We start from the raw sequence: 244,233 nt of genomic DNA, 5'->3' as shown, positions 1-244,233 counted from the left end.
CAGTTTCTCAATTTTCAACGAATACATGGTGTGAGGTAATTTGTGATGGCCATGGAAGAATCTGTCATGTCATGACCATGTTTATCTGTAAATTTGAACTGAAACTGGTCTAACCAAAGATTAAGGTGTTGCCATAGAGTTCTATTTGTATTAGATGCCTTGAGCTCTTTTGAATTACCTCAAGTATAATGTCAGTAATTCTCTCTTCATGGATAATGGTTATTTTGACTTAAATGTATGTTTTTCCTTTTGATCACAGGTGAAATTTATGTGTCTCAATTTGCACCACCGGTACTCTAGCCAGTGTGCAGTTGATAACCCTTTGTTTCTGTCTCTTTTTTACCACCCTATATTGCCTTGAAAAGTTGAAAACCTTGGAATTCTTGAGTAACACATTGTGTATGTGTGTGTAAGTAAAAGGTACTGCTAAAGCAGGATTTTATTGGCATTTTCTTTTCGTCAATTGTCATCTAATTTTGAGGACTGGTTTCAGTTTTGAAGGTTTTCCAAATATATCAGGTTGTAACTTGTTTCCCCATATATGCATAGAGGATAGAATGCTTATTGGGATTCAGTTTTAAAACCAGCTCCCTGAACCACAGGCCAGGGATGGTGTTGCCTAAATGCTGCTCCTCCTGTGCAATGGTGGACGGTGGTGATGAACTGATCAATATTTGTGTGGTGCAATGGTGCTTCGTGTGACTCATTTTTACCATTTCTCTGATTATATTGTGTCCTATGAATGGACTTCATGTTAATTTGAAGTCTTAATGATAGTGCACCTACATATTTTGTTTGGAATTTCAATTGAATGAATTTGTATTTTTTCCTGAGTAATGATGATTTTCAGAAAAATTACATGTTTAGATAATAGAGTGCTGCTTTAATGAAGAACTATTACTTCAAATCCAAAGGTGTGATTGACATAAGATCAATGCTCCCCTGAAAGTGAGTTTATATTGGGGAAGTTTTTTAATCAATACGTTTAATTTTCTTTATTTCATTTATTTTCTTATCTTAAATTATATGGAATGGCAAAGTGATGTTTTCCATAAATTACCATATTTCCTGTTCTATAAGACACGTTGTGATTTTTCAGATTATAATTTACAAAAACTTCTTGAATCAGAGAGAAAAGAATCAAAGGAGTTCTTCCATTAGAAAGTTGTAGCTATATCAATGTTTATTCATTTTAAAAACCCAGAAATTCATCAGCACTACTTCTAAATCGTGTCCGAAGTTATTTTCACTTTCTTCATTCACAATGTCATCTTCACTTCCACGTAGTGCATTGCTAATTCCACAGTTTAAAAAAGACATTATGACAGTCTTCACTTTTGACTTTTCGTCTGGACTTTTTTAACTAATCACAGGCAATAGAAATTGATGGCCGTATCATTCTTTTTGTTTGTGTGATCTCATGAGTTGGTGCCTTAAAATATATCTTTCATATTCAAGTAGCAAATAATATATTAATTGGCTAAAGCATTCGGCCGGACATAGAGGGATATGGGTTCAAAACCCAGTCAAGTCTAATGACTTTCACATTCTGAAATTGTTGCATTGTAATATGAATTTATATGAATTTTTTAGGAAGTAATTTCAATGAAATATTAGAACTCAGTTGCTTATTATTGACTCAAAACAGTGATATTATAAAATTTTTAAGAAAGACATTTTCTGTACCTAATGCAGGAAAATGTTTTCAATAGTAAGCATTTTTCTGGCGAATACAGCTTGCGCTTATAGGTCGAAGGTCGATAGGTATTTTTACCCATACGCCATTGGAGACATTAAGTGAGATAGTGGTAAAGATGTTTGGACGAAGGAATTTAATAAGTTGGTCTTAACAAGACTTCTGGTTACTCTTTCGTCTTTATTGTTTTTGAGTGAATTAACTCTTGACTTATTTCCCTGAACACCTCTGATGTATGGCCAAAGTGACGAAAGACAAGAGAAATTCGTATGTTACGATACAAGAGGCAGATATACAGTCGAGGTGTAAAGGCTTTACGGGATGGAGAAAGTGAACCATCAACTGAAGAATACCTTATTTACTTGGGCTTACGGGAAGGGTCCAAACTTTTCAAGTAAAACCCACGCTTTGTCAAACTATCATAAGGGAACACCTCATGGATAACCTTCCCAGTGAGTGGATGCCCGAATAATAGTGTATGAATTTGGAAAGCATCCATTCCATGGTCTGGTGTCAATCCCCTTGGTGTCGTTAATGTCCACGGCACAATGACTTGAGTATACACGATCATCGCCACAGGTGACTGAGGTGCCGTTTAAAACTCAATGCTATTATTCCGGTCTCAGTGGGGTATTTGTCTTTCTCATTACCAAATCCGTCCAGAGGAAGCTTTCTTGCTTCAGTGAAATAGCAATGAGAGAGTATTTTCTTTGTGATAACAAATCAACCGTCGGAGAGTCATCTACCGATTTGATGCATTAAATTTATTTACCCCTGAGTGCAATACCGCACTACGTCCATCTCGACCCAATATTCGCTAACTCCATGTCTCCAAGAAAAACACGTTATAAGTGGAATAAGAATTGCTACATTTTTAGTGAGTCTTTAGATTTCTTATTAACGCATTTACTTCATCATTTGTTACGAATAATAACCTTTGATAGTTTCCCATACCAATTCACCTTGATTGAAGTAGCTCACGCCTTTTTGCGCCGTGAAAGCTTTTATATTGAAAGGGTGTATCGCGTTCAACGACAGGAAATAATCCTTACTGGTTATGGAGTTATTATGATAGATATATTTCGCACAGAGAATAGCTTACCGTAGTAAACAATTGATCTGGTAGTCGCTTGAATTACGCTGGCGACCACTTGTTCTGCAGGTCTACTTGCGTCTGCAACCTGTTTCATAGATTGTGCACGTCCGAGAAAACGCCCCAACAGTTTGGCTTCTAGACTGCAAAACTGTACTTTCTATTCAAGAAGTCCCTCATCTATATCATTTATATCCTAACCTGTATCGACGCGACTCGACTCATTCCTTGTACCTGTCTATACAGATTTACTTCATGTGAAACTCGATAGTCGACGCCACGTCGACATCTTACAGAACGATGGCGGGAATGGCGAAATTACTAGCGTTAAGCGGTCGCGCTGTGGTCGAGGACTCCATTTCAATCAGTCGTAAAGGGTGCCCCATTCCTATGGATTTTAAGTACTCTATGTATCCCGGGAGATGAAATGAGTTTCTGCTGGTCGTTCGTTTAGTTTATATTCAAGCGACTGCGGTCCAGGATGGAAACTGAACTACCTTCTGTAAGCAGCCTGCAATAATACTCTCTTTTTGTTCTTCTTTGGAAGATCTTCTGCAAAACCAACAGTGATGAGAGACCTCACGGGACGAGTGTGTTGAGGGTACCACTTTTCCTGTTGTCATGAAGGGCCCTATAAACGCGAACGTGCGCTGAATAATCCCTTGATGTGATATCATGGAAGATATACTATACATACAGCAAGAGGTCGAAGTACTTCCGGGAGACAGCCAACTGGCCGATTGCGGGTGTCATTGGATCGTCTAACTGTACAACTATCGTGACTATATACAAACTATACTTGTATATTAGCCGAACATATTACCGTAACCGTCGCTTTATGTGAATATTGCATGAAATATTCTCCATAGTTTTTGAAGACACCTGAAGGGATTCGAATAGAGGCAGCCGAAATCATAATCGGTTTCGATGTGTCTCATCCCGGTTGACGACAGCTTGAGTCTCTTTGAAATGAAATTCGACAGTAATATGGTGGAGTTATTTCACCACGTTTCAATGTATTTCCTTAATTACGCGTACTTCTAAGAGTAGGCGGATGGTGTTGCCTAGGGATTCCCGCGAACTCATTTTTGGAGAATTTTTAAGAGGAATCGCCGAAATCGGCTCCTCAGCAACATCCGTTCACCAGGAAGAATAAAACTAGTGGCAGTCTTTCCTTCCTAGGCATCCGTATTCACACAAAAAGACGAAAATCTGTGGTATAGAGTCTACTGCTAGCCTACCCTCAAATATCTGTGGTTAGTCGCAGCCAAAACCACCTTGATAAGCAATGTACCGACAAGGAGAGCGCTTTCTCTTGGCGAGGTCGGGGATTTGGTTTTTCCGAGGATTTTCTCAGGATCCATAACATTTATCTGGTTCTGTCTTATGGCTTCATAGGTTGGTGGTGAGGCCATCAACACCTTTGCTTCTCTGGAAAACTTGCGTCTGACTGCCGATTCCATGACTGTTCCAGGAGAATTTACTCCATTTTTCGTCTACCTATTTATTTATTCCTAAGAAACCTCTTTTTATCATAATATTAAATAACCTTTCTGTTGCGGTTGATAAATACCTTATATGGTTGTTGCTTTTCCGCCTCGCATTTGTTATTTTTCTAAGCGGTGGTCCAAATCATACATTAGGATACCCATAGAAATCACTTCCGTCTTCCTGGGATCGACCAAAACACACTTATACATCGCAAGAAACTGCCTAGCGCGCCACTCAACAGGTTACTCAGTCTCCCCAAGGGCTTTGATGGAACCTCCTCATATGCAAAGTAATTTCTTTTCGCGCATTTGTTTGGGAACGGCTTTGACTTTGGCCATCCAATCACTGATTATGAATCTCTATTAGAGTGTTTAGCAGCACTCGATAAATTTTATCTCTCACTTATTTGGTAATCGCTGTCCGTAATGCATGTACTATTGCACCCCGAATGGTTCTCATTACTTCTAGAATATAGATCTCATTGAGCTTCGATTTCAGACCTTGATTCATGCCCAGGAGCGTATATTTGCGCTGTGTCACCCGAAAATGTGTGATTAATGAATCGGAGCATTCGATCCTTTTCGCAGGAGATACCTACCCTGCTAGAGGTGGGCGTTTCCTCTGTCTCTTAGACCAGAAGTTCCCCTGATGCCTGACATTGGCGTACAAGTCGTTGTATCGTTTAGTCGGTAAGGAAGGGTTCACCTGCCTCGGTATATATTGAAACTTCTATTCATCCATTGGATTTTTCAATATTACATTTTACTTCGCGTTGGGTGAAATATTCCGCGACCAAGGTGAAAGACTCTCCAGGTGGATTACCGAAATGTTGCAATATATGAAGGTGAACAGTTGCTCTTGCCTTATAGACGTAGGATAAAAGTGTGGCAGTCTATTTATCCATACCAAGGCATCGACTCCTGAAATCAACTTCTCAAATTTTGGACCACTCTCTAAAGGTTCAGCAATGTTCGGGCACTCGACCCCAAACGTCCTGAGGTTCATTTTTTCCCGCTCTGACGTGTGAATCCTTTCATTTATAAACTTATAAAACGTTCAGTTATCAAAAAAAGTCCAGCTGACAATTAGTGAACTTGAATTTGGATATCAAAAGTGTTGGTAACGACAAATTCTCGTGCTATCAAACCTTATCTTCTTCGCCAATTTTAACCCCAAGTCCATCACCTGTGCACGAGTATCATCGCAAAAGATCAGGTACGACCTTTAGATATATACAGGCCGATATATATCCAATATACATACATATATCGACGCCTACTCCAATCTCCACAGCCGGGCAACATTAATAGTTTGAACTCGTATCTACGAAGGTAGCAATGTCCTCGGAAGCCCTTTCGAGTATGGCTGTCACGGCTCTAAAATCTATGATCAAGAATTGAAGTTATTTAATATTAAAACGGGTATTCATTTTTTTTAATTTACCAAGTTCCATAACCACTTATCGAAGAAAATATAACATGCCTTCTGGAAAAGGCTATTCGGGTCTCCCACCGGGTCAGTTCCTCCATTAGTGACGCCAACGTTTCGGAAAACGCGTCGTTTTCCGAAACATTGGCGTCATCGATGGAGGAACTGACCCGGTAGAAGCCCCGATAAAGCCTTTTCCACAGCAATTCGCCGGGAAAGCACAAGATCATACTTTATAAAATGTCTTATTGACATTGAGGAAATTTTTCACGTTTTTTTTTCACAAATATTTACCATGATAACGCTGGGCCACTGGAGGTCCCTTCGTCCTCTTCCAAATTGCCCTCACTGCAACCATCGCCTGAACATGCAAAGTCATCATTTTCATCCCAACTTCATTTCGATGCGTCGGCGATAAGTACATACCTCGAATCACCCTAGTACCATCCTAGTTGAGGTACAAGTATAGTGGAGAATTTGAGGTACCCATAGCGTACGTTATGGTATTCGAATCATTAGTATGAGAGACATACAGCATTGCCAGCCTTATTTAGTCTACGTTTAGCTGGTTATGGTAGTCCTCTCTTATTCTTTCCCAAATACTCTCCTGGAAGTCAAGGTATATTTCAAGATGATCTCGTGCCTAGTGTGGTGGCTATTTCACATGGGACGGACGTTCCCCAAGACCGTCTAAATGGACGGGGTTTGATATACCTGGGGAGAAAATCTGTATCGGAGATGCATGTATCCGGTTCTTGATAAACATGTACGAGTGTGAGATTCGCTCCACTAACCCAAACTTCTAAGACTACATTGGCAGTGTTTACAACGCCAGATCGGTCATATATGTAATAAAATTTTTAGATTATTCTTTTTCCGTTTTTCGGGAGACGCTGAATAATTACCCACATTCCACATCAGGGCTCGTCAATTAATTACAAAATAACATCCTTGCTTAACATATAATATTCCAGAGATACCATCTGATGGCTCTCAATTTCGGTCTCTTACTTACATTTTTTGTTCAACAGCGTGCAGAAAGCCTGACTTGTACAGTGATTTCTTGATGTCGTTCCAGCTGCCGGTCCTTTATGCCTTTCATAAAACGCCTAAGTGAGCTGTAACGGTGTGATTAATGTACTCATGCTGAAAGAAGGCATGCCGTTTAAATTTCTCTGCTAGACTGACCAGTCGGAAATGAATAACCACTCTTTAAAGCGTTTCACCCTTCTACATGCATATTCACCCAGTCGTCGCGGTTTGATAGCACTCTCTTCTCCCCCACCACTTCGCTTTCTCTAAATTTTATAGTCCCAAATATATACGTAGTTATTCTGTCCACCACGACATTACTCTTGTCATCAGGAGCACTCAATCATTGATTTGTTTGTTCTTTTGGGAACAATTTTGTTTCTGAGATCTTATTTAAAACATCTATCATAAGGCGAGTACTTATTCATTAAAAATGGTGACTTTATCGTCTAAGGTTACAGATTTGTCGGTGGTCGCCACCTTGACACTTTTTCCTGTCTCCCGTCGCTGACATCTTGAACGCGATAGGAAGAAAGATTATGCCTGAGATAAAAAAATATATTATTTTTCTCACGTACAATATTCTCATACTTTCTTTTGCTAACCACCTATTTGTTTGTCAATGAATAGCTCGGATGGTCGCGGGGTTAATTGAATGTATCGAATGAGAGGTCATGACAAATGTCTGTAAAAATGGGGTAGAGCTTCGAAGATGCCTGTATACAAGAATGACATGCTCTCTCTGTCGCTTTAAGTTACCCATGGAAATTATGTAGAGAAATTTTTAATTATCCAAGTGTCAGAACAATTTTTTTCATTACAATGGCACGTTTCTGCAGTGGACAGCCACGACTTTTTATTCATATATTATGCGATCTAAAAAGAACGTTAAAATTAGATTTTAAGTCTTATCTTTTGGAAATTATTTCTTTTTCGCACGACCACACTGTTTTTTGAAAACACAATAGGGTTCATTATTTTAAAGGAGTGTAATCCAAACTCAGAGGTAAACAACTTCCACTTATCAGAGTTATGGTCGATATGTGGCTTCCTCCAAGGGTATTGGTCACATTTCACCACTCTTTGCACGACTGTCAACCTCAATATTATGCGGCTCACTGTTTCAGGTTTATATTATGCTTAACGTATTTTTATTGTGTAGTTTAAAGTTTTGCGTACTTACCTCCGGTGGGAGTTTTCATTTCATATCGTAAGCATTTATAAGATTGCACATTTTGTAGGCATCTCCGATTCGACTCACAAAACGCACCCCTTTGGCGATTCGATTGGATGGTCATTAAATATCTATAACTTTGTTCTTCCCGAATCGCAATGGGGAGGGGGATGATTGTGATCCGACCGTTAACATTAGTCTTATCATCAAAAGTTAGATTACGATAAGAAATATCGTGCACATGCCCATTAACGCACTTATTGTTGTGTTGGCTTGGTTGTTTCCCGTGACGCCTTAACTCCTCCCTCTTTTAACTCTCCTGAGTCCATACTCTGTCCCAAGATCCAACGTGATTCATACTTGCATGGCATCGTAAGCGAATCCCGGCGCGAAGTGCCATGCGGGGTCGAGCTAGTCTCACTACCAATTCGCAACTCAAATTTTCAAATTGGTATTCCAGAAGGAGAAAGTCAGCCTTAAAATATAAATAGAAATAATCCCTGAAGAATATGGGACCGAATTCTGCCCAATTTTTATGAACAAAATATGGCCAGTGTCGTTTTAAATATCTTGCATTGAAGGACGATTATTTGGGAGTCAAGCAGTTTATCTCAAGTACGTATTCATGCGGGTAAACATCCTTGCGTGTAATCAAACCTATTTTTTGTTGATGATGCCCGCAGATTTACTGATATTACAGTGTAACATGTCTACTATCAACTTAGCCGTGGATGCGTACAGAATCCTGAAAATGTAGAGTGGGCGGTCGGAAACGGCTATCAACCCTAAGGTCAGTTTGATTCAAGGCAGACGATGCTGGGGGAGTTCAGCCCACGGGAACGTCAATAGAATACTCACACTTCTAACACGGGAATTAAGGGTTATATTTAAACTAAATGCAAGAAAATCCTGCAGGGAGTATTTCAAATGTCACAAAATCATGACCATTCCCTGTATATATGTGTATAATTTGATTTTGTATGCCTGCACCATAACCCCTTCACTGGTAGGAAATAGGGATGTTCTTTTATGGTTTATATATATTATTATTATAAAGTAATCTACCGGTTAAGGTAGGTTTTTGGATGGCACAGCTCCTAAATAAATATTTTGTGACTCCTAGCAAAACACAACATCCAGCATCCTACTCTAAATCAGGTCCCTCTTCATCTCTGAGTACCTTCTTCCTCCCTTCATCCCGTCCAACATCCATATCCTGTTCCTTCCCTTTCCTCGTTTGCCCAACATTCTCCCCTCTATCACAGTCTTCAACATCCCGCTGCCGACAAATACCCCCTTCATCCACCTTTCCTGCCTCCATAGGATTTCTCTCAACAAACCCCTGTCCTCGCCCACCATACCAAGCACTTCCTCATTTGTTTTCTTCTCTGTCCTTTTCACCTTCGGTTTACATATGTATATACACACACACACACACACACACATATATATATATATATATATATATATATATATATATATATATATACACACACACACACACACACACACACTACTGTTTCTTCCGAGGGAGAAAGAGCTAAATTCCGTCGAAAGGATTAAGAAATAACTTGTGAGTGTTCTTTTTATGCGTTCTTATATTGTTTGTTCCTGTCCAAGTTTTCTATATATACATACATATATATACATATATATTTATATATATATTATATATATATATTTATATATATTATTTATATATATATATTATACATACCCCTCCCCGGACTAGAACCTTGACGTGGTGGAAGGGCTTGTGCGTTCCGATGACCCCTAGAGCTCAGCTGGCGGGAGTAATATAATTGCTCCTGGTAGGGTCACCAATGCCAGATAGGTCGAAGGTTAGCAGCCAGACGAAAGGTAGTCCACGCAGCGTCTGTTCCTCAGTGAGGCGGCTGCAATGGCGTCTGACCCCAGTGGGGCGGCCAGTAAGTGATGGTGTCAGTCGAAGACGGTGATGAGTTGGGGGACTATGGTTTAGGCAAGAGGAATGACTGCGGGGAGAAATCAGTTGAGTTCTGCAGAAGACAGGGGTTAGTCATCAGCAACACTTGGTTTAGACACCACAAAAGATGCGGGTGTACATGGAAAATTCCAGGTGACTTAGAGAGGTATCAGCTGGTTTGTATTCTGGTTAGACACAGGTTTAGGAAGAGTGTGATGAATTCGCACAGCTTCCCGGGAGCGGAAGCGGACTCTGACCACAATTTAGTTGTTATGAAATCTAGCGTCCGTTTAAAAAGATAAGGCAGGGGCGGCGAGTAAGAAAATGGAATGTAGAAGCATTAAATGGTTTGAAAAGGAAGGAATACAAAATGGCGGTAGAGGAAATCATAGAGGATGGTAAATAGCTAAGTACTATCGAAGAAAAATGGGAAAGTATCAAGAAAGGGTTATCGAAAGCCAAAAAAGACACTATTGGAACCGTTAACGCTAAAAGAACTAGGAAACCATGTATCACGGATGAGATGATCACAAAGATGGATGAGCGGAGAAAAAGGAAGAATGTAAATACAGAATTAGGCAAAACGAAGTGCAAATAATTAAACAATTAATTCAGGCGGGCAACAAATAAAGCAAAAGAAGGATGGTGGAAGACCCAGTGTGAGGATATCGAAAGTTTGCAGAGGAAGGGTGAAATTGGTGCGCTGTTAAGGAATGTTAAATCTTTATCGGGAAGTAAGAAAGGTAGGTCGATGATAGCAGTTAGAGATAAGCCGGGTAAGAAAATAGTCGACGTAGGAAAGATCCAAAAGAGATGGAAGGAATATATAGAATAACTGTATAGTAGAGAACTTAGACCAATAAAGATAGACATAGAAAAGGAACAAGACGTAGAGGAAGATAGCTTAGGTCCAGGCATACTAGACGATGAGATAGGAAGGGCATTAAGGGAGATGAAACTAAACAAGCCGGTGGGGGTGGATAACATTCCCGCAGAACTATTAAAATGTTTAGGAAAATGTGGGAGGAAGAGGCTATATGGGCTGATCCGTAGTATTTATGAGGAAGGGATCTGGCCGGAAGACTTTGTGAGATCAGTTTTAGTTCCTATTCCGAAAAAGGTAAAGCCTACATCATGTGAGGACTACAGGACGATAAGTTTGATATCCCACGCAGCTAAAGTTGTTCTCAGGATAATACACAAAAGGATAGATAGTAGGGCTAATGATTACTTAGGGGATGATCAGTTTGAGTTTAGGAAGGGGAGAGGTACGCGTGATGCCATTGCAGTAATGAGATTATTAATCGAGAGGAATATAGAACACAACCAGGAGGTATTTGCCTGCTTCGTAGATTTCGAAAAAGCGTTTGATAGAGTGAATTGGGAAAAACTAACGAGTATATTGCAGAAAATAGGAATAAATTGGAGGAAAAGGAGGCTAATCCGCAACCTGTACATGTCTCAGACTGCTCAGGTGCGGATGGGGAACGGGGAGTCCGGTTGGGCAGTGTTAGGAAAAGGTGTAAGGCAGGGACTCCCATTATCACCGTTGCTGTTCAACCTGTATGCAGAGGAAATGATTAAAGAGGCATGGGAAGAACTGGAGGTAGGAATGAAAGTGGGCGGGGAATTCGTAAAATCAGTTAGGTTTGCTGATGACCAAGCTTTAGTTTGTCAGTCAGCCAAGGGGTTGCAAGCATTGCTGAGTGAATTGGAAATTCACTGCGACAGGTATGGGATGAAAATCAATACTAATAAAACAAAGGTAATGCGATTTTCTAGGAAGAAAAAGGCCAAGCTTAACATTAAAACAGGAGGGCAAAAACTAGAGCAGGTAGAACAGTTTACGTATCTCGGTAGTGTTTTGGACCAACACGGTCAAAGTAGTAGGGACGTAAGGAGAAGAATTGCGCTAGGCAAAGAGGCTTTTACAAGGAGGAGGGAGTTGATGACGGGGACATTGAGTAAGGATATTGAGAAAAGACTCGTGAAAACTTTGATATGGAGCGTAGCTATGTACGGCGCGGAAACGTGGTCATTGAAGCGGGAGGATAGACATAGACTGGAGGCTTTTGAAATGTGGGTGTGGAGAAGAATGGAGAAGGTGAAATGGACAGAGAAGAAAACAAATGAGGAAGTACTTGGTATGGTGGGCGAAGGTAGAGGTTTGTTGAGAGAAATCCAATGGGGGCAGGAAAGGTGGATGAAGGGGGTATTTATTGGCAGCGGGATGTTGAAGACTGTGATAGAGGAGAGAATGTTGGGCAAAAGAGGAAAGGGAAGGAACAGGATAGGGATGTTGGACTGGATGAAGGGAGGAAGAAGGTACTCAGAGATGAAGAGGGGTCTGATGTAGAATAGGATGTTGGGTTTTCATAGGAATCACAAAGTATTTCTTTAGGAGCTGTATCCATCCAAAAACCTACCTTAACCAGTAGATTACCTAATAATAATAAATAATTATGCATACATATATATGGGTCGCGGTAGTCCAGTAGGTAGAGCGTTGGACTGCTGACCGGAGGGTCCCGGGTTCGATTCCAGGGCAAGCCACTGTGTGCACCTGCAGCTCCACCCAAGCTATGTGATTTTTCGGGTACCAGATCTTCCTGGGAAACCATAACCGGCACAGGGAAGGGAACTGGCCCCCCTACCCTGATGTGTGAATTTCACACGGCGTCGGGCTTAGTACTGGGTGAACTCTACCATCACCAACTATGCCGACCTTCGGGTTGATTACTGTGTTTATGGTCTATGTGAAAGTTCCCTTGCGCGGTAGTTATATTTTCATTAACGAAGGAATTATTGAACTCAGTTTTCGATTTATACATTTTAATCTACATTTTGTTGAGTCACAAGTAGTTTATATTTTTAACTGGATTATTCTCTAACGAGTTATTGAACCAAATGTGGCTCCGAATGGAGTTTGCACCTCAGAATGACGAAGATCAGAATTTCATATGCCCTCATTCGTGCGCCGTACAATCGGAAGGAGTTCCGTCATACCCGTCAGATGTCTCATTCCTCGATGCCAGGCGACTCGTTTCCATGCGCTGCCAGCAGATGGTACCACCATACCCTCCCCGTCCCCCGCCCCTCGGCGTAGGCAATCGCCCCGCCGCCGGCTCAGACGAAAATAATCCCGCGGAGGCCTTATATGGCACACGGCTCAGCGGCACCTGCCACCACTCTCCACCGCTCCCGTGCTTCAGTCTCCGCCTGGCCGTGCCCGTGCGTGCTCGCGAGTGTGTGTGCGTGTGTGTGTCTGTGACGCGCTCTCTCTCTCGCCTTTTCTTCCCCGAGTCGCTTCTGCATCTGAGGACACGCACCGGAGGACGAGCACCGCGACGACGCACAGCGAGCGAGCATCCTGAACGCAAGGTAAAGAGCGTGCGTCCGTCGCCCCCGACGGACGCAGGTTGGATTTCTGTTTTCATTTCGGACGGACGGACGCTGACCACGGTCGCCCCGCGACACACTGCGCCCGCCGCTCTCCACTGGCAAGATCCTCCCCCCCTCTCCCCCCTCGCCCAGCCGTGTGTGTCGGCGACCGTGGTGCACATCTGCGCGCACGGGGCAATACCCCTCCCTCTGGGAATGGATCGCGACCGTTGACTCGCGGGGTGAGGTGATCGCCCCCCCCCCCCAGCAACCCCTCCCTCGCGTGTGTGTTCGGCCACCCCCTTCTCTCTCGCCGCTGATGGCGTGATTTTGCCCCTGAAGGGACGCGGGGCACAATAGCGGCCGTTGCGATCCCCGGCGCGAGTGGACGCAATGTCTCTTGGTCGCCGACGGCTGCGGGCCGTTGCGAGGCGCGTCCTTGACCTCACGTCCTCTGAGCCAGCTTCGTTCCCGGAACATGGCGGTGACGCGCTCGTAAAAGAGGCCTCTCGGGAGCAGAGCGGAGAGCGGGGAGAACGGCGGAGGAGGTCGGTTGGGGGTGGATGGGGGTGGATGGGGCGGAGGACGGGGTCGGGGAGAGACGTTGACTTGGCGGGTTGGTGCGGTGGCTAGTGTCCACCTCGAGGGGCTGGGTTCGATTTTCGACTGCGGTGGGGTTATTCATTTATTGGTATCTTGGTCCCCGCCTGCTTTCTACCCGGAGAGCGCTGTCTGTCGCGGCATCCGTTGGATGGGTCGTTGAACGGCGGATCATTCCGCTCCTTCTGTCGGGAGCTGGCTAATGCCGACGCCGGGTTTCGCCCTATCCTTCTCCCCTCGAGCATCCTCTTTTACAGAATCTCCCAATCCTAATGACGCAGACTACCTCGGCCGTCGGTCTCCTCCCCACTCACGACCGCTACTACCACGATGTTTCGAGGCGCGAATGTGGCTCGGAGGGCGGAAGGGCTGGCTATTTCGGGCGCATGGTCAGAGGGCGTGGAGTCGAGGCAGTGGTCGGTGACCGTGAGGCATACGTGGTTTGAGCGTCCAAGTCCCCAGCCCGCCCCGAGAATCGCCCGACGATTGTGTGCCCTCGTGCATGTCGAGGGGTCGGCGCTTGTTTTTCGCCGGCGCCCCCTGCAGCCTCGCTGCCCGTCCCGACCGGCGGTCGATATCCGCGCGGGGGCCTGGTGCGGGGGGAAGGGGAGTGGCCGTAGTCCCCTTGCCGCGCCCACGGCAGTTGCGGAGGCAGGAGTAGCGCACTCTTCCCGCGATCGATCTATTTCCTCGGAGACTGCGATCGGCGGCGGAGTCCCCCTCCGGCGTGTCAAGCCAGGACCAGTTGCCCTCGCCTTCGGGGTCGAGGAGAGGAAACTCCTTGATTCGTCGGCCCGAGTATATTTTTATTTCGGAAGTGGATATCGGGTACCAAGGAGCGGCGACGCCTGAGAGGATACAGCTCGGATGTCGCCTCCTTCGGCTTATCGCGAGGTGCGCTTGTGATGGCGAGTCTGTCCTAAAGAATCCCTCGGCTTCGTCGTATGAGGGAAGGCGAGTGCGTGGGAGAGGGGTGGTTCGCCATCCGTCGGCCACACGTAAACGTGTGGCGAGTGGGCCGTCCGAGAGAGAGAGTGCGATGTCTTGCACTGATGGGCTGCATTCTTGGGAGATGAGTGATCGGGGGTGGGCGGCGGGGTCCTGATTAGAGAGACGACTTTCAGTACATGACGACACTCCATCGTTAAGCCAGGAAAGATGCGTTCATTCCAGCGTACGTACTCACTATGTGTTGTTGCCAAATACATGTAATCCGACCACCCGAGCGATATTTATTTATTTATATATACCCTGCGAGCCACCGCCAAGGTGTGTGGCAGGGGGTGAATTCTCACCAGAATAATTTTACCCGAATATGACCCTACCGCGGTAGAACAATGTTGCTATGATCCCCTATCGTTCGTGGAAATAATGGAATCTTAAATCTATCTGTTGTACACTTAATATCTCTGATTTTATTAGCATGATCTATCCTACCGTAGTGCGATGGGGGTAATAATACATTTTTAACATCACTGCTAAAGAGACCTTCCAATTTTCGCAAGAGCTTTAGGCTGTAATTGAACCTTCGCTCCGTGAGTGATTCCCAGTCTAGCTGCTCTAATATTTAAAATATTAATATTTATATATTAGGAGCGCTGGAGAGGTAACTTCAGCGTGTGTGCAAATTAGACGCTAGTTAGTATTTCTCCGCTCCTATGCGAACCGTAATCAAAGCATAATCCCCATCGGGCACATCCGCAACTGTGACTCTTGAACCTTGGTTTAATCTAACGACAGCCGTCTTGCCAACATTGTGGGTAGTTAATGAAATGCTGGATGATTTTCCACTTTTGTACACTTCAAGGTATCGTTTCGTTAGAGTCCCCTATCCTAGTTTTTTATTGTGATATTGTCTCTTAGAGTCGTTAAACGAATTACGTGACGAATGTCTTCCACGATTAATGGGCACCGCATTTCGTATTTTATGTATTCCGTGGTCTTTGTTTCCTCGTCGGAACTTAATGGCGGGAGACTGTTTAGATTAGTATGATCAATTTTTCCGACTCCTTGAAGAGAAGGATAACGCTGTATTAGGGAATAAATCCGCCTATAATTTTATGCTCCCCATTTGCATCGCAGTTTAGCAGTACAAGGGAAAGGGGAATAGGAAAGGAATATATGTTATGGAAAGAAAGTGCCTTCGAGAATAAATGAAGTGAGAGAGAGCGGGAGATGGACGTCTTCGCCAGGGGACCGGGTCAGTCGGCCACGGCCGGCGACCTCCATCCCCGAGGGAGGCGGACGTAGTCGCTATTCGCTCTTCGACCGCAGTGGGTAGGAGGACGTGTTTGTTGTTTCGACCGTCTGCCGACCTGCCTTCATGCGGTCGGCAAGCGTCTTCGGACCTCGCGCGGATCGACATCCCCTTTCTCGAGCGTGGAGGAGCTACCAGCCAGTCCATGCGATAGGGGACTTCGCGGACCCTGCGCTGCATTGCGACTTCGTCCTCGGGGCCACTGTCCAATATATTATTACGTACTTCTTGGTGAGGCCATTTTCGACTCCCCTCCTCTTTCGTCAGAGTCAGTCGGATGTTGGCCCGCCCGCCTCATCTCCCGCACTTCTCTTACGCAATTACCGATCTCATTGACCGCGTGGGAATTACATTCTTTCATCACCAAAAATGGATATCATTCTTCGTCAAAGTTGGACCGTAGGTATTATTTAAACTATTGGGAATGGATCGCATTAATAGAGTTGTTCGTAGCGATGGGAGGATAGCTAGGGTGCCCCCGTCGCCCAGCCACACGCGGCCCTGCCTGCTGGGAGGCTCAGGGGTGGGTGTCGGACGGTGGCGTGGGAGGGTGTTTCATCGCGAGACGTCGTCTGGGCAGGGTTGGTCGAGCCGGAGCGGTGAGGGCGTGCCAAACATCGCTAGGTGGCCATCGAAGCGCATTAATTACTGATGCAGATAGATGATGTTAATGACGATGAGTGATTTTGGACCACCAGAGGTTATATTTATGTAACCTAAATGTTAGCTCATGGCTCTTTTTGCAAATGTCATGCAGAATGCCATATTCAATATGTCTCCGGTACCGATTTAAAGCGGAAGTCGCTGGAACGCATTAGTTATTGGTCATTTGGCGAATATTATGTTAATTTAGTTGGGTTAGTGTTTCTGTGGAAAGCATTACTTTGGAGACTTATTGTTAGTTACGCGATGAATTCGGGAAGTACCTCATTTAAACTTTAACGCCCTCGTCATAATGCTGATGACCTCTACTGAGAAAAATGTCCTGGCATATGAAGTATGCGTCATTAATTTTTAAAGAGCATCACTCAGAAAAAATATTCGATAAAAATATAAGTGTTTAGGAATGTGATGGGTAACGCCATGTGACCGGAACCTAAATCCCTACATTTTCAAACTGGTATATCTAAGTGAAATGCTTGGTGGCCCAGTTATATTTCTACCCAGTTCACCCGTGACGCCCGAGCGCCGTCTGATGGACTAAGAGAAGACAGTGAACAATTGTAAAATGTCCGGCCAGTGAACCTGGATTTGGATGGCATCCGGACCAAGTTGAACTCGATTCGTAGTGTGTTTGTGTAACTGCGGTGATTGCTCTAGAGGAGCGGGTGTAAAACGGTGCCCGTCGGGTTAGGCGACTGAATCTGAGACAGAATGCTAAAATTATGACGCACATTTCAATGAACGGTATTTATTCACCCCCTGCCACACTCCCTAGCGGTAGCTTGCAGGCTACCAAAAAATACAAACTTCAAATACAATACAATATAACGGCGGTGAGATTGAATTCATGGATATACTCTCGGAGAGGTGTGGTGGGTGGGAGATGGCGGTGCCGCTGTTGCTGTGTTCCCCTTCCGTTCGGAATCGATCACTTTCAACAAATTCTTCCACACTCCCATTATTCATTTGCCTCAATCACACAATGATCATAATTCAGCGCTATATAAGGGCAAAATTAAAATTCAGCGTGGAATTCCGGGAAAGTTTAATTTTTAAGAACTCGCAGTGCGTGGATCTTGCAAAATTGAAGCTTTACGCTGCACACGGGGCTACGGGGGTGTGTGGCAGAGGGTGCTATTTTTTGAAGGCGTGACCATATGTGCGGCGCTACTCATTCTACCCGCGCCGGGCCCTTCCCGTCACGCTCTCATGATGCTTGCTTGACCGAGAGGGAGCATGCGGCGACCATCAGTCGGGAAGCGTGCACGAGTTTCCCGCCCTCCCACTCAGCGGGTCGGGGGTGATCCCGGCATTCCAGCCCCGTCTCACGTTGTATAAGCGGCTGGCACCTCTCCAGCTCTCCGCGTGGCATCGGCGCACATTGTTCCGTTTCGCGCGCTTCATTTGTCACCGGTAATCGAGACGACCAATCACGCTGATTGGCCGTCGTGTTAGACGCGCGGCGGGCTGCGGCGGTGGAAAACTTCTAATGTCCCTTCAGCCACCAAACGCTCTAATTACCAAAATACTTAACTATCTGTCGTACGTTAAGGAACTAAGTGCAGGCGTACGGAGGACATTAAGGGCAGTGAAGTTTTCCCTTTAAGTTACAGCATTTATAGACGAGGCAGGAATGGAGGAGGAGTAAATATTGCCGCGAAAAAAACGCATTTAAAGTTATACGCACAAATTTGACCACACGATTGACAGCGTTTCAGATGGAATACACGCCTTAGGCGCCAAGTATTGCATTTTTTACATTTCTTAATTTAGTACCCTGCAAGCCACCGCTAGGGTGTGTGGCCGGGGTGAATGCACACCAGACTAATGTTGACCCAAATATGTCCCTACCGCTGTCGGGCAATGTTATTCTGATCCCTTATCGTTTGTGGAAAAAATGTCATCTCAAATCCATCTGTTCTACACTTAATATTTATATGCACTTTCTCATTTGGAATGTGCTGCAAGTATATGGGATCCTCACGAAGTTGGATTAATTGCCGAATCGGATCGCGTGCAGCGTAGATGAGCTAGATTTTTTTAAACTTTATGATAAACTTAGTAGCGTATCCAAACTATTAGAGCAACTTGACTGGGAATCGCTCACGGAGCGAAGGTTAAATTACAGATAAAATCTCTTGTAATTAGAAAATTAGGAGGAGATCTCTTTAGCAATGATGTTGAAAATGCATTATTACCCCCATCGTACAACGGTAGGAGAGATCCTGTCAATAATATTAGGGATGTCAAGGGTAGAACGGATAGATTTCAGATGTGATTTCTTCCACAAACGATAGGGGATCAGAGTAACATTGTCCGACCGCGGTCAACTGGGTCAAAATTAAACTGGTGGGTATTCACCCCCCGCCACACACCCTAGCGGTGGCTTGCAGGGTATTGAAATTTAAAAAAATATTTCAACCGCGAGAATAAGAAAAGCATTAATTTTATTAGTATTACATAATAACCCTTAAGCCCCCGCCACAATGTGGCAGGGGGTGATAACACACCAGACTACTCGCCAAATACTTCCCCCCCCCCTAGGGCGGTGGGATTTCGTTTCGGTTCCTCATCGTTCATGGGAAAATTACATTTTATATCTATCTGTTCCGCACATAATCTCTTAAATTTTATTTAGATGATTTCCCAATAAATTGCAAGTATATTGCAATTAATTATTAAAACGGGTCATGGATCTGAATTTAACGCTATTGCTGCCCCAATCAATACATCTAAATAAATACCCCGTGATTCACCGAAAAGGTGTGTGGCGGGGGATGCAAGCATCACGTGGGATGGGTAAGGGATAAGGGAGGATACGAGGGAGGAAGGGAAAGGGACACACATTCACTAAAACCCCCAAAAATATAAATATATTCTGGCAGAAAACGTAGTTCAAAACAACTGCGAATTTTGCCATTGGGAAATCCAAAACATATTCATGTTATACGAAAAAGGAGGGGACAAAAATGAAACACAAACATTTATAGAACAAACCTCCGCCATACCTAGACGGGCCATGCAGAACTGAATGGTAAGAAGGGAAAGTTCTTTTGATTCATGTCAGCCGACTATTTTGAAAGGGATTCCTAATTTGTTTGCAGTCTGTGTAGGGGTTACTAACAGTATGGCAGCCTTAATGTGTTTAACGGATGTTGCATGAATGACGTCCGGTCGCCCGCCTTCCACTTGCCTTTTCGCTAGGAGTGTTCCATGTGGAAGTGGAAGTATTAGATTAAATGTAGTAGGGCTGATGACCTAACACCCCCTGCCACATTTCCTGGCGATGACTTGCGGGATAGTATGTAGATGTGGCAACAGGGCTTTCCGGATCTCCACGATTGGCCGCTGTTCTGAACTTCCCGGAGGGAGCCATCCGGGCGACACGTTTGGACTACGATACACCATTTGCCGAATTAAATTTATACAGAACTCGTTTTGCAAAATGTAAAATGGTGAAAGAATAACTGATCAATATCTAGGTCTTAATACTCTTCTTTATTGTATTGTACTGAATAATTGAATGTTGAATTTTGTTTTTTCTGCGCGGAAGATCCACAAATCCGTCTACAAATATAATCAAAGGCAAGCAAACGGCATTCACAAGCTAACACAATTCTTGTGCATTCGGAAATTTTGAACGAGTTTTTGGACTCGTAAGTTAAAAATCGCTTTAATAATGTTTACGTGAGTTATTAATTTAACTAATGACTGATGAAATCACTAATGTGCCGGGCAACGGCGACTAGAAAACTTAGAAGAACTGTTTAGTGGGCGGAGTCTACCACTACCTGGGGGATGGGTAGGCGAACATTGAGTGATGATGTTGTTGTATGAGTTATATTTGCGTCAAAAGAGAGGCTTGGAACTGGGATTACAGTTGGATTTTTATCATTCAAATGACTCTGCAGAAACATGAAAAGAATTGGGATGGTTCATGCTAGCTATACGCTAGATTCCAAATTGATTTTTTTAGTGGAAAAACTTGTAATGTTAGAAAGCCTACATATTAGATTATATGTGGATTAGTTATTTATTTTGTCTTATTTTTCCTTACCTGATTAATCATTTCTATATTCATTGTCTTCTCTCTTTTGTTATATGTCCAATCATTTTTTTATTTTAAGTTTGCAAAACAATAAAGGAGAAGAACTTGCGATAAAGTAGATGGAGGGTAGATTCATATGCGAGTGATTTGTTAAGTCAGTTTCATGATTTGTTTTGAGATGTCGTAAATCCAGAAGCGTGTAAGGAGTGGGCCTTCTGGTAAGGGGGGAGTCTTTTCTGAAAATTTTGAGTCTGAGCACGGAGAAACACCTCGAGGGAAGGGAGTTCGTGAGCCGAGGGCAAATGCCGCGTATTCGTTTTCGTTGACAGTTGAAGAATAATGGCACGTAGGCGTTTGTGCTGCAACGCTTCCAATGACCGCCTTATCGCAATCGTCGCCGTGGAGATTTCGCCACCGGGGAGAAGTTTCGACTGTATGTTGCTCCTCTCATAGAGGGGGGAATCCTTGAAGCATGAGGGGGCGGGGGGGTCGGGGAGTTTTTGGGAAAGATACTCAGGAGCTCGAATCTTGCAATCAGTGCCGCTCTGGTTCGGTCCTTCAGATGTTCATTGTAGATTAGTTTCTTAGTAATAGAGTTCGGCGGCGGGGGTCTGCCCGCAGTGTGGGTCCAAGAAGGGTGGGGGGGTGGGCGAGAAAGAGGCGAGGTGTGCATTCCGAAGCAGTGGGCCAAAAGAGCTCTGTGGATGGGTGTCGCTGTCGATGCCTGATGCGTGCCGCCGTGGCCAGTTAATTCACTCCGCCTCGGAACGGTGGAAATGCGCGCGCTGCTCGTCTCATTTCGGTCCTTTTTTCGTCGTCGGCTCGGGTTCAAAGTCGTTTCGCGCAATCCACGGACTCCGCAATCCCCCCCCCCCCGGCGGAGTCTCCCTGCCCTCGTAATTCGCGCATGAGTCACAAATTTCAATGTTTCCATACTAGATAATTCTCTAGGTATGGGCGACACTAGCGATGCAGACGTTGCTGTTGGTGTGAAGACTTGGTACTGGCTAATTAAATTTTGCAACTAGACTATTAGATTCAAGTTCGGGATGTGTGAATTCCTGCACGACATTTATGTATGAGATTGGCACGGCAACCAACCTTAGTCGCTCTAGAGAGACCTGTCCAAACCATGCCAGGTGGTTTCAACTCCGCCTTCGTCACTCGACATCGACGTTGCCTTCGATCGGGTCTGAGCCCAGGTCATCCTTACCCACTCCCAATTTCCTCCTAATTAAAGAGCAAGGACCCTGACCCAGAGATCCATCCCCAAAAAAGCAGCAGACCATCTCCAGCACCAACTTGATTTCTTCGAGGGCTGGGCTGACGGCTGCAAAAACGGCGTAAATGCCAGGAAATGCATTCATGTAGTCTTCTCGAATCTTCGAGGATCCGGAGAAGGTCCTCTGTTGTCGACTGCGGATTGATTCTCTATATTGTCCATCATTATGTTCTTGGCAATGATAATTGAGGTGGTTTCCCGTTGCCTTCCTCATTAGTGTTTTTAACGTGACATCATCACTCAATGTGATGACCCACCCCTCTGGGATCAGACGCCTTTGCGGCCGCCTCACTGAGGAACAGACGCTGCGTGGATTACCTTTCGTCTGGCTCCTAACCTTCGACCTATCTGGCATGGGTGACCCTACCAGGAGCAATTATCATTATTCCCACCAGCACAGCTCTAGGGGTCAGTGGAACGCACAAGCCCTTCCACCACGTCAAGGTTGTGGTCCATGGGAGGGTGCGGAGCGATATTTCTCCCGAAATCCCAGAACGTCCAGTTCATTGGGTTCACAATGGACAAGAAACCGACGTGGGCATCCCGAATACGCAGCGCTATCACTGAAGCAACCGGAGCCGCCTCCGACCCTTCGCCCCCCACCGCTCCTCTCTCCATAAAAACATTGAATGCTACTTCATACATCAATGATTCTCCTCCTGCTTCATGCTTCAGCGGCCCAGATTCACTTAATTCGTTCGGGTCTCATTTACAAAAAATCCATACGGCAGAAAACATGATAAAGTGATAACTTACTGCACCGTGGTTTATGAGAAGCGAACACGTTTAAAGAATCGAGACTCACCCAAGTTTTACTCGGGATCAAAAGCGCCGCTCCTCACTTCCACAGGCAAACTAATCTAGAACGAGCTAATAACTTCGTCACGGGGGCATGATCATTCGGCACCCTACGAAAAACCTGCGACCCAAGACTGCACGTATTCTCGCCCCCCTCTTATTTTTGTCATCTTATTTTGATTCCCAGAAAACTTCACCACCGGAACTCATCACTAACAAAAAATCCGTCGGAGATGACCCAAATACCATACGAGATAATTTTGACGTAAAATTTTGTCTGCGGCGATAATGGAGATGTTATCTCTGTAGGCGGTATTCGATGATTCCGTCGCTATGCGATTTGAAAGATGTAATCGATATTCGATATTGAATTTGTTCTCCACACCATCGCATTTTATTCTTATGATTGATTTAGTGGACCGCTATATTCATTCTATTCAGTGTTAGTTTCAGCACCTTAGCTTCTCTGATTGGTCGGTAATCCCGATGTGATCACTGTATCTCGATATTGTCCAATGTATTCGATATAAGTAGATGGCACCATGAGGGGCTGCTGCCTCTCTGTCGGCGGCACTCGAGTATCTCATGTAAAAGAACGTTCAAAATGTCGAACGATCCCACAAAAACCGCGAATTTCTATAGAATTTACTGTTTTGGGAAGGGAAATTAATATAATTGCCTCCCCAAGTTTCTGTTAGGTCAGAGAATTGAATAACGCGGGCCGTGATACGGTGATTTTATTTATTCATTGAGAACAGAACCGAGGTCGGCAATCACTATTCTTCAGCGGTGTTCGAAATTAAAGTATCCCTCGATGGTTGGGGATTTTTCTTTGGTATTACGTGGATATTCAGCGATTCCTTTTCCAAAATGTTCAAGATGATCAACCATAAGTTTTCAAAGTTGGTAATTTTTAACCAACCTCAGCTTGCCATATTAAATGAGTTTGTAGTTTTTCACAGACTTCATTTCACGGTACAACGCAGTACAAAACTACGAACTCTTTTATTATGGACATCAAACAATTCCACGAAGTGAAACCTGAAAGTGTAAGGTATACACATAAACCTCAGCTTTCACTTAAAAGGAGGAAATTGATTACGGGGATGTTGGGTAAGGACGTTAAGAAAAGGCTCGTGAAAACTTTGATATGGAGCGTAGTTATGTGCACCTCGGAAACTCTGTCATTGAAGCAGGATTATAAGCGTAGCTTTGGAGGCTTTTGAAATACGGATTTGGAGAAATATGGAAAAGGTGAAGTGGACGGAAAAGCAAACAAATAAGGAAAGTCGGGGCGTGGTGGGGAAGGAGAGAGGATTTTTGGGAGAAATTGTAATAAATTCTCGATGATTCTTATTGTATAGACAATTTTTACACTTTCAACATTCTCTCGCGTAAATTTGAAGTAACCTATCAACTATTCAAGCATTTTAACGGAAAAAACTTACTCTACATGAGAGCGGTGTGATGCATAGAGATAATTTAGAAAAGTGAGAGAGAGAGGGGAGAGTGTGTAGGAGGGCGTTTGTCGAGGTAGTGGCCGGCTCGGACTGAGGGCGCGAAGGGAGGAGGGCGGGGGGGGGTTACGGGGGTGAAGGCGGTGGTGTGGAGGCTTTGACGTGGAAAGGAGAGAAGTTGTTAGGTTTCGAGAATTGGGTCTCTGGGCTTAACGAGGGACTGAAGGGCTTCGGGAAGAGGGTCGTTGTGGGCCCGCAGAAGGCGGGTGGTGGGGGGGGGGGTTCCCTCGCGTTACAGCGGCGACCTTACCAGGGGTCGAATCGGTAGTCTCTGCTAGCCTGCCCACTCTTGCACCAATTTCCGTCTGGTTTGTACTATCCTGTTCATCGTTTGTGTTTTCATCACCGCGATTGCTGCGGTAGGGACCCCTAAGAAGGTCGAGGCGACGCGAAATAAACGTCGTCGTGCCACGGAATGCGGCACGAAGGCGTGCCCTTGCGTGTGTGCGTGAGGGAAGGGGGGGGTCTTGTGGTTCTACCGTCGATTTCCCACGATTACCACGACGCGTGGCGTGTAATTGTTGGGTGCATTTATGGGCAAGTTGCCGACCTTCGCGTGACCCAGAGGTCATTGTCCTTGAGCATATAGAACGCACGTATCTCGTCCATTTCTCGGTTCCCAACCTCCGTGGACGAATCAAGGAATACGTCACTGCGCTGCAATGTAGGAATTCTGATGAAATGAAAGATGTTCACGATGCGACTGTATCGGATGGATGGACGGTGAATCAGTTGGATAACCAAAGATAACGACCGTGTCAGCTGAGTCATTTGACGATATGTGACGGCCCACACTTAGTAATTAAGACTGATAGCAGCAAAGCGGCAGTCAGATAACTAGAGAGAGCCTACGCTACCTCTTTTGACGCACCGCCCCTCCCTTGTTTATTGCCTCCGGGCAGGTCACCCCATGACGATCCCTCCCCCCGCCTATTCCATTAAGCGGCCTCGCCCTTTCCTTGCGAGGCCATCCAGGCCGTTGTCTTCATTAAACCTCTAATCTTAAATAGAATGTATGGTCTTTTTTCCCCATAGTTTAATTTGTCCCATCGTTTCGCTTAATGAAGTTGCGTTTAATTTATCTCCCCATCTTTTTCAGGAGCTATGTACGAGAATACCTCATTTCATGCGAGCTCCTCGTGTTCGTCGTATCATTCAAAACAGATTTTCCATGATTCATCTTCGCTCTCTAAATCCAGAAAGTTCTTCTGCCTCCCTGTCCTTATGCTATTTGTTATGAAATCATCGACGTCTGGTACCTCTCAGTGGAATTGTCTCATTTTGAAATAATTACAGCACTCACTTAGCTTTCCACCACATTTTCTTTTGATTTTGTACGACCAGGCTTCTGTTGACATTATTAGGAAGGAACGTTAAATATAATCGGTATCTTTTTGTTTTTTTGTGGATTTGTGGAAATCATTCGATCGTGTAGATCAGGTAAAGTTTATTTAAAAATTCTTGAAAGTGAGAGCGGGCCGGAGGGTCGAGTGACTTATTTGAAACTTTTGCATGAGTGAGATGGCACGGGTAAGGACATGCGTAGAAGGGGGAATCGGGATGGGCTGTGATTGGTCGAAGGACGAAGCAGGGTTGCCCATTACAGCCGGAGCTTTATGCCAACATACATGCTAAGGAAACGTTAATGGTTGCATGGGAAGGAAATGGAAGTTGGCGGCAAAATGATTAAGGCGGTTGGGTTTACAGATGAACAAGCAATAGAATCATTCAGCCAGTGGGATTGCAGTTAATATTACTGAGTGACCTACAGGAACAATGCGATTGGTGTGGGATGAGGATTAGCCGAAAAAACAAGATTCTCGAGAGATAGGAAAACTATATATAAACATTAAGTAAGAGGGCATAAACTAGTGCGGTTGTAGTACTTCACGTATTTGGGTAGTCGTTTATATGGAAATGGTGACTTAAATGTAGGATTGCGTTAGGAGAGAGCGTTTTACTATAAGAACGGAATTAATTACAGATACGCCGTCAAAGAGCACCTCTTGATTTTGACCAAAAGGGAATATTATTTTTGGAGGGATGGCTAATTATATCATTGGCTGTTGAAACACCTCCAAAAATAATATGAAAGCCCAGAATAAAGTCGTGTAGATAAGCATCTGTAAGCCTGCCGGCGCGACGTTGGTTAGGTTTTTCATGAACCCTGGCTATAACCTCTGTGATTTGCTTCTAAGCTCTTGACTAACTTGGCACAAAATGTCCTTCGATCCCATACTACACTTTTCAAGAATTCATTCTTTCACTTTGCATTACGCCTCCACATTTAATTTTTTCCAAAATGCTAATTCTCTCTTCCTCCTTCTCCCTCGCTTTCTCAGCCCCTCCCTCCCGTCACCGACAGGTTCCACTAAATTCTCAATTTTTCCTCGCGTGATTCGCAATTATAAAAAATCGTACCCAAACGCCCGAATATATTTGGGGAGAAAAGCCGCAGATGTTAGATTGAAGGAAATCGAGGGAGGAGAAGCACAATTCTCAACAACTGAAGACAATGTTCCCCGATGCCTCTCTGATATGAGATTTGTTGAAGTATTCCGATGCGTGACACGTTATTCTAGAACTATTATTATTATTATTAATGGAAGCCATCCAGCCGGATTAGGACAAGTTTTTGATGGACCATAGTAGTACTCCAACAGCCGTCTCTCACCCATTAGCATACCTTAAGTGCCATCATTTGTTTTTCTTTCCGCCCATTTTATCTTTCCTTTCTTCTCCACGTCCACATATCAGAGGCCACCCATCAACATTAATCCTCCTGCCTCAACTACCATACTTCTGAACAAAACTACATTTAATATTAAACCTTCTTTAGGTCATTTTCTTTACATTTTTACTTGAGATGCTGGTGTATATTGCCCGCTTCTGTACATGCTTCTTAAACGTCAAGTAATTCATATTTTTATAATGTTCCCACCACTCTGCTATCCATCATCTAAAACAATTCTCAAATGCGTGAACTGCTTCACCCTTTCCTGGTTAAACCTTCTAATTTTAATGATCATCGTGGCATTCCTCTCTCTTGAGAATTTCATTTTTTTGCAATTAATTCTCATTACTTACTGATAAGGAAAATATTGGTAAATATTTAATATGGAGCATAGCACTTTATGAATAAGGGGAAGTCAAATGAAAACTGAACACTCGCTACAGCAACCATTGAACCAACAAGGACATGACCCAACAACTAACTGCGTGCGTCTGTGAGTTGTCACCATGCAGTTCCCCTACCGCAGCGATGTCAGCATCGATACGTGAAAAGCTAGCTTATGGCAGATTGTGTGTTATGGCGGATGTTCAGCTTTCATTTGAGTGCCCCTATTATGTGAAACCTGGCCTTTGAGGTCAGAGGATGAACATAGATAGGAGGCATTTGAAATGTGCGGGTGATGAAGAATGGCGAAAATAAGGTGAACAGAGAAGAAGATAACAGCTGAAGTTTGAAACGGTTTGGGCGAAGAGAGGAAGTTCGGAATCCGAAAAGGGCAGAGAAAGCGAATGGAAAAATATTTAAAGGGAGTGGTATATTGCAGGCCGTGATAGAGGGGAGGACGTGTTTGGTAAGCGGGGTAGATTGTGAAGGAAGAGAGTGGGGTTTTGATGTTGGGGCAAAGGCAGGTCGATGTCACAGAGGAATGAGAAAGAAATAATGTAGGAAAAATAAGGGAGATTTCTCATGATACGTAAAAGTGAGGAGTCATTAGGGACCACCTATGCCCACCTTTAATTGGCGAAATACCTTGAATGAAAGTGAATAGACGATGGAAAGAGTTTATAAATAATTAGATATAAATTCTGATAAAAATTGGTGACAAAATGGTATTATGATGCAAAAGTATCATTGATACAAACGTTACAACGATACTTGCCTCTCTAAACAAAGCTCAACCTTACCTCCGTATATACGTAACAATAAGCCATTATTCTTCCTCCCTTCATTCCGTCCGACATCCCTATTCTACTCCTACCCAATTCTCACCTGCCCAAAGTTCTCCTTTCCATTACATTTTTCAACAACCCATTCCCAATGAAAATGCTCTGCATACATCTCTCCTGCCTCCTTGGAATTTTTTTCCCCACATCATGTCTCCGTATCGTGCAAAACCGCGCTCCATGTCAAAGATTTGAGTACCCTTTTCTCAATATAATTACTAAACGTCCCTGTCATAAATTCCCTCTTCCTTGTGAAAGCCTCCTTGTCTAATACAATTCTTCTCCTTATGCATATACTACTTTGACCATTTTGGTCCAAAACACTTCCGAGATAAGTAAACTGTTCCGCATGCTCTAGTTTCTGTTAATATTTAATTAATCCTTTCTTTTTATCGACAACCTCGTAACTTTGGTTTTGTTTACATTTATTCTAATCTTATACCTATCACCCTGACTTTTTCAAGTGCTCAGGGCTGCTTGCAACTCGGCTGGCAAACGCGACAAATCTCCCGGTTCCGATGTAATAGCTGTCAGCGTTAACATGGCGCTGGCGAAGAAATAGCCGCATACTTAGAAATAGTTTTTAAGAAGTCATTTGCAAAACACAAGGTACTCAGGGTTGAACTGTGGTTAAAATTACGCCTGTATTTTTAGTGTCGATATGGAAGAGCCCAGTAATTACAAATCAATGGTTAATCTGACTTTAACTTCATGTAAGGTTCTAGTTGGTTCAAGCTTTTACAATACCCAATTTTCACTTCTCTTATGGGATATACGGGTTCTAGGATTTGTTTATAAGAAATGAGCATGGATTCCGAAAGTGTATATATTGCGAGATACTCCTAGCTCTCTGTGCCCGGAGCGGTTTAGCGTCGGGTGGAATGTAACACTCAGATTGATGAGATATTTTTCGATTTTAAAAAGCCTATAGACAAATTGCCCAATGAGGTACTTATCACAAAGTTAAAAGGCTTAGGGATGAATCGCAATGTGATATACTGGATCAGAGATTTCTTAAGTGTTCTCGCACAACGGGTCACTACTGATGGTTCAATTGGTAATTGCGTTGTAATTAATTACTTCGGGTGTTTCCCTGGGAATAATTATTAATAGCGAGCCTATGACAACGCTTCCCAGTTGTCATAGGCTCGCTTCTATTCATATTATGAATTAATAATTTAGGTTGCAAAGTCAGGAATAAGGTTCACCTGTCTTCTGATGACGCATTAGTTTATAGAGACAGTAAAGTTTTTGCAGTCAGTCCAATACAGATGCATTGGCTAATAACTTTGAGGCTATTCAGGAATGGTACAAGGTATGGCAATTAGATTTAAAGATACTTTTTATTATTAACTACTGAAAACAAAATTGCTGTCCCCAAACTGTGTACATCATTATTAATGGCGAACTAACAAATGGAAAATCTATATAATATCTAGGCATCACGTGATCGATCACTCATGGAGTAAACATATACGACAGGTGTGCGGAGAAGCGAACCGAAATTGAGGTTTAGACTAGAGTGTATATTCGGAAAATGCGATGAGAAAGTGAAAGAACATGTTACTTTTTACTTCTTACACCTCATCTGGAGCATGCAGCTAGTAACTGGGATCCTCAAGAAGCAGGTCTAATAAAAGAGTTGGATCGGATGCTCAATGGCGTGATACAATTATGGAAGGATTTGAAGTGGGTCCCGTTAAAAACGAAGATTAATTTTTAGACTGAATGTCTTTAAGTGTATTTGAGACCGATCAGTATTTTGAAGACGCTCGACACATTTTAGAAATTCCAAATTAAAACGCATAGAAGATATGATCATTCTTTCAAGATCAGAGTAGAACGGATAGGTTTAAGATATCGTATTTCCCGAGAACTATTGGAGATAATACGTGTATGGAGATATATATGTGTGTATGCGTGTATTTTTTGTTTTTATATACTTGTAGGTGTGTATGTGCGTCTATGTATATACATACAAGTTCATGAATATATCTGGATTAGTGCATGAGTGGCTGGTGACCTAACACCGCCTACCCCGCGCCATTGTGACGGCTTTCGGGGTATTGTGTAGTTATACGTGCGGCAAGTGTTTGGGAGAAAACGAGTGAAAATATTGGTCAGTGAATTAAATACGACATGGTAAAAATTTTCTAGGTTTGTTACAAGTTTTCCGACACGCGAGCCAGCGTCACGTGTACACTCCTGGGCTTAAGCTGGGAGGAATTTAATTCTTGAAGAGAACAGGCAAGTATTTGACTTTTGGAAGGGTACATACGGGGCACTGAATTTTCTTTCGACACGAAGGGAATATTGATGGCACCAAATAATATTGTTAGATTCGACCGACGGGATGAAATAATAGAGGCGGGCTCGGTCAGCGACATATTCAAGCACACGTTCTTCCCTCGCATCATTTATATCATAGATTACCGGTTAAAATGGGTTTGGATGGACACAACTACCAAATAAATATCTTATCTTTCCTAAAAGATACATTCCAACATCCTACTCTACAACAAACCTCTCTTCATCTTCGAATACTTCCTTCCTCCCTTCATTCCGTCCAACATCTCTATTGTATTCCTGCCCTTCCTCGTTTGCCTAACATTTTCTCCTCTATCACAGTCTTCAACATCCCACTGCCGATAATCCAATTTTTCTGTCTCCTTATGAGTTCTCCCAACAATGTCCTCTACTCCCCCACCATACACAGCACTTCCTCATTTGTTTTCCTTTCGGTCCACTTCATCATCTCCATCCTTCTCCACAAACACATTTCGAAAGCCTCCAATTTACGCCTATTATCCTGTTTAAATGACCATGTTTCCGCGCAGTACATAACGGCGCTCCATATCGAAGTTTAAACTAGCCTTTCTAGTTTAAACTTTGTCATCAATTCCTTTCTTCTTGTGGAAGATTCTTTGCCTAACGCAATTCTTCTCCTCGTGTCCCTACTACTTTGACCGCATTACTCCGAAACACTTCCGAGATACATAAACTGTTCTACCTACTCTAGTTTTTGCCCTCTTATTTTAATGTTTAACTTTGCCTTTCTCTTTCTGGAAAACCGCATAGCCTTTGTTTTATTTATATTGATATTCATCCCATATCTATCGCACTGAATTTCCAATGCACTCAGCAATGCTTGCAACCCCTTGGATGACTGACAAACTAGAGCTTAGTCATTGGCAAATGTAGTAGGAAACATTGTAGTGGCTAAAATTCTTTTTCATATAAAACTAAGTTTGGCGCTAACGTGTATGTTTGTGTGCACATTGGTTTTGGTTCTCCCTCTGCCAGCCGCCTTGCGAGTACGTTTCAAGGATTTGAAGTAGACGTTTTTTCCCTTTCTTCCCGCCTGAAACATCCGTCTTCTCCGTCGTCATTTACCCTTTCCGTCGGGCACCTACGCCTTCAGCCGCTCACCTTTAAGATGGATCGCAAGGTATTTTTGTGGATGTAGAAAACAGCCCTTTTTTAAACTATCATAAGTCGATCGAATACCGCCATCAAATTTCTGGATAATTGCATTGATTGAAACGTGATTGTGGTACTTCATGTTTTAGAGGGAGGACCATCTCTAAGGTAGAACGCACCAAATTGAAAATTACTTTTGTTCTGAATAGTCGTCATCCGTGCGGCACGCACGGATGACGACTATTCAGAACAAAATTATTAAATTATTAGAAAATTATTAGAAAATTATTAAATTATTAGAAAATTATTAAATTATTGGAAAATTATTAAATTATTAAATTATTAGAAAATTATTAAATTATTATCAGAAAAAAATTATTTCGTCTACAGGCATGGGCTTTGTACCGTGCATGTTCTCAATTATATTTTACCGTTTTCGACGGTAAAGTTCTCGTGGAACAGAGTCAAAACAAACTTTGTAAGTCCCCCATTTTTTATACAAACGACCGGTCTCGTCGAAAATTCACTTTAATAATTCCGCCGTACATTTCTCGTTCGCGTTTTATTCGATCCTATTCTTCTTACTTTATTCCATCATAACGAATATTTGGGACTTCCTATAAAAAGATGATGATCGAAATTAAAATGCCCTGACGCGTACGCTCTATGGATGAGCTAAGGATCTAAAGTAGCGCTGGTGCCCCTCTCTGTTGCTCCCCCCCCCTCCCATCCTTCCAGACGGAAGGAGGTCGACAAGGGCACGGTCCAGAAGCCCATCATCCTCGGCGAGTGCCCCTGGTGTGCCCCGGGGACCCGGCCGGGGCGAGGGCGGGGCGAGGGCGGGGCGAGGGCGGGGCGAGGAGGGCACGCCCCGCACATACTGCGCCGCCACGCCACTCGCTCCGAAAATCAATACCTTCGGCGGGGCGTCATCGCAGCACGTGGCGGATGGCGTGGCGGACACACACTCTCTCTCTCACGCCGGGCGAAAATTGGAGCGATTAGCCGGAGTCGGTTTGGAGAGGGTGGCGATGAGTGACTCGGTAGGCGGGGTCCGCTCGCGTGCTGTGGGCCACCGATTCCCTGCGACTCAACTTCCATTTAGGCCGACTCGCCTGCCCGGAGTTAAGGTTATTACGTCCTCCCACACTCGACTTCACCGTTATTTGTATTGTATACGTTAGATTTTGTCGAAATTGCTCACACAACGGTTCATTAACAGGGTATTTAAAATTGTATGTCTGGACGAATTAAATGCCGCCGTTGAACGTCAATAAACCGTCTTGTTTAATTCAATGGAAACTTGCTTAGGAAGTTAAAGTGTAGTCATTTCGATTTATTCATTGCTTCGCATAATAAATTACTGAGGATGCTTTATCTTTTTACCCATAGAACATTTTTATTTTTCGTTCGCTGGAATGCTTCTTCTTACGGGTACAATTGCTATTGTGTCGGTATATTAGTTACATTTTGAAATGTCATTTGCCCGCAATCATATATTATTCCATGCCCACAACTCCTGCTACGTTTTGGTCCAAAACACTTCCGAGACACGTCAACTGGTCTACCTGCTACAGTTTTTTTTACAGTGTTAATATTCTCTGATGGCTCTATTTGTCAAGAACAGGAAGGAGACTGTTCAGCATGAGTTTCTGGTGCCGATTTAAGCTTAGGGATTTTCTCAATTCAGTATGTTGTTTACCGATTATTCATGAGTACATATCCACCTGAAGTGTAGCATATGAGAATAAATGATATGATTATTTGAAATTGAAAAGCGTCTAAAAGAGTCATTGTCACCGTTTATATCATGCCTATTTAAGATTGGTATTCATTTGAGAAGCGATACCTTGGTGGTCTCACGTCACCGACTCGATTAAACATATGTTGTTTCGATTTGAATATCCCAAGTCGTAATATCGGTGACCCACAACTATTTCTTGCCTGTTGGCCAGGAAAAAAGTCACGCGTGGTCAAGAGCACGCGTGTGAATCCGAGCGAGGAGTGATGGGATGGGGCGTGAGAGCGCGGAGTAATTGGCCCCTCAGAGGGCGCGCCCTCCCCTTCCCTCCCTCCTCAACCCCTCCTCCCCCACTTCTCCCTCCCCCAAACGCTTCCCCCCTCCCTCTTCGTTTGCCGTCGCGAGAAACAGACTGAAGCGGATGCCAATCGACCCTCTTAAAGGGCTCGAGTTTCGTGACCTGGGGCCCGTTACTCTTTAGGCAAGGTTAGTCAGTGTGCAGGCCCATACAATTTACAAACACGGGGTGCGCGGAAGTGATAAAAAACTTGAGGAAGGTGCGGCACTTGCTACCTAATTGCCCTCTTAACACAGTGCGATCATGGGACGTTTGTCATTGCTTGTATGACTGCATACGAGAACTCGTAAGTCGGCTTTTAGCTTTGAGAAACGAATCCTATAATGATATCTATACTACCTTGATCAAAAAGTTCCCGGAATAACCACCGTGTGGCGCTCCCATCGTTCCGATTTGAGTTCTGTTTTTTTTGTTAAATTGGTACATCTGTTGTTGATATTCCCTTTAAATCTTAGTGTCATAACTTGACATTTGCAAAAGTTACGTAGCCTAGAGTACATCTATCTCTGTGTGTGTTGGCGATTTTTTACAATTGCAGAAATGGATTTAAATTTGCAACAACGAACTTGTATTAAATTTTGCGTAAAAAACGGATTTAGTGGCGCACGGACGTTGGAAATGTTGGAAAAGTGTTTCGGCAACGATTCTCTAAAAAAAACGGTCGTTTACCAGTGGCACGAGCGGTTCAGAAGTGGTCGTGAGTCAATCGAAGATGATGAACGCAGTGGCAGACCATCGACATCGAAAGTCGGTGAAAAAATTGATAAAGTAAAAGAAATGTTGGTCAATAACCGCAAATTAACCATCAGAGAAATAGCGGAGGACTTGAACATTGCCTATGGATCCGCCCAAGACATTGTGGTTAATGATTTGGGTTTCCGTCGTGTAGCAGCAAAGTTGGTGCCAAGAGACCTCAATTTCATGCAAAAAAGAGACCGTGTTGACGTCGCAAAAGACATGATTTGCGAGGCTGAATCCGATCCCACATTCATCAAAAGGATCATTACTGGAGACGAGACGTGGGTTTATGAGTACGACACGCAATCCAGACATCAGGCAAGTGAATGGCGTTCACCAAATGAGCCGAGACCAAAAAAACCACGTCGTTTTCAGTCAAAAAAGAAGGCAATGCTGACGGTTTTCATGGATTACAACGGTGTAGTGCATCATGAATTTTTGCCAGAAGGCCAGACAGTAAACAAAGAGTATTATTTGGGCGTTATGAGACGTTTGCGTGAAGCAATTCGCCGAAAGAGACCAGAAATGTGGGCAGAAAACTCGTGGATTTTGCACCATGATAACGCACCGTCGCACAGTGCTATCATTATTCGTAATTTTTTGACGAAAAATGCAACAAATACCATCCAACAGCCACCGAATTCACCTGATTTGGCTCCCTGTGACTTCTTTCTGTTCAATCGAGTTAAAAAACCATTACGGGGAACGCGTTTTAGCAGCCGAGAGGAAGTAATGGAAAAATCGCAGGAAGCACTGATGGACATACCGAAAACCGAATATAAAAAAATGTTTCGAGGATTGGATCAAGCGCTGGCATAAGTGTGTTGCAGTCGATGGGGATTACTTTGAAGGGGACAATATAGATTTAGATGAATAAACTTGTATTTTTAATTTTCTGAATAAATTCCGGGAAATTTTTGATCAAGGTAGTATACATCCATAACTGCACGCGCACTTTTATATATGAGTAGGTACACACATACACAAATATGTGCATCTGTTGTATACATATTTGATTTAATTAATCATGACAGGTCTGCAAACTAGGAACAAGCGTGATTCGGTCAGTAAAGCATGTCGCGTCGTGGACAGCCGTATGCACTGTGGCTCGATCCACGGTACGTATACACTCCTACGTTTCATTATGCTCTCCCCCATGCCAAGGCCGAAATGACCATCCCTCGACTACTAATACTTAGCGCACCCCCGCGGTCTGCTACGCCCCCCCCCAAATAGCATTACATCCTCCCACGTACTCGATTTCCGTTATTTCCTTGGTCAACTTTTCAATTCATAATATATTTACTATTAATAAAAAATTAAGCCAAATATTATCAACCAAGGTATTATGTATTATGGCTTGGAACAAAACGTGACACAATATATGTATGTAGCTTACAATTGCATACACTTTAATGTCTCATTTTTGTTTACGTGGCACCTGCTGTCAAGCCAGAACTGACTGGCTTAGCAGGACCAGGATGAGTATTCCATGTATACATTTTTAATTTTTTTAATTACTATTGTATATTGTGGGTCGCGGTAGTCCAGGGGTAGAGTGTTGGACTACTGACCGGAGGGCCCGGGTTCGTTTCCCGGGCAAGCCTCTGTGGGCACCTGCAGCTCCACCCAAGCTATGATTTTTCGGGTATCAGATCTTCCTGGGAAACCATAACCGGCATAGGGAAAGCAACTGGCCCCGCTACCCTGATGTGTGAATTTCACACGCCCTCAGGCCTAGTACTGGGTGAACTCTACCATCACCTACCAAACCGACCTGTGGGTTGATTACTGTGTTTATGGTTTATTGCATATTATGAAGATCATGTCATTATGGCATATGATAAAGATTGTCTGTAATCGTACCTTGTATTGATTGCCATAATTATTTGTATATCATATATGATGAAGATTATACTACTAGAGTTATAAATAAAATGATTCATTTGGAACGTGGTGTTGGAACGCTCGAATGTAGCCTCCATGGTGGTAGCTCAGGAAACAAAAGACAAATAAATGTCATGATTGTGCAGTACGAGCTAACATAGATAAAAGATACATAGTCATGTGCTGGAAGCAGTTTCCGGAGGAGCTACGATGAGCCATGCCAAGGAAGAGCGCGCCGTTGAACTGACTTCCCCTCGTAAGGCGATTATTTGTCGTGCGTTCGCTTTTGGAAGAGTGTCGCGCAGGATGATTGCTCCGGTGCATGGATGCCGAGTGTGTGCGCGGCCTCGCCATCTCTCCTTCACCACCCGTGCGTCGCGCAGTTGGTCGGCACCCAAACCCAAGGGGGGAGGGGAAAGCATCTTACCTCCACCGTTCGAGGAAAGGCGTAGCAGAGATCCGCGGCTTGATTCTATTTCCGTCGCTGCTCTCGATTCTTCGGGAATGAGGAGGCCAAGTGAAACATTTGGAGCGGAAGGAAGTGGAGCAGGTGGGAGAAGAGTTCGCATATTTGGGGCCGCCGTCGCTAATTAGGGGCGAGGGGAAGATTTGCAAAAGTGGAGGGAGATGGGAAGGCATCGAGGAAAGATTGAGGGAAACTTGAATGCGTGAGGGCGCGTGGTGTGGCCGAGAGACGTTGTCTTCGAGGCAGGCGGGGGTTGATGAGCTCTGGGGCGGAGGGATGCCTTTCTGGGCGTGGCTGCAGGGAGCGGAGGACGGGACGCGTACGGACGAGGGAAAGGTTGGTTTGTTGTGTGGGGGGGGGGGCGGCCAAGGGGTGGGCGTTCGCTTAAGAGACAAGTTGCGGGAGGGCTGCAGAGGGATAGATAGTGCTGGGTTGCCGGCGGGCAGGTCGGAGGGGGCTGGGGCGACAGATTCCTGGCCCGTTGGTGAAGTAAAATTGCCGCAATTGATTATTTCTGGTTATCGCGTTGTCAACCAAACGCCTCCGTTTCAGCTTCTTTGACTGGTGTGCACTTTTGGGTTATTTTGACTGTTAAAGACGGAGCCTCGAGGAAATTGAATCGGAATGGGAGTTACCATTTTGGTTCCTCACTGTTATCGTTAAAACTTCATAGAATTAGCGTATGTCTGCCGGTTTTCGAGAAATAGTGCTAAACCCGCAATTAATTATCTTATTCTCTCCCCAAAAGTCTTTGGAGCTATTTCTTCACTAACAGAAAAAAGTCTTATTTTTCTGCAATAATTATGCACCTTTCCTTCTTAGGGACCTGCAGGATTTTTCCATTTATTACAGTCACATAGCATTGACAATTCTTCTGCTTTTCCTCCGATGTAGAAAGGATGGAAATTCCATGCCAAATGTCCGTCATAATTTTCTGTCAAAAATGTGTCATGGAGAATCATCGGTGTTGATCATACAGCAACTCCATCGTGAATTGTGTGTACTTATCAAAGTTGTCCACGTATTTATTTTTCGCGGGAGATCCCCGAGGCGCATTCTCTAAATTTGCATTACGACATTTTTGTAGTATGCAACGCAATGTCGACACATTAGCAAATGTCTGAAGTATGGAAAACCCTCCGACATTATTAACAGTTTTCTTTAATTGCAAAATAGATGTTAAACATTAAATGTCCAAAGGTGTCTTCCGTATCTGCCTTAGGTAGATATTACGAAATTATGAAAATAAAAAATAAATAAGATCACCACTTTACGCCATAATGGACGGTCGTGTTTTATTAAATAATAGAAATACACTTAGAATATGTATAAACGTAGACACCCCTCTTGGTTTGGCAAATGCGTATTTTTTGCTTACATGTGTATATTCCTTTTTGTTCATGTAAGTACCCTCCACTTTTATCATAGTTGCCAAATGGTTTGATGATATAAATCCATTTGGTCCAGCAAAACATATATTCTTTCCGCTCGTATATGATTGATTGAATACATGGCCTGTCAAAAACGTATCAAACGATGAATTTTCCCGTGCACAATAGGGATGCTGGATTGACGCCACTGTGCACAGTGGAAGGAGACAGCTTAATGCGCATGGTTGAATTTTTTCTCCGCCTTCGAGTGAGCCAGTCTCTGACTGCTGGCCGCCGCGTGAGGCGATTTCATATGTTCATCGCTTTTCGATTTCTCTCCGTATGTGTGAGTTGTCGAGTTGGGCTCAGGACCTGCTGGACTCTACCGACACTGATACGTCGTCGTCGATGCAACTGAAGTGTCCCTAGAGTGCTTAGTCATTATTGCTTAGTCCCTTAGTTTTCGTTATTAAGTTTTTCATCCTCCCCTTACGCCGAACCTTCTTTTACTCTTGTTTGCTGCTCCGGCGACATTATTTCTGCAGATATTGGATATTTATGTCCTAGAGAACTGTGGAATCAAGAAAATGGCGCTCGTCCCATGCTTCGACAAAGGTTTATACTATGTATTCCATCGCTTCCCATCTCAATTTAGATTCAACTTGACATTCGAATATTTTCTTAATTAAGGGAAGGATTTCGGGAAAATATTTCCGATATTCATCTGCAATATTTGATTTGTACTTTCGAGTGTCTGCTTTCAACGAATCCTTAGAACATATGTTCTACAGTAATTTAATGCAGAGAAAGGTTGACTGGCTGCGAAATCTTCAAATGATCGAACTTAAAGCGACACATCATTATTTCGGGGGGCTCATAGATGGGAACCGCTAGAAACAATATACTTTATTGAAATTCGAGGCAGTCAACCACCTACCGGGATGATATCGTGTTTGATATGCTCTCGATTTACTGGGCTTGCGGACAGCCATCAAGGGTCCCAGGGAAAAATATGGTATTGTATATGTACTCGTATTTAATTTGTGTAGGCGAGGCCACAACACGAGAGCAGTGAAGAGGAAAATTGAATGCCGAAGAGACCCTGGTGTGTGAATAGAAGAAACCAAGTCGGTTAAGTCGGTAGCACAGGAAATAAAGGCGTGAAGCCACTCTGAATAGAAATACCATGTAAAATTCCTGGTGCGGTCCAATGGTGATACCCAATGCTTCCGCGGGGTGGAGCTGCCAATCGTCTCGCAATGACTGGCTCGTGACCAAAACTCATTTGCAGGGATTACTAGGTTAATGGCAGATACTCCATGATGTTGAAAAAGCTGAGGATATATCGGAGCTTTGTGGACATTAATATGGAATGGGCCTTTTTTAAATTCAAAGTGAAATAGATGCGGCTTTGTTGAGTCGACGGGAGTCGTGTCGTGCTCGCGCGCAGTTAAGCTGAGCTGGTCGAGGGGCCTCTGAGGGCAGTTGTATTTGGCATTTGCCTTGAAGGTCAAAGGATTGACTTCGTTCACGCGATATATGAACGAGGGGTGGCCGTGAATTACGTTGCAGGCCAGGGCGCGACGCGAGTGGGCGCAATGGGCGTCCTGTCGGGTAGTTCTCTGTCTGTGATCGCTCGCATACTGGTGCAAGGAAAGATACGAACTCGAAGCGCAGAGAGAGTTTCTCTTTTTTAAAAGCGTTGCAGTAGTGTCTTTCGCTCATATCCATATCGCCATTAAATCCATTTCGCACGCCTCCCCTCTCTCCCTTCTACCTACCCACTTCGGCGTTTTCGCCGTGAAATTCCAACCCCTTTATCTGGCAGTCTCTCGTGACGCCAGCAGCTCATCCCCTCCACCTCTCCCCTCCTCCTGCGCCCCCTACGCCCTGCCACGTTTTCATGTCCTCAGATCTTTTTATTTTTATAAAATATATACATTTATAAAAGATAAGACGGAACCGAAATAGTACGACGCGGAAGTTAAAAATCCTTCATAACGTAAAGGCTATGTCACGGAAGAAGGGAAAATATAAGGAACGATATCTCTCGTGACAAAAGGAATGGGATCACTTATGATTATAAGACATCTAGGGCGAACACTAAAAAGGAATTTCGGAAAGCTTTGAGTGAATTCAAAAGGAAAAGATTAGCTGAAAATTTAAACAAGAATTCAAAAGAATTTTGGTCGTATGTCAGAGAGTGTCAGGGAAGTAGTCCAAAACTTATTCACTCATAAGTGATAAAGGCGAAAGATATTTACCAGAAGTTTGGAAAAGGCCGACTTATTAAGTTCCTTCTTTCAAAGCGTCTTCACCAATGTCTCACCGAATGGCTGCCATAGCTTACCACTTTGTTTCCGCCAACCGATCCCCACAAGGGGAGGGAGTATTTTGTGTCAAATTTAGTCTTGTGTGCAGTCATTCTCCAACCATTCACCGTAGCGGAGGTTTGTATGTTACCATGAATATTATAGTTTATGGTATAGTTTGTATTATAATAAAAATATGAGTGTTTTCATAAAATGGTAGTAGTATTTCTGGAAACGGCTTCGCTCTTTGCGATGTCTGATAACATTCCCTATTGTTTCCGTCCGTCAAGAGTCCGTTCTCAGAACGGACCAAAGGTGACTGGGTAGTTTCAAGGTGATCGTAATGATTCACCAGTTTTCTCATTTACTTCCTGTACCAAAGGCTGGGAGACTCCGTTTATCTTCCCACGTAAAGAATTGAGCCCCTCTCCCTCGCTGTCTTCTTCTCTGCGTATTCTGTGCGGCAAGTGCGCATATTTTGTAAAAGAAACTCCCACATTCTACACAATCCTCTGATTCCAATTTCAGTGCCAAATTCGTTGCAATAATACTATCGCTCATTCGGACTACACCTTCTTAATGTTTCCTAATTTCGAGATTTCTTTTTTTGGAGCATCATATCGATGATAACTAAAAAGAAGTCGGCGCGATGTCATCGTTTCTCGCATTTGCGCGACACAGACTTGCGGGCCAGAGCACAACTCGCGAATGACGGGCGACGGCTCGTAGCAAATTGTTCGAAATGCAGCGAAAGGGCGGTAGTGAAGGTAAGAAGTTAATGGCCTAAGTATTGTAATTTAAAATGTGAAGATTGAAGTCTCCATGGCTGAAGGGGAAGGAAAACGCGCGTCGAATGCGGCAACCAATCGGCAGTCACGACTCGGGTCGCCTTCCGGCCGGCGGCGGGACGGATACTCGATTCGTGAAATTCTCTCTCGTCCTTGCGATCGGATCCCCCTCCGTGTCTTAAGAGTGCCCCGGGCGAGGCGTGTACGCCCTCCCTCTCGCTCACTCTACTCCCGGCGGCGATGTGGGTGGCAGGGCGAGGGTTTTCGTGTGCGTGCGAGTGTCGGGATCCCCAAAGGGTTCGCCTCCCGGGCTCAAATGGGAGCGGGGAGCCGTCTGGGATCGATCTCGTAAGGTGAGGGGAGAGGAGGGGGGGAAGAGGTTGTGGAGCATGTGACCCCGTTGGGGAAATTGAGTTACCCACTTAACCGTCACGCGGAATCGGGCACTGAGGGCATGGGAGGGAGGGAGTTCGTTCCTCCCCCCCTCCCTTGAGAGGTGGTGCGGGTCCTTCGTCCCTTCGCGTCGAGGAAACCAACACCTCCGCTCCCCTCCCCCCTCCGTGTCTGGTGCACAAAGGGGAGAGCATGTCGTCTGAGGATGGAGGTGTGGGGGGGGGGGGCGGCGCTCGTGGGCACGCGCCCGCCACCGCCCCTACCCGCACTCTTGTGGCGCGCCAGTCGGGAGAGATGCGAGGATCGCTCAAGGAGGACTCGCTCATTCAATTACTACTCTCTTGCTCACTCACTCGTCCCTGAGTCTCGTCACGTGGTCGCCTCCCTTCGTCCTCTTTGGCGGGCATAACAAGCCTTTCGTCGAGTCTTCATTCCCAATCTGGTTCGGAGCATCCGTGATGTCGCTACAAGCCAGAACTACTGCAATTACTATCATTATTTTGATAGTCATTTGTTTGGCAGTATTCTTGAAATTTTTAATCATTCACTTGAATTAAAGGAATAAGGGTATCGCGTACGAGGTTAGTGTCGGGCGGAATTAATGAACCGAATGTTATGTCAAAATATAATCTAAAACTCAATCAATGGCTCGCTAATTCATTATTTATGAAACGTTGTTATGATAAACTTAGTAGTGTATCCAAAACATTAGAGTTAATTAGGCTGGGAATCCCTCACGGAGGGAAAGGTAAATTACAGATTAAATCTCTTGCATAAATAGGAAGGACGTCTCTTTAGCAGGGATGTTGAAAATGCTTTGTTACCCCCATCGTACTACAGTAGGAGAAATCATTCCAATAAAATTAGAGAGATTAAGTGTATAGCAGATAGATTTAAGATTCCATTTTTACCACGATCGATGAGGGAACAGAATAACATTGTCCGACAACGGTAGGGTCATATTCGGGTCAAAATTAGTCAGGGGTGTATTCATTCCCTGCCACTTACCCTAACGATGGCTTGCATAGTACTAGAAAAAAATATGCGAAGGGGCAGAATTTATAATTTTTTTAGCAAGAAATAAAGTGGGGGCGAGTATACAAAATAAAGAGTAATTTTCAGTTTCTCAGCCGTGTTGGCTATAAGGATGCTGTTGCATGCTTATCTCTGATATACCTATCTGTCCTGTAGTCTAAATCTTGTAGTTTTGCGGAAAATCTCTTCTGTCATTAAAAGTACTTCCTCATATTGATAGTTTTGTGACCAACATCAAGCCCGCCATATTAAGTATGATATCATCGGTTTCATATGGCTGGACGTGGTAAAACCGTTAATTTGAAATGTTCAATCACTCGGAAGTGACAGGGAGGTAAAGTGATCTGTAAGCCGAAAATATTTTATCACTTGAATAAATTGTTGGTTTCCGCGTACCTTTATGGAATCGATTCATATTGGAAATAAAAAAATAGTAACTTTGTGATTCCACTGAAAATTTATTACGATACGACCCGGGTTTCAACTTTCTACGTCATATTCAGATCTGACCTGACCTGAGGATGACGTTGAACGTCGAAACCCGGGTCGTATCGTTATAAATTTTCTGCAGAATCACGAAGTTACTATTTTTTTCATTTCCATTATCGCTTGAATACTTGGGAACAAGTGTTAACGGAGTCCACCAGACGCGAAAGCTATTTTCATTCGATTTTTCCGTCACTTTTATCAAAATGTGATGTGTTTTGTGTATCCTCTGTGTTATCATTTATTTACATATTCATAGCAAAGTGAGTGCCCCCCTCCAGTTTCTCCTTCAGTCTTCCACTTTAAATTTTACATTGCTCACTATTTATAGAATATTTATAACGGAATGAAGATATGCATTTTTTGTAAGTATTTATACTATTGATATTTCTATCCTGCCAGGATAACATCCTTTTCATATTATTACAGTTGAATTTCATGTTGGAATCATAGGTGCCTATGCTACAAATTTCAAATCATTTGAGTAAGGACGATAAATCATTTTATTTTAATGATTCACCGATTTCACGCGCGAAAAAATGCTTAAGGCGATTCGCGAATTTGATGATAGATATGTTACAATAAATAATGAATTTATTGCGCTTGAATACATGAAAATTCATCCAGTTTCGCCCTCTGATGAATCCATGAAAATTCAATTGAATCTTTTGGAATCGAATTAGGATTTTCATTCTGATGAGTCTCGAAGTGTATCATGGCGACGTCCTTTCCTCTTTCAAAAAATAAATAACATCTAAGACTAGATAAAATTTTAACAATACAAAATGCGTGAATACATGAGAGACTCTTTGTGATATGAAATATGGCTGGACGTGATGGGCGGCCATTCCCTGACTTTTCACGAGACTCATCATCACGGACGCCTTCAAACGGGTCAACTGAACACTCACACACGTGAATAAAAGTGACGAAGGAATTGTTCCGGCCTCTCTGCACCTCGGAGGCTGCGCTCGGGTGCAAATCCCTGCTGATGCACCGTCGCCTCGCTTCCATGTGGCGCCGGGTCGCTCTTCTTTTGTTATCAACAATCGCGCTCGCTGTCGATTGGTATAGCGTACGCCTGACGGGGGAAATGGAGTCAACCCCGAAATCTTCTCACCTTCGCACTCCTTCGACTCGACTGCTTCGTCGTCACGATTCCACGGACGCACAGTTCCATTGGTTGAAGTTGTGTCGCGAGTTGGCGCCCCACGCTTTCCACTCGCGCCGCCTCCTCGATTCGGCCCCCCCTCCTCCCGCCACTCTAGTCGGCCGACCTCTCGCTTCCCTTGCGTGGGCGGTGGGGGAGTCGCCGATCCAGGAACGAGGGGGATTCGTCGCGGTCCTACCCTCGACGCGGCGGGGCGTGTTGGGAGCGCCTCGGCGTGGCGGTTCCTTCGGCCGCTGGAAGCCCTTGAAGGAGAGGGAGAGTAGGGGAGGGGATTGCCGTGAGGGCATTTACGGAAAAGGCGTCGTGCGGAGGAATTGAAAGGAACTTGGTTCTTCTTCTCATCGCTAAAACCTCCGATCTACACTTACAGGTTTACCTCAATGACCAAGTGTTGGAGTCATATGACACTAATGCCTCTATCAATGTGTACGGCGATCTTTCCTTTACCCTAGGGTCCTTTTCATCAATTCCTTCCTCTTTGTTCAAATTAATTTTCCCAACGAATATCTTCTCTTATTCGGCCTGTATTCCTTGAACTTTTCTACTTTGCTTGCAATTGTCTCATGAACTTTCGAGTAGGATCCTACTGCTCAAGTTCATTTCCTTCAAATTTAACGATAGCGTAAACCTTCCTGGAGAACTTCATCACCTATTTTACCGGAGAACATCATCACCTTCTTGGTCTCACATGGATTGCCATCACAACACTATCACATTACTTCTGCAATACGCTCAGCAGTGATATTAATCCCTTCCGGCTCAAGCACAATCATCCAATGATCTGACTGGCCTAGTCAGTATATATTTGCCCGTATTGATTGCATTGCTATTTACATAGTACCTAATGCAAGCTACAGCCAAGGCGTGTGACTGGGGGTCAATACACAACAATCTACGCCTGACCCGAAACGCCTTTCCCTCCTTGCGCGGTCCTGCAAACGTTATTACGAGTACATTATGATCCCTTATCGTTCGTTGGAAAAATGACATCTTAAATCTATCTGTTCTGCACTTGAATCTCTCTAATTTCATTTGCATGATTTCTCCTACCGTAGTACGATGGGAGCAATAACCCATTTTCAACATCATTAACATGAAGACATCCTTCAAATTTATGTAATAGATTTAATCTGTAATTTTACCTTCGCTCCGCGAGTGATTCCATACTAGATCCTCTAATAATTTTGATACGCTACTAAGTTTAACATTACGACGTTTTACAAATCTGGCTCATCTACGTTGCACGCGATCCAATTCGGCAATCAATCAAATTTAATGAGGATCCCATATACTAGCAGCATATTCTAAATGAGACGTAGCCAGCGAAAGGTAGCATTTCTCTTTGAACTTTTCATCCCAATCTTCAATACTCTTCTTATGCCATTAGCTTCTCTGAAGTGGTTTTAGTATTTAGGAAAACCACGTCCATTGGAATATTGCTCTCTATCGAACCAAGGAGATCATGAACAATTATTATTATTATTATTATTTAAGGAACTGAAATCAAGTGAACTTGCGGCTAAATACAAGTAGAACTCAATTGTTACTAGGTATGTCAATGCATTTTAATTATTTTTTGTGCGTTGTATCGTAATCCGCGACGCTTGTGAGGAAAGGGATTTCCTGTCCGGGAGAGTTTTTTTATTGGAATCGCCCCGGCTGCTCCCTGAGGAATACCTCGGTGGATGAGAGTTCCTTGAGGGAGCGCAATTTTAGTCTCACCTTAATGCTCCTTGGGAGATGTAATATACTCGTGTCCCCCAGACACTTATCCAGAATAACCTGGAGGAACCGCGTGACGGTACATCGTCTCTGTCAAGATGTCACCGCTGTAAAGGAGCGTGATGACACCTTTATTGAGGATACGTATTCTCGTCGAGGCGGGGAAGATGGGAAAGTCTCGGAGAAAAGACTCACGAGTTCGACTCGCGCGATGAGGGCGCTTCACTCTCGTCCTCAGAAACATCCTGGGCCCTGCTTATCGTTGTTTATGGACAGTGATGTGGCCTCTGGTCGCTTCTAAATGTGATTAGTCTGGGCACCGCCGGAACGACGACACCGCGCCTCCCCACACCACGAGGCGTCGTCAGCCGAAGAAGTCCGACCGCGCTCCCTCAAGACTCTTCCTCCTTCGCCCGTCAACTGTGAACACAATGCCTTTTAATCTGTCTCCTTTCCTAATCTCATTTCCCTCCCCCATTCCTCTCCTCTTCACCCGTGATGTGTCTTGCTGATTTAATTATTCAAAATAAATTAATCTAATTTGTAAGTATTAATTACACCTGAAGCTTTTTTCGGAGCTCATGTGTCCATCGATTAGCAGCTGTGAGAAACGGGGCCGATGAATCCGAACCATAGCAGCTCCCTAATTAAGTTTAAATTAACCGACCGTTCCCTCACGCGCACTCCTTCGTTTTGGCGTCCCTCCCTACTTCCATCGATTCTTTACTCTTTGTAAAATACCCCTTTCCCTTACGTCATTGTATGGTCGCATTCAGTGGAGAACGTTCCTCGTGGATCGTCCTACCATGTGCCATTTTTCTCCATTCATTTTCCTTCTCACACGTATAATACCTCCCCACCCATTTACTTCCTTGAACTCGGAGATGATAGGTTTTTATAACTTTTGTATCTTGTTTCCAACTTCGTTTCATCAACCCAATCAACGCTTGACGCGTTCGCCTTGGCTCCTTGTCGCCTGTCCCTTCCCGTGGACTGGAGCGCGCCTTCGCGGCTGTCGAAGGGACGCGGCCGCCCTCGCCAGTCCTCAATTGACTACGCCCATGGAGCCGCATGAAAGTACCGGGCCGCTGAGACGGGTGTCCACGCTTTCAGGGATAACGAATGGAAATATCCGATGGGAAATGGCGAAAAGTGTAAAATACCTGCTCCTCTTGCCAGTTTAAGTGAAGGAGAAATAGACGGGGAAGGGTGACAGTGACTTAAGAGTGATGTATCTGAAAGGAGGAGGACTAGCATCTATTATATGTATGTGTATATTATTATTATCGGTAATATACCGGTAGGTTTTTTATGGGCATTAGCTACCAAACGGCAAAGCGACTATTTCCTTGCCTCTCCTTACAAAACAACCCATCATCATACTACAATAAGCCCTTCTTTAACTGAACATATTTCCAAGAAACTGCAGGAGATGACGCTACATTAAATTTGAACTGAGTCATCCGCTAAGTGTCCATTACAGTGCAACAATTCAGAGTGTAAACATACTCCCTTCCTCCCTTCATTCCGTTCAACATTCCTATTCTATTCCTGTCCTTTAAACAATCCTCCCTCCTGCTCCATCATGCCTAGCACCTCCTCGTTTGTTTTCCTTTCATTTCATTTCCGTTTCACCTTTTCCACTCTTCTCCACACCCGCATTTCAAAAGCCGTGTATCTACGCCTACCATCCTGCTTCATTGACCATGTTTCCGCGTCATACAGAACCAAACCCCATGTTAAAATTTTGAGCAGCCATTTCTTAACCCTCTAACTCAAGGTTACTGTCATCTATTCACTCCTCCTTGTGAAAGCCCCTTTGCCTAAAGTAATATCCCTACCACCATGACCATTTTGGTCCAGAACATATCCGAGACTCCGTTTACTGTAACATATGGCCTGGTTGATGAACTTCTATTTTGATAAATGAAAAAGAAAAACTTTGTTCCAATCCACCACTTTATTTTAGGTACGACCAGTTTCGACGCTACGGCGTCATCCTCCGGTACCTTCTATTTTGATATTTAACTTTGTATTTCCCCTTCTGGAAAACGGCATACATTTAATTTTTTTACACGTATTCTCATTCAAAACCTACCTTTTTTCCAATGCGATCAGGGATGTTTGCGAAACCTTTTCTGATGGGCTAACTAAAGCGTGATTATAAGCAAACCTAATTGATTTTACGCAAACCCACCGATTTTCACTCCTACCACCAGTTCTTGTTATGCTTCTTTTTTCATTTCCTCCACATGTATAAAAAGCATAGGTGATAAGAGACACCCCTGCCTTACCACTCTTCCTAGCACTGCCCATTCCGACTGTCCATCCTCCAGTCGGCCCAGAACTGAGAGACTTATTCAGGTTGCAGATAAGTCTCTTATCCCTCCAATCTACTCCTATTATCTGCTTTACATTAATTAATTTCACCCAATTCAGGCTATTGAAAGCCTTATTGAAATCTAAGAAACAAACAGAAAAATGTATTCAACGTTCTTTTTTATTAGTGATCTCAATACCGCTATTGCATCTAGCTTAACCTCTTACCTCCGTGAATCCAAACTGTTCATCGCCTATGTAATCATTTACCCTCCTCTCCATCCTCTTATTGATAACCTTGAGTACCACGTCAGATGCGTGTGAAATCAAACTCATTCTATAAATCTTCTCGTATGACTGACTCTTCTTTTTTTGGGATTAGTACCAACACTAATATGAAGAAATTTCTGTTTAAATTGCTCCCTAATAAATGCCCATAAATCAGCATATGCTCAAATTGGCCCATAAAAACTCTTCCCCCACCTTTTCCCAAACACCTCAAAAGTTCCGCGAGAATAATATCCATCCGTTCGGCATTACTTGAGTTCATTACCCTTTGTTTACCCTCAATACTCTCTTTCATCTCCATCAAATATTCCTGGATCTAAGCTACCCACATTTACATAGTTTTCTTTTTATATGTCTTATATTGCCAAATGTTGTTACCCTGTAGGCATATTCCTTTGCATATGCCTTTGCATATTCTTTCTGCCTCTCTTTAATATTCTCCGCTTCAATTAATAATTTGCCTAACGTATCTGTTATATTGTACAGGTATTGTTATTTCCTAGCAGTTGTTTCACTTCTATTCACATTAAACATTTTCAACTTCCCTGTATAAACTTTATATATCCTGGGACTACGTTTTCCAATTTTTACCGGAATGCCGAACAGTATTACTTAAAGTAGCATCGTTTGAAATTGATTTCCCTAAAATTGAGCGACTACAAACATTTCATAAACTTTCGAATAATTATGCATGGTTATACCGATATATAATTTAAACCAATCCCATCTATTCCCTATGCTTTCCCAATCTATTACCTGGATTAGGCTTGCAATCAGTTGTTGTTCTAATTCTTAGGTCTCTTGGAGAACATTTCTGGTTAATGAACAATTTTTTCCGTGTTCAAATTGCAGTATCTAATAGCTGGTGGACTCCACGCCAGATCCAAATCGTGGAACAATTACGCGGTATTTCTTTCTTACATCTTGTATCCTCGATGCTCGAGCTAATTTATCACCAGATGCTGCTCAAACAGGTTCTGCAGACTACTCAATCGACCCTATCAAAATCTTTCACATGAATTCCTTTTCACTAAGTTTTACTTGAGTCGCCGGACTCGGGAAATCGCTGGAGGAATCCTGTAAGGTCATGAGGGCCTATCGCCTCAAATTAATTAAATGCTTCGGTGTGATGGTTGTCCACCTCGTCAGCGGTAATTATTGGTAAGAAAGTTAAAGAGAAATGGGCGAAAAGTGTGAATGGCTAGTGCAATTAAAGATGAAACAAAAGGATGTGTTAAATGTAGGGAATCAATTCTCCATGGAAAAGCTTCGGCGTGCTATCCAATCGACTGACGAAGTAGCGAGCAAGCACACCTCGGGTGGGCGGTGCGCGGCAGGAATGTCGAATGAATGTTAAGAGGGGACTCTGTGGCTACGCTGGAGGGGGTTGGCGAAGTTGTGTGATTATGGATTGGTGTTCGACGAGCGTTCAGGCGGATCATGCTCCGCTAATTTGGTCACTGCAAGTATCAAATGGAAAAGGGGAAGAGACGGAGATATGAAGGTTTCGTGGGATTAGATGATGGAGGGTTTATTTATCGTTTTATGGACCCTCAAATCTTAAGGAGGAGGGGCATTAATGTTTTACCGTTGCCCCTGGCAACTTAGCTACGCCGCTGATCCTGAATGTCTAACTAATTAATATCGACAATGGCGACACTGCTACCCATTACGACGTAATGGATCTCAAATTATCGTCATTTGGACTATAATTGTTAACCCTAATATTGCCGATAGCCTCGGAAGTAGGCGGAAGGGTGAAGGAATGGTTTCCACCCGTTGAGATTTGCTTTTTCGAAAGGGCGTTCTCCCGGGAGACTCGACCGATCCGCCCACCAAGTGTGTCCGCAGTGCCGGGGATGGAGGGAGGCCCCATGCCGGTGGGTAACGGACCGCCGCCGTCGAGACTGGAGCCGTGAATATCGAACCGTGTGCACTCTCGCTTCTTGAGCTGCCCTTTCTAGATCGCCCCCGGCATGTCCCGAGGCGCACCGGTTTCCCAGTGAGCGCTGCGGCTCGCTCCACTCACTCCATCCACCCCATCATCCCCTTTGGACGATGACCCCCTTTGCCCGCGAGGCCGGTCGTTGCAAAAGGCGAGCCTCCAACCTCGCTCGTTGCACTCCATCGATCGGCAGGTCGCTTTTCCTTTTCGAGCGATGCTAGGCCGTGCGTCGTGCCGCCAATTCCACGACCTCCCTACCCTCATCTATCGTCTTATTAATGATTTCTCGGAACAGCAAAGAATGTTTACGATGCTGAGGGCAGGTGCTTGGTGAAGGTATCCATTACCGATGGATTCCCTCCGAGAAGGAATCGATCTCGGGTCTCGGACAAAACGGACTTCATTTTCTTCATCATCCATAGCTTTTGGATTTTCATATGGTTTATAATATATGGGCATTTAATAGGAGAGATATCTTACCAGTGAAAATATTGAGGGCATTATAAGTTCCACCGCAAGAAGCTTCAGCGAAGGGGAAGGAGTTGATGATGGACAAAGATTTGAAGTAAAGACCGAAAGAAGGCATACAGATGCGGTTTTCAAATATGGAGATCCACTCCTGTAGTGGGTGGTATGGAGGGAAATCGTTGGCGGACTGCTGATTCCGTGTCGCCCCAACGGTCCCCTGGGGGCCGACGCGCCGTGTGCCCCGAGGGATGCCCTTGTCACGCGACCCCACATGGATTGATATATTTTATTGGCGCGATTATTTTAAAGTTATGTATAGCAATCGGTAATTTGGAATACTTATGAATGAGCAATACCCATAGACTGATTATTGCCGTTTAATTTCGGCGCCTGGGGGCCTCTCGTAGGGTTGCTGCCCCGGAGGGTGTGAGGTCGAGCGACAGAGGCCGAGGACATGGACAGAAGCGGAAACAAAAGAGGATGGACGTGCTAGGTATGGTGTGGGAGGAGATAGGGATGTTGGGAGAAATCCAAAGGAGGCAGGGAAGATGGCTGCAGAGCTTTTTGATTGGCGATGGGATTTTAAAGGATGTGTTAGAGGGGAGGACGTTGGGCAAGTGAGGTAGGGGGAGGAAAAAGATGTTGGACGGAATGGAGGAAGGAAGTGTGCGGCATTGAAGCAGAGTTTATTGCAATGTCGAATATAAAGTCGCCCTCTGTTAAGAGGGGCAAAGGAAATATCGTTGTTCGGTCTGTCTCCACACAAAACTTACGTTAACGGGAGAATGCAAAAAATAATAGTGATAAATACGAGATATATTATATTTATTATTGGTAAGCTATCTGTTTAGTTAGGTTTTGGATGCATACAGTCAATACCACAATAAATTTACTTGTATTTCCCAACAAAAACACAATCTGACATCACACACGACATTAAGCCCCGCTTCAATGCCGCGTACTTCTTTCCTCGCGTAATTCCGTCTAACTTGCCTATCCTATTATTCACCCTTCCTCGTTTAACGATCGTTCTCCTCTCTATCAATTTCTTCAATATCCCATCGCCCATTAAATGCTCTGCATCCATATTTTCTGCTTCCTCTGGATTTCTCTCTGCTCCCCCTCCATGACTAGAACTTCCACATTTGTTTTCCTTTGTCTTTCCACTTCACCTTTTTCATCCTTTTCCATACCCGCATTTCAAAAGCCTCCAATCTGCGTCTATCATCCTGATTCAGTGACCAAGTTTCCGCGCCGTACGTAACTACGCTCCATATAAAAGTTTAGTTCAGTGTAATAAATAAAGAGACAAATAGCTATAATTCAAAAACTGTTTTTTGGATTCTTACAAAATTTTTCAACAAAATTGGCTCCAACATTTGTGCACTTGTCCCATTTTTCTTGCAGCTTCCTAATTATTTTGTCAAAGAATTCTTTCGGTTGACCCTGAAGCCACATTTTCACCACTTCCTTGACTTCCTCGTTGCTGGCAAAACGTTTTACTCGTAAGGCGTCTTTGAGTGGTCCAGAACAGGTAAAAATCAGACGGGGCAAGGTCTGTACTGTACACGGGATGAGGTAGGACCTCCCAACCCAATTCTTGACGCTTATATCGGGTCGGCTGGGCCGTATGAGAGCGGGCGTTGTCGTGTTGAAAAAGGATCGCCTATCCTCTTATTTGTAGCCGGCGGTGCCCTCCTTCCTCCCCGAAGCATCTCCTGACCTTCACTTGCCCCCCCCTTCCCTTCTTTCTCTGTGCTTCTTTTGCTAGTACGTCACTCCTCTCATGTCCTGGCCTTCAAGCGGGCCCTTGTTTCTTCGGGAATGATATATTTATACTCTGATCTTTTAGTGCCAAGTGGGTTGACTGAATCTACTACTAGAATATAGGGTGAAAGGGCAAATTGAATCAAACTAATTGCAATGCGCTAATGGAATCGGTACAGATGAGGAAGCTTCTGTTAATTCAAGGGAATTTGCAAAGGACGACCTTCCGCGTCACGACCTCCATCGCAAAGAGCTCTCAGCTGTGAAAGTGCCTCTCTCTCTGCTCATGCAAATTTGCTCTAGAAGTGTCATGATAAGAGGAAGTAATGGCGCACGCAGTTCTACCTGCCGATTTCTCTGGGGTACCGGCTCAGGAAGTCTTTGAACACGTGTATTTATAGATACTCCGTTTTAATGGTGAATTATTTGCTGCAACGAGTCAATTGAAATTGGCAGGTCCGGAAGAGGAACACACACATGGATTAGCCTTCGGGTATAATCAGATTTCAACATAAAATCCTTAATAAGTAATAAGATTGGCTTCGTAGTTTTAGAATTCTCTAAAACAATTCTGAAAGCGGAGACTTAAAAACAGCGTTGAAACAAGGGTGAGAAAATTTAAATTAAAATTGGCTGTGAGCTACGCACTTAAATTTCTTAGGATGTCCAGCAACTTTTCACTGGGTTCAGAGCATGAACTCTGGACCGGGATAGTATTTAATACCCCTGAGGCCACACGTAAGCCCGAGTTTTTTTTAATGAAGTAAGCCCCGATGAAGAAACGAAACTGCCATATCAAGTTTATCTGCATTTCCATAATACCCCTCAAGCCGCCGCAAGGGGGTGTGGCGGGGGGTGTTAGGTCACCACTCGTAAAAAGGAATACAACCACATGCCAAATCAACACATACATGCAAAACTATACCCAAAAGTGGCGTATGCATTCATACAAAAATTCTTTCATTCGACACGCATGCAAATACATGTACTATCATCTAACAAATATTGGCACCTCAGGATGTCGTAAGAAATTTATCCAATAATGGGCAGATAGAAAAGTGGGAAGGCGAAATTCCACTACCACATGGAGATGCAACATAAAACGGTCTCTTCCCGAAGGACACAGGTGGGGAATGTCACCCAACGCTGTGGGTAGCAGGAGGCCCCCCCCCCACGGAGAGTGACTAGGGATGGAAGGGGAACCTTAAAAAGATTCGGCCGAACCGACGATATGTGCGATGGTATGGTCAGCGCCGCAAGAGACGTGGCTGAGATAGCATAATGGCGTCGAAGTTTTAAGACATAAATGTTCTCAAAGTTCTTGCGTGTGGTTGCCAGATAAGTCATCGGTCGAACGCTAACCCCTAACAGACTCAACGAACGGCCGGGGATTTTCACCGAAATTAATGGAGGGCTCTGGATTCATTCTTCGCTTTCTTGTGAAATACTTTTCTTTTTTTCCTCAAGGACCCGAATTTGCCCTATTTGTCTTTACCATGACTACAATCTTTGAGAAGTCATCAAGAGCTTAACTCATCGCTATGCTAAATCGAGAGGTGGCAGTCATCTATTAAAATGGATCCTAACGCTGGAGGTCGAATGCAACGAATGCAACCCACTACGTCATCATTGGCAGTGGCAAGCAGCGTGACACGCAATACGGATACTTGAGGCCTCAGTTCTCTTGGACATATTTTTTCACAGATTATTAATCTGAATACCCGGTCGGTCAAATATTGTCGATGGAAATTGGCAATTTATTTTGCCATGCACCCTAGAGTCATCTTGCAGGGTACTAAATAATAAAATAAAACTCAACCCTTCTAATTTTCTAAAATCCTCGCCAAACGCGATTGTATGCTTTCTCTATATCAAAGAATACGGTCTCGACATGCAGGCGCAACAAAAGTATCCTGAATTAAGATGTCTACTCGAATAAGCTGGTCAAATGTAAAGGACGTACTGTGAAGAAACCCGTACTTAGAGTACGTACCGTTGTTCCAGAAACCAAACTAGTTGACGGTTCACCATTCCCTCAATCACATTACATAGTTTACTCTTCATGGAGATTTGGCGATAGTTAAGGGGACACATTCCTCCTAGTCTTGTGAAATTCCCGTTTCTATGGCTAGGCTACTCTTATCTATCTTACTCTAAATGACTCTATCCTTATCCGACTTGGGGAAAGGAATGACTGCTGACTCTATCTAAAAGCCAGGAAAAGAGCAATCTGTGGCCATATTTGGTTGATCGCTCTTAGCACATCTCCTAAGACGGGTGGTGGTATATTCTTAAGGAAAGCGATATCTGTCTGGTCCGCTATTGGACTGGTGTCCTTGGCATCACCTGTAGGTGCCTGTAATTCCCACTAATAGTAGTTTTCATTTTAGGCAGCAGTGACGTCTCGTTCAGTGAATTCGATGGCTATAAGACTGTCGCACTTTCTGCGAGTTGTTTCCTGGCCAGAAGGCTTCGGTCGTCGTTCGCTGTACTACCGACTTGGGCATTATGTTCGTCAGATATCTCGGATATGTAATATGGAGATGTTACTGTATGGACCTCTATTTTTAGGGCCGATATCCGCAGGAATGCGATATTCGTTTTATTTTCTCCCAGACATTGGATAGGTCTGTGGTTAACGCTGTTCCCACATGTCATCCAAGATACTTTTTTTAGCTTCCTATATTAACCGGCGGGTTTTGTCCTCAATCTTAGAAAGGTGGGCATATTATTTGCTGTGCGGTGCTTCTATAATCTGTAATCTTTTCTTTCAAACCCTAACCGCTTCAACACATTCGACAAGATGACTTGCGGGTCCCCTAGTCAAATGACTGCGGGAATTCGGGACGCTAGCAGTTTCTGCTGCGTTGATAGCAGCGGTAATATTTATATTTTACGGACACGCCTGGAATTGCCTAACGAAATGCCGTTACCCTGTTCACTACTGCTCTCCCATAGGTAATGAAGTGTATCTCGTAAAAATCATGTAATAGAGTGCATAGGGTCTTGGTAGTAAGATGGACGTAATTCTCGAAGCAACCCCGTTCAGCAGTGCCCACTCAAGAGACTATGCGTTCTACACAGAGTGTTATGGGTGACGGTGGTCGCCTAGAAGGATGCCTGCGGGCCTGCCCAGAAAGGAAAGTAAAAGGCACACCGGACTGCAATTTCGATTCCTCCTTAGGCTCTCTTACCCGTTTCGTCATCAAAACGAAAAACGTTAAAAACTTTCTAAAAAGATCTTTTCCGTTGACTTAAAATGGGTTTCCTGTAAACGTGTGCAGGCGGGCTTAAAATCTATTATTAAAACACCAGACTCCTCATTTTGCCCATGAAATTCATTACAGTTCAGTTCTTAAGGTCGGAAATGTAAAGGAGAAAGTACAAATACAAATGGGATACCCTAATCCACACCTTATACGGATGAATTTCCTGTTTTAAGACATTTGTTTGCGTATTTTTGGCAATTTATATTTTCTATTGAATGGTGATCAGTCCCCGAAAGACAATCTTCCACCCACGTTTCCAAAGTAATTGGTTCAGGGGTTACTGCCACAGACTGAAAATGCGTGTCCAGCTGGAGTCCGGAGATGTATAGGGCTTCCAGAGCGACCACTTCGCCCTGGGCCACTAGTTGACTACTCGTGTCGCCGTATCTAACGATTGTAAACCCCGTCTAAACACCATTTTCCTTGGCTTTGAATGTGTCTCTTGCTCACAGCTACAGGATGGGTTAAAATTACTAATGAGAACGTTCACTTCCTCCTGATGTCGGTAGAAGCCAATGCAGTTCCACTTCAAAATACAAACTATACCTGTAGAAATTAAGTTTAAGTTGGGTGAAAATTCGCGATCTATTTGGAGACTGCCATTCACTTGCATGGTCTTCACCGAGAAAGTTGATCTGCGTGTTGGAGGGACTGTCGACCTTTTCCATACATTCCCCGTTGGGAGTGTTTAAGCTATCGCGTGCCCTGAGGGACTGGGAAAAAGGAGTTTTGGGCGTACGAGCCAGTGTTGGTTTTCGACGGATTCTTCGGTGGTCAGCTCCTGATTCCTAGTGTGTCCTTTGCCTGTCCTGGTCTTATTTGATTTCTCGAGGGGAGGTGACCGACAGCTGAGGTCATATGCGCCATAGGGGATGGACAGGAAAGGATGAAGGGTGGAGAGACACCCGGCGTCGGCATTAGCCTACTCTTTACGAAAGGCGCCAAGGGGTCCGCAGCTTAACGTCCCATCAGACGGACGGTGTACTCACTCAAAATGCCCTCCACAAAGTACCTTAAGTAGGGATCGAGATACCTCTGAAAAAATATTCAACACCGCCGGGATTCGAACCCGGGCCCTCTGGGTGGGAAGCCAGTACGTTAGCCCCCGCACCACCTCGATCCCCATAAATTCAGTATTCCGGTCCTGTCCAAAATTACTTAACTGGCGTGGTTTTTGTGCAATGACAACATAATGTTAATGACTTGCACACTCTGAATGTTTTCGGTCTATTTTAAGCCACCACACTTGATTGCGAAATTGCTTGAACAAATAGAGCGCATCCTCCTACTTGATCAGGTTGGTTTTTCATTTTTAGAAGCCACCCTTTACATCTTGTATTTGCCCCATCACTTAGCTTGCTGGCATAACCTTCTTCTTTTGCTGAATTTCCGATTATTTTCTCTAAAATGTTAGAATAACATTTAGAATCAATTGTGAAAAGGTAAAAATTCGTATACTGTGCATATTCTGATTTTTTCATCATTCAACAGAAGTATCAATACGCTTAACATGATATTGGCCCTAAGGTACGTTATTTCAGTAGCTTATTGTAAACATAAGAAGAACTACCCAATTTCTAATGTTTTCCTGAACTAATAAGATTGGAGCAGAACGATTGGTCATGTGCTATTAATCGATTCAGATAAAAATCGAAATGCAAAACAATGCATTATATCTTTTCTACGGGCTTCATTTGCGTAACAATTATAAATAAATACAGCTTCTGATTCGCACAACGAAAAAGAATGGAAAAAATGTTTCCTTGAAACCATTCGAAAACATTTGTGTGTCGAGTACCGACAAATAATAATCGAATACACAACTTTTCCGCCGGATACCGAATCAGTGACTATTCCACTGGTCCTCAGGCTTTTGTGTGGCTTGCGTGACTTTCGTTGTAGAAGGTCACCGGTCGCACAGTTCACCCTGTTGTGTTTCTATGGGAACCGAACGAATTTTCTTGCCATGTTTTGGGTCGGCCCGAGGCACTAGGGGGGCCAGCTATGGGGTGAAAAGGTCACGCGCTCCCATCTACACACGCCCATGGATCGCCTGTGGGCTACCCGGGGTTGTTTGCTGACTGATCCGAAAACTTAAAGAGCCACTCGTGGTCTCTTCACGTCGCCGCAAAGTCGGTCGCCCTCCTCAACGACCTACCACCCCCCCCCCCCCTCGGTGCCACAGGCTAGCCTCCTAAGTCAATGAAATACAAATATTGATATTGCGACGATATACGATATGCTATTACGTCAAGCGATTTGCATGATCGGCAACATTTTACTTGCATCAACTACGTCATCTACATCAAATAACAGCCACGTCGACCATATAATTGCGTGCGTAAATATTCTCGTCTGCACCCTCTCTAGGCTGTGAAATGGTGAAATATGGCTTCTTTCGCGAAGTATTCGCTGCCTTTTGTTGTTTCTTAGTTAAGTCCATTCTATATCGGGTTCTCATACTGCACCCGTTTCATTTTCCATAATTTGATGTTTTAACCGTTTCCTTTTTCTCTTTGCAGGTAAGGACGGGAACTTCCCTCTTCGACCCTTGGTGAATGACTGCATTCGCGAGCCCTCGTTGACTTCGAGGCTTACGTGAGTTGCATCTTTCCCATAATCGCTAATCGATCCATCGTCTGCGACTCGATGGTGTGGAGTATCGATCCTCTTCGGGCGAAGGTGAGACGTGGATCGCTGCGAAATGCATGTGCAGGAATTGCGACTTGCGTTCCGCTTTTCTGTGCATTGCTAATTCCTCTGCACGTTTTGTTTCTGCCTCATCTGCCTCCCTTAGCGTCTGCATCTCGGCTTCGTCCTTCGTCCGTTCACTGAAGCACCTTTCCATAATCAAGACGGTGGTAATAACGAAAGAAATAGACAAAGAGTGTCTGCCAATCTCGAAAATCCAATGAAACTCGACATAACGTGAATATCGGGGTTGTGGATTGATCGAAGTAATCCTTAGAAGTGAGAATACGTTAGAATGAATGGAAGCGTGAAATTAACACGTATTTGTTGCTGCACCGAATATAAAATTACTTACAGTAGTGAGAATTGTATGAGTAGTCGGACAAGAAAAGCAATTAATTGCCTCATCCCCGAGGTGTTCTGAAAATACTTTTTCCTTAAATTGTTTGGAGTAATTTGGGTAACATCAATCGTATGATTTTCGAACAAAATGCCGAACAAGGATGAATAAGACTCTCAGATACGAGGAGATTATTTAAGGCGAGAAAGCAGTTTATAAATGGAAATTTCCCGTTAAATGTTAAGGGAAGTTCAGGAGGAGGGATTCTTTTGCTCTGGAGAACCAGGAGAAGTCGGGGAATGCGTACATGGAAATTGGAATTATGTAGTGCCACCCTTGTTTTCTGAATTGTTTTCTCGGAAAGCGTCTCAAACACCGCCACTCATTTCACGCGTGTACGTGTCCGGACAGCCAACAAATGGAATGCCCGCACTTGGCTCGTTTCCACCCCCCGGTACTCCTCTCTTCCCCTCCGCCCCTCCCCCGCAAATCTCTTCGGGGGGCGGATAGGGGAAAGACGCAGCTCTGTCCCACGGGAGGGAGGGTGCCCGCCCCTTCCTGGGCCCGCCCCTGGTGCTTGCGTGTTAGCGCCGCCCCTGGTTCGAGTGGGCATTTATTAATTTATTTTCCCTTGATCGGTTCAGCTCCCCCTTCGGCCGTTCACACTTCCTCGTGACGACTGGCCGCCTCCAACCGTGCAATGTTTTGATATTTCCCAGTTCCAAGACTCCATTTCAGGTTTGAGTGGTGTGAAGAAAGACTTAAAATTGAATCGCCCGTTGTTTCTGAGAATGCCGGTCTTCGACGAAGAGTTGCCGAGTGCCGATTTCCATGTGTGTACTGCGGTACATTGGAATGTATGGAAAAAACGCGCCAAGTTGAATGTTTTTTTAAAGTCTTCAGGAAACTCCAGTTTCAGTAAAACTTGTGGCGATCATATCTCGAATACTTCCTTGTGATTTGCTTTTGATGTAAATACTCTGCCCTCCCTAGTTCTGTTTTTATTCAGTTCAGAAATCATGATTATTGCCTTTCCGTCCGAGAAATTGCCTATCTCTAGTGCCATTTGCAGTCTCCATCTAGCAGCACAGATCGACTTCTTTTTCAATTGCTGTACCAGCGAATTTTTGTAACAATTTAAAAAAGTATATATTCAGACGAACACCTTTACTTTCGTTTTAAACTTCGATGTTGGGTGATTTCTCAAAAGTATTTTACAAAAAATTTAAAATTTTCGAACCAGCATACAACACTGTTCCAAGAATTCCATGACATGCATACCAATTACATTTTAAATGCATTGAAAAAATAATGTATGAACATGACTTTTACTTCCAAAATCCATTTCTTTATAAAATTTGGTACCACTATCTTTGTGCCGTTAAACCGTGTAACAAAGTCGGTTATTTGATTTATGGTATTTTAAATAAATGTGGTAACAACCGTAGACATGTCCGGAAACATATTAGTTGAAACATAGAGGATTAAAAAAAGATGGAATCAATATATAGAGGATTAGCCATAGAAAGAGGATGACATAAATGAGGCTAGCTTCGGTCCAGGCACACTCGATAGCGAGATAGAAAGGGCGATAAGGGCATTTAAATCAAAAAAGGCGGTGGTGGTTAGCATTATTCCCGTGTAACTTCGTAAATGTCTAGGAGAATATGGTAGAAAGAGTTTTTGTAGACTAATTCGCCGCATTCACAGGGTGGAATTTGAGTGTAAGACTACAGGGTGCAGCCCTTATCTCCGGACAAATTTCAATTTGAATTTCCCGCCATATCGTAGTGCCTCTGGAGGTCGCGATTGGCGTTCTTGAAAGCCATAGGCATCTAGTAAACAGCCATAACCTCAAAATGGCCGAGATGTTACGTACAAGTGCGAAGTACAATTGAAGAGCCGCTATTATCGAAAGTGTTCGCGGTGGGCGTTATATTTCAAAATGGTTCAATTCTTCTAATACCCCAGATCAAATGTTTACGATATTGTGGCTAAGTATAATACTTCGGAGAAGTCTGAGGAAGGTTTCGCTAACCCTGCGAGGAAGCCTTATTCGAGGAAACGCTCAGGCGCTGATTTCAGAGGAAATTTGCAAATGTTTGCGAATTTGCAAAAATTGAAGAATGTTGTGAAACCGTGGATCTTAACTGAGGCCTCGGGGAGTTAAGGTGTCTTTCAACAGGACGGTGTAGCGGCTCATACGAGTCATTTAGTCCAAAACTCGGTCTCAGATAACATTGACATGTTCTGGTCAAAGGAATTCTGGCCCCTGAATAGCCCGGATTTGAACCCCTTCGACTATTATGTTTGCGCCGTAGTCGAAAGAGTTACCAATAAGACGAGGCATCCTAATGTCGCATCTCTATGCACCGCTATCTTAGCAGCATTCGCGAATATGGACAGCGCTGTTTTAAAGAGTGCGTGCGATCGATTCAGGACAAGATTGGAGGCGGTCATTGCAGCTGAAGGGGGTTACATTGAGTAATGTTACTCTTGACAGATACCACTACCAGTATGTGAAAGGGTTTTCATTTTCATATGTATTTTTAAAAATAAATTTGCTTTTAAACCATAGTTTCATTTGTCTGGATTTAACTGCCGTGCCCTGTGCATCAGATCAGATTTAGTTCCCATCCCATAAAAGGGAAAGGTAGGTGGCAATATGTGAGGACTACAGAACAATAAATTTAATTTCGCTCGCAGGTAAAGTGGTTCTCAGGATAATCTAGAGGAGGATGGAGAACAGGAAAAATTACGAATTACAGAACGATCACCTAGGGGATGAACAGTTTGGATTCTTGAAAGGTAGAGGCACGCGTGATGCCATTGCTGTAAGTAGGTCACTGATGGAGGGGAACATACGTGAGTCGTCCAACAAACCCCAGGAAAAAATATGAAAATAAATTTTTTCGAGTATATGTTTGTTTTTATTTTTCAGCTTATCTTCTTTTAGCTCGTTACTTTTCCCAGCGTTTCTTTAACTTTTTTAACCCGTTCCAAAAGAACGGCAAGGTCCTCAAAATAGGCATCAGTGTTGGTGATGACCTCGTTCGGTGTGAATCGTTTTCCACTGAGTCATTTATTTAATTTTTGAAATAAATAAGTCCCCGGGGGGCGATATATGGTAAATACGATGAACGTTGTAATAATTTGAACATAAATTTCCTCATTTTCGCCATCAAAACCTTGTAGGTATTCACCCGTGCATGGCTTTGATGGGAGAGAATTTCTTTACTTACCAAATTACGGTTTTTCTTGATTTCATCACACCACCGATGTAACAACGACGCGCAGTCCTCAGCATTTATCGTTTGTCCTTTTTGCAGGTAATCAATGTAGATGACTCTGCGGTCATCCCAAAAAAACCGTAGCTAGCCTCTTGTCACCCGTTTTCACCGTCTTCACCTTCTTCGGAGCCGGATCGCCATAAGAAACTCGCTGTTTCGACTGTTCCTTAGTCTGTGGAGTGTAGTAGTGTACCCATGCTTCATCCACAGTTCTTTATCGTATACCAATGGTAAACAGTCTTAAACTCAAGATCAGATGTGTCATGAACTTCATCCAACTCGGGCGTGATCTCTTTCGGTAGTAAGTCTTTTAACTACATGCAGAAGTGTTTAATCACCGCTCGCAACTCTTTTGTTTTTATTTTTCTAAATAATCAAAAATTAATTGCTTCAATTGATTACAAAAACGAACCAACTTGATGGATATAGCTGAAACTTCTGCAACAGTCTATTGAGAGATGAGTCTTACTAAAAGCAAACCTTTTAAATTCCTTAGGTTTACAGGATATACCAGTATAGGTATTAATCGGGGCAAAGCTCCCTTGAAGCAAATGAAAAAAGCAATGAAAAATGTACGAGAAATTATCTCATAACTTCTCTTCCAAGAACCGATTTTTGTCTCCTGACCTACAGCGAGGACGTATTGCTTTTGTAGTGAAAATAAATTTGCTTTGGTTTATACGAAAAACCTAATTGGCGCAGCAGCCGTGCAAACTAACACACCAGGTAGCACACACACACCTTCAAGGATCTAGGTACACGTAAGGACCAATATGGCCGACGGGCTTCGGTCGGTTCCATACGGGATGGAAAGCTATCACCATTCTTAGCATATAGTTTATTTGCCTATCGCCCCAGCGATTATTGAGTACATTCTACTGTTTCAGGCTTCACATCGTGGAAGTATTTATTATCCATACTGAAAAGACTTCGTACTTTTCCACAGATTATGAAAGAAGGTACATACCTGATGATGCCGCAAGACAGTGAAACGCGTTGTACCTAATAATAAAAATCTGCGGAAAAGTACCGTATTTTTAGTATTGATGATTATTGAGTACTGACCTGAGAGCTTTCGGTAATATTTTGGTTTTATGTAGAGAACGGTAAAATTATTATTGAAACCGCATGAGCAATCATTGTGTATCTTTAACAAATTAAAGAAATATGGACGAAACATGGCCTTCAATGTGGACCAAAATGCTCTTTATTCGTGGGACCTATCTCTTAAAACACAGCGTGTGCGTCCCGTGCCCTGGAAGAGCAATGCGAGGACGGGTCGTGTCGTCTGTGTGCCCACTCGCACTCAAAAGAATTCGTCCCTTGCTCTAGCGTTTCGCATCCAAGGATCTCCTTGGCGTTTTAGTGACCAGAACGTGAACTAAGAATAGTAAACAGTCATCATGGAGAGCTAATAATACCCGGTAGAGGAGCGTATTCCTGCTTCCTGGAGCACTGTCAACTCCTACGCCCGAGAATGTTCATTCCTACCGAGGAGGGAAAGGCGCATTTGTCGCACGGACTGACTGCCGGGTGGGTGGGGGTCGGGAGGGCGTCGGCATCCGGATGGAGGAGGGGACAGGGGTCGGTCCTCCTCCTCGGAGAGGTTGGGGGTGGGGAGGTGCTCACCCGATCCCATCCCTCTATCCTTATTCATTGAAATGAATTGAAACGTGGAAATATTACACTCGCTCCTGAAATCGCCACCGTGCGCAGGTCACGCGATCCGCGTGACAGATAGCGATCCTATAAATTGCTTGTTGTACCTACACGCGTCGCACATGTTATTAAACATTAAAGCCATGATAATCATGCTCCTCATCGAAAAACCTTCACCCTTAACCACCATTACTTCAACAATCCCGCAACCTTGCTTCAAAAGGAACTATGTTCCGGGGGAAGATATACAGGATTACTCTCAAGGACTTGGACGCACTAGCGAATTATTTTAGTTTTCCTCCGCAGCTAGCTAGCTAGTAACTACCAGCGCCGTCATTGACAAGCGTGTCGCCATTTTAGTAACGATCACTAATTCAACTGAAAATTCAGTTGCGTCGTGCTGGAAGATTGTTTCGGGCGGTCGCCACTAAGGCAAAGACAGCCATCAACTATAGCCTCGAGGTCTACCCTTTGGGTTGGATCGATTGTGACATTCGATTCAATTGTTTATCTACAATTCGCACGACCATGAGCCTCGATTTACCAGTAATTTGTTGAATGGGAGGACCCGAACTGCATTGTTGTCACTTTTACCAGCTAGCTGTGTGGCATTCAGGTATTGCCGCCATCGGCAGTCATTAAAAGATGGATCAAACTGTGGACGAAGTGAAGATGCGGATGAGGTTAAAGACTATCCTCGTAATCGGACGAATCGGACAGAATCACAACATACGTTATTTTAAATATCGCTTATCTCTGGCAATTGACAACGACACCGTCTACTACGTCGTTTAGAGGGAGAGTTTGCCTTCAATCGAACACCCCCGTAAATGAAAAACGAAAATATTCTCATAATCTGAGGATATGTTATTAAATAAAGGTGTGTAGTACTAAAAGTAGAGCAAGGTTGACAATTCACTCCTTTCTCACTGTTGTTTGTCTATGGAGGGGTAGTTGAATGCAATATCGCCCAATTCGTTCACATTAACCAAATCAATTATCTATTCACGTCCTTTTATCGACTGATTGTTAACAATTCGATATATCGGCATAAGCGTACATGACGTCGTATCGAGTAACGTTTCCGAATAGAACGGACGTGTCGCTTGATGGTATCTAAAGAATCGTGCATGTCGGTGATAATCATCCCGCGTCTATTCAGCAGTTCCTCTTGAGGTGGTAAACCCTTGTGGACCCGTCGTCGCATCTCAGAGCGACGAGCACCGCCCCAGCGGCTGCGTCGATGAGCGTGACGCGCACTTCTCCGCTCTCCCGCGCGGGAGCCGTGGCGCGCGGATATTGGGGAGTTGGGGAGCGCTCTACCTCTCTTCCCGGTCCCCCCAACGGGCACCAGGGGCGCGTGCGTCCGCGTGTCGGTGCTCCTCCTTCGGCGAGGCTCTTGCTTAGTCGAGCAGCCTTCTCCCCCGCCCCCCCCCCCCAGGAGCCGAGAAATCGATGCCGCCGGGGGAGTGTGAGGGGTAGGGAAGAAACTCTCTGCGTGGGCCCCCCGAGCGGAAGGGTGCTTCGTGGCGCCCCACGAGTATAATTGGGGGGATGGACCCGAATAAAAAAACCTTGGTTGACATCGAGGATCTGGTGACGATAGGAGTGTGTGGGGTTGGTGACCGACCAGGCGGGGATTTTATTGGACTAGAGATTTAAAAGCCGAGCAGGAATTTCGGGCGTGTGTGTGAATCACTGAATGTCACTGAATTGAGTGGGAGCCGACTTCTCACTAACTTCTCATCAGCATATTATTTAGCATTCACCCAAATTTTACTAATGATTTAGGTAGGTTTATTTTGGACTCAGAATGAATCAAGGTCAATTTCTAGACACTTCCAACGAAAGGCATTCCGACACCTGAAATCATTAAACCCTTTATCAATTCTGAATGCTTCCTTCCTCCCTTCACGCCGTCAGATATGCCTATTCTTCTTCCATACCATCCTTAGTATTCTCAACGTTCTCCCCTCTATCACGTGCAATATCTTAGTCTACAACATCTCATCACCAATCAAAACGCCTTGAATCCATCTTTCCTGCCTCCTTCGGATTTCTCCCGGCAAGCCTCTCTCCTCCCCCGCCGCTCCTCGGTTGTTTCCCTTTCAGTCATCTTCACCTTTTTCAGCCTTCTCCGCACCCACCTTTCAAAAGCCTCCAATCTATGCATGTATTGCTGCTTCGATGGCCATGTTTCCTTACAAAATCACGCTTCATATTAAATATTTGGGCAAGCCGTTTCTTTACACCCTTGTTCAATGTCTTTGGCACCAATTCCATTCTCCTTGAGATAGCTTCTTTGCCTAATGCAATTCTTCGCGTTATGCCCACAGTACTTTGACCGTTTTGGTCCAAAGCACTTCCCAGATGGGTAAACTGTTCCACCTGCTATAGTTAATGAACTTCTATTTTAATATTTGACTTAGCACTTCACTTACTCGAAAATGGCATAGCCTTTGTTTTTTGTATTGATTATCATACCATGCCTATCACACTTGAATTTTCAATGCACTCAACAATGTTTGCAACCCCTTGGCCGACTGACAGACTAAAGCTTGATCATCCGCAAACCCAACTAATTTTATGAATTGTCCCCCGAAATTCATGCCTATCTCTAGTCCTCCCATGCCTCCTTTACCATTTCTTCCACATATATGTTGAACAGCACACATAATAATGGACACCCCTGTTTTAATCCTCTTTCTAACACTTTAAATTCGGACTCGTGCATCTGCCACTTGCACCTGATTAGAATGAGACGTGTACAAGTTGCGGAGAAGTCTCCTGTATATCCCTCCCATCTACTCCTATTTTCCGTAACACATTCATGAATTCTACCTTATTCAGTTCATCAAGCGACTTAAACGAAATCTACGAAGAAGACAAATATATCCTAATTGTATTGTGTGCTCCTCTATATCATTGACCTCATTACTGCAAATGCATCGCGCCTGCCTCTCCCCTTTCTGAACCCAAACTTATCACCCCTTAAGTAATCATTTACCCTACTCTCCATCCTCTTTTCGATGACCCTGAGAACCACTATATTTGCCTGCGAAATCAAGCATATTATTCGGTAGTCCTGACATGATGTAGCCTGTACCTTTTTTGGAATAGGAACGAACACTGATCCGAACTAGTGTTCTGGAAAATTCCTCTCTCGTTAATGCTGCGAATCAACCACTTCCCCTCGTGTTTTCATAAGCACTTAAGTTATTCCCTGAGAATACTGTATACTCCCACGGCATTATTCTATTTCAGTTCCTTTGATGCCTATTACATCTTACAAGCAAGAATGAGCTATGTCCATTTGAGGCAAATTCTTTTTCTAAAGTCGCTGACCTCACATTCTTAGAAGATATGTCGATCTCTTTGTAAATTTTCCATCTCTGTATTCTAGGTGAGTTAATAATTTCCCTTTCCTTATTTTTAGAAGTGTGCACGTTGTTCCCCTTATTACTGATATCTGATAAATCTCGCACCTTTCTGCGCAGAACACTAATTTAAACCTTCGTTCGGAAGTTCGCCATCAACTCGTAATGCGTGCTCAAGCATTCTTCTTTCCATCTGTTCGTTTCCCGCGTCAATTTTTTTATCACTTCATTTTACATTTCATTCGCCAGCTCTCTACATTCATCCCACTTTTTCCTATTTTCTCGTCTCTCTTTGATTTCTTTTCCCGTATAATCCACGGTTTCCTTGTTCTTTTTCTATTTACTGTTCCAAAAGTTTCGTTTTCTGGTTTTTATATCCCTGCTTTAACTTGTTTCAATCCTTATTCAAATGAATACATCTCCGTGTTCTCACTCTTAAAATTATTCAAGGTAGGACTTTCCTTACATCCCGGTTTAGTGCTTCTAAATATCATTTCTTCATTCTCATTGACTTGCTATTTATTTAAGTCTTATGTTACACTTCATTATTAAAAATTATGGTCCGAGTCTGCATCAGCTCACGGGAAACTGTGCGAATGAATCGTGGTGTTTCTAAACATCCCTTTGCCTAGTGTCACTCTCTGACGTCCAAAAACTAAATATTTCCTCCCAGGAAAGCCAGCCATTATTTCCTCCATGTAAAAGTGAATCAGCATGTACACCTGAATAACGACCAAGTTCGGTCGGTTCTGTTCTTACCTATACTAGTAATATTCTATTAGCTGCTTGCTCTATGTTAATGTCTTAATCATATTCATACCCATTTATCCATTATTATTGGCACCACTCTCCATCCGCTGTACATTACTCTATAACTGTTATTCCAATTACCACCGCTATCCTTCCATCTTACCTCGCATAGCCCTAAAATATCTATATTTTCCCGTTTCTCCATTATCCTCCAAAATCCCCGCTTCCGAGCCAGCGGAAGTACCTCTTTAAAATTATGTCCCCGTATTTTGTTTTTCATGGACCCTCGCCGTGAAATTTAGTGAGAATTTACGAGAGGTGTTTTTCTATGCCCCGCCAGAGGTCAGGGCGGAGGGGTTTGACCCCTGACCTCCTCGGGTGTCACGCCTTTCGCCCCCACATCCCTCCAACGAGGAACCTCACAGTTGGGGACTTCACTTGAGGGTGACGTCCCTTTCTCTGTCACGTTCAAATAATAAATGAACTAGGAGAGAGACCTGCAGTCTTTGACCGTGATCCAGGCTTCGTTCGGAAATGTCTCGGGTACATAATGTTGACGTTTAATCTAATGGACCAATCTGCACTCAGGTCCATACGGAACCGTTTGCCATTTCTGAACTGCCGCTCTGAACCAGAGCGAAACGAAATGGCCACACACGTTTATAAATGTCCAACGTGCTCGTGGTGTTCATCAGTGTGACTCGCCTCCGTCTCATGTGTCGTGTCGCAGGTCGTAACCATGGAAAAAGCGTTGATAGGTCTTCACTTAAGAGCGATCCCTCTCCAGTGGTGGCACCACGCATATCGATCACAGACCCCTTCCTCGGCAGTCTCGGAGCCTCGATTGAAAATGCGATTCGATTAATCGGGAGTCAGGTGGCGCCGGCGCCTTAAGCACTAGACGCTCGGCTCTCGTCCGTCGCGGGGCGACCAATCGCTCGGGAATTCCCGACGACCTCCCAACCTTGGGAAAACACCCGACCTGCACCTTACAGGTGCGATTGGACGATGCGAGACAGCACGTGGTGCCCGCACCCCTTCGACAAATCTCGCCCGTTTGACTTTCCAGCCCCCCCCCTTACCCCCCTCCCCCGAGGGAGTGGTAACCAGCAATTTTGATTTAGCAGGAGGGATATAAATACTGTACATGTGTATTTGCCTAGAAGCGCGTGAAGGGAAATGTCAGTATGTTCTAAATTTTTAATTGTGCTGGGGAATTGCGTTTAAGTTAAGTTTTAATAGGTGTTGCAATTCAACCACTGGTGCTGTGTGCGTTGGTGTTCGCGTGTTTGCCTAGTCCCGAAAGGTGTTTCACCAGGGAGGGAGAGGCTGTGTGGGGACGAAAGGCACGGTTCCGAGAATGTAATAATGTCAAGGGTGTGTGTCTTGGGGTGAGTAGGTGTAATTCCATTAATTTATCGCGGATTCATTGCAGTTTCTGGACAGAAGGGATAAATGGTAAATTTTAGAAGTAAAACTTGCCATATTTGAGAAGGGAGGGCCCTGGAGAGGAAAAATAGGGAGGGTCGGTCAGGAATCGGGGAATTACAAAGTTTTATTAACAGCAATAATGATTGCTGAAGAAGTTGGGACCAGTCGAAATTGGGCTAGAGAGGATGGCAAGTGGTGTGGGGATAATTGGAAGAAGAAACAAGAGTAGTAGTAGTATTTAGGGGAGGCGACCGGCAGCTGAGGTCATTTGCGCCATAGGGGATGGACAGGAAAGGATGAAGGGTGGAGAGAAACCCAGCGTCGGCATTAGCCTACTCTTTAAGAAAGGCGCCAAGGGGTCCGCAGTTTAACGTCCCATCCGACGGACGGCGTACTCACTCAAAATGCCCTCCACAAAGCACCTCAAGTAGGGATCGGGATACCTCTGAAAAATATTCAACACCGCCGGGAGTCGAACCCGGGCCCTCTGGGTGGGAAGCCAGTACGTTAGCCCCCGCACGATCTAGATCTCCAGGAACGAGAGAGAGGGAGGGAGGGGGGAAGGAGGAAGTAAATTTGCTAGAGACTGCGGAAGCGTTGACAATGGTTGCTAAATTGGGAGGAGAGTGTGAAATGGGAGCTATTGGAAGCGATGTAGTCTTGTCAGTGTACTTAGAAGGAAGAAAGATGAATAGGAGTCTCAGATGGCCGGTCCAGGAAGGAATTTTAGGACTCTCGGAAAATCTGGATTTGAGTTTGTTTAAAGGAGGAGGGGGAAGATGAATGTGAACGGAATGGGAGGAGGGTATGTATCCGGGATGAAACTGGAATCGGGAGGGCTGGGAATTACAGGGTTGATGCAGGATGAAGATTGTGATTGCGGAAGCCGGGCAAAATGAGTGGATGGATATGGCGTGGGTAAAGCCGCTTGTCGTTTATCCCAGGAATTTTCTGGAGGCGATGGGGGCGGCTCGCGGCCCTTTGACCCCGGACGGGCGGGAGTGAGTTGGGGGCGCCCGCGGTCGTGGTGCGGCGGTCGCTCGGTCGAACATCTGCGCGCCATGGAGCTCGTGGGTCCGTGAATCATAGATGCGATGTGGCGCGGTGAAATGTTAATGAAAGCCTTGGAAGCAGCCGACGGTAGCGTTTTAATTGAACTCAGCCATGTAACATTAAACTTAGCCATGAGTCGGTGGACGTCAAAGTACGATGTATTTCCAAAGAGTAAGCCAGCAAGCGTCATTGGTATTCTGATGTTCGCGCTACGACCTCTTGACGGCCGAAAGTGATTGGTACGCGATGTGTGTCGGTGTGGACGGTATTGCTGGCATGCGAAATGTCCTATGGACGGTAATTGTCGATGTTTGTTATTACCTGCTCGATGCTCCCGATGCTTCGCAGTAATGGCGATTATTTTCGCCACGCCGGTTTTGTTGTATCAACATCTGACGTTGAATATCTGATGAACTCCTCGACCCCCCGTCTTCGGCCGACGGGCCCTCAGCCTTCCCCTTCTGAAGGGCCCTACCTGAGGCTTGAGCCCCCACCTTGGGGTTGAAGGCTAAAAAACCATCCAGTTGAGAGTGACAGATTTTATCCATTGAACTTACCCTGTAGGTCAACCTATAAAAGGTTGATCTAATATATATGTGCTCAATCCAATGTTCCAACCGTCGCAACATCGCACGTTTAATCCCACGTACTTCGACTACGCAGATATTCCAGTATTGATATCTGAGTCGCTGAGTATGTCGTAGTGAGCAGGTATCCCGATAGTCCTATGTTTTTCTTTAACTCTAATTTGAGTAGTTTTATTGACCTGTATAATCAGGGACATTTCACCCACATAGCAGAAATTACCCTCGTAGTTTCCGATTTCCCAAATGTCAGTCGACTTGTTTTTCGCGAATTCCGATATATCGATTATGCGGCACTCAGTTGTTTAGTTCGGGATCCGCGACTGTCCATTGGGAGATTCAAAGAACTGCGAGTGATTCCGCGAAAGTTAAATGTACATCCGAGAAATGCAGGCATTTCGCATGTCCATAGGAGGGCAATTCGTTGAGGGAACTCTCCGCCGACGAGAGCGATGAGTGAATGCGCCTGACGCAATTACTTTTGAAGAATCACTCGCTCCTTATAAGGTATGCAACCTCATGGATGATAGTACGCTCGGAACTCCCTACGCGGCGACACCATTTCGAATGTCTTCAGAAGAGGCATTAGGGTCCATGCTTTTGGGTGCCTATATGTAAGGCACCTAATGAAAAGGCAGCTTGAGTTCGGGCACCCTACGCAGTAATACTGCCATATGTTTATGCTGCTAAGAATATGAGTAAACAGATGATGTAGGAATATAAATATTTTGACAATCGAGTTTGAGGTGGCTTGTCTGTAACGTGGTATTTGCCTAATTTCCAGTTCATGGTAAACATCATTCTTTGGCTTTTTCCTTAAATTTTACCATTTATATTTTTATTTTGTTACTTAGGCGATATTTGGAACTGGTTTCGTATTTATTTTCTTTTGTCGGCCTATATTTACTCTTAATAGGTTATTTACTCTTAATAGGTCATTAGGTCTTTTAGATTTTGCTTTTATTTATGAGTTCAGGAAGTATTTCATATGAAACATTTTCGAAATTTTATCTTATTATAAGGTGCTTCACTCCCGGGTAGTTTTTCGATCATTAATCCTTACCAGTGTTTGTTCAAGATGTGCTTGGTATTGTGTTTTATTCATATTTAGGCGTAATTTTATGTCTAAAGGTTTTATATTTATTTAAGTTTAGTTTTGTGTCAATTAAAATTTTATATTGCATTTAGTTTTTGTCGGCGCTTTTTATTTTTTTGTTTTATTACTTAATGGGTTTTTTCAATGTAGTGAAATGGTGACTCCCTTTGCCAAGATTTGGCAAACGACCCATGGTTACCAAATTTGCATTATAAAGACAGTTATATTTTTACTAAGGGCATTACTAATCAATATACTCTCAAAGCACAATATTATGCTTGAAGGCTATTTTTCGTAATGTTTAGATACCTAGATAAGGCTTAACAAACACACGAAGGTGGAATAGATACAATCACAGTGGTATCATGGGAATATGAGTAAATAGAGTAATTGAAATTGACTGTGTTCTATGTCATGAAATGAAGCACAAAACCAAGAAATATGTGAATACCTCTACATTTCAAATATCTGTATTGAATAACTTGACAAAATAAAATTATTGCAAGAGTTAAAACTATTTCCGTGCGGAAGACGCTGATTTTCTCTTGCCTGGAAAAAGCTCCCCCTTTTCCCATCCAACCCTAATAAAGCCCTCCGTTTTTCCAGCACTGCCTGAGTAATAGTAAGTGTACTCTCTTAAGGAAAAAATCAATGTAATTGTGACCTATTTATATAGTACATTCCCGCCATTGCAACAATGCTGGTTGCGACGCTTCCAGTACTTGGAATGGGGTCGCAATACGTTATGGCGTCCTCCCTAAATGTGAGCGATTTGGGCACTTAACCGATAAGTTTGGTCGCAGCCTTGTGTTCATTCGTTAGATCGTACTTCAGTGCCGCCTGCATGATAGTTTCTAGCTGGCGCTAGTGTCGCGGCTGGAAAAACCTGGATCGGTTGGTTGACATTTGAAAGCCTCTGACTTTTTAATGGTTTATGCCATTCATCTTAATTTAAAATTATTGTTCATGATATACTGTGTGGTTGTCATTATTCATGTTATATTTTTTTGGATTTGATGATATTGGCTTTATTGAATAAACGAGTTAAAATCTCTAACCCCTGCGCTATGTGTGCCTAAGAGATAAGTCATCATAATATCATATCACCAAGGTGCCCACTCCTCCTCCTTCCAGGCTCCACGGGATATTTCGGGAAATGTAGAAATGAATATCGTGGAGAGGGTAATGGACTGAGATTTATTTTTTTATTTATCGACTTAATTGGGCGAGGTTGAGGCCTATTGTCCCTTCTTCCACCTAACCCTTACATTACAGACATTGCATTGAAGACAATCACATACAACCAAGCCATAGATGGAGGAAAATCCACCTAGGCGGGAATCGAACCCGCGACCTCTGGGTTGGTAGGAGGGAAGGTTATCCCGCCGCCATCGTGGCCGGCAATTTAGGCTGATAGGGAGATAATATGCCATTAAATATATGGCCCTGGTGAAGGAGAAATAGCGTGACGTACGATTGACCCTTATTTCGTTGAATAATTAATGGTAAAGTCATAAATGAACCAGCTGAGTCACTCCTGAGGGTGTTTCATGGGGATGAGGAGGATGGTTTCTTCTCACCTGGAAAAGAAGACATTTTCATTGTCGATTGAGGCAGCAAATCTTTGGATAAAAATGGATAAAATGAGTTTCATGCGGTGATAAAACGATTCTTTTTAAAACTCTGAAAGAGATAAACGCCGAGCTGGATAAAGATCATGACACACATGCTCCTGTGTTTGCGACTGTTTAAAATTGGGTAAATGAGTTAAAACCTCTGGGCGAACATCTGCAAATAATAAACCTTGTTCAGGACGTCCAGTGGATGCGACTTCCTCCGAAATTATTGACTAAATCCACGTTGTGGTTTTGAGTGATCGGCGAATTAAAGTTCGCGAAATAGCTGAGACCGCAGACATATCACAAGATAGTCCTGTCAATTTTGCTGGAAAAATTAGGTGTAAAAAATCCCTGCTAGATGGGTGCCACGTTTGCTCTGAGTGGGGAATAAACACAATCCTGTGGTCGGTTCGAGGGCTGGTTTGGCGCTTTTCCAATCCCAATCCGTGGGTCTGTTAAGGCGATCCGTCTCCGAATTAGGTGAAGACGGTGAAATAGGTCGGGAAGGCGATGGCTACGGGATCATCTCCGTACATCGAATACTTTCAGAAAGGATAAACGATAAATGGAGAGTATTATTCATTGTTACTGAGAGAAAAAATCAAGAAAAAACGTTCTCATTTGGAAAAGAAAAAATTCTCTTCCATGAAGACAGTGCATGGGTGCACTTTCGTGGAGTTAATTCCACGAAAGTGCACAAGAGCAGCTCGTGAGTAGCGTGCTGCGTTCGGGTGTGTAAGCATTCCCGTCTGGAATCAGATCTAAGTGTGTTGCGGCATTGAAATGGCATACGCTGAACTATCCAGGAAGGTCGAGCTGTTTGGCATTCATTAGAACGTGAAAAACCCCACGGACGTGTTCACAGAATATAGAGATGGCTACGGCAGAGTGGAGGTGATTACTTGTGAGAAACGAAAGTGGTGATCCGAAGAAGCGTCGTTCGAGGTTGGTTGCTCAGCAACGGTCTCTCCGCTTCGGGGGTTCTGTGAGCATGCGTTTATGTGCGTACACGGAGCGTATTACTCCGGAACCTTGTCGTCTATTGTGAATATACGCACTGCCACGGACCACGGCCATGGATACGTGAGTGTTAAATCGAGGCTTCGAAAGGTATAAGTGATTTTAGCAGCATACCTGACGTTCCCACGTTCTAATTCGCAAAATGAGTTTGTGGAATGATCCTGGGCAACGAATCACTAAAGCGACATTAGTGTCAGATTTTTGACTTGGTATCCAAGGAAATATAAGTCGCGTAAATTGATTTCACTTTTGTTTTCTGATAATGTGTGTTTTTGCGCTGAAGTTTAGCACCTTTAATGTTCATTCAATATCGTCACCTTATTTTTGACCTCTTGGCGAATCGTTTCGATGAATTTCGTAGAACACGTTAAGTCCGAGGCAGAGTAGTAGCTACTACAAGGAATGCATGGACCAGGCAGACCGATCACCATAGTAATGGGACATGTTCCCATCAGGGCCCACATGGGCCTCGGAAGGCCTATCTTTGAGTATTGCTCCTCGTGGTGTGCTCATCCCTTGGCTGGCGCACCACTCCTCCCTTCTCCATTTTGTTACACGGTTCCCCCCCCCCTTTCCTTGGCCCCCGCCGAAACTACAACCTTTTCCCTCAGCGCGCGTGTGGCGCTCTCGTATCCTCTCAGGAAGCTCACCCACCGGCATCATTGTCATAGAGCTGTCCCCTCTGCTATGCCCCTCATCTACTCCCGACGGGCTGAGTGTCGAAGGATTCGTATTTAGCGACTTCCAAAATCCGACTCCGGTTGTCAAGGCTACGCTAGGATGCGAGTGGTCGAGGTTGGGCGATATGACGAGAATACCCTTCCGAGTCGGATGTAATATGTCACTCAAAATGCTGTTCGAGGAATACGACCTCACGCGTGATGGAAGTGCCGGCCGCCGTCCACTGTCTACCGGCTCGGGAGGCGAATTGCAGTCAAGGTCGAAAGAACGAAAGTCCATCGTCTTTCATGCCGGACAAGAAGCATCTGGCTCCTAGGCCTGTCGGTGAATGGAGTTGTCCTTTAACGAAAGTCCGAAGTTCTTTGAATCGACATCCTGATGGACCGAAAACTCCTCTGGTGCAACCTGAGGTAGTGTATCCGTGTGACGGCACTTGCAGCGCTAAATCGGCTTCGGTCGTTCCTTAGTCCGTCGGGGTTATGCATGGACAAGAAACGTCGAATACACCGGGCATGCGTGCTGCCTGTCAACACGTGAGCCCCCTCGGTATGACCAGGAGTATCGCAGTCTTCCCTTGTCCGAATCCAAGTGGTGCAGAATGCTGAGCTACGGTGCGTATTGGGGCGTGGCCGATACTACCACGTCTTAGACATGCACCGCGACAGGAACTTGGACGTCCGTCTCCCGAATATGGCGAATGCCTTCTTCAGGAGAAGGCGTCTTCTTCGGAGATTGAAGACATCTGACAAATGGCGGGTATCCAGGTCTGGCCGTGGGACCGCTACAAGCGCCCAATTGCCAGCGTAGGCACCGAAGAAGCTCTACTTGAGAAGGAGAGGTCTCGGCTTCTTCCTCCGGACGATGGTTGAAAAGAAGACCAGGGAAAACATACAGAAAGCGGACTTGCCGCTTTAGTGGGAAAAGACTCCGAAAGACGGACACCTGTCAAGGTCGAACATAGAGTCATGAAAGATGATGATATCGACCAAATCGTTGACCCGTTACATCGAGGTGAATAGTTATCGTTCAGGTTGACGGCTTGGGCGATATATTTGACTGTGACTCTGCTAAGGGCATTTTGCGTGTGAGGATGGGAAATTGGAGGGTAGTTGAATATGAGTGATGAAACATTAATTCATTGTGCGAAACTTTAATTTCTTATCGTATTGTTCTCCTAATTTCCAATCTGCATAAATTGTACGAGTTTCATTGGTTTGACTCGACCATTTCGGGCCTCTTTCACCCTCGACCATTTCGGGCCCCTCTCACCCCGGCACGGCACTGCGAGGATGTACCACGAAGGGAAGACGTGGGCCTTGCCCATCTCTTCGTTCTTCGACCGGGAAGCGACGCTCTCCAGCTCGCATTGAAAGAACAGATCGGATGTAGTCAAATAAAGTCCCGTTTGCTGAAGTTAAGAATCGCCTCCCATTTCGGTACGCGTGGGGTGGATTGATCGCATGCGGGTTTTTCTTCACAGTCCTCCTCTACGCGCACCCTGCATGTGGCGGTGCATCGTAAGGCTACGGATGTGCCCTCGAAAGTAAGAACCATTGAACAATTTTTAAAAACTCCAAAATATTGACGTTCAAATCGTCTAAAGTTTTCGTACAATAACCAAGTCAAAAGTATAATGTCGTAAGTCGCGTTGCATACCCCAACGAGGTAATATTAATTCGAAAGTCCCAACAATGCCCAACAATATGCGACATAAATCAACACAAACATAAGATTTAAAGAATATTTAACAAAATATTATCCCACTAGTTCACTGTGCCGAGACTACTTAAGTTCCCTGCAAGGAGTAAGGAAACGACCGAAAACCAATGCCGTCCAAACCTGGCTGAATGAGATGACAAAACTGAAAGCTAGACTCCCTTAGTGCATCCCAAACGAAATCATTAGTTAAAAATCGAGCATTGCTCCCCCGTCGAATTAATAAAAGAAAAAAACCTCGACTACCGGGAATCTACTCCGTCTCCAAAAGCTTCGAGAGAGGGGTCGAAACCAACTGCGCCTCTCGCCTAACCTCGCCCTTCTTCCAACGCCACCCTCCTCAAAACTAAAAGCAGGAAAAATAAAATTTGAGGAATAGCAGCCGCCCGGCGCCATACGCAAGGCCTCTTCAACTTCCCGATCGATTGACCCTTCCCATCTCCCGACGCCGAGGAATCCGCCCACACGGCAATTCGCCCCGAAACAGCATCTCCCGAATACACCTGAACGCGAACGAAATGTATCCGCCCTCTCTGGCCAACGGGCCTGCCACAAACCTCCCGGTCCAGACACACATCCCATGGATCGAATGATTCCATAACTCTCTGTTCACTCACTACTTAACCTTTCTACAACCATCACTTCAAAGAGAAGGCAATGTATGTATATTTGTGCGTTAAAAAAAGGAATAATACCGAAGATTGACGGTGCCCACTGCAACTATTGAATCCCGCTGCACTGTTGGGGCAACCTCCCCCGTAAGGTGCAGGAGGGGTGTTGTTATTAATGTCTCGCCACCGCACGCTGTAGGTCCCTCCACGGATTTATTTAACACTTTGGGATGTGAATCATTGAACCCACTTGCGTCATGCCTCAAGGTATTCTTATAGATCCTAGTCGCACTGCACTGGCGGCGGCATTGTGAAAATTCCTAACCCCTCTCTGCCATTCGGTAATGATAACAGCGATTAATTCAGCCCTGGCTGAATTAATCGCTGTTATACGTAAAAACGTGTTAAACGTAAAAATTCAGACAGAGCATGGGAAAAGGCGCGCGATATGGTGCGCAGGCTGATGGCCCATGGACAGACGACGGAGGAAGAGGAGGGAACTGCACCCTCGCGAAGAGTGTGGTGCGCGCGCATCGCCTCAGGAGTGTTTTAGCCGCGCTGTTATGAGTCGCCACCGCTGATTCCTCCCTCTGCTGACTCACGCTGACGCGGGCAGGCAGCCAGCGGTGGTGTTGGAGGTTGCCGCAGATGGTTCAAGTGACGTGTCCGCTCCAGAACACGCGGAAACTCCTGATCCAAGAAGCTGCCGCGTAGTCTTAAGCTTGGCCTTGCGCGGGTGCTCCCAACCACAAACCCATCATGATTCCATGCCTAGCCATGACAATACGGGCGATATGTACCAGTATACAATATTATTTATTGGTAGAATCGGTGATTATTCCAAGGACCGTGGGAGATGCAGCGACAGTAACTTTTAGCGGAATCATCCGCTAATATAAGAGGGTCATCCGGAAAGTAGTACCCGTTCGTGAAATAAAGACACAAAAGTAAATATTAACAAACATAAAAAATTTTATTTGAAAGAGGATACTTTAAACTACTTCTCAACATAATCTCCAAGCAAATTAAGGCATTTGTCATAACGTGTGACAAGTTTCTGTATTCCTGCTGCATAGTCCTTCGCCGCCAGCTCATTGAGATACGCGAGGGACCCATCTTGCACAAATTTTTGCATAATGCAGATGGTGTTTAACAATTTCATGAACAATTGTTCGAGAAACATTGGGAAAATGCTCACAGATGTCATCAATTGTGACGCGCCGATCGTTCCTCACGAATTCGTCAACTGAGCTCACCAGTTGGTCTGTAATGACAGACGGTCTCTCCGAACGCTCATCGTCGTGTGTGTTCCCCCTCCCCATGTTGAAGTTGCGACACCACCGCCGAACAGACGACTCGTCCATTACATTGTCTCCATACACCTCCTTTAATTGGCGATGAATATCACATGGGCGAACGTTTCTTGCATTGAGGAATTTAATCACTGCCCTCACTTCACAACTGGCGGCGTTCTCAATTTTTTTAAACATTGTAAACAATCACAGAAACAACACAGGCAATGCTAGCGTCACGCAACTTGGCTCAGAGAAGGCAGACAAGCCACTGAAGCTATCTGACCTCGTCCAGCGGCTACTCGCGTCGTCAGCACTTCATGACGCACGAACGGGTACTACTTTCCGGATGACCCTCGTACATTAAAATGCAGAATTTTCAAATTGTAAAAATCATTCGCCTTGACCGGGATTTGAACCGGGGTCCCTCGATTTCCTCTTCTTCGGTGTGTAAGAGGATGCCTTGGTAGCTTAACTAGTTAAAGAACTCGATCGAAGGATTCGGGTTCGAATCTCGGTCAAGGCGAACGATTTTTAATCTTTGAAATTTCTACATTTCGATGATTATTGATGATATGCCGATAAGAACGGTTATTTCAGCATGAAATGTGTAGTAGGAACTCTGTACGCATATTGTTGTTCATCGATATCCTATAGCCGGTGTCGAAAACGCTCTCCCAGTACGTACGTGTGTTATATGACGGAGCATTTGTTTACATAAGTCCGTGCGTGTTTTTGCGTCTGTGCATTGTGTTGTTTTATAATGTCCGACACGGAAGCACCAATGACAGTGCATCGCATGGGTGGCAGCGGCACCATACGATAATGGCAATGAATTGGGAATGCAATCTGGACGTTGATAAATTGCGCTATATTGTTCGAAGTAGCCACTGTGACGGATAGTATTCGTTAAACAAGATAGTGTTTGTCAAAATGATACTTCGCCGCCAACGCCATATTTATTTCAGGAGGGAAGCATATGTTAATTCTCCAATATCAAACGTAAATATTAAATTCATGTCGAGGTGGTGAGAGCATATGCATAAACATTATGACAGAATATGCTAATGTTAATATAATTTGCATATAAATGCGAACATGTAAGTTAGCTCATTAATTACTTTTCATATTACTCCCAGTGACTAGCGAAACAATATTAATACTATCAGGATATATGTTATATACCCTTCTATTTTCATTTAACTAATCCTCTTTGGTATAAACAAAAAAAACATTTTCCAGTGGGGCCATTTTCAAGTTAAATAAATAGCGCAATAACTGAAGAGAATAATAAACGACCTTAACATAAGTAGTGTGTGAAATTAATTGTTAATTAGTTTTTTTAAATTCGACCATAGACCTACCTTTTTGAAGTCAATGCCTTACCTACGTATTTGTGTAAACGTTTGGGCACCCAAGGAAAAATTTAGTGAAAACAAGCTTTTACAAGACCATTATAACCGAATTAAAGTTATCGGAGCCTTTTAAGTTTATAATTTTTTGCTGAAGGAGTTAACCTAAGTAAGTTGAAAAAGGTGGCGTGTTAAATTTGCTCAAACTTGTTCACGCTCACACATGTTCATTATTAGTTATAATACCAAAAAATACTCGATAATCAATTAAATACAGCAATATATTGTTTGTGAAAGACCCTGAATTAAACCTCAGCTCACATCGAAGAACGAGAAAATCACTTCAACACCGTAGCATATATTCAAATATTCATAGTACAAAACCATGAAAGTAAGTTTGAAAAATAGCGGACAATGTTTAGGTATTTAAATCAACGAACATCTTGTTATGGTAAGAATTCGCTGGACGAAATATATTCAATATGCTTACCTTCTGGCACTAATCAAAACCGAAATTAAGCATCATGCAATTGGCACAAATTGAAGATCACGAAATGATATGCATAACTTACAAAATAGCCAAGAATATACGTATAATGTTTTCCGTACATTGTCTTTCATTATTTAAGTTTACATGGCATATCTCACAATATTGGGGATAATATTTATTTCGCAAAGACATTTAATGAATGCTATTATAATGAATACCTTTCAATGTATAACTTTTCTGATAATCATTTAGTTTAACTTTTTTTCTCACTGTTATGACTTAATGCGGATGAATGTTTTCGAAAATTTCATTGGAGCCATTTCCACAAGGCAGTGGTCGCCTAATTTAATGCTTTTGTCCAAAAAATAATATTGCACGCTCCTGAAATTCTCTCACGAGTTCGAAAAATAGCTAAAACTTAGTAAAGAAGATTTTTTTGGAAAAAAATTTAGTTGATGTTTTTACGCCATGTTGTTGTGTTACATACCTATGCAGGTAATCGTGTCACTCTCTATTTCCCCTTGACGCATGCGCATCCGAATATTTTTCGCCTTAATTCGTAGACGGATTTCATATCGACACTTTCACATACATTACCAGTATCTACATCTACAGTAGCTAGTACAGCAGCTACATCGAGAGTAGATGGTATCGTATAGACGATGCTGTCGACGGGGCCTCCAAAAACTATCAGTAAAGTCTCGATCTATGAGAGAGAAACATCGATACGAGGTCATTGTCTCTGCATGCATATCACACAGCCACGTTTCCACACTTTTGAGGACGCGTGGAGCACGCAATGACAGTTGAACTTCTTCATTCGTTTCGGATTTCGCTCGAGTGTCTGTTGCGTGAGGACCTCGTCCACTCGACGAATCACGCCGTCTGTATTCATGGAATTCGTTTCGCGCATTGGTCGTCAGTTTTTTTTGTGTCATATTGTGGCGTGGCGGTGACCGCCGCGGAGGGAGGGAGGCCGTTCGCGAATGCGTCGATATGTCGGCCCTCGCTGGATTGTTTATATCAATCGCCATGCCGTCCCCCCCCCCCCTACTTCCCGGCCCCACGCCCCACACTTCAGCGGGGTTAGTCAGTGGAGCTCTCCCCACACGAGGGCGGGTGAAGCAACGAGCTTTATTTAGACTCGAGTTGAGCCAACTCTTCCCACCCCAACCTCCTCCTCCATTCCTCACTTCCCTACACCCACCTCCTACCCTTCGGAAGATGAGAAACAACGCGAAAGAATGTATAGGCACGAGCGCGGGCACATGTCGCTCGCTAACGCTACCCTTTCGGCGGGCAGAAGAAGGAAAGAAAGGGCTCTTTGGCCGCCGCAACTCGAATAACGGAGTGGAAAGCATTCTCCACACTCCGTGCCTCAAATGCTCACGCTATGGCATTAGATGCTCCTTCCTGTGGTCGGCGTTCAACTCGGGCGATTACCAATTGGACGGCGGTTCTTGTAAATGTTGACCATTCGTCAGATCGTCAATGGATATGGATAAATTAAATGGCTCCAATACGTCTAGGGTCCAAAATAAAAGTTTATGGAAAACTTAGGAAGATGTTATCAAAGCTTAGTAAACTATTTGAGGTTGAAATGGATGAGCATATGCAGAAGCGAAAGATTTGACACAGTGGCGCAAGCATCAGTAAATCTTGCATTTTGTCGTTATGCCGTTACAAACGAAATAGTTCGATGATTAATAGATTTTTGCAAGATGGCCGCTGCAGCCATGTTGCCTTTGTTCTACATTTTTAATTTCCCAAAACATTATCGTAAATTTATTTAAAATTCATTTATATATGTATTCATAAGCCTATGTCAATGAGGGACGTGGACTGTTTTCACTCATTACTTGCATAGAATAGTGTATATAAATGTGCATTCGTTTCATCACGACCTATCCTTACGCATACTCCATCCATGTGCCCTACTTGTTATCGTCGATTAAACGTTGCCCTCCGCCCCACCCGCCTGCCCTCCCTCGTTAAACCAATTCGCCTTCGACAACACATCCGTTTTCTCCTTCTCTTTCAACGCATTTCCCTCCCTATGGACTGCAACCCTTATCTGAATAATTTGTGGGTGCATATGTATGCATGTGTGTATATGTATATAATGGTTATATATATGTGTATATATATATATATATATATATATATATATATATATATATATATATATATATATATATATATATATGTATGTATGTGTGGGTCGCGGTAGTCCAGTGGGTAGAGCGTTGGACTGCTGACCGGAGGGTCCGGGGTTCGATTCCCGGGCAAGGCACTCTGGGCACCTGCAGCTCCACCCAAGCTAAAGTGATTTCTCGGGTACCAGGTCTTCCTGGGAAACCATAACCGGCACAGGGAAAGGAACTGGCCCCCCTACCCTGATGTGTGATAATTCACACGCCGAATAGGGCTTAGTACTGGGTGATCTCTACCATCACCTACTAAACCGACCTTCCGGTTGATTACTGTGCTTATGGTATATATATATATATATATATATATATATATATATATATATATATATATATATATATATATATATATATATATATATATATATAGTTTTATATTCAACACTTCCGTGTTTTCTTCAATTTTTCTTCAAATTCCGTCGAAGTGTTACTTCGACGGAATTTTATATATATATATATATATATATATATATATATATATATATATATATATATACGAGTATATATATAAAATTCCGTCGAAGTAACACGGAAGTGTTGAATATAAAACTTGGACAGCAACAAACAATATAAAAACACATAAAAAGAACACTCGCACGTTATTTCTTGATAATTTCGACGGAATTTAGTTCCGTCTTCATCGGAAGAAACAGGAGTGCTGACTGACTGACAGTGATTGTGACTGAGTATGATTTTAGCTCGTATTCGTTTTTGGTAAACTATGCCAATTTATTGCGGTCTTCTTAAATCTGTGCCTAACCATAATACGAGTATTGTCTAAATGATACTTTTTCGGGTCACTTGGCATTTTTCTTGTATACCTACACATTTTGTGGTGGCTAAACCAAGTGCGGATGATAATTGACATATGTCACCTGCAGACACTATTGCTTTCTCCTCAGGGTCATTTCGTGTTCCTTCACATCACTATCATCTCTCCCTAAATCTTCCTGCAGAATTCTTTCATCGCCTACCTACCCGCTCCACCCTATAGCTATAAAATATTTTCCTCTAGGAATATCCCAGATTATGTTCTCTGATTGATCGTTATAACGCACAGGCCAAACCTCTAAGTGGAGGGGAGGTTAGGAGATCCCTGCAGAAATGACTCAACCTCCTGTTTTATGCCCTCCACTCGGCACCAGACCAGAGGTCCACGACCAATCCTTTGAGATAAGGCTAAAAATCTCGAATTTCATATCAATTCAATCGATGCCAACTATCCGCTTCTCTGTAGAGTTCAATTCTGTGATGGAATGTAGAATCTTGTCAGATCCGCGGTCCTCGGCATCATTAGCGCCAACATGAGCCACGACCGGCAGCCTGGAGCACGTCATGCCCGCGGCTACCGCTCAGCCGTCTTCGTCACCCGGGAAACGCCGCCATTCGGAAATCATCAGGTCGTCAGGCATTGACTCACTGGCAGGCGCTGTCTACTCTTTCCCGCAATTGGGCCATGACACGCCTGGCGTTGCTTCTGCCTACTACTAGAATCCCCTTCTTACCACGCTAACTGTTCCTTCTCGGTGGTGATCTCAAATGAGCAGAGGCAGGGGCTGCAGATACCACAGGACTATCTTCTACTAGGTCCTCATATCTGTTGGAGACGGGGATGAGGAATGCCTTCGCATCTCCCATCCCTCGCCGTTGAGTTCTATTCCCACAGCACACTGCGCTCGCTAACTTTCGGGTAGGGGATCGAAATGGTGCGGTGGCTAACGTACTAGCTTTCCACTTAGATGGCCCGGGTACGAATCCCGGCGGCGGCAGATATTTGCAGTGATATCCCGATCCCTATTTGAGGTGCTTTGTGGAGAGCACTTTGAGTGAGTACGCCGTCCGTCGGATGGGGTTTGAAGCTGCGGACCCCTGGGCGCCTTTTTTAAGGGTTGGCTAATGCTGACGCCGGGTTTCGCTCCACCCTTCCTCCTTTCACATCCATCCCTAATGGCGCGAATGACCTCAGCTCGGTCGCCTTCTCAGAAACTACTTCTACTAACTTTCCATCCTTCTGGTTTACGGATTGGCGCCTCTACTTCATTGAGAGGTTAGCTTATCGTGCATTCGTCGAATGCCCCTTGTTGCGTTCGGGTGAACCTATGCAGTCCGTCTCATTGGCGGGGTAAATTTTCGTTATTCCACCCAGAGTAATTGTAGAATGGATATTCAAGCAGGCAGACTGACATGCATGCATGCGGTATTTTAAGTTCATGGAATGGGATGTCATTTTCCCCATGAACGATAAGGGGTCAGAATAACGTTGCCCAACCGTACCAGGGGGAAAAAGCATTCGGATCAAAATTATTCTGGTGTGTATTCACTCCTGGCACACACTCCAGCGGTGGCTTCATCATCTTCTAAAGGCGGAGCCTGGTTGTTGCAGCCATTGATCTCTCCCCATTGTAGTTCTTATCTGTTGATTGTAGGTTTTTACTCTCTAAGTACTTTTTATATCGTCTATAAATTTCTTTCTTGGCCTTCCTCTTCCTTTTAATGTAGAATTTTCCCCTCCATTATATTTTCCAGGAAGTTGTTATGCCTGAGAACATGTTCAACAAATTTAATTTTCCAATTCTCCATCTCTTTTATTAAATTCCTTTCCTCTTTAATTTCTCTAAATACTTGCAGGGTACTAAAAAACTAACATTTACAAAGCCAGCTCCTCTACATCGCACGCGATCCAATTCGGCAATCAATCCAACTTCATTAGGATCCCATATGCTGGCAGCATATTCTAAGTCAGCCCTTACCAGCGTTAGATGGCATTGCTTTTTAATCTTCTCGGTACATTTCTCCAATGCTCTCCTAGTAAATCCAAATATTTTTGTTAGCTTGTCCCCATATTCCCCCTTATATACATTCCCCTGTATGTCTCCACTAGGAGAGGTCTCGAGTAGGAGTTCTTCATTACTACGCTTTTTTTTAAGTAAAATACTAGTTGCCAAGTGTCGCGCCAACGTTGAATAGCATTAGGGTCATCTGCTAAAGCTACTTTATCTTCAGCATTACGGATATCTCCGTAAACCACTGCATCGTCGGAAATAAACGTATCTTACTGTTAACTTCGGAATAAATGTTGCGGTGAGACATTGATTGAGACGCTTTAAAGAGAGAATGTAATAAGTTGGCCTTTTCTAAACTGCCGGTTCGTCTTTCGTCTTCATCGTTTATGAGTGAATTATCTATCAACGTATTTCTCTTAACATCTCAGGCATTGAACCAAACACTCTCTCTCTCTCCTACTATTGCTTGGTCAGTTGTTGTTCGAGTAACTTGTTTGCCTTGTGTTGAGAACCGACCGATACAACGAAGGAAGTTTGATTAGTCAGTACAATGGCAAATGCTCTTCATAATTTTGGAGTTGGTTTCATTAAATTATTAGAAGAGCTATTTTGGGGATCACTCACAGGACGAAGGTTAAATTACAGATTAAAACTCTTGAATAAATTGGAAACAGATATATTTATCGATGATGTTTAAGTTGTATTTCTAGCCCCATCATACTACCGCATGAGAGAACATGTACATAACGTAAAGAGATCAAGTGCAGAACAGATATATTTAAGATATCGTTTTTCCCACGAATGATTAAGGATCAGAATACGTTGTCCAACCGCGGAAGGGGGGAAACGCTTGGCTTACAAGGTACTATGTAAGTAAAAAAATGAAAGGAATTTAATCAATGCCATTAAAGAGTTGATGAGGTGCCGTTCGCGAACTCCTACGGCAGAATCCCTTGCATTCATTACTCTGTGCGCGCGTGAATCTCTGACCCCTTTACGTTTTCGCCTGTGTGATGTAGATTATTGAACGAGGTCTCCCGATGGACACCACCCAACTCATTTTGCTGACGAGGCGGGGATCGCCGCGTAACTATTCATCTACGCTTAGACATGCACTTCGCATCCTGCACCGTTAGCGGGAAATATTGCATTTCAATTCTGTCGGATCTTCGGCTTATATCGCTTTTATGTTCCCGACTATTGTACTAAAACTGGGCTAGTAAAAAAATGCCTTACTTCTATTATCGCGATTTCATCATCGATAATTTAACCTTCCGTCCGAGTGTTCTTCCCAACCTAGTTTTCTCAATAAGTCTGTTAGGCTAATTAGTTTATCATAACATCGTTTCACAAATCCAGTTCCTCCGCGCTGCACAGGATAAAAATGGGTTTTAACGTCTACAGTTCACTTCTTCCTCTCGTTGCAAATCCTCCCTCCGCCCCTTCCCCTATCCCACCCGCCCCTCGTCTGGGTGCCCCCCCCCGCCCCCCGCTTGCCCCCTTTCTCTTTCCGTGAGCTGCCGTCTCATTTCACATGCGATGCAATCCACGCTCTCAATGCACATCCATTATTACCCGTTGCCCTCGTCAAACAAATCCCAAATTGATTTCATTTCTGACGCTTCGTGTTTTTTGGCTGGGATTTCTTTCCTCGGTTCTCGTCATTCTGGTGTCATTTGGGACATAGTGTTCGCCATGCCGTAACAACATGCTTCATTTTTTTTTCTGTCGTCCCGTATTTTTCAGGAGCCCAACAATCAACGAGCATATTCTCCGATAAGTGTTCATTTTTCCGATGATATCTTCCTTCTAGGAAATTATTCCTTTTATCGTTTCCTTTTCCTCGTGCTTTCTTTGAATAACATAATTGCAAAATATGGTTTATTTTGCCCATTACTTTATTGAAAACTATGTTTTGCAATAATATTGTTCAAGAATTTCGAAATATACTCTTTTTTCCACTATGCAATCTACTTAAGGATTATTTTACGAAATGGAAATGACAACTTAATTTGTTTTAAGGATATATTTTAATTTTATGTATAAAACTCTCTCGGTGTGGTTAGTCCACTGCCATTTGTAATTTTAGGTATTTTCTGTAAGACCATGGTCGTCAGTGAATAGCATGGTGTAAGTACATCGTTACATTCAAGACTTATTTCCATTTCTCTATGGTACCCTGCGAGCCACATTAAAGGGTGTGTGGCAGAGATTGCAACTTACGACAAGCTTTATTAATGATAAGGACATAAGCTAAATCTAGATGGCATAAAGACGGCACACTAGGCTACGTAGTTTGGAAAAAGAAAAATGCTTTTCCTCCCTAGCACGGTCGGATACAGCTATTCTGAAACCCTTATCGTTCGTGAGAAAAATGACATCTTAAATCATGACATCTGTGTGTTCTACTGTTAATCTCTCTGAACCTATTTTCATGGTTTCTCCTGCCATAGTAAGATAAGAATAGGAGTTTACAATATCATCGCTTAAGAGACTTCGTTCCAATTTTTCCAAGAGGATTAATGCGTAATTTAATCTTCGCTTCGTGAGTGATTTTATGTATTTATTTATTTGTTACTAATCCGGAAAATGCCCGCATGAATATTAACATGAAAGAAAAACAGCAACCACAAACATCTAAGCCCTGGGTGGGAGAAAACTTCACTTGGCGGTAATCGAACCCGCAACCACTGAATTTTCCGGCAATGCCACTAAAGCCGGGAAAACCTACAGGTAGTTCCCCTAGTAATTTTGATACTCTACTGGACTCATCATAGCTGCGTTTTACAAAACCAGTCCTCTACGCTACACGTGCACTAATTCGGTAGTGAATCTTACGTCATGGGGATACCATATTCTAACGTGCAGCAGAGGTCATAACGTACTTGGATAAATTCATCGGTGAAAATATTTTGAAAGAATGAATTTAATAAGTTTGTCTTCTCTGAACTACTGGTTACCCTTTCGCCTCTATCGCTTTTGTATTGCTAATTAACTGCAGATGTATTTCCCCGAAACTCTGTGACATAGGACCAACATGCTTTTTGCATTCTCGTCTAACTTTTCAGTTCCTCTTTTAATTTTGAATTCTCTTGGACGCCTTCCGTAATTCCTTCTTGGTAGTCGCCCCAGTTATCTTATAATCGGATATGATCTCATTCCATTCGTGGCCACGTATGTCATTCCTTGTATTTTGTGTCTGGGCGTGGCATAGCCTTAGACCTTAGATAATTTTCTAACATCGCGTTGTGTACCATCGGGATTCCGTGTTATTATTTATATTTTTACTTGGAATGAACCCATAGACTGCTTGGCGCGTGATGTCAAGGAAATGATGACGTGTCCACACCAATTGGGTGTTTGAATCTCTCTTAAAAATGCACAAATAAACTTTACAGCACGCACTTAAGGCCATTATAGTTTCGGTTTTCAAGCAATTAAGTATTAAAACGGGATGGGCTGAAGATTGTGATAATATAGAGGGTAGAATGCTGGGAAGGTGAGGCCGAGGGAGGACGAAAGAATAGACTTTTAAGATGAAGGTAAGGGAGTTGGAAAATTTTCTAAGCTGATATTATTATTATTAAAAATATGGTGTTACGATAATATGGTGTTCAGATGACTCCTGCTAGTCAATTGGTACATGCATTACTTGATACCTAACGCAGGCACAAAGAAGTGCATTGAGTTTCACCTTGCAAGACTAGTCACTAGTCTTACAACTTATTACAAAGTATTTTCTTTCACAGGACCTACTTGAATATGAGGAAAAAGCCGTGTGCAATTATATTAAATTCAATTTGGATGGCACTATTAGGAAGCAGAGGTAGTTGTGTCTCTGATAGGGTGTGGGGGCGGAGTAGAGTCCATAGAAATTGAGCGAGATGGTTGGCGTAGTGAACACAAATGCCATGCTCTATCTGGAGGGAGCAAAGTGATGACTTACTGTGGTATATTAGGCGGAAATTGCAGGCCCAGCGTGGAATCCACACGGAGCCTGCGAGACCCTCTTGAGATGTCTTGCAGGGCATGGCGGAGATGAGAAAAAATTAAATTAAAATGAGGAAATAGTCTTTCCAAATACCCGTACATTTTGAGGAAGAAAATTTGTTTTTTGGAGGAAAGGTTTTTCCGTATATGTGATACCACAGATTGAAATAGATCCCGAGAAGTCTTCATTTCTGCAAACCCACAGAAAAGCGCGGCACTATAATTCTCTGGTTTGTCGACCTTTAATATCGGAAAGCGTTGGGAAGTTCTCTTTGATGCCGAAAAAAACAAAATTAAGTTTTTCCCAATATCAACGGAAAGTTGTGCACCTTCGGAATTCGACTCCGAATTATTATTTATGATACAGCTCTCTAGCATTTTGTCTTGAGCAGAGCTCAGAAGTTTGAAACAAGCTTCTTCTAAAATCTCAACTCGCTTTTAAAAATACTCATCTTGGAATACCTTGTAAATTCTTCCCCAGATCTATACAGCTCGTTGGCCATGGAGCATCCCACCAATACGCGTGATACTTCAAAACTAGAGTTTCGCCTTAACTTCAGGAGTTTGACTTCTGCTGCGTTTAATTGACCTCGCGTGGCGACACCTTTTGATCAATCGGTCGTGATTGTCAGTTGAATGGATAAATTGACTCCGCGCCATAAAAAAAACTCCTCCGTGGTTCATTTCCCGGGTTCCGGCGCCAAATAGTGCGAGATGCCACGGCCGTGAAACCCCGTCGGAAGACCTTCTCTTCCGGGACAAAGCCTTGTGGGAAACGCGGGGAAGGGAAGGGAGTAATGAAAAAAATGAATAATGTGAGGATGGGCAACTTAAAGACCACCCGGCATGCACTCGATGGTTGTCTTCGCGCTTCTGGCGAAAGCGAGCAGTTATTCACGCTTTGAGTAGTGGTTCTCAACTTTTTTTTGCTCGATTCCCCAACTCCCACACCGCAGTTAAAATTATCATTCCTCCCTCCCGGAGATGGTCTAACTCCAAAGATGAACTTCAAATAATCCGTCCATAGTAATACGCATTTCCATGAAATATTTCTTTTTGCTTACACCTCTCCCACCTCCCTCCCTCCCTCCACCTATCTGAAACAAACAAGATTCCACATGAATGCATTCCCAGTCGCATCCAAAGTAAACAGACGTCATTTTGAATTCGGTAAACGTCTTACAGCTCTAGGAAGTTGCTGAAGTATTGAGTTTCTGGCACGTCTCCTTCCATAGGTTTCTCTCAACCTTATCCGCGAGAAACCCCGGCAGCCGCGCCGCGGGGCGAACCCCCTTCACCCCCCACCCGCTTCGCCGTGCGTCTCGGCACCCAGCCTCCACCGCCGCGACCCGCCATCGCCTCTCCCGCACTCTCCTCCTGCTGCTGCCGCGGGTGACGCCCGAGGGTATTTTTGGAGCGGTGACCAACGCTTCTCTTCGCGCGCCCCTCCACCGGGATCCAGAGGGCGACGACGGCCGGGAGGGGCGGGGAGTGAACTTGAAGGGGGGTGGGCTCCTTCTCCACGCGGCGCGATGAACCCCCCATCTCTTTTTCTCTTCATCGATAGTCTTCACGAGGATCATCGGAGCCGAATTTCCCGCCCCCATCCTCCCTTGCCTACACTCAAAGACCCAGGGCAATCCGCAATGAAAACTTCAACGTAACCACCGTCTAATTTCCCTGCGCGCCCAAAATCTGTCTCATTAAAAAGAATTCTCTTCCATCTCATTATCGTCTTCGCCGCTCTTCGCAAGGCGCCCTATCTTTACCTCAAGGGATGCCCAACTTTGGGTGGTATGTTTCGAAGTCAACACAGCCCTTCGCACCGCCCACCCACTCCTCCCCCAACCTCCCGCCCCCGTTGCAAGTGCTGCCCTCTTCTCTTCTGCCCTCCCCAACCCACACACACACACATTCATTTTCTATAGCCAACAGTCCTCCCCAAGCCATTGGCATGTCCAAAAACATTCATCACCAATTGAAATGCAACTTCTGCTCTTCCTTTTACGTTCGCGAATGCATTCTCTCCGTCCGGATGAAGAACCACCATCGCTCCACCAAAGCCTCCGCATTTTACATCTATCCGAGCTTCTCTTTCACACTGTCACGTACAATCCGAATGGGGAGAAGATTCGTTCCAGCTTCAGATGCTGGCGAGAGAGATCTGAATTGCACGACTACGCATTCAGTCTGCGTAAGTGAAGGCGAGCTTTAAATTCGCTTGAGACGAATATTGTTAAACATTATTCATGCTACACGAGATTCTATATATCTTGCTGTGGCCTTAAAAGAGATATTAATTGTGAATTATTTCATTAAATGCGAATGACATTAACCTTTAAGCGTGTTGCATTTGACTGTAATATGTTTGCAATGCATTGCACTCGGAACTCTAAAAAAATTAAATATATTTAAATAATACATTTGGCTACATTGCAAAAATATGTTGGCGATGAAACACAAGACATTTATGTGCCAAGTCGGTTCTCTTCCTTGTCTTCTGTGCTGCTACTTTCGCATACACTTTGCAAGGATTTCGTGTAATGATGGCCGTGGAAACCTTTCCCCCCACTGCCGGCCGCGACACAAAGCCAATTGGACCGAGTCCCGTGGGGAACAGATGGTGCTGTAGCTAAAGTGCTGGCTTCCCAGCTGGCTGGGCTGGCCGGCCCAGAGTGCCTGGGTTCGAATCCCAGGGGCGGAAGATTTTTTCAGTGGTATCCCAATCCTTTTTTGAGGTGGTTTGTGGAGAGCACTTTGAGTGAGCATGCCGTCCGTCGGATGGGACGTTAAGTTGCGGACCCCTTGGCGCGCCTTTTGTTAAGAGTAGCCTAATGCCGACGCCGGGTTTCTCTCCACCCCTCATCCTTCCCTGTCCACCCCTAATGGCACAAATGACTTGAGTTTTCGGTCGCCTCCACTCAAACTACTACTGCTACCGAGTCCCGTAGTGGCAAGGACTCATTTTCTCCATATTGTCCATCAACATTTGCAACCCAACCGCTGTTTTTGGAATAAGAAATTATGGTTGTTTCCCGTTTCCTTCCTCAATATTATTTTTCACGTTACACCATCACTCAATGGCCGTCCTTAAATAATTGAATATTAAATTTATATTTGTTTCCTGCTGCTACGGAAGTTTCGTCGCTAGAAGTGCTATCTCCATTTCGACGATAGCTATTTTTCTTGGGTTTTTGGAAGTATATACGATATAATATTATCAATGAAATTGGAATTTTTGTTTTGTTCATAGAATCAAATTTTTTGGTATTGGGGAGAAGGATCTGATTGGGTGAAAGTACGGTGTTCCCCTCGAACCCTGATGTGTAAATAATGCCCGATCCTCCCGCAGTGAACCGAATGCACTTTTTGGCTTGAGGGGGTCAACGCTGGCGCTAGTGGGGTTTGATGGTGCTTACTCCGTGCAAACAAAGAATTTTCCCATTGATGGCCGAGCAGGAGAAATCGTAAAGTGCGGGATTATTAAGTCTGATATTGGCCGGCTTTCGTTTATATATTTTCCTTGAACGTCTCCTCTTTCTCTCTCAGGGGTTTATTCCTGAAGTACAGATTTTTAATTAAAAATAAGATTTCTTATCGTAGCAACTTGATATTTACTAACTTTGCAAAAAATTAAGACAAAAGTTAATACCGGTTTTTACTTCAATGCTTGGATAAACTGCGAGAGCAATCTGAATGTTTCTCCATTGACTTATTCAATAGGCTAGAGTTTTGTGCAAGTTCTACCAAGGTAATATATCTGAGTGGGCTCCTTTTTACATCGGAAATTAAAGTTATATCGAATAACTAGGGTGTAAAGTGATTGCTTCTGCCTTTTGAATTGCTTGTTTGTTTCTAGAAAAGTAGTTTCTCTTTCTCACAACTCAACATAGATATTTTCATGAGCCATAGAAGGAAAGGGGTGAGTCTCAACAAAATGTTGGAATAAAAGTCGCCAGTTGAGCAAGCGGGGGGATCGAGATGGTGCGGGGGCTAACGTACTGGCTTCCCACCCTGAGGGCGCGGGTTCAAATCCCGGCGGTGTTGAATATTTTTCAGAGGTATCTCGATCCCTACTTGAGGTGCTTTGTGGAGGGCACTTTGAGTGAGTACGCCGTCCGTCGGATGGGACGTTAAGCCGCGGACCCCTTGGCGCCTTTCGTAAAGAGTAGGCTAATGCCGACGCCGGGTTTCTCTCCACCCTTCATCCTTTCCTGTCCTTCCCCTATGGCGCAAATGACCTTAGCTGTCGGTCGCCTCCCCTCAAAACTACTACTACTACTTGAGCAAGCGGAGGATGTCTCCTGAGCCCCCAGGAGCATGTGCTTGTCGGGATGGAAGCGATCGTGTCGGTTACCGCATAGCATCATATGATTCTCCACTGTTAATACTAACAACAGCATCAGTTATATGCAACCTTCCTGCTTTGATAAAATTATTCATCTAAAATTTAAAAGGGACGGGACTCAAAAGTACCTTTTTTTTGGTTTGAAATGCACGAATGAAATGCTGTAAATCTCTCAAGTTGAAACAATGGCAAAATTTCGGAAAATGCACTTCGTGGTAATTTACACATCATGCTATTTAGATTGAACCGTAAGAGGAGATGATTTAGAGGTATTTTTTTTCATTTTGTCTTTCTTTGACACGAAAAACTGCAATAATTTACCGTCAATTGATGAATGCTGCCCTCAATCTTTGACTTTAAACTGGACAACCATGTAGGAAGAGGGATTGGGAGTTGAGTTTTGCGAAATCGGTGCGTCATGTTGCATTCCATGAAGGGAGTATGAGGAGAGTGGGGAGTGTGCCTCCGGCGGCGCCATGGAGATGTGCAGATGTTGAGTGGGGGGAGAGGGTGGGGTAGGGTAGGAAATATGAATGAATCTCTTTATGAAAGAATAAAATGCGCTTGCGGAAAGCATTTGTTTCGGCGCATCGGCCTCGCGTTAGGTTGAGTGGCGGATCCACTCGCCTCCCATCCCCGGAGCGCGCATCGTTCTGTGTTAGGAGGTGAAAGACGCCGTCGGCGGTCAAGTCACGCGTAGGCCACGTGTCTGTCCTTCAATTCCAGTGTCAAAAATGTCGTCGAATCATTGCAGGGAGGCGGTGTCGTCATCGGATGTAACGGGTGCCCCATCAATCGCCGAGTGTGCATCCGTTCATTCCTTATCTGTGTGGGGTTCTCATTCTTAACATTTCTGTTTCGTTTTCAACGATTTGATGTTGCAAATGTTTTCTTATTTTCTCTTTGCAGGTAAGGACGGGCACTTCCATTCCACCCTTGGTGAATACCAGCATTCGCAAGCTCTCGTTGGCTTCGAGGCTTACGTGAGTTGCATCTTTTACATAATCGCTAATCGATCCATTGTCTGCGACTCGATGGTATGGACTATCGATCCTACTCGGGTGCAGGTGAGCCGTCGTGCAATTGGAGTGCGGGCAATGCCATCTCTGCATTCCGTGGTGTTGCACAATCGTCCAATGCGCCCCTGCGTCATTCTCCTGTTTCAGTCGTCGGTGTTGGAGAAATATGGAAGTGGCGATAATTTTAAGCCAGTATTGAGGGGGCAATTATCGAGCTATATCGACAGTAAAGCACGTTATATCACGTAAACAACGTGGTCACACGTCTTTGCACCACCGGGTAAAAAATCCGTATAAATGGCGATCAATAACTCTGCTTATCCAAATAACGCTACAATTTCCTACGGATTTCTTGCATCATACAAGTAACATAATAATACATATCTTCCTTATCCATAATATTCCTTTTCGATAGTTCTCGAAATTTATATATCGGTCGTTTTAGATTCGATAGCATAGTGGTAATATCGTCTATATGTGCGATATTAGTCCATAGTCCTTCCGTTAGTCCATATTGTTTTATTGACGATATTTTTAGGATTTGGAAGTATAGGAGGCTTAATTATCAGCGTAGTCACGGCTTAATTGGAAGTGGAAAAGTGTCGATAGGATGCCCCGAAATCCATGGGCATGTGTCCGCGGATATCAGGCGCGCTTGCTGCTATACCGCTATGGAGGGCCTCGTAATTAGAGAGTATACTTTGGGGGGAGCAGAGGCGGTCGAATCGAATTGAATAAGACTCGCCCTATCATTCGAAATTTTCGATTGGCAGCCATTTGGAGCGCGAAGATTATCAACTTGTACCCCTCTTAACTTGCTGGGATGGTTAATGCTAATGGTGCGTATGACTGCTATCCTACAGTCGAGGTCACTCAGTGAGGTGGTGAGAATAACCTCGGGGGATAAGCGACGCATAGCGACCTATTTAGATGGCTGCAGTGGTCAAAACGAAATCGGGACAAAAGTACTCGTAGTGGCTTCTTTCCAGTGACAAATGTTCCGACTTCATTATTCCGTGCCAATTTCATCCGTTAACTCCGTTGCCATGGAGATGACGACTGATAAATGGCAGCATCTTAACTTAAGGCTCGTTGGCAGTTCACGAATACCTTACCAATTCTCCTAGTATTCCCGAACCATCTTTCGGAACAGCTAGTATTAGCTAACGGTTACACGTAGATATACATACATGGCACCCTGAAAGCCACCGCTAGGGTGTGTGGCAGGGGGTGATTACATATCAGACTCCTTTTGATCCGAAATACTTTCCCGCCCCCTAGGGCGATCGGGCCAGATTATTCTGATCCCTTATCATTTGTGGGAAAAATTACATCTTAAATCTATCTGTTTCTTGCTTAATCTCTCTCATTTTATCGACATGATTTCTGCTACTCTAGTACGATAGGGCCAGCATGCTCACTCGAGAGACATCCTTCCAATTTCAGAGATTTATTCAGTAAGTTAGCCTTCTCTCTGTGCGTGATGCTCAAACGGCTAGCATGCATCCTAAGGCTTGTGGTCGGTTGTCACAGATGTTAAATGTTCGCCAACCAATGCTTGTATTGACAGACAAGTACGCAATTCTTCCTCATACCTACGAAATTGCTAAATACTATTTTTCAGGCGGCTTTATAAAATGCCATCTCTGCAAACTGATTATTTTTGGATGCTGTAACTTCCTCAAATCTCCATGAGTGCGTTTCAAAATAATTAAGCCCCCCCCCCAATTCCATTTCATTTTTATGTACCAAATATATTTTTATATACCATTCATTATATATGCCAAAGTTTTCGTACTCGCGGGCAAGTCGTTACCCAACAGCCAATACGTTTGGAGAAAAGTCCCGGGCAAAAGCATTTGCTGCTTGATCGGAAGTGTGCCATAAAATGTATATATCATTTATTTAACCTGATGATTATTGAGAAAATTTCACAACACGACTTCTTTTGAAAAAACTCCCAACCACTCTTAACCACCATCGCCAAATATCTTCTCGGAAGGTTCTCCTTGGTTTCTCAACAAACTAAGAAACCAAAGGCATTGAGATCGCTTAATGGAATCCTTTGACAAAAATTATCGCCGGCGAACAAGCGTAAATGCGATACTTGGAATTAGAAAGTCGACCCGTGGCACGTCATCGACCCGGCAGCTGGAATTCCGTGAAGAAAATAAAATATTTTAAACTCTAATGAGTGTAGCGATGGAAGCTTTCTTCTCCATTATTTGCGTCCGGTGCATGCATTACGTAGGGCAACACATTTCAATATTTCGAAGTACTGTTTTACAGCTAGGGAAGGACTTTATTGTGAGGGCATGTTGACACTGTCTATGACAGCAATCACCCCGGTTGACTATTTACGGACGCTCATTCATTCAGGCTTTTATTTGGCTTTGGTCACGACCCGACATGGCCGATTTGAGCATCAGATGACTTAAAGAGAAACAACAGTAGCTTAAGCTTGTCCTTGTTCTAAAAACGTTGATGGAAAAGGAGCTGGGTAGATCTTCTCATTTGTAAGAATTTGCTTGAAGAGCAGTTCCCATTGACAGAAATGATGATCATCGATGCAATCGTCTCTGTAGTAGAAATCGGCCCAAGACGTCCATCAGAAAATAGATCTGAAATAGAAAGGCACGCCCGTTTAGCGGGGTGAGTTGCTCCGTTGTATGCGCAGTTATTGACTTGAATCAAATTGCACGTGCCAAAATGCTAAAAACGTCCAAAATTACGAATTTTTTTATATACATCTTACCATTGTGTGAGATTATTTCCCTGGTATTGAATACCTCCATCGGTGCTCAAGATTCTCCCTCACTGTGGCGCTGTATTCAGTTATGCCCGTTTACCAACGGAGGGGGCGCGGGAATCACTGCGTCAAGACTAAATACAGTAAGTAGTTGTTTTCGCCGCTATGAAAACGACACGAACAGCGTGTAGGACAGATCTGATTCACGTATACCTCATCAGTCCAGATTTGTTGATAACTTCTTTTCGTAAACTGACCAGCAAACGAAGGGCTAGTTTTCACAAAATGTGCTTAAGCAACCTATAGTACCAAATCTACCCTTGACTCCAATTGAGGACTTTGAGGTAGGAGAGATCCTGTAAATGAAATAGGTGAGATAACACGTAGAAAATCTAGTTTTCAGATGCCATTTTTCCCAGGAACAATAAGGGATCATAATAAATTTGTCCAAACGCGCTTGAGAGGATGAGTATTTTGAGTCAAAAGTCGTCTGTTGTGTAAGTCATCCCATGCCACACGCCTCAGCTGCGGCTTGCAGGATATTCCGTAATAATAATGAAAAATCAAGCTCTTATTCTGAGTAGGCTAATCCCAGTAACCATACATACTGTAAATATGTATGTGTCAGGGGTGATTTGAAAACTATATGCGATTATATCGTAGCCAAATTAACCGTCCGAACTTCCAGCCTGGTATTTTTTTTATTTCTTGCTTGTGTATATGAATATGTGCACTTGTATGTAGTTTTATCGTGCAATTAGTTGTTCTTACGGTGCCTGCAGTTGGCCGGCGATTAATAAAAGCGAACAAAGATGTTAGAAAGGATTTTCATGTCTAAATATTATCACAGTGACCCCTAGAAATCATATGCTTAAAGACGATACCCTCTTTAGCGCTCGAAATCCTCTAAATAATCCTTTTAATTCATCCATTTCCCCGTAAGGTTACTTTGCATGTAGATTTGCGTTATACCGGTTGACATTAATATTTGGTGATAGAATAAGAAAGGATAGACTTATTAATGTGGGGCCGGATCATATGAAAACTGACGTAAATTTTAATAGTTACTCACCATTAAAAAGATTAAATAAATACAGGGAAAGTCGAATTTATGCACAGAGTGGGAAGGGAGTATGTTGAGACGATGAATGTCTTTTATTGTATCAGTTCGATGGAAAATAGTAATTGAGGCTTTCCTTCAAGGGAGAGATAATGTCCTGTGTCAGAGTTTAGACTACAAGGCCAAAAACTTAATTAATGTGTCCTATCCCGTATGACGATTAAACATTTTTGGATTCATTGCCTACTCCTTCGTGTAATGCGAATACATGCGTTACTTACAAATATTTTTGGTTCGCAGAAATAAGTGAGAAATATTCTTATGTACAGCAAACATTTCAAGGTGTGCGATAGACTTATTGAGTTCAGACTAGTCGTATTTATTAAATATTTCATGTATCAAAGCTATTGTGAGTTAATCGCAAGAGATAGAATTTTATGTAGAGCGAAACAGTCTCATACTAATCATTCAAAGTCATTTTAAGTCCGCCTTCTCGTAATGAATACAATGAGCAAAATGCTGATAAATACATCAAAATTCACCGTTCGAAAAGGGCGTCATGAACTTTACTAGCAAGCTACAGTAAAGAATTCTGCATGTCCGGGTTTTCACCGCGTTGTTGTTTGAAGCCGACAACAGTTTCGCCGAAGTTTCATCCGGCGTCTTCAGGTCGAAGATGAGGGACTCAGATTTTGGCCGTCCTTATATAGGTGGTCCCGTCCAAGTGCTGCTCTCTGATTGGTCCTTTTTCGGAGGACTCTCTTCCACGCGTTGTGGAGATGGTAGCCTTCATCTCTATTGAAATTCGCCGGGTTTTTGGCTATCTCAATAGCTTCTCTGATTAGGCGTGGGTAATATCTACTTTCTTTACTTATGATTGTAGCGTCATGGAATAGAATATCATGGCCGGGTTCACTCCATTTATGCTCGGAGATGGCCGAGAGGTGAAACTGTTTGTTCGTAGTAGCCCGGAGGTGTTCTTTCATCCGAACTTTCATAGCTCGGCATGTTTCCCCGATGTAGGCTTTCCCACATGAACACGGTACTTGATAGACCCCTTCATATAGGTCTTTCGAGATTTTGTCCTTCGGTCCGGGGAGCGCGTCCGCTATTTTCTTGGTGCAGTTGAATCTTGTCACCACGTCGTGCTTTTTAAGGATTCTGGCTATCTTCTCGGATGTTCCGGATACGAAGGGGATAGTCGCGTATGCCTTTGGGTCCGGTTCCGTCTGCTTGATTGACTTGTCAGAATCTCGTCTTCGCCTTTCTTCCCTGGCGGTCCTTTTTAGGACCATATCGTTCCGATAGCCGTTTTGTTTTAGTGCTCTCAGGAGATGTTTCTTTTCAGTCAGCAAAGAATCGGCGTCAGAGATTTCATACGCTCTGTGAACTAGTGTGTCCACCAAAGATGTCTTTTGGAGCGGATGGTGGTGAGAGGTTGCGTTTAGATAACGGTCGGTGTGCGTCTTCTTTCTGTAAACAGCATGTCCCAGCTTCCCACAACTCTTCTTTTTGACTAAGACGTCCAGGAAAGGTAGTTGGTTGTCCTTTTCTACTTCCATCGTAAATTTGATGGAATGATGTTGTGAGTTGAGAAATTGAAGAAATTTCTGAAGTTCTGTTGCGCCGTGCTGCCAGATGACGAAAGTATCATCCACATATCTTAACCACATCCTAGGTTTTTTCTCGTACTGATTAAGGATCTTTTCTTCAAAATGCTCCATGAACAGGTTAGCCACTACCGGAGACAGCGGCGAACCCATGGCTGCACCCTCTGTCTGCTCGTAGAATTCTTCGTTCCACAAAAAATAAGCATTCGTGAGGCAATGCTCCACCAGTGTGGGGAAGTCTTCCGGAATGCCGTTGGTGGTTAGGCCTCTGATGATCTCCACCGATTCCTTAATCGGGATGTTAGTGAACAGTGAAACAACATCGAAGCTCACCAATAATTCGTTGCTGTCCATTGTGATCTTTTTCAGGATGTCGATGAAATGCCCGGAGTTTTTCACGAATGACGATGTTTTTCCGACGTAGAACTGTAGAGATTGGGCCAGGTATTTCGCCAGTCCGTATGTTGGAGCATCGATCTGGCGATCTGGGAACATACGGACTGGCGAAATACCTGGCCCAATCTCTACAGTTCTACGTCGGAAAAACATCGTCATTCGTGAAAAACTCCGGGCATTTCATCGACATCCTGAAAAAGATCACAATGGACAGCAACGAATTATTGGTGAGCTTCGATGTTGTTTCACTGTTCACTAACATCCCGATTAAGGAATCGGTGGAGATCATCAGAGGCCTAACCACCAACGGCATTCCGGAAGACTTCCCCACACTGGTGGAGCATTGCCTCACGAATGCTTATTTTTTGTGGAACGAAGAATTCTACGAGCAGACAGAGGGTGCAGCCATGGGTTCGCCGCTGTCTCCGGTAGTGGCTAACCTGTTCATGGAGCATTTTGAAGAAAAGATCCTTAATCAGTACGAGAAAAAACCTAGGATGTGGTTAAGATATGTGGATGATACTTTCGTCATCTGGCAGCACGGCGCAACAGAACTTCAGAAATTTCTTCAATTTCTCAACTCACAACATCATTCCATCAAATTTACGATGGAAGTAGAAAAGGACAACCAACTACCTTTCCTGGACGTCTTAGTCAAAAAGAAGAGTTGTGGGAAGCTGGGACATGCTGTTTACAGAAAGAAGACGCACACCGACCGTTATCTAAACGCAACCTCTCACCACCATCCGCTCCAAAAGACATCTTTGGTGGACACACTAGTTCACAGAGCGTATGAAATCTCTGACGCCGATTCTTTGCTGACTGAAAAGAAACATCTCCTGAGAGCACTAAAACAAAACGGCTATCGGAACGATATGGTCCTAAAAAGGACCGCCAGGGAAGAAAGGCGAAGACGAGATTCTGACAAGTCAATCAAGCAGACGGAACCGGACCCAAAGGCATACGCGACTATCCCCTTCGTATCCGGAACATCCGAGAAGATAGCCAGAATCCTTAAAAAGCACGACGTGGTGACAAGATTCAACTGCACCAAGAAAATAGCGGACGCGCTCCCCGGACCGAAGGACAAAATCTCGAAAGACCTATATGAAGGGGTCTATCAAGTACCGTGTTCATGTGGGAAAGCCTACATCGGGGAAACATGCCGAGCTATGAAAGTTCGGATGAAAGAACACCTCCGGGCTACTACGAACAAACAGTTTCACCTCTCGGCCATCTCCGAGCATAAATGGAGTGAACCCGGCCATGATATTCTATTCCATGACGCTACAATCATAAGTAAAGAAAGTAGATATTACCCACGCCTAATCAGAGAAGCTATTGAGATAGCCAAAAACCCGGCGAATTTCAATAGAGATGAAGGCTACCATCTCCACAACGCGTGGAAGAGAGTCCTCCGAAAAAGGACCAATCAGAGAGCAGCACTTGGACGGGACCACCTATATAAGGACGGCCAAAATCTGAGTCCCTCATCTTCGACCTGAAGACGCCGGATGAAACTTCGGCGAAACTGTTGTCGGCTTCAAACAACAACGCGGTGAAAACCCGGACATGCAGAATTCTTCAAGCCACCGCCGCGAAAATCTACGCAGCCAAGCTACAGTAAAGCATGAACAAAATAAGGAAATAAAGTTCTTACGCCGAATTTAATTTAATTCCAATGGCCATAGATTAATTATTACATATTTTAACAAGTGAAAGAATGTGATCAAACTGAGGACAATATTCGCTTTCGTCATTTATTTACATTGAAAGGTATAATCACTGTTTGGCTCCAACTAGGGTTTTTTCCTTGAGATTTTCCGCAGTCAGCCGATGGCGTGAACGTTCGCCGAAAATTTCATGTCTCTAGCTCGAGTGCAAGTGCCTAGAAATAGGTGTCATTTAGTCCGTGAGTTAGTCAGTATTTAGCTCGTACGTATGTGTATATACTAACAGTTTTATGATCGCTTAATTTAGTTTATCATTAATTTGTAAGATCTTCTAATAATTCATTTTTTCTCGTTTGGGAATGGCTGCGTGGAATAATTTGGAGTACTTTTTCCTTACTTAATATTGCATGGTGCATCGAGTCGATGGCACTCAATGTAAATTGAAAATGGAATTATCAAGTTGACCTTTTACATTTTGCCTGCCTTACTGGGTTCGCCATCCACTTCGCGGGCGTCCACCCAGTGGCGCCGTTCGGGGGAGGGGGATCGGGGAGACGGCAGTGGGGGGTGGGATGCGGATCCGCCGCGGCAGGGACCCGCTGCCCCACGCACAGTCGAGTCCTTTGTCCGTTCGGGTGACGTCACGGCGCGCTGGCGATCGGAGGAGGCGGGGGTAAAAATTTGCGAAGTGTCTGGGGGAGGGGGGTTGAGAGGCGCCTACAGCCTGCACGCTTCAACTCACCCCCGCTGCCCCAATGACCCGTCCCCCTTTGGATGGAGTTAGGTACCGGAGGAAGTGTGGAACTGCCAGAGTTGCATCCTTGAGTTGTACTGTATGAAACATAATAATTGATTAACATGACAATTTAATACTATAATACTTGAAGGATCTCAGTTTGTCCCGGCGTATTGTATTCAGGAAGTTCTCTCGGGTTTCCCACCGGGTCAGCGTGGTGTGCACCTACGTTTCGACGGCTAACTCTGCCATCGTCTTCAGGGTGAAGTGCAGAGCAATGAATTCGCCATGTATTTATACCCTGTCGTAGGGTCAGGTGTCCTCCGATTGGTCCGATGTGTTCCCAAGTGCCGAGCCGCCCCGGTGACGTCTCGTACTTTCAATTTTTCTCAGAGAAAAGTTGAAAGCTGAGAAAAATTGAAAGTACGAGACGTCACCGGGGCGGCTCGGCACTTGGGAACACATCGGACCAATCGGAGGACACCTGACCCTACGACAGGGTATAAATACATGGTGAATTCATTGCTCTGCACTTCACCCTGAAGACGATGGCAGAGTTAGCCGTCGAAACGTCGGTGCACACCACGCTGACCCGGTGGGAAACCCGAGAGAACTTCCTGAACTATAATACTTATCTCAGGGACACAGTTTGGCATATAGTATGTGGTGCTTATACGGTTAGTGGGTAGGGTCGTGAGTAGGTGGATTCCATCCGGAAAAATGCCCTCAGAACATAGGTATACAGTCGTCACGCATTCTCCGGGAGCGGAATCGGTGCGCCATTTCATCGGCAGGCTGGAATGACACCAAGATATATTATATATATATATATATATATATATACATATAGCTTGCCCATATATATATATATATATATATATATATATATATATATAGAAACAGATATAAGGAAATGGGATAGGAACACACATAAAGGACGAACACAATAGAGATGGGGAAGGCGGAATCGAACGGATCACAAGAGTAAAAATATTTCCTTGACCGGGACTCGAACCTCGGATCTTTCCACTTGCCGGGCGGATGCTCTTAAGAATCGGGGCGCTTGGCGACATATTAGACCCACGGATCTCAGGGTAAATTACGTTTCCTCGATAGCTCAAGTGGTTAAGAGCATCCGCCCGGCAAGTGGAAAGATCCGAGGTTCGAGTCCCGGTCAAGGAAATATTTTTACTCTTGTGATCCGTTCGATTCCGCCTTCCCCACCTCTATTGTGTTCGTCCTTTATGTGTGTTCCTATCCCATTTCCTTATATCTGTTTCTGTATATATGAGTATTTATTCGCCGTTTGGCGGAATTTCGTGTTTGAATATATACATACATATATTTATATATATATATATATATATATATATATATATATATATATATATATATATATATATCCCTCCCCGGACTACAACCTTGACGTGGTGGAAGGGCTTGTGCGTTCCGATGACCCCTAGAGCTGTACTGGCGGGAGTAATAAAAATTGCTCCTGGTAGGGTCACCCATGCCAGATAGGTCGAAGGTTAGGAGCCAGACGAAAGGTAGTCCACGCAGCGTCTGTTCCTCAGTGAGGCGGCTGCAATGGCGTCTGACCCCAGTGGGGCGGCCAGTAAGTGATGGTGTCACGTTAAAAACACTATTGAGGAAGGCAACGGGAAACCACCTCAATTATCATTCCCAAGAACAATGTGATGGACAATAGAGATATTTTGAGTCCTGGCAACCACGGGGCTCGGCCCAATCGGCCGTGTGTCGTGCCCGGCAGCGGGGGAGGCAAGGCTTCCGCGGTCGTCATCCCACGAAACCCTTGCAAGGGAAAACCAGCAGCAGCAGGACAGAAGACGCAGGAGAAGAAGACCAAATTAGTTAGAATAGGAACGTGGAATGTTAGGACAATGATGAGGACGGGGAAATTGGAGAATGTTAAGCGAGAGATGGAAAGGGGAAATATAGATATTTTAGGTCTATGCGAGGTGAGATGGAAAGATAGCGGGGATTACTGGAGTGATAAGTATAGAATAATATACAGCGGTGGGGACGAGAGCCAACGAGGGGTCGCCATAGTATTAAATGAAGAGGTAGGAAGAAGCGTAGTCAACATAGAGCAGTTAACGGATAGAATACTACTAGTGGAGATAAAAGCAGAATCGACGAACTTAGTTATTATCCAGGTATACATGCCACCGAGCAACCATAAGGAAGAAGAGGTCGATAGGATATACGATCAGTTAGAGGACATGATTGCATGTGTTCCTGCAGGGAAACATTTGATAGTGATGGGGGATTGGAATGCGACAGTAGGCGAAGGAAGAGATGGTGATGAGGTGGGGGACTACGGTTTAGGCACGAGGAATGACCGCGGGGAGAAAGCAGTTGAGTTCTGCAGGAGACAGGGGTTAGTTATCACCAACACTTGGTTCAGACACCACAAAAGACGCAGGTATACATGGAAAATGCCAGGTGACTCGGGAAGATATCACCTAGATTATATCCTGGTTAGACACAGGTTTAGGAACAGTGTGATAAATTCCCACAGCTTCCCGGGAGCGGATGCGGACTCAGACCACAATTTAGTTGTTATGAAATGTAGCGTACGTTTTAAAAAGATAAGGCAGGGGCGGCGAGTTAGAAAATGGAATGTAGAAGCATTAAATGGGTTGAAAAGAAAGGAATACAAACAGGCGGTAGAGAAAATCATGGAGGACGGTAAAGAGCTAAGTACTATTGAAGAAAAATGGGAATGTATCAAAAAAGGGTTGTCTAAAGCGGCAAAAGACACTATTGGAACCGTTAACGCTAAAAGGACTCGTAAACCATGGATCACGGATGAGATGATTACAAAAATGGATGAGCGGCGAAAATGGAAGAATATAAATACAGAATTAGGCAAAATGAAGTACAAAGAATTGAACAATAAATTTAGGCGGGCAACAAATAAAGCAAAGGAAGCATGGTGGAAGACGCAGTGCGAGAATATGGAAAGTCTGCAGAGGAAGGGGGAAATCGGTGCGCTTTACAGCATAGTTAAATCTTTATCGGGAAGTAAGAAAGGGAGATCAACGATAGCAGTTAGAGATAAGGCCGGTAAGGTAATAGTTGACGCAGGAAAGATCCAAGAGAGATGGAAGGAATATGTAGAAGACCTGTATAGTAAAGAGCTTAGACCAACAAAGTTAGACATTGAAAAGGAACATGACGTAGAGGAAGATAGCTTAGGTCCAGGCATACTAGACAATGAGATAGAAAGGGCATTAAGGGAGATGAAACTAAATAAGGCCGTGGGGGTAGATAACATTCCCGTGGAACTTTTGAAATGCTTGGGAAAATGTGGGAGGAAGAGGCTATATGGGCTGATCCGTAGTATTTATGAGGAGGGAATCTGGCCGGAAGACTTTGTGAGATCAGTTTTAGTTCCTATTCCGAAAAAGGTAAAGGCCACGTCATGTGAGGACTATAGGACAATTAGTTTGATATCCCACGCAGCTAAGGTTGTTCTCAGGATCATAAACAAAAGGATAGAGAGTAGGGCAAATGATTACTTAGGGGATGATCAGTTTGGGTTTAGGAAGGGGAGAGGTACGCGTGATGCCATTGCAGTAATGAGATTATTAATCGAGAGGAATATAGAACACAACCAGGAGGTATTTGCCTGTTTCGTAGATTTCGAAAAAGCGTTTGATAGAGTAAATTGGGAAAAACTAATGAGTATATTGCAGAAAATAGGAATAGATTGGAGGGAAAGGAGGCTAATTCGCAACCTGTACATGTCTCAGACTGCTCAGGTGAGGGTGGGAAACGGGGAGTCAGGATGGGCAGTGTTAGGAAGGGGTGTAAGGCAGGGTTGCCCATTATCACCGTTGCTGTTCAACCTGTACGCAGAAGAAATGATCAAAGAGGCATGGGAAGAACTCGAGGTAGGAATGAAAGTGGGCGGGGAATTCGTAAAATCAGTTAGGTTTGCTGATGACCAAGCTTTAGTTTGTCAGTCAGCCAAGGGGCTGCAAGCATTGCTTAGTGAATTGGAAATTCAGTGCGACAGGTATGGGATGAGAATCAATATTAATAAAACAAAGGTTATGCGATTTTCTAGAAAGAAAAAGGCCAAGCTTAACATTAAAATAGGAGGGCAAAAGCTAGAGCAGGTAGAACAGTTTACGTATCTCGGTAGTGTTTTGGACCAACACGGTCAAAGTAGTAGGGACGTAAGGAGAAGAATTGCGCTAGGCAAAGAGGCTTTCACAAGGAGGAGGGAGTTGATGACAGGGACTTTGAGTAAGGATGTTAAGAAAAGACTCGTAAAAACTTTGATATGGAGCGTAGCTATGTACGGAGCGGAAACGTGGTCATTGAAGCAGGAGGATAGACGTAGATTGGAGGCTTTTGAAATGTGGGTGTGGAGAAGAATGGAGAAGGTGAAATGGACAGAGAAGAAAACAAATGAGGAAGTACTTGGTATGGTGGGCGAAGAGAGGGGTTTGTTGGGAGCAATCCTATGGAGGCAGGAAAAGTGGATGAAGGGGGTGTTGACCGGCAGTGGGATGTTGAAGACTGTGATAGAGGGTAGAATGTTGGGCAAAAGAGGAAAGGGAAGGAACAGGATAGGGTTGTTGGACGGGATGAAGGGAGGAAGGAAGTACTCAGAGATGAAGAGGGACCTGATATAGAGTAGGATGATTGATTTTGTGTTTTGTTAGGAGTAATAAAATATTTGTTTGGTAGTTGTGTCAGTCCAAAAACCTACCTTAACCGGTAGATTACTTAAAAAATATATATATATATGTATATATATATATATATATGTGTATATATATATATATGTGTATATATATATATATATATATATATATATATATATATATATATATATATATATATATATATATATATATATATATATATGGGCAATGGGTTCGATTCCCGGGCAAGACACTCTGGGCACTTGCAGCTCCACCCAAGCTAAAGTGATTTTTCGGGTACCAGGTCTTCCTGGGAAACCATAACCGGCACAGGGAAAGGAACTGGCCCCCCTACCCTGATGTGTGAATTTTCACACGCCGTATAGGGCTTAGTACTGGGTGATCTCTACCATCACCTACTAAACCGACCTTCGGGTTGATTACTGTGTTTATGGTTTATATTATCTTCATCGCTGCAATTAAATTAGACCAATATCAAAGAAAAATAAATATCAACATAAACTTAACGGAAAACAACTAACAGCACCACATAAAAAATTAAGTTTGGTGTACATAAATGTTTAGTTTTGAGCTGGTGAGGAGGAAGGGATCCGAAGAAAGAGCACGGCAAAAATGTTCTATATCACCTGTAATGATAAATATGGTCAGGCGACCATATTTCTTAACTGGATGTCGTACTTTAAAATAAGTTAAATGACTAGGGATGAAATGAAGTGACGGCCATAGAGAAATCATATTAGGGAGCGGATGGGGAGTTAAGGAACTTCCTCATAAACAATTATTACTCCTGCTTCTTATGCAATGCATTAAAACAGGAAGCGTCCTTGATATTTTGTCGGCTTGTGGTAGATGGTGACGTGGGGCGAACCGGATGTTTGTTATGCCGAAGGAAAGAGATTCATTTCCGGCGGATAGGAGCATGGGTACTCCTCGCGAGATGCCGTGGCGTCGCCGCTACAGTCGGCGTTGGATCTCACCTCCCATCGGACTGCCCTTCGGACTCTCCGACATCCCTATGGTAACCCTGGAAGCGGAAGAGAGAGCAGCCCCACGATGATTATAGGAAGCTTCCCGGTATGTTACGCTAGGGTGATAATGATGATGATAAACATGATGTTCACACGCCCAACTGTAAATGATCGAATTGGAATGACAGAAATCTTGTTTGAGTTTAATAATTTCGGCTAACTCGCATGGACTATAGACACGACGGACAGACAGGTCGACCGCGCCGAAAACCATCAATAGCTAGCTGGGGGACGGCCACCCTCCCGCTCCCCACGATCCAAGCGAGTACCCCCCGTCACCCATTTGTCATTCATAAGTCTTAAAAATTAAATTTTATCATCATTATTTCTCGTTATAATTTAAGGTTTGCGATTCCCTTCTATGTACGATATTTTGTCATAACCTCTTGTTCCTTTTAAATCCCCAAAAGTTCGATAAGGTTAGTATGTACGAGGTCTGTCCAATAAATACGCGAACTGAGTCAACTGAGGATTTTGCAAAATGTAGTCAAAATCGATTTTGTCCCCTTCAAAGTACTCACCATTCGTTGATATGCACTTATTCCATCTTATTCTCCTCTGTTTAAAGCACCCTTGGAAGTCCTCGGCAGTTAGGCTTTTTAGTTTCCTCGTGTTTTGTTGTGTCCACATCTTCCCAGTAATGTCCCCTCATCACATTTTTGCATTTTGGGAAGAAGAAAAAGTCGCAGGGGACGAGATGTGGCGAATAAGGAGGATGGTCAAGGATGGTGATTGAATATTTTGCCAGAAACGGGCGAACAATCAATGCTGGATGCGCAGGTGCATTGCCATGGTGAAGGATCCATCCATCATGTTCGGTTAAAATAGTGTGCACTGTTGATTTTCCTAAATTCAGTTCATCAGCTATCATCCGGACAGTTTTTCGATGATTGGTAAGGACAGGGGACCGCACACGATCAATGCTGTCGTCAACACAGTTCGTCCCGACCGTGCATCATCAGTGGCGTCTTGTCGGCCATCTTTAAAACGCTTAATCCTCTTGAAAACGGATGTTTTCTTCAGAGCATTATCACCGCAAACAGCTGTCAGCATTTTAGTTATTTCTTGATAACTTTTCCCGCACTTCACCAAAAACTTAATGTTGATTTGTTACTGCGTGATTTCGACAATTTCCATTTCGACAGGCAGTAAAAACAAGGACAACGGAAACTAACATAACTGACACCTTACGCCCAGCTCGACGATCCGCCAAGCACAGACGGCTCTGCGCGCCTTCAATCATCTATTTGATATTAAATCAGACGAAGAAGAATACATCACTTGACGAAGGAAGAGATGGTAGTGAGGTTGGGGGACTGTAGTGTGGGAAGAAGACCACCTAGAGAAAACAATCGACTTATGCAAGAGAGGATTATTCATCTCCAGCACATGTTTAAGAAGCCACAAGAGGTGTCGGTACACATATAAAATGCCGTGTTATGGTAAGATTTAGGAACAGCGTAATTAACTCGCACAGTTTCCCGGTAGGGTATGCGGACTCCGATTAGATTTTAGTGGTAGTGACATGTAATGTCAGTTTTAAAAAGATAAAACAGGAAAGGCGGTTTAGGAAATGGAATTTTGACGCATTAACAGGAACGACAGGAAATGAGTATCAGCTGGGTTTGGAGAAAATTATGAGTGAGGACATGGAGCCGAGTTCTTCTGAGGAAAAATGGCAAATTATCAAAAAAGGGATATCGAAAGCCGCAAAATAAACTTTAGGAAAAGAACAAGGAAACCATGGATTGCTGATGATATGATTAGAAATATGGACGGGGGAAGGAATTGGAAGAATGTAAACGTAGAGATAGTTAAAAGGAAGTATAAAGAGTTAAATAATAAATTGAAACGGGTAGCAAATAGATGAAAAGAAGCGTGGTGGAAGACACAGTTCGAGTATCTGGAAAATTTGCTGATAAATGGTGATATTGGAGCGCTATACAAGAAGGTTAAAACCTTGTTAGGTGATAAATAATCGTTGCAAACAGTCAAAGTTAAGCCAGGAAAAATGGCAGTTGAGCCAGAAAAGACGCAAAAAAGGTGGAAGGAATAACTATGGTAAAGGTATAGGGCCAGCAAGGTTGGACACAGAAGGAGATTGTGACATAGACGAGATAGCTTACGTCAAGGTTTACTCAAAGGTGAGGGATTTGGAATAAAATAAGGCCGTGGGGTTAGACAAAATTCCCGCGGAACTACTTAAACTGAGGTTTTGGACAATGTAGGAGGAAGAGTTTTTACGGAATAATTCGTAGCATTTATGAGGAAGGAATACGACCGAAAGACTTCGTCAGATCAGTGTTAGTGCCTATTCCAAAAAAAGATACATGCAGCCATGTATGAGGACTAAAGTGGTTCTCAGGATCATCAACAAAAGTATGGAGAGCAGGGCAAATGATTACCAAGGGGATATTTAATATGGTTTCAGGAAGTTGAGAGGCCCGCGGGCCACCATTGCAGTAATGAGTTCACTAGTAGAGAGGTGGAACATATAATACAATCAAAATGTATTTTTCGGTTTCGTAGGTTTCAAAAGTGCGTTTGATGGGGTGATCTGCGTGGTAATAATGAATGTACTTCGGTAGTTAGGATCATATGGTAATAGTCATTAACTTTTTGCAAAATTCGACATTTGATAAACCCTACGGAAATACCTTTATCTTAAAACAGTTTTCTGTTAGTTTCCTTGCCGATGCTAACTAATCTAGGCATTTTTTTGGCCCCTCTTACAGGCTAGCCTTTCCATCATTCTTGTCACAATTTTTTACTTGAAAGATCCGAGGAATACTGTTTAAATGAATGCCCACTAGTTGATATACTATACGAACTGGTAGGATAAACCAGCTACACTAAAATGCCCTCATATATTCATGTATCCTATGCGCTACCGTGTGTGATTGACGTGGGTACGACGCCTGGCCAAGTGAGGGTGGCGCCCGGTTGACAAGAGATCCGACTCTTGACGCCGGTTGCCGACCGATGGCCGTGAGGGTGGAGGGGGGCGAGGAAATCGTGTGCTTTCGAGGACGTTGCTTTTTTTGCGCGAGGCTGGTTCGTCAGCTCGACATTTCTGTCGTGTCGCACCGAATAACTTCAGATGAGGGTATTACTGCGATATGCATCGTCGAACCCTCGGGCAAGCCGCCTCCGGTCACATTGGGCTCGGCATCCGTCGCGTACGCCAGCTCTCGATGGGCCATCGAACGGCGTTGGGACTCGAGGGCACAAGCGGCCGGACTGCGAAGAACATCACCGATGATCAATGGGTGAACACATTGGGCTCGGGATTGCGTAGGGTCCTCGTGAAATTACAAATATGGACAGCCGGATCTGGTTTAAGATGTTGGTTGAACTTTCTTTGGAATTCTCCGCCGAAAACACTTTGTTGGATTGCAGCCGCAGCGTGAAGATGTGTGAACTCATGCTTATTTCGGTGTTCAAAGTGTTGGCTCAACCCAATCCTTCTCGGGAATGATCTTCTTTTTCTATTGTCCCTCGACCCTACCCCTTTCGGAGGCAATCCCGCCCCCATCGAACCCCCTCCTACTCCTTGAACTGATTAATGAATATTTTATTTAATGTTTTCAGATTTTACCTCTTTTTGTGTATTTTCCTGTGTGTGTTCCTTGTGTTTATATTTCTTACGTAATAATGTTTTATTGTTTTTTTTTACTCTAACCGCAACTACTAAAGTCTGGCTATTATAATTTTCGGGCACTAATATTGTTCCTTGTAATGTAAAATATTTGAAATGAACAAACAATTTTTTTAGACTTAAAATTACATAATATGATGATGTCCAGGTGGAAAGGTATTGCATGGGACGAGGGCAGTCACTCTTCTCTCAAACTCTCTGGTCACGGGAGCTACTTTAGGAAGGAGCAGGTGACTTGAAGTTCATAAGTAAACGCGTTTGAATCTTCTAGACAAATGCATTGTAGGTAGTCATATAACGGTAGTATTGCGGCCACCATGTAACGAACTATGCTACTGATTGAGTCGCGGTTCTGTCGCGGTAAATGTTTCTCCTAGTCATTTTGAATTTTATGCAATGTTGCAGATTTATTGTTGTGGATTCGAGCATCATTATTAATTTTTTACCGCCGACTGTAAATTTGGGTTTCTCATTGTTGTTACAACGGGGCAGTATTTTTTGCATAAAATAAATATATTCTTGATGCTTACTTGCATTTAATTATGATAAAAAATAAAAAGATGAACACAAACACAGCTCGCGTCGATATTTCGGGGGTCGCAGCCGCCTTCATCAGTGTGAATCACTGCGTTTTTCTTTTTATTTTTTACTATCATTAAATGCATGTTTGCTTAAAGAATAAGTGAACGCCAAAAAGGATAAATGTATTGTTTTTACAATGTGTGTGTGTGTATATATATCTCGAATATTTGGGTGTGTGTGTTTGCATTTTGCACGCCTTCACCTTTCGCCTAGCATTCGCCTTGGTGATGCACTGCCGTGACAACAGGGCAAACACTTTCCGCGCTCGGAACGCCTTACCAGGGGCGCCCCCCCCTTCCCAGGGTTGGCTGCGCTCGGTTTCGGCGTCGGATGCCTCGCCAGCGTGCTACAAGGCCCCCGACTGGATCAGCCCCGAGGTAGTCGCCTGGATTCGCCATTGCCGCCAGAATTCCATTTGTCCGGCCCCCCGACCCTCGAGCCACGGAGTACTCCCTGCTATGGACTTATTTTCTTTTGTTTGTTTTTTGTTTCTTTTCCTTTGTGGTGTGATCGGATCCTTTCCTTCTAATTACCTTCCCGATTACATTTGTTTCTTAACACAATGGTCATGTGGTCCGTTTCTACTTCTCTTGCAGCTGCATGTGTGGTGCATTCTTTGATGAGTCAGGTGGCGCCGGAAGGTTAAACGCCCGGATTCCGCCCTTCACTTCGAGACATCTTCCCCGCAGAGACTGACATGTTTTAAAATGCCTTTCAGGTCTCTTAGGGCGATTTTTAAACAGAAAGACTCAGGTAGGACACGATGGGCAGCGGTCTGTACTACCGCCCCTTCCGCCACGAATCCTTCCCTTCATGAAGCGGACGATTTCCGCGGTTTTTTTTGGTCAATGCCGTCACAATGGGCGCATTTTTATTCGGCTTTGCAGAATAATGCTTTGGGGCTCTTGCGATGAAATCAATTATCTTTGCCGATATGCATACTTTAATGGAAATGATGTGTCGAGGATCAATATGTCGATGTGAGAGTTACATTCGATATGACGGCTTAAACGAGAGCACTTGGAAGTATTTCTTAAATAAATTGTTTCGAACTTAAATGCGACAACAAGGAACATAGGTGCCATAACGCTGAAGTGAGTGGCGTTAGGAAAGAAAAGAAGGCTGCGGTCAGATTTTAAAGAGATTAAGTTGTAGTGACGTAGTTTTTATGAAAATATCTATTCAAAGCCGCAATCAGGCCAATAATTACGTATGCCGCTCTTACTTGGACCGGATTATTAAAACAATCCCGTTGGGAAAGATTAGAAAGTATTGAATCGAGGACATTAAAATCAATTTGGGGGTCGCGAGGTCTGTACCGTTTTACTGGCGACATCGTCAAAGTATTAAACATAATAACGCTGAGAGAGGAGACAGGAAACCTGGCAAAAACATGCTATGAAAAAATAAAAAGCAAATGAAAAGGAATTCAGCTGGGACAAGCATAGGAGGCCGCAGAATTCTGCTGATGAACCAAAGTATGCAAAGTAAATATGAAATAATAAAATAAAAATGACGTCAAATAAAACGATGGTCTCAAAATACGTTGATACTGTTTAAAGCTTCAGATGAGGCAAACATTATAAAAGTCCAGCTTGTCTGGATGAATGGAAGGATGGAAACAAACTCGGTATGAAAATATCAAAATATAAACAAAAAGAATGTCATGGTAAAACAAAAAGCATCATTCGCAAAGCCCTACCCACCGTCAAAACTAAACCGCAATGATTATATCTTGAGGAAAATCTCAAGTCATCCCGGTCTTTAGATGTTGAGGTCCAACTTTAGATTTCTGGAAGGGAGAAAATGGCGAACATGCAAGAGAAAGCGCGGAAAAGGCAAATTTTTAAACATATTTTGGCACAGCGTCTTCAATTACTACTCTGTATTACCTCGTTCTTCCGAAATTATTTTTCTTGCGCCGGTAGAAGAAGGCTCTGTACCTCGCGACTAAAAGTTAGCTCACATAACTCCCATCTACGAGCGGGAATCTCGTATGAAGGCGGCGATACAAGAAAGAAACCCACCAATTAACGGCCCATCTTTATCATCGATATCATGTAAAATATTGGAACATATTACTGTCGGTAACCTTTTGAAATTTCTCGATAGTAGCAAGATACTAAGCTACAACCAGCACGGATTTGGGAACAGTATATGGTTTCTTTTTAGTCACGAAATCATTAGATCGGGAGAAAGCAAAACACAAATCGATGTCGTATTTTTGGATTTCAGGAAAACCTTAGAAAAAGTCCCGTACATTTCTTTCTTTCCTCGAACAATCAGGAATCTCAATAGTAAGAAATCAAAGTCATTGTTAAAATAGTAAAGACATTCGATTTACAAGTCAGCACAAAATTAAACGCTGCTAAAACGTAAGATGCATGTGCCTGAGTATGTTAGTTGATAGTATGTGAATTTGCATGATTGTAAGTTAAAAAGGTTTTTGCATGAATATATACTCCTCTGTGGGTGTAGATTTGCATGAATTTGTTGGTTTAGCATGTCGTTTTTTAATTTTTTTACGGGTGGTGACCTAACACCCCCCGCCGCACGCCCTTGCGGGGCTTGCGGGGTATTGTGTGGATTTAGATGTAAACCATATGGCCCTGGTGCGGTGTTGTCGACGCGTCATATTGATGAGGCGACAATGAAGATGATGAATACTATCCCTGTAGCAGTGGTGTTTAAATGACTACAGCGTCTACGGACAATGAGGACGTTTGTATTGCAGATATCGCTCCATAAACTTTAAATGTCTGCATTTATCGATGCTCGTGCTTCACTCAGGTGGCGAGTGCTAGTCTAGTCTACATGGTGCCCTGAAAGCCCGTCCAAGGGTGTGTGGTAGGGGCAGTGTTGGTAGCAGGCAGTGTGAGAGCATTTATTGCGGGCATGAATCGAACGCTTGTCATCGCATGGAAGTGAAGAGTCGTTCGAGTCTTTTTTTTTCTTTTTCATACGTATATGATACCTTGTTGCCCCGGAGTAGGGTGTGCGGCAGGGGGTGATAACCCGCCAGACTCCTCCACGAATGTTTTACGCCATGGCGAATGTTGGATGCGATGGAAGGTGTGTCTCGCTTTCGTGAAATGAAGCGTGAATGTAACTGCGACTAAAACCTACGTCACGAAAGCGAGGGAACGGCTGCGGTAAAAATTTCTGGCCGGAAAAGTTCCTCTGGTTACGTTAAAGAACCGAGATCGTTATCGTGTGTTTTGGCATTGGTCTGAATTGCTAGGTTAGGCTACCCGGAGAAACCGAGAAAAGACTAAGAGGGAAGGGTTTGTTGTTTAGTGTATTGTAAGGAGAGGTGAATGGGTGTGATTGGATTAGTGTGGAGCTGGGTGTTGGACCTGTATATCGGTGCCGGAGGGGGGGGGGGAGGGGGCAATGAATAGGGTAGATCGGCAAGAATAGGATAGTCTCGTTCTGGGGGCGTTGGAATGGTTATTATCTATTTTTTATTTATTTCTATATACGCCGCAAGCCACCGCCAGGGTGTTTGGCAGGGGGTGAATACACACGAGAATAATTTTACCCGAACATGACCCTACCGCGGTCGAACAATGTTATTATGATCCCCTATCGTTCGTGGAAAAGATGACATCCTAAATCTATCTGTTCTACTATTAATCTCTTTAATTTTATTAGCATAATCTCTCCTACTGTAGTACGATGGGGGTAATAATACATTTTCTTCATCACTGCTGTAGAGACCTCCTTTCAATGCATGCAAGAGCTTCAGTATGTAATTTGACCTTGGCTCCGTGAGTGATTCCCAGCCTAGCTGCTCAAATATTTTGGATACGCTACTAAGTTTATCATAAGAACGTTTTACAAATCTAGCTCCTCTACGCTGAGCGCGATAATTGTGTGAGAGCAGAGGAAGAGGATTGTGGAGACCGAATGCGGAAAAGATGTGGAGCTTAGGAATGATATTTGGAACGCAGGATAATTAGGATATTTAGTTCTGTGCTGGGTAAAAGCGCAGAAATACGTTCACCAGGGTCCAGTCCCTGGGTGGCTCGTTAGCTTATCTGTATATTGATCAGCAGGCTTGTTACAAGTAGCCCTGTTTTTAGTAATCTATATGTACTGATTGATTCTACTTAATAATAACCACTGCAAGTTGCTCGTTTTTTCTTCTCAAGATTACTAATTCAAACTAATTAACTCCAATGTATGAGTAGCTGTTTTCAATCTCGATTCATTTTATAGTTTGGACAGTAACACAACTTTTGTTTTGCAGCCCATAACCTTAGCGGTGAATGCGTGACGCGGAGAGTTTTTGCACTGTTATGTACGGCAGAACCCCCTGCCAATTCGCCGGCGGTGGATGGCAGGGGATCTCTTAATAAGTCCATAGGCATCACGGAAATGCGGCAGGTGCGTTGCTAAGATCGAATTTGTATTCCGAAATTATTTAAATTATGTTCTATTCACCGAAGAAATTGAACAAATTCCTCAATGTTAAGTGAAGTGGAGCGCTGTGAGGGCATTGGCTTATGATTCGGTCGGCGGAATGGCTACCCGTTAATGGTCGGTTTTGGACAATTGTCACTCATCGCCGTGGGTTTAGTCCCGGACCACATTGGGGGGATGACGCACGTATGTTCCCTCGTCCCCTCTCCCTCGCCATCTGCCCCCTTCCGCCATGTGCGCAACTCAGTCGCCATGTCGCCTCAGCTCTCACACGCTCTCCAACGTCACCCTTTCCCATCCCTTTGCCCAGTCCCCGGCGAAGACATCTTAAAGGGCCCTAATCTATTGCATTGTTCATCCCGTTAATGTGCTTCTTCTTGCCTACAGATCCTCTCGTACGCGTCTTGAAGTTCATATAGCTCACTTAGATACCGCAGTGGGTATACCTGTAATAATCATGTTCTACATTATTTGAATGTTTTAAACACACGCACGTGTGTGCGTGTGTTTAAAACATTATAGTTCAAATATAGTACAAATAGTTCCTTTCCCTGTGCCGGTTATACAGATAGTTCTTCAGGAAGACCTGGTACCCGAAAAATCACACAGCTTGGGTGGAGCTGCAGGTACCTAGAAAATAGAACTTCTAGGCTCGATTAAATACTAAGGCGTTACCCTCACTCGTGACCTCTCCCGGTAGAAACATATTATGGGGGAATATGTGGACAAGCTAACAAAAAAAACTGTGGAAAAGTATTGGAGAAATATAGTATGATGAATGAGTTAAAGAGGAATGTTTTCGTTAAAGAAAATCTGTCGTTCGTTAGGCCTCATTTAGAATATGCTGCTATTAAATGGGATCCTAATGAATTTGGATTAATTGCCGAATTGGATCGCGTGCAGTTTGTACGAGCTAGATTTGTGAAACGTTGTAATGATTGAGTAGCGAATCGAAATTATTTGAGGATCCAGATTCGGAATCACTCACAGAGCGAAGTTTAATTGCATATTAAACCTCTTGCGTAAATTGGAAGTATGTCTCTTTAGCGATGGTGTTGAATATGCATTATTAACCCCCATATAACTACGATAAAAGAGTTCATTTAAATAGAAATAGAGTGATTAAGTGTAGAGCAGATGTATTTAAAATGTCATTTTTCCCACGAGCGATAGGGGATCGGAATAACGTTATTCGACCACGTTAGGGGGAAAAAATATTTTGAGTCATAAGTAGTCTGATGTGTAATCACCGCCGCCACGCACCCTAACGGCGGCTGGCGGGAGTGCCATGTATAGCATAGTATTTAAGACTTTTTTTGCCGGAGTTTGTGTGAGATTGAGTAAGATTGTGAATTCCTCCAGTTCGTTCTACTTTGACTGAATGTTTTAAGTGTTTGCGATAACCCATTGTATTAGTGTATTTGTGATAATTAAGTACACAAATTGACTAAGAGACATGTATTCGGAACATTTTTAAAGACTAACCATGATGTTTGTATCTTAAAATCTAAAGCATACTGTCCTTACTTTGCATGTGAAATTCTTTATTAGTTAACTAATGTTCTTGAAAAAAAGGGGAACTGAGATTCAAAGGAATCCCCAACTTACTGTGAAGTAAAATAAAAAGTGGACCCAGGTCATTGGTCAAATGGGTCCAAAATTTAAAAAAAAATTAGTTCGTTCTGCAGTACCTTCCGAATACTGTTTGAATTCCCCACTTATCTATGAAGAATGCGTTATTCCTCGACTACTCTCGATAGTCGTCTGTGTATTTCTACAAATATCACGGAAATATACTTATGCCCTTAATTGATTCAACATTTGCGATACTTTCTAGGATGTGACTAGAAAATGGTTGCGCCATAATGTTGACCATGGTGCGCTATTAGTCACTATTAATATTTCTCGCACCTGCCTGTCAACAGTTACCTTCCCCTTAGCGAAGTCTTCATCTTCCCCAGCGCGGGGTGTGTGACCCGTCTGAAAATACGCCCACTCCCCTCCCATAACTCTATCCTGCAAACCCTCGGACGCGTGACCTTTGACCCGTATGCACCTTTAAATGTCCTCCTACCGCCTTGTCAGTGCTTCCCGCTGTCACTGCTCGAGTGCGCAGTCGTCGGCGGGGGATGAGGCGCAATTGTTTGTAGGTGCTTTCACACGCTTGCCTCCCGACGCGCCGGGAGGCAAGCGTGTAAAAGGTCGTCTTCGATCGGGTCAAGGCCGTTCATAATTCACGTGAATCGATCCCGTGGCAGCGGTGTGGGTCCCCTTGACATCCTGCGTGCATGAGGGTACGGGGACTGGTGGCGGTGCCGAGAGGCGCCAAGTGAGTCTCAGAAATGTGGCCGTCGTGTTCGTCACCCCTTTAAAAGTGGATCTGTCTCCCTCCCTGCCCCTCCCTCTCCCTTCCACCCACATTCTCCCTCCCTCCCACATTCTCCCTCCCTCTCTCTCTCTCTGGTTTTTTCCGCTTCACACCAAGCTTACTGAAGGCACGGTGCGTTCCAAGCGGCCCAAGTTGGCGAGGGTAGGAATATATCATGTGTTAGCTGGAGCAAAGATGAGAACTGTTGACTATGGGAAGGACCAAACTTCCCTAGCCGCATTTTGCCATTTCCTCCTAGACTAAATGCGCAGCTCAACTCACTTCGCTCATTGTATGCCGAATGGCTTATGCGCCCGGTACCTAAATTCCATCGTTTGCCGCTAATATCTCTGTAAAAAGTATTCCTTCACGTTTTCTCACTAAAGCGCCAACTTGAGTGTTTATTTTAGAGGAGTTGCGATAACTTAGTGGACACTTAGTGGAGTGGTTTGGCCGCAGTGACTGAAGTGTCGTGGGTTTGAATCCTGCTTGCGTTGCATTCGACTAATCACCTGAGAAAGGGAGTGTAGGCCCGCTACGACAGACTGGAGGAAGTTTCAAACCTCTTAGATGAAAAACGACATATGTATATAAATGTACATAAATACCCTTCGATTCACAAAAAAAAGGTGTGTTGCAGGGGGTGCAAGTACCAGATTGGAAAGGCAAGTGATAAAGGAGAAGGATTTGGTTACCAAAATTGAAAGAAATGCTCTTAAAATCGTTGAAAATGCGTGCATGGTGGTGAAAACCCATGTGTATGTTAGCGAAAACCTGATATTAAACAAGGGTCAATATAACCCACTAGAGAAGTAATCGAGTAAATTGAAAAGGAGGGTGTGAAAATAAACCACTACCACTTATACGATAGACCGCCTCCATACCAAGATAGGTCATGCAGAAATGAAAAGAAACAAAGGGGAGAATTCTATTAATACGCGGCCATGCAACATATGGTCCCCCACCCTGACGCCACAGGTAGAAAAGATGGCACCCCTGCCATTGGCAGCGGGCTGCGTTAGGCATAAACCTCCCTCCGGAGAGGTACGATGTAGGTAAGCGTGAGCATGAAAATACTAAGAGAACTTCTGGAAATGTTTTGACATGTACTGCGTAGAACATATGTCAATCCCATTCAGTCATGCAGAAAGTGCTTTTCCAGTTAAACACACGAGATTAATGTAAAATATTTGTGTATAAATAAAAATAATTATTCACTAGACGCTGCGGGCGGCAAGTGGTTTTCTTGTTAGCTCTTATCCTACAGTAATTACATACGTAACACGATCGTGGCATTAAAATCGGTGGAGGTTCCTTGTATGTCCAATCTAATTATTGCAGGACATTCAGTTTTAAAACAGGGGTTAAAGACAATGATACCCGCAAGTTGCTGTTGCAATCTTTTATGTTGAACTACATGCATCGACTTGACACTTCACCGATTAGGGGAGATAATATTCTTGATTTGTTAGTTACGAAAATCCCCGAAAATGTCTTGAATATAGAATCTACCAGAGGAATTAGTGAACACAGAGTATCAGGTGCTAAGTTATATATTTGGGGTCCAAAATAAGAAGCTCAAAAGTAAACTGTTCTCGCTAAAAAAGGGTAATATAAGGGTTCCTGTATAATGGCTTTAAGTGCGTACTATAGAGTTCATATGCATATTTTAAGAAAGGTAGTGAGCACCGGAAAACTTGAAGGTACGTGGAATCGCATTAAGGGAAATAAATCGATTGACAAGATAATAATTATTTAATTCATGAAAAAACGATAAAGGGGAAAGAGGAACCAGGAGTTTGGAAAAAACCCAACTTATAAAATTCCTTATTTCAATGCCATTCACCAATGTCTCACCGAATGTACCGAAGAATGTGTTGTTTCGCCTTAAATAAACTCGCCTTTATTAGACGGATAGTGGGGAAGTGTTAAGCGAAAGTTAAAGTGAGGTGTTATATCGCTTTAGTTAGGCCCAATTATTAAATATGCTGAAAGTATTGAGGATGCATAAGGGTTGGAGCAGCTTGAGACGCGAAGAGGACAAGCGAGAAATGGATTTTAGTAAGGTTTAGAACGCACGAGCTTAAATTCGGTCAAAATTGATTTATTATGGTCCCTCGTTATTTGGGCAGGTTATGCAACAAAGGTATAATAATGGGAGTTATATTCCAGTACAGATAAGATATTAGTATTCGTTCTTTCCTCGGTAAAAAAAGGAACGATAAGAGGAAAAAATGAAAATGAATGTTTTTTCAAACGGGAACCCCGATTAAGCGCTGTGTAGACGTCTTAGTGCACTCGCAAGTGCTTGTCCTTGGATATATTAGTTGCTTGTATCTGTATTTGCATGTGTGTAAATTAAAATAAGTTTTGAATGAGTGTAAACGTCGGTGTTGGTGTGCAAAAGTATATTTTTTGTTGGTTTTGCATGTAATATTTTAAGGGTGGTCTCTTAGCACCCATGCCGAATGCCCTTGTGTAGGGTAGCAGGGTATTGTGTACACGTGGAATGTTTCTGATAGCTTGCTGCGTCTTTAGGCTTCTACGGTATGTAACAAATAAATGCACATTAACTAGAATTCTCGCGCATGCATCACACACGTTATATGTTCAAATAGAGACCCAGTGTATGGGCGATTTACGATTTCCGGCCTAGATGGAGCATTGCCACGATTCCGACCCATATTTCCCGGACTTCAGTGTTTAACAAACTGTTATTTTTTAAATATTGCATGTGGCAGCAGGTTCACCTCTTCTCTTCTTTCCGAGTATTTTCCTGGCTTAACACGAATATTCAACATGTCCAAGCATTGCAATATTTATCGAGTCTTAACATAATTCTGCACTTATTATTCCCGTCACTTCATTAAGCTGCGACAAAAAACTATTTAATATTAAGAATAAGGGTATGAAACAACTGCACTAGTAATGAGATGGATTAAGGTCAATGAATACTTACTATTAAGTGTTTAACAAGTTTAGAGTGCACATTTATTTACGCTCCCTGGAATTTCAAATGTAATATCTTAAGCCTTTCTTATATACCAATCCGTCGAACATAGTCTTGGTAATAGCCCTTTTCTTCAGCCCGTGGCTTGATCATTTTGTTTCTTGGCACCTGTTGCGTCGGATTCGCAATAACTTTTACTTTGATTCAAAAACTTAACTTTGGGGAAAGAACGAATATTATTATCTATCTGGACTGGAGTCCATAACCCTTATATCTTGCCTTTTTGGTCTGACTCACCTAAATAGTTTGGGGCCATATTATTTCCCTTTGTGTCATAGTTAAACTCGTCTTCTGAACCTTTCTAAAAGTAGTCTTAGTCTCCCTTTTTTCCTTTCGCATCTCAAGCGGTTCCCTGCCTAATTCCTCTAAAAGGTCTGTCACACTCGTATTCCTATTGTCATAATTTTGGACGAATTTGGCGGGTTTTCTCTTAACTTTATTTAATTCTTTTGGCCACACTTGATCCCAAATACGGCGTATTCCAAACGGGGTATATCTTAAGTGAAATAACACCTCTCTTTTACTTTCTTATTACATATCCCCACCAGCCGTGTAATGAAGCCGAGTTTCTTTAAAGCGGATCCGCATAGTGTCCTGATGTTGTGCTCCCCATGAAAGGTGCGGTGTTAGAACTACCCCCAAATATTTGGACGGGGGCAGTCGTGCGTGGGTCGACGAGCGACGAGTGGCCCACCCCGCGTTAGTGCGTAGGACGGACGGGGGAGGCGCGCGCCTCAGTGCTTTTTCGCACGATTGGCCGACCTCCGAGGTCCGTGGGGGCGGGGGAGAGAGCTTAGGCGCGTCCCATTCCCCGCCCGGGGGATGGGGCTTAAGAAGGAAAACCTAATTACGTTGGTCGTTCAATTAAGCCTTTAAAAAATAGAAAAAAATTATTTTGGGTAGATAAGATTTTTTTATTTTTCAACCTAATCTTGTTTAAACTCAAATGCACTTTTCCCGACATTTCTTAACTTTTTTAAAGCCGTACAAAAGGTAGGATTTCGGAATGTCCTCAAAATAGGCATCTGTGTGTGGTGATGGCATTCTCGCTCGGATTGAATCATTTTCTGCCGGGCCATTTTTTCAAGTTTGAAACTTAAAAAAAATCACTGATGGCAAAATCGGGTAAATGCGGCTTGAATTCCATAGCTTTTGCTATTAACCAACTGCGAAAGTGTGCACCCATGCATTGCCATGATGGAAGAGAGCTTTTTTCTTTGCCAAATCAGGATCTTTTTTGTTAATTTCTTCGCTCAACCAGTGCAGTAACGACGCATAATACTCTCCATTTAACTTTTTTCCGTTTTGGAAGTAATAAATTTAGACTATTCACCATGCATAATAAAAAATCGTGGTCAATACCTTTTCGGCCAATTACACCGTCTTCGGCATCTTCGGAGCCTGATCTCCTTTAGAAACCTACCGTGTCGACTGTTCCTTTGTCTCCGTTGTGTGCGTGGTAGTGTATCCGTGTTTCGTCCATAGTTATGTATCGGCGTAGAAACTCGTCAGGATTGTGATAGAGAGGCACCAAACCAGCCTCCGAATCGACCGCACGATTGCGTTCATTCTCCATCGAGAGCAAACTCGGCATAGCATCTTGCCAATATGTTTTTCACGCCCATATTTTCGAGCAAAATTGAAGAAACTACATAGGTTGTGATATGCCTTCCTCTCAACTATTGCGCAAGCTGTAATTCGTTCATCACTCAAAACCATATCGTGGATTTTGTCAATCATTTCGGAGGGACTCACTTCCACTGGTCGTCCCGAACGATGTTCATCAGTTGTGGATGTACGGACTTGTTTAAACACATATACGAAATTGTAAACAGTCGCAAACTCAGGAGCAGATGTGCCATGAACTTCATCCAACTTGGCTTTGATCTCTTTCGGTGTTAATCTTTTGGATATATTTGTTTAACCACAGCACGAAACTAATTTTTTCCACTTTTCTCTAAATAATCAAAAGTTCAATCGACTATGAAAATGAAGCCACGTGATGATTATAGCTGACACTTAACAACAATCTTGTGAGAAAAAGAGGCTAAATAAAATCAAAACTTTTCCGATACTACAAGTGGCAATTCTTTGATTTTCTGACTAGTTATTGAACGATCCACGTGTGATATCGCGGAGAAGTGTGACGGGGATCCGGCGAAGGGGCGCCCGCCCGCAAGTCTCTGTCCCCTGTACCGGCGAGATCCCCTTGGACTTCGGGCCGGCTCAAAGTGACACAATCGCAGGCGCCACGTTCGTCGCGAGAGAGAGGGCGTCCTCGGTTTTAATGCCCCATTCCGAGACCTCGTTCGGGAATCTCGCTCGGATGCAGCCAACATACCATCGAATGAGATCGACCAATCAAAACTCCCCTCCGTGCAGCGTGCGCAAGGATAAGCGACTTTTTTTTCGGTACTAGGACAGAACGCACTCTCGCTGCCCGAATGAATATCGGGTCAACATACCCTTCTTTTAACCCCCTCAATTGTGAACGCACAATTTGTGTGACCCAGCTGTCCGATCTACTAGAATCAATCCGCCAGAAGGAAACCGGAGATGGTGGGCCGCCGCGGGGCTCTTATGCGGACGGCCATGCGTCGTTCTCGAGCGCATCGACGACTAACTGATTCTTCATCTACATCTACACAAGACCCCTCAAGCCGCCGCTAGGGCGTGTGGCGGGGGGTGTTGGGTCACCACCCGTAAACTAGTATAAAACACAGGGCAAAACCAAATAATGTTACCTCTACACAAATATGTTTGTTCATGCACTCGGCAAACCTTAATCCTACGAAAGAAAGTACTTAAATGCAAAAATTTTTAATGACAGGATAAGTACACTCAAATCATGCTGTGGAACTATTAAAAATATGGGTCTATTAAATACAAAGAATAAAACCGAAGAAGAAACATGCAAGATAACAACAAATATATCCACCACCAATTCTAATTATCTCCTACGCGATTGCTGTCATGTCTATTGTGATATCTAATGGCTGAAGGAAAAAATGACATTTTAAATCTATCCGTTCTACGATGAATATCCCTGATTTTACGTTGGTGATTTGATCTACCATAGCAAGTGGGGGCCTGTAATATGTCCCTAACATCTTCAGATAAGTAACCTGCCTCAAATTTACGCAGTAAATTTAACCCGTACTTAAGCCTACGGTCAAAGTGGCTCCCATCCTAATTCTCTCATTAGTGTCGTGACACTGCTACCTAGTTCATAACAACTTTTCACAAACCTAGCTGCTCTTCGTTGCACTCGATCTAGTTCCAAAATGATGCCTACTGTATGAGGATCCCATAATCATGCAGCTTACTCAAGGTGGAGCCTAACTAACGTGAAATAACAAAGCTCCTTAACCCTTTCATTACAGTACCCATGTATTCTTTTTATGATTCCTAACTTTTTATTAGCAATTCCGCAAATTTCATGAATGTGTTTTCCCCAGGGTATATCCTTAGTTATCGTTACACCCAAGTATTTAAACCTGTTATACTTATGTTCCCTCCCCGGACTACAACCTTGACGTGGTGGAAGGGCTTGTGCGTTCCGATGACCCCTAGAGCTGTGCTGGCGGGAGTAATAAAAATTGCTCCTGGTAGGGTCACCCATGCCAGATAGGTCGAAGGTTAGGAGCCAGACGAAAGGTAGTCCACGCAGCGTCTGTTCCTCAGTGAGGCGGCTGCAATGGCGACTGACCCCAGTGGGGCGGCCAGTAAGTGATGGTGTCACGTTAAAAACACTATTGAGGAAGGCAACGGGAAACACCTCAATTATCATTCCCAAGAAAAATAAAATACTTATGTTATGTTGGTTCCCTGAATGGTGTGTTTTTGAGTGAAATACTCTTCCTTCAACATTTTATCGAAATATATTCATTCTAATTTAATTCAAGCCACCATGTCTCGCAACACTCTAGAATTGCATTTAGGTCGTCAGCAAATGATACTCTTATCTTCATGACTTCCGTATTTCTTCATCCGTCGTCACTTGCGAGCCACTCTAGTGACCAAAGTGGTGGTAGCTAGGGTCCACTTCACGAGGGAAAGGAACTTTCGAGAGTGAAACGCAGGTAGGGGCAGGACAAGTGGATGCTCCATTGAACTGCGTTGAGTGGTGGTTGGAAGTTGCAGATTGCCGTCGAGAGGGGAGGGCTTCGGGCCGACGAGGCGAAGGCGGGAGGGGAGAAGGCTATGCTGGCGGAATGAGGGAAGGCAGAAAGTTAAGTGGTTCGAAGGGTGTTTTTTTTTAATTGGAGATCGAGAAGAAAGTCTTTTCTACTTTTAATTTTCAGAGAAAAGTTCATAATATCTTTGAGAATTATTATTAGTGTGTTCGATTGGAGCCCACTGATTTTATTTAAAAAACTTTTTTGTGAATCATTTCCATAAATAGGACTACTGGGAGACTTTATAGTGATAATGACTTCATTTCGAGAAGTAATATATTTTCCCTAATAATAATGGTTTGGGTAGCGAATTGCGTTGTTATTTTTAAATTAGGTTTCCATTTTTCTCGGTGCTTACGACTCGATGGGATATCAAACTTGCTCAATTTGTCTAAAGTTTTTCTGAGGGCTTACAGAAAGTCATTTTTGTTCGTTTAATGTTCATTGAAATAAACGATTGGGGTGTCAATGATTGGAATGACTACACGCAGTGTGTGGAGAAATATAGGGTGAAATGAAACCTTAGTGGTAAACCTAGTGTGCGTGGCCATTACGTGCGTATTAATGGTCAACCAGTGAAAGAAATAGTGGACCCCAAAATTCAGCCCCAGCCAGTCTGTCGCTATTCTGCATGGTGTCGAAGAAATACTGAAAGGCACAGTTGGACCTCGCGTACAGATTGTCGGCGATAACATTTCAGCAGTGATGATCAACAAATCGGGACTCGCTATCCTGGGAGAGTAATCCTGCGCTCAGGTATTGGGTGGTGAGCGCAAAGAAAGAAATGGCTCCATTTTTGGAACATTATTTTTGAACGAAATGCTCTCTTCGAAGTATGCGTATCTCACGTTTTGCTTTGTAGAGTATAAGACTGTGCTTAACTGACCACCGAAAAAACTAAAGATATTACGTCTACACAATACCCCGCTAGCCGCTGAAGTGGCGTGTGGCAGGGGGTGTTTGGTCATCAGTATTGCATGCACAATCACAATCATTACACGTATACCCTAATATCGATTTGATCATGCACTGCAAGAAAGTTAATCATAAGAAAGAAGATTCTATGTGAGAATATTCTTAAAGTGGATACATTCAAATCATGCGGGAAGAATGTTATAAATATGGATGGGTCTATATGAAAATTATGTAGGATATCGAAAAAATGTATACACTACCAATACCAAGTATCTCCTTCGTCATGGTGTTCTGCCTCAAATTTACGCTGTAAATTTAACCTGTATTTAAGCCTACGGCCAACTAGGGGCTCCCATCCTAGTTTGTCCAATGGTGTCGTCAATACTATATGCTACCTTGCTCGTAAGAACGTTTCACAAACCTAGCTGCTTTAAGTTGCACTCGATCTAAGTAGTTCCAAAATTAAGCTTACCTCGAGAGGATTCCATTCACCCGCAGCATATTCAAGGTGGGGCCTAACTAACGTGAAATAACGAAGCCCCTTGACCCCCTAATTACTGCTCCTTTGTATCCTTTTTATGAATCCTAACTTTTTAATAGCTATTCCGCAAAGTTAGCGAATGTGTTTTCCCCAGGGTATATCCTTAGTTATCGTTACACCCAAGAATTTAAACCTGCTCTACGTTTGTTATGTTGGTTCCCCGAATAAATGTTTTTGGGTGAAATATTCTACCTCCAACATTTTATGGAAATACATTTATTCAAATTTAATTAAAGCTCCCATGTCTCGCACCACTTGTGGGTTGCATCTAGGTCGTTAGCTAATGATACTCTATCTTCATAACTGGGTACTTCCTTATATATCACTGCATCGTCAGCAGATATATGAAGTTTACTGGAAACCTGAGATCCGATGTCATAATAAATAAATAATTACTCGGCTAAGGACGTCCGGGTTATCGCCTAGCAAGAAACGAGGTCTTACTCTATGTTTAAACGACCACGCACCGCTCGATACTTCTCGCTTTCCCTCCGTAGGTGACCGACGGTCATTGGGGAGTCTATCTTCGCGAGGAGGTTGAGTGTTATCTTCAGTGTAGAGGTGAGAGTGAGTCAGAGCACAGTGTCCTTTTCTCAATCGCGTGATGGCAACCTCTTCTCTCCGTGCGCTTCTGATAGAAGTACTTCGACCGCGCTGAAGTCGCGGGTTGTACGGTGCGAAGCTTTTTCCCTGCTAGCCATCCACCAAGTGTCATTCCGCTACTATTGGGATATTTTCTTTAACGCCCTTTTCAGTTTCTTAGCTGGTGCCTCCGAAAATTCTAGGTAGGGTAGAATTCAGGGCCTCTTTAGCTCCTAAATCAGCCTTTTAATTTTCAGCAATTGTCATGCGCCCTGGGACCCAGAGGAAAGAGTTTAACACCCTTTTCGTTGTGGGTGTGGAGGGACCATTGTATTTTGTGGGGTATATGATGGAATGGGGAAAAAGTGGAAATGCTTCGCTGAGCACTCAATGAGTCAGTATAAATGAGAGAAGAACGGTTGCTGCATTTGATACCTCCTAGAGTCATCTTGAAAGAATATAGAGCTTCGCTGTGCAGTGCGTCGAAGTCCGAATGCCCATTCAAGGCTTCTCTAAATCGTAACTTGTACTCGGCTGCAGTCGTGGAGGATTTCGAGGAAGGTACACTCAGTTTTTGGCACTTTGGCTGTGGGATTTTCCAAGGTGAATGGTCCGAGAATTCTGCCGGATATACTTCCGGGAGTTGGAAACCAGTCCTCGATAAAATTGTGAAAATGTATACTTGGGGGTCGTTTCGCCCTTGTCTATCTGGCAACGGGATAGAAGAGCTAGTGTTAAGCTTAACATCAACACATTGATGCTGGGTCATAGATTCAATCTTGTTGTCTTAGTTACACATGACGACGTTCCTACGGGCACAAAGGGGCGGTTCCCCTAAATCTGAATATTCGCTCGTAACCGGTCTTTTGTTTTTTTGTTTTAGTGTGAATGGAAATGCATCATGTTGAATCCAAGCTTTTACCGGGAAAAGATGAGTTGCCTCTTCACGTTAATTCAAATTTGATTTCCGTTGGTGAGTTGGGTTTAAAGGCGGAGTTCAGGCCGTTGAAGTGGGTGCTGATCAGGCATGCACACTAAACGTTCATCTCATTTATTCTCAAACATTATAAAGACTAATTTAAGAAAACGATAGAACCACCGGATATTCGTCATGTGGATGTGGAAATGGCCGTATTATCTAGAATATTGACTCTCATCGTTCCAATTCACTCATATTTTTGGATTACGTAAGCGAATGAAATTTTGCGCTCAAGGTTGATGATTGTTAGTTAGCATGTATTTTTGGTTTGTGATGATTAATTTGTTAAAATTTTAGATTCTTTACATTTGTACCTGTGTTCAACAAGGACTCTGATGCGCATGTTTTGAAGTCTTATTATTATATCGAGTATTTTTGACCATGCTCGGAAATAAATGATTCTCGTGGGGGTTTACCCGTTACCATGGAGAAAGAGAGAGAGAGACGCACGCTTCGGCGTGGTCAGTTGGGGGAGCACCATTGAGAGCTTTGGGGAAGAACTGACCATACTTCAGCTGTGTGTTTTCCTCGAAGTGCTGGCTAAAATTTAACATGCTATTTCTTATCTTCTGGCGAATAGATAGCATGAATTTGACCCCGCCTTCCATGTGTGAATGAGGAAACTGGTTTTGATGCATTCCTTTATCTACCTTTATATCTACACAAATACCCGTTAGCAGTCAAATACCTGTTATCTACACAAAGCACCGTTAGGTTGTGTGGCAGGGGGGAGCAAGCACCAGGTGGACCAAGGATTTTCAAAATGTTTGGAAAACGGGAAAAAAAACATGAATTTAAAATATTTGAAAAAATGTGCTTGTGGTGGTGTTGGGATGGGGCGAATACGCGAAAGTGAAACTCGTAACCCATTTGCGTTCTCTTAGAAATCTTCTCTATAGCGTGGGTCAGTTTGCCCAATTTTATGAGAATGATGGTATTTTCCTTAAAAGTAATGTCACTCGTCCTTTGATAGTTTTTGTCGTTTAGAGATATTCAGCCTATTGGAGGGAAATTGTCGATTCCATGTAGAGAAGCAATGTGTGATGAGATATTGACTGTCTTTTCACCGACCATTCGTGGATCTCCGCCTTGACCCAGGTGACTTAGGCACATTCCACGGCGGGCTACCAAGCTCCCAGGTGCCAAGTCTTGCACTTGATGCTCACTTCCTTGGGAATGATTCCACGGGAAACGCAATTGCTGTTGAAGAAGACATTTAGGGATGCCTGCCGGTACTTGATGATGATAAGTCTCCGGTAGACGCTGACTTTATGCATTGCTGACGCAGTGCGGGGACAGTAGATATGCCAGTGGGTGCAAAGTATTACCAATTTCATTAACTATGTAATTCTGACACTAATACCTTTTTAATGTGAAGAAAACTCTCTCAGCACGCAGAGTGAATAAAATAGAGCAAAAATAAAGAAATTGCTGGGCGAGTGTATCAACATGATAACCCTACATTTTCGTAGTATGAAAAATAAAAGAGCTGAAGTCGGACGTATATTCCGAAGTTTATTGATGCTGACGTAGTTTTGGGGACGGAGAGTTGACCAACCGAGGATATTAAGGACGGTGAAGTTTTCCCTTTGGGTCACAGCAGGAGAGGAGGATTCATTGTTGCGGAAGAAAAATACTTTCCAATTCCTAAACCACGCCTTCTTACCTCTCTCGCATCCCTCCCTTTGCGAACCACCTTTTTAATATGATGTATTCAAAGAAACTGCGGGAGATGTCGTGGCAGTAACTTTTAACGGAGTCATTCGCTAATGCGGATTGCAATGCAACTATTTCAAGGAAATATCGGTCAAGGCAAATGGTTTTTCGCTTTGAAATTGTTGCATCACACTTTTATAAAGTTTTAAAATCTTAGGAAATTATCTGTACGATCAATTGAATAAATAATTCGGAGCATGCCAGGCCAGGTGAGAAAGCACCAAATAATGATGAGGGATGGGAACGCAGTGTTTGGCAAATGGAGGAATGCGAGAGAGGTAGATAGGAATGCTTTAGGAGTTAGAAATGACCGCGGAGAGAAAGCAGTCGAGTTCTGCATGGGAACGGTTTAATAATAACTAACTCGTGGTTCAGATATCATCACATGTGTTCACTGGCATTAATGTCCTACCCAGCAAGCCTTCCGGAAGGCGTGTGACAGGGGGAATGTGTAATTAGCTTTCAGTAACTAAATGGATTTGTGTTCGAGGTTAGTTGTTCGCGGCTAGGTTCATAGGCCCTTGCGTGTCGTTGTTTACCTTTGTATTTGTTGTCATGGCGAATCGTGCAACGAAATAAAGAGTCTCCTTATTTATTGATTCTGCAATCCTTCTCCCCTAGCTTATTTGCAGATTGTCCAGCCTGCAGATATAATGAGGCGATCATCGGATCCTCGCGTCAATTCATGACTTCTTCGGCGTCATAAGTTAAAGCGAAAGTTCCCTCTTGTTCCTTTCCAATAGCCTGTCTCTTATCTTTCTCTGTCCTCTTACTTCACATTCTCATTGCCGGTACAAACCTAAATGTTATAGTCTCCAAAAGTCCCCTCTGTCAGCATCGAAATGCTCTTTGTCCACCTATTTTGTCTTTCCCCATATGTTTCACTACTGCTCCCCCCTCCCACAGTTCCTAGTGTTTCTTTGTTTTCCTTTCCGTCGAATTGATATTTCCCGGTCTCCACTATGTCCACATCTAATACTCGTGAGCCTCAAGTCGGCGTATATCTTCTCTCCACGGGTTCCAAGTTGCGCTTTATGAGAAATTAAGCTTCACATTAAGTTTTCACTACAACTCATCAAGTATTCACTTAGCTTTCCTCCATCTATTTATTGATGGTGTTTGTCAGCAGCCCTCCTCTTCGTAACGGCTTCCATCCCTGCCACCCTTCCCTCATCGATATTCCCGCTTTCGTCAGAAACGCTTCTTAATTATTCGAAGCTCTCCATTCGTATCTTCCGTTGTACGCTCCTCAACTTTAATGATTAAGTAATCATTGTTTATGGAGTGAGTTGTCATCTTCGTGTTTTATCCTTGAATTTCATCCCAAAAGTAGCCAATATCATCCCATACTCAGCGATTATTGCGATCCAATCTAGCTGATTTGCAAACTAAAGTTTGTTCATCGCACATCTGCAGTCTAGCCCAGGGTTCCCTGAGCACTGATAGACGGTATCCTCTCAACCCCCACCTCTATCTCGATGGCGACTCGCGGAGGATATAGGGTGTGTTCGGGGGCAGAAGTGGGGCTCACACCCCCGTCCTCATCTAGCATTAGTTCAATGTCCCTCTTGCTCCAAACAGCTCGTCTTATGTGCTTGAAGAAGTATATCTCACCTAGAGACCGTAGTGCATGTACCTGTGGTTATGTTGATCTCCATTTTTTGAATTATTTCACTTGTACATTTTGAATAAAAATTATGAAACACTTAATTTTTGAATTTGCATGCCCTGATGTTGAATCACCCCCTGCCACTCATCCTAGCGGCGGCATGCAGGGCACCACCTAGGAGTCCGTTCCCCCCAATCACCAACACACACTCTCAAACCGTCTATTTCCGAGAACCCTTCCCCCGGCGTCCAAATATAACCATCTCCACCAAACGAATACTTCCTTCCTCCCCACCGCGACCCCCCGTTGGCGCATTCCATGGGCCCGCGCCCGGCCAGCCGGCCGGCTTGTGTGGGGGGTGGGTCCCGGAATTCATTGTCACGGCCTCTCCCCCCAATGCTGCACCAATGCATTGCAGCGACACTAGAGAGCGGACATGCACCCCTGCCCCCTCGCGCGCTTGAAGGTGACCATACGCAATTGCGGATCTCCCCCTTCCGTCGCTCCCACAAGCGACGCATCGGTCCCCGCGGGTCGTCTAGAGCGGTCGAATATAGACATGATTAATCGTTTTTATTAGATGTCACTCTCTCCTCAAGCTGGAAAGCATTTTATTTCAAATGTATTTATCTGGAGGAGCGTTGTCACGGATTTTATGACCGCGATAAACCTCCTCTCTGTTACCAATTTTGAAAATAGAGGGTGCATGTGTTATTTTACGATCCTCACGGACAATCCATTTGGCTGGGGATTTATAAAATATTGATTCGAGGTGCGGCGCGATATTAGGAGATAATTATTTTCACTCTAGCGGGTATATTTTCGGAACTGTATTATTTGGGTTTGATAGATTTTAGCCGTTTGATACGTAATTCCTTGTTCGTCCGCTTTTGCATACCCGTAAGTTTGGAATGTATGTGGAATAAGTGGGAAATCCTCGGTGGCGACATTGATCGTGAAAATGCATTGGAAGGATTTTTGGAAAGGGCGAGCATTTCCTTTGCTTAATATCAAAAGAAAGCCACCGTTTGCTCATCCTCCTTTACCTCCCTGACATATGAAGAGTAATTTTAAGGGTCACTGTACAAGTAATCACATAGTTCCTTAAATTTTAATTTTTGCAAGGGGTTGCTTATTTGTATTTTAGTTTCAATTTTAGGAAATCTGTGCTTACCCAATAACTGCCTATTCTCCAAGGAAGATATGTTTTCGCCTGCTCTCTTATCTCTTGGTTCTAATGTTCTCTGCTTTCGAAGCGCGTTCTTAACGCCATTATTGTACCACCTTGGCTCACGGTTTGTTTGAGCGTATTATATAGGGATGAAATCTGTGATGTCCCTTTGCTTGATACTGACTAATTTTGTCCAGCTTCGTCGATGTTGGAATTACTCATGCGTTATTTGAACTCTGTTAAAAAGAATTTAATTTATTGGTAAACTTTTCAGAGTCAGCTTAATGGCTGGTAAAAAGTTTTCATTGTGGTATAGTACTCTTTATTTCTACATCAAAGTTGATATAATTTACGGTCACTCAAGCCATCGTCATTAGGTACACTCAGCATACGCTCTTGACTGTTTGTAAGAAATATGTCTAAGATGTTTTTACCACGGGTTTGTTTGAGCACTCCGTGATTACGCTCACGGATCTGATTTTTAACGCAATTGCTGCCCCGATTTATCTCGTGAATATTAAAGTCCCCGCCTAATACGGTGATGCTGTTTTTATTTTTATGAGTAAATTGATGTATTTGTTATCCGAGTGGAGGAGTGTGTACAGTGATAGAGATAGAATACTATTTATTCCTTAGACTTTGCAGGTGGCACGTAGTACTTTAGTTTCCGGTTAGCCTACAACAGGGTTGGCCAACCTATGGCACGCGTGCCCAAAGTTGCACGCAGAGCAAGACTTTTGGCACCCACAGCTGGGAGGATGCTACTGGCAATTCCACGGGGACTGGATGGGATGGCACGCGAGTCAAGAGTATACTTTTATGACTTACATAAAAGTTGGCATTCAATCGCCACAAGGTTCTCCATCCCTGCCCTACATGTACTACGTATTCCGTTTTGTTCTTCGAAAGGAGTCCTTTAGATTTTTTTTTAATTCGCGCGTCCATTTCTCGAATTGTATATTCATTATCCAAATGATCAATGTGTCGTAGAATATGAGTAACTGACGGAAATGTGTATATGTATTAGTTCATGAATTTCTGTTGGGATGACACCCTCAGTCGAGGGTTCTTTTCACGGCTTACGTGTTATTTTGTAATTGGAGATATGTGGTTTATGTTTATCTTTAATTATGGTTTAGTAGACCTGAGATATTCTATGTTGGGTAAAACTAGCAATTGTTTCAAACTAAATATTCCGTTGACATGTATGTATGTGTGCATCACCATGCACATATTTTCCAGGATTTTATGAACTTTTTTTTTCCTCTCTCACACCCCTTAAACACCCTCCCTCTCCGCCTCATCCCTTACCATTTCCTCCGGGTGCTTGCACTCCCTGCCACACGACGTTTTGGTGGGTCGCGGGGTGTATATGTTGATGTGGATAAGGAAACTTTTTCAATGATTTTGTATTTATTTAGACTATCAATTAATTTAATTATTTTGATTCATTGACAGTTATATTTAATATATGTATCGTCTCCTTTGCAGGTAAGGACAATCGTGTTTCTGTGTTTTGCAGCCTCCACTTAAGATTACGACAGTTAAGTATAATTTTCATATTTTTTTATCAAATAAATGCGTCTCCACCGGCGCAAGCATGCGTTCTCAGCCGATCACGTACGTGCAAGATCGCCTTCCTCTTGCATCGCGTTCATCCGATCCGAATGCCTCCTCGTGGCTGACTGATCAAGTAGTTGTATCCTTCTCCGCGTGGACTTCCAACGTCTCCATCGGCAAGATCCTGGATCGACCCAGCCCCGTGCATCGCCTCGTACCACATCATACATGGTACCCTGCCAGCCACCGCTAGGTTGTGTGACAGGGAATGATTACACACCAGACTGCTTTGGACACAAAATGATTTCCCCCCTTAGGGCGGTCGGAAATAGTTATTCTGATCCCATATCGTTGGTGAAGAAAAATGTATATTTAATCCATTTGTACCGGACTTAATCTCTGATCTCCTTAACCGTATTACAGTGGCCTTATTTTCAACAACGTTACTATGGAGACGTCCTTCCATTTTATGCTAGACATGTAATATCTAGGGAATTGGGAATCTCTCACGGAGCGAAGCCTCCGTGAGAGATTCTCAACCAAGACCCCCTAATAATTTCGATGTCTCAGTATACTAACTACCACAGGAACATTTTCCAAATCTTGCTCCTCTAGGCAGCATGCGATCCGTTTCGATAATCAATCCAACTTCTAGGGAATTCCATGAACTAGCAGCATATTCTAAATGAAGCTTGTCTAGCGGGAGTTAAAATCGCTCTTCATTGACTTTCTAGTCGTATCTCCTCAATACCTTTCTGATAAATCCTAATTTTCTGCGGGTATGCCCACCTATTCCCCGTTTATGTTTCACCCAGGATAGGTCGTGAGTTAGGGCAATTCATCTCTGAGCATTTTTTAAAAGTTTAATTCTATTTACCATGTGTCGCCATTGCAACTGTCGCAACATTGTATACGTAGCATTAGGGTCACCTGCTGAAGTTCATGAGGGCCGGGGGCAGTTTCAATCAAGGGTTGGTACAGCAACCCCGATTGTATTCAATCCAACAGCATCCACTTGATGGAACCGGGTTTCAAATGTGTGTCATCGGGGTGAGTGAGTCTTTCCGATGGAGGGGGGTGGTACCCGCGTGCTCCCTCGAAGGGGTCGCCCTCCTCTCCTCCGTGGCTGACCGATTGGCCCGCGCGGAGACCTCCGGGAGTACACCGCCTTAGTCTCCGGAGGGAGAGGTTACCCCTCGCAAGGAAACGCGTCAAATCCTCGGCTTTACGCTGGGGTCCGCATCCACTTGAGGTCGAATGTCGACTGTTGGGTTACTGGCAGGCCCCGCGTTAGATTTGCGTCGGATTGGAGGGCGTTAGCGGGAAGACCTGCTCCGCCCTCGCGGGCGGCCACGCCCGCGAATGGTGGCCGGCGGTGATTTAAGTGGTGGCACACCGTCATTGTACACCATAAAGTAAAAATATCCCCTCCGACTGCTGGCGTTGAACTCTAATTATTTCTACTTCTATTAATTTTCGAGTAGTTCTTGTAAAATTTGTTTCCCGGTGTCCTACGATGCCTGCTTTCGGAATTTTCATAAAATACATCCCGTAGGCTGCCTCAAGGACGTGTGGCGGAGGGTGTTAATCCACTAGCCATACATGCAGATATTATATGACATGTAGATATTCTTCATAAATGATATTCTTTGAAAGATGGTCACCACGCAAGAATCTACTTACATGTGATGATATTCTTTGACTGGACAATATTCAAATCGTGCGGGATAAATGCCATAAAAATAGGTATATTTAAGATTCCTGCACAATAACGAATTATATACACATTCAAGAATAACGTTTAAGTCGAAGCTATATTTTCAAATTTTAAAGGGGCGTCCAAAAACGTTCCTCATAGGACGTTGCCCCTAAACTTAGGAAGCTACTGGATAGATAATTGTATAATAGACTGCATTATTCAAGGTTTAACAAGCCGCGAACTGTTATTAGAGATGGCATATATGTATTCTCACACAATGAGGTGTTCCACAAGCTTTTTTCGGACAGCTGTTCCTTTTATACATAATGATATCAGTTCTCAGGTATCCAGTCAGCTTCGTATCTTTTATTTTAGATATTTTATCACCCTGCAAGCCACTGCTAGGGTGTGTGGCAGGGGATGAATACACGCCAGACGACTAATTTTGATCCGAATATGACCACTATCGCGGTCGAAAAATGTTATTTCGATCCCTTGTCGTGGAAAAATGATATCTTAAATCTATCTTTTCTAAGATGCAAACAGATGTCTTTTGCTGACCTTGTAGTGATATACAAGGATATATCCAGTCAGGAAGATAGAGAAACATTAACTGAAGGCCTAAATACGATCCAAAAGTGGTGCGAAAAATTTGAGCTCGAATTGAAATGTGTTTCGATGAACTTTTGGAGGAAGTGTATTTCACGCAAACACACAGCGTGCGGGAAAACAATATAAAGAACGTAGAATCAGTAAAATATTTGGGTGTTACGATAACTAAGGATATAACCTGGGAAAGAAATTCGCGAAATTTTCGGAAGATCAAATGAAAAGTTAGGACTCAGAAAAAGGATGTTTGGGAAATGTAATTAGAGGGTAAAAGAGCTCTTAGTATTTTATGTTATTTAGACCTCACCTTAGAGTACGCTGCGAGCGTACGGGATCCTTACGAGGTAAGCTTAGTTTTGAACTATATCGAGAGCAAGGTAGAGCAGCAAGTTTTGAGAAAAGTTGTTATGAGCAAGTTAGTAGTGTCGCGATAAAATTGGTAGAATTAGGATTGGAACCAGTAGATGGCCGTAGGATGAAATACTGGTTAAATTGACTGCGTAAATTTTAGACAGGCCCCTTATCCGAGTATTTTACAGGCATTAAAGCTGTAATGTATTTGACATCATCGGATCCTTTGACAATGCCTTACTATGGTAGGTCGAATGACGGACGAGGGTTGTCTAATAGAGGTTTTCCTGAAACGCATGGCCTGCTGTCAACAATAATTTTCACTGCCACCAAAACTCCTACGGGTCTATCATGTCTATCACATACGGGAATATATGGACAGACATATGAGGAAACTCTTGACCTCCCCTGTGTTACACATTGCTAATTTGCGCACTGGCGTTGTATAGCATTAAGGTCATCTGATAAAGCTGCTGTGCCCTCAGGATTACGGTATCTCGCATAAATTAGAAGAATGGCTCTTTAGTATTGATGTTGAAAATGTATTATTAGCCCCATCGTATTCGGTAGGAGTGATCATGTCAATACAGTTAGAGAGATTATTGTATAACAGATAGATTTAAAATGTCATTTTTTCCACGAATGATAGGGAATCGTAATAACATTTTCGAACGCGGTAGGGTCATATTCTGATCAAAATTTAGTCTGGCGCGTATTCACCCCCCGCCACACACCCTAGCGGTGGCATGCAGGGTACATGAATAAATCAATTGATAGTGTGAGGTGTCACATTGTTTCAACCCTGTACTCTTTACCGTGCAGCTATTTGTGTCTATTAATCATGATGTGTGCCCTCTGATTTTATTTATTTATTCAGAATTAGTTCGAAAACATCACTTAGACCTTTACAGCGGAATTTAAACATTGATATAACAATTTGACAATTACATAACCCCAAGCCCTAGGTGGAGGAAAAACCACCTAGGCGGGAATCAAACCCGCGACCTCTGGGTTGGCAGACGAGGACGTTACCCCGCCCCCACCGGGGCCGGCGGAGTATTTATTAAAGAACGCCTTTCCGCCAGTTCCCTGTCTCCAGAAAAGAATTGGGTGACCATAGAACTACTCGTAGAACGAATCTCGTAGCTCATGCACCAAAGTCGCATTTAGGATCGATAATTAGGGTGGGCAGGGCCGATTGCCCATTTCCCCCAACCCCCCCCAAATGTTCACGCGACTGGCGCCGCTCGAGTCTGCCATTATTAGAGCGTCCCCTGAGTGTCGGGCATCGCAATTACAAATTCAAGGGATGTCCTCATCGCGCTACTGAGTTTAGGCTACCGTATCAGTCGGGCGGAAACCCTTCGGGGCGGGGGTTGGAGGTGGTATGGCGGGTTGGTTGTGCTCTGAGCGATAGGGTGACATCGGTGCTCCATCTGTCGCACACATGGAATGTTAGTGCGACCATCACTCGTTATTCAGAAGAGAAATATTCTCCGACATAAAGTATCCTACATGTCGTTGCCGTGGTCGCGGTGATGTGATTTAGAAACTTAAGTGTGAGCATCGCCGGATAAACCTTAGGTACGACTCGTTACAGGCAAAGTTGAGGGACTACTATAATAGCCTCATTAGAGAGCCGAAAAAAATAGCACCAGGATAAGTATGTCTTGGATGTCTCTTTAGCAATCATGTAGAAATTGTATCATTACTCCATCTAACTACGGTGAGAGAGATCATGTCAATAAAATTCGAGATTAAATGCAGAACAGATAGATTTAAGATGGTCTTTTTCCGACGAATGATAAGGGATTAGAATAACGCTGTCCGACCGCGGTAGGGGTCATAATATTCGGGTCAAAATTAGTCTGGTGTCCCTTCACTCCCTGCCTCACACCTTAGTGACGGCTTGCGGGGTACTATTAGAAAAATAAATGTTAAGTAACTAAGGGAAGAAATAACGGTTTTGTCACAGTATAGCGGGTCTTGAAACTTAGAAAAACATTGAAATCATGATTACCTTTTAGCGTTTTTCTTTTAAACATTTTAGCCTCATTCGACGAATCTATCTTTCGCAGCAAAGTATTTTGTAGTTGTTTGGCCACCATCGTGCATTAGGCACTGAGTGATAACTAGAGGTGGATTTTGAGGCATTGAAAATTATAAACCAGGGAGGTAAATAGACGGCAATAAAGGTTGGAATAGGCGTAAAAATAGGCATCTTAAAATAAACAAGTTGAAGTGATAGTGGATGAGCTTTAAGCAAAGAGTGCGTCCAACGGGCTGTGGATGGGGAGTTGAACTCTAGATGTAGGGGTGAGATGCGAAAATGTACTCGAAGAATAAGTAAACGTGAGTAATTAGCGACTGTACTAGGATGGCGTAGAAGAATATTTTTGGGCAGTGTTACTTACAACTCCACGAAAGTCTATGAAGATGACGTGATTTGGGGAGTGTCTGAAGCCAAATTACATGCCACCTATAGCTGTGATCACTCAAGTTGAAGTAATGATTGATTAGAAGTCTTTGACGCTAAATAAGGGCCTACGCTGTTTGTAAACATTGATAAAACAGTATTAAGGCTTTAGTAGGGCTATGAGAATATTGACTTCCGCGCGGAAGACGAATTTTTCTGCCGATGCCATCTTAATGACGTATTAGGTATATGACATTGTCTATGCATGCGGTATTCAGTTTGGATTTTTTCATAAGAAAATCATAATAAATGCGAAATAATTATATTTATGTTTTCTGCTCCTGAACTAGAATATGTTTATGAAAAAATATATTTTTAGCTTAAAATTAAGAAAAACTAAATTTTTGATGTTGCATACCTGTAGTAAATTACCCATGCTTTACACCCTAGCAATGAATTGCAGAGTGACATGTAGGAATGAAATGCAGAGATATTATCGCAGGCCTTCCCTCTTCCTACTCCCCGGGGCCATAATTTCGGAGTAAATACGATGTCGAATATGAGCGGAGACGCTTGCAGCAAACGTTATTAATTTGACACTATATGGTGTGCTGTTTTCGTATTAATGCAAAATAAAATAAATAAATAGGCGAAACTCATAGAAGTTGGTATGGTTTAGTTCTCATTACAGAGTTCGCGTCTGGAATGTGTTTGACAAATCTGATTCAGCCACAAATGACTGTGCGCCTGGGGAATGGGGCGCCGTCATTTGTTTGCGAAATCGTGTAAGTGTTTGCGAAATAGCCACTCGTGAGGCGAATGACTCGAGGTGGCGCCCCCGCTGGGACAAGGTTCCTTCCTCTCTGCCAATGGCGCGATCGACAGTGCTCTCGATCGGGATGCGTCATCTCTCGGGCGCGACGCGAACCAGAGGCGCAATGGGGGTGGGACTCCTTCCGCAGCGGCAAATGCCATCTTGGCCCGGGGCACAAGAGCGATGTGGCCCCCGCTTCCTGGAAGCGCGCCATCTGCGAACACACACTACTCCTCTCTCGTGCCCCCTTGGGTCATCGGCACCTGAATTGGCGCCGCCCCCTCCACGGACTGCGAGGTTTGTAGTCGAGTCGACTGACTATTCAGTGATTGGGAGAAGCAAACTGGCTGGCCATGTTGAACACGTTTATATGCATTGGTCGTTCAATAAGTCGTTAGGAAAAATAGGAAAACAAATTACTTTGCGTAGATATTTTTCAACATAATATCCTATTAGCTCGATCACTTTTCCCAGCGTTTCTCCCTCTTGTGTAAACCGTCCAAAAAGTAGGATTTTGGATTGTACTCAAAATAGGCATCTGGGTTTGACGATGACCTCCTCATTCGACGTGAAACGTGTTTTGCCGGGCCATTTTTTGTTGAAGGTAAAAAAAGTCATTGGGGGCCTAAACCTGGTGAATTAGGGTAATTATTACAAATTTAATTCCTTGATCGTCATCATAAAAACTGCGCAGGTGTGAACCAATGAATTGTCTTGATGGAAGACAATTTTTTCTTTGCAGAATGATGACTCTTTTTATTCCTTCGCTCAATCGGAGCAATAGCGACGCATTGCTACGTCTACGTATATCGTTTATCATTTTTGCAAGTAATCGGTAAAGATGATTCTGCGTGAATCACAAAAAACCGTAGCCATCACCTTGCCAGTCAATTTCATCGCATTTGCCTTCTTTGGAGCTAGATCGCTTTTAGAAGCTCCACTGTTTCGTCTGTTCCTTTGTCTATGGAGTGTAGCAGTATACTTATCAATGTTTCGTTCTTAGTTATGTATCGACGCAGAAACACGTCATGATTGCAACGGAAAAGCACTAAACCTGCCTCCGAATCGACCATACGATTGCGTTTATCTTTCGTGTAAAATTTAAAACACTGTTCGCACTTTGTCATATGCCTGTGGCCACTACTACTTGCAAGTTGTGTGCTGTAACTTACTTGCCTTCTTGTGAGTCTCATTTTGGCTGTTGATAATGTTCAATTTCAGTGCTATCCGATCGAAAATCACGTTTCTGTTGCAATGGATGACACGTTGGTCAGCATTGTAGTTGGCTGAACTCACAGCCATGCCGTGGTAAATTTCATATCATCGTCGAATATGGTATACATTTGAATCGTAATTTTTTATGTATTTAGGAACATCGACAATACTCGAATTTATCTCTGGTCCTGTAACACGAACTCGTAACACACTCTGGTGCTCAAAGTGGTAACAGATGTTCTCTCCATTGATTGGCCACCCGGTAGATCTCCCTGACGTGGAGACCCGATGGGGATTTGGATCGCATTGAAGGCTATATCATTGTGAGGCATAGAGAGCTTCGTGGCTTTAACTGCTCCAAATGGGCGATTAAGTCGTCGAACAAAGAATCAGCTATGTTGGTTTCCTGGAGTTTATTCATTATTTACGTTGTTACGGATTATTTAATTTGGCGAATTGACCACTTTAAATTTGTTACTGCAAGTTATTTAATTCGACCATTTAATAGTGATTAATTAGTTGCAAATATAAATGTTCGCACAGTGTTTAGTGGGATATGCCGGAACAGTGACTTTTAACGGCTAATATGCATTAAAATGAAGACATTTCAAATTTTGGAGTGTAAGAGGACGCATCGGTAGCTTAAGGGGCTAAAGCAATGGGCTAGGCATCAAGGGATTCGGGTTTGAATCCCGGTTAAGGCGAATGATTTTTACCCTTTGAAATTTATGTATTCTTTGGTAAGTGTCTAAGGTAGATTCGAGGAAGTGGTTCGGCATTTCCGTTTAACCGGTATTCATAGTGCAGGCCGGTCACTTTTTAGTCTTACACTAACTAAACATCACGAGTCTGAGAGTCTATCAATGAGTCCATCCCATCTTCGGCATCCTTTCTCCGGCTTTTAAAATGTTTTCATTTCGTAGTTCAGTGACTATTGGGTGATTACGAAGTTTCGTTTAGTTTAAAAGCGTAATATTATTTGGTTTTTATTTTTATCTTTTAAAGTTCCTTCAGTTCAGAGCTCCCTCAGGTTAGGTGGTATCAAATAAACTTTAGGAAAGTGTTTGGTTTAAATTTTATCTTCATTTTTTATTGCTTATTGTATTTGTTCTGTTTCTGTAATCTAATTCAGGTAGTTAAATTTTAATGCATTAACCTATCGGATTAAATAGCTATTTTCCGAACTAAGTTTACCTAATTGTTAATAAAGTAGGATAGTATATTCAATTTTTGTTTATTTAAATTAGTTTCTTTTTATCATAATCTATGTTATTAGTATTTTTAGGTGCTTTATTGTGCAGCTGTTTTCTCTTATATTCAGTGCGTAATGATTTTCTCAGTAGTGTCATAGTTAAAAATTTCGCTTTTCTTAGTAAACCATTTTACTGAGGATCAAATATTCATAACAAGAGTATTTCGGAAGTTTTTTTGCTCATTAATTTTTCAAAGGATTAGATTATGAAATGGTGGACGGCGTTACTTTGTCAGATTCCTTCATTGTGAGTAGGAAAGTACAATATAATTATATTTTTGTCTGGTTTCTAAACACAGAGTATCATTATCTGGCCCAATTATGATACTCTCCATCGAAACCAGTTGCAAAATGAAATTAAATCGTCTGCAAAAGCAAAATCTATTCTTTCCTACTCTCTAGATTTGTTATCATTCAAACGGAGGAGCCCAATGGGGAAGATTTTGTGGTGGAAATGGAAATGAAGGACGATGAAGTTCGGGCTATTTCCAGAGGCAAGGTGAATTTATTGAGACTGATAGGTATTTTGATGAACAGTTTAGGAAGATGAGGTTCTCAAAAGCTAAGGGCGAGAAGCTGCACGAGAGATTTAGGAACAGTCTATTCCGCGGGACAACAGGGATCAGTGGAAGGCCTGTGTCGCCAATTGCTGACTTATCTCCAATTTTACTCATTAGAACAACTCCAATCCTCTCTCTAACTATTCTAGCGAAGTTTCCTTTTCGACCTTTGACCAATTTCAATGCCTTAAATTTCTCATTTATCCCCATAACATATGGCCAAATGAAAATACCAAAAATACCTAATCATTTAGATTGAAATGTCAATGAAATAAAAAATAGGGATGAAAGTAACTAGCTTTATTAATACTTATTGAAAGTGATGTGGACAAAAATATATGGCACCTAAGTGTAAAATACAAAGTATAGTAAAATATGGTAAAGTAGGAAATAAAATCAATAAAACCCTAAGTAAACACTGAATTCGCAAAGCAAACCCGAGTTACATGCACAATAGCCGAAAAATTGAACAGAAATTAGCCTATTACAAGACTGATCCTAAATGAACAAATGGAAGAAAAATCTTCTATTATAACTCTAACAAAGAGTCCTAAAGCTGGCTCTAAATTATTAAATGTTGGTCTCCAAGTACACCCTAGTTACCCTTCTACAAAATTGAATTATTATGACACCAATTTATGTTGGTTGATCTGCTCATCGAGTTGAAATCTTAGAGACATGTGGTCACCATCCCCGACACATTGAAGCATGAATTATTCCCTCGCACGATATGCAAACATAACAAAATCGAAACCAATAGCCCGAGCATATTTATATTAAGACTAAAATTTAATGATCTAGTCAAGCAGAGCAATTATTGCATGATATACTCGGGCACCTACATGTTTATTTTCTCGAGTTTTTTTTATATTAGCTGATTCATATTTACATGCATGAATGAGCTAATAATTCTTTTTAATGGCTGGTGACCCGCTGCAAGTCTTTGCGGCGAGCTCGCGGGTTGTTATGTAGATAGCTGTTTGCAGAGGTAGCGAAAGTGTCTCTGCCCTTCGATTCCAGACGTGACCCCATCTCGGCTCGGCCATCGGCGCCAATCTCACCCATATGCTGTTGCCCTCGCCGTGTGTTGCGGCCGGTACTAGGGGACTGGAGCGGGAAAAGCCGCCCCTCCATTCCAGACGGTATCACTCGCTTCACAGCTGCCTTTCCCCTCCCTACCCTCCTCCCCTCCCGCCTTACCCACACTTTCACGCACGCTGATGGTCACTCCTCTCCCGTCGTCAGGGTGCGTGACGACATTCCCAGCACCATCCACCAGGACAGCCTATTCCCTGCTGCAGATCGGCGTTCGCAGTCCAAGGAGGCTGGATCGGGTCGTCACACCCGTTAGGCTTGAGGCTGCGGTCCAAATCGCCCTTTCCCCGTCGCTCCTATCGCTTGAGGTGCTCACGGTTTTTCCGTAACATTTGGCACGCTTAGATGGCCGCTGTACTGGAACGTTGGTGCACGTAAGCTACGTTAATCTGCAGCAAACCCGTCAAAATTAAAATGGACATTCGAGCATGAATTTTCTTGGAAACGATTCCTTAACGATCGTGATAAGATCGGCAAAGTTGTAGTGGTGATTCTGTACTCTTTGTCCTCAGGTTGCGACTTTGAAAATGACGACTCTAGTCAGATGTGATTGTTGCAGCCAATTCATTTGGGACACGGTGATGCATCAACAATCTTCCCTTCACGCAAAACTAGGTCGAAAGAGTAATCTTGCGACATTCCTCAGAGAAATACAATTTGAATTTCCGGTAAATTTTTTTATAGGTAAATTAAACTGTTTATTATTAAAGTCTGACTACTTGCGTTTAATGACCTGAACGCGGATTCATCCGCATATGCATAATCCCTCGCAAGCCGCCGCAAGGACATGTGGCGGGGGTGTTAGGTCACCAGCCATGCATATACAATTAATATATGTGCATATACAAAGATATTAGTTCAAATATGGAATCGGACAAAGTATTCACCACGCAAAAAGCTACTCACATCCAATGCGGTCCAATCGCCATCTTGAGAAAAAACCGTCGAGTTACCGCGAGTTCTGGAAAACGTATCTATCAGCATCTGATTACTCAATGAAACAGCTCCGTAAAAGCGGAGCGTGGTACCCTCCTGGATGGATACTAATGAGAAAGGGTTCAGAAACCTCAGGTAACAGATAAACCAGCGGTGTCGCCATTGTATGAAAAAATGGACTCCGTGACGACCCCTTGGATGTCGCAGACTGCGGGGAAATACGAGAAGGGGTGGGGGTAAAAGGAGTCGCTACATATGGTGCAGTCACATTCATCGCCTGAAATTTACCGCACAATGAAAAATTAATGCCCACCAACTTGGATGCTCGCTTTGCAAATGTCGATCCCACTTTAGCTGGTGGAGATTTTAACGCCAAAAGCTATGATTCGTATTGTGGCTCTGAGAATGGCAGAGGGAAAGTCATAAGAATATGGGCCGAGAAGGGAACGGCTCGAATAATTGCACCTGCGGAGGCAACGAAACGTCTTCCTGCAGGTGGTGGCGATTAAATTTATTCATTTATTTGCAATAATGAAGGATTTTAAGCGAATTTTATTTCCCTCTTCCTAACCCTTTAAAACTCCTTCCTCTCCCTTATCCCTTGTCCCTCTCATATGGTGCTTGTACCCCCCTTGCCACACATTTTTGGTGGTATTTGTGTAGATGTAGATTTACGCATCTTCTTAAAAAATGAAAAATATACGCAGAATTCACTAAATTAAACATTCTGAGGTATTCGGATGAACTTGGTGAAAAATTTGTAGATACCCATCCCTCTATGCTCAACCATCCAATTGGTGGAAGGGCATCAATTTTTTCTTCATGACCTCGACAGTGATTGCCTTGCGCTTAATTCGGACACTTGATATAACTCTACATATACGAAGGCTTGTGTGGTATCAGTGTATTGGTTCAAAAAATTATTATTCATCACGTCCGCGATATTGCTCCGCGGGCTTAAGTAACAAAGAAGCCGTTATGTAGAACTAAGAGTGACGTTCTTTATACGGCACTCGGAAGTAAAATCTCCCTCCCCAGGCTAGGCTATGTGAGGGGCAGATCACCATCCATAGAATTCATCCTTCCTCTTAAGTTTTCTGAACGTGTACTTATCAGCAGTCAATTAAACATATCGCTGGCAGCGAATGGATAACAAGAAGGAAGAGAAAGGAGACGGAAAGCATATAAGGCTCATAGTAATCAACAGAGGTTTTGAACGCAGGAGACGCTTATTAATTTAGACAGAGCTCGAGGGGCATATTTCAAACTCATATTTTTCCGGAAACATTGTACCAATGTTGAGCATTATAAGAAGACATTAGCTGATCATCTCGTAAATTTACTGTGGTTTTCAATAGTATTAACATCAATGTAAAAATAAAAGAAATAATTGAAAGTTGTTCTATAGAAAACATTGAGTCACGGTAGACCAGGGGTCGAGCGTTAGTCTACTTACCGGAGGGCCCGGTTTCGATTCCCGGCCACCCCTCTCGGGGCACCTGCAGCTCCATACTACCTATGTGATTTTTCGGTTACCAGATCTTCCTGGGATACAAAGAGACGTTTCAGGCGTGATATGGTGGAATATCATGATTAATTAAAAATAGCAATTTTCCACAAAAATAAAATTTAATGCAACCGGTTTCAATGTTACTACATCATCATCAGGTCAGGTACCTGATGATGATGTAGTAACATTGAAACCGGTCGCATTAAATTTTATTTTTGTGGAAAATTGCTATTTTTAATTTAATTAATTCCTGGGATACCATAACCGGCTTAGGGAAAGGACTTGCCCCCCCTCCTACCCTGATGCGTGAATTTCACACGCCGTCGGGCTTAGTACTGGGTGAACTCTACCATCAGCTACCAAACCGACATTCGGGTTGATTACTATGGTTATGGTTTATAAAACAATGGCATATGTTTTTCCCTGATACAATGTTCATTGTACTTAGATATCTAACTTTTCGGGCTTGCAGTAAATATTTTAAATGTGCTGAGAAAATCTTTTCGCATGCAATTGGTGAACTCATTGAGGTAAAAAAATTTATATTTTTTGGGTTTACAATTGATTTTAAAGTTTAAAATCGTTTCTTTCATTGTATCACACACCCTAGTGGTGGCTCGCAGTGTGCCAAATAAAACTAAATAAAACGTTAATCAAGTTCTGCCCTTAATTTTGCATCCGTTGAGCGCTCAGTTTCAGTTTTAATTATTTCATCAAGGGTAGCGAATAGAACCTGATATTGTATATTTGCATATGCTCTGCCATGCGAAAAATCACCTGGTATTTCAGTCTAAATGCAATTACTCATTGAAAGTACCATCCTTCACGAAAGCAATAAATCATCTGACTTTAGGGCGGTGATGAGCCAATCACCCTTTGGCTTCCTTCGACACACGATAAGTCATGAATATCCAGGCACCTTTCCGCAGGCACTCTCTGTCGTTTTGGGTATCTCAGTCCCTCTCTCAAGATTCGTGTCTCACCGATGCGAAGTTTCATTTGATTTATATTGTCCCCATTTAACACAGGAAGTAAAGGGGTGACCTGCCTTCATGACGTATGTGCGTGCAGCGAAATATAATGCCATAATTAATGGAATTAAAACACCTTTATTATATTGCTATTTTTGTTTTGTACCGGTAATTTTATATGAACAAAACAAGCCCCAGTTTTCAACCCGAAGGTCAGTTTGATAGATGAGGATAGAGCTCACCCTATACTAAACCCAGCGACGTGTGAAGTCCACACTTAAGCAGAGTAATGTGGGGGCCCAGTTCCTTATTCCCTGTGACGCCTATGGCTTTCCAGGAAGATCTGTTTCCGAAAAAATCCCTCAGCTTGGGTGTCCCGAGGGGTGCCCAGAGGAATGCCCAGGAATTGAACCGTGGCCCTCCGGTCAGTAATTCAATTCTCTAGCCCCTGGACTTCCGTGTTCCCTTGTTGCGTATATGTACCGTATCATACAAAATATTGCCTCATGAAATATTAAGGAATTATCTTGAAAGTATCTTGGATTGTTGCTCATTGCAATTTAAGGACCTATAGTTTTTCATCATTGCCGGAGAGTTTTTTCAACAGCATGTATCTAGGCATTGGCATTAATTTTGAGACATTTTTTGGATAAACTGCCTTTTTTATGCGCCATTTTCTTCACTCTTCACAAATCATATACTTTAAGATTCATCCATGTCATCATTTTACTATCCCGTGCATAGAACGTTATTTTTCCTTAAGTTCTTAAAGGTGAATTTTGTGCGCGAATCAGAGAAATGGCAGTAAAACAGTACAGCAACGTATGGAACAGGTGTAAGTGCGTTTATTAGATTATTTCAACGACCGCATGGTTAAATTCCAAGAAAGGAGAAGCCGTAAGAGTAACTTTTGACGGAGTCATCCGCTGAATGTGCTCGAGGACGTCTCGATAGCTTAACTGGCTAAAGCACTCAGCCGGACATCGAGGGATCCGGGTTCGAATCCCGTGCAAGATGATTGATTTTTATTCTCAGAAAACTTTTGCATTGGACTGCATGGTTGTTGAAAACGTGCAGAAAGTTACAACTGCTTAGAATTCTAATAAAAGAATGCGTATGTGTAAAGGTACCTTCCAAGATTTATATACAAGGTAATTATATGTTACTACGTTTTGTGTAGTACTGCGAGATAAATTGCCATATACGACGAGAAAATCGAATTACATAGAAATGCCTCTTTTGTTCGAGTTTTCAAGTAGGTGTCCAACAGTTGACCTGTGCTATAGAAACACTGTGGTAGCTCAAAGAAATTAAAGTTCATCACAGATACATCTAGGGTGTATTACTCGCCATGCAGAATACCACGATCATAATGAAGAACCTTTTTGTGTGCAAGATAATGTTTACTTTTGAATATATTATAAAGCCGGGGTATTCACTGAATAATTATTTGCTGAAAAATTAACTATTTACAACTGTCCACGACAATGCTACTTGGTTATTGTACCATTGAATATGTTGTCAAAAATTTAGTTAAGAGACTTGAGGTGAGACTTCGGCCATCTGCCAATGGAGGAGAGCGAGTAAGTTGGGTTGAGAATCGATAGCATCACGTCCAACTGCTAGAAGTCATGAGTCTAGGCAGCGCATCGCGAGTGCTTGCGAATTAAATGACGACAGAGGGCGTGAAAAACGCTGGGAGGCATCACGAGGATAAATACAGTTTTCATTTTACAGTAATCTACTAAATAATGTCAGCGAATTCAAGTAACTCGGCTCAACTTTATGGAACTTCATTATGAAATTCGAAAACTAATAACTTTGTAAGTTCCGTCGAATTTCCTTTGAACATTCAGTGGAACTTGCAAAGTTTTTATTTTCCAAATGTCGGCGAGCGTGGAGACGTTCCTGGAGATTTATAGATAGATAGATAGATAGATAAAGGTCTTTATTTGGGTGAAATTGAGACCTAGTGGTCCCTTCTTCCACTTAACCCATCGTCGCAGTTAAGTGTTCGGAGAGTTCGGTAGGGACTTAGAGAATGAATGTATGTGTAAAAAAGTGGAGAAAAGTCGTAAACCTAAGTAAATATCAAAATTCCTGAGCGCCATAGTTTTCCAAATTTCAAAATGAAGGCATAGTAAATGGATATCGTATGACTTATAGTTTTATTTAGGATGGTTTTATTTTTAAATGGTTGGAAAACTATTCAGGTATTTACTAGACCCTGGAATTCGTCGAAATAATGAAACTACAGCAAAAGGCACCGGATGAAATTCATGAAATTTCTCACAGCTATGGTCGTAAACGTGTGAGAGAGAAAAAAGATTCCACATTTTTTCTCCTGCTCGGGAATCAATTTCCATTGATTTTTTCTATAGTCTCGCCAAACTGATATATTGCGAGGCTGGCGTGTTAAATTTCAATTCTGATGATATGCATTTGTCGATCAGTAATGTGAGGATAATGGCACCTTGTTGATCCTGCCCTCGTATCTTCACACCTATACACTATTCCACCGATGATGACAAGGAGATGCTTTCTCTTTCTCAATAATTACCGAAATTAGCGAAAGCCCACCAACGCGAAATAATAACTGTCTCAATTACATTTTCATTAGAAATTTTCCTCTCTCTGCTATTACAGAACCATAATTACCAAAATTTCAAATTCGCCTATGTGCGACTCCCGACTACTATCCCTATTCCTACGCCTTCCGAGAAAGCAGACTCGCAAATGGAAAGGACTGGTATCACTGGGCTGAAGCAAATGCTCGAATATTCTCCTGGAAGGCCCTCGTCCTGGAAAGACCGGATACGAGCGAGAGAAAAAATTGGTTATACGAAAGACTCGATGTGAAAAAAGGGACGGAAGAAGAGAGAGCTATGGCGAGCAGGTGTCTGAGACGAATGACGTCATGTCAGAGGAGAGGGACGGAGGAAGAAGGGGTTGAAACCTAAGAAGACGAACATGTGGACGACGGGCAAGGGCGGATTATTATCGGTAATCTAACGTTGAAGAAAGGTTGTGGGTGTGTGCGCGTATGTGTTTGCCTATATATAGATATAAATGAATTAATATATATATATATATATATATATATATATATATATATATATATATACGTTATTTCTTAATAATTTCGACGGAATTTAGCTCCGTCTTCATCGGAAGAAACAGAAGTACTGAAGTACAGAAGAATTATGTTTAGGCAAACACACACATATATGCATATGTTTAATTGGGTAAATGAATTTAAAACTGGCCTTACATCCACAAATGATAAACATCGTTCGGGACGCCCTGTGGAAGTAACTTCCTCCGGAATGACTGACAAAATCCTTCATATGGACAGTCTAGAGTGATCGACAAATCAAAGTTAGCAAAATAGTTGAGGACACAAGTATATGACAAGGTTCGCCATTACATTTTTTTTCAATTTTACCCTAAAAATTGAGTTTGAAAGCAATCTGGACAATGTGGGTGTCGCATTTGCTACAAGTGTGGAATAAACGCAATCGTGTGGTCGATTCGAAGGCCGGTTTGGCGCTTTTCCGCCTTATTCCTGACGAGTTACTGCGTAGATACATAATTTTTGACAAAACATATATACACTATTACGCACAGTCCAAATATAAAAGAACAATTGAAATAGTAGGTTTCTAAAGGTAATCCGGCTCCGAAGAAGGCGAAGGTGGTGTAATCCGCCGGCCATGTACGTATTTGCCACGATTTTGTATGATGGAGGCGGAATCGTCCACAAGTATCGGTTGCAAAAATGGATATATGGATAGTTTAACGTGTCGTTATTGCTCCGGTTGATCGAAATAATCCAGAAAAAACTACGTCATTTGTCGAAGAAAAAATTCCTTTCCATCAAGACACTGCAGGGCTACCCACTTGTGAAGTATCGGTGGCGAAAATTATGGAATTGAAGATCAAAATTATTGCAAAATCCACCCTATTCACCAGATTAGACCCCCGGTAACATTTTATTTCCAAACTTGAAGAAATAGCTTGGCGGAAAACATTTCACTTCGAACGAGGAGGTCATCGCCAAACCCAGATGCCTATGTTAGCCTACCGAAATCCTAGTTTTTGGATTGCTTAAACATTTTAGAGAATCTCTGGGGAAATTGTTTCGAGCAAAAATGAGATTATGTGGGAAAAAATCTACACAAAATTATTTATTTTCTATTTTTTCTAAAGACCTATGTATTTAACGACCCAACTGCTTTTCATGGGTGTCACTATCGCATTCGATCAAACTTGGGAAAAGCACACAGGTACTATTTGCGAAGAGGCAGTTAAGAAGTTGGAATTTGTCATACTGATACTATATATACAGGGTGCATTCCGAAAGTAATGCCGTTATTTTTTAGTAATAATCGAACTGATTTGCACAAACACTAAAAATTCTTCAAAGTACTGTCCTTGGGCCTCTATACATTTTTCCAGTGACTCTGCTATGACGGGTACGCGTCCTGGAAGGCGTCTTCGGGGACCTCTCGCAAGTTCTTCGTCACGGCTGATTGGATCTCTTCTATGAACGAAAAACGGATTCTTTTCAGGGCTGCCTTAATCCGAGGGAACAAAAAGAAGTCAGCTGGGGAGACGTCAGGACTATAGTAGGTGGGGCAGCGTTGGCACTTGGTGTTTTGCCAGGAACTCGCGGACTCGTTGCGCGTTGCGGCAAGGCGCGTTGTCGTAATGGAGTTACCAGGTAGGGGAGATGTCTTTTCTCGTCCTAATGACCCTTTTTCGGAGTCTTTCCAGCACATCCACGTAGTAGGCAGCGTTAACAGACTATCCTTGAGGAACAAACTCCTTATGGACCACTCCTTTGCTGTCGAAAAAGACAATGAGCATTGTTTTCACTTTCGATTTGCTCATTCTTGCCTTTTTGGGCCTGGGGAACTGATCGGTGTGCCACTCAGAGCTTTGGCGTTTTGTTTTTGGGTCGCATTCAATAACCCAGGTTTCATCACCAGTGATGACGTTGTCCAAATTATCAGGTTCATGTTCAATGCGTTACAAAAGTTCACTTGAAATTGCCGCTCGGTTGGTCTTTTGGTCTTCTGAGAACACCTTGGGCACGAGCTTGACCCACACTTTCCTCGTCGCTAAATCTTTAGTAACAATGCGAAATACAACATTAGACGTCAAGTTCAGTTCATTTGCAACCAGATTGATACCCAGTCGACGGTCAAAGTCCAACAATTGTCGAACACGAGCCACATTGTTGCCGGTTTTGCTGGTTGACGGCCGCCCAGAGCGTTGTTCGTCGTGAACCTCTTCCCGGCCCTCCTTAAAGGCCTTAACCCACCTCGAAACTTGCGTTTAGGACAGAGCAGAGTCCCTGTAAGCCTCACGAATCATTTTGTTAGTCTCCTCAAGAGATTTTTTTCAGTTTAGCACAAAACTTAATCGCGTAATGTTGCTCGATCGTCGATTCCATTTTTTTGGTGACACGCTCGGCGAAGGTTTACAATAACTGACGTCCTGCCACTTCCACAGCTTGGAGTAACTGACGTCCTGCCACTTCCACAGCTTGGAGTAACTGACGTCCTGCCACTTCCACAGCTTGGAGAGCACTGAGACCGGACTCCCGTGCCATTCCATCGTGGAATTCCCCGCAGCACCCTCCCAGCTCGGTGTGCCACTTTGGGCACGCGTGTCATAGGTTCGCCACCCACGGTTTAGGTTGTGGGCTCGTTGCGAACATGCCTGCATGTGACGCCACGGAGGAGGTTTGCTCTGATTGGTTAATCATTTCTGTTTTCTATTCCTTTCAGATCACAAGATGGCCGACGTAGCCAAGAAGGGCGTAAGTACGGCCGAAACAACAACTACTAACCATGGATTTATTAACACCAGTGTGGCGTCAAACACTAACCCGGCCGCGAACGGTGTGGGTGGGGATGGAGGGGGGGGCGAGGGGGGCGGGGTAGCGACCGCCCCCGACTTGTTGGGAGGATTCCGGCTGCCCGCCGAGGGCGACGCCGACGGGGGCGAAGAGGGCGCCTCGCTTCAGGAACTCATAGAGTCCGAGCTGGCACTCAGGATTGGCGGCCCTGCACCCCGTGACACTAAGGAGGACGAGGGGGAGCCGCGGCAGGGGGCGGAAGTCCTCTTGTTGGACCTTGCGGACTCCCCGCCGTCACCCCTGGGGGCGATTGACCCGTTCTGTGGTGTGGCGGCCGAGTTTCCCGAGGACGTAATGAGCCCAGCGGGGGGCGCGAGCCCCGAGGAGGCGGTGGCCCCCTCGGGGCGCGCCCCCTGGGCTTCGGCCGAGGTGGAGGTGGAGGACGTGGTGGCGGAGGTGGTGGGCCGCATGGACCCTGCGGATGTGTCCCTCGTGGACTTCTCCACCACCGTCGCCGACGACTCCGCCTTCGAGATGCCGACGCCGCCCACGGAAGAGAGGCCCCCCTTTGCCCCCCCCGCCCCCCTTATCCCGGAGATCCGCGTCGACACGCCCCCGCCAGCCACGCCCCCGCTTTCCTCCTCTCCCGAGGAGGACGAGCGAGGGACGCCCCCGACGGAGGCGACGGAGGAACGCCGGGGGTCGCCTTCCCCAGAGGATGATGCGAAGGGGTCCCCGCCCCTGGGGGACGAGGAACAGGCACCCCTGGAGGAGTTGGTACGTGAGTCACCGCCCCTGGGGCAGGAAGAACAGGAGTCACCACTGGAGGAGGAACATCGGGAGTCATTTCCTCTGGAGGAGGAACAACGGGGGTCATTTCCTCTAGAGGAGGAACAACGGGGGTCATTTCCTCTAGAGGAGGAACAACGGGGGTCCTTGCCTCAGGAGGAGGCACAACGGGGGTCCTTTCCTCTCGAGGAGGAACAACGGGGGTCCTTGTCTCTGATGGAGGAGAGGGAACAGCAGGGGTCTCTGCCGCTGGAAGAGGTGACCCCGCCGAGTCGCCTGAGCGGATTTGCCTCCAGCCCCGACGATGACGACGGTTGGGAGTGCGTGGGTGGGGTGACGGTGGAGGGCGTGGAGGATGAGGAAGGTATGGGGGAGGAGGAGGGCTTGGTGGATGAAGGAAAGGCGAAGGTAGAGGGCGTGGAGGTGGATGGCGTGGAGGTGGAGGAGGGCGTGGGGGAGGAGGAGGGTGCGGAGGAGGATGGCGTTGTGGCGACGGAGGGGGACTCTTCGCCCGAGGCCGCGAGGGTCATGGGCATGTTCGAGGGGACGGTGGAGGAGGAAGAGGAGGAGGAGGAAGCGCTGTGGAGGCGGGGGGAGGCAGAGGGGGAGGGGTCGCCGCAGCATGTTTTTGTCGTGTCGTCCGACGGTGGCGCTGTGCCCGCGCCCCGCCCTACGCTTGTTGACTGGAATGCTGTCGTGAGTGTGCCTGACAGTCCCTTGACCCTAGACGCTAACCACGTGGGTGCCACTTCTTTGCATTTCCAGCGACAAATGCCGCGCTCTGGTCGCGAAATGTTTCAGTGGATGTGTTAGGCTACCCGGGAGTAGCCTAATAGGATTTATCCATATGAGTTGGCCATAAGCCTGTCTAAGTTGGGTTTTGGTTGGACCCCTTTCGAACTATTCCATATTACTTAACAAATGGAATTTGTCCAGCCTAAATTATTATTTGCCCTGAATTATTCACCTATACAGTTCTTCGTGCTTTCTACCCCATTCCTGTCGACCAGAAAGCCTGTTCTCCAACCCTCTCCTGGCATTGATTCACTTGTAGCTGTTATTATGTAAGTGGGGAGGACTGTTTCTCAGCAACCACCATTTAGGGAGAGTGGTGAATGTAACAGTGTTCAGCAGTGGTTCTCTTTGTTCTCTTCAGATAAGGAGTGACCATTCATAAAATCTGATGGCTCCCTCAAAATCAAGGCGTTGGATATTCACTTCTCTTATATGTGCCTGTGTAGGTAGTCAATGAACATTTTAGGGAATGACCACCCACAACTGGTCCTCTCTTAGGTGTATCTCCTCTATGACCTTGCATCTGGTGTTGCATCCTGATTGTATACACACTAGGTTGTTTCTAAGGCATGTGATTCAATAAATAGGTCCTCTGGGGAAGACCAGCAATTGATTTTATAAATTTCATCATTAATCCCGATGAGTTCCTAGGATTTTTTGAAAAGTGTAGCTGCACTCTTGGTGGGAACAACTAGAGAATACTCCCTGACCAATGTAAATTTGCAAAGGAAACTCTCAAACCCATTAATTTGGTAGCCATCTTTAGAGAGGAAAATTGTTCTGTGCAGGAAATATGTACAACCCCAGCAGAAGTCTGTATGGCTCTGCTTTGGCCCAAAGTTGACTGTTCATGATTCCCACTCATTAAACATAGGCTCAGGCATTTTGTTGGAGTTTTTGCATCTGCATGAAATGCTTTCCTTACAGGAGATGACCTCCTGGATAATGATGCACTTGAATTAGGGTATTTTCTTTGCTTATATATTGGTTTGGGAGTCTCTTCCACTAATGTCAAAGTATGTGATGGCAAAGAAGTAATTTTTAAAGACCAAGTTTGCCTGCTTACATGATCTCTTGAGAAGTACGAGGGTCATCCGGAAAGTAGTACCCGTTCGTGAAATAAAGACACAAAAGTAAATATTAACAAACATAAAAAATTTTATTTGAAAGAGGATACTTTAAACTACTTCTCAACATAATCTCCAAGCAAATTAAGGCATTTGTCATAACGTGTGACAAGTTTCTGTATTCCTGCTGCATAGTCCTTCGCCGCCAGCTCATTGAGATACGCGAGGGACCCATCTTGCACAAATTTTTGCATAATGCAGATGGTGTTTAACAATTTCATGAACAATTGTTCGAGAAACATTGGGAAAATGCTCACAGATGTCATCAATTGTGACGCGCCGATCGTTCCTCACGAATTCGTCAACTGAGCTCACCAGTTGGTCTGTAATGACAGACGGTCTCTCCGAACGCTCATCGTCGTGTGTGTTCCCCCTCCCCATGTTGAAGTTGCGACACCACCGCCGAACAGACGACTCGTCCATTACATTGTCTCCATACACCTCCTTTAATTGGCGATGAATATCACATGGGCGAACGTTTCTTGCATTGAGGAATTTAATCACTGCCCTCACTTCACAACTGGCGGCGTTCTCAATTTTTTTAAACATTGTAAACAATCACAGAAACAACACAGGCAATGCTAGCGTCACGCAACTTGGCTCAGAGAAGGCAGACAAGCCACTGAAGCTATCTGACCTCGTCCAGCGGCTACTCGCGTCGTCAGCACTTCATGCGGCACGAACGGGTACTACTTTCCGGATGACCCTCGTACTTTGTCTTCTCATCCTTCCCTTCTTTGGAGACTGAAGTAAATTGACCCATGACATGCCCTAGATAGTGAAAGCAAAAAATTAAGTTAAATCCCAAAAGGGCTGCATATTTCCTGTAATTGGAAAGATGATTTTCACAAAAGCCTAAAAAATGCACACGTCTATTGTCTTTATGAGCATTGTAATTTTTAGGAATGGGTGACATCATATCTGTTACATTCACCACGCTTTATAAATGCATAAAAGTGGGAACCTTTTTCATAGAATGTAAACATTGCTTGAGTGTACATCAGTGCTTGGTATACATCCCAGGGCTTGATCTGCAGAAAGGTGGCAACCCTCATTGACTAATTATAGAAACAGATGTGGCATTTAAATGAGATTGATTTATTTAATTATATATTTATTTTTTTAAAGACTTCATTAGAGTGAGATTGAGACTTCATAGTTCCTCCTTCCACCTAACCCTTACACATTACAATTAAGGTCATCACAAACATTCACACCGTAGGAAAGGAGGATACTATCATAATCTGTAATCCAACAATTAGAGAATGAATTAGAATGGTCCCAAACACTTTTACCTATTACCATTATACACCTTTGTAGACTACTGAGCTCCTCCTCGTTTCTCCTTCCTCTTTCCCTTACTTTCCCTATCTCTTGTCTCCATCATGTAAACTCACCAATATCCCACTGTACCTCTTTCATTATAGTATCCTCTCAATCCCCTCCCCCTACTTGCTTTAAACTTCAGTTATATTAACTGCCTCTCTGCCCTTTTCAAGTAATGCAAAATATAATTGTTAGCCTGACTCTCTCTGCCAAATGTCATTTCACCTCTCACATGATATCTCTATCTAGGCTTAACCTCTGTCATAAGACACCAGTTTCCAAACCATACATTTATAGTACTGCTGGAGTCAGTACCAATCCATCCTTCATATATGTACCTAAAGTGCCTGTCATCAACTCACTTCTCTTGGCAAATGCTTCTTTCACCAACGCGATTTTTTTTAATGTCCTCAGAAATGTGACTATTCTTCTCCCAAGTATTTACACCTTCAAGCATGAAAAACCTGCCGTATGGGGTACAAACATTCATTCACATGGATATAGATACTGAGAAAATCCTGGTCAAGGAAATATTTTTGCACTTGTGATCTACTTGATTTCACCTTCCTCACCTCACCTATGTTTGTCTTATATATGTGTTCCACTCTCTCTCTCTCCATATATATATATATATATATACTCATATAAAAATATGAATAAATATGTATAAATAAATAAATAAATAATTTATTTATATATATTTATTTTTTTTTTAATTTAATTATACATATATATGTATTAAAAATTCAATTATCATGTTTTATTTGGTCCCCTTTAAATGCACATTGCCATTAATGCTGTAGTTCATTGTAAGTAGCTGTATGATTTAGAGTACTTTTAACAAATAGGTACCAACTTGTGTGTGTAGTAATAGTTGTAAATAATTGAATGTTTTATGAAATGAGTATTAGCGAAACAATTGGTCCATTAATTTATCATAATTGTGTCACTAATTCCTTTTATTGTTTTCAAATAGCCTCTTAGTCTAAATAGCAGTTACTTATGTGTACTCTATTGTTATGAAGCTAAAGTTTTCTGTTATCTAAGAAAGATATGTGAAATCAGTGACTTATATTATTTGGGAGAAACTTGCTGATTGCACATTCATTGGAGGGAAATTTTTCTATATTCCTTGTTATTCTGTTAATTTCATATTGTTTTTCCGGGTTAATTTGTGTTCTTGGACATTACATTTTGTTATAAATATGTTTTACAAAGTACTAAGAAAAAGGTTTCTCTTAGTGATGATGTTGTTTACCTCCTACTTTGGTCTGTGAATATACAGAAGAAAAGTATGATGATCCTTATCATAATAATAATTGCCAGATAATTTAATGCAAAAAGTAACCATTAATTATTGTAATAATAAACTGTAGGTTTTATTTTATGAAGAAAATTCTGAAAGTGAAGTCTCAATGAGAATGACCAATTTTATTTTTAGAGATAAAGATTTAGTCATATTTGTGGATTGTAAAAATTAGTGAAATGGACCATACAATTAATAGCCGTATTGTGTGCAATTTTATGATGAAATGTATATTGTTTTGAGTTTCACTCGGTTTCAAGAACAGTTATTCAATAGTACTTTATTGTAACATCTACATAGTTTCCAATTTTCATGTTAATCTTGGCTTACAGTTTTTACACATATATAAGTTACAAATGATTTCACAAAATTTTATAAAATCATTTGTGTGATTTCTGTTCCTACATTTTTATTACCAGTTAATAATTGATTATGTTCTAATTTGTGTGATTGAAAGTAAATCCTGAATGAGTTTTGCTTGAACCAGTACTTACTTTTGTAAAATTCATTTTTTAAATTTATACCTAATATAATTAACTGTAACTCATGATGCCAATCAAATAGGTATGTTTGTTAACCCTTGTATTATTTATTGATTCAGTGACTCTTTATTTAGTCTGAGCCAGTAAGAGGTAATGGTACATGCGACTCGGTGATTGATTTCTTACTTAATGCTTTTACTTGATATTTCAGTTACTAAGTGGTAGCCATTGTTGGTATTATAATTTTAGAACGTTGAATATTAATTTCAAACATTCACCCAAGTTTGTCCATTAATTGGCACTTAGGTTAATGTTATTAGTTCATTTATTCTAATATACATGTATTCTGATATAATCACAAATATGGGAATCCAATGAACATTTGATTACTCCCTAGCATTGTGATAAGTTTCCGCATCAAACATTGGCATGGAGTTGTGCCTCATGGCTATAAATACAATTGAGCCTTGCTTAACCAGCACCTCGGTTAGCAAGTAATTCACATAAGGAGCAAAAATATTTTGAAAAAAATGGTTCGCTTAATGAAAGACTTTTTGCATAACAAGTGATAAGGAGAGAGGGATTCCTGAACTGATTGCACATATACTGCTTCAGTTTGTGCTTAGCACTCGTTTCACTATCATTGTAGAGTTGCTAGTGATCACAATTTTTTCCAAACTTGTGATTAGACATTCTTTGTGCAAAGTTTAATAATATTTTGTTCATAGTTTTGAAAATGTCCCCAAAGGAGAAACTGCAAGAAGACTGAAGGACTTAACTGAAGGAGAACAACAATAACCATAGAAATGGAAAGTAAAATCATGAAGAGCAAGAACAAGGTGTGAGCTTGGCTGATCTACAATGCACGTACATGTTCAATCAGTCTACATGAGCAATTTGAACTATCCTAAAGAATACGGACAAGATAATGGGGATTAGAGGCTTGAAAGGGAGTGACAAGAATATCTACGTAAAAATTGCATATTCTCAATGATGTTGAAAGGTTGCTTCTCCTATGGATAATTGAAAAGCAATTGTTAGGTGATAGATAATATTATTGACAGCATTATTTATCAGAAGGCTAAGTGATTTTCAGTGACTTCATTAAGGGGATGCCGAGATTATCAATTGCTGAAGAGGAATTATTTAAGGGAATGCGTGGATGATTCGAGAAGTTTAAGAGAGAAAATGGCATCAACAGCATTTTGAGGTATGGTGAAGCAGCCAGCTCTTCATATGTATCAGAGAACTTCCCCCAATGACTTCAAAAAGCTTGTAGATTCTGACAGCTACCTGCTACAACAGGTTTTTAATTGTGGCAAGATGGGTCTCTTCGTGAACAAAATGTCTAAACATGACGAACTCATGTTAAGGATTACTTGGTGAGTGATAGAATAATTTATTTTGATTGGTACTTAGGTGCATAATCCACTCCCAAGTTTCTGCTTGAGAAGTACTAGCTTAAAATTCTATAAAAATAGGATGGGACTACAATCAAGTTGATATCTATTACAACATATTGATGTTGAATTAATATTAAATTTTCAGTCTTTTAATTTACGATCCAAGAATTAGGTCTTAAAAAACTATGATGTAAACTGTATCAGGAAAAGTTTCCTAGGGACATATGTGTTGCTGTGACAGTGTTATTGTAAATAGCTTAAAATTGGGAGAGTGGTAGTGAAAATCTCAGTTTGGGAGCAGAAAGACTTTAATGGAGACTCCACATCTATGATCACGACTTATTCTTTTAGGAGGTATTTTTTTTTCATTCTATTGAAATGCCAGAGACTTTGTGAAATAGTAAATAGCAAAATAATGTGTATTGTAATAGTTTCTATAGTGATTGTTCCTGATTGAATTCAGTATCATTGATATTATGCCCCTATTTTGAACCTTTGACAGTAACGATTTTTTTGTGTTATCAAGGTGAAGAAAGAGGAGCAGAAGGTGGAAATAACTGATTCAGCTCAAGACTCGGAGGCTCCAAAGAAGGCGGGGACTCGCAAGGTCAAAAAGGATATGGGAGAGGGGAAGAAGAAGGTGAAGAAAGGGAAGAAGTCTGATGCTGAGAAGGAAAATTTTTCAGTGGTAAGATGTGTCCTTCAACTTTGCAATTGAAACACATTGTTTCACAAGTTCTCCAATTGATTTTTTTTCCAAAGGGATTGCTCTATTGTTGTAATAGGGCGGAGGAAAAATGAGTTTAAATGTATTATTTCTAAACTCTGACTGTCAAAAATTTTTTTTGAACACTCTGATAAGGGGAAAACATCCAAAGTTTGGTTTTTAAACTGGAATTTGGCTGGACTGCTGGGTAGTATCTTTCCCAATTTATATCCATATATATTATATATTTATAAAATGCGTGTAGTGTGCATTTCGGCAAGAGGGCATAGAGGATGGAGTATAAGAAAGAAAACATCTCTGTTAATGCTGAGGTAAGAGGAATCAGACAAGTAGTCCTATAAATTTATGCCCATAGATGTATTATTTGTGTGCTCTGTGACCTTTGTAGCCTAGATCCTTCTCACTATATCCCTAGCTCTGGATAACCAAAGGAAATTGCTGTACATATGAAAAATCAGTGAATTGCATGCTTTCACTCATCAAATGAAGGTAAATTTCATTTTGTACGATTACTTAGTTTTTATTATTAACTTCCATTAAAGTAGTTGTACGATTTAATGCCCAAAATCAAACTTTTTTTCTTGATTGGATAGAGAAAGGGCTGATCATGTAAGTTGGTGACATGATTAAAGATGAAGGATATTTTGCTCTGGCTAACCTGTTTGGATTAATTTATTATGGAGGGAAGAAATTGCTCCATGATTCTGATGATATTTTATTCAATGTGAGACAAGGTTTTTATACAGCATGTTTCATGATTGGTTAAGGAATATTGGTAGCAATATCATCATTTGGCTATGATAATTAACTGTATTGAAACCTAGTTGTCACACAATAGATTATTGAATCAAATTTGTGACAATCCACAAAGCTAAATGAGTTAGTGAATTCTTGAAGTAACTATTTATTAATTGTGTGCGTAGCCTGTTCAGTTATTTTATCAGCATTATATGGTCAAAAAATTCAAAGTGCTTTCCAGTTGTGTATCTGTATCAATATAAATGGTGCAAACTAGTGTATGTCTTCCCCATACAGTTTTTGCCAGTGGAGTTGTTAGCATACTTCAAAAAATGATTGAGGCCTATTTATTCCTTTTCAATATCGTGGAAAACATTTTGGCTCCAAGTGACATGCAATGTGCTCATCGATTGTTTGTACTGTTTTCATAAAGAATTAATTATGAAACTCTTAATTTAGGTAACAAAATTTGCAAATGTTCCTATACTCAATTATTAGTTATGTCCCATTCAATTAATGATTGCCATTTCTTGGGCTGTCGGTCACCAGCTGAAAAATTTAACTCAGCTGCAGTTATTTGCTTAAAAACTATTGATTATGATAAATGAGTATGCGTAAATAATGTCTATGGTTATCGTTTTGATGATTCAAAGAAGTAAAGACTTGTACTTTTCTATGCTATTTGTTGTAGTAAATGCGATCAGTTTTACATTAAAATTAAATTGCCTGAAACATTCATCTCAATATATTGGAGGCATGGGCAGGAGGGGAAGTTCATTTTGAGTTGAAGAAGGCAGATTACTGGACCTCCCCAAATTAGCTTGTCTACGTGAAAAAAGGTGACTTTTATTTACCAATTTATGATTGATTAAGAATGAGCAACCTTAAGAGTAACTCATCTTTGAATTCCTCTTAAGTATTTTTTCTTTTCTTCTTATGAACTATTTCTTCCTGATTAGATTGTTTTATCTTAATTTACTTCCTATCAGCCCATTTATATCTTGATAAAGTTCTCTGTCGAACAAGAGATAAGAATTTAAGCTCATTAGAGTTTTGTAAAGTTTGCATTTGACAGCTGCATTGAGAAATGCCCTTCCTTAATGTTAGTTATCCACTAGACAGACACCCGAAAGGCTCTCAGTGATGAATGAGTTTCAACACTACGAATTGGTAGAATGCAAAAAAAGATCTCGTATTTTTCAAAGTATTACAGCTCAATGAATTATCTTGTGGCAGTGTTCACATTATTTATGTATATCTGACTTTTTGTTCTTTAGTGTCATGGTAGCAAAAGTTTGTTTGCTAGACTGTGCTAGTTTCACTTATTTTTTCTAAGTGCATGATGGTTTGAAACATATTTGTGTTTTTGGCATGACCATAGAATTTGCAGTCAAACATGGGATCTCAGTTGGGCGTTGGGTTTTCCAAAGGGGACAGCGAAGCCAAAGAAATGGACGAAGAAGGTCTCAAAGGGATATCGCTACAGGAACTGGTAAGTGCTAATACCCGTCAGTTTTGATAAAGTGAACAAAGAAAATTAATAAAGCCCTTAAACTGCATGGAATTCAAATGAAACTCCCCTATGTAATATTGTTTTTAAACAGGCCCAAATTCAATATTGGGTGATCCCTTTGGGCACTCCTATATATATATATATATATATATATATATATATATATATATATATATATATATATGTGTGTGTGTGTGTGTATATATATATATATATATATATATATATATATATATATAGTACAATAAACAGTAACACACAATATAGAAACACAAAAAAAGGAACACTCACACGTATTTTCTTGATATTTCGACGGAAACAATCCGTCTTCCTCTGAAGATGTAGAAGTAATGATGATGATGTAGTTTACTTCTGTATCTTCAGAGGAGGACGGATTGTTTCCGTCGAAATATCAAGAAAATACGTGTGAGTGTTCCTTTTTTTGTGTTTCTATATTGTGTGTTACTGTTTATTGTACTATTCGGCACTTCCGTGTTACGTCTACGAAAGCATATATATATATATATATATATATATATATGTATGTATATATATACATACATACATACATACATATATATATATATACATACATACATACATACATACATACATACATACATACATACATACATACATACATACATACATACATATATATATATATATATATATATATATATATATATATATATATATATATATATATATATATATATATATATATATATATATATATATATATATACATATATATACATATATAAAAAAACCATAAACACAGTAATCAACCCGAAGGTTGGTTTAGTAGGTGAAGGTAGAGTTCACCCAGTACTAAGCCCTATACAGCATGTGAAATTCACACATCAGGGTTGGGGGGCCAGTTCCTTTCCCTGTACCGGTTATGGTTTCCCAGGAAGACCTGGTTCCCAAAAAATCACATAGCTTGGGTGGAGCTGAAGGTGCCCAGAGTGCCTTGCCTGGGAATCGAACCTGGGACCCATATATATATATATATATATATATATATATATATATATATATATATATATATAAAATATCTTCGAAATGGAACGCTCATCGGCGACACACAAATATATAAAAACACAGATGTAGATTTTTAGAATATAGAGACACAAAGAAAGGACACTCACAATTTGTTATTTTACGTTTCGACAGCACGGCTGTCGTCTTCAGAATCTGATTCTGAAGACGACAGCCGTGCTGTCGAAACGTAAAATAACAAATTGTGAGTGTCCTTTCTTTGTGTCTCTATATTCTAAAAATCTACATCTGTGTTTTTATATATATATATATATATATATATATATATAAACAAGGTGGATACAATCTGATTCCCACTCAAAGAGCATTTTAAGCTGCTCTGTGCATCATCGCATCGGGAGCAGTTCTCATGAAGTAACCCTGAAGTAAGTTTACGTCCTCCCAAAAATCACACTAACAGTCCAACACAATGTCCTAACTGGCAGATGTATAAGCCAGGATTTCAGGGGATAATAATGGAGCAATACTATGCAGTATTGTAACACCTGTTAAAATGAGAACTACTACTGCCATTACCGAGTAAGAACTGACACATAACCAAATATTTGGGGCTTATAAGAGATATTTGCCCATTTACATTGGCAGAAGGCACTACTGAAGAATTCCAACCACAGTTTTCCACATAAAGAATTAATCCAAAATATATGCCATAGTAAGAATAAGTTAGAATTAACTCATGCCTTACATTATGCTCACATATTTTGAATGCAGCAGTAAATATTTTTCTCATTGATAGAATGTATTTCCTTATATCTTGTTTATATATATATATATATATATATATATATATATAAAAACACAGATGTAGATTTTTAGAATATAGAGACACAAAGAAAGGACACTCACAATTTGTTATTTTACGTTTCGACAGCACGGCTGTCGTCTTCAGAATCTGATTCTGAAGACGACAGCCGTGCTGTCGAAACGTAAAATAACAAATTGTGAGTGTCCTTTCTTTGTGTCTCTATATTCTAAAAATCTACATCTGTGTTTTTATATATATATATATATATATATATATATATATAAACAAGGTGGATACAATCTGATTCCCACTCAAAGAGCATTTTAAGCTGCTCTGTGCATCATCGCATCGGGAGCAGTTCTCATGAAGTAACCCTGAAGTAAGTTTACGTCCTCCCAAAAATCACACTAACAGTCCAACACAATGTCCTAACTGGCAGATGTATAAGCCAGGATTTCAGGGGATAATAATGGAGCAATACTATGCAGTATTGTAACACCTGTTAAAATGAGAACTACTACTGCCATTACCGAGTAAGAACTGACACATAACCAAATATTTGGGGCTTATAAGAGATATTTGCCCATTTACATTGGCAGAAGGCACTACTGAAGAATTCCAACCACAGTTTTCCACATAAAGAATTAATCCAAAATATATGCCATAGTAAGAATAAGTTAGAATTAACTCATGCCTTACATTATGCTCACATATTTTGAATGCAGCAGTAAATATTTTTCTCATTGATAGAATGTATTTCCTTGTATCTAGCAAAATAGTTGGTCCACAATAGAATACTTCATGTTTCTGGCACAAGGTCCGATGTGTCAAAAAATCAGGCACATTGCACAAAACTGAATGAATAGAACCATGCTTTCAACTTTTCCATTGACAAACAGAGCAGAACAAAATTAATTTCATGATATGCAAGTTTTTGCATATCCAAATTTGCCAAAACCTACATTCTTCCTATCAATTTTGCATAACTTACAAGGGTAACAAAAACATCATTTCAAACATGCAAATGAGAAAAAGCAGATGCAACAGTTACCTAAGAATAACAGTTTATACTCCAACTGGCCATTTTACCCAAAAGAAATGTATACATAGCTACACAATAAAATTGCATTCAAATTAGTAGCAGGTAATTTTACAGTAAAATCTCTAAACATCTACCAATAGGAATCTACAAATTTCTCCTCATCCTCTGGGAATGAAAAAGTGGTTTTCTCAAATAATTATAATTCAGATTACTGGAATGGCAAGAGGCTTTGCAGTGTTTTTATTTTACTACGCTTCAAATATTCATTACTTAAACAATGCTTCACAGGCATTGCTTTCTTTTCCAGGCCGGAATTGGATTTGAATCGTAAAACCATGTGCATTTATGTGTGCATATAAAGACAGTGAATTTCCCATACTGCAAGGGTCTATATGTATATATATTTAATAAATAAATAAATATATATATATATATATATATATATATATATATATATATATATATATATATATATATATATATATATATATATATATTTAAAATATCTTCAAAATGGAACGCTCTTCGGCGACACACAAATATATAAAAACACAGATGTAGATTTTTAGAATATAGAGACACAAAGAAAGGACACTCACAATTTGTTATTTTACGTTTCGACAGCACGGCTGTCGTCTTCAGAATGGCCATTCTGAAGACGACAGCCGTGCTGTCGAAACGTAAAATAACAAATTGTGAGTGTCCTTTCTTTGTGTCTCTATATTCTAAAAATCTACATCTGTGTGTTTATATATATATATATATATATATAAATCTATATTTATAGTATTTATAGTAATCAGCAATCATATACCTTGCATCAACAGTGAAATGAAAAGGTTGAAACTTATGTCCATGAGCCTTGGAAGGCATTTATCATCGGTCCATTTGTGTCCACTTGAGTATATTGCTGGCACTGCGTCTATTGTGGTAAATATTTTGCTGGCCTCATTTTTATATGTTGAATCATTTAGAAGCCTTGATTGGAAGGATGTTTGATATGCAATAATTTTTACAGCTTTGACTGTGTAACACCATGCATGATTGTGTTGTTTGTGCTAACATTATGCCCTACAACCCATCTTCTGCAGAAGGAAACTTATTGCAGCCAGGCAAACAAGCCCTTCTGTGTGGATGACAAAGACAAGGAGATTGTTGCAGCAAGTGTCCCAATCAGTGATTTGGTGAGTTTCCTTTTATGTGTCAGACTAGAATCTAAATAGTGTGTGTTGCGTAATTGCCGAAGAAGGATTTGCTGTGTGCTTCAGGTTAGTTCCCACCCCATACCTTCATCTTTTTTTACAGCAAAATCGGTAGAGTGACACAGAATTGTAAAAAATTCACCAATGCATTACTGTGTAAGGCTGTCAAGTCACCAGCTGCAGTTGTGTGTTCCAGCTTAAACGTTTGAGTTTTTAATGCCAATAATTTAGATGGAAAATGAACAAAAGGTATCTATAAACTGCAAGGAACACAGGTGGTTTGCTTATTTGAGCAAAGGGATGAACATAGATAACCTCCTATCATAATGTCCGTGAGAGAATAATGACCTTTCGTATGTAGCATATTGTATATGGATACCAAAACTTCACAGTACCTAAACACTTATCATTATCATTTCCTAGAAGATGAATATAATAATCTGGTGGTATCCACTCCTCTTTGAGTTGAAGAAATAGCCAAAAGACTGTACTCTCTTGAGTACAACTTTGGTGTTACATTTCCTTTAACTCAAGAGACATATTTTTCTTCGTTTTGACTTACCACAGATGAATACTTTTGGGGGGCTAGCAACAGCATTTTTCTTAAAAATTCCACGAGTTATATATGTATTTTGTTAAACAATCTTTTGTTGGTCTAATTAAAATTATATGAATCAAATAAACAAAGTAAAGTTCATGGTAAACTTTTATTTTCCAACCAAAGTTACACAAAATCCATTTTCAAGGTTGAGAAATTTTTTATAGGTCAAAACCTGGCTAGAAATGAAAACATTTTCCATGGACTCTAGGATATTCGTTCACATGGTAAAATGAATTACCATAAACATTATTTAAAAATATTATTATCATTATTGATTTTCTACCGGTTAAGGTAGGTTTTGGACAAAAAACATAGCCTGACATCTGACAGTACAGTAAGTCCCTCTTCCTCTCTGCATATTTCCTTCTGCCCTTCATTCTGTTCAACATCCTTATCTTATTCCCTTCCCTTCCTTGTTTGCCTAACATTCTCCCCTTTATCAAAGTCTTCAACATCCCATTGCCAATCTAAATGTTTGGCATCCATCTTTCCTGCCTCTTTTAGATTTCTCCTGACCAATCCCTCTCCTCTCCCACCATGCATAACACACTCTTGGTTGTTTTCCTTTCTGTCTACTTCACCTTCTCCATTCTTCTCCACACCCACATTTCAAAAGCCTCTAATCTATGATGATCATCCTCTTTCAATGACCATGTTTCTGCACCATGCAACACCATTATCCATATCAAAGTTTTAATGAGCCTTTTCTTAATGTCCTTTCTGAACTTCCCTGTCCTCAATTTTCTCCTCTTTGTGAAATCTTCTTTGCCTAATGCAATTCTTCTTATCCTTACTCATTTGACCATTTTGGTCAAAAACACTAAAAAATGGGTAAACTGTCCCACCTCAAGTTATTGAACTCCTATTTTTATATTTAAACTGCCCTTCCTCTTTCTTGAAAATTGCCTAAACCTTGTTTTCATTACATTTAATCTCATCCCACACCTACTGCCTCAGCAATGTTACTTTCCATTGCCTTCAGCAATGTTTACAAACCTTGGCTGACTGACAAGGTAAAGTTTGATCATCTGCAAGCCCAACTGATTTTTCGCATCACCCTCAGACTTTCATTCTTGCTTCCGGTTCTTCCCATGTCTCTTTCACTATTTCCTCAGCATATACAACATCCATGTACTTAGGGAAGCACAGGTAATAATGAACACCCTTGTTTCACCACTTTTCCGAACACTTCCCATTTAGTCTCTCCAGCCGCTACTCATGCCTGAGCTGTCTAAGACAGGTATAGGTTGAGGATAACTCTCATACTCCTCCAATCTACTCCCTATATTCTGCAATACATTCATTAATTCTCCCAAATCACCCAGTTGTGCCCCTTATCTAAATATACTTTACAGATAGATACATCCTTATTTTAATCTGTGTTCCTTATTATTAGTCATGTTCTTACTGCAATGGCATCAAGCGTGCCTCTCCCCTTCCTGAACCCAAACTGATCATCCCTGCTCCATGCTCTTGTTGACGATCCTATACAACTATATTCTTTCAATCTCTCTTTAGTCTTCCCTGGTTCAATTATTAGTTTTCCTGCCTTATCTTTGATTTTTTATGTGAATTTTCCCTTTTTAATTCCTGACACTGTTTTCACCTTCCTGTACAGCTCATCAATTTCACTTTACCTTTGTAAACTTTTCATATTCTTGCACTGCATCTGCAACCACATTTCTTTTTCTCTATTTGTTACCTGCCTAAGTTTATTATTTAACTATTTATACCTCATTCGTCCTAACTTCGTATTCACAGCTGTAGTTTCATTTGCAGCTTGCATTATCCCTTTTTTGATATTTTCCCATTTTTCTTCTATTGTACCCAGCTCCCTTTCCTTTCTCATGATTTTCTCTCCAGCCTGCTGATATTCCTTTCTTGTCTTTCAGGTTAATGTATCTACATTCCATCTGTTCAACTTCTTCCCTGTTTTCTCTACTTAAATATGGAATTGCCTTTTATTGGTACTAAATTATCTGAAACTGCTTCTGCTCCTGGGAAGTTGTTAATTATTCATGCTGTTCCTAAATCTTTACCTTACCATAATATAATCTATCTGACATCTTCCTGAATCACCAGGCATTTTCCATGTGTACCTATGCTTTTTGTGGTGTCTAAACCAAGTGTTCATTATGATTAGCACTTGTCTCCTGCAGAACTTACTTTGTTGCTTTCTCCATGGAGTGATTTCCTGTTCTTAATCCGAAGTCCCCTACCTCAATACCATCTATTCCATTGCCTAACATCGCGTCTCAATTCCATTTCCTTATAAAATGTTTCCCTCTGGTAACATTTGTTATTATGTCCTATAACTGATCATATACCCTGTTTATTTTTCCCTCCCTATGATTGCTTGGTGGCATGTTTATCTGAACAATTACCAAGTTCCTTAATTCTGCTTTTACTTGTACTAATTATGTTCTATCTTTCACTTGATCTACGTTTACTATGCTTCATCCTACCTTTTTGTTCAATAGTATTCCCACCCCTTGCTGGCTCTACCTTTTACCTTTTGGTGGACTACCCTTCTACTTTTGCTCCTACCCTTTGCCCTATCTGGCATGGGTGATCCTAGCAGGAGCAAATATCTTTGCCCCTGTCAGCACAGCTCTAGAGGTTATCTGAACGCACAAGTCCTTCCACCGTATTTAGGTCATAGTCCATGTGAAGGGCTGAAAATACTCAGTGTACCTAATTAAAAGGTCATGAATGAAGCTAAGTATGAAATTATTATTTGAGAAACCTAAAACTGTGAGAAAACTAATGTCATTATATCATAAATTCCTCAATGGACAGAGGTTGCATTTCTTAGTCCTTCATCTTTGGATTTTGTGGAATTGAGTTCTTAACTCTCTTTGTCTTGATGGAAGTTGAAGCATGGAATTTGACTCTAAGGGCATGCTCTCTGATGTTGGGTTAACATAATTAATGGTACAATAGTAAATGACTAACAGTAATTTGTATTTATTCCTATTGGTGATGTACTAACCCATAATACCTCTTGCATGTTGTCCATGTTAACAATGCAGAAGAAGAGTCTGGGGGGAGATGAGCTGTTGTCTTCATCTGGGTGTTCGGAGGAGGATGTTGAATTGGAGGGGGATGTGGAGGAGGACATGAGGGAGGAGGAGGAGGGATGGGGTGCAGACTTGGGGGCAAGGGGAGTGGATTCTAATGATGTGAGGGGCGGAGACTCGGACAATGAGGCACCACCAGAGAACTGCTCGGTAAGGAGGCAACCGTCATCTCAGTGGCACATGGGCCTTGACCACTCTCCCCCTATTTCTGCATTTGTGTTTTTCTCCTTTTCTTGAGCAAATCCATTTGGCACAAAATATGGCTCACTCATACACTTTATATTGGTTTTTGCAAAACAAACCACTTTGTGCAGTGTTAGGAATGATATTTTATGAGTTTTAATTAGCAAATTTGCTTTTACTCTGTCACACTGTTTATGGATTACTTCCACTACCACCACATCATTCATTAAATCTATGCTTGATATTGACTCATCTCATAGCTATTGGTTGGTTTTATGACTCATTGTGAAACACATCAGTTCTCAAATAAGCTGACTGACAGTTTAATTTGTGAGAGCGTATTATGAGAATTTACTAAATGTTTAATATGTATCTGTAGAATGTTAAATTTTTGACTGAAGGTTGCCAGCATAGTAGAATTCAATTTATGCATTTTGTTTGCATCTCAAAATGCCAACTTTATAGTTTACTCTCAGCGATTTTATAAATATGTTAGGATTATTAAAGATGAAGTGGAAAAGTGGAAATGATTTTCAAAATGTTCATGATAAAATGCCATCATTGTCTACTAAGTTTTTTAAAAATCATTAAGTGCTAATACAAAAGGATCAATATCACACTTCTTTTCCTCTAAAACCTTGGTATAGAAAATTAAGTTTATGAATTGTAAATTATTTTTGAAGTAGATACTTCCATTACTTTAAAAGCATGATAAATTATTCTCCTTGATAATGTACTACTGTTACTCAATCTATGCAGCATACTTGCTGCTGATTATGGAAGTGGTGCAGTCTATTCTTTGATGAACACCTATGCATGTGTTTTAATATATAGCCCATGAATTTCATAAAACAGTTTTGGAAATGATTATTGCAAAATGATGGGTCGGATTATAAGTAATCTGGATGGTAACATATTCTGTAAAAACATATTTACCCAGCTTTTACAAATGAATTCATGATACAAATGCTGCTGTGAAAGTTCTACCAAATGCTTTCATTTCGTGCATGAAAAATTATGATGCAGTTTTTTATACCTGATTCTCCAAAATAAAATATAATTACACATCTATGTATATTTCATGATAATCGTTGCTGAATATAATTCATGGCAATAGTTACAATACCAAAAAGAGTACATTTAAGCAGTCCTTTTTTGGTTAAAAATTATCTTGAGATTAACGATAATTATGCCAAAAAACTGAATCTTGTTCACACTTGACTTTTTTTTTGGTGGAAATGATCTAACTTGAAAGTGAATGTGTCTAACTAAATTGAATTGAAAACATCAAAATAGAACCTGATACAACATCATAAAGGAAGTTAACTAAATGCAAAATCATCATTAAAATATCTAAAATATTGAAAAGGGGCAAATTGATTATTATCTTAAATATTCAACTTTGATGTTTGATAGATATAGATGAATGTCATGACAAATATCAAGGGTACGTACTCCATGTTCCCTATTTGTCTTTTCCCAAAATACATCCCTTTTCTCAAATTTATGAGATATTTGTGGAATTCCATGACCCTTCTTTTGTGGTCAAGTGTCAGTGTTTGTGCAATTGCACAGACAATATCTCTTCATGAATCTATCACTCAATGATGATGTTCCAGAAAAATCCACAATAGACTAGATTGGCAATCCGAAATAGATAAAATAAATAGAGTAATACAGTTTAGCCTTGATTTTTACTGTTTTTTCTAAGATGTTTGTGAACTACTGCTTACTTAATTTTTGAAGTCAATCAGCAATAAATTTTATATGAATAATTGCATTTTATATTTAAATGGGATCTTCTTACACTATGGGGCTCCTCTTATTTGTCATGTACAGTCATTCATTAGAAGTTTTCAGCAATGAATGACACAAAAGATTAAAGGAGAAGATGAATGATGGAATCACTTATGTGAAAACACTGGGTAATCTGGATTTCATCTCAGCTGGGCAATGCTTAGTTCCAAATAATCTGGATCAGTGAGGTTTTACTACAGTTCCCTAATAAGTTAAATTACATGGAAATGCCATTTTTTTGTTAGTACAAAACTCCCTGAGTACATAATCCTATTAGAATTGCTTTTCTTCAATGATTATGTGTAGGGATTATCATAAAATTATACAGACTTGTCCTAAATTTTCTTATCATCCAATGATACGTATGTAATGAGAATAGTGGTACTCTAGTGGCATGATTTGTGAAAGTTGAATTCTACTGTGTTTCACCATGTGATTTTTATCTACTGACAACATTTTTTCCAATGTTACAATGGGCATTTTAAAGTCAAAGCATCAGTTTAGGTCATCCTATTTGGTAGTCAAAGCTTAACAGTGGTCCTAACAATGAGTCATAATACTGGCCCTAAACTCTACAAAAGCAAGTGGAACCCACACACAAATTGACAAAGTATTATTGAAATGAGGGGGGTATTTCCTTGTTCCCTGCACCTACTTTATTTTCAATGTAAGATGCAATGTCCAGTTAAACCACACACAGGTGAGAGTATCATTATTGATATCACCCAAATTTGAACTTTGGGCAGTGACTGCATGAACTCCACACCCTGGGCTACCAGGGTTTCACCTTGGTGACAGACATTTAAAACATCTTGTTAGCAACAAAGTCTTCCATTTCATGTGAATTAATTAACTACACTTATATCAATTACACTTACTTTACTCTTCTATGATCTAGCTTCATGAAGAGTTTTGATTCATTTTAATTTCATGATTTCTCACCTTTGCATCAGCAGATATGAAATATATATTCCTTGCCATCTTATCTCATATCTCTACCAAACTTTTCACAAATCTTTCAGTCACATCAATATAGGCTCAAGGTATTTTAGGTTAACGTGTAGAGTGCATACATTTTATATTCGATAAGATATTTTTCCTGAAAGTGCTGTGCCAAATATTTCAGACATGATTTTATATTGTGCTTGCAGAATTTATAAAGAAAGACTTATCTTTCAAAACTTACTCTGACAATGAGTGTATGTTTTTCTTATTTCCTGTATGCCTCAATTTGATAATCCACATCTTGGTAACAAAAGTCATCTAATTCAAGTAGATACCCAGCTTGTTTTGGCAAAACTTATTTAACATGAGCATTCTTATTAACTTGCTTAGCATGTGCATGTGATCCAGTGCCTAAGCATTCAGTTACGAGAATGTTTGGATGAGTTAATTTAGTATGAAAAACTGACTTACTAATAGTTGAGTAACATGACTAATGCATCTCCTCTTGTTCTATTTTATGAATGATTGTGCTACTATGTGTAAATAACCATATTCACAGGCTAAGAGTGGTTCGGGCAGTACCAAGTACTATAGGTCATTTTCTCGTCTTGAGCATAGAACATATGGAAATATTGCTGTGGAGGTAAGTTGTGAAATTTTCAGCTGTCTCCCAAGTTTTAAAATTTGAAAGTTAATGCTAATGTTAAGTTTGAGAATGTTTTTCACGGATACAGATCAATTTTGTATTTTAGGGTCATTAAAAAAATAACTTAGATGAAAGCTATATTCTTTTATCAATAATTTCAGTCGTCATCATTCCACTGAGATTAATATTAAGGTTTAGATAATTGCAAACATAAAGTTCAAATTTAAGCGTGGATTTTAACAGTTCCAAAATTAGATTGACTAAAATCAGACACAGTCCAGCTGTTAACACTGACTTATCGAAGTAAAAAGAAAAGTATACATGAAAATATATTTCAAAGATTTAGGTAAACAATTATGCAAAGTATGGTCATGCAAAAATATGGTAATAATAATTATCTTTGATATAAATTACAGATTCAGGTGTGATGTGGTGGAACTGTTCCATAATAACAGAGATGAAGACAACAACAATTTTCTACTAAATTGTAGTCTTCTTCACTGTTTTTAATTTACTTTTAAATTAATTTGAAATGAGTAATTTAATTTTAAAATTAATTTGAAAATGATGTAGTACATTGAAACTGGTCCTGAATACATTTTTATTTCGTGGAAAATTGTAGTAGGCTTCATCTCTGTTATTAATAATAATCTTTATTAGCCTCTTAGGTCCAAGTTTTTACATAAGGCAGGACGTAGCTTAGTTATATCTGAGTGCGCATTATTCATCGTGTGGATTATCCGTGCTAATCTCTCTTCCCAGAATTTTGAAATTTTAATAGAATTACCGTAATTGAAAAAGTTAAATGCTTTTTGTTATGATATACTTGTTTAAAAAAAGTTAAAAATATCTTGGATTTCTTTTAAGGTTTTTTAATTCTCAAAATCAAGAATTGCCAATGATATGTAATGTTTTAATTGAAACATTTTTTACCATCTGTACTTTTCCATTATCATTTCTCTTGCATTTATTAGCTTTTAGAATTTTATATTCTCCTTAAAGGCAGGCAAAGACATAGATTTACTATGCAACAAATAAGTGATGAACAACCTATGCTGCATTAATTTAATGTGTATCATATGATAAATATGAATCCATAGCAGTATTATTTTTTTGAATTCTTCCTTTGCGATTCAATTTTTCCTGGTTAAGAGATCGGATTTGCTTTCTGAGGATAATGCATTCTCCTATTCTCTTTTAGATTGTTCTGTCTTATAAATCTCCGATTCCACTCTTATAAAAGTGGCTTAAAATGAAATAAGTGTACTTCCCATTTCTAAAAAAACTCAAATTAATCACACAGAAAGGAAAGGAGAGTCTCTGTGTATATCAGAACCATATTTTCCTTGTCTTTTGGTTATCAGTGTTTTTCCATTTTCTATCCTTTGTCATGCATTCATTAGAATGGATAATTGATAGTTTACTGTATATATAGAGTTAATTACTACAGAAAAATATACCAGAGTTCTGGTTAGGTAGAATAGTCTTTTAGGTCATGGAAAATTTCTAGTTGGGCTTTTTCTAGCAATCTGTAACTAATAATAATACTGGCAAATTGCCCCGCCAATTCCAGTAGTTAGCAAGTAAATCAAGGACAGCCATAAGCGGGAATAGTTCCCATTTTTCTTTCCAGTTAAGTACTGGATTACTATCATGACTAAGTGAGACCTATTTATAACACTCATGAATTCAATTTAAAATTTTCCACCACTGACGGAGCTCAGCTTCTGCTGGCATTCCCTTTTTGTGCCATAATCCCTGTTCCCCATTAATTGTCGGATTGAAACAAGACATTAAAAAAGTTTAAGTTGAGTTAAAAAAATTGGCGACCTCTGCAAGTCCAACTATTAGCCTCCTTTTTTTGCAGTATTCTGCGGAACTCAGCATTTACTTGCTCTTGAACTGCATTCGAAATTCACTTCAAAGCGGAGATGTGATCCAGAGGCATATTGAATTGCATCTGAAAACTTCATAGGCCTTGTCTAGGCTTTTCATGCCCTTTGTTATGCTAAAAAAATTTTTTTGGGCCCTCTTGCCTCTACATTAAGTACAGCACGCCCAAAACTTCACATTTATGAGGAGATCGGTGAATAAATGATAATCAAGGTTATGTAAAATTGAGGGAAGGAAAACTGTTTAATCATCTTATTTTGATGTAATACATATTAAATGTATTACTAGTTGATAATAAAATTATGCATAAAAATAAGCATTTAGTTTATGCAAATGGATGTGGTCAATGAATAAAAATAATTTAGGCTTTGAAAAAACTTGATAAAGTTGAAATAATTCTAGCACTTAAAATTTATATTAAATTAAGATAAAATATCAGCTGTCATTAGTTCATCATGTATTTGTCTTTCTCATATAAATCACTTCATTTGCTGAAAATTTCATAGCCATTGAGGCTCTAAGTAAAGACTTATATGATGCCTTACTTTTTCCTGTCTTCAGTGTTGCAATTTCATAAAAATTTGTGAGAATGCCATTGTCTCCTCTTGACCAACTATCTATTTCCATGATTTATAAAGATTAGCAATACATGAGGTGAAACGTTTTGTTCTTAGTTATTACTTTGAGGGCACTGTTTCTTATTTTGCTAAAATTTTAAATTTGATTTTCATTCTTGGGAAAATCATTACATTTGTCACTAATGCTAGTAGAATTTCCAAATTTTTCTTAGTTTCAACATTTTTTAGTAGGTACAATTCAACATTTGAGTAGCATTACAATTTTAAGGTTTATGTATATCAGTGGTATTACTGTCAAATACGAGGGTAATCCCAAAAGTACACGACCCAAAAAAGAAAATACAAAAATTTTGGAAAAAAATTTATACATATTTTTCAACATAATCTCCTATCAGCTCTAAACACTTTTCCCAGCATAGTTCATTAAGTTTGATACCCTTTTTACGATAAGAACTGTCTTGCTTCTCAAAATAGCCATTAACTACTGACATCACTTCTTCACAGTTGGAAAATCTTTTACTACCGAGCCATTTTTTCAGGTTTGCAAACAGTAAATAATCCCAGGGGGCTAAATCTGGCAAATAGGGTACATGAGGTAGCAATTCAAACTTTAATTCATAAATTTTGGCCATTGCAAAAACGGAATTGTGAGCTGTTGCATTGTCTTGATGTAACAACACTTTCTTCTTAGTCAAATGGGACTGCTTTTGCTTGATTTTTTCGCTCAAACGTTGCAGTAAGTTTGCATAATACTTGCCGTTGATAGTTTTTTCCTTTTTCAAGATAGTCAATGAAAATTATCCCACGCACATTCCAAAAAACTGATGCCATGACCTTGCCTGCAGATGAAATGGTCTTCGCCTTCTTTGGAGACGGTTCTCTCTTTTGAATCCATTGTTTTGATTGTTCTTTTGTCTCAAGTGTGAAGTAATGGATCCATGTTTCATCCATCACAAAAATTCTGCTTTGTTGCCGTGAAACTTCGCTAAACACTCAAGTGAAACATCTTCATGACACTTGTTTTGCTCGAGTGTGAGCACCCATCTTGCACACAGCTTTCTCATGTTTATATTTTCAGTTAATATGCAATGTACTGCACTTTTTGAAATGCCTTCTATGTCTGCTAGCTCTCGCACATTCAGTCGATGTTCATCCAGTATCAATTTGTGGATTTACTTAACCGTTTCTGGAGTCGTCCCCTAATTTGGTTGACCAATGCGATGCTCATGTTGACGTCTCGTATGGCCTCGTTTACACTCTGCTACCCAATATTTTACTGTTGTAAACGAAGGAGCAGACTCACCCAGAGTGGCATCCATAGAATCCAGATCAGCTTTTGCATTGGTTGGGCTGAGGCCTTTCAAGTGAAGTATTGTATCACTCAACAATGACCAATTTTCTACATGTTCAGAAATTCACTGAAAAGGTTCACTATTGATGGCTGCCAAACAAATACTACACAAAGTTTTGTCTTCAAACTTGAAACACATGCTTTTTAGATTACATACTTTTTAATACAATGATATTTTTCAAGCAGCTACTGCCATCTCTAGGTCAGGCCAGGTACTTATGGGACCAACCTCGTATTTTATCACAATCTTTGATTAACATTAATTTGATACATACCACAATAGATATCAAAAATACTAAAAACTCAAAACAGAGCACCTATGTACATCTTTATATGCATTTTACTTTAGGTCCAAGGTAATCTGAATTGTGTGTTTTTACATTTCAGATAATCCTTGTGAATTTAACTTCATTGCTGACCACAAAAATTTTGATTTATAGTCATCCTAATTAACAGTGTTTCAGTAGAAACTAATGTTACCACATGGAAAATAATGAACTTCAATACTTACAAAGGTGGTTAAAACTAAAAAAATTAAATAAAAATTGCTCCATATTGTGTGAAGAGCAGTGAGATTGACATAAATATAGGTGCAGACAAGTGACTTTGATTATTTACTAAAATTATTTCCATGGAAACTTATACAGCCCATTAAAAATATGTAATTTATGACATAATTTATATTTAGGGAAACATAACAGTTTCAGGTTTAACTGTGAGGAATTCCTTAATTATGAGGGTGAAAAAGAAACTTTACACTTCCACAATAAAGATTTAATATTTCACGACCATGGTTTCAATGCTGCTTATCAAAACCATGATCGTGAAATATCAAATCTGTATTGTGGAAGTGTAAAGTTTCTTTTTCACCTTCATATTTAGGGAACATGAATTTCAGGTGCCACTGTAAATAGAGGTGTTTTTGCTTTTTTAAGTAACATTCTCAAATTAATATGACAATGACATTGGATTTAAATGTTGTTGTCAATTTGTTCTAATTCTGTTCTTAACTCCCATGCATGGCCACGCTTGACTTTATTGAATAAAAATCATCATTTGCATGCGGCATGTTATTTTGGTTGAAAACTAGAAGAAGAGAGCCAAGTCATTGGCTGATCTTCGCCGTCAGAGTGAATCTCTGCACCAAGATCCTGAGGAAGGATATTTCATTCCCTCAAACCGGGAACCTATCATCACTGGTGTATCGGTCAAGGCTCTAGTGAGTGTTGCATTGCTTAAACTTATTTGCGTAAACTCTGCTGTGGCTTTTTCAGTTGTTGAATGCTGTATTGGGTAGATCACGATGGTTTTGATACAACCTTAGTGGGCTGGTGAAAAGTGGATACTGATGCCATGAAATACAGTGACCTTGAATAAAACATTTACTTTATGCCCAGAGGGACATAAGGTAAAGGTTAACCATGTGCCCTCAAGGTGGATTCATGATGTCAGTAGAGCAATTAAAATTTGTGGAGGTGGTTGAAGAAAAAATTCTGCACAAAACCATTAAGGTTAAGGAAAATTTGATGAAAAATAATCATTCATTGAAGTGAAGTGTTTGAATGATAATATTTATCATGTATCGCATTTTACATCAGTACACCTCAGTAGTACTCCTTGTTGTTATTATAATTTCTAATAATATAATACTGCTTAGTCCAATCTGCATTCATTTTAGCATAATAATTATTTTGAATTCAGAGCATTACATGTAATGGTAAAAATATCATGTGCGAGAGCAGTGGATAAAATTTTGGGGGACATGTCAGCCATAGAGTTTGGGGCAAAGTGAGCATCCTTGTTATACCAATGGAATTTTGAGAGCCATAAGGGAAAATCATCTCTTCACATACCTAACAGGTGTAAAGCCAGTAATCAATTTCATTTTTCTATAAGTATCGAAGTGGTTGATGCTCATTATCGGAGCAATGCAATACAATGAATCTGACCAACCAATATGTTATACCATTTTCTGTATATTTCCTCAAACTAATAAAGCACTAAATTAAAAGCATACATACTTAGTTGTCATGCAATAGAGATGTAGAAAAGTGTTAAGTATTCAGTATGCAATAATTTATAGTAATTGACAGGGTAATAACAATACCAACTCTGTGCTCAGTCGTACCACAATTCCATAATATGATCATGATTAACAGTAATGTTCATTGATTATTTCATTTAATATCTAAATCCCCTAATTTAGACATCTCAAGGGCTAGTATAATTCTCTTGGATTGTAGTAATACAAGATGAGATGTTGGTAGTAATAATAACTTTAAATAATTTTGCCAAAGGTCATTTTTAAATTTAATTTTCCCAAAGATGGCTTTCTATACAGATTTTTAAGTAGTTAATTGACCTTATTAGAAAGTCAGAATACATTATGGAATACAAAAGTTTAAATTGCTCTGCTGACTGCCATAATAATATTAGTGGTCAACATTGCCAATGCATCCCATTTTTTTCTAATTTGAAATTTTACCCAAGCATAATATTTTACAAGAGAAATTAAATTAAAAGTTTAGCCCTAATTCATCAAATTTTAATGTAGAAATCATAGGAATGGTATTCCATACAAATTTTTCCTGCAAAAAGGGTTAACCTACATTTTTACCATGAAATTATTTATCAGTAATGTTATCATTTCAAGGGTAATTGATTCTGGAACAATTCATTAATATAGGTAGAATATTAAGATAATTCCAAATCTTTGTAAAAAGAGAAACTGGATATACACACACATTTAGAAAACCCCAAATTTTTGTATGTTTGATTTTGTTAAATGTTTTGGTTTAAAGGTTGCACCTCAAGGAATTCACTAATTACTAAAAGTTCTTGACATAATTCTTGTCATTAGCATCAACAGTAGCTCACCAACCAGACCTGTGTTGTTGATGAACTCAGAAAAACTAACGCAAAATTATGTGGTCTCTTGAGGATTAAAACTATTCTGAACAACCCAATCCCCTATATTCAAATTAATCCCTTTCTGCTCTCTTTAATTTGCCTCCCTCTCAAAGACCAGACTTCTCTTCCTCCTCTCTCTGCTCTTATCCATTTCTTTCTCTCCTCCTTATGTAACATATTCTTGTCAATATCCCAATCTTTAGGTAGCTCTCCGAATCTCCTGCAGCCACTTTTGCTGCTTTCTTTGAATTTCTGCCTACTACCTCCTCCCTTCCCTTGCCATGCCTAGAACTCCATTTATTTTCATTGCTGCTCACTTAATTCTTTCCATTGTAATCCACTATTTCATCTCAAAAGTCTCTTTATTTCTTCCTCTGTCCTTGGTGAACTTGTGTTAACACCATACTTAACTTAAATCCCTATCAAAGTTTTCACTTATATTTTCTTCACATCTCATGGCACTTGTCATCAACCCCATCCTCTTTATAATGCTTTTTTGCCTGGACAAATATTTTCTCTAAAAAGCATCCTTTCTGCTTAAGTCATTTTTGTTCACAGTCCTGCTGAAACAAATGAACTAATTTAAGCCATCCAAATTTGATGCTTAACTTAGCCAGTAAACCAGTTTTCTGAAAATCTCATTACTTTTAATCTCTTATAATTTATCCTCATTCTAGACCTCTTGCACCAGCTCTGCTATAGTATGCTCCACAAACCCTTCATTCTTGGTTCCAATTCCTAACTTGCTCAAAGAAAGATTCCCATGTGAAAAAATAACACTAAAAATATATAACATTCTTTCAAGCATACAGTACCAATTTGTTAAGATTTACCAATTTTTATTCTGGTATCATCTTAACTTATGGTATGCTATTTCATCTTATACTATCTCATCTTGTGTTATTTACTTGTTCTGAGCATTCTAAGAATTCGATTGCTTCCACAGTTCACATGATTAATGATGACCATTCCAACCTTAGAAATTATGAATTCGGAATTAGGATTAGGGCTTGATGATTTCAGAAAAATTTATTCTCAATGTGGGAATCAGTTCTTGGATGATGACTATTCTCTTGTGACGGTTTAAGTACAGGATTGTACTTTTCTTCTCATTCTAAATTTTTGATTATACATTACATTTGTTGGCTGATGACCATGGTTATTTTCTGTGGATGTGATGAATTAAACTATGCAATAATGTGCAATGTTTGATTCTTGTTTTTTGCTTCAGTGATCTTGATTAATTTTTTACCAGTATATATATTTTTTCTAAGATTCAGAATTTATTCTATATTTCAGAGACAATATATTGTAGAAATTTGTAAAATGTAAATGGTTATGAAGTATTTTGAAGTGTGCCTGATGGGATGGAACCTAATTGATTCCCGTTCATTATTTGCCTGATCAAACCAAAATTGATATAGAAATTATGATTAAAGTTTGTTATTTTATATGTATTGGTAAGAATTAATTAATAATATCTTATGTATGAGACAAGTATACTGATGCCATTGCATGACAAATCTTAAGTTGGCTATTAATAATGTATTCATTGCATGGAAATTTCCAGAGTATTAAAAATTAACTATTAACACACTTCTCACTCTATATTGCCGTCTCTATGGCAAGATAAGAGTCAAGCAAGTGGCATGATGGGCTTCTTTGCTGCGATGTTGTGATTGCGTTCTTTTTGCATGACTCAGAGGGCTAGCTACTGCAACCTAGTCAATATAGAGGACAGTTGTACCAACTCCCGGAGGATAATTGATCCTGATCAGGTTTGTATGAAGCATTTAACTAGAATATGAGCATATAATTACTTTCATGTAATTACGAAGTGGCAGGCTCCTGCCTCTTTTAATTTATTTATAGAGTAAGTACGAATTCAACTTATTTTTACATACGCTTGAATGAACATTGAGTTATTCTTAATATGCAATTAGTTAGCTGTTATTTTTTTTATAAAATACACTCAAATTATTGAATTGTTATATGAAGGAGAAATTGGTATATTTTTTATTTGTAAAATTTCTAGATTTTGGAAAAGGAAGGAAAAAATTATCTAGATATAATAGTAAAGTAAGATATTTTAACAAAGTGGAACATATAGTTCAGTATCGAAAATTTGTCATTTCTTATTTTGGAGGAATGTCTCAAAGATGTTATACCTGTTCAAAAGTATAAATGGGAATAGAATTGAACCTAGCGGTATTTAGTCATGTGAATTTGCTGCATAAGAGGTCCTGCAGGGGGTCTGTGGTATACCATTTATTTTGCTTATATATATGCTTATATGTGTGTAAAGTGTGTCTTTGTGTATATGCAAACTTAAGACCTTTGAAAAAGATTTTCAATGCGTGTTCCATTGATTAATATTTTTCCAATACAACTTTGTATGTCACTATTTTTATTGATTTCTTCTCTCCATTTCATCCTACTATGATGGCATTTACAGTGATATTTTCACTCATTAGAGAATTTAGGCAACTGTTATTCAGTCATTGCATGTGAAGTTATGATTTCCAATTATTTGGATACATCAAATTGATACAAGGTGATCATAAGTTCACTCCTGCTAAATGAATTATTCTAAATAGTTTCCTTTAAAAACTTTCTTTGCAGCGATCCAGTTTCAATAAATTTGATGAGCTGAGTAAGAAAACTGTAATCCATGTCAAGTCAGTGGATTCAGCAAAAGTCCAGAAGCAATTTAATGAGGTAAGATTATGGCAGATAACCAACTAAAAAATAAGGCATTGAAGTGGATGAACTGTGTCAGCAGCCAGTTAATATTCTGTCTGTAATGCTGCAAGTACAGTAAACTCTCAATTATTGTGTGTGTGCGGATAATCCATTTTTTGGATCAAGAATGCTATTCTACCTTCTCAGCACCTTAAAATTTCAATAAAATCACATTCCTAAAGATTGTATGAATGCTTTGAATTTTTGATATCATTTTAAAAAAATACAGGTTTGAAATACCTGGGCTTTCTTAAAAGTTTTTAATTTCACAAAATACAAGAATAACAATAGTATTTATTGTTTTAATTAAAACATTTTTAACCCTCAATACTTTTCCATAATTGTTTCCCTTGCATTAATTAAGCCTGAGAATTCTAGAATTCTATATTGTCCTTTAAGATGAGCAATTACATAGTTACCATGAAGCGAATAAGTCATTAACCATCTACTCGGCATTATTTTAATTGTTATCACATGATAGAATATGATTCTGTATCAGCAATCCTGTTTTTTAATTTGCTCTTTGTTGGTAATTTGTTTTTTTCTGGCTGGCTACATGATTGATTTAGCTTTCTGAGGAAAGTATGCCCCTGTTATTCACTCTTATGACAGTTCAGTGTTCCTGTGGATCTATAATTCTACTCTTATAAAATGGCTGAAAAATAGGAAAAAAGTCCTCTCCATTTTTATAAACCTCGAGTTAATCACTCCTAATGGAATGGAGAGTTTCTATATATATCTGTTCATATCACCCCATTTTTCCTGTGTATTTCAGTTATCCGTGTGTTTCAATTAGTCATGTTTCATCATGCATCCATTTGCATGGATAAATGGGAGGTTCTGTTTTGGTGCAACAATTTCAGAGCGTAAAAATCATTCGCCTTGACTGGGACTCGAACCCAGATCCCTCAATATCCGGTCGAGTGCTTTAGCCACTTAAGCTACCGAGGCGTCCTCTTAAACTCTGAAATTTTGGGGCTTTTAAAGGAACTAGATGTTATGACGAAATACCGTACATACAATGTCACATGCATTCGTAGTCGTGCGCGAGGCGCCACTGTCCACGAGGTTAAAGCCAACTTTAAACACGTATGTGTACGTGTTTAAAGTTGGCTTTAACCTCGTGGACAGTGGCGCCTCGCGCACGACTACGAATGCATGTGACATTGTATGTACGGTATTTCGTCATAACATCTAGTTCCTTTAAAAGCCCCAAAATTTCAGAGTTTAAGAGGACGCCTCGGTAGCTTAAGTGGCTAAAGCACTCGACCGGATATTGAGGGATCTGGGTTCGAGTCCCAGTCAAGGCGAATGATTTTTACGCTCTGAAATTGTTGCATTGAAATGCACATTAGCGGATGACTCCGTTAAAAGTTACTGTTGCGGCATCTCCCGCAGTTTCTTTGGAATTTTTCTGTTTTGGTGTTAGTGCAAGATGCCATTGACTTTATTTTGTTTTATTATTATCTTTAGTTTGAAGAAGGGTTTATTACCTGTGGAATTCTTCCCCAATGTATTTGTTAGCACAATTTTTAACCTTCTATAAATGATTCTCGGAACTATCCTGGATGAATGTGAAATTAAAGTTGTCATCCTAGAATCCTTACGCACAGTTGCTTCACAATTTTTGGGATGGGATCAAAATTGGCATAAAGAAATCCTCTAGCCAAATTATTTTCTCAAAAACAATTGCCACTACTGCCTGCTTATTGCAGTTGAGTGATAAAAGCAAGGAATGGTAGTATACCGTTGGGCATTTTGATTTGCGACAGTACTCACAGCCCTGGTGGTACATTTCAGTAAGCATTCAGTATCTCACCAGCAATGACAATGGTCGATGCATTGAAATAAATATTATTTACAACTTGATAACTTATTCTATTATCTATCTTCATCAATTCAGCAAACCAAAAGAAAGGGAATCCAGAAAGAGCCTCATCATTGGATTACCCAAGTTTTCCAATTATCTGTGCCCTGTGAAAGAAATTGTCTTTTTTTGAAATTTTTCAAGGGGACTAAGAGAAATGCCAAAAAAAGTACTCTTTATACCACATCCTTAAATATAGGCCACCACATGGCTAGCCATGCCTAATAGCTCTATCATTTTTGACATTTACTTTCTTTTTATGCTGAAAAAACCAGGCTGCAGCTGCAACCTCAACCGTTGGTCCATCATTATGCCGCAGTTGTTGTAAGCAAGTGTTCCAAATGGAACAAATAAAAGCAGAGAGGGCAGTGTGGCATAAAAACTGTTTCCGATGCAAAGAATGCAGCAAGCAATTAACGTGAGTGGACATATTGCCTCTTAATTATATGTTATTGCTGGAAATTTCTTGAATGAAATGAGGTGGCTTTCCATATCTAATGTTATCATACTTGTTCTGCAATGAATTTATCATTCATTACAATGTGTAGGCTGATTGACTTGAACACTAATACTTTCATCTGAGTACCTAATTGACTTAACCTCCTCCTTTTGTGTTGTGAGCCACCTTCAATTTGTTAATGTTCAAGGTCAATTCTTTGATGCATAGAATATCTCTAATGGTAATGGTAGACAGGGAAGTGAAGCAAAAGTAGTATTATCTGTGAGATAGATTTGCCTTTAAAATATCACCAATGTTTGTTATCAATTTAGTAATGTCGATATTCTATTGTTACTTAGGGGAAATATTGTTCACTTGACTTTAATGACAGATCTAAGCTTATTAGATATCACTTATTGCAGCTAATGGTTAATTTAGGTATTTTTAAAAGTTTTCATAGTGCATGATAATAACATAATAGTTATAATAATTATTATTTTTATTTTACTGCATAACGAAAGGTTTTATTAGGGAATCGTGATATAAGGGTTTTAATTTGAAGAAAATTAATAATCTTTCAGTAACAATGAATGATTGCTTAAATATGTTAATAGTTAATGCTATTTTTTAAATTACATTTGTCTTCTAATTTTCAGTGTTGATATCTATAGCAGTCATGAAGGCCAACTGTATTGCAAACCTCACTTCAAAGAACTTTTTAAACCAAAGGTGGTCGTTGAGATTGAGAATGTGGGACCAGGTAAGAGATTAGTGCTTGAGTAAGATTGGTCGTATTTTATTTGGTTATTTATGAAAATAGGAGAATAATGTGTCATGTCATCCATTAGGTTTAAATTTTATCTTCTTATGTTTCGTAGCTTAAGCAGGATGGATCTCATTTTGCATTTTCATTTTTCATTCAAGAGCCTGTGCTGTTATTACATATTTGAATCCAAGTTATGTTTTCATTGAACTACTATGATATTAATGTGAGGCATGGGCTATTTAAATTCAAAGTTAAAACTTTTGTCATGAGTGTCTTAATTTTGTAAGATATTTGGAGATAGTCACTTTTCATTATGAGAAAATAAAATTGTTGACGTTTGTAGTGCGACCGAGAAAGCCTGAGATGATTATTCGTGAGAATCAGCCGCTCGAGCTCCCCCCGGATGTGGTTAGAGGTGAGAGAGGGATAGGTTTCATCGTGTTCATTCTTTTGAGTGTTCTATTTTGGTGTTCTTGCTTCTGAGCATGTGGAGTCAATAACCAATCACCTCCCTACTCATCTTGCACTAATTTGTCTATTGAGTAGTGAATACACCAGGTTGATCCGTGATCTGATGCATGACTTCTCAAAAATTTCTACCTGGTGAGCCTTCAGTGCCTGTGGAATTTTGCTGGTACATTTTGCTCTGAAAATTATGGCAATCCATACGTGTTGAATGATAGGAATTGCACCAATTCTGTGCATTAGCAGTCAATTGCTACTTTAAATTTGCTAGATGCAGAACAGTGTGATGCCATAAACTACATTTTGATTGTCTATTGTTTGAATCCTTCCATGGACTTCAGAGTGGTTACAGTCAATTTGAATTTCATAGTCTTGAGAGTGAGGTGTGACTTGTCAAAGCCCATTTCTTCCAGCAAACATTCCTTTCCCCTCCAACGAAGTGAATAATTTCTCCTGCAATCACCAATATGCATTTAGGTGTATCAGCATGATGAAGTGAATGCTCTTAACCCTGTTCTATCCGTTTTAGTGTGGGAATGTTCGTCCCTTTATAATTTTTAGCATAATTTCTGTGCAGCCTAGTTGAAAGCAAAATGCTCTGTCTAATGGCTAATTTTTGAAAATCTCGAATCCCTAATATTTCAAGTTTTAATAATGATATTTTGTGGTAAACACCATCAAAAACTTTGGATAAGTCTAAATATTATCCCTGTTTCACCTTTACTATCTAAAGATTTCAATACTGTGAAGAAGATTTCATAAATAACTATAAGTAGATCCCAAATCACAGTTTTCTACCCAAAGGTCAGTTTGATAGATGCCGGTAGAATTCCCCAATCAACAGCCATCTGTGACCATATGAGCTAGACCTTGGCTAGATCCCATGCTGATCCTAGGCTCAGAAATCCAACCTCCTACCTTCTCCAAATCAATGTTGAAGATAATGATTCTCAATTATATGTGTGGGGTCAGACTTTTGAGTTTTGTAGCAACTGCTTCCCTCTTACCTGTTCCACTGCATTATGTTATTTTCGTATTTGGTAAAGTTTATTTTATAGTTAATGAAATAAATAAAAACTGCAGGTTAGTAGCAGAGCAAAAAGCATCCATCTTGTATGTAGATTGCCTACTTAATTGGATCCACTAAGTATGTGGATCTCATTCCTATTTTAATGGCTCTACTAAAAATGTAAACATCCGGCAGCTAATTTTTTTTGGATCTGGTAGAACTTTGAAGTTTAACAGACTACTTGTATTTCAGTGTGGAAATGAAAATAACTTGATGAACTCTGAATTTTTGATTAGTTGACCTAGGTTTCAACAAGGTGTGTCATCAGGAGTTCACCAAGTTATTTTCACTTCCATGATGAATAACTTCCACCATGTCAGGCCAGGAAGTATTTCCTCCATTGTATTTCAGTGGATATTTTTTTGAATCCATTGAAAATGTGGATTCCCACATATTACTTTATAGGACTTTATTTTGGATCTATAGGAATGAAGAGGACATCCATTAAATTTGATGTTGATATCCACAAATTGTTGTGCATATTCTTAATATTAACTTATATGTAATATGGACTTTTACTCATGGAATGTAGAACCCCTGAATCAATACTAGCAGCTGGACTTAATTCAGATTATTTTATTATTAGTTATCTATTCTATAGATAACTTTTCAAGAGTTTAATTGAGTTCCACTTATTCCTATGTTATATAACTTTGACAAATAATAGGGTCAGATATTGCGACATTATATCTATTACCTTTTCCAATCTTTGTTCCAAGGATTCAAATGGATTGATGTGTTTCTTGAACTTGAGCAAAGATCCCCTCATATATAAATAATCAAAGGGATGGCCTTTGACTGGGCTCATTTTGTTTGATAGGTCCGTGGACAATTGGCAGCTAAACAAGTGTACTTGACAATAGCTACATTTTCTCAATGAAGGAACTTTCAAATCTCACCTCTGGGTCATTAATTGGTTTTACCACAGGTTTTACCACAACCATTGGTGATCACTCTCTGATAAAAGCAAACAAATGTGTATTTTGTCCATGTCTCTGATTAGCTTCAAGAGGAGAGGGAGGGCACTCAAAATCGCAAATGGTGTTTGTTTTAAGTGAAGGATATAAACAAACTTTTCTGTGGGTGTTAATAACCATCTCCTTCTAATGCTCATACCTCAAGAGACCACCAATGCTGTGTGTAGCAACATTGAGAATTTGCATCATTTTAAAATTACGTGGTACTGCTAGTTTTATCCATGTCATTTGCTGATAACTTTTTGTGCGAGCCTTCCCCCTCCTGACCCAAGGAACAGATGTAATTGTGAACTCTCTTACAAAGGTCATCCAAGACCAAAGATAGCACATGTGTCCACCAAGTCAGACTTGGATAATTGATTAATCCTGAAGTTCTCAATAGTAAACTAATAACCATTAAGTCCTGGGAGATCATCTTAAAACAATGAAACCATGCTCCACTATCACTGAACTAATCCTCAGGTGTGACAGGAGAGTCCAATTAAAGCTCAATATTTTGGCTTATCTCTAAATTTATTGAAACAAAATTTTTAACAGCCTGTGGTTATTTTTGAGAATGAGACAAAGTTAGAGGAAATGGCTAAAAAGGTCACCATATATGCTTGGTGATGAAAACCAATAGGACAAATCAGTGGCATTGGCTCAGTATCATTCAAATCAAAGAGGTTGATCAACCAGCAGAACAAGGAGAGCAAAATCATGAGAAAGCTGCAGGCTTTTCCACTCCTTTTCGTTGCCCGGGGCCCCACTCTAACACTTTTTTATCCTGGGATGGACTATTTGTGGGTGGTGGGCTGACCTCCCCTAATCCCTTCTGCTGGCCTTTGGCTCAGTGGATGCCGGTCTCTCCCCCTTTCTTTGCACCTTGGAGACTGCCATGAAGGGTTGACAATTTTTGTAATGAAAAGAAGTTGAGTGCTTTGGGGACAGTGAGCAAGAAATAAATAATGGACATAATCCATTCACACTACATGCATGAAACTTTGAAATATGCAACCATTTTATGAAGTGTTATGTCTTGGGGAAATATGCAGTGATTTCAAAATAAATGAGATGCTTATGAGTCACCTGACCAATTTATGGCTTTAAATTTCTTTGTTTTTGGTATTTGTGGATTTACTTGCACTAAAAACATGGTTTATTAGCTTGGTTAACTAACCATGGCTTTTGATTAGTGACTGTACTTATCTTTGAATTGATATGCTGAATAAATGGTGCTTTAAATAAATAGGTTTCACTGTAAATAAGTATGCATGAAAACTTATTTTTCATGCTAAACCAAATTTTCTTCAACTCATTTTTTCAAAGCAAATATTCCTGCCAAAAAATAAATGCTCTGCTTTTGAATTTGATTTTATAATTTTAAAGTGTTATACAGGAAGCCCCAAATCTTATTCCAGGACCTCTTGTATAGGGAGGGTTACCCTCAACAACCCTGCTATGCAACATTTTTAATTAATTGAGCCCCTAGCCCAATTAATGCATATGTGACACCTTAAAAATTTTTCTTATTGACCACCAGTGATGGAAAAGAATATTATGCAGCCATACTTAAATTATTATATTACTAACAATCATCCAGAAAAAGTAATTTATACTGAAGCATTGAGAAAGCATTGCAAGATTAGTACAGTATTTCCATGAAGCTATGGATATTTTCTAGAATGTCATCACTTAATTCCTAAAGACTTCCCATATGCCCCATGGTAATCCTGGGTCAGTATTGGGACATGTGAAAACACAGTAGGTGGTTTCATTCCCCACCAATGCTGTGTGGATACCAATGGTACATGTGGAAGAGAATTCTGGGGTTGAAAAAATTATCCCTGGCCTTAAAATGATTTAGAGACAATGAATAAACTAAAATTTTTGCTTAAGTTTTCATTCCTTATTCATCAAGGTCATTATAGGTCTAGTTGAAGAACAGTCAGAATTATATCTGATTGAATGTATCAACATACTTTAGTCTAACAAACTCTATGTGTAAGGGCTAATTCTTTGTTATCCAGTTTCATTTTCACTTATTGTTAATAAAAAGTTGACATTAAACCATTTTTTGTGTCATACTAATCAATGCTGGCATGCCTTTCTTAATAGTGTCATTTACCCTGGAATATACTTTGTGTGCCATCTCTCTAATAGTGTATGTCTCATGTATTGATAATGGCATTGGCTCTTTCAAGTCTGTTGTTTAACTTTTCACATTCTTAAGAAGCTTTTGTTAATAGATGATAAAATAGAGTGGTCTGAATTTTTAAACTTCATAAATGGAATCAATGATTAATTCTGTGAAAACTTGAACTACCAAATTATCCTGTGTACCATGCATACTTTTTCCCCCTGAATCAATTGTTTAGAAAGAGAATGTGCATCTTTTGCAAATTTAGGAAATCTTTTGCCCATCTCAGAAGGCACCAGGAAAGTTGATTTCTTCTCCCCTGACTATACAGTCAGCTTCTGCCAGACTTCCGCAAGCTCTGTTGGCTCTCAGAGATAGCTTGATGGGGAGATGGGGTTTTGGAGAGAGAGAGGGAGGAAGGTTACTTGTTGGGGGAAACAAGCTAGTGTGTGGTCTTTGGGAGATGTGTGTATCATCATAGTTAAAGGCAAACAATCCCTGACATTCACTCTCTAGTAACTTATTTCTTTTTGCGGTGCATTGAGTAAAGATGTTCTTGCATGAATGACTTTCAAGTGAGAATAGTTTTCTCATTGCTCCTATGATTCCCCACCCCCAAGATGTTAGACTTAGAGGGTTTGGTGGTATTTAATGACATCCAGAAATACTTATACATCCCAGAAAAATAAGTACCGAGGTCCGGGACCTTTACATTAAACACTAGTTCTACCAGGGAGCAATCTCGTGATTGACTAAGATTAAAATGTCCTATTGATATTCATTGATGCATTCTCCTGCAGTCTCAAGTTGTGTGATGGCTAAATTGTGCTTAATTTCTTCAATATTAGAGTAATTTTGGAATAAATAGGACTGTGATAATGCTTTCATTACTCATTGTTATTTTTTCAATGATATGACATTGCGATTCATGCTGTGAAATAAATTTCTGTGAAAATTTCATGTTAGTTACCTGAAATATTTTAATAAATATAGTAAGTGTTGTAAAAATATTGCTATTATATTCGGTTAATTCAAGAGTACTCTAGAGGTTTTGCTTATTTCTAACCTGAGAAATGGCCCATGTGCCTCACATGGGTGTGCATGGTACACAACTTCATCTGGTATGAAATTCATATTTATAGATGCCATCCAACATTAACCATTAATGTTTCCAGTTTAAGCAGTTCTGCACTTACCTATTTGATTGGTAAACAGTTGCCAATGGGAAAATGTTTTATTGTCAGATTACATTTCATGGAATATCTGTTTTTCTTTTACAACAGCATCTGACAAACCAGACCTTGGTTTGGAGGAATTGAGCTCTCTCAACGTGAAATCTCGCTTCCGTGTATTCGAAAAAGATGCATCCGAGGAATCGAATGCTAATTTGGAAAAGTCATCCAGTGCTGTGAATGTGAAGAGATCTCCCAGTATACTCAGTAAACTTGCAAGGTTAGTAATATTAATTCATTTACATAATCATTCATGAGTTTTCTTCAGATATAAGAAAAAATTTCAAAAGTAAAATGAGGAATTCTCATAATGACCAAAATAGAACATTTTTGAAATCAAAAGATGACCAAAAAACAGCCAGGTGGAATGGAAAATTAAGCATTGGAAATAGAAACATTGAGGTAAAAATGAAAAATTCAATTACAGGACATAAAAAAAATAGTTTTTCATAGTTTGCAACTTTGCTGAAGCAATGCAATTTTATTGTGGTATGTGTACAAAATTATAGATAGAATATATAAAACTGCTGGCTTGGATTAAACATTCAGCCAAAGGCTCATCATGATGAAAAAGTCTTAATTCCAAAGGCTATTGTGCTATTTAGTTTCAATTAAGAGTGAACAAGCCAAAATTTGATTGAGCCTGAAAATTTTTACAATGAAATATCAAATATTTAACCTCTTATTAAAATCATCCTTAATTTCTTATATCTTTTTTCTGTATGGTAAATTTACACATTTAATTATGCCATGAAAACTTAAAAGGTAATGGTTGATCTCTGTGTATAACTTCAATAGTGTAATCCACCACTTTGGCTTTTTTTTCAGTGTTGGTGATTTCCACTCTGAGATTTATTGTTTGTATTCATGATCAAAATCATGTAGCTAAGTTTCATAGGTAGTGGTAGCCTTCAAAGAAAGTCCTTATCTTCCTGTAACATGAACTTCAGTTGTGAATAAACCTGCCAATGATTACTCTGTAATTAGGGTATCAAAAGTTTTGGGACCAATTGCTCACAAACACGTGTCATATTCAATTTTTCTGTTATTAGTGGTGAGTGGGACCCAATAAAATTTTCTATATTTCCGTTGGTGCTCTTTTTTTTTGATGACCTTCATTTACAGTGACAGCGGCAGTGTTAATGTTTACTTCCATAAAAACATTGGTTGAAGCTGGACTGACCTTTCTTTGAAGTTCATTGTCTCCCCTATCTAAAAATTTAAAATAATAATCTAGCTGTGCTATGGAGAACATACTCTCACAAGCCTCATTCAGCATTAGATAAGCCTTAGTTTACAATTTTTTCAGTTGATATATAAAACGTTTGATTCAGCACATTGCTTGTTGTGTGTTACATTCATCATTGCCATTGGTGGACTAAACATTTTTCACTTGAAATGGCTACTGCTGGTGCATAATTGGAGTCTAATTAATGAAACTTGTAACAACTATATATTACTTACTAAGCTAACTATATAGTATAACACTGAATTTTTACACCATAAACCATATCAACAAAAGTTAATTGAACAACATGTGCATTTTAATTTACATATTCAATCAAAAGCACCAACTTTCTCTGCAGTGATTAAATATTAATTAAATTAATCAATGAATTAAAGTAAACTCTTATCCAATCCTTATTGGTGGATAATTGTATCAATAATTTGTGCTTAAAAATTGTTTTGAAATACTTGTCCTCTTACTCTAATTTGCTAGAAACATTACCTTGTCTAAGCTTTAATTTCTACTTGTGTTTTGGCTTTTAGCAAAATCATTTAATTCTTATCAAGAATTTTGTGGGAGTGAAAACCTTGATTGAGACTGAATTTATTCTGGATTTACACATGTAAAAGAAAAAATATTATATTTCTTATGTCTGATAAATGATAGGCAAAATTGACATAATTAATAAAAGATGATTATGTTTTACACAAATTTATGTATATGTTTGTTCACATATTTTCCAGTGGCTGTTGCTCTTTTTACACTGTTGACACTTTTGTCTCTGGAAACAGGTTCCAGAAGAAGGGCATGGACATTGGTGTGACAGATGATTCCCTCAATGGAGTGCCATATGAACAGTCAGACTCATCGTCAGAAGCAGAATCCTCATCAGAGGAGGAGGGAGATGAAGAGGGCGGTGTGGTCAAATCATCAAGGCACAAGAAAAAAGAACGTCCTGTTAGCTTTGGGAAAATGGATGACATGAAAACAAAGTTGGTTGATTCATATATGACAGGGTCTCAAATTATCTCATTATACAGCCTACTGAATTTTTTTTATATAGCTTATCATGGACTTTCCAAAACAACAGTTATTACACAGAAATTTATTCCTCTTAAGTGTTTGAGAACTGAAAGGAAAATAGATGTCTGAGCCAATTATCTGTTATCCAATTGTTGAAGGGATGTTGGTCCCAGCCAGAAGCCATATCCCTTTCCTCTTCTAGCATGCACATTAGCATCTGTGATGTATAATCTTGATGAGAAATTTTCTGCCATACTCATGTGCTGAATTGAGTCTTCTAAAGGCTTTGGGGAATTTTAACTGTTTTTAATCCCAAGCAGTGCTTATATACTCTTAACAGGCTTGCTAGCCTAAACAGGCTAGCCCAAACTCCCATGCAACTTTTTTTAGATAAACATTGCTGTCAAATGATTTTTTTGCAATTAATATAAATTTTACATCAAATCCTACATTTCACTCCATATATTGTAAATAATGATATAATTTTTATTCTATTTTAAATTTATTTTCTCATTTCTTCAAGATGTTTCTCTAGTGAAGGTTGGTTTTGAATAGTTCCTAACATCCATTTACTTCAACATGTGACTAGAACTTATCAGAACTTTTCTTTTTTTCTCTACATTATGTATTTCTCCAGTTCTTCGTAACTTCTGCTTGCCTTCACTCCATGACTGAAAAGCCTACTATCTTCCTTTCTTTACCCTGTTCACCCAACATTCTTCCCTCTATATCATTGCATACAACATCTCATTCAAACTTTTAATATTTCTCCTTTCCACTTTATCTACCTTTTTCAGATTTCTCACAGCAACTTCCTGTCTTTGCCTGCCCTATTTCAAACTTAAGCTTTTGTCTTCCTCTCTGTTCAATATATTTTATCCATTCCTCACCCCACCCGCATTTAAAAATCTCTTATCTATTCTCTTGACTCAAAGACCAGGTTCACATCCATATTGTGCTATGCTTCATATTAAAGATTTACTAATGTTTTCTTCACATCTTTACTCATTTGTACATGTCATCTATTCTCCTCTTTTTGGTAATTCCTCTTCTGCCAATGCAAATATTTTCCTAATGTCTCCATTACAAAGTCAATTCACCACTAAATAACTTCATGGTTTGTTCATTAATTCCTGTTCAAAAAGTTCAAAAAGAAATCCAAGAGATAGCACTCATAGTCCTGGAAAAGGTTTGCTTTTAGTAAGCCTCATCTCTCAATAGACTTTCTTTTATGTACAAAAATGGAAAAAAAATGAGTTTCGTGGGGTGATTAAATTCATTGCTAAGCCTTAAAAAGGCTTAACAATGAAAGAGGTCAAAACCAAGTTGGATGAAGTTCATGGCACATCTACTTCTGTGACTGTTGGCAATGGGTAAATGAGTTTAAAAGTGACCACAAATTCATATGCACAAATGATGAACATCATGTGCCATCTGACTCATGTTCAAGTTTGGATGAGTCACCTATTCTTTCAGTCTACTCTCACATTCTGCAATAGTTTCATCAACTTATCCCATTCTAATCAGTTGAATGTCTCATGAAAATCCATGAAGTACACCAGGATGCTTTTACTAATGTAATCACTGTAGTGAAATAATATTCTTCTCCCCTTTCAAAACCCAAAAATACCCTTGGTTATTGGTTACCTTGGTTGGCCTCATATCTTTGCCATAAAGCTCTTCTACTTACTCCATCTACCATCCTTGATTCTCTTTTGGAACTATTTATAATTTCTACCTTATCTATTATGATCATAAAGTATCCCGTGTTACATCTGGACACAAAGTATTAAACTATTTTATTTAATAATTGAAAAATTTATGCTATATTCCATTTTGTAAAATGGAGTGAAAAGTCTTAACTGACCTCAGTGAGCTCCCGAGACTCTGACTTTACTGAAATTTGAGCAATTTAATTTATGTTACTTTCAGAGCAATACATTCTGATTCTTTGGGGAAGAGAAGAAGCTTTATAAAGATCTAAATAAACTGAATGTTATTGAGAGATCATCGAAAGGAAAGTCAGTTGTTAGTTTAACTTTAAAAATGATTGGGAAAAGCTTGAATTAAATTTTCAGTATGTAAGAGTGCTGTGGTGCAGGAGTATTGCAAATAGGGAAGGCCTAGTAGTGTTCCGAGATATGTGAGAGTAGTGGGCAGAGCTGCGTTATGAAAAGGCAAAATATGGATGATTATAGACATTAATACTCTAAAGAGTTTGCTCAAAAATCAAGAGTTGAGTCATGGGAATGATAAGGAAAAACCAACTTTTTGCTGTCAAGACCTTAGATTATGTTATTGATTTTCTGCTAGGGTTGTGTGTTAGATTCTCTGTATGTTTCCTCACTCTTGAAAGCCAATTGAGCTGTTGTGGAGGGAAATTGCTTCGTCTTCATGTTTTCATTTTATTTTTGTGTATTATTTTGGCCATGAGCCATCTGACAGGAGAGAATGGGAGATTAAATCACTATCACTTCAAAAGAGAGAAATATGCTGATATGGTAGAATTATTTCTAGTTTTGTGCAGTAATCACTGCCATTAAGGATGTAAAATTTGAACGAATCTGATGCTTTTGACCCCTTTCCCTGATGGCAGGTGGGAGAGTGTGGGTGCTAATGGTGTGCGCAAGACAAGGGAGGAACTGCGGGAGGAGCGCAAGGAGGAGATCCAGAGGCTACGGTCCAGGCTGTTTCAGGTGAGTAGAAAAGAAGCGAGGCAAAACGCATTCTATTGCCAATAGGCATAAATGTCCTTGAAATTTGGCAAGCAGTGTAGGATATATTTCTTTCATTATTTTTCAAAAGTTCTTCAGTATATGGTGCTCTATCAATTAATTATATTTATCTAAATTAATTCATTCATTTCATTGTTATTCTATGGCATCTGCAGCAACACTAATTTTGTATACACTCATGAAACGTATGTTGTAGTGTAATCGTATAATTATTAGTAATAATAATGATAATTTTTACTGTTGCATTAATTTGTTTCTTGTTTCACTTAATAAACTCTAATTTTTGTATGTTTACTTCTTTATTAAGAATTATTCTTCTTTATATTTGTGAGTTAGTTCATAAAGCATAAGATGTAGGTTCCTTCTACCATAGTGAAGGCTTTTATTTTTCCTGATATGATTTCCTATCTAAAATGTAACTAGAGTTATCAACTTTCTTTTCAATTTCTCCATTATGAGAGATATCATATGACTTTATCCTGCTGTCTTGTGTTGATAATTTAGGCTTATTGTCACATATACCATCTTTATTTTCCAGTAGTTGGTCATATACGTTATATATTCATTTTTCTTAATAGATTATTTAAGAATAAAATAAATTTAAGAATACACTCTCTACTTTCATGAATGTTCTTGAATGAATCAATAGTTTGACTTCTTTTAAGTATGTATTTTTAACTGTTTCTGTGGATACTTGGGAGTGGCAATGTGAGCATTGCTCATAAATTACTAGTTAACAAATTGATCATTGGAAACAGTTCATATGGCAATGGCCATGCATCATTTCCTGATTTTTCTGCAACATAATAAAAAAAGAACTGAAAAGTTGGGGTTGACTTTGTATATTGCTGATAAAGTACATCTTTCTTAATGAAATTGTTTAATAATGAACTAAAAATGCATATTAAGTGTAAGCATTCCTTTTGAACAAAATTTTTAATTTTCATCTATTTGCTGTCATTCTTACAATAGGTTGGTACCGATGATGTTTTTGTGTAACATAACCCTCATTAATTACTACAAAAACAGTGTTAAAGTGAAATACTACTAAAGATCAGTGAATTTTTGTCTTGTTATTTTAAGTGATTTTCACAAGTCGCACTGATCAGAGAAGAAAAAAATTTTAGCAGATAAGAATGACTCTCTGTGACTGCTAATTTCTCGGAAAAACCGTCAAATGAAGACTGAAATAGGCTGTCCTAACTGATATGTTAATTAAAAATAATTTCAAATGAGGGAGATACATAATATCAGCATATAAAATTTCCATTTAAATGAAACCATAGGGAAGAGTATGGTAATTTTGAGGGACGTCTCTCAGGTAAATGAGATGCAACAAAAATGTCATGCTCAGAAATGTAAATCTGAGTTATTCACTGCATCAATGGTTTTATCTTTTTAAATTGTTTGAAACCGATCTGATGGTTAAAAGAATCATGTTACTCTCAGTGTTATATATACTCTCAGGCTTAGTGAATTCAAATTTTCACTTTAATGAATGGATTTAAAAAATTTTTAATGGTCTATAATTAAATTTATGCCACTTGCTTTTCTGCTTAGGGTAAGCTTGGCAAGACCAAGGAGATGTATGAGCAGGCAGTAATGGAGAGTGAGAAGGGCACGGCAGTCGCGAGCAATGGAGTGAAGAGGCAACCATCAGAGAGGGCAAGGTCCCTCAAGGAGCGCTTTGAGAAGGGTGAGACGGGGGTGGACTTAGTGGAAGACGTCTCAGAAGACATCCGACGGGAAAGGGAGGAGCAGGCCAAGAAGGCCAAGGAGGAGGAGCTGAGCGTCTTTGAAGCTGGTGAGGAAGCCCATCCCAAGTGCCATGCTGTCATATGTATTAGCATGGCTAAGTCAAGTTTATGGGGGAGGGAATTAAAGGTGACATTTTCAATCAGTAGTATTGTAAGTGTGGAGTGTTTCAGTGGCCTAAGTGAGAGAGAGAGAAAAGAGGTGCCCACATGGAAGAATGTGGATTGGAAGCATAACATATGTGCATTGGGAAGAAGTGCCAGTTTGGTCATTTTGATTGGGAGCAGGTGAGGGTCAAATCACCAATCAAACGATTAATGGGAAAGTTGTACACTAGATGTGTGTTAGCATGTTTCTGAAGGGCTTTGGAATTCTGAGAACACACATTAACTAAGAGAGATGGCAAGCCTGGGGTTGACCCTTGAAAAGGTATGGGATAGATACAAACTTAACACTTTTACATTTCTTAGCCTCACCTAAGGTGCAACGTGACTCCACGCCATCACAAAACCCTTATCCAATTCTCAAAATACTTCCTTCGCTCCATCCTGCATACCCATCCCCTTTTTTTGCCCATCCAATGCTCTCCCTTCTGCCACATTCCTCAATGTTCTATTGTCCATCAAAATGCACTCTGTTCACACTCCACCTTGCCCTGATCCTGCCCATCAATCTTCTTACCCTTCCCAATGTGCCCAGCACTAATTTGTGAGCTTCCCTTCACCCACCTTGCCCATTCCATTCTTCTCCACACCCACATGAAAAAGCCTACATTCTATGCCTATCATCCTGCTTCAATGACCATGTTTCCACACCATTCAAAACCTCACTCCTTATCTAAGTTTTGACAAACCTTTTCTTAACATCCTTACTCAATGTTCCTGTCATCAGCTCCATCCTCCTTGTAAAAGCTTCTTGGCCTAACACAATTCTTCTCCTTATGCCCCTACTAGTAGTTGTAATCGTTACTGAGAGAGGTAACCAACAGCAGAGGCCATTTGTGCCAGAAGGGATCTTTGACCATTTTGGTCCAAAACACCTCTGAGATATTTCAAAAATGTTCCACCTGATCTAGTGAATGAACTCCTATTTCAACGAATAACCTAGCGGACCTCTTTCACAAAAATGGTTTTAAGAATTCCCCACTGACTTGAATTTCGATCTGCCATTCAGTATTTACATATTTTTCCATTGAAGTTGCTACTGGGTTGTCTACTTATTTATGCATGGACTAATATTAAGTTTGGTCTTTCATGGAAAATACAAAAGAGGTAACAAATTTATTGTTAATTACAATTATTTATGTGGGTTGGAACTGGGGGCTGAAGGGATAATGGTTTTGAGAGAGGGTCTGGAGAGGAATGTGTGCCAAGACTCTCAAGATGCGAGGGACATTAGAAGTTGATAGAACAGATGGACATGTGTAAGAGAAGTAATGGGGGTTTGGCAGAGTTGAAAGAATTTATAAGTTCATGGTAATGTGGAAGAAATTGGTAAGAGTTCTGTAAAATATCCGAAAATGAGTCTCTTTACTGTGCCTCCCCCAAGTGGGAGCACCTTTCAGGTTATGTATGTGTGTACAGTTGATGTGTGGCCCTACAGTGTTCCATTCCATCATTTGTTCATATTTTAGGCATATCAAAGAAGTCACGCTCACTCTTCCTCGAGTTGGACAAGGCACAGAAGCAGCAAGCCCCGGCATCCATTTCCACTCCGACCAAATCTCCACTTCCCAAGGAGGAAGTGCGGAAGATCAGAGAGGTTGGTGCAGTACTCAAGTGACATTTAGCTTTGAAGAAAGCTAATACTTCATGATTTGAATTCTTTTCTCTTTATTATCCCTTATAATTGACCATTACTTTAATATAAACTTTCATTTACACAAAATATATGCAAATATAAATGAACAAAATATATTTTCATTTTAATGCTATTGAGTATTGGTGAAGTATTAATTATTTTTTCTACATCAAAAAAATTAGATGACATGTGTTCTTTTTCTTCCGCAAATTAGGTTAGGTGATATGGTACTGTAATATATTTTAGTTATTGCTGTTGTGGGTATAGATATGCATGTATATCCTAAAGATTGAGGTAGTTGAAATTTTCACTGTGAAGTGTTTAGTAGGTGAAAGAGACAATGAGCTGCTGTAAATATTTCTCCATTGATGATTTATGTTTTTCGTTCCATTTCAACTCTATATTTTCATATGAAAACAACTTTCAGCAATGCTTTCCAGAGTAGTGCAGAGTTTCGAGTGTACTTCTGCTCCACAGATAAACTTCAACTTAGGCTCTTACTGTATACACTACAATAAAAGTTTGATGAGTTGAATTGAATGAGAAGTTTAGCTTCAGTTTCATGTAATCCATTGCCCAGAAATTGAATTATTACTTTAAATTGAGGTTCTCAGATTGATAAAGGATCTTTGGTGGGAATAATTACCACCAATGACGTCCAATATAGAATCCAATCGATTACATTGTCAGAAATACTCACAAAATCCAGTTATTACTGGCACCTTTTATTTGGAATTGTGCCAGTGGCTAGGTGTAGGTTCAACCGGGCATACATTGTTAAAGAGAGAAGGGGTGTAACTGCTTTTTTCATGATGGAAAATATTTGAGACCTTTTCTGTATTCACAATTGAAAAGAAATGTGTGATTAACTATTGAGGGATACGTAAGTGACAAAGTAAGGACCATCATTACAAAATTATAGGGATTCACATATATCCTGCTTTAAAATGATTTTCAGTTAAGTCAAGGAAATAATTTTGGGAAAGTAATTTTTACTAGGAAAAAATTAAGAAATGAACTGTACATACATGTTTATATGCCAATAATACTCAGATATACCGAAGTTTATCTAGCAACTGCTGGCTTAATTATATTTATGAAGATTTTTCACAGTTTTCTATATGTCCTAATTGAAGTTCAGTAATTGGATAGCTATTAAATATTTGCTTTTTCAAATAATCAGTACAAAAGAAAGTTCCTAAAAGTATACATTTACAATAAAACAGAAATTACACTTAAAACCTTGGAAGATTTCCTTGGGTTTGTAACTGAGCAATAGTGTTGGTCAGCACCTTTGTCTTCAGGGTGGAGTTAACTAGAGCCAAGAGCTTATGCATTTGGGCTCTAGGCTTTGGGATCAAGTGAACTCCTGATTTCTGAAAGGTTGACTGCTGATTAGGCATGTTTCTGCTCTCCCTTTGTACTCTTTAGCATTGATTTCATGATTTACTCCATTGGAACTTGTCTCAGTTTAATTTTTGTTTCTCCTCTCCGATTTCTGTCATGATATAAACCCAACAGTCATTTGCATGACACAGTCACGTGATGCTTTCAGATTTCGATTTCGTATTCTTGGTTAAGGCAATGTCCAATCAATCCACGCAGGTTTTTGGAAACCACCAGCGGCACAAGGAAAGGAACAACTGACCCCTATCATTATCCTGTTCATGTGTTAATTGTACACATAAACAGGGCTTAGCATTATTTAGTGAGCTCCACCCTCACCTAGCAAATCTACCTTTAGGCTAATTCCTGTGGTAATTCATTTTGATAATTAAACCTTTTGGGAAGGCATTTTCTTATTGAAACGAATTATTTTCTCAAGTGGTTATTGTTAACTTGGCTTCAGTAAGGCTGCTTGAATTAAGATGCAGATAGGTCCAAGAATCATATGTTGGATTCTTTTTATTATTTAAAATTCTGAAAATAATAATTAAATGATAAAATTGAACTGATTTATGTTAGTACTGCTTTAATGATAATCAAAATGTGATAAATTTATTTCGATCGAAAGTGTCAGAATGGACTCTTCTCAGTGGTACTTGAATGGCTAATAATCATTAATTAATTATGATGGATATTGTTATAAAACACTGGCATAATCGAGCATAAGTTATGATTAATTATAAATCAATTAATATCAGCTGTGGTCTATTCACTTGTGGAAACAAGGCAGCTAAGCAGGGTGATCCTAGACAAAGATGCAGCTGATTAACCTAACTCGGGAATAAAATGAATTCAAGAGCCTAAAACTTCATTTACTGGCTGGATTTGTCATTGATTTGTTTTGCCAAAAAAATATACTCAACTCAAATTGATATCATCAGCTAAAAAATCACACTCATCGTCAACATATTTCAGAATCCATTTCACTAATGGGTGTCTTCTTCATTGACTGCAGAGAGTTTCACTCCAATTATCCCTCTGCATTTGTGTTTAGTTTTCTGTAACAATGAATTTTTGGTTAATGTATCACTTTCATGTAGCCAAAAAGTCATAGCTTTCTCCAATTCAAAAGCATTTTAGTTATGTTAAGGTGATTTTCCCCTAGATTTCCTTCAGGATTGCAGACTTCAAAGCCCTCACAAAGTGTTTTATCCGCTTGAGACTACACAAACTCAGGTAATCCACTCTAGAGGCAAAAATATGTAGCAATTAAATTTTAGTTTCCAGATGTTATAATAGCATATGGATAATTGATGGGAATAGCTATGAATAAATCTCAGAAATATTAAGAAAATAATTGATTAGTTTCTTTCTGATTGTTCAAGTTTTAAATTTATCACCATAATGAAAGTAATTGGTTACCCCTTAAATTTTCTGGAAATGGGCTACATGGTAATTTATTCATGCAACAAAAATTATTAAATTGATTTATTATTGTGTGTTGTGAACTTGAAAAGTAAGCTCAAACTTGGGTCCAAGGGTGAGATTTTTCAAAATCACCCTCTTCATTACAGTATTCAAGGAGTGGATGTTTTTTATAAACCAGTGGAAAATAGTTGACAAGATTTAAACATTTTCTTCTCTCATGTAAAATAGTATTGTTGAAATGGAATAACTAATTATTGCAGCCCCTTGGCACTTATCAAAACACATGCAGAGACAAATGAACTCAATATAAAAATCAGTGCATTAATAACAGTATGTAAAAATGACAGCTGCATAATAATGCCACATGCTGTCAAATACTGGTTTTATATACTTTGCAAACTGTCTTTGGGGAAGCTTGAGGGGTCTTATATTCAAAAGTAAATTACCCTCAGTCAGTTTCTCTCCAATGAAGGAATACGGTATCTGTGCATGGGTAAGAGAAGCAGCTCTCTCTTGGTGCTGTTATACATTGCAAGGCACTTACTGTATTTCTTAATCTGTCAAGTGTTCTTCATTTTGTGTATAAGCATTTGCAAAATCATAAAAATAACAAGCATATTTATTCATAATTAGATGGCATAGCCACAATATATATATGCAGCAGTTGTATAGGTACTCTATTAGATCATTTCTAAGTCTTGATTGCATAGAACATCTAGAGATATAGATTCCATAAAAATCTTTTAAAAATCATTTTGATCGACGGAGCCCATAGCTTGTAACCTCTATGGAATAAATACATTTTTTGGTCCCTTGTTTCTTATGCTTTCATGAAGGGGATAACCTATTTGATGTAATGCTTTATAAGAGCATGGATTTATTTAGTAGGAATGACCTTGTGTGATAAAATTTAGAACAGCAATTAGAAATTTACTCATGAAGGAGGTGTTAATCTGTAACATGGTCACAGGTGATGACAAGACAGGTATCAGATGATGTCGTCCGGGCCAGCGACCGCATAGAAGATGTTCAAGTTGAGACGGCTGACATCTGCAACAAATTCAAATTCTTTGAGACGTACCAAGATGCTCCCCGCAAGAAGAAACCATTTCGCATCACTCCTCCCCGTGAGGGTCAGGTCAAGGTTAGGTCACAAACTCTTGAAGATCCCTCCCCATACTGCATTCCAAATTACCCTCCTTCCATCAGTAACTCTCTAACAATACCCTCCACTACAGTCACATGGGCATGGTGTCAGAATGGACCTAAAACACTAATGGTTTTTTGCTCTTTAACATTACAAACCAAAGCTTAGGTGAATTCCAGTGGGACATATTATGTCTGCCTTCTTTTTGTGTGCTGTTTTTTGCTAACTGGTTCCAACTAGAAAAGACCTTGTTTTCCTTTGCTTAAGATTAAGTCATGCCTTAATTTCACTGGGAAAGTATATGAATCTGATAGTTAAGTTTGCAATGGCACATATTCTAACTTATCATAAGTGGCTTTGTTCACCACCTTCTTTTAGGCTCAATCGTGGATGTTGTTGGCATTTGTGTTATGGAACCACTGTATCTTGAAGCAAAAGGATTGTTTTTCGGCTAATTATGTGTGGATTGGAAACGTGTCTAACATATATGTCCTAAGAGATGAAAGCATTAGCAATTAAAAAATAAAAGTTTATGTTTATTTGTGGTTCTCAAGATGTTATATAATTTTGTGAATTTTTCATTTATATAACAAAATAATAGTGTTAGCTGTTACTGACTTTAAAAAAAACTCAATTTCACGATGCAGCTAATGAGAAAACTTTAAATAATGTTTGTAAATAGTGTAATGCTGTCATTCAATTTTACAAAAATGGGTAAGTTTGGTCGTTTGGTCATTTGGTCCACTTTCAACTAATATTTTTGGCATTGGTGAGGACATCGCTGGTGTTTTCTGCATTCTGTTATTCCACGATATCTGAGGCTTATATCATGAAGCTACAAGTCAATGTACTAGTATTCTACCAAGTGACAGAATGGCATTTAAAAACCCATTCAATGGTAGTTTCAAGCAAATTCATGGCCGTCAGAGGCTCCGAAAGACTCTACTGTCAGTGTATATAAATTAGCCAGCAGTTTTGAGAAACAGATCCCAGGCTTTGCGATGATGATGTATTTCAGTGCACACTTTGTACAGTGAGATGTGTACTTCACGCATTAGTTAATGTGATATTTTTAGAAATGTTCATTTGTATTGTGTCTACTAATTTTAAATGAACTCTATACAATGGAATCAATTTCTATCCATGGACAGCTATATAAAACACCACATACGTGAGAAGACTTTCATCTGTGATATTTACAGCCAGAGTAATGATAGCTATAGAAGAAATGATTTAACCTCTATGTATCGTAGATGAAAATGATGGAAAGATAATTTCAGTGAAGTTCAAGCCAATTATACAAAGTCTGCTTACCAAATTGGCCTTGGCAACCAGAAGAATTCTATCCTGTCCACTCGAATCTCTAAGTAAAGGCCTGGTTAATCCCCTAGAAACGTTTTTACTAGGGCACTCTGGAAATTCATTCTTCTAACTTATGAAAGTACAATCACAATAAAATGAGCCTAGTTCGGTTAAGGAGCAATGTTTTCAATTTTTCCGAGCTATTATCTTCTATTATGAGGGATATTCAAAAACTGAGGGCTGTTTGGTCATAACAAATCATATATTTGTTAGAAAAATTTTTTATTGACAGTTTTAATTTCCTTCAAATATATTTCACTTTTTTAAATATTGCTGTTCACTTCTAAACACTTGTTGCAATGCCTCTCCAGCATATTTAATCCCTTGGCATAGAATTTCACTGTCTGAGAATTGAACCAGTTGACAATGGCAGGTTTGAGTTCCTCCTCATCTCCAAACCATTGTCCACCAAGCCACTATTTCAAGTGCAAGAAGAAGAAATAGTTGTTAGGTGCAAGGTTCAGACTTGAATGGGTGGTCAAAAAGTATAAAAACACAAACGTGTGCAAGGTTAGTACCCACCTTGCACACAATGTGTGATATCTGAGCTTTTCCATAAAATTGTCTAAATAGTGGTGCATCCAACAAGAGGAAATTTATCAGCCAGAGCACTAATTTTCAATCATTGACTAGATCACATTTCTTGGTCCACTTGTTGAGCGATTTGATAGGTATAGTTACTGTCCTGCCCACTCCCCTCTTCATCATGCACATTTGTTCAGCAATTTTTGAAGTCTCAACAACATTGTGTGACCTTACCGTCACTCATTACTGAAGGCACATAAACTAGGCACAACTTTAAATGAATTTGGGCTGCTGATGATACTTAAGCACGCTAAAATGGAATTACAGCATGAATGTTGCAGCTGGTGGGAGCAACAATTTTTGTGGACATTTTTACCTGCGCACACCAACGGGCAAATGAATGCTGAATCAAAACAATAACTTCAGTGTCTTTTGAAACAATCATTAGATGCATGTGTACAACTTTGTAATGATTTGCCAATAATTATATTTGGGAAAATGGCTCTTCCTTTTCGGATATGCTGCCTAGTTTGGCCCAAGCAAACAACTGTTTACGCTGCTTCAATTGTGTTTGAGTTGTTATTTATATTTTTTTGGCAGTGAAAAAAGTTAATGTGTGCCTGATTTAGCTGTAAAATTATTAGGAAAATGTTAATTGAATATTCATTGTTGGTACTTTGCAGTGTACATATAATGTAGATTGAGGTTGCCTTCACTGAATGTACAAGAGTAGGGGAAATAAAACCTAAACTCGTTATCTGTGAGAGTGGATCAAGATGATTAGAGGTTAGGTGGTGGTGGGACCCCTGAACAAGCAGATAGTATCAGTAAGGATGAACAGCATGCTGATCTTATAATTGTGTGCTAAGAGTAGGGTTGGTATCAATTATTTGGATCTTATTCACCAATTGGTATACCTATTAATATGTGTTGTCAAATAAGAACGCTAAATGATGATAACTAATCTAATACACTTATCTATAAGGTGAATAAATCAAATTGGTATGGATTAATTTTTAAAGGTATGTGCAAATATATATGCATGTACATATTTCTACTGTTTACTTTTCATTATAGTGGTGTGGCAAGATGGAAAATATCACTGGGCAATCAAAGAGTTTTGAAATGAAATCAATGGAGTAATTTTATTTTAACCATATGCATTGTTTCATGAGGGTGAAAGTGGCAGAATCACGGAAATGAACAAGAAAATACTAAGCAATTCTCAAGAAGATTTATGAGAGACATTTACGATATATCACTCAAAATACTGTCGCAAAATCCTGGGAATTAATTATCATATTACCTATCAATTTCAAATATCATCTAAATTATTTTGGATAATCAGTGCTCTGCTGAAGTTTCCTTTGAGAAGAAAGCATTTGGTGTAGTTAACTTTGCCGGAGACATTGCAAGTAGTCCTACTTATCCATTTTCACTTTTTTATTCTACTTATTCATTAGCCATCAGCCATAAAAATGCTGCCAATGTAAATGAGGTACTTATGTGTTGTGTGTGTTTGTGTGTAATTTAGAAAATTAGCACTAATGCCTATTGTGTTTTACAATTACATTTTATTTGAATGGTTGGAATATTTTTAATTTGAGATCCAAAATGTATGATTGGCATATGACTCTATTTCTATTGAGTTTTTGTTTCTTTAATTTGTCTCTTGTTTGATTTACCAGAAACATTACAAAGAAGAAATGGAATTTGTAAATTTGCTTCCTTGTAACTCCACAAAATATTTATTAATTGATGCAATACAATACAGTGGTTGTTAGTTCTGACATGTATTCTGAAATATTATTATTTTAATTAATATGAATTGTCATTATTGTATGGTGATAAAAGAGAAAGCTGAAGTGATCATCAGTTGGGAGTTATGATGCAAACCTTTGTTTTATATTGAACTGTCAGACAGATTACAATTATTACTATACATTGCTCATAATTCCTGAATCTTGTACATGAATGTTGAATTATCCATTATTAATTGTGTATATAAATCAATAGAAATATTAGATCATGGAATGATTGTGTTAGAATGTGAATGAATGAAAGTCCTTACGCCTCCTTCATATTCTGAAGTGCAAGTTCCCACTCTTTTGTGGCCAGGCTGGTTCTCCGGAGAGGGAAGTGTACCGTGATCCAAATGTGGTCCGCTGCGAGGATCGTGCTGAGGATGAGTCAGAGGTCGTGGTCAAGTCACACACAACCACAAAGATGCTGTCACTTTTCCGCCAAATGGAAGAGAATGCAAACAAGGATGAGGTGCCTGAAGGTCAGCACCATTAGAGTATGAGAGTGACACCTTGTGTGTCCATGAGTGGTGTTGCATTTATATAATGTAGTATTTGGGCCATTTGGGACTCCATCTGGAAAACACTCCAGCCAAGGAGTATGGGTAAAATTTAAGGGTTGTGAAGGTGGTGAGTAATCATGGTGTGATTTATTTGGTGGAATATAATTTGCAGTGAAATTTCTATTTTTTTTGTTGGAATGCACATATTTCCACCCTTCCACAATATTATTTTTATTATCTCATCAACTTCCCTGTGAGCCCTCTATGTGGGAGACCCATAACACTTATTGTTTCATTTTCAATCTCCCTGCTGTTTAACTCTTGGAATGTTTCAGTATATTCAGTCTCCTAGATTAATTTAGCAAGTGCCTCTAAGCTACTTAGAGCATTATGATACCATGTTTTGTGATCATACATGTCAATTATTTCAAAAAGATACCTTCAGTGGTATGGATACATGTTATGTGTGGTGGCAGTAATGTGTACATTTGAACAGAGAATTTGCAAATGGTGGCATAGTTGATGAAGTGCTGTAGGCAGAAGAAATTTGAAATCATTTAACAATAGTAACTATATGGTCTGGATCTTAGGTTAGCACAAGTAGAGGAGAAAATAAAGTGCTCTGATGTATGGTCAAGATATTTCATATACTGTAAAGGATCCTATGGGCAAGTATCATATGTAATGTCATATTAGTGGAGTCTAAAATAATTTTGTAATTAAATATGATAAAATTAGAAAAAAAACATAAATGGCATTTTATGCTAGTTCATGCCAAGCTTGTTTGCCTTAACCTTACAGTTCTTCCATATATTCCTTCCATGTCTCTTGGATCTTTCCTGTTTCAATTAGTATTTTCCCTGACTTATCTCTAACTCTTCACAAATATATTCCCTTCTTACTTCCTGACAGTGTTTTAACCCTCCTGTATAGCACAAATTTCACCCTTCCTCAGGAAACTTTCCATATCCTCGCACTACATCTTTCACCACACTTATTTCGCTCTATTTGTTACCCACCTCAGTTTATTTTTTAATACTTCCTTTATGTAACTTTGTGTTTACATTCTTCCATTTTCTTCTCTCATTTATCTTCCTAATCATCTCATCTGTAATGCATGGGTTCCTTATCCTTTTCCAATTAACAGTTTCTGTATATAGTATATAATACACACATACATACATATGCGTGTATGCATATACGTATATGTGGGTGCACACGCGGCACCAGTGATACAAATTGGCAGTGGGTCTGCTTTCATAGAGAAATTGTCCATGTTGCCTCTCTATGGCTCACAGGTCCCAAACCACTCAAGAGGTTCACCCCACCTCCAGACTACACAAAGGACTCAGAGTCAGAGGATGACGATGAGGAGGAGGAGGAAGAAGAGGAGGATGAGGAGGAGGAAGAGGAGGAGGTGGGTGGTGTTGGAGGGCAGGGAGATGGCAGCCAGGACTCCAACCTTGTGAGAGCCTCGGACAAGGTGGAAGATGAATTCCTCAAGCAGGTGAGAGATGGAGTTGATCTTGGGCTCAGGGTTGTGTACTATTAGGGGTTCTTGGTTAATGGAGAGCATTTTGCTACTGTTGCTTAGAGTTAGGATTTAATGTCCATTGGATACGAATTAAAAGGAGATGCATTGCATAAATTTTTAGGATTAGGGTTGACTAAATGGTGCCAGGATTTTCCAAAACTTAAATATGCAATTATAGCATTGGTGTGAGATGGGTCTCCGATTAGGTTATTTTCGATTTGTGATGTTTAAAGACTATCCAAATTCTACCCATATGCTCAAATTTGTTGTTAATTTCAAATGATTTATTTACATCATCAATCCATTGAGCTTATTTTTTTTTATTTTGGTGGCTACAATTCGATGTCATGGAGAGAAAATTGCTGGTTAAAATTTTCTGTGTTTTTAAGAGTAATATGCAATAATTACTTTCGAAATAATTTATAAATTCTGGAGTGCAATATTCCCATGGATAGACCTCTGAGCTACGGACTGGAGTGCCTGGTTTCAATTCCAGTTAATGCCACAGGGCACCCTCAACTTCCACCTATTTACATGGTAACTAACCACCAAAGCTTAGGTGTGAAGAAATTCAAAGGAGACAGGAAAGAAGGATTCAAAGCTCTGAAATAGTTGTGCCCTCAATCAAAGCCTTTATATCATATGCAAATAATTATTCAAATTACTGTTTAATTACTGTTAGTTCAAAGATATTTTGAATGTGTAGTCTGCTGCTGTTTTTATAAGGCTCATATTCTAAATCCCAGATTGAAGTTGACCTCTATTCATGATGCATATACGTTCATAGCAACTGACCAAAAATAACATTTATTTAAAATTAGGCAGTTTATCACAGAATTTAATGAAAATCAATGAGCAGTTTTGTGCCAAAAAATACATGCAGTATGATCATATTGTCTTTTTCAAAGCTTCCAAAATCCTTATAATTCTGTTTTTATGCAGGCGCTGTCGCAAAATGCTGCCCGTGCCAAATCCTTGAAGGCAAAGTTTGAGCGCTGGGAAGCGGATATGGAGCGGAAAGGGGAGAGTGCCAATGGTATGATTGGGGAGGATGAGACACCAAGTGTGGACACAACCCGCAATCTCAGGGCACGGTTTGAGTCAATGCAGAGTGAGGCCAATGGCATGGCTGCCACGGAGAGGCAACACCGCCCACGAGTCAACAGATTTGTGGTAAGTCTTCATGCTCAATGGTTTCTTGTCCTGGAGCAGAATGACACTCTCTCTGCCCAGGTAGCACATGAGGTTTCGTATCCAGATATGAGGGGAGGTAAACAGGCCCACAAAGTCACTGCCCATATTGGGTGTTAGCAAAAAGCTTTTAGTATTATAGTATTTTGCCTCCCCTATCCAAAGGAAGAGCATGTATGAAGTTGAAGCATGCATGTGGTGGACTCACTTACTGGTTCATAAATTCCTTTTATTTTTTGTATGGGCTCTGTAGTAACGTCATTATCACATCCCATACAATTTCTCAATTTCCAGACATATGTAGAACCTGGAATTTTACGTTATTTCATTTTCAGTTTCCCTACTATTTGAATCACTATGTGCTGGATTAAAAAAATTTCACAATTCTAAAACAGTTACTCATGCACATCAGCGTTTAAAAAAAACTATTTTGACTTTGTTTCATACGTATGCACCTTAAAAAGATGTGAGAGAGCAACAATGCGAATGATTTTAGCGAAGAATTTCTAATTTAGCACTAGTGACGGAAGTGTGAACTACTTGTGCTCATAATCTCAGTCTGCCAGGAAAAGATTTCATGCTATGACATGTTATTAAGGCTATGACAGTTGTTGCATTATACAACTAGGAGTTAGGTTATTAATGCATTGTAATTATACATGAGGGAGACTATTCATATCACACATAATTTGAGCATATTGTAATCCTTGTCAAAGGCTACAGTCAAAATATGCTGGAAACTGTGCTACCTGGGTGGGTAAAATTTAGTGTTTTAGGCCAAGTGAAGATAATGAATAAATAACTGAGTGCATAGGTGTTTCTTTCTTTGTAAATTTGATCTGTTAAACTTTTAGATTTTCAAAAAAAATACGAAAATTTAACAAGACACTCTATGCCATTATTAAAGAAGTATCTTACAAATTCAAAATGAGATATAAAAATTTTCCAAGATGCATAATCATAATTTTTTCCAAAGCATTCATTCATTTTGAATAAATGTAGTCACAAGTGTCAAGTTAAGTATCTGAAGTTAAATGTTGAGAACAAAAACCATAATTATCTGGTAACTTGTCTGGAAATTTTATTTTAAATTTATTTGGTGACTATTATTCAAGATAAATTACCATTAGTGGCAAGGTTGACTGAATCATATTATGGCTATTAATAGAGCTTAGCATAAATGACTATGTAAATGTTCTTTGTTAATTTTATACAAATTGTTACCTTTGCATGCTTTGATACATATTTGTTTGCATTTGATTTCTATTTGTATTTTGAGGAAGTTGAATGCTGCCAATATTTTCACTTGTATCTCACTGTTAGAATACAGTGTTTTTTCTTATTGTTCTATAAACTTCTGAATTAACTGGTTTATGTTCATGAATAACACTGAAACAAAAGTGTAGAACATCCTTTCCTTTTTTTCTTCGGTATTAATTAAATTTGGTAAGCATGAATTATGACCCAAAGTATTGCTCTGTAGTCTTAAGGTTGCTCTGTTGGTGTGATTTTTATCCTTATGCTAGAGTTGTATGTGTATTGGTATCCTGTGGATACTATTTGTGCATGATAGAATGTGAACATATATTTCAGTTTTGCACACTGCACTTGATGTATTCTTGAAACATGTCTAGGTCATATGAGTTATTGTTTTTGTCACATACTAATTTATTCTAATATTTGCCTCTTAAAAATAGCTTGTATCCATCTCACTGATTATTCGTATGAATTATGAAGTCTGTTGATATTTTTTTATGTACACAGAAGCTTTTTAACACCTAATGGGCATGTTGAAGTTACATTGACTGGACTGTCACCAGGGCCATGGAAGACTCCATCGCTTAAGTTGGATAGTATTACTACCATTAAGTGATTGAGAGAGTTATGTTTGGATTTCATAATATTACTGAATCTTGTATTCAATATGCTTATTTTTGTACTGATATAATTTATAAGGTCTAAATACGTTTTAACTTTGCAAATGCTTGGAATTTATTCTTTGCTGGTTAAAGCTAAAAAAAATGTTTTTGGTGAGATTTGGGCATCATCTTCTAATTGCTTTGGTAAAATTTATAAGGTGTTAGATTGTTACGTTTTTTGTATTTATTGATATATTACTATTGCATCTTTGTGAAATTGATCAATGGAATCCAGTGTTTAGTTCTGGTCTATGTCTGGTCTGTTTGTCCAAAAAAATCAGACCCATAGTAATCATATTCTGGGTCTTAATGCGTAAAAGTTTTTTTCCCATAAAATAATTGTTATTTATGCTGGAAGTTGGGGGTGCAGCAAATATCCTGGAATATTGTTGAAGAGGAATTGGGAATGTGGGGTTGTCAGATTTGGATTGGAGCTTTGGTTATACTGTGACTCTTTATGTTCCAAAATATCAAAATTGTCTATCCACAAGAATGCCTTTCATGTGTTAAACTACGCAGTAGTATTGTGGAGAATGCCACAAAAATACATACTCATCTGAAAGGAAGATGGCCTCCAATATAAGACCTAAAAGACTCGCCCAATTGAAGACATTTCCAAAAGGCATGTTCAAAAAAAACCCTTTGGCATCAGTATACCAATATAGCATTTAGAGGGTGACTAAAAAATCAATTTGTTTTGATACCTCCCTATTTTCTCTGTGTATTACCAATTCATGCTGTCCCATCTTTTGGTGAATAATCAAATTTTGACCAGTCATGTTCTTTGCAGTTGATTGCATGTAATATGCAGCATTACTTGAATCCTCCTTATGGGCATTGGTATCATTTTTTCCCATGCTGAAACCATCCATTTACAGAATAGTGAACTTCTCAATTTTTTCCTTATTAGAGTGTATGTTTGGCCTATAGTCTGCATTGATGTTGTCTTCAAAAGTCATCACTTTAACATCCAGCTCTTGAATTTGTGACATCAAAAGCTTTGGTTTAGCTACAAGGCCATATTCATTTTCTCTAGGACACTTTTGACTTCTTGTGTAAGATCGACTTTGAGAGTGTTGAACTTTGACTTTGTTCTTTGCCCTTAAAGAGCCCCGGGCCATCTATTCAATACAGCATTGTACCAATCCTTCATTAAATCAGCTGGCATATATCCTGAATCACATTCAGTTATATTTCCTCAGGCACTGCTTTGTGTTTGAATTAACATAAAATTGGCAATCATCTGCTTACACAGCCACAATCATCTTTGATGGTCCACGTGGGTAAATGTGCATCTAATCTCCATCACACATTTGGCTCATTGGGTAATTGCGAATCTACTCTAGTCCAATGATGTGCCTCTAGAAAATGATTAGTTTTTTTATGGAAGTTTGGGCTGTTGTTGGTAAAGTGAAGTTATGCCTCAAAGAGTATGATTATACTTTGTTCTGAATGCAAAATCTTAAATTCTTGATGTGGAATATTTAGTGATTGTGCTAATTCTTTCACTTTCACTTTTTTGATTCCCAGCTTGATTGTTTTCCCATCTGCTCTTTGAATATGAGTGAAGTTTACAATTTCCTCTCCCAAATCATTGAATTGACCTCACATAATTGCACTAAATGATTTCCATGTTATGTTAGCACCTTCAACTTCCACTTTTAATTGATTTAATTGTTGTACCTCAGTCACGTTCTATTTCCTCCCTGTCTCATAATTATGTGTTTCTTGAGCATAGCCTACCACCATTAACTTTACATTTTTGCCATGGCTACTTTTTGTTCTTTTGGACGACCTTTTACAAGGCCTTGTTTTCTTTATGTGATTTGCTAATTCAGTCCTTTTGGGTACCTTATTCAAAACATGGGCTCTTTCTTTGACTATAATACTAGTAAAAACTAAGTATAGTGTGAACTAGTCAACCATTCTAGTAAATCTTATTCCTTGAAACAAAGCTGGTTGCAATTGTAACCATGTAGTTATTTTCTTCATGGCTTTTTATTATATTTAATTGTGGGTCATTCAATAAGTCCAATGGAAAAAATAGAAAAATAAATTATTTGGGTGGATTTTGAAAAATATTTTGACAATCTCCTTTTACCTCAATACACTTTTCCCAGTGTTTCTCCAACTTTTTCAAGCCATCCAAAAGGTAGGAAGTTCCTCAAAATGGGGATCTGTCTTGGCCATGGCCTCTTTAAAGTGCATGAAACATTTTCCGACGAGTCATTTTTTCAAGTTTGAAAATTAAAAGTCCCTAGTGGCCAAATCTGGTGTATTTTTTATTAATTCGACTTTGAAACTGTGCAAGTGTGCACCCATGTCTTGATGGAAGGGAATTTTTTCTTTGCCAAGTAGGAACATTTTTCTTGATTTCTTTACTCAACCAGTGCTCTAGCGAAGCATAATGCTCTCCATTTATCATTTGTCCTTTTTGCAAGTAATTGCTGTTGATGATTGTGCATGCATCCCAAAAAACAATGACCATCACCTTGTCAGCCATCTTTGCCTTTTACGAAACTGTATCGCCTTTAGAAACCCACTATTTCGACTGTTTATTTGTGTCTGGATGTAGCAGTGTATCCATGTTTTTTTCACAGTATTTTTTTATGCAGAAACTCATCAGGATTGCATTTATTCCCCACATAGAGCAAACATTGCACCTATCTTACAGAGATTTCATTCACACCCGATTTTGCATACAATATTGAAAAAATCACACCTTGTGTTGTACCAATGGACTCAACTATTTCATAAACTTTTCAATGGATTCATGGATCACTGAAATCCATATTGTGGATTTTGTCAATAATTTTGTAGGAAGGCACAAGATGTTCATTGTTTGTACTTATATGGCCTAATTTAAACTCATAAACCAATTGTAAACAGTCGCTGACACAGTAGCAGATGTGCCATGAGCTTCATCTGACTCAGGTTTGATCTCTTTTGGTGCTAAGCTTTTTAATGTTTAATCACCGTACAAAACCAATTTTTTCCATTTTTCTAAATAAGCAAAAGTGTGTTGCTTCAATTGACAGAGAAAACAAAACAACATGATGGATATAGCTGAAACTTTAACAGCAGTCTAGTTGGAGGTGAGGTGTACTAAAAGCAAACCACTCCCAAACCTTTCTTTGACTATCACAAGCCTTCTTCAATTCATCAAATGTACAATAAATGTTATTTGCCCATCCATGGTTTTCTGAAATACCTACTGAAATACAAGCAGGCGAAAGATGCATCTCCTCTCAGGCATTGAACTGCATTCCACTCCCCTGATTTTATCAATTGTGACTTTCCATATCCTTCAATGATCGTTTCATTGAAAACTAACCTTAAAAGGCAAATTGCTCTATAATTTCTACAGTCTATCTTACTCCCCATATCTTAATATAAGGGAGCAATCACTGCGTTCTCCTAATGATTTGTAATTTTTAATATCTTCTGGATAAATAATTCATACTGATGAATAACAGGTCAGCCACAGGTGTTGTAATGTGAAGGCCTCACATTACTATATAAAGCTAGCAGCTCCTTTATTCTTCAAAATTCTCTCTACTTTCACAGATTCACTTTCCCTAATCACTTTTCCTTGCATTCATTAGCATTAATTTATTTGTTTCATTTTCATACTTTACTACAGCATATAAATTTTCAAAATACTCCCGCCAATGTTGTTTTCATATTTCCTTTTTTATATACTTTATTACACTCATCCCTTTGCCTTCTAGCCTTTTACCCATTCCACTTAATCCTATACAACATGTGAGATTTTCATTTGGTCTTCAAAGCATATTTTCTTATACTGGTGAAATTGGAGTCTCAAAGAAGTAAGCCATAATGAAGTGTCGGCAGATTTTACATTTAATTTGGGCACTTCATTGTGAGTTTAGAAGTGAGGTGCTGGCTGAAGCAGTTTTACCTTGAAACTCTTAAAAGCAGTTCATATGTTGTTTTTTCTCGAGCATTTGTTGAATGCTCCTGATTGCCTCTGGAGATTTTGATAATTCAGTCCACCAAACTGTATGGCTTGAATTGAGCAAAATGTTTAAGCTTAATAGTCCAAACCAAGGCTGTCATCTGAGACATTAAAAAAGTGAAAATTTTTTCAACATTCAATTAAAAGGGTTTCAAGGAGGGACTTTACACTGCTACAGTTAAATCCTTCAAATTTGTAATGCAGTTTCTTTGCCTAGCCATCACAATTGATCAAGTTATTAGTTTTTTAATAATTTTTTTTGTGCAGTTGAATTGGGGTGTTCTCATTGGCCTACAATTGTGATGCAGTGTGGATGAGGGAAAATAAGGTCCTAGAAAGGGGAAAGGTAACTCACAGGCCTTGCGATCATTCACTGGAGTATTTATTGAGGATGGACACCTGCAGGACATTTTGGTCCAAAATACTTCCAAGATATGTAAACTGATCCACCTACTCTAGTTTTTGCCCTCCCATTTTAACATTTAGCTTAGCTTGCCTATTCCTAGAAAACTGCATAACCTTTATTCTCATCCTGTTCCTATCGAACTGATTTTTTCAATGCACTCAGCAGAGTTGGCAACCCATTGGCTGACTGGCAAACTAAAGTTTGATCATCTGAAAACCTAACTGATTCTATGAATTCTTTACTCATGAGAGTGAGATAGAGAGAGAGATTAATGTTGGAATATTAATCACCAAGTATAAACTTATTTTTCAAGTTAGCTGAATGACACTTTTGTGAATTTCCATATCCCAGTTTCTGAAAATAAATTTAGGGCTGGCGGGCACATGGATTTATTTGCAGATTTGGATTTATGGTGAACCTTTTACTGCAGTCATTATGCATGCCATTTTAATTGGTGTTATTGTGTGCTTGCATCTATAGTTGTGTCAGAGTTGAGTAGACATGCATGCCTCATCCCTATTTTAATGTTTGAGTCTGCTTTTTATAAGGTGAAGGGGAAAAGTGTTCTAACTGAGGGAATTTCATGTTTTGTTCTCTCTTTCAATCCCATATACCAACCGAAACAGTGATTTCGGACAACCTCGACCCAGTGGAGACTGGTAGCTAAAGCTGGGAGTTGAAGATGTTGAGGAGAAGTGAGCTAACTAAAGCTGAGTCGAAGGCACTTGCCATACTTTGAACATATTGTGATTGGAAATGACAAGAGGGAGTGGATAGAAAATGTGATCCGAAATATATTGATAATATTGTTTTTGATTTTGTGGAATGTTATTATGTGCATAAATATAGTATTTAATATTAAATTTGTATGATATATATGGTATGAGCATCATTTAAAAAAAGAAAAATACTGAGAAATGATGGTTAACTTTCTTTAAGAAAACTATGCAGAAGCAAGGTCTGTGGAATTCTGTTTATTTATTTCATCTCAGTGAGTAGTTTTAAGAGTAAAGTTATCACCTACACTGTGGTGGATTATGTTTCTACAAACTGCTCAATTTTTGGACCCACTTTCTGGTCATTAAAGTGTTGGCACATTGTGTGAGGGCATAAGATTTTCGCTTGGGTCTGCTTGATTAAGTTGCTTGCTGCTGTTTCTTCTTGTATTTTTTCTGTATTTTATGTGCAAAGAATTGTCATTCTCATGTACAGTTAAGGCTTAAAGCGGAGAAACCTATCCTCTGTATAAAAAATTAGATTTTGTTCATTTTGAACTTAAAAAGTAGTGGATTTCTATTTCAGCATCAAAATATTTAATATGTAGTTTTTGTTGAACTTGTTGAATGTTGATTTTTTACAATAGCTCACTAAGGGTTTAATTTAAAATTTTATTATCTGTTCAACCCATATGATTTCTCTGTACGAAATTGTTCTCTTAGTCCTTGATACTTAAAAATTCTTTGATGTTTTGTCTTGTGTTTCACGTTGCTCTTTGTAAATTGCATCTGGGTTAAAAAATACCCAGCTTGTATTTTATGCCTTCATAATAGATTAATTGTATTTGTTGGAGTATCTGATCAGTTTAATGAAACTTGTGCAATACTGATTACCTAAAGCTCTTTGGTGTAGTGTCTTTGTTTCAGGAAAATATTTTCCAACTACTGTTATTTTTATGGTGATGAAATTTCCCTGGAACAAATAATAATTTCAGAAAAAAGCCTTTTTATATTTGCATTGAAGGCCTTTTAACTGTCTTCCTAATTAAATAAATTGAAATGAATCTCTTTTTGATACATTCAATTGTCAATTTATAGGTGACCACCATTTTGATTCTTGGAGCATTTGCATTTAATTGAAAATTTTTGCAAATGTCCATTTAAGCAGTTGTTTGCATTTTTGTGATCACATCACAAAAATGCCCCGGTTGGAATATCAAATTAATGAAGACGGAGACTCTTAGATTAACCTAAGGTGCTTGTAAAGTTGGTTTACATGACATTAGAAATTGTATATTTTGGTGCATTTTGATGATGAACATGACCACATGAAGATCTTTTTGTCATCCATGGTATCAACTATTCAAAAAGTAATTTTATAAACTGATGCATTTTAGTATCAATTTTGTACCTAGAGGAATTGCTTTATATCAGATAAAATAGAATGCCCTCAAGATCTGATGGATGGACTTTTTGTACTGTTTATATAAGTTTTAATGTGAGATTTTGTATTTAAAAATACAGGAGGTATTAAAGAGTAGTCATAAAGACAGCCACTTATTAATGATATTAAATTAAAAATTGTAACATTCTCGAAAACTAATTATTAAAAATACTTCTGAGTCCAAGACAATTTTGTAGTTGTCTTCAAATATCACTGGTCTAACATTTAAAGTACAACTTATGAGTAAAAAGTCGTGATTTGAATATTATTTATGGCAGTTAACCATTAGGAGAACAATAAATATAATAGTCTTTGGATTTATTTTGAGTGCTGTTTAAAAGCATTCTGGAATGTTTTGATGGGGGTGACTGGGATAAGGCTCTATTTGCTGGACCACGAATAATCTCTTATTTGAACTTCCTCAAACTTTTCTACTTTTGATATTAATCATTTGAGAGGCATACCTCGCTTAACGGCAGCCTGCCTAAGGCAATTCATTTAAATGATGACTGATAATCACCTTCAGTATTTGTTTTAGGCATACATTGTTTTGGTGCTACAATAAATAGTAAACAAGCTAATACCTCAGAATTAGAAATGATGGCATTGTAGGCAACATGTAATAATTTTGTATAACTAATTGTTTTTTTGGGAAAATCAAGCCATAATAAAATTTCAATTTATATCACATTGGTATGTATATATTTAAGGGCACATGATGTAGATGTGTCAAGAAATGGTTGCAATTTTTCATGCATGAAGCACAATTGCTCCTTGGACAATGTTTTCCGGTTACCGTGAAGCTCTGGTATTGTGTGCTGGAGACATTATTATGATGATATTCACTTCATTACATCCCTGGTCATTCAATATGGGAGATCTGTCAGTGGAAGGAGTAGAGTGGGAGAGATGGAAGATGATGGGAGATGTTAGCTTTCCCCTCAAAGAATTCTATGACAGAACTGTGCATGATGTAGCAACACAATCTCATCTTTGCAAACAGGCTGGTAAGTTTGCAGGTTTACCCTTAGTTTTGTCATGAAAATGAGACAGCAAAGTGAAACTGCATAAATAATGACACTCTAAACTTCATTCAGAGTTCACACCATAGTCTCATCTGCTTATAACCTTTGTGCCTCTCACCATACTATCTATATCTGAGATGCATAACTCTGTTGCCTCATCAACCATAGTGTAAAAATCTGCCGGGGAAAAATAGAGCTAAAGTATCGTTAGTTTAAAATAAAATGGATGAAAATGCATTAATATCATACTAGATTATTCAGCAATTATTATTTAACTGCTACAAGGAGTCAGGGAAGTTGTGCATCAAAATCCACATCCGAGTGTAGCAATTTTCAAAGGATGCACCCAATGTCTTACCACAGAAACAAATGTGAAAGAATCACCCATTAAATGGCTATCACTCGATGACCTGCACTGTCAGGAAACAGAGCCGTGTCGTGTAGCGAGGTGTGCCTGTATTTTTTCCATGCTTCTAAGGTTTCAATTATGCTTTTACTAATCTGGGGAGTAGCTTTTAAAGTTGCCGGTGATGTACCATGCAGTCAATATTGAGAGTGTGATGTCCAAAAGATGTATTTATAGATGAATTTATTACTTCATTCACAGATAATCAAATTTTCATGTAACTCAGAAGTTTTCCCATTATACATAACAGTCAAGTCATCAATTTAATGTAGTATTAGCTCATTTTAGTACATTTTCCATTACAGGCTTGTGATGTATTTTGATCTTTTCATTATAAAGTGCTTCATTGGAATTTATTAGATACTTGTGATGAAAATCATTGATTCATGAAGATGTGCATATTAGCCTCAGCTTTCTTGTGGTCAACTTTGTTATTAGTGTATTTTAGCATCATCCAAATAGTTATTGTGTTACATTAATCAAGAATAACAGAGCGTAATCAATGTGTGTTCTTGTTTCTGGACATTCTGTATTAGGAAAACCCCCTTGTGTGTAACTCATCCTGGTGTCAATAACTGGAAGCTTCAATGGAATGTGTTGTGATTTATGGTGCTAGTTGTTTGGTATTTGTAAATTATTCAGGGAAACCCAATTTGCATTATAAATATTACCATACTTAAAGTCAATGCTTTGCCCAACTAACATCTTGCTATTACAAACTCAGGAAGTATTTGTTTACAAGAATTATTTCATTGTGGTACAAATTGTACCTACTAACTATAAATCCTTATGACCACTTCTGTTACTCATTACTATATTTGTCCAAATGTAGCCAACTCTTGCTATATAGTTCTCCCATTTCCCATGTAACCCAACCAATGGACTAATGAAGAGTGAAATTTTATGACCTCTTCTTTGTTTAATCACTAAATCGAAATTTGATTTTATGGTTCATTGTAGATTATGTGAAACAAAGCATTGAAGGAGCTCACTGACCTGGTCTTGCATTTCATGCTCTGCTTTTGGGTGAGGATTGCCTGCATTATCTGCACAGTGACTTGATATTAGAAGTGTAGGTAATTTTGATTTAGACTGAAATCGATTAAACAGACAGTTGTACATGCATAGAGTTAGGGAACTTGATTGCATAAATTATTATTTGTGGAAAAAATGATTGTCATGAAACATGAACATTGCTGCTCTGTAGGGAGGTCATTCATTTGGATAAATTCCAGTCAAATTTGATTTTCTGGAAGTTTCTTTGAATTCGATTTATTCTCCATAAATGAATTTTCTGCAAAAAATATCTCTTGCATTTGCCAACAAAACAGACCTAGGAACACAATTTACATTGAAAAAATATGTAATTCAATTTTCAGTTAGTCTATTTCGATCCCACAAGATTATCTCCAAAAATAACGAGTGCATTAGAACATTGAGTGGTAATGATAGTATTTTATCTTTGATTTCTGATTATACAAGGTCTGTTTGGCATTTTGACCTGCCAATGTTCAATGCTAGAAAATGTGTCTTCCAGCTGATTTTTCTGCAGGTTTTGAAGTCAAGGATTGATGTCTTATTGTCTTTATTCATTAACAGGAATGTCTCAAGAATGAATCTAATGCCAATTAACCTAGGCCAAAAAGTGCAATCAATTTTTGGGAAAGATGATTTATTTGGGAGTCACAAACATCACTGCTCTTTATAAATCAAATCAGAAAAATTTTATTGCTCATAAGATAACAGCAATCATAGGTAAATAACTAAAGCATATAAATGCCCAAGCACTGCGCAATGGGCCTGTCAGTCAAGTATCTTGTGATCATCAGTGAAACATTTTGAAGTTAGTTTAGCAAAGAGCTGGATTATGTTTTTCTTTAAAAATGGTATTTATGAAAAACTAGTATTCCATTAAAACAGGATTTTGACATTATTAAAAAATGTCTTTACTGAAATTCTTAAGAGAATCCAGGGATTTGCTTTGGAATTAAAAATAAGAGCTTCCATTTTCCTGATTCAGATTTCCTTGAATTTAATTACTTAATTATGTGCCATATATGTTCTGCTCAGCAATGGAAGAGTAATGAAAATGTAATGACCGCCAACTGATTTAAGACTAAACAGATACTCATAGAATATATTACTCATCCTAAATAATGAAATGAATGAAAACATAATTACTCATCCTAAAAAGTAAGTTCTATGATATTGATAGCATAGTTAATTGAGGAAATGAATTGTGGGGATCTGTAATGTAGGCCCAACACTTTCATCTAGGAATGCCTGCTTCCAGTCATGTGGCCCAGAGAAAATAGAATGTAAATTAATTTTCTTCAGAAATTGAAGTTATGCAATCTTCATTAGATAGCATGAATTAGAAAAAATACTGTGTTAACAGCATAGAACTGAGAAATTTGAGGAAGCTGAACGTTTTAAGTACATAACACTTCTGATTTGCATTATTCATCATCGAATGATGTTCTAGATGTTAATTCCGGATAAATCTTAGGCAGCCAGTGAGGGACTTAAGGATGCAGTTCAGGGATGCAAAGTAATAGTTGTTTGCTTTTTCTAAATGATTTGTTTGTTGCCCGGGTTAGTTCTTTAGAATCAGTTAGTAAAAAACTCTTCCACAGAAATTTTTGCAACCCGTTTCTATTTAATCCATATGAGTACTAATGATTTTACATATGGTGCCCTATCAGATTGGATTACTACCAATGTATCCACGGTTAGTTGTAAATAAAACTTCATATTTGTTTATGTTTTGTAGAAATGCGATTGTAGCATTTGATTTTTAACTTCTGATGACACTAATCCAGAAACTATAGGCATCTATGCATATGATAGAAAATTATTCAATTTTCATTTTTTATAATTCATCATTGCATTCTTTTTCTTCTTAAAAAGAGTAACATTTTCCAGTAAATAGTGACTTTCCCCATTAAGGTCAAATGTATAAAAAGTATTTTTGACTTATGCTTGAAAAATACAGCATGAAATTTCATTCATCAATAAATTTAATTTACTAATTGAAATGTAAATTAAAGATTTGTTCAATATTTTTACAGCTGCCATTTAGCAATTGGTCTTGATTAGCTTTAGTCAAAATCTTCCATGCTGAACCCAAAGTAGATTCCAATGCCTTCCACTCAGAAGTTACTAATTATGATGAAAGATGAGTAGGCTATATTCAGACAAATATGGTGACACATCACCTTGTGAAATTCATTTTGTGAGTTTCAGTCATCAAACAAGGACTTAGGAGTGTTACTGAATTATCTACAACACTTAAATGAGTTTTGGATTGAATAAATGTAAAATTAACTATCTTATTAAAGTGATTATCATATTAGTACAGGGTTTTCCACTATATCGCAAATTATTTTACTCAAAATGAACAATCTGCTAATGAGAATGTTTTACTCAATTCTATTCATAGCTTAGCTGTTTTATGAACACACATAACTTTATATTATGTACAATTTTTATAATATTTCCAAAATTCTTAAATAAAATTGATTATTATTGTTATATTTAAAAAATTTCCTCGTTTTCACTTTTGCCTGTCAGAAAGTTCCCAATGTCAGTAGTGGTCTCATGTCACCAAAACTGATTAATACCTTTTATACTTTGACTGTAATGTTACGGAATACAATTGATTAATTGTGCTCCATCAATTGTGAAATCATGAGGTTCACATGAAATGGAGATATGCAGCCAAAACCTTCCCTTTTTTACGTTTATTTGGGTGCAAAGAAAAAAGGGGAATAGCATGGGGAAGTGTGAGCAGGAAATCTTGATTTTCAAATTGAAAATTCCATCTTATAAGTTGGCAAAGAAGGCTGCCCTTAATGTGTTTGTCTCTGTCTTCAAGGCCCTTGGGAGAGAGTAGTGCAAAAAAATCTTTTATTTTAAGTAAGAAATGTAATTGGCATATTCACATACATTCCCTGCTTCTGTAAAGTTAATTTTTGATGCCTTGAGAATTTACCACACAACCTTTTATATTTACATGATAATATCAAACTATGGCCTTAAATTGATAAATGCTCAGTCTTGTTATTATTTTTAATGTATATACTTTCAAGAGAAGTTGTTCCATATAGAGTTTATATGGTAATAATAATACATAATCTTTATCCATCAAAGAGCAGCACTAGCCACTATAGATGTTTTCAAATGAAAAACATATAAATAGGTGCATTCAATAACATGGTGAAGAGATACACATATATTATGATTTTACTCTAGAGAAGTCCAGTTCAAAATATTATAGATTAGAAGCTCTGAATGGTTGAAACCATTTACTCTTTATTTACTCTTTATTTACTCTTATATGTCATGTGCGTTTTATGTTGATGAATTTTTTTTCAACTTATCAATATGTTGAACAGTGCTTACAACCACTGTTGGAGTCAGTTCTCCATAGAATGCCTTTAGTTAATTTTTGATTGACAATGATTCATTGTTGTTTACCATTGCTAATGAAAGGCAACTTACTTAAAATAGCTCCTCAAAGGTTGAAGTCTTCATGTGAGGTAGTATGCCTTTCCTAAGGTTTGTATGAAATCCATGCAGCTTTTTTTATCCATAAATGTAATACATTTTTACCTAGAGACCTTCTAGATACTAGACACTAATGTGTCATTTGCAAAACTAATGTTTTTTTGGGAGTTATATATCCATTTAGAACTCTTTGCCTGTCTACCCTTGAAATCTGTCTTAGAATATGTGCCGCCAATCCCTCTCTGTAAATGCTTCTTCATTTACTGCAATTCCTCTCCAAATCAAGAAAATTCTTAGAGCCTGGACATCATTTCAAACTTTTTAAATGAATGCACATTCATGTGCATAATTGAAAATTCCTTATTAGGCATGAGGCTAAATTGCCTAAACCTTAATTGGCTGAAGGATATAAAAGAAAAGCAGATGACACATTCATCTTACTCTTATCTCAATGGTATATGGCAGAGGATGCTAGGTTAAGAGACTAGTTGGTGATTGGTGATTGTCATTCTGTAGGTTAAAATAGTACACTATGCTTTCTGTTTTGCGGTCTTCCATTGTGCTGGAGAAAAATGATTCCTTAAACATCATTGGATTTGGCTGTCTATTTCCCTTGTTTTTTTTTAACTGTGGTTTTGCCTACCAATATCCAAAAAGTATCCCATCTGTGTCAAAACCCAACGCTAATGGTTTGTACTTATCTAAAAGTTTAACAATCCATCCATTATCATCTTCATGCTTGGCTATCGTATAAAGGCTAACATCTGTTCATTCACAATGAATCTTCACAAAACAGGCAGTTTTTCTCTGTAACATTCAGAGTTTAAGTCTTGTGAAAGGTCCTAAAACAGTCAATGTGTATTGAAAGTGAGGACTGACCAATTCAAAATTATTATTCCTCTTGGAATAAAGCACCATGTATTGTATGTTTTGGTGGAAGAATGCATTGCACCACACTGTTGAAGCATAATAATCATGCAGTGCAAAGGAGGGAGCTTGGGCTCAAAATATATGCATAATTTAGTGGAGTTGAGGAGTTAGAGGGATGCATTAAAATGAGGGTAGAGGAGGGAATAAGGGTGGATAAAGGCTAATGTCGGTTTAAACAACCCATGGTGGTATCCCATTGAAGGGGTACGGGCGACTGGGAAAATATTTCACTTTAGGAAAAAAATCCATGCATAATGTGAAGCTAAACTGAATGTATTGCACTTATTATGGGATACTAAAGTGCAAATTTGTATTTCTCATAATGATGAACTTCTAATACATCTTGCCTGAATCTGTTGAATATATTCTTCATGCTATGTATAGCAAGCAAAGTTAATGGAAATATTTCAGAATATGAGTGTTGACTGAAGGGGTAGGTGACTCAATTGAAACTTGAGCATGGATGAAATAGTAAGGGGAACAGTTTAGGGACAGGCAGTGGTTGATGGGGGAGAGAGGCAGGGTAATACGTTATTGCTGGTAATTTTCAGCATACAAGCAGAGGAAATGCTAAGGGCAGCATGTGAATGGCTGGAGTTGGAAATAAAAATAGGCAGTGAGGTGATTAATTCAATTAGGTTTGCAGATGATCAAGGAATAGTGAGCATGACAGATAAGGGGTTATTGCAATTATTATTGAGTGCTTTACAGGGAATATTGAAACAAATGAGATTAAGATTAACCCACAGAAAACAATGATAATGAGATTCTCAAGGAGGAGAAAATCTACTTTAAACACTATAGGAGGATGGAATAAAATAGAGCAGGTGCAGCAGTTCATGTATTTTGGCAGTATTTTTGAGGAAAATGGGCATAATAGTTGGGACGCTAGGAGAAGAATTTTATTGTTAAAACAAGCATTTGCAAGAAGAGAAAAATGGATAGCGGGTGCAATTATGTAAAGTTGTGTAGAAAACATTGGTAAAGATTTGAATATTAAATGTAATGCTTCATGAACATGAAACCTGATTTTTGAGTCAAGAGTATAGCTAAGAGCCTTTTGAGATTAGGATGTTGCCAAGAATGTAGATAATAATTGGGACCGAGAGGAATAAAATGCTGAAGTTTTAAATAGAATGAACGAAGAGAGGATATTACTTGGGAAACTCTGAAAAATACAGAGAAATATAACAGAGTGGGTGGAGAAATTATTGAAAGGTGGAGTGAGATGGTGAAGGCTAATCTGTGAGCAGGGTACTGGAAGGAAAGGGTTTTTTAGACAGCATGAAGGCAGACAGAAGTAATGAAGAAACGTATGGAAAACAATAAGAAGTTCTCATAATAAGGTATGAGTGTAAAGGTATTTTTCATTTGAAATTCACCTTTAAACATCATGTTTCCAGCATTCTCCAGACTTTGTCATGCGTCTAATGAGAGAAAGTACTTGTATTCATGCAATTATGATAAAACTAAGTTTCATTAATAAATAAATATCTTTATAAATGAATGTTGAGGTGATTTCACTATAAAATAAAATGGGACATGTGCGTGGTTTTGTGATCATCTCCTTTCAACTGCCATCCTCCACAATTTTTGCATCTCTTTACTAAAGTGCAATATTGTATGACTTTGATTTTTTTATTAGAAAATTCTTTTAACTTTTTCTTTTGTTGGTTTGGCCCCCGGGTTGTATGCATGATACACAAACAAATTTTTATTTTGGTCTCTCATCAAATGTACATAACAGACAACCAAAATGTGTTAACAGTAATTATTTACTTGGGATTGGACCAGGTGTTGAAGGAATCGAATGAATGATTGTACGGCAATAAGGAAAATGTACTGCTAGCATGCATCATGATGAGGACCCATTGTTTTTAATATTTTGGTTTTATAGAACAAACAAAAGACACATGGTTTTATATGTAATACTTGCATTAGTAATATTTCCAGATTGAGAAAGTCATTGTTCCTAGTACATTTCATGATATGGTTTCCATCATTTAAATGAAAAAAATCATTAAGCTATCATATAAGGAGCAGAATTATTCAATAATATGGCAAGTAAAATATTTGTGGAATCCAAAGAGTGGAAAACTTTTCACTTGGTTCTAATTCTGTGATTGATTCTTTTGCTTGACAAAATTTGAAATTATTAAAGGTGCTATTATGCACATGCTGTTATGATTGTTTGAGTAATCATTTTGAAACTATTTCAAAAGCATTTCTTAAAATATGACATTTTTTCCATACTCCCAGACAGCACTAACTCAAAATATACTCTAATAGGTAGAAACTACTTGATTTATTGAGCGGATTAATACAGCAAAACCTTGCTAAACAAGCATAAAATTGCTCCAGAATCTTGCTCATAGTGAAAAACACTCATTATGTGAAACAATTTTTCCCTTATAAATCAATATAAAATAGGGTAATATGTTCCTTGCTGAAAAAAATAAATTTCATGCTAGGTTCACTCAAAGAAAGTTATGTGTACATTCTTAAGGATTGCGAATCATCTTTATCTTTTCTTCTATTACGGAATGAACCAACCTGAAAAGTGAATTTGATTTGCAGAAAACCAATCGTATTTAGCCTGCTCTCCTGAACTCTTCACTCTATTGAAGGCTCGTGGAGTTTCTGAATGGTAAGCAAGTAGTGGTATAGTTTTCAAATCTCTGCTTGCATTGGCACAAAATGGCAGCATGAGATGGACTTTCACTGCCTTCTGGCTGGGCAATGTATTCTCCTCTGCTGTTAATATTAGTTTGCTTAGGCATCTTTTTCCAGAAGAGACCCATCTGGTCACAAATAAAAATCTCTTCTGGCAGGTAAGCTCAGACTCTATGAGCTTCTTGAATTTGCCGATGAAGTTCTCTACTAATGCACCATGCCTCACAATGCCAGTTCTTCTCTTAAACTTCTCAAACCACGCATGGCTCCCCTTAAATACTTCTTCGGCCATTGATAATCCTGGCATCTTCTTAGTGAGATCTGCGAAAGTCACATTTGCCCTCTTACAAAAATGATATCCTCGTTTAAAGTGTTGCATTGCAATTGGATTTTGTTTATCCATCTGTAAAGCAAATTTCTAGCATCAGTTACAATATGTAACCATTGCATAGATATTCTTGTCAATCTCAATGAAGCATCTATCTCCGTAATCTTGTTCTTGAGGGTAGTGCAAATCGTTGATGTCGACTGGTTACATGTTTGTGTGTGCTAGGACAGCTGTGTTCACATCTCATTCTCTCTTTTCAATTATTTTACTGTATATGTCCAGTTATTTTTATTCTCTTATGGCTATCTTCTTACAGCTTTCTCTTTGGGAACATACACAAAGTATTTTTACGCTTTGCATGAAAAAATCACAATGTCTGAACACAAGTTGGAAAAAATGTGTGATCACTAGCAAGTCTAAGGAGGTAACGGAACAAGTGCTAAACACATGCTGAAGCAGCAGGCATGCAATAATTCCAGGAATTGCCCTTTCTTCATCACTCATTATGCAAAACTTTGCCCATTGAGCGAGTCATTTTTTTAAAAATATTTTTTGTTTTTATACCAGTCAATCATGGATTTATTGATAGATGTTTATTAGTTCCTAAAATACATGTTTTAGGCATGTCATTATGCAAGTAACTCATTTAACAAGGTTCCACGGTATATGCTTATGCACTGCAATGAGGTTTTTACAATAATGAAATTAGTTATGAACTTTTAGAACCCAATTTATTAAGAGTACTTTATGTTATTCAAATCAATTCTCCTCGGCAAATGTAAATGGAGCAGAAGGTTAAGGAAAAAGATGTTGCCATATTGCATTTGATTTGATGCAAGAGCGCATGCATGAAATTGAATCAATATAGCAAATTATCATATTGAAGGTTTTCTTATGCGCTGATAGAATTGTATCAACAATGTCAACTCAGGTTTTTATTACTAGGTACCTGTCATGAATGGACAGAACTTCTCTAAGTGAACGAACAACTGACTGAAATTTTGCTGACAATATGAAAATCACTTGAAGGTATACTTTATTTTCATGACATGATTTCAGCATTACAATTTCACTATTGATTGCCCTGGAAAAAAATCCATCTCTATTTATATCAAACATTGGCAGGATTGTCTGCATATATACTGAAAACATTGCAATAATTTCTTCACATTTGATGGATTGATATGGAAGATGTTAATGAAGCATATTAATGGCCAATAATTATCATCATTGTGATTATGTGGATGATACAGTTATAGTGAATGATATGATAACCTGGATGATTCAGTTTAGATAGGTAATATTGAAGATATTGAGCTATGTGCACAGTCTGATAATATTTTCCATTCACCATTATCTCTTCAACCGAGACATCTTGGTTTTATTGCCCTTCAGTGAGGAAGATGGACCACATCCCTCTCTTCTGTGGGTCAAGGCATAGCTGGGAACGGGGGCTGATAGTCAATATCCCCCTCACTACCTTTTCTTTCCCAAGGGGCAGCCTTCACAGCAACCAGCCAATCCCATCAAAACCCAGCTCAATGACTCCTAGGTGGACCTTGAGAGTCTAGAAATTAATTTAAAAAATTTTCAAAAGTCTCATAAAACTCACATTTTCCTTGTGGTAATCTGATCGATTGGACACGAAATGGCATGGAAATCCATTGATGTTCAGCCTCATAGTGTTTACTCGATGAAAGAGGTGAACAGTTTAAAAGAGGCGAAGAGCTCAATCTCACGATGATTGTGGAATGCTGCTGTAATGAGTGAGAGATGAATGAAAGTGGGACAGGAGAGAGTTGACCCAGAATGGTTCAGATTGGGTTGTGAAGATGAGAAGGGACTCTGGGAATGCAACAATTTCAAACTGTGAAAATCATTCACCTTGACTAGGGAATGATTTTTATTCTTTGAAATTTTTGCATTTTATTGTGCATTAAGGGATGACTCCAAGAAATATACTGCCGTGGCATCTCCCAAAGTTCTTTGAAGTGCCTCTGGGCCCTTGGAATGAGAGAGGGTCAAATGTACAAGAGTAGTTATTTTTCAAACTTAAGGGTTAAAGGACCACCTTCTATGAACAATAGAATATTGCCTTTCTATTGTTCTGATGGCAATGATATGTTTCTCTGGTAGATGACCATTTCATTGATCTGATATGTTCATATTCCATAATTTTGGTCAAATATTATCAATTACCAGTATAAAAAATGAGTGATATCACATAATGGGATCTGGTGGAATGCAGCCAATAATTACCGATATGTCATTATATATAGCATCATCTCCTAGACAGCTCTATGACATCAACTGTTAATATTAAAAAATGATAATTGATTTTCACATTTGATTTGATGAATTCATGTTGTAGAATCAAAAGATGTATTACTCTTTTCCATCAAAAGAAAACTTTATTCCATGACTTGTATGTTGGCTCACTGAATGCTCACCAGGGACAATACATAATTGACCAATATGTAATTTGATATAATACTAATTATATCATTAAAACACTTCAAATATTGGACCTAATTTACTTTCCTCATGAGGTATATATCAACACCATTTTGATCTCCATATCAACTGATTTGACAAAGATGATTTAAAGATATCAAAATCTCAAGGGATTTTATTTATCTTTGGTGTGGTTGATATTGTCAAAACAGTCAATGTGATGATATGAGGATTATGGTAAGTAAAAACTATGAATAGACTATTTTGAGTGTATACTGTACATGAACATACCAAGATAAAAGAGAGTGATACAGCGAACTTCTGTAAATGTGATGAAAACTATGGCATCAATCTCATAGTATATTTACATATCGTCATTATGAATGATATTCCCAATTTACATATTGATGGTTTGACACCCATAATGTCATCCACTTGACAATACTGATGACTGAGTTGATATAGCTATGAAAAGGATAATATCATGCGACATACTCATAAATGATCACCTTGTTGGCACATTGATTCTCCTCTATACTTATTTTATATCCACAACTCCCAAGATCACAAAATGAATGTTGCACATCCTTATTATCAAATTTTCCTAGCACTTGGGGAGATTTTTCAGTTGGGCCATATCTGACAGCTTTCACTGACCTTCCAGGAGATCCAGGCAAGTTGTGCAGAGCTATGTTCAAGTTGTGGCAACCGTGTTTACCCACTGGAGAAGGTGGAGGCAAGCGGGAAGGTGCTGCACAAGGCGTGCTTCCGATGTCTCCAGTGCAAGTGCTTCCTAAGGTAACTGAGCCTGTGGTTGTGATGTGTATAGTGTATAAATGAAGTTGCTGAATCGCTTTAAAAGCCTGGTCTCAATATTTACCATGAAATAGCACATAATTGAAATGAATCTCCCATTACTTTATCCTGATTCATCAAACTCCAGAATTTCATTTTCACAATCATTGCTCTTCTCAACTATTGATGTCACTTCCCCTTTCCCATTCACTCCACTGAACTTCCCTGGGAAACCCCAGATCCTAATTCCTCCGTTTACCTTCCCTATCTCTCCCATTTCCCAACCCCTCCCCTCGACACCCGCATGACTCATGCAGTGTATGTGGTCTGTCTCTCACAAATGGTCTAGAAGATAAGCCTTCTCCTGAAAATTAGTCTTATTTTATAATTTCAACTTTCCGTTATTTTCCACTCTCATTTCCCTCAATCAATAAGACATTTATTGTGTGTGCTCGAGGCAATCCTCAAGTTATGTAATTAGTGTGTTCCAACCCTTACTTCATAGGTAAGTTTAAAAATAGTACCATAATAATGTTAGAGTAAGTGAAATGTGGTAAATAGCTGGCAAATAAAGTTGTTCCAGTGCCCACACTGTAAAATTCAAAAACTTTTATACCTTTTATCCTTCCCTTATGAATGTAAACAAACAGACATACCTGATGATTGCACTTAATTAGACGCTATTCAGTATTACAGCATTCAAATAAACCAAACTATTTTTTCTGTCAGCATGGTTTATACAACATCAGAGGAAATACCTAATTGTTATTATAATTCTGCAATCCCAGTGAGTCTTATGAACTGGGCCCCAGTTTAATCATACAGTAACATGAGCCTCCTTTCATGCATTCACATTTATTCTCACTGAATTGTCAATGGCACCAATGACAACCAACCCTCTGTGTTGGCCACTGAAGAAGTGGAAAGTTGTGATGACCTTTCGGCCTTCCATGGATGATGTATAGTGAAATTTTTGTTAATACTTACCATAGGTACTCATCTACTCGTCTTTGCTTAAAAATGAGATAACTTGTAGATATTCCCCTGAGGCCTCTTTTATCCTTGAGAAGTGCAACCATGTCCTTCTTCCTATTCCTTATACAACATTCTGGCGCATCGTGCCTTTTTCCTGCAGTGGAACTCCCGCTTTCTCCAGTGTCTTTGATTTTTTAGTTTTTCACATTCTTTAAAATGTGTTGATATGAAGTAAACATGTTATTATGTTTACACATTGTAGGTATTTTTGAAAGGGTGTCATAGAATGCTAGCAATTGCCTTATGCCCGTAATTGATGAGCAAGTAAACAAAGCACTCTCTCAATTGATCTTACATGCTGTGTGACTCACTAGCTGAGGAAGTAGAGGTAGGGTCGACTCATCCCCATTAGAGACTTGGGAGAAGGGCAGGGATGTAGAAGGGAGGGTAAGATGTGTATCATCTATGCTGGCAGTGATATCAGGGGAATAAGGTGCCTGGGATTCATACAATCAAAGCTTCTTCACCCTCTACTTCCTCTTCAAATTTAAGGACATGAGTGAGCTTGGCACCTTTATAGGACTTCATCTATGCCATTTACCCAAAATTCTGTGATATCCATGGAGTTCAGACTCAGTTGTTGCTAGAAACCATTCATGTTTGTTTTTCTCCTTGTCCTCATGACATTTTTATTGTGTTTACACACTGTAACTGATATCAAATGAAATTATGCAAATTAGATTATCATTGTACTGGTGCCTGGAAATGGCCGAAGTGCAATAGCAATTTCTTGGACAGTGGCCTCATTTGTGGATTGTGAATTTAGTAGGAGTGGATTTATAAAAGTCAAGGCTTATGTAACTCAGATTGTCTGTGCATAAAATGTGGCACAAAATGCAATTGACCCAAAAAAAGAAACACTTTATAAAAATGTTATCCGGTCACCATTGTCAGTGTAAAAGGAGTTATTGGTAGAAATGGCAGAGTAAGGGAAGAGGGGAAATTAGAAGGGAGGAAATGATATATAAAGGGATGTGAGCATAGGAAGAGCAATTGGTTTCAGATCAGGAGGGAAAGGTGTAAGTCAATGAGAAAGATTTAATCGGGAAGTTTGAGGGGACTTAATTAAATACCATTTCCTGTTCCTTGATTGGAGTTGTGTGGCTGTGAATAGTAGGTAGTAATTTATTGTAACATGATAGCAATTTTAAAAGAACTTTTTGTGGGTAGCAGCATGCAGGGAACTGGGAGGGGGCTGGATGGTGAGAATGGGCTGCAGAATGCTTGGTTGCTATTCTTGTTTTGAGGGACATAGTGCAATAAACAATATAAAAAGCTGTGCAGATACCAACATGCGCACACACCAGCAATACCTATGCTGAGATTACAGGAGATTGCTTGAGCCTCAGGAAGAAGGATGAAGGGATGGGAGATATTCAATAAGGTGCTGTTGCCGAAGGGAATTTGTGACAAGGGTGGAGCAGTTTTTGCATCTGGTGCAGTTGCATGGAGTTGGAGGAATTTAGGGAATTTAGTGGATAATCATACCTTACTAGGCTCAAATCCTATCGCTGGGATTTGACCTGGAACAAATAAACCTAGTACTGAACCAATATTTGTAATATTGAGGGTAGAAAAAGAAACTTAGCACTTCTACATAAAGATTTAATACTTCACACAACCATGGTTTCAATTCTGGCCATCATCTTCACCTGATGATGATGCGCAGAATCAAAACCATGATCGTGTGAAGTTTTAAATCTTTATGTAGAAGTGCAAAGTTTCTTTTTCTACCCTCATCATGAAGGAATTCCACCAAGTTTCAAAATTCCACAAAGCCTGAAACTGTTGTAATACTTGTAATAGTTAATGATCAAATAAATCTTATGTAATTTATTTTATTGAAAAATCAATGAAAATGTAATAAGGATAAAATATTATGTGTAGTCTATTTGTCAAACATAAGTGTTGAATGGCTCCAAAGGAGCATGATATTGTGGGCTCTTCTATTGACTAATTGGCATTAGAATCGGGAAATAGGCACTTATCTCAGCCCCATAGAACACTGTGCCAAAAACTGATCTGCTTGCATTACAATAAACCATTTTTAGACTCTATAATATTTCTACCCTCCGACTTATGGCTTACCATATATTCAATATTTATTCTCTTTTCAACACTCCACTCCAAAATTTCCCCCTCTCTTAAGGTCTCTCTCTCTCATCCTCATCAGTATCTCACTCTTACCCCCCCTCCCTTATGTGCTACTCTCAGGTCAGTCTTTCCCTTTCATCCATTATTCCACTTTTGAATTCCTCCACAGCAATCTCCTCCCCCTTCCCCTTGTACATACACTTCTTAGATTTTCATTCTCTATCTTTTGCTTTCCATTATTCTTCCTCATCCCAAATATCTTGGAAGTCTTGAATCTAAGGCTTATCATTTTTCCTTATCCATAAAATGAACTAGATGCATTTTGATGTTATGTCCCTGTAGACCAAAGAATGTGAAGCCATTAGCCAATCTCACCAAAGGAGTGGTATAACATAGACCACAATGCAAAAGCTCCACATGAGTATTTTTATTTTCGTCATTTTACATTCCCATAAGATTATACAACCTTTTGTTTCCACTTCAGGATGGAGACATACACGATGAACAATGGTAACCTCTACTGCATGACGCACTTCAAGCAAATGTTCATTGCTAAAGGGAATTATGACGAAGGTTTTGGTTCTGGCCAGCATAAGGCCAAGTGGTCCTCATCCCCAAGGGTAGTGTCAAAGGGTAAGGAGGGGAAGACTATGCCCCCCAGGGATGAGTTCTTCGGTGAAGATGCCTTCTGCACGGATGACCTGCAGTGAGTATCTTGTATGTGGTCCCGTCTTGTTTGTGGAGTGCAAGGGGGCAGTTGCCACATGTTTCCGTGCACCACTCATCCCAGAGGACATGCTGCAGATTGAAGAAGGGGTCCAGGCTGGGGAAGGCCAAATGAAACCCTCTTGGGGCCCTTCCTTGAGACCCCGGTTGAATCCTGCCACCCATCCTACGTCTCCCATTCTACTCCTTCACCCATTTCTCCTTTTTTTCTTCCTTTGAAGAAGCTTGTATCATATGATTGCTGCCAATATTTATCTTACTTTTATTATATTTTTTAAACAATCTTTGTTTTAAGAAAAGTGATGTTTGTGCAGAGAGGCCAAGTCAATTGTTTCGGATGGTAGATTATTGGAATCTTGGTTTATGATTTCAGTGGAGTCAGCTAAGAGTTGTTCTAAAAGGAGATTCCTGTGGCAAGTGATAAATTGATGGGCTTGACTTGAAGCTTTCTGGTGATGCGGGAAGAAAATGTCATTTTAAATTTATTGACAAGCAAGCCGATACACCACTTGTTGAAGGTTGCGTGAAAGACAGTCCATTGTAGCCATCATACACACTTGCATACACAAACGTAGATATGTATGTACATGTGTGCACATATACATGCAATGTTCAAGTAAATTTCACCGTTCCTACTTTGCAAAAATTCATTTTATTCACTTGAATTCCAATACCCTAAATTTTATATCCCCAGACAGCACAGATTTCATTTTTTTTTATTGTTGCCTTTGACGGAGAATATACCATGCTCAACCTTTTGTGTTTTATACATCAACTGACTTCATATGTAGAAAATATCATGGTTTGAAATATTTAAAATGAGTCACTCATGACTGGATACAAAAAAAGAGCATAGTAGTTCAAAATATTTGATGACACCTGTGATTGATCCCCTTCGGTCACAGCATTGCCATATGTGTGTGTAATAAATAAATAATTGCACGGATATAATTATCTGTGCATGTTTATATATACCTGTAGATATACTTTTCCCACATTTATTTCAAAAGTATATTTAACATTGTTGAAACATTTTAAGTCGTTTCCTGAAAAAAGTCAATGTGTCTGGAATAAAGGCTAAAAACTCAACAAAAGGCTTATGAAAGTTGAAAGATTATTTTAGGCCTGCATAATTTTAATTGTTTATTCATTCATTTATGATGGAGAGTGTGCATGCATACCTATTTCTGAAAAAATGCTGATTGAAGTCTTGGGAACTTCACGGTCAAGATGTCATGCAAAAGTGACATATGTGAGCGACATTCTGTAATGTACCAAATGTTGAATGTAATTATCATTTGTAGAACTGTTGAATTAAAATTGGAGTGTCAGAGAATTCTGGCACTGAAAATATCTTCTTCTTTCTGATTAACCTATGCCCTCATGTGAGTGGACTCCACAACTTCATAAAACCAGGAAGATTAAGAAAAAAGTCGGGGGGGGGGGGGTCCCCCTTACGGATGCCCTCAGAAGAACTATCTATCGTCAGCTGTAGTAGGTGTTTCTGGAGAAATGAGGCTTTCAATTTACTCATACATAGGTATGAAAATTCCAATATATAAAAAGTCTCGTCAATATTAATTGTCTTTCTCTAATCACTTATGGACGGAAACGGTAGTTTCCGCCGAGTATTATCTAAAACCCTATTCATGGTAGCTTCGGTTGCCAACTTCAAGAATAACAAATGGCGAATATATACAAATTGGATCGCCAATATCTCTTTGGGTTTGAGACCCAGCGATTCTAGGAAATCAAATTCAGGATGCTTGCGTGAAGAAGGAAATCACACCAAAAGAACATTGAGAAAAAACACTCGTGCACTTCTTCCTCGCTAAAAGCACCAGGCGGTAGCAAAACAAATTGAGCCTAAGATACACACCAAGAGATAAGTTTTAAACTAGTAAAAAAATGAAAGCAAAGGCCTTCCCGGAGAAAGAAAGACGAGGGCCAAACCTCACGCTTGAAGAGAAACCAGGCGGTCAACCGCCGCACGAAAACAACACGATCGGAAACTCGATCTTCGTTGGGGTTCGGCGGTGCCGCTTTCCATATTCCCGCGGCCTAGGCCTCGGTCGACGGTGAAAACAGACACTCAGTAAAAGCAGGCACATACAACCTTACTCCACGAGCTATCGAGGAAACGAAAACTGCACTGAAATCAGGGGAGGGGGAAACGGGGGGTTATGGCACCAAGTTCCCCGATTCTTTGGTGAGGAGATGGCATTTGGGAGTTAATTCACCTTCCAAAGCAGATGCGGATGAGGGCACAAGGAGGAAAGGATAATAGGGAAAACAAGCAGACAATATCATATAGGATTGGAACGGTGCGTTTCGCGGCACACGAAGTGTAAGATTATTATTTGAAAAACCTATGGAAATTAGTTTTTAATACTTGATGGAACATAACTCCATAACGCATAATATTATATTTTTTTGCAGAAGGATTTTGACTTCCACTTTTTGGTAAATTTAACAAAAGAGCATTTTGAACCAAAGCAACTTTTTCTCACACTTAAATTTATGGCTGAAGAAAGCTATCAGGAAGGTGTTGCACTCTATTCCGTGCCAGTAAGCAAGGCATAATTTTGAAAACATAATGAAAAGTGCTACATGTACTTTAAGTTTGTCCTAATTTGGTTTTACTTTATGAAACACTTCTCATTAAAACTCGATCTCTATGATGCGTTGTGGTCCGAGTGGTATTTTCAGAGGCAAATGGTTAAGAGCCAACAATAATATTTTTTCAATTTACAAAATAGAACCGAAGATTTGTTGTTTCATAGTATCCCTCGCCGAAATGACGAGGCATCCGCAAGAAATAAATTCCCCCGAGACACTTAATATTTTTCTTCCATTCCGTTCCTTATCTGGGGATTCAACGTAAATGCCTTGTCGCGTGCTAGGGTACCTCAGTGATAAGATGGCGGGACGGGCTTCTAATGACACGCTTAAGAAAAGCCAAATTAAAGGCGGAAATGCCATTATTATCTCTTCCGGCGACGACGGAAGGAAGGTTTCAATAAAATTCCAAACCCCTGTATCGCATAAGTGCACCTGTGGTTGTTCCCCAGGAGGCTGTTTGATGCGCGGAGTTGCTGCGGGCGTCGTACTGCAAGACCCTCGCGCGGCGAAAGACGACGTCCTGTCTCCGGGTGAGTGTGCCATCTCCTAAGCCCCTAAGTCACAGCGGTGCAGTCTCTACCTC

General features: G+C 40.5%; 1 protein-coding gene across 11 annotated transcripts; it reads left to right on the top strand.

The window, feature by feature from the left end:
• Positions 1-13,016: 13,016 nt before the first annotated feature.
• On the top strand, positions 13,017-242,354 carry LOC139694990 (uncharacterized). 11 transcript variants are annotated; one of them, XM_071593552.1, is made up of 24 exons: positions 13,017-13,240; positions 156,180-156,211; positions 164,005-164,166; positions 166,325-166,435; positions 170,400-170,492; positions 174,144-174,341; positions 177,676-177,759; positions 182,675-182,803; positions 186,198-186,272; positions 187,117-187,212; positions 189,379-189,521; positions 190,199-190,302; positions 190,652-190,723; positions 196,222-196,390; positions 198,190-198,390; positions 201,018-201,117; positions 202,717-202,960; positions 204,545-204,672; positions 208,496-208,669; positions 212,678-212,843; positions 214,163-214,371; positions 215,341-215,571; positions 237,043-237,176; positions 240,787-242,354. In XM_071593552.1, the coding sequence occupies exons 2-24, from the start codon at positions 156,188-156,190 to the stop codon at positions 241,010-241,012; spliced, it is 3,273 nt and encodes a 1,090-aa protein (XP_071449653.1). In that variant the 5' UTR covers positions 13,017-13,240; positions 156,180-156,187; the 3' UTR covers positions 241,013-242,354. The 11 variants fall into 11 exon arrangements, with proteins under 11 accessions (XP_071449653.1, XP_071449651.1, XP_071449648.1 ...); XM_071593550.1 differs by lacking the exon at positions 13,017-13,240 and adding an exon at positions 114,554-114,655; XM_071593547.1 differs by lacking the exons at positions 13,017-13,240; positions 156,180-156,211 and adding an exon at positions 157,536-157,735 and having other exon boundaries at positions 182,678-182,803.
• Positions 242,355-244,233: the final 1,879 nt, after the last annotated feature.

This window comes from Hetaerina americana, unplaced genomic scaffold (genome assembly GCF_022747635.1).
Source record: "Hetaerina americana unplaced genomic scaffold, ioHetAmer1.1.p SCAF_6, whole genome shotgun sequence".
In the NCBI taxonomy this organism is placed as follows: Eukaryota; Metazoa; Arthropoda; class Insecta; order Odonata; family Calopterygidae; genus Hetaerina; species Hetaerina americana.
The sequence above is the reverse complement of the archived record's forward strand: the minus strand, read 5'-3'. Positions and strand labels throughout refer to the sequence as shown.

Excerpts from the sequence above, each read along its gene's own strand:
- LOC139694990 (XM_071593546.1), top strand. The coding sequence starts at position 157,568 with ATGGGCATGTTCGAGGGGACGGTGGAGGAGGAAGAGGAGGAGGAGGAA. Across the intron at positions 196,391-198,189 it reads ATACTCAGTAAACTTGCAAG|GTTCCAGAAGAAGGGCATGG; the intron begins GTTAGTAATATT and ends CTCTGGAAACAG. Across the intron at positions 204,673-208,495 it reads AAGTGCGGAAGATCAGAGAG|GTGATGACAAGACAGGTATC; the intron begins GTTGGTGCAGTA and ends ACATGGTCACAG.